General features: G+C 37.5%; 21 protein-coding genes across 28 annotated transcripts in view; 15 read left to right on the top strand and 6 right to left on the bottom strand.

Moving 5' to 3' along the window:
* hyal2b (hyaluronidase 2b) overlaps nt 1–4,620 on the bottom strand; it is a 21,257-nt gene extending 16,637 nt beyond the window's left edge. Inside the window, exon 1 of the mRNA XM_065244529.2 lies at nt 4,148–4,620. The gene's annotated coding sequence lies outside the window, so the exon portion shown is untranslated. The remainder of the gene's footprint in view (nt 1–4,147) is intronic.
* Nucleotides 4,621–19,289: 14,669 nt separating this feature from the next.
* tusc2b (tumor suppressor 2, mitochondrial calcium regulator b) lies at nt 19,290–22,973 on the bottom strand. Its single transcript, XM_065244527.1, has 4 exons — nt 22,822–22,973; nt 22,171–22,375; nt 20,455–20,575; nt 19,290–20,106 (listed from the first exon to the last, which is right to left on the bottom strand). Exons 2-4 carry the CDS (start codon nt 22,317–22,319, stop codon nt 20,041–20,043), a joined length of 336 nt encoding a protein of 111 aa, XP_065100599.1. The 5' UTR covers nt 22,320–22,375; nt 22,822–22,973; the 3' UTR covers nt 19,290–20,040.
* Nucleotides 22,974–24,399: 1,426 nt separating this feature from the next.
* rassf1 (Ras association domain family member 1) lies at nt 24,400–34,910 on the bottom strand. Of its 3 annotated transcripts, XM_065244518.2 has the most exons (8): nt 34,613–34,910; nt 34,218–34,256; nt 33,278–33,900; nt 30,661–30,785; nt 27,326–27,430; nt 26,805–27,084; nt 26,090–26,205; nt 24,400–25,021 (listed from the first exon to the last, which is right to left on the bottom strand). In XM_065244518.2, the coding sequence occupies exons 3-8, from the start codon at nt 33,567–33,569 to the stop codon at nt 24,872–24,874; spliced, it is 1,068 nt and encodes a 355-aa protein (XP_065100590.1). In that variant the 5' UTR covers nt 33,570–33,900; nt 34,218–34,256; nt 34,613–34,910; the 3' UTR covers nt 24,400–24,871. The 3 variants fall into 3 exon arrangements, with proteins under 3 accessions (XP_065100590.1, XP_065100588.1, XP_065100591.1); XM_065244516.2 differs by lacking the exon at nt 34,218–34,256; XM_065244519.2 differs by lacking the exons at nt 30,661–30,785; nt 33,278–33,900; nt 34,218–34,256; nt 34,613–34,910 and adding an exon at nt 29,213–29,465.
* A 964-nt stretch (nt 34,911–35,874) lies between these two features.
* Nucleotides 35,875–39,273, top strand: cyb561d2 (cytochrome b561 family, member D2). Its single transcript, XM_065244526.2, has 3 exons — nt 35,875–36,592; nt 38,289–38,326; nt 38,452–39,273. Exons 1-3 carry the CDS (start codon nt 36,466–36,468, stop codon nt 38,962–38,964), a joined length of 678 nt encoding a protein of 225 aa, XP_065100598.1. The 5' UTR covers nt 35,875–36,465; the 3' UTR covers nt 38,965–39,273.
* An 81-nt stretch (nt 39,274–39,354) lies between these two features.
* On the bottom strand, nt 39,355–53,380 carry rad54l2 (RAD54 like 2). 2 transcript variants are annotated; one of them, XM_065244514.1, is made up of 22 exons: nt 53,225–53,380; nt 48,802–48,971; nt 48,434–48,704; nt 48,245–48,357; nt 48,047–48,160; nt 47,711–47,940; nt 47,263–47,445; nt 47,056–47,189; nt 46,776–46,972; nt 46,356–46,698; nt 46,099–46,276; nt 45,801–46,025; nt 44,466–44,584; nt 44,155–44,264; nt 43,928–44,027; nt 43,186–43,391; nt 42,933–43,108; nt 42,527–42,723; nt 42,265–42,443; nt 42,071–42,160; nt 41,841–41,930; nt 39,355–41,618 (listed from the first exon to the last, which is right to left on the bottom strand). In XM_065244514.1, exons 2-22 carry the CDS (start codon nt 48,917–48,919, stop codon nt 40,696–40,698), a joined length of 4,296 nt encoding a protein of 1,431 aa, XP_065100586.1. In that variant the 5' UTR covers nt 48,920–48,971; nt 53,225–53,380; the 3' UTR covers nt 39,355–40,695. The 2 variants fall into 2 exon arrangements, with proteins under 2 accessions (XP_065100586.1, XP_065100587.1); XM_065244515.2 differs by lacking the exon at nt 53,225–53,380 and having other exon boundaries at nt 48,434–48,701; nt 48,802–48,952.
* A 1,142-nt stretch (nt 53,381–54,522) lies between these two features.
* Nucleotides 54,523–62,864, top strand: bap1 (BRCA1 associated deubiquitinase 1). Its single transcript, XM_065244513.2, has 17 exons — nt 54,523–54,732; nt 54,999–55,028; nt 55,114–55,168; nt 55,250–55,382; nt 55,757–55,876; nt 55,994–56,055; nt 56,368–56,510; nt 56,601–56,679; nt 57,702–57,840; nt 57,938–58,082; nt 58,177–58,355; nt 58,565–58,692; nt 58,782–59,266; nt 59,487–59,710; nt 61,386–61,478; nt 61,593–61,665; nt 61,741–62,864. Exons 1-17 carry the CDS (start codon nt 54,696–54,698, stop codon nt 61,872–61,874), a joined length of 2,259 nt encoding a protein of 752 aa, XP_065100585.1. The 5' UTR covers nt 54,523–54,695; the 3' UTR covers nt 61,875–62,864.
* A 2,097-nt stretch (nt 62,865–64,961) lies between these two features.
* On the top strand, nt 64,962–72,209 carry shisa10.4 (shisa family member 10, tandem duplicate 4). Its single transcript, XM_065244520.2, has 5 exons — nt 64,962–66,701; nt 67,443–67,626; nt 67,869–68,032; nt 68,124–68,303; nt 71,120–72,209. Exons 1-5 carry the CDS (start codon nt 66,638–66,640, stop codon nt 71,284–71,286), a joined length of 759 nt encoding a protein of 252 aa, XP_065100592.1. The 5' UTR covers nt 64,962–66,637; the 3' UTR covers nt 71,287–72,209.
* Nucleotides 72,210–72,866: 657 nt separating this feature from the next.
* LOC135724938 (protein shisa-5-like) lies at nt 72,867–78,882 on the top strand. Of its 3 annotated transcripts, XM_065244523.2 has the most exons (6): nt 72,867–73,023; nt 74,301–74,457; nt 75,133–75,263; nt 77,045–77,176; nt 77,207–77,284; nt 77,657–78,882. In XM_065244523.2, the coding sequence occupies exons 1-6, from the start codon at nt 72,963–72,965 to the stop codon at nt 77,788–77,790; spliced, it is 693 nt and encodes a 230-aa protein (XP_065100595.1). In that variant the 5' UTR covers nt 72,867–72,962; the 3' UTR covers nt 77,791–78,882. The 3 variants fall into 3 exon arrangements, with proteins under 3 accessions (XP_065100595.1, XP_065100594.1, XP_065100593.1); XM_065244522.2 differs by having other exon boundaries at nt 77,045–77,284; nt 77,660–78,882; XM_065244521.2 differs by having other exon boundaries at nt 77,045–77,284.
* Nucleotides 78,883–79,178: 296 nt separating this feature from the next.
* On the top strand, nt 79,179–88,676 carry LOC135724979 (protein shisa-5-like). 2 transcript variants are annotated; one of them, XM_065244525.2, is made up of 7 exons: nt 79,179–79,318; nt 79,410–79,521; nt 83,920–84,193; nt 85,633–85,780; nt 86,737–86,861; nt 87,562–87,801; nt 87,993–88,676. In XM_065244525.2, the coding sequence occupies exons 3-7, from the start codon at nt 84,133–84,135 to the stop codon at nt 88,121–88,123; spliced, it is 705 nt and encodes a 234-aa protein (XP_065100597.1). In that variant the 5' UTR covers nt 79,179–79,318; nt 79,410–79,521; nt 83,920–84,132; the 3' UTR covers nt 88,124–88,676. The 2 variants fall into 2 exon arrangements, with proteins under 2 accessions (XP_065100597.1, XP_065100596.1); XM_065244524.2 differs by having other exon boundaries at nt 79,181–79,318; nt 87,990–88,676.
* Nucleotides 88,677–89,444: 768 nt separating this feature from the next.
* On the top strand, nt 89,445–93,827 carry LOC135724818 (uncharacterized). Its single transcript, XM_065244512.2, has 3 exons — nt 89,445–89,846; nt 90,149–90,348; nt 92,623–93,827. The coding sequence occupies exons 1-3, from the start codon at nt 89,669–89,671 to the stop codon at nt 93,448–93,450; spliced, it is 1,206 nt and encodes a 401-aa protein (XP_065100584.1). The 5' UTR covers nt 89,445–89,668; the 3' UTR covers nt 93,451–93,827.
* Nucleotides 93,828–96,010: 2,183 nt separating this feature from the next.
* On the top strand, nt 96,011–104,624 carry LOC135724770 (protein shisa-5-like). The gene is made up of 5 exons (XM_065244509.2): nt 96,011–96,324; nt 97,827–97,986; nt 98,891–99,027; nt 100,186–100,395; nt 102,888–104,624. Exons 1-5 carry the CDS (start codon nt 96,264–96,266, stop codon nt 103,064–103,066), a joined length of 747 nt encoding a protein of 248 aa, XP_065100581.1. The 5' UTR covers nt 96,011–96,263; the 3' UTR covers nt 103,067–104,624.
* A 2,056-nt stretch (nt 104,625–106,680) lies between these two features.
* On the top strand, nt 106,681–119,675 carry LOC135724786 (uncharacterized). The gene is made up of 5 exons (XM_065244510.2): nt 106,681–107,027; nt 112,505–112,664; nt 113,903–114,045; nt 114,975–115,151; nt 117,960–119,675. Exons 1-5 carry the CDS (start codon nt 106,946–106,948, stop codon nt 118,088–118,090), a joined length of 693 nt encoding a protein of 230 aa, XP_065100582.1. The 5' UTR covers nt 106,681–106,945; the 3' UTR covers nt 118,091–119,675.
* Nucleotides 119,676–119,970: 295 nt separating this feature from the next.
* atrip (ATR interacting protein) lies at nt 119,971–131,416 on the bottom strand. Its single transcript, XM_065244508.1, has 15 exons — nt 131,400–131,416; nt 131,207–131,284; nt 128,781–129,096; nt 128,566–128,645; nt 128,282–128,452; nt 128,082–128,197; nt 127,889–127,986; nt 127,728–127,811; nt 127,522–127,648; nt 124,449–125,120; nt 124,127–124,269; nt 123,146–123,237; nt 122,965–123,051; nt 121,487–121,745; nt 119,971–120,431 (listed from the first exon to the last, which is right to left on the bottom strand). Exons 3-15 carry the CDS (start codon nt 129,082–129,084, stop codon nt 120,358–120,360), a joined length of 2,307 nt encoding a protein of 768 aa, XP_065100580.1. The 5' UTR covers nt 129,085–129,096; nt 131,207–131,284; nt 131,400–131,416; the 3' UTR covers nt 119,971–120,357.
* A 1,674-nt stretch (nt 131,417–133,090) lies between these two features.
* LOC135724802 (protein BTG1) lies at nt 133,091–134,463 on the top strand. The gene is made up of 3 exons (XM_065244511.1): nt 133,091–133,255; nt 133,424–133,560; nt 133,879–134,463. The coding sequence occupies exons 2-3, from the start codon at nt 133,443–133,445 to the stop codon at nt 134,217–134,219; spliced, it is 459 nt and encodes a 152-aa protein (XP_065100583.1). The 5' UTR covers nt 133,091–133,255; nt 133,424–133,442; the 3' UTR covers nt 134,220–134,463.
* A 4,081-nt stretch (nt 134,464–138,544) lies between these two features.
* ippk (inositol 1,3,4,5,6-pentakisphosphate 2-kinase) lies at nt 138,545–154,299 on the top strand. The gene is made up of 13 exons (XM_065244504.2): nt 138,545–138,766; nt 141,487–141,546; nt 142,034–142,129; nt 142,244–142,310; nt 142,975–143,096; nt 143,804–143,893; nt 146,671–146,729; nt 147,083–147,155; nt 147,342–147,621; nt 149,943–150,078; nt 151,896–151,998; nt 152,082–152,164; nt 152,253–154,299. The coding sequence occupies exons 1-13, from the start codon at nt 138,686–138,688 to the stop codon at nt 152,467–152,469; spliced, it is 1,467 nt and encodes a 488-aa protein (XP_065100576.1). The 5' UTR covers nt 138,545–138,685; the 3' UTR covers nt 152,470–154,299.
* A 6-nt stretch (nt 154,300–154,305) lies between these two features.
* On the bottom strand, nt 154,306–234,054 carry cenpp (centromere protein P). Of its 2 annotated transcripts, none has more exons than XM_065244506.2 (9): nt 233,985–234,054; nt 232,852–232,994; nt 232,329–232,486; nt 231,839–231,927; nt 229,964–230,052; nt 218,072–218,168; nt 160,107–160,186; nt 159,711–159,802; nt 154,306–154,445 (listed from the first exon to the last, which is right to left on the bottom strand). In XM_065244506.2, exons 2-9 carry the CDS (start codon nt 232,986–232,988, stop codon nt 154,327–154,329), a joined length of 861 nt encoding a protein of 286 aa, XP_065100578.1. In that variant the 5' UTR covers nt 232,989–232,994; nt 233,985–234,054; the 3' UTR covers nt 154,306–154,326. The 2 variants fall into 2 exon arrangements, with proteins under 2 accessions (XP_065100578.1, XP_065100579.1); XM_065244507.2 differs by having other exon boundaries at nt 160,107–160,183.
* Nucleotides 169,742–182,518, top strand: ecm2 (extracellular matrix protein 2, female organ and adipocyte specific). The gene is made up of 10 exons (XM_065244503.1): nt 169,742–170,071; nt 172,689–172,938; nt 175,229–175,417; nt 176,925–177,617; nt 177,814–177,929; nt 178,987–179,122; nt 179,282–179,439; nt 180,089–180,228; nt 180,600–180,926; nt 181,388–182,518. Exons 1-10 carry the CDS (start codon nt 169,757–169,759, stop codon nt 181,554–181,556), a joined length of 2,493 nt encoding a protein of 830 aa, XP_065100575.1. The 5' UTR covers nt 169,742–169,756; the 3' UTR covers nt 181,557–182,518.
* aspn (asporin (LRR class 1)) lies at nt 186,056–194,288 on the top strand. Its single transcript, XM_065244505.1, has 8 exons — nt 186,056–186,304; nt 186,975–187,235; nt 188,392–188,504; nt 189,081–189,294; nt 190,489–190,599; nt 191,565–191,658; nt 192,164–192,302; nt 193,120–194,288. Exons 2-8 carry the CDS (start codon nt 186,995–186,997, stop codon nt 193,315–193,317), a joined length of 1,110 nt encoding a protein of 369 aa, XP_065100577.1. The 5' UTR covers nt 186,056–186,304; nt 186,975–186,994; the 3' UTR covers nt 193,318–194,288.
* omd (osteomodulin) lies at nt 203,919–206,975 on the top strand. Its single transcript, XM_065243052.1, is given in 4 exon segments — nt 203,919–204,038; nt 204,040–204,118; nt 204,121–204,584; nt 206,904–206,975. Coding segments are annotated over 4 exon segments (735 nt in total).
* On the top strand, nt 207,022–215,273 carry ogna (osteoglycin, paralog a). Its single transcript, XM_065243651.1, has 6 exons — nt 207,022–207,289; nt 211,891–211,975; nt 212,071–212,235; nt 212,955–213,157; nt 214,341–214,433; nt 214,678–215,273. Exons 1-6 carry the CDS (start codon nt 207,143–207,145, stop codon nt 214,846–214,848), a joined length of 864 nt encoding a protein of 287 aa, XP_065099723.1. The 5' UTR covers nt 207,022–207,142; the 3' UTR covers nt 214,849–215,273.
* A 223-nt stretch (nt 234,055–234,277) lies between the features above and the next one.
* nol8 (nucleolar protein 8) lies at nt 234,278–245,862 on the top strand. Its single transcript, XM_065244502.1, has 17 exons — nt 234,278–234,350; nt 234,872–235,027; nt 235,101–235,163; nt 235,246–235,324; nt 235,400–235,550; nt 235,638–235,706; nt 236,737–238,326; nt 240,406–240,567; nt 240,651–240,773; nt 240,857–240,947; nt 241,032–241,161; nt 242,336–242,422; nt 243,492–243,808; nt 243,910–244,045; nt 244,876–244,937; nt 245,090–245,172; nt 245,641–245,862. Exons 2-17 carry the CDS (start codon nt 234,907–234,909, stop codon nt 245,698–245,700), a joined length of 3,324 nt encoding a protein of 1,107 aa, XP_065100574.1. The 5' UTR covers nt 234,278–234,350; nt 234,872–234,906; the 3' UTR covers nt 245,701–245,862.
* Nucleotides 245,863–250,617: the final 4,755 nt, after the last annotated feature.

The raw sequence follows: 250,617 nt of genomic DNA, 5'->3' as shown, positions 1-250,617 counted from the left end.
TGGGTTAGACTGCACTATTGGGCAATTTTTAGATTTGACATTACATAACAAATCCTCTGAAGCTGGAAAGATTGACATAAACCTTTAAGAGACGGGAAGTCAGCTGAACTCAGACCTGTTTCCTGTGGCATTGAAGCCCATCCTGTGTGCTGACTCGCATACAACTGACCATGAATGAAACGCAATGAACCCTCCAAACAGATGATGTAGACAACATTTGTAAACTAAACAATACAGTGTCATGTGAACAACATTTTCCCCGATCACTCACATGCTTATGTTTCACTGGATTGTTTCAAACCAAGGTTGGGTAAATTATGGACAGGCGCCCAACCAGTGGGTTAAGGAAAACAAGAAAAGGTCCCAACATGGTTTAAAACAACCAAACGTAGGTTAATGCAAACCCAACGGTTGTCCATATTCAACCCAACTTTGTTGACTTTCTGCTTTTGAGCCCCATGTAAGACTTTGAAAAGCTTTGGGATTGACATGAGAGTAAACCACAAGTTTCGTTTGAAAGATCTTCTCCATGGGTAACAGATTACCCCATTTCTTCTTTACGCATGCTAATGTTACTATTCATCCAACTGGCCATCGGTCATTGGCTAGAACAAAAGCTTATTCAGTCTCCAACTATGAATCCCTATAGAAAGCCTACATAGCATAAAACCCCAGTTTCCATGTGTTACAATGAAGAGGGCTGTAATGATGTCTTGCGGTCAGTACTATAGGCGCGTATAATAAGTGGGAAGGTTGCGGGGGGCGTGCGGAGGGAAAACCACCCGCAGCTGCAGGCCAAAGAAGTCAACTTTGATGTCGCTTTGAAGGGCAGACGTCATGAAAATTCAATCTCTTTGGCCTAACACACCAGGAGTCGCTTTTAAATGTATGTGTGCAGTATTTTGATTGTATTTGTCTTGCGAATGACGAATGTGGACACGTGAAGTGTATGTTTGCCTCTGTCCGCAGCGGGAGAGGGACATTCCATCGTGGAGTCCCGCTCCGGGCGAAATACCTCGCTCCCAACCACATCTTGTACTAATAAAGGATTTAAAGAGCTAACCAAGACCTTACAGCCTCTTATAAACATAGGAGCAGATCTAACAGCTGCATGCTATTTTTTACCACTAATGTCTCATTATCTGAAATAAATATGCAAAATGAGACTTTGACAGGTGTTTGTTGCCTGATGTTTGAGCTTATTCCATGGTTTAAAGGCATGGTATACCCAAAATTCTGTCATAGTTCACTCCAAATTTGTGTGATTTACTTCTTTGGATGTTCGGAAATTTCCACAAGATGAAAGTGAAGCCAGGCCCCGAAAAGTTACATAAAGTAGCCTAACATAAAACACAAAGTACTTTCAGTACATGTTTTTGTTCTTCATCTTCTGAAGTAGGGGTCGACTAATATGTGTTTTCAGGGCTGATGCCGATACTAAATATAACAAATCAACTAGATCAATACCCATTATTTTGAATCAATGTATATGTCTGATGTAAATATGAAACTTATTGTCAAAATTAAGAAAAACAAGGGGTCAGACAAAAACATTCTTTAAGGGTCTAATGTAGGTTTTTAGTGGCATCTAGTGGTGAGATTGTGAATTGCAATCAACCTCAATTTCAAAACGCAATGAGAAGCTACATTAGCCGCCACACGACAAACATGTCATTGTCTGAAACAACGTAGGGACCAAACACGCTTTTTAAAACACGTTTGTCCGTTTAGGGCTCCTGTAGAAACATGCAACTTTCATGTAAGGGAACCTGCGGTGTATGTAGATAAAAACGTCTCACTCTAAGGTAATAAAAACATAACAGTTCATTATGTAAGGTCTTTTTACACCACTGATAATATAATTGTGTATATTTTATTGCATCTCTGCCAAGAGATCCTCCTAAAAGTTACACATTGCACCTTTAATTAATATTAATAATTAAATCGGATGGGCTTGCATTGCTCTAGGCCAGTGGTTCCCAAACTTTTTCAGCGTGTGGCCCCCCTTGTGTATGGTGCATTCCTTCGCGGCCCCCCAAAGAAAATTTGTGACAAAGAAACGCTCTAAAACTCAACATTTTAATAAAAAAAACATTAAATTATACAAAAAAGTAGTGCTTTTGGTTAGTAGGCTTATTTTTTTAGGTTTAATTACACAGAATTCATGATAAATTAATGTATTTCATGAAATGTCATAAAACTGGGGCCCCCCTGGCACCATCTCGCGGACCCCTTGGGGGCCCCGGCCCCCAGTTAAAAAAACCACTGCTCTAGGCTGGTGATGTATAGCGCACTTAAAAACGGTTTTGATTGATAACCATAAAAATGCTTAAAGAGCACCTGTTTCACTGCTAAAAACGTTATTTGGTGTTTTTGGTATAATACAATGTGTTTGCGTGATTTATGGTTAAAAACACATTATTTTCCACATATCATACATTTTTGTAGCTCCAGATTTCACTCTCTTTCTGAAACACACAGTTTTGAAAAGCTCTGTGTCCCTGATTGGCCAGATTATCTGTACTTTGTGATTGGCCTGAATACCTCTGACGTCAGCAGGAAATGTGACGCTCCTTACCATGTTTGAAAGATTCGCTCACAATGCAATGCTAACAGGTGTTTACTTACATAATGTAAGTCCGAAGCTGGAAAAATTATCTACATCACCAATCCCAGGAAGTAAAAAGTTGCCTACAATCCATGTGTTTGTTGTAGTCCAAGAAAAGCGATTTACTCGCGTCATCATTTACTTTGGGGTTTGTACCTTTTGCATACCGTTAACATGTACTAATACACACTTACACACCAAAGGACATTTAAAAACATGAATCGGACAAAAGGTGCTCTTTAATATCACCTATAGGCCAATAATTGATCAAGCCCTATTCTGAACTCATCATAGGTGATAAACGTCATGAGTCTCACACCTTGAATAAACACAAGCTCATGCATGTATAACGATAATGGGGCAGTTTCCCAGACAGGGTGTAGTAGATTTATTCAGAATGGACTTAGTTAAATTGAGACATTTAAGGAGTTTTTACAAATATACCTCACAAAACAAAAACTAGTGTACATCCTGAGACAAAACAATGACACTGATACATTTTAAGATACGTCCGGGAAACAGCCCCAGTAAGTTTAATTTCATTGTAATCTATTGTATGTCTTGGAAAGACATATTTAGGGTATTTTATTGGTGTTTTATTTGTTATTAAAACTAAACAGCCCCAGGCCCTATTCACATTTATTGTATAAAAAGTGTAATATGAATAATTCCTCTATTCTCATGTTTTTTACAGAAGAAAAACTAATTGATTTGCGGTTGCAGAGGATGAATATAAATGACAAATTGTGTCAAATATACAGCTTTTCTATAGGTTAACTTAGGGTTAATTTATTTAACCAATGAATTGGTTTGTCCACCCAGCATTTTTTGTATTTTGCATGGGACCTTGCCTGTGATATCCAGGTTAAAGTCTTATAATCTAAATATGAGATTAAAGGGATAGTTTACCCAAAAATTAAAATTCGATCATAATTTTCTTATCACCGTGTTGTTGTAAACCTTTATGAGTTTCTTTTTTCTGATGAACACAAAAGAAGATATTTTGATAAATAATGCTAAGGATACAGCTGATAGTAACCGTTGACTTCCATGTAGGAAAACAAATACGATGAAATTCAATGGGTACCATCAACTGTGTGCTTACCATCATTTATCAAAATATCTTCTTCAACATTTATCACAATACTTCCATAATATTTGTTTTGCCTACTAAGTCAATGGTTACAATAATCTGTGTGTTTACCATCATTTATCACAATATATTGGTTTGTGTTTATCAGAAAAAAAGAAATTCAAACAGATTTACAAAAACATGAGGATGAGAAAAATAATTTTGGGTGAACTATCCCTTTAAGAGCATCAACATTCGATTTTAGTCATTGACATGACAAGACTCAGTCAATATTTAAGTTGTCAAGGTTTAATGTAAATCACAACAAATAACATTAGCTGGGTTAACACATATATAGTTGTTAGAAATATAACTAAAAACATAAAACATTTTTAAAGCTTCAGACAATCTACATTATTTTAATTATTCAGCATTTCTTAAATAAACAGTTTTACATTTCTACTCACCCTATTAAAAGGCTGTCTCTATCTCTCTTAGCAGTCTGACTCTTTGTTATTTCTATAAGCAGATATCCACCTGCTTCTGCTCACGAATCAATGAACGCACAGTTGCTCCGACTGTCTGTTTCTATCTGAGAGACCACACCTCTGTACCTCCTACACATTCCTGTCCATGTCACCAACTCGTCACCAGTGCGGGCGATCAGCCAGACTTCAGTCTTTTCATCTACTGTTTCTGTGATTAAGAATTGAATTTAAGTGGTTAGACTGATCTCAGATCAGCCCCTGCAGCAGACCCCAGGCAGCCCCTGATTTTGGTTGCCAAGGTGATATGAAAAACTCCACTGTCTGAGTTTGTAAAGTTATTAGACCGATAGACCAACAGAGATAACTGTGGAGCTTTATAAGAACACTTTCTTATAACATTATTTCTCTTTTTAGGTTTCCATTTATGCATTTATCCAAAGTGATGTGCATTCTATTTTTTTATCAATGTGTGTGTTTCTTTATCGAGCCCATGACTTTTGTGTAGCAAACCAGTTTGTTTTTATTACAGTAAATTAACACAAAATATTTTATTGACTTTTTATAGACACAGTTCCCATGACCCTTTTTAAATATGTATAGAAATGGGAACTATAACTGCCATAAATATAGTGCAGAACATGTGTTGTATCTCTAGCAATGAGTTGGCAATCATCTTTATTAGTATTGCTTGTGTCATAACTCGTCCGGCACTGACTTGTTTTAACGTGAATAATCTTGTTGACTTAATCAAACATGGACAGACTCAACTGTTGAGTTAAAATTACATTTGGCAGTCACTTTTATCCAAAGCAACTAACAGTGCACTACAAGCTAATTTTATCAGTTTATGATCAAACCCTTGACCTTTTGCACGGTTAATGCAATGCGCTACCAGCTAAGCCACTGGAACCAACGATGGACTGAAACAACAGAGTGCAATAAGTAACCATAACTACCTACCAGATCCAGCCAAATAACAATGCCTTAAAAACCACTGAAAAGCTTGTGACCACATAGCAACACACTAAAAACATTCAAGACATATTGGGCTGTGTCGAAATAGCTCCCTATACCTTTAAATAGTGTCCTTTTTGAGGAGACTTCATTATCATTCTCTGAAGACTTGAATTATATGGCAATGGTTGCTGCGTGCACATGTCTATTAATTCCACAGACCGTGTGGTGTCCCAGTTGTGATTTTGGGTCAAAAGAGTGCTCATGGGCACCCCCTTTTCGGTTGATTTGTGCCCTTGATGTGCACTTTTCCTGAGCCCAAATTGTGCGAGTCAAAGCAGATTTTTCCTGACAGTCAAAGCAGCATTACGTCACAAAAGTGCAAACTTGTTGGAAGGCCGTGAGTTTTTTAGGGTGCCATTTGGGATAAGGGCTTTGTGGACATCATTGGCCCTAACCTAAATAGCACACTTCATTAGGAATTGATGTCTTGTGGACTTACAATGGCCGCTGTGTTCGCATATCTGTTAAGTTCAAAGGACTATAGGGTGTCCCATTTGTCATTTTAAATCTAAACTTAAGACATTCTTCTTTAACAAAGCATTCACATAAAATGTCCAGTAAATGTACTTTTCCCGCAGTAGTTATTTTGTCTAGAACAAAGCATTCACATACCTCATATGGGTAATATACTTATGCCGCAATAGGTAGCCTGTCTGGAACTGAGCTGACTTAAACAACTATAATGTATGTGTCAGAATTTAAATGTTCTTTCCCCACACCCCACATTTATATGTTTTCATAGAACCTTGTATATTTCATTATTTTTATACTCAGATGATTAATGAAGCAATGAAACCATTGTATTTACTAAGTTGAGTTGTGATATTTCCCTTGCCTATGCACAAAAGCTAGACATGGGCTGATCAGTCCAGGTCATGAGTTCGACCAGACTACCCTGTTCCAGTCTCCCCTTCCTCATTTGCACCATTCAACTGTCTTAGCATGTGATTGTTTTCCAGACATGTTTGCTCAATAGCTGCTCACATGATTTTTCTAGACATTATCTAATTTTCATCAGGGTCCGGATTCACGAAAAGATTCACGAAAAGACAAAAAATAAGAAAGTTCTTAAGATAAATTATAAGAAGTTCGTAAGAATGTTCCTAAGTGCAATTCTTGAACATTTCTTAAGTTGTTCTCAATTTTTTTCTTAAGAATATCTTAAATTTGTCTCTTAAGAATAAAATGACAAGCTTTGAAATTAATTATGATACCCTGCTAATGAGGTAACAATACACTTATATCCATTAATCTTTTGATACCTTGCGATCATCAACATGATACAAATGAGTGATGCATTAAGACTATAGAGGATGTGATCCGGTGCGGTGAGTAAATATCATTCCCTAAAGTCCCAATCGGTCCTTCATGCGGGTCGAGGCTCTGGGCGTGCGTGCTTCACTCTCCGTGCTCACGCTCACGCGTCAAGAGACGGACGCGGAGGGTGAAGCGTGCCAGCGGATTTTTCAAGAATTGGAATTCTTCTTAAATTTTTTTCTTAAGAACATACTTAAGGATGGTTTTCTCCTAGGGTTTTTTTTTCGTCCCAGGGAGAGTCAGCCAACTTTGGCTTAACTTAGCACTTATTACATTATTAATACGCTTGCTTGTACGGTTTAACCTTAGCCTCTATATTCTACTTCTTATATTATCTATTGATTTTCTGTGTTCTCCTCTACATCTGCTTATGTAAAGCGGCTTTGCAACAATTTACAATCGTGAAAAGCGCTATATAAATAAAATTGAATTGAATTTAAATTGAATTTTAGGTTCAAAAGGCTGCGCATGGATGCCCCCCTTTTGGTCGATATGTGCCCTTGATGCCCCCTTTTTATGAGCACGCACTTGTGTAAGGTTCACAGCAGACTTCTTCCCCACAATCAAAGCGTTGTTACGTCATGAAAGTGCAGACTTGTAGTAAGGCTTTGAGTGTCTAGGGTGCCATTTGGGACAGGGGCTTTGTGGACATTATCGAGTGCACTTATTCAATCCCAAAATACATCTCAATAACAAGTGTACAACCAATGGCTAGCCACTCTCCCTTTAAGGGCCCTGGCCCAAATGGCATCCTTCATTTGGACTTGAGGTCTCGTGGACTTACAATGGTCACTGTGTTCGCATGTCTGTTAATTCAATGAACTATAGGGTGTCCCATTTGTCATTTTAGGTTCAAAAGACTGCTCATGGATGCCCCCTTTTTGGTCAATATGTGCCCTTGATGCCCCCTATTTATAAGCCTGCACGTGTGTGAGGTTCACAGCAGATTTCTTCCAGACAGTAAAAGCAGCGTTACATCACGAACGTGCAGACTTGTATGAAGGCCCTGAGTGTTTAGGGTGCCATTTGGGACAGGGGCTTTGTGGACATTATTGAGTGCATTTATTCAATCCCAAAATACATCTCAATAACAAGTTTTTAACCAATGGCTAGCCACTACCCCTTCATTGGCCCTGGCACCCTTCATTTGGGCTTGAGGTCTCGTGGACTTTCAATGGCCGCTGTGTTCGCATTTGTCATTTTAGGTTCAAAAGGCTGTGCATGGATTCCCCCTTTTTGGTTGACGTGTGCCCTTGATGCCCCCCTTTTATGAGCCTGCACTTGTGTGAGGTTCACAGCAAACTTCTTCCCAACAGTCAAAGCAGCGTTTCGTCACGAAACTGTGGATTTGTAGGAAGGCCGTAAGTTTTAAGAGTGCCAATTGGGACAGAGGCTTTGTGGACATTATCGGGTGCACTCATTCAATCCCATAATACATTGCAATAACAATTGTACAACTAATGACTAGCCGCTGCTCCTTCATTGGCCCTGTCCCAATTGGCATACTTCAATTGGACTTGAGGACTTAATGGCTGCTGCGTTTGCATTTCTGTTTAGTCCACAAGACTATAGGGTGTCCCATTTGTCATTTTAGGTTCAAAAGCTGCTTATGGATGTCCCCTTTCCAGTCGATATGTGCCCTTGATGGCCCCTTTTTATGAGCTTGCACTTGTTTGAGGTTCACGGCAAACTTCTTCCCAACAGTCAAAGCAGCGTTTCGTCACGAAACTGTGGATTTGTAGGAAGGCCGTAAGTTTTAAGAGTGCCAATTGGGACAGAGGCTTTGTGGACATTATCGGGTGCACTCATTCAATCCCATAATACATTGCAATAACAATTGTACAACTAATGACTAGCCGCTGCTCCTTCATTGGCCCTGTCCCAATTGGCATACTTCAATTGGACTTGAGGACTTAATGGCTGCTGCGTTTGCATTTCTGTTTAGTCCACAAGACTATAGGGTGTCCCATTTGTCATTTTAGGTTCAAAAGCTGCTTATGGATGTCCCCTTTCCAGTCGATATGTGCCCTTGATGGCCCCTTTTTATGAGCTTGCACTTGTTTGAGGTTCACGGCAAACTTCTTCCCGACACTCAAAGCGGCGTTACGTCACAAAACTGTGGATTTGTAGGAAGGCAGTGAGTTTTTAGGGTGACAATTGGGACAGGGGATTTGTGGCCAATACGGAGTGCACTCATTCAATCCCATAATATATAACAATAACGAGTGTACAACCAACGGCTAGCCGCTAGCCTTTCATTGGCCCTGTCCCAATTTGAATACTTGCACACACAATTTGGACTTGAGGACTTCATGGCCGCTGCGTTCACGTGTCTGTTAGGTCCAAAGGACTATAGGGCATCCCATTTGTCATTTTAAGTTTAAAAACTGCTCATGGGTGCCCCCTTTTCAGTCAGAATGTGCCCTTAATGTGCACTTTTCTTGAGCGGACACTTGGGCAAGGTTCACAGCAGATTTCGTCCCAACAGTCAAAGAGGCGTTACGTCACTAAAGTGCAGACTTGTAGGAAGGCCGTGAGGGTTTAGGGTACTATTTGGGACAGGTGCATAGTGCCGTTACATCATGAAAGTGCAGACTTGTAGAAAGACCATCAGTGTAGCAAAACTCTAAAAAGGACCCAGGATTCTCAGCATCTGGATATAGAAAATGGTGTTTTCAATTGTTGTTTCAACAATGACATCAGAGGTGTTTCACACAGAGTTTACAACCCCAGCTTCTCTCAGTTAAGCGAATCAATTGAGTTTTCTTCACTAATCAGAAGATCGATATCTGGCCATCTACGTCTGACTGAAGCCATCATCACGTCTGAAGTCAGTAAACACATCTGAACCCATTGCTCTTGGCTTTCTCAGCTGAGTCAGGAACGGCTTTCTGGGGTTTATGCAGGGGAAGCACAGAGTAAGAGCTCAGCTCTTTTAAGGTTTATTTAAAACTGAATTAAAATTAATCATTGCCAGCATACAGTACAGATGTTGGTGGTGTGACAAATGAACAGAGTCTGAACCACGAGGCACAAAAAACATGCCGCGCAAATCGTCATTTACTGGATTTTTATGTACTCCACAGTCAATTTCGGAAAGATCTCAATCCATCACCACAAACACTGTTCTTCCTATATCAGAACAAAAGGTTGAATACAAATATTTCCTATTGTACTGAATCTCACTCTGTTCCTCTCCAGGGGCCATGACTCTAACGGATAGAAACAGGGGATAAGAAAAAGAAAGGTCACGTTTCCAGTCAGGAAGTCGACTCCTGGCACAGCAGAACTGGACTGATGTGCGTCAGTGTAGTGAGAACCATCGAACTACCCAAGGACGTGAACTTTTTAAACTAGCCCATTGCGAAAATGTAGGTAGGGGGGTAACATTTGTAGCGCAACTGAAAGTTTGGGAACACCAGTTTGGGGGGAAACATCTGTAGCACAACTGAGAGTTTGGGATTTGGAGCATTAAAGTTTTTATTTTAATCATTGATTTTAATATTTGACATCATCTTACTCAGTCAATATTAAAGATTTTAATGTTTTCGTTAGCTCAAAAAAAAAAATTCAACCAATCAGCCCTCTTCCAAAGGGCGTGTTTCTCTAAACCAATAGCGCGTGACATTGTAGTACCGCAAGAGCGACTGGAAAAATACGCAATACTGTACTCTCAAATGACTCTCACGCGCCGATGAGGTTGATTGGATATTTTATATAGGAAGACATCTAAAACATTTTGGGTAGGGGTCATGAGGACTAGAGTTGGCTAATGAGGTTTAAATTTTTTTATGAAATCATCTGATAATTAGGAAAATATCAAGTTTTTGTTTACAAGTTCGTACCCTTCATCCACAAAATGGCACAGCCTACTTTATATTAGACAGTGTATAATGTATACTTACTGCATATATTCATTTTTGGTAAACTGTGCAAAATGCAACAATAAAATCGACCCTGCCTTACAGCCAAGTAACATAAACAGTGCCCAAAACAAATGTAACCAAGAATTTTTGTGAGATGAGTCTATGAGTTAAGATGAAATCTGTTAGATGAGCTGTTTATATATGAGAGTTTATTTGGAAATTTAAGATGTAATTCTTGGCCTCATAGACACTTAAAATAGTTTGCCCTACATACTTTTCTAACAAACACAATCCCTTGGGGCCAGTTGTTCAAAAAGTTCAATTTTTTTCAATACAGGATCAGGTAAACCATCTCACTTTTGTCCTGGTTTTTCAAAGCATAATTGGATCGGATCCCCCTGACTTTTTCAGATTAGCAAATCTGGATTATTAGTGTTCCAAATGGGATCACATGTCAATGTTGACTTGAAAAGAGAATAAAGCAACACAACTTTCCCTTGTTCAACTTTTTAAATTTCAATTCAACATTCAGTTTGTTCTTTTGGCCTACAAAAAGAAAACGTCTCGGTTACTATCGTAACCTCGGTTCCCTGAGAGACGGGAACAAGACATTGCGTCCGCTGACGCTATGGGTTAACTCCTCCCACTTCACCAAAAACTGAAATCTTATTGAACAACGCCATTGCAGGGCACTGGCCAATCGTCGCTGACCGCGGGAAGCGGGAGCCTATAAAAGGCGGTGTAAGAGCGACGAACATCAGAATACTCGACTGAACGAATATGGCAGGCAAGCCGTGAGCTCGGCGCGTAACGCAATGTCTTGTTCCCGTCTCTCAGGGAACCGAGGTTACGATAGTAACCGAGACGTTCCCTATCGAGAGCGGTCTCTCGACATTGCGTCCGCTGACGCTATGGGAACATTGTACAACCACGCCGAGCGAGGGGTGAAGCCAGCCCTGCAACGCAATGTTGTCTAGAACACAACCAATAAAAACCCTGACATGCGGCGCCCGTAACATAGGGGGCGTGTCCGGCCAATAGGATGTAGATATTCCTGAGGTATGAAATTTGCATATCCAAACCTAAGAAACGTGAATACTCATCACTGCGCCGCTACGGGGCAAGTAGACAAGTAATTTGAGTGAATACACGTAGTAATAGTAGCACGCACGGCTTTGCCGGGCAACATAGAGCAAAATTGATAGAGGTAATTGGGGTTCTGTCTCAACACGGAGTTAACAGCCGCAGCGGTAACACCGTTAAACCCACAACGTCTTTAGTAGAGACGACCTGATGGAGCGCAGCGTTCTAAGAGAGTAACACAAGCATACATACATACAGGTAGCTGCTTTAGAAGCCAAGACGACCTGAGAGAACCCAGGGCGCTATAAATTAGAGGCATAAGAATGTTCAGTACTCACCGACAGAACTTTTGCAGCTAGCGAATGCATATTGAGCAAGTAAAACCTCGCGAAGGTGTTATGTGAAGCCCAACCAGCCGCGCGACACACATCTTGCACAGTAGTACCTTGAAACCAAGCCCATGATGAGGCAATAGCCCTCGTAGAGTGTGCCCTGATGTTAAAAGGGGGCTCCAATCCGCCGCTCTCGTAAGCTAGCGTTATAGCATCCACTAACCAGTGAGAGAGCCGCTGTTTAGACACCGCTCTGCCTTTAGTAGCGCCACCGAAGCACACAAAGAGTTGGTCCGATGCTCTGAAGTTGGCAGTACGATTCACATATGCCCTCAAGGCTCTGACAGGGCAAATAGCCTCCTGGTTAGATGCGTTCTGAGATGTTGCAGGCGTTGCAGATAACGCCGATATGGTAACTACCTGATCGCGAAAGGGGGTAGAGAGAGATTTAGGTATAAATCCAATCTTGGGTCTCAAGATGACATTACAATCTCCCGGGCCGAAGCGTAAGCAATCCTCGTTGACAGAAAACGCTTGTAAATCCCCAACGCGTTTCGTAGTAGCCAGAGCGAGAAGAAGAGCCGTTTTAAGAGACAGGTCTTTAATAGAGCAAGACTCCAGAGGTTCGAACGGCGGTCGTGAAAGTGCACTAAGCACTACATCTAAATCCCAAGGCGGCACCGAAGGGGTGCGAGGGGGTTTTAGTCTTCTCGCTCCTCTCAGGAATCGGACAACAAGTGCGTGTTTTCCTATCGAGTGCCCTTCCAAGGGGGGGCGTATCGCCGCAATAGCCGCCACGTAGACTTTTAGCGTCGACGGCGAGCTGCCGGCGTCCATCTTATGCTGTAAGAAAAGCAAAATGTCCGCCACCGGGCAGTTTAACGGGTCGATGCCGTTGTCATGACACCATTTTAGAAACACATTCCATTTAAGATCGTACAAGCGCCTCGTAGACGGCGCTCGCGCCTCAGTGAGCGTGTTCTCCACCCGATGCGAGAGATCGCTAAAGTTATCTAACGTTATGTTCCTCTCACCTGCCAAGCGTGTAGGTTCCACAGCCCTGGGTTGGGGTGCCATACTGAACCTTCCACCTGAGTCAGTAAGTCCCTCCTTAAGGGAATCTGCCATGGGGGGCTTAATAACATCTCTCTCAAGTTCGGATACCACGGCTGGTTCGGCCAGTCTGGTGCGACTAGAATTACCGTGGCTCTCTCCTCCCTGATTTTGCATAACACCAAGGGTATGAGTTTTATCGGAGGGAAAGCATACAGTCTGGATTCCGGCCAGCGTGATGTCAACGCGTCCCCTTGTAGCGGGGAGTGAGTGAGCGAGAAAAACAGCGGGCAGTGCGTGTTCTCGCTGGTCGCGAACAGGTCTATCGACGCCCTCCCGAACTGGCTCCATATCAGCTGAACCGATTCGGGATGGAGCCTCCACTCTCCGCTGGGAAGGCCGTTCCTCGATAACATATCCGCTCCTCTGTTCAGAATGCCCGGAATATGTGCTGCTCTGATGGAGAGTAAATGACGGTCCGCCCATAGAAGAAGGCTGGCCGCCTGCTCGAATAGGGCTTTTGAATGAATACCTCCCTGGCGATTTATATATGAAACCACCGTCGTGTTGTCCGTCCGTACTAGAACATGATGACGCTCGAGTTGCGGACGAAATGTCTTGAGCGCTAACATTACCGCTCTCATTTCCAGACGGTTTATGTGCCAAACACTCACTGGATCCGGCCACACACCGGACGCCGGTGTGCTCATGCATACCGCTCCCCAGCCTGACCTCGACGCATCCGTGGTGACCGCTATACGCGAGGCTACCTGTCCTAGCGGGGCTCCGACACTGTACAGGGCCGGGTCGCGCCACGGTCTCAGCGCGCTGACACAGCTGTGTGTTATCTGAATGCGCAAAAACGCCGAGGCCCACATATTCATCGGAACTCGATCTTTCAGCCATATCTGTAACGGCCGCATGCGAAGCAATCCCAAATGACAAACTGGAGCGGCTGATGCCATCAGACCCAGCAGCCTTTGAAACTCTCTGAGGAGGACAAACCGGCCGGTTCTGAAACGGCGAATGTACAGCGTTAATGTTTCTACACGTTGCTGCGAGAGATGAGCGCGCATCGATGTAGAATCCAACAGAACACCCAGGTAAGAAATGGATTGACTCGGTATGAGTTTGCTTTTCTGTACATTGACTCTGAGTCCTAACGCTTCCAAGTGGGGCAGCAATGCATCTACATGACTGATTAATAGATCGCGAGATTGAGCTAAAATCAGCCAGTCGTCCAGATAATTCATAATGCGCATCCCGCTCGCTCTGAGGGGGGAGAGAGCCGCATCCATGCATTTCGTGAACGTGCGTGGGGCTAAAGCTAGCCCGAACGGTAGGACGGAGTATTGGTAAGCTGCGCCCTCGAACGCAAATCTCAGAAAACACCTGTGACGGGGGGATATCTGAATATGGTAGTAAGCGTCCTTTAGATCGATCGACGCAAACCAGTCCCCAGGGCGAACTTGCGCTAGGATCTGTTTCACGGTTATCATTTTGAATACACGTTTGCGTAGCGCACGATTGATAGGTCTTAAGTCCAGAATCGGTCTCATCCCGCCGTCTTTCTTGGGCACCACAAAGTACCGGCTGTAAAATCCGCTGTTCAACTCGCCGTGAGGGACACGCTCTATCGCTCCTGTCGCGAGCAGGTTTTGTATCTCCCGTCTCAGGACAGGGGCATTTTGCGGTGTTGTTAATGACGTTACCACACCATTGCAACGGGGCGGTCTGCGTCTGAATTGTAGAGAATAGCCGTTCTCTATGATGCTTATTACCCATTCTGATACGCCCGGAATCGCCTTCCAAGCTTCTAGAAATTGGCATAGAGGGCGAAGGTGGCCGTGCATTGACGCTTGTGACGTGTTTTCTACGAACGAGCCTGACCCTTGCGGAGCTAGAAATGTCAGCGGCGGGGCGGCACGTAGAAGCTGATTCTCGTTCAACGGCTCGGTGGCGGTGCCCGAGTTTAACTGATAAGCACTTTGTACATATCTCAACCTCGCGCTGCTTGACTGCAGGGCTTCGGTCGCTATATGAGGGCTGTGAGGAGGAAAAAGCTCTTTTTGTGGTGATGTTTGTGTTTTTATTACATTTACACACATAACAGTATTCACAACAGTATTTACAACGGTGTTTATTGAACAATGAATGTCGCCCACAGGAACAGAGGGGGGCAGAGGAACCCGGCGTGTAGACGCCTGCCCCTTCACGAGCGATCTCCTCCTCTCGCCCTCTCCATCAGGAAGAAGGCTTGCGAGCCTGATGCTGTCCGCCGCGGCGTCGAGGGCTCCTGCCACGACCGTGACCTCCTCGGGGCTGCCAGTTCTTAGGGCGCACATCGGGCTCCTGACGCGATGGTGCGGAGAAACCAGCTGGTTTAGGAGGGCGTTGCGCGGATCGCGGGGCTGAAGAAGAGCGCGATCTAGCCGCCTCATGCTGAGAGGAGCGTCTGGGAAGCAGCTGACTCATGGCGCGTGAGCGCTTTTGTGCCTCTGAAAAACGCTCGACGACTGACTCCACGGCGTCACCGAAGAGGCCGGCGGGAGTAATCGGAGCATTCAGCAACGCTTTACGCTCGTTGTCCTTCAGCTCAGCTAGGGTAAGCCATAGGTGGCGATGAAGGACGACCATGAAACCCATAGATTTTCCGACGGCCTGGGCAGAGAGCTTCGTTGCCATGAGAGCAAAATCCGTGGCAGCACGTAGGTTGCGTACCGCCTCAGTATCGACATCATCACCCAGCGACTGCAGAATCTTCGCCTGGAAGACTTGTAGAACGGCCATAGCGTGTAGCGCCGCCGCCGCCTCACCAGATGATGCATAAGCCTTGTCCGCCAGATGGGCTGTCATCCGACAGGGCTTTGACGGCAGGCCGCGCTCAGCGCCGAGTGACGCGGAGGAAGGGCAAAGGTGTGCCGCGACGTTCTCTTCCACGGGGGGAATGCGCACGTAACCGTGGGCTTCCCCGCCGTCTACGTGCGAGAACATGCCGGGTGCATGGACGCGCGCCGATTGGGGTGCAGACCATGTCTTGGAGACCTGATCGTGAACATCAGGGAAGAAAGGCGTCTTCCTCCTCGGAGCGGCCTGCTGGCGGCCCGATTGGAGGAACCATGAATCTAGCTTGCTCCTCGCCGGCTCGTCAGGCGATGTCCAGCTGAGGTCCAGCTCTTTTGCCGCCATCTCCATAATCCTAGACATCTCTGACTGGAGATCCACGTGAGGCGGGCGTTCCCGCTCTGCCTCAGCCCAGCTGGTAGATGCAGAAAGAGACATGCTGTCTTCCTCGTCCTGAATTCCAAACGAGACAGCCACGTCCAAAGCAGAAGGGGGGCGGAAAACATCCGGGTGGAACTCCACTGGAGAGCGCTTAGATCCCGAAGAGCGGGCGCCACCGGAGGCGCTCCCGCCGTCGTGACCATCCTGGCGAGGAGCAAGGGAAGAATCAGAGGGGGGGGGACCCGCCTGCGGCACAGCGGCGGCAGCGGGTTGCTCCCCGGCGAGACCTCGAGCCACGGCTCTCCTAATCCTGAGCACGCGTGCTGGGAGGTCGGCGCAGTGCTCGCACGAAGAATCCGCGAGAGCCGCCTCGGCGTGCGCCAATCCCAGACAGGCGATGCAGTGCTCGTGGGAGTCCGGCTGCTCCAGGGGTCCCGCGCAGAGAATGCAGATCATAGACTTGCTTGAAGATTTCATCTTGAGTGAAGAAGAGAATTCTGATGTTCGTCGCTCTTACACCGCCTTTTATAGGCTCCCGCTTCCCGCGGTCAGCGACGATTGGCCAGTGCCCTGCAATGGCGTTGTTCAATAAGATTTCAGTTTTTGGTGAAGTGGGAGGAGTTAACCCATAGCGTCAGCGGACGCAATGTCGAGAGACCGCTCTCGATAGGGAACTAAACAAAGAGCGACATTTCAACAAAAATGTATAAATGTTGAAATATTACATGATAGAAATGTTGTATCATAGACTAACTGTAGGTTTATGGTGTGGTTTCCCGGACAGGGACACTCCACTTTTTTTAAAATATGCTCATTTTCCAGCTTCCCTAGAGTTTTGGAATCCATTCAGCTGATCTCCGGGTCTGGTGGTACCACTTTTTAGCTTAGCATAATCCATTGAATCTGATTAGACCATTAGCATCACGCTAAAAATGACCAAAGAGTTTCGATATTTTTCCTATTTAAAACGTGACTTTCTGTAGTTACATCGTGTATTAAGACCGACAGAAAATGAAAGTTGCGATTTTCTAGGCCGATCTGGCTAGGAACTAAGTTTGAAATAGGAAAAATATCGAAGCTCTTTGGTTATTTTTTAGCGCGATGCTAATGGTCTAATCAGATTCAATGGATTATGCTAAGCTATGCTAAAAGTTGCACCGCCAGACCTGAAGTAGGGTGGCCATTCGTGCCAGTTCCGCCGGACACGTCCCGAACATGTTTTCGGGTTCGTTCTCCGGTAGTCGCGTTGGTCGACCGCATATGTCATCAAGGTTTAATATTTCGGGTTTAATTTTAAAAAAGCAACCATTACATTTCAAGATAAGAATGAAACTACAATGATTGTTTGTCTTAAAATAAATAAATCTTAATTTTCTAATGTATTTTAACTGAAATGTGAGAACCTCGATGACGTATATGCGGTCGAGTAACGCGACTTCCGGAGAACGAACCCGAAAACATGTTCGGGATGTGTCCGGCAGAACTGGCACGCATGGCCACCATAACCTGAAGATCAGCTGAATGGATTCCAAAATGGATTCAATGGAACAGATACAATGGATTCAATGCTAAGCTATGCTAAAAGTGCTAGCGCCAGACCCGGAGATCAGCTGAATGGATTCCAAAACGGTAAAAATCAAATGTTTAACTCTAGGGGAGCTGGAAAATGAGCATATTTGAAAAAAAAAGTAAAGTGTCCCTTTAAGCCAGGACTAGGCCTTAGTTTAATTGGGAAATAGAACTAGTTTTAACAAACATGTCTTACTAAAAACATTACTTGTGTGCATTTTGAAGCAAAACAAAGGGCACTTGTGTATTTTTAAGATATGTCAGTGCAAGTTGTTTTCAGTTTGGACGGCTCTTAGCCTCTAATCCCAGTCCCAATTCTTCTTTTTGGAGTCAAACATATCCCAAGCATACTAAAGAGTTTTGGACAACACAAAGTGACAATTAGATTGAGATTAAACCCCTAGATTGGATTTTGTGATCCAATCCAAATTCAGAATCCATTTTTCTGTTTTAAAATTCTGATCTAATCCTATAGCCAAAATCAAAATGGATTACTTTTGAACAACTGGGCCTGGTTTCACATACAAACATGTTTGAGCGGTCTGAACTAAAAATGACTTGCACTTACATATCTCAAAGCATGCCAGTACCATTAATTTGTCTCAATATACACACCAGTAACGTCTTGTTCTAAGGCATTTTTTTTATTAAAGATGCTTAAACGTTTTAATTTAACAAAGGCGTAGTCCTGGCTTTAGCTAAGCCTTGCCTGTGAAACCAAGCCTACGAGTCTAAAGATAAATGCTATCTCTGCTCATTATTGACCTCTCCAGGGAAATCACAGCACTTGGAAAATTGAGCACAATTTAACATCCCTTTCCGGACGAGGATGGGTGTGAACGTGTCGGTTTCTTGAAGATGGGATCATAGACATGGAATGCAAATTCTCAAAGTAGAGATAAAAAATCTGACAGCACAATTATTCAAAAAATTTGCTAACTTGATTTATGATGTTGCAGTCTCTTCTACAGCGACTATGGGATTTGTGATTTACATAATCCTAGAAAACATTGTGTGAAAATATAACTTTGATATCTTTAATATTGACTGAGTAAGATCATACGTCTTGAGACTTTAATCTGGATTTCTCATATTCATCACCTATTTTAATTTGATTTCCCTTAAGAATCATATCATCACGCCTTAAGTCATATGACTGGGGCAATAATTATGTCAGCACAGGATGAGTTTGCACATGGGGTTAGGGGTCATAAGCAGAAACGTCTGCCGCTCGATAAGAGTTTCAGGCAAACAAACTTCCTACATAAGACTGATAACATCACATGTTCGTGGATGGAAAATGAAGGAGGGCAGGATTCAGGCTGGAGGAGATAACAATAGAGGACAAAATCCAGTCAAGGACTGATAGGACAGCTTTAAAGTATTTGATTTTGTTTAGGTGCGCATTAAACATAATTGAAATGAGCACAGAAGACAGACAAGAAATATTGGTTTGTAAATTTGATGCAGATGTGAGGTCAAAATCTGTAATTTTCAATATCCACTTGAATTCAAAACTAATCCCGTTTAATTTCCTCATAACTTCCCTGACATTTTCAACAAACAAATACAAAACAGACATTGACAAAAACTACACTATCATCAAAATTAACAATTTCACCAAGTCAAAATAAAAGTAGACAAACGTTTTGATACGCATTTCGAAGAGATATTTTCTTTAATGCCATCTGCCTATTTCAACTGTAATAAATAAAAAATGCCATAACAATGATGGGCGGGGCTTCTTGCACTCAATGCCTTGATCAGCGCCTCAACCATCCAATCACAGAGCAGCAGCAATTCTATCATTCAGTCAGCACACAAATCACAGCATAGTAAACAGCCTTTGATTCTTTACTATTGGCTGAAAAAAGTCGATTGTAGGAGCTACATGCAAAATTTTAGGTCGTACGGTATATACGTACTACTAACCCTAAATGTGTTACCTAGAGGAACATTGCATCCTAACAACCTGTAAAGTATCAACAATGCGTGTCATGTATTTAAACGCAACCTGATCGTTCTAAAAAATTCCATTTTTCGAAATTCCACCATTTGCTGCTCCTCTTGGGTCCTTCACGATGTGCTCCCGATAAAGTCAAGCTTTGCTAAATATTCTACTTCTATCATCATATATATATGTCAGTTCAAATAAACAGGCATACACTCATACGTGTCTTGGCGGTAGTCATATATGCGCAGGATTACAATAAAACAAAGAGTCAGGACATCATTGTCATGGCCTCTTCCCGAGCAGACAGCCGGTCTGTCTGCCGAGTTTCCACGCTACACGTGTGGCGTCCTCCCAGGCACATGGGGGCGCTGCACAGCAAGTGTGTCCAGGATCCAGCAGCTGGAGGGGAAATAAAGGAGGACGGATTCTTTGCAGGATCAGCGACGACCGATCGTGTCAAACCTCGCAGATGACGACTGGAAAATCCACGTGGATACACGGGTGATCCAACTGAATGATTCCCTATGGAGAAAGGTTCAGAGTGACTTGTGAATTGACAGGCTTGTCGTATAAATTGGTGTTATGAGTTTTTTAATGCCAGATGCCGAAACGGGTTGAGATTTGAAAATTTGTCAGATATGAGACATATAACACAAATGTAATTACAGTAAATGGGAGACAAACAGAAAATTGGCGAAAGGAACAACTAATTTAAGTAACAGAAAAATGTATCGGCTGATGCCAAATTACCGATAATTGAACATATCGGCCGATATATGGCCACTGCAATATATTGGGCTATCACAAATTTATTTAAAGCACATAAGTCAATTATACGTTGACAAAACGTAAAAAAAAACAAAAACAAACCTGAGGTATGAGATTCTTGTGGATTCGTTTTAGTTTGGCTTTCTTTCTGCCGTTTTTCGTCACTACTGTTTCCTCGTAGAACTCGTGGGCAAGATCGCCATCCTCGTCGAAGAACAAAGAGCTACACACATAAAAAACACACACACAGTGAAAAGTTGCCTGCATCGACAAACAAAATTGTAACTTGCCTGCCTGATGTTACTTAAGCCTGAAACGCACCAAAAGATAATCGGGCCGATTTTCCCTCTTACGACAATCCTCAATCGTCCTCGTGGTTGAACCAATTATCTTATCAGATTTTCCTGTCGTGCACGGTGTGTTGGGGCAGCGCAAATCGTAAATATTCAAAATGTTGTATGTGTTTGGCCCAGTTTACACATACATGGTTAATTTGAAAAACTGAGACATTTTCCTTTGTTTACACGCAAACGGAGAACTCGCCTCTGAATCCGAAATACTTTCTAAAAAATTCCAGCCAGACTGGAGATTTGGAAAATCTTCAGTTACGCGGTTGCATGTAAACTGAGACAAACAGATGTTTAGGAAGCCAGGGCCACAGTATGTGCCAGAGCTCGCATCGCAAGAGGAACAGGAAGTGATTCGTTGCTGTTTTCGGGATTCTGATTGGCCTACGTGGGCTTGAGCTTCTCGTTACACCATCACCTAGAGGTTTGGCATGCTCTTGCCGGCATATATACACCGGTACGTGTCAATTAAAAACTTTTCTGACATGTGTGCACAAAGTTATTTTTGAAAACGGAGAGGTTGAAATGTCCGTTTATGAAAATAGCCGCTCACGTGTAAACGTAGTCTTAGATCAGAAATCCTGTTGTGCGGGGAACCCCAAGGACAAACACACACGCTGTAGATTGTCACGGGGAACTTTAACGATACCCAATCAGAAAGCGAGCTGACATGTGTGCACGAGTTATTTTTAAAAGCGGAAAGGTTGAAATGTCCGTTTATAAAAATAGCCGCTCACGTGTAAACGTAGTCTTAGATCAGAAATCCTGTTGTGCGGGGGAACCCCAAGGACAAACGCACACACACACTGTAGAATGTCACTTGGAAACGAAACCATACCCAATCAGAAAGCGAGCTGATGAAAGACGAAACCAAAACAATCGCAGTCATGTCACAAAAGGGACATTTCAAAGTGAGATATACATCAGAGATGTAAAAAAAACATTTCTTTATACCCGTTGTTCGCCTTGTTTGTTCACTATGAAATCACCTTTGGCTGTGAGAAACATCTCAAGATCCCCGCGAGATTTCCTGTGCGATCTTAAGTACTATTCGAACGGGATTCGTTTTACATAGGAAGGTGAAGTAAGGCAATTTTTATCTTCTCAGTGATTTTACTCCTGTCTGATTGCTCCATATCCATTACTATTGTTGTATATTGCAGTGCAATATATCAGTCTATCACTGGCTTGTATTTGTTTTTACACTCCCTCCAAGTACTGGCACCTGTTGACTTTCACTTAATGAATAACCACAGACCAGTTTCAGCTAAAAGTCGTATTCAGTGTCCTGAATGTCACATCTGGGGACAGCCCGAGTGTGAATAAATTAACTTTTTAAGTTAGGACAGAATAATTTTTTAACATTACTTACTTAAAATACAGCTTAATACAGAAACTGTGAATTTGTTTTTTAAAGCTATTGAGTCTCAATAACCCTATGGCTTAGTGCCACACACTGTGGTATATTTACCTCCTTCTTGTAAACACGAATGGCGTCGCGTTTCGGATGCTCCGGACCCTCGCCAGGCTCTGCTCCTGTGCGTCTTTAACAGGTTCATCTCCACCACCAGAACCAGAAAAGGGCCAGTAACCTCTTCCTTTAGATCCGCTTCCGCCCATTATGGGCTGGAGAACATCTCCTCCTGCCCGGGTCACGTGATGATGGACCTACAGCTCTGGAGGAAGATACAAACAGGGCTTTTCGTGTTAAATATTGACGTCTTGAGGTCATGAGTCTGACGTCAACCACAATAAAATATCCCTACTTAATATAATTTATAACCGCGAGGATGTGTTTATGCACACAACTCCAAATGTCAAACATTGTGAGTCAGCCAAAAAATCCGTTTTGGATTTGACATTTAAACAACTGAGATTTTGGTCAGCATTAGCGTGTAGCATCTTAATCCATGACAGATTGTATAAATAATTGCCATTAAGTAGACATTAATTATATTTCATCACGAAAAGCTTAGACGATGTGTTAATATCCAAAAATAACTTATTTATTTTCTAAATTAACATGTAGCTTTCATGCTAGTACGGCTAACATCATGACAATGTCCTCCAATATCTGCGTCTATAACACATAATTAAAACTGTCGATGATGATGACACTTACTTGAATAAAGTGTCTTGATATTAAACGAAGCAGAGCAATAAAAATAATACGGATTGAAGTCGGTTTACTCAGATTTATTGAGAATAAAGTCGAGCCGCAGCAGATCAAACAGTGAATTAAGACACACTGTGCCGCTCCTAACAAAACCGGAAATGCACGTTACTGCTTCCGTAAGCGGAACAATGATAGAATAAAAGTTCAAGATACGCCGATATTGAGGATTTATGTTCCTTTTGTAAAATTGAGAAAGAAGTGTTAACACATTTAATTTTGGATAGTAAAATTACCCAAATGTTTTCGAAAGAATTGGCAGACTATATTTTTAATCAAGTAAAGGATACTTATTATTGTGCACTATGAAAACAATGCTAACAAAGGTCTTGAGTACATTGTTAATTTATTCATATTGCATGCAAAATTCTTTATACATAAACAAAAATGTTTATATTCATACCCAACTTTAAATGTGTTTTTAGTTGAATTTGGTTGTTTTATCTCTTCTCTAAAATTGATACATGTTTAAAGTACTATGATAAAAAAAAGATAGAATAAAAGTCCTTAATTTTAGCAAACATTTTTGAAAACAAATTTTCACTCTACAGTTATTTTCTGAACACGTATATAAAATGTATCATTAAAATTCTTGTAATATACACATTTAGTATTAAACAGCTCAAACGCCAAATTAAAGGTAAAATAATCAAGTGAAATATTGCAGGATTTAAACGCTGTGCTATAATTGTAGGTTTGTTTTATATTTTTCATTGAAATAGATTATATAACAACTGTTTATAGATCTATCTATCTATCTGCACATATAAGATTAAGGTCTGAACGTACTATAACCGTTATTTTTAGAGGATTAAAAAATATTTCCTATATAATTATTTAAATTTTTTAGATTATCATTATCAAAAATGATCATTACCGCAACATGATATTACATTAAATATATGCATTTACAAACTCATTTTTCGATAATGAGAACTAAAAAAGTTGTCTAGGTACTATGACAAACAAAATTTCAACTTTTATCTGGAGAGAAAAAAAAATACCTGGTAGCCATCTTGAGTGTCACAGTCAATTATGTCCCTTCCAACAATTTTTTAAAAAAATGTTAGTTCCTTGAGGGCTTAAACAATGATTGAAAATTGTTGCGGAGGATGAGAAAATTGGTCTTGGACACATTTATATTCCATATTATTGTCTCTAAATTTACCAATGATCATCAAATACCACATGTTTCTTTACTGTAAATGTTTATAGTATAACATGCACTGAAGCTTTTTCTTTTTTAGATTTTTTAATTATAAATATTTCCATGTCAAAGAACCCAAATCCAGTCATGGACACGTTGCGGTAATGAAAATTTTCCACTTAAATGTGAAAAAAAAACTAAAATGATTTTGAAATCATGTGCAAAATAGTACATGAAAAGATGTTTGTAACTCTATGCTTCTTATTTTGATACACTTACTTTGCATTTACTTTTCATCAAAATGTTTTGTGACACCTCAAAAGTCTAATTTCGTGAGAATCACCTATTTGTTTACGACAATAAAAACAAAACCACGTTCATACGGGAAAATATTTTATTTTTATTAATTATTCCAAGAAATTAACAGATATTTATACATATATATTTTAATGATAAAATGATTTATATAAACATCACTAAATCTTGGAATGTCAATACAGTAAAATACTTATTCAATATTTCCCTAAAAATACTCTGTAACAGAACTCTGCATTGTTCCATTCACCACAGTCAAACAGTCAAAAGACGTCACTCCACCATTGCAGCCATTCCACTGAATCCAGCTAGGATAGCAGTATTTCTCTCAGTGTAAAGTCTGCATACGCTCTTCATACGCACAACAGTCACACTCGCACTGCATTTCTCTTGCATTTCTCACTCCAGTCATGTCCTAATGGACCTGAAGATTCTTCCACACACACTCTTTGTACTCAAACCATTTTAGGCCGTGCATGTACGCTTCCTCTTCGTCTTCTTTCGTTTCAGAGGTATAAAATGTAGCCCGTGTGCGCTTCAGCCTGGTGTGCTGAAGTTCTTCATGGCGTCGTTCATCTTGTCACGTGCCAGGGCGTAACGCCGGACAATCTGCCGCACATAGTCTTCTTCCTCTTTCTGCAGTATGCGCAGGAAGTTCTGCAGCTCGGGAAAGCTGAAAGCGTCCCACTGCGAGAAAGAACAAGAATATCAAGTTGGTCATGCAGAAAAATTCAAGTTTTAAAAATTAAAATTCTTTCAGGCAAAATATTATTTGACAATTTTTTCAACGTTTGAGTTTTTATGGAGTTTGGCTGACAACATTGTTTTGGTATCCTGAAAGTGCAGACTTTTGATGATGGGTTTTAAAGGCATTGCAAACGATGCCTTGTCATTTCAAAATATACTTATGATATTTATCGCTCCGTATAAAATTTGTGCAGCCATGTAGTGTTTCTGTACAAAGTGACATCGCCATCTACTGGCCTGGCATACATAATACAGTGATTTTAGTTGTGTTTGCAGATACTTTCTAATCTCGAATCTTTTTGACAGCGATGTTGCGTGCACGTGAAATGTTGTAAAAACGCAAAGTAAAAATGTTTTTGTTTATTACTACATTGTTATCGTGTAAACGTAGCAAACAAACGTTTTTTGAAAGATGTTGACGTTTTTCATTTTAAGGTGCTTGTCATAATTCAGGTTAGCGGTTTGTTTTTGCATTTCTATATGGTGATACTTAGGAATTTTTTTTTTTAGCTTTTCTTAAATTTAGAGTGTCACTGTGCGTTCACACCGGAAGAGGCCGCAAAAACGCGTGGTTGGATGCTTGAACATTTTGAGTTTACTCGCTTCATTTGCACGTGAATTTAGTCATTTGAGATATTCACGCAGAAATTCGCGTCATGGGAGGGGCTTCTGCGAATCTAGTGATGGGCGATTTCGAAGCAAGCTTCATAAGGCTTCGAAACATTTACGAATCTTTGGTTTCGAATCATTTGTTCGGAGCTCGTTTCAAACTGGCCAAAGTTTCCTATGGCAACGCTCAAATTCGCGTGTTGCACGTAATGCCCCGCAGGATGCCTATTCGCGTCTTTGCATTGACTTAACATGTAAATCACTCGCGCTTGCCGCCTCGTCCATGGCTGGCGTGAACACCACATTACATTTCTGTTTCACTGTTACTGCAACGCATTATGGATCACATACTGTACACGCTATGAAGACTGAGTTCCTGTCAGCATGTGTAATACTTACATTAACTTCCCCCGTTTCATTTTCTTTAAGAACCAGACTGAGGACTTTCTCGTTGGGCCCGGCACACAGACGCAGGAAAAGCGGACGGTCATCATCTGCTATTTTCTTCAAGTAGACTAAAATGAAAAAAGCATTCAAGAAATTGTTAGTAAAAAGCACAGCATACATTTACATTGTATTTATTACCTTGTTCACACTGTCAGTCCATATCGGATTTGACAGACTCACTTTCCATATTGTATATCGCAACTGTCCAGATCTGATCTGTGCATCCTGTAGCATTCTGCCGTGTTTCGGATTATCTGCACTAATGTTTCTATGGCAATGACGTTGGATTGGCATGACAATTCCAGCTATATACCCCAATAAATGGACTTTCCCAAACACCCATATCATTTAGTCAGACATGGACTGTTCAACTGTTCGAAAGTTCGTGCTGGGGTTGCGTTTATGTGATGTGACCAAAAAGCTACACAAATGCGATCAGAGCCATCAGACTGAAATGGATTTCCAGAAATGAGATTTTAAACCGATATCATGCTTTTTTGGCCTTTCACACGTTCTAAATGTGATTGGATTCCAACCGGATTTGCACCAAAATCGGATTTGGACTGACGGTGTGAACAAGGTATAAGTTTCTGCAAACAATTTAAACAAATTCCTTCTTCCCTTTTCTTAAAAGGTCTACTTTTATAAACAAAAATTAACGCCACACCTTGATTTTGTCTCTCGCTGCGTTCAAACAGAGAGTACTTGGCTGGGTTGTCCACCACAGTGAACTTCTTCAGCAAAGCCTCTATGACCTCTCTGGCCCGGGTTTTGGAGCTGATGTGGAGATGTTTGACTGTATCTCTGGGCAGGTAAAACGAGGTGCGATGCTTCAGTGCTTTGTCCTCCCCAGAAGATGAGGAAACGTTCCGCGGGGGCGGGATAGACACGGGCCGCGCCAGCTTAAACTGGACCTTTATGAAGCCAGTGTACGAACCATCACGATTCTGAAAAAACAGCAAATTATCAGTGATCAATTTTGGCATTGCTATGCAGTTGCTAAGGTGTCTACAAAGAAATGATAGATCCAAATATGACTATGCCAAAAAATGATCAGGGTTATGAGACATTACTGTGGCGACCGCAGAAAATAGATCCGATTACGACAACGTAAATTTTTTTTTGGGATTATCATAACATATGACTCATTCACAACTTTGTATTTCTAAACAAGCCAGAGTTTCTTACCAAAACCATGAAGAGGTTACTGTTGACCTGAGCGTTGTATTCCTTCACCTTCTGCTGTATTTCACTGCTGGAGAGCTCTTGCTTCCTCCAGTCCACTTGTTCATCCTGTAGGACAAACAGAGATGCATGTTATTCAACAAATGACCACAAGAAGGCAGCAAAGAAACTCCAGAAACGACTTCTGTAAGACACACAACAAAGGCAAGCCAGAAACAGGGGCTTTGCACAAGATCTCGGGCCCTATGCATAGGCAGTCCTGATGGGCCCCCATGCTCAACCCCATAATATATTTCAGACTTTTCAAGGGCCCTCTCTTCCTTTGGGGCCGTGGTAATCAGTACTGGTTTTACCCCCAGTCCGACGCCCCTGGCAAGAAGTACAATTCTTCTTAAACGCCGATCTTTAGTTTTTTTTAGGTGTAAAAGACAATTAAATGTTGCATTACTTGACAAAAACAACCTGGCTTGCATGATCGAGCAGCTTTTATTTAATGAAGTACAGAATTACAATCACAGCAGGAGTCACTAGATAGGGTTTCACATACACAATTGGATACAGCTGGATGCCTTTAACATCAGCTCATCAGGACAAGGGCCTCAGGAAAAAAACCCTTATCCGAAAAAAGCAGACAGGAAGTGGGAACACACACACACTTAGGAATTTTTCTTAATTATTGCCACACAACTATGAATATATATTTAGGTCTCTACATTAACTTTAAAACTTGACATTTTCCTAATGTATATTTTAACTATTTGTCCTTGTGTTTGCAAACAAATCCTGGTTGAGCTTAAGGTTTTATCTTTTAATCTGCTTGCTATTATCGCCTTTATCTCGCACACTGGGGGGGGGGGTGTAAAGCACTATTTAAAAAAAAAAAGCTGGAACAATATGTATTGTTAGTAGTAGTGATCTACAAATCAATGAAATTGATTAAATAAAATATTTGCATGTAGAAACTACATGATTTAGTTTAAACGCATACATAAAAAGGATATATAAATATATCTATTTGAAACAGTTCTCGCAAACTAAAAATAAATTGCCAAACATTAAGTGAAATAGTTTAAATTAAATAATAAACAGGGTATATGGGTTAAATTATTGTGTTTATGTATGTACTGTATAGTAAAAATATGCAACAACCAGACATGATCGCCCTTACAAAACTTAACAATGGTTTTACTATAATAAAAAACAAGGTTATTGTAGTTAAAAACATTGTTTTGCTAATAATAAATAAATACGCAAAAAACATGGTTGTTACATTTTTTACCACAAAACAATAAACATGGTTAATATTCGTAAGGGTACTGCAGGGCTCCTCTGATTTGTTAATTTGTTAAACTCCGATTTATACATTTTGTAAAAAATTGTAACAATATTTCGCAACATTAAAGTTACTAATAATTTAGTAACACTAACGCATTTAAAGTGTTAAGTAACATTAAAAGTAAAAGAGCCCCGTTCCAGACATTATTTCCGGTTATAGGTGGGAAATATCCTACATCCGCGTTATCTGATGCTCAGCATGACATCATTACTGTCATTCATAGCAGAACCCCTCCTCCAACACACGCACGCACACTTTACTAATAGTAGTATAACGAACTATTTTTTTATATATAATAATTTTAAAACATTACTAAAGTAATAAAATAATAATTCTATATTATTAAGCATTATCATCTAGTTGGTAAATACGACAAAGCGACGTTTGAAACTCACGCATGCGCATTGCGTACATGCACTGTTGGCAACCCGAACCGAAAGTTAACATGCGATTTCCGTTACTTGAATTCTCCCTTTAAAGTCGTACAAAAGCCCCGAAAACATTAACATAAACTAAACGTATACTTTAGAATAAGTTATCAACGCATGTCTTACTTTGTCTTTGCGCTTTTTGGTCTTTCTGAGAGAAGTGCGCGCGGTGTAAAACTGCTCAAACTCGTGCTCCGAGTCGCTCTGGCTGCAGTATCCGCTGCTCGCGCTGCTTCCCCACGTCGAGTCGAACCACTCACAGTCCGTCATTATCACTTCGAACCGGTATTTTAATCGAGCGGATGTTTGAGTCGGTAGGTGATGTGGCTGTCTGAGTGAGCGACCTCGTGCAATCAGGATGTAACCGTTATTTAGGCGTGATTTGAAACACAACCCTTCCGTTTGTCACGCCCCCTGAATTGATGATACGGCAGACGGGCTCCGCCCTCCATTCAAAGCCGACTCCTCCCCCTCAGACTAAAATTGGCATATAGATTGCTTTAAAAAAAAAAATTTGGTGCGTAAGAAATGTACTACAAAGATTTATAATCTTTATAATTATATTATAATAATGTAATTAATTAAAATAATTATTATTATATTAATAATGTTTATGAAGATCAAATGGTAGAGCATTGTGTTTGCAAATATATATACTATAATACTTATATAAATGTAGAGAAAATGTTAAACAGTTATAGTAATATTAATATAAAATAATTTTCTGTCATTTCCTTCTTTTTCATTCCTGTAAAGCTGCTTTGAAACAAAGAAACATTGTAAAAAAGCGCTATATAAATAAATTTGACTTGACTGTATACTAAACTATATTTTTATGTTTTATGCAATAATCTATAATGAAATAAACTTTTGTAAAACTTTATGTGTCCCATTTAAAATACATCCAGAATGAAAAAAGATGCATGCATGACTGGCGGCTCATATGGCTCATCTGTAAAGCGTGCAGGTGGGAAAGTGTTGCATTTAAAAGGCCTACAAGTAGAAAAAAGGCAGATAATGAGATTTGCACATTTATAATTAGGTAAAAGGTTCATTGTGAAGCCCCATTGACTTTCAGAGTTGATTAGTTAATTCACCCATCTGTCCTCCACCCACCCCATATCACTTTCACATGATTACTCGAGTAAGACTCGCTAACAGAAAATCAATAGAAGATCTGTGCTTGGACAACCCTAAATTATTCCTTATAAACAAAATTACCTATACATCCCAAAATGTATATAAACCTACACAAAAAATTCTAAATATCTAAAAGCCTACAATAAAAAAGTACTGGGCAGATACAGCAGATGCTTTTTTGTGTGGTTGCTCGGCAACCTCTCCTCCATCGGGAACTGTCGTAAATTGCACGTGGCAATGCATGTACGACGATAATAAAATGAGTCGTGGTGACATATGGCACCCGACTTACAACTACCTCCAGCAACAGACGACGGGGCGGAAAAACAAATTACACTTTAATGTATGCGCACACATAAAACACTCACACGCAAAACATACAATTTACTCCATATTCACTGAATGACATACAGTAGTTCAGTAGTAGTTCTCACCACATTAGTGTCTGTCTCAATCGTGTCCTCGCAGTAGTTTGATTGGTCGGTGATGAGGTCAGAGGTCAAGCTGCAGTCCAGTTGAATAAAGGGTTGACAGCGGTAATGACAGGTGTAATTACAGTCTGAAGAGACAAATACACAGCATCGGTTAGAAACAGGGCAAAAGTCAATGAGAAATAGAAACCAAAGTCATTATATGGTATATATAAAGTATTTAAAAAGTATTTTTACTTTTTATTGCAATTCTTGCTCTTAATTGTTATTCTTATTTTAATTTAACTTTTGCTTATTATTGTATTTTATTGTTCTTCACAAAGTTCCCGTTAAAAATAAATTAATAAAAATTGCATCGTACCAAGGTACATATGACAATAAAAATCTTAAAACTTGTATAGATTGAATGCACTGTATGTCACTTTGGATAAAAGCGATAAATAAAATGTTTAAATAGTCACATTTGGAGTTTTTGGTGGTGCACACAAAATAAATGGCAAATTGGGTCAAATTTTGTGTGTCCAGAAAGTCTTAAATGAATTTACATCGCCATCTAGAGGCAACAGTCGGTGTCTTTTTGGGGACATTTGATGAATAATTTGTTAATTTGCTTGACCTATTTTATGTTTCAATGAGGGACATTGTGTATAAGCATAAATTTATTTTTCTTGAGCATTGGTTTAAAGGAGACATACCATGAAAATCTGACTTTTTCCATTTTTAAGTGCTATAATTGGGTTCCCATTGCTTCTATCGACCTAGAAAATGTGTAAAAGATCAACCCAGTATAGTTTTGGTAAACCATTCTTTGCAAGCATGTGAAAAAATAGGTCATTGAAATTTGGCTCCCCTGGTGATGTCAGAAGGGGATAATACCGCCCCTTAATCAGCAAAATCCAACCACGCCACTGCCATTTAGTGCAGAGATCAACTTATTTGCATTTTCACTCAAAATATAGATGTATAATTAAATATATAAAATATATATTTTGAGCTAAAACTTCACATATGTACTCTGGGGACACCAAAGATTTATTTGACATCTTAAAAAAAGTCTTGTGAAATGTCCCCTTTGGAGTGGCATAAATCAGTTGTTTAATTCAAATGGTTTTCTTTTCACTTTTGTTGAATTTTTGGCTTTTTACAAAATCCCTGTAACACCAAAGGATTATGCCAAAGTTTTTGATGCCATATCTAATACAATTTGTACTTAATTTAGATATTTAACAAGAATTAATACTCAACTTTGGTCCCTACCTAATATTGTAAATACCTATGAAGGTACACTGAAAACAATCATTCATTCAATTTACCCAATTTTTTAAGGTAAGTGGTTGCAATCAATTTATTTAAGATACATGTAAACAAAAGTTTTTATTTTTATTTAATTTTTATATATTTTTTGTTTGTTTAAATGTAGCTTAAATGAATTGATTACAACCACTTACCTTAAAAAAAATATGAGTAAAATGAATGAATCACTTTTTTTCAGTGTATGTCTATCCTTTACCTCCCATAATAGATGTATAACAACTTTATTTCAAAGAAATATTGTATCTTTGCCTCATGTTCATGCATTTTGGAACTGGTTTACAGATGATAATGTGTGGAAAAAGGTTTGGCTAATTCGAAATCAATATTTAATCACAAATAAAATTAAAGAAGTTTCATTTAAACAGCAAAACATTTCCTTGTAAAAATTATAAATGATATTGTACTTTTTGTAACGAAACTTGTGAAACCCTTTTGGGAAAATGATTGTGAATTTATTGTTAAGAATATTGATGCTAATTATGTTTTATTTTTGAAACTTTTTTATTTTTACTCATACTTTTTGGTGTATTGAAGAATCAAAAAGATAGTATTTACAAAATAAATCAGATTCTTCTGTTAGCAAAATTTCATATTCTCGCATACATTTTCTGGAAAAAGCCCTGTTTCATCTCTTTTACAAAATAAATTGAACTTTTTATTGATTCAATAACGATTCAATAACAACATTTTCTTCAAAGCAAAATGCACTGAAAAGCTCTACTTTATTTAATATTTTATTGTAAATTCCCCCTAGCATATTATTGTCTTTGTTATAATATTGTTGCTGTCAAGTATTTGATTTATGATTGTTGTCGAATAAAAAAAAATATATGTTTTAGTGCTTCACACCATCAAATCAGATTGTGTTTAGGGATTCAAAATAAAGCTATTTTATTTAAATGGATTTAATGATGATATATAGTTAGGTTTTTTTGCTTAGTTATTGCTTAGAGTCTATGATAATTTTGTCTCTAGACAATGTAGGCCTACAATGTATGTCTAAAAATATTTTCATAAAGAATCTTGCATATCACATTTTTTTACAAACTATATACTTAACTGCACAGTGAATCATTTTTTCTATAAATAAACTAATACTATTGTTTATTGATTTGTCATTCGAATTGTTTTAAATATCTTAACAAACACAATTTGTCAAACAAGCCAAGTCTTTATCCAGCATAGAAATAAACACACACTGTCTGTTTGTCTGTATAAACTTCCTTTTCCTGAATGCCTTACACACTGGAAGGCATAAAATATCCATGTGAAAATCTGGGTTTCCGTAATATCTGTTGAGACTTACGTGTGCACCGAAGGCTCTGTTTGTACAGGCCCCATATAAACTCCCCACAGAGGTCACACCAGCTGAGCTGGGTCGGACTGCTCGGCTGAAAGTCGTGTCCCAGTCCGGATTTACCCATCGACCAATAGGGATCCTCCAGACGGACACGCTCCCCCACCATCCGCACCACCTTCTCCGTGCCCCATCTGTCCAAAGTCTGGCCAGGGATGGGCGGAGGGCCAGTAGGTGACGCTAATTCAATACGGTCATTTGGAGTCAAGTCCTGTAATTCGATTAGTTCACATTTTGCCATCTTGGAAATGTGGGATGATGCAAAGCATTGCTCAGTGGAGATGATGGCACACAGTCATGGTTAGGGTGGGATGCTGGACACAACCCTGAGGGTTCAGACCTGCCAGAGATTAATCTGAATTAAAATCCTTTTTGAACCGGAGTGGAAGACTTTGATGTATTGCATATCTGGACCGTGATTGAACATGCATCAGTTTGCGGTCATATATAAAGTATCCTGAAAGTAGTGGTTGAAATATGCTGTATGAGATGATTTTTTTTCATAAGAATGAGTTTAACGTCCTTTAAATTCACAGTAGAAATACTTTCAGCAGCACAGTGGATGGCTCAATCTATGAAGAAAACACAGAAATGACATTAAAACAAACATCTGACATGTTTTATCCTCCCAAAAAAAAGTGTTTGCTTTTTACTCACAACCTTTCTGTAGCCTTGATATTTGCAGAACAGTGATAAAATATTTACATTGCATGGGACAAAAGTGCCCTGACGTATGTCTATATTTCCCTGCAAGCATACAGGAATTTTAACATTCCAATGTCTTTGTCTAAACAGATCTTTAGCACTTGACAACATTAATGGAGACTAATCTGTATTCATGAGAAGGAAATGTCACTCAGGGGGTGATGGGATCTTTTTTGTAATGCACCTCTTTTGGCTTCTGTCCTAATCCTGACAACCCCAGTGCCTACAGCAGAATATAGAGGGAAGGCTTAAAACTGGGTCACATACGTGAAGCAAATAAATAACACACAACGTAAACAAGTAAATAGATGTGCGTATCCATAAACAACAATAAAATATAAACTGATAACAATTTATAAAATAGAATGATGTATACATTAGAAAATAACTGAATAAACAAATAAATGTCTAATTGAAATTCATAAATAATATATAAATAAGTATAAAACAAAATAAAAGAACCTATATATAGATGAGATTGAACCTGCTGTTAAAAACTTTTATAAAAGTACAGCAATAAATGATGATTAAGTGTTAAACTTTTCTATCTCTGCTATGCACTTTAGAAAAACAATTTACCTTAAACCGAAACGAGTCACTTTCTAATCTTCAAATGAACCCGTCAGAAAACGCCTGAAGTTTTACGAAATCTCAAATTACGCGTAATCCGAGGGTACCGCGCGTATCCGCGAGGAGAAAACGTCACTGATTTTGTGCAAACATCTTCTGTTATGATCAAAAACAATCCTTCACCACCAGGGCTGTTGTTTAAAACACTTCAGTTTTTCCGTGTCGTGTTTGTGCGCGTCCTCGTCTGTCAGAATTCGAAACCCAGTCGATGGTTTCATCTTCGAGCGCGCTCCGTCCCGATCGCCTCTGCTCTGTGTGCGCATGCGCATCCGACACAGATTAACGCTTAATCCGGGGCATGATCTGCCCTACTTCTGCCGCTGTTCTAGTTTTTAGAACAGATATAATAATCATTTTGCTGCAATGCATTAAAATGGACCTTCAGGGTTTGTAGACTGAACGTGTGTTTGCATATTGTTGTAATAAGATTTTATGTTGTTGAATTAATCTTGGAATGCATTTAAAGAAATAGTACAAATTTATGTCATTATTAAATAATCTTTATGTTTATGATGTTTTATATCTGTGAATGTTTTAAAGAATCTTTAAGCAGATATTTCTGACAATAGGGAACTCTCGCTCTCTCTTTCTCTCTCTCTTTAGCGGATGTCTTGTATCTGAAAGGAAGGGACTTGGACTCAGTAGCAGATAAGAAGATTTCTGTTCTCTTTTTTGCTTTGGCTGAAGGCCAGCGGGTCACAGGACAGGCGCGAATTCTGCTCTGAGGAGGACAGACATCCAGTTATGTCTCTGATTGTCAGATTTAGTTACGGTTGCTAAAATTATCGCGGCATTTCGCTGAACAAACACTTTTCTGTTCTTATTGAAATGTGACTGCAATTACGTAGACATTTTTCATATATATTTCACAAACTCCACTATTAAAGGTGGGGTGCATGATTTAAAAAAAAAACTTTAAAAAAGGGAGTCGGGCAGAGTACAGAAACACACTTGTAGCCAATCAGCAGTAAGGGGCGTGTCTACTAACCAACATCATTGCCTGGGTTGAATGTGTGGGGCGGGTCTATCAAAAGAAGGTCCAGTTTTTTATTGAGGTAGGGCGTGTTTGTTTAGGTGATTTCAAATGTCAACATTGGCTCCAAGAGATCATGCACCCCACCTTTAAGTTTTATACTTATACATTAAAAGTAATAACAATCAGATATTTGTAAATGTTAAACATTGCAATTTATTAATTGGTAATTATAATTTATAGATTATCAATAATTACACGCACAATGAAAAAATACAAGTTTATGAATATAATATATTATTATTAATAAGAAATAAATCACAATCACACTCTAGAAACAAATAAGATGAATGTGAGGTAAAGGTTTGTTTAGAAATCTTGGGAAAAAACGTGTGACCCCTGCAGGCCTAAAAAATGGGAAACTTTAAAGTCCCACGTCAGCATTACAAAAAGAATTTCTGGAACAGAGTCCACCTGGATTCAATTACTTACATCTATTGCCAAAATAAAAGTCACTTGAACATTTAAAAAAGATAACAGACTTTGATGGAAACCAAATAAAACTCCCAAATTTGATTTAAATATGGATATGAGCTATTTTCGCTACGGCATGTTTATTAATTTGTATCAAACATCACAGAATTGAGCCGTAATGTGTCAGGACTTTTATTCTGAAAGGTTGGTTTGTAACCGGAATTCCTGAATGAATCGGAGTTTGAAAGCAGTTTTAATGAGGTTAAGCTGTTATGTAACAATGATTTGTCTTTAAATTATCTGTATTTGACTATTTGCATCGTTTCATTTGCGAGGTGTGCAGCAGCAGTTTACTATGGCGGCGCGTAACGACTTGGAACCGAAATTGTACGGCTACAGCAGGGTCGCGTGCGGCATCTGTACGCATGTGTTATGTGCTGGATTAACTGTCTTAATAGCAACCCTGGCCAAACCTGGATCCAGTGAGTACATCATCAGGATATTATTTGCATCTTACGGTTTAAATGTGGTCTAGAGCGGCCATTCCCAAACTGTGGTCCGCGGACCACTAGTGGTCCGTGAGGGTACTGCAGGTGGTCCGTGAAAAGGCAAAATAAGAATATGTATATTTTAATATACAAACTCGTTCATATTTTGGGCGAACGTGTACTGCTGCCTAATAAACGTTACTGTGAACTCATTCATTCTGGTGCCTGTGAACGGCACGCTCTCTCAGTTTAACGTCGTTCAATAGGGTGCCAGATTTGTATATTCTTCCAGGCGAAAACCCGACTAAAACACACTGTAAACAGGCCTTAATGTGTAGCGGAAAAAACACCCAATCTGGCAACACCGCCACCACTCGGTGTTCACCAGTCACGCTGCATGCGTCATCACAACAACACAGACGCTCCTGAAATTCCTGCCGTGCAACTCAAATAGTTTAACATTAAATAACATCATATTTGTCCTAAATCGTTAACGATTAACATAAGCTGCTAACGCATATTCCGGATCATGAAATAGATTTTGACTAAGCTCACGCTATTTAACGTGCACGTGTGGTGTGCAATACCTGCGAGTTGTCATACACGCAATGCCTCGCAGCGCTCACCCGGGGTGCGACCCCCACCCGACTAGCCTTCTTAAGGTATGTGTAAGCAAATACTAAAATTAAAAGACAGTCAATGCTAATGTAAACCCTGGTTGGATAAGGATTTAAAGTTGGACATAAAGATGGAATCTGACGCATTTAGCTTCAGTGTTAAAACTGATCAAATAATTGCTGTCTGTGGTGGTTCTATATGGGCTATAATGGCAATCATTTAAAAAAAAATAATATGGGAAAAAATAACTATAAATTAGTTCATTTTTGGAACTGTGACCTAGTTTAACATTTTCAAATATGAACTATGAACTGAACTAGTTCATTTTAAAATTTGTGAACTGTGAACTAAACTAGTTCATGTAGAAAGTGAACTTTCCCAACACTAAGAATATGTATATAAATAATAATGATATAAGGTTAAGAAACCTGTTGTACTGATGTGATGACCAGTTATAGTTTTAGTGCTAGTAAGACTATTTAGAGGTGCAGATTAATTCAGGACTTTGTGTGGACATATTTTATTATTATAAAATATTATTAGTAATATAAGGTGGTCCGCGAAAATTCTTGATTACAAATAGTGGTCCACACACACAAAAAGTTTGAAAACCCCTGGTCTAGAGGTCCAGTCCAGAATTGCATTTGCTCATAGGCTTACATTGTTTTTGATTCTCTACTAACACTGTGCACATCACATTTTGAAGTTTTGGTGTGTTATGCATTATAATGCACTGTAATGTCGTCATATGCATCAGTGTGTGTTCATTTTTATCCAAAAACACCATGCACAACACAGTTTTAAGTTTTGGTTCATTATGCCTTATAATGCACTGTAATGAGGTCATATTTATCTTGCATGTGTTCATTTTTATCAAAATTATAGTAAGCTTATTTTGTCTTTCTCTAAAAACACCATGCACACCACAGTTTTGGTGTACTATGCATTATAATGCACTGTGATGACGTCATATGGGTATTATAATATGGATGTAGATGTAGTTTTTAATAATGGATATGCTTAAAATATAGAAAAACATAACAGGATGATTAAAACAAAATGTTTCCAACAGGTTTGTTTTCTTGGCATCCATTCTGCATGACTCTTGCTGTAAGTATCATAAACATTTACAGGCTTTTATGGCACACAGACTACTTACTTTTGAACTCAAATGATCATAAATCCTTGCAGTACTATCTGTGTTAACCAATGAATCCTTTAACTCTTCCATCCAGTTCTCCTTCTTCATGACCCAAGCCATTCTCCTGTTCAGTCCTCATTCCTCTCCTGTTAAGAAGTTCAAGCACAATAATAAAGTGCTTCTCCACAGGATCCTGCAGGTTCTGTGTGTGGTTTGTGCGATTGTGGGTATTGTCACCATTTCGAACAACAAGAACCAAAACAACAAGCCACACTTCACGTCATGGCACGGGTTGATCGGTCTAATCACCGTGATATCTACTGTAATGCAGACTATGGGCTCCATTGGTCTGTTTTCTCTACTTTCTCCCAAACTGCCCAAAGGTTGGTCGCTGGCGAAGCTGAAGCGCTATCACGCCACCTCGGGTTTACTGACGTACCTGCTGGGCAGCGTCAGTCTGGTTCTCGGGCTGTCTACTGCATGGTTTAGCAGTAACGTGAGCGGGTACGTTTGGTACCTGGCAGCACTCTGCCCAATAGTGTGTGCTTTGGTTATTATGAATCAGGTTACAAATGCGTACATGACAAAAAAACGATCACAGTACTGAGGCAAAATCTAAATGCCTTAATTTTGATTTGCAAGCATTTATTTTTTAGCATAAAGTTGGCAGTTATTGACTAATGTTCATTGATAAATGTCATTGTTTGTTTGATTTTGTCTGAGAATTTTTATAATTGATGTATAAACTGATCCAAAATGTATTTTTATATAACAATTTTGTATCCTTGAAAGCATTACAATAGTTTTGTTGACCTCTTTAATTGTTAAATTATTTGTTATTCCTAATAGGCTTGTGCAATGTATTTGCCAAACCATTTATTGTGCTATTAAAATAAATACAAGCATTTGTAACATCTTTATCTTTTCTATTAAATTCAATTATTTTCTATAAAATATATACACACAAACACACACAAAAAATTCACATGAGACTGCATGATCGAACCATATTCTCAATACAGGAGGAGTCAAGTTTATTTATGTTAAAACAATATTTAATAAATACAACGTCATTTTAACCTACTCCTCCCCATGCTGGGAACACGAGATGACGCGTGCGCATCTCCTGGAACAGCGTTTAAATGTGATTTCACGTTTGTGGGTCCCGACAGCCGAATCGCTCGAAGATAACCAATCATCTAACACTTAACATATGAGGGAAAAACCCTCACCTCTCTGCCCGAGGGACCGTTTTATCTTAAAAAATGTATAAAAATAAAAAAAGAACGAAAATGAAATTACTCTTCAGCATTATAAATAAATACTTCTAATAATTTTGTACATATAGTCAAAAAAGAATAAACTAATACACGTCATAAGATGATACAAAACAAAATATCAAATGCACACCAGAGAATTTATAGAACAGCGTTTGCAGACTGAAAAATCATGACGCAGATTGTGGGAGGAGTCAAAATAAAGAGCTCTAATAGGCACAGAGAATGAACAGTGTTATTGGCTGAGGGATTTGTCAGTCACAGGTCAACCATTACATGAATGCTTTACACATTTATAGTCTTCGAAACTGCCGAACAAACACTTTGGTCGATGATTCATAGCCCCAACACGGATGAAACTGCCGACTAACTGGGCAAAACTAGCCGAAGCGCGACTTTTTGAAAAACAACAGCTAGTAGGGACGCATAACAGTCTACGACATTCGTAAGATGATCCCGATGCGAAACGACGGATGACTTTTTCTTGCTACGCAACTGAACGAGAACACAGATCCATTTGTCTGCTTTAAGGCTAATATCGAACTAAACGCACTAAACTTACATCCCTCCACCCGACTTTAAAGGCTAACATGAGAGTACATTCGAGTTTAAGGTTTTGTTTTTTTCAAAAGGAAAGAAAAAGGTCTTGGTGGTGTTGAACGCTAGGCATGGCTTCTTTCGTTTAACGATTCGCCTGTTACGAATTCCCACGCCGCCCAGTCTGCGAATTCAACGTTCAAGACGATATCCACGTAGGACCACCGTTTACAAAAAGCAATAGTAGTACTTACAATTAGAATAAAAAAGGTCACATATGTTTTCTTTTATCATTCCAGGTGATGCTACAGGGTCCTAAGTATCTCGAACAGTCAATCACATTAGTATTAAGTCATTCTCTCGATAAGGTCCATATCGAGAGAGGTACAATGAGCTCGTGAGCCCTGTGCTCTGGTCCCTTACTGTAAAGAAAAATATAATCACCTTTTATTTTTTAACTCCATGCATATTCAGCATTTGGATTTGTATAATTTCACCTTCGTCCAATAGGATTCCTTCGTCCCTTACTGACCCATCACCTCTATGACATCATCATCCGAGCTGCTTCCTCCGTTTTCCGTGTGCGCGTCGGGCCTGCTGTTGAACGCTGGCCCCAGCAGGCCGGAGGACGAGAGGAAGGTCGACGCGGTAGAAGCAGGGGTGGTCGTGGCCGACAAGCCCCTCTGGTGTAACGAGCCTGAAAAGAGAGACTGGGAAAACGGCACTGGAAAACCAGACAGCATGCTCGCCATCCCGGGATTCATCAGATATGGAGGGAGAGAAGAGGAAGAGGTTGATGACGACGATGGCGCGGAGGATGAAGAAGAGGCCAGAATACCGGCGTGGGTTGTGGAGGTGGTGTTGGTAGAGCAAGTCGACGAAAGCGAACTGTTGCCCACCCCGAGTCCGAGCGCGTCCGTGGGGAACATGGTGTGTAGCTCGCCTAACGTCTGACCGGCTTGCTGCAGCAAATGCGACCTGCTTCCGAGCGTGGGTGGGGTCAGATGACCCAGTGCGCCTAATAGGGAGGGATTAAGTCCCATGGGTGGAAATCCAAAGCTGCTGCTTAGGGGAAATCCAGGGTAACTTCCAGCTGCGCCGATGGGTGCGGAGAGCCGTTTGCCGCTGGACTGTTTGGACGCTCGACTTTCTGAAAGCTTCCGCTTTAAACTTTGGAGGTCCAGGGAGGATGGGATGACGTCGTTGGTGAGTTGCCGGTGCAGTTCGGGGACGCGACTGTGCTGCGTGGGTGCGTCCGTGCCCGGGGTTTCGGGTGGTGCTGAAGATGTGTCTCCAGCGGAAGCGCTTTCCTTGTTGTGGAATTCTCGGAGCAATTGAGGGCTGCCTGATGGGGAGGGGTGAGGCGGGGGTTCGGGAGATAAACGTTTTTGCTCTTGAGGGGTTGCACGGCCGTTGCTGACAGGGTGCGAGGGAGTGCCGGAGGCCTCTGTGGAATGAAAAGATAAAGTTGGTTAGCTGTTCTGGTACAATAAACTTTTGTGACCCATTTAAGACTTTGTAACAAATGTGTGACCCTGTCTGTGAAGTAAGATCATTAGGAAGAGTTTAATATCATAAATGTCATAAAAATATAATGTGTACTAAATTGACCTCAAATGAAACCATCTTAGTAAACGTTTAGGAAATAAAAATAGCAAATGACTAAAACCTCTTGAAGCTGTGGCTCCTCCATCAGACGGTCTTGGCTTTCCGGTGCGAATAGCAAATATCCTTCCATCGTTGGTCCTGATGTACGTGCCTGTAGCACAAATGCAAGAATATAAATAAAATATACTTATTTGTCCGTTATAAATCACAATCATCATCTAATAAAAGTGTTTCTGAAGTTAAATGTAATCGGTTGAAAATAGGTTGAAAATAGGTTGATTTCATCCATACCTTTGGATCCTCTGATCACATGAATACTTTCTCCTGCACCAATCCGGGCCTGGACATCTGTGCTGCTGTTTGACCCCGGGATGACAATATCTGCATAAAAAAATAATAAACCATCAGGAAAGAAAGTGTGTAGACCTTGACCAATGCATCATAAAGTCAAACTTTAGTTGTAAAAATGTATATTATCAACTTACCAGTGGTGGTGACGACTCGTTGTACATAAACGCCGGCTTTTTGCAAGTAGTTGACAGGAAATCCCGCACTTGAACTGGGGACGCCCATGGGCACCTGCCGCGGCATCATGGGAATGGGTGTGGACTGAACCGGCCTCACGCTCGCAACGGGCTTGTCATCTAAATGAGGAGGTGGGCGCCTGAATGAAAGATATGAGTGAATTAAATAAAAAATAGCTAAAAGTTATTTTGTAAAAAAAATCTGTTTCTATGATGGACCAACCAGTTTCTCTGGCTGAAGGCAGGGATGTTGGTGAGGCTCTGGTCGCTGGCTGGGTAGTAATGTGCGTAAGAGGGTCGCTGATACGGCACAGAGGCCCGTTTCTCATCTTCGTAACTTTTCTTGGCTGCTCTTTTTTCCGCTTTGGTCAGTTTCAAGTCTTTGCGATCCATCAGCAGTGACTCGTGATGAAACGGAGGCTGGCGTAAACACACACACACAAAAATCAATCATTTTTTCCCATTCCTAGTTTGTACATTGTTTGTACAAGTGTTCCTGAACCTAAGTTAGCAGCGCAAAAGGTTATGGGTTTGATCCCAGTTAACACATACCGAGTCACTTTGGATAAAAATGGATGACAAATGCATAAATGTTGAGTTGCAGATGTGTTTATTTTGTGGGTATGTACCTTGGTTAAAAGGTTTGGGTAACGCAGATACGCTTGTTTAATGACAACTTCCATTTCCTCATTTCCTATCAGCTTCGATTGGCTGTGATCAGGCTCCTCCTCCACAAAGTGCAAAAGAGACTCCACCTCCTTCCGGGTGAAGGTGAGAACAGGGTTCAAATCATCCACGACTCGATCTGGTAAACACAATGAAAATCTTAAAAAACAGTTCGTTAAACAACATGATGAAACACAAACGTGCTCCAGCTCTTACCTGACATGCCCTGTTTGGACACCTGTCGGTCGTAAATCTTCTTCTCCAGTGTGAAGTCGCAGACCAGCCTGTAGATGTGACAGGGTTTGCGCTGACCGTACCGGTACACGCGACACACGGCCTGCGCGTCGTGACACGGGTTCCACGAGGCATCGAAAACCACCACGCGATTTGCTCCGATCAGATTCACACCCAAACAGCCAGCCCTAAAGATAACAACATGCGTTATTTCAGACTACTGTCTTAGGGGGCATGCACACCAAAGCGTTTAAACGCGGCTGAAAATGCCAGACAGACGCAGACTGTAGGCGCTTGGCAGTTATTTTTGGTTGCTATACTTCTGCTTTTTTTCAGTCATTGAACAATGCGGCGATTGGACAGCCTCCTCTACTGTGATTGAACAGCCGAGTGAAAAGTGACATTGACGAGCTGAGCTGAAAATTTTTTAAGCTCTCGGCGCCAGATTTTTTGAAAAGTGTGACGCTTCCATTCAAAACTTTTTAAAATAAACACCAGCCGCCGGCGTAAACGCTTTGCTGTGCACTCTACCTTAAGAAAGACATGAATATTTGTGACCCTGGATTTCCCAGGAAGGGGTCACATGATTTCAGACTCAAACGCTGCTTAATATTAGCCGGGCAGTAGCAACTACAAGGTCACTACAAAGTTGGATTTCCAGGGAGTTGCTTTAGATAAAAATGCCTACAGTGCATAAGTATGCCTTATTGCTGCAGATCATCACCTGGTGGACAGCAGGAAGACCCAGGTTTGGTTATTTGCAGGGTCATTAAACTGATTGATGAGTCTCTCTCTCTCCGAAGCAGACGTGCTTCCATCCAGCCCTAAACAAAAAGATAAAAACTCATATTTAGGTTTTGTTCTTTGTTAGCAGTGCAAAGATCATAGGCAGGCAAAATGCATAAATGTAAAATACCACTTCAGTTTTAGGCCAACTGAACGAAAACTCACTGTAGTAATTGATGTTTCTGACCCAGTTGTGTGTACCGGTTTCTGTTTGGATTGGCATGGGTCGGCGAGAGAGGAAATCTTCTATAACCGTGAGCGTGGATAAACTCTGACTGCAAGAATCACACACAGATAAAGAGCCAGTTATGGAAAATATAACACACTAAGTGATAGCTCACGATAAGGACGAGAGATTATAGTAAAAACGAAACATCTGTACATTATCAAGTGCAAAAAATGCGAGCAAGGTGGAGGATCGTTTGCTTAAACTTTTTTTGTGCAAATTTAAAAAAGTCAAGGTTTATAGTTCATACCTGAAAACTAGGATTTTATCTCCTCTGCTTACGCTTTCATCAATCAAGTGGAAAAGCAGAACCATCTTGGCCGAGTTGTCAAGAACTCCGGTCTGATAGTTGCTCATGATGTCTTTTGCCTAAAGAAAGATTATCAAAATCATTCAAATGGCAAATGGAGTACAAATAAGGTATAAAGGGCCTTTCACACCAATCGCGATTAATCTGTAGCAGAATAAAAGTTTTTGTTTACATAATATATGTGTGTGAACTGTGTATAATAACTTTGTATAGATAAATGCACACACATGCATGTATTAATTTTGAGAAATGTTTACATTTGTATATGGGTGATTCTCGCGAAATTGGACTTATGAGTTGTCATGAAACATTTTGAAAAAATTAAATGCTATAAAAATAAGAAGCATACCATTACAAACATCTCTTCGTGTACTATTTTGCACATGATTTCATGATGACATCATACAAACCAATTTTGTGGTTTTTTCCACAATTAAGGAGAAAATTTTCATTACCGCAACGTGTCCATAACTGGATTTGGGTTCTTTGACATGGAAATATTTATAATTAAAAAATCTAAAAAATAAAAAGCTTCAGTGCATGTTATACTAAAATCATTTACATTAAAGAAACATGTGGTATTTGGTGATCATTGGTAAATGTAGAGACAATAATAAGGAATATAAATGTGTCCAAAACCAATTTTCTCATCCTCCGCAACAATTTTTAATCATTGTTTAAGCCCTCAAGGAACTAACATTTAAAAAAACAATTTTTTTTAGGTAAGCAGTTCTTATTTTTTCTCTCCAGATAAAAGTTGAAATTTTGTTTGTCATAGTACCTAGACAACTTTTTTGTTCTCATTACCGAAACATGCGTTTGTAAATGCATATATTTAATGTTATATCATGTTGCGGTAATGATAATTTTTGATAATTGATAATCTAAAAAATTTAAATAAGTTTATAGGAAATATTTTTTCATCCTCTAAAAATAATGGTTATAGTAAGTTCAGACCTTTATCTTATATGTGCAAAAAAATGGCTTTTTAAAAATTCTGATGCTGGACACCTTCTAAATCTGGATTTCGTGAGAATCACCCATATACATTTGAATATTTATGTATAATTTATATTATATAAAAATATAAATACTTAATATATAAATATAAATTTTTTCCTAAAATTATACATGCATGTGTGCATATTTATATACTCATTTCTTTTCTTTTGCTATAGATTAATCGCAATTAATCGTTATGCATCCCTACGAGCAACACACCACACTCCGAACACATATTCTGAAAAGACACGATACAACGATTTTGAGTCTTACCCATTCGTAAGTAATAACTTGATTGGCCTTCTCCTGTAACGGGTTCAGGCCCATAGCAGCCAATGCCACCTTGCTATTGGCAGGGTCAGATGTCTTTCCCTTCATTCCAGGAGCAGAACATCGGGTCCCACCGGTGGAGTTGAGATCATCCAGGTCCAAATCCTGCTCACTGGTCAGGTTTTCTTTCTGAAGAGCCTCGTACAGAACGTCCGGATGATTCCATATCTACAGGATTACACCACCAAATAAGTGTTTGGTGCAAAAACATTAAAAATAATAAAGGAGTTGGTTAACAAACCTTGCAGCAGACACAGAAAGCTTTGAGTGGATTGAGTCCAAGCCATCCGCTGTTTCCTGCTTCTCTAAAGCGATTCATAAACTCAGTGTAGAGCGCCCGCTGCAGCCGAGACAGTCGTACCAGAATCACGTGCTCGTCTTTCGAAGGCAGCTGCGTCCGGAGGACATCATGACCTCGTCTGAGAACGTATAGAGCAAGTTTACCTTACTGCGATTATGAGGTTTCACTCAAAAATGCAAAATGGGCATCACCCTCACCTCTGAACGAAGCCCTCCAGCAGGCTGTGCAATACGTGACTCCTGTATCTCATGAGGCGCACGTCTTGCGGTGTGCTGTCTATACACTGCCCGTTCAGAATGGGCCTCTCGAACATGTTACTAAACTCCTGCCGCGTACCGAGGAAATCGGGTCGGACGAAATCCACCATGCACCAGTACTCGATCAGGTTGTTTTGCAGCGGGTATCCGGTCAAAACCACACGCCGCCGTGACCGGATATTTTTCAAGGCTTGGGACGTGCTGGCATGGCAGTTTTTAATGCGGTGGCCCTCGTCGCATATAACGACATCCGGACCGGGCCGAGCCAGCGCTCTTTCGATTCCTATAGATCGCAGAAGATTACAAATTGAGGGGTCCAATCACAATAGGTTATTCTCTACTTTCCGATAAACTACTGACCTTTCATCAGCTCTTGCTGTCTGTCCTCCTCATCCAGGTCGATTATAACAGGTCCCGCTGGTTTTTTGGACTTCCTTTTGCGGCCGGTCACAAAGCTCTTTTTGAGAGACAACAGGCGGTACATCTCGTATCCCATCAGCAGCACGCCACCGTTGCGGGTCCACTCTTCCACCACCTTGGCCCGGGCCACCGTAGTTCTGACCAAGACACACAGAGACGCTCAACAACATTGAAACACTGATTTGTTGCGTTAATGTCTTAAAGATCAAAGTATTCATACTTGTGCTCATCACTGAGGATGTGAACTTTGAAGGTTCGAGGTGAGACCCGGGATGGATCCGTGTCGGGGGGAAGGGACTCAGCAGCAGGCAGCCAGAGATTAAACTCGGCTAACCAGTTCTGTAGTGTATTCACCTGGAGAGGAGGCACGATTAGTACGTAACAAATTATTAGTGACGTGACGCATTCGTAGTTCTCGGACACTCACAGGTACAATGGCGAGGACAGTTTTGGCTCCAGTGTGCCGCAGCAGGATGTCAATAAAGGAGATAACCTGCAGGGTTTTGCCGAGGCCCATGCTGTGTGCAAGAATACAACCGAACCCATTGCTGTTCTTATAGCGCTCAAGAGACTCCACAAGGTTATCATACAGGAAACGAATACCGCCAATCTGAAAGAGAATATAATATATATCTGTTGAATATAATTGTTTTACGATGCATCATGATGCTAATGTGAACGGTTACTGCATATAATAATCGATTATTAAAAAAAGTCCGTCCATCCACGTCTGTCTGTCTCGCTCTCTCTGAGGCGAGTGTCCGCGTGCAGATGCATCAAGGTATTGGATCGAGTCAAAATGTTGACATAATAAATGTAATCCAATCAAATCAAATCGTGAGACCAGTGATGATTCACACCCCTATTGCGTATACCTGGTGAGGTTTGACTGCCTGGGCGAGCTGTGGGGCGAGAAACAGGTCTTCCTCATCTGCAGGGTGATTGATATTGACTAGCACCCTCCCCTGGGCGTCTGGTTGATTGAAGGTATCGTTTGCATGGGACCCGCTACTTTCCTCCGTGCCGGGTGTGACCGAACGCTTTTCGTCATCCTCACTGCTTATCCGCAGAGTGTCTTCATCTCCAGAGCTCAACTCAATCACATCTGGGAAAATATTAACCAATGGTTACTTTCATCATTTATAATTTCCACCTGGCACTTTTTTTTTTTAAATATGTCATGTTTTTTGAAGTCAAAAATATGATTTTACCATCTCTGCATGTAGGTGACTGAGGGGGCGGGACTTCTTTGTCCTCACCCTCATCTCCACTGCTGTCCAGACATATCACTTCTTGTTTGGGTCCTGGTGCACCCGAGGGTAGATCTGAGCGTTGGAGAGATACAAATGTAAACATTACTGTGAAGAAACTGCATGCATAAGTACACTATGTGATGTTGACATTCTCACCTGCATGAAGAGAAAATTCTTTGCGCTGCTGCTCCAAACGGCGCCGTCTCTCGAGCTCCTCCTGCTGGGCGGCTTTGGTTCCCGCCTCAAGTTGGTGCTCCTTAAGGAGCTTCCTGTAAGCCACGTAATACTTTTAGTCTATGCAAACAACACACGACTATAACACAATGTTATTGAACGAAGATCTACCGGATGTTCCTCCTCAAGTGAGCAGGCTTTGAGGTTTTGGACTTCTTTTTCTTCGTGTTGCTATTGGCAGAAGTGTTGCTGCGGCTGTCGGGGCTGGAAGGGGGTTGAGAACCCGGCTGCGATGATGCTTGTGACGGGGAGGAGGCTTGGGAGTTCGACCGGGAGGCGGGACGGGAAGAGGGGTCAGGGGTGGATTCTCTAGACGGTGAGGTAGGTGCGGGGCTTGCTGGATCTCTTTGATCTCCTGTCTCCATGCTCTCAAGCTGGTCTGCTGAAAGAAAATACCAATTGATCAATAATTCATTTACCAGACCAGACAGCAGATTAAAGCTTTTCACACCACATGAGTCATTCAAAGTGGCACTCACCGCCTGCATCTTCCTCATCGTCACCATCGTTGTCTCCATCCTCTTCCTCATCCATCTCCTCCTCCTCGCTGTTAAGGCTGGGCTCCAGGTCGCTTCCTGAGATCGCCTCTTCTGACATGGCGTCCCCTGGGTCTCCAAGTGCATTACTTACACATCTTCATCAAGACCACCTGAAAGTCAAAAACATACAATATTAAATGAACATCAGTCAGACCACCTAAAGGGTTAATTCCACCAAAACAATAAATAAATAAATCTGATTTGCAAAAACTACATTCGCAAGGAGTGCTCGCTCTTACAAAACTTGCTACCGCAATGTTAAAGAGTTAAATACATTCAAATGTTAGGGGGCTAGGTAGTTGTCCTGGATGGTAGCTTACTAATAACGTGAAAATCATCTGATAGCTTAGGATAGATGTACAATGATGCATGCGCACTTTGTCGCTGTGTGTCACCCGTATTGATCAATGAGGTAATTAGGTGGTGTTCATAATTCTGGTTGTCCTAGTAAAAAATATAAGCAAATAAGTAAAGAGGCTACACTTCTCGTTCCATCTATACGGATATGAATAAGTCGAAAAACGCAAGATATTTCGAAGATATGTGATGTGACCATTAGAAAAACAGTACGTCACGCGTGACCTTTCTCTCTACTTAAAAGCAAAAATTAACGAAGTTTAAGAACTTATTTTGACGAAGCACGCCCCTATTCGCAATAACGTTTGAAAAATATTCGCATGCTTACAGTTGGTTCACACCAGCTGCGTTTGAGGGGTCAAAATCGCATATATACGCATCTTGAACAGTTTGCATTTACTCGCTGCATTTACTCGCTTCATTCGCGCGTAAAAGCCGCACGTGAAATTCAAGTCATGGAGATATTCACACGGAAATTCGCGTCATAGGAGGGGCTTGCTCTATCTCCGCTGGCTTTCTGTAATCACGTCACTACTAGAGCAAGCTCCTGATTGGTTAATGCGGCGCGTTTTTCCGGCAACGTTCAAATTTTTCAACTTGCGCGTTTGCCGCGGCTTCGCTCAAGACGTGTGAAATCCGCGAATGAGACGGAATCGCGTCTACCGCGCCGCACTAAACGCCTCATTCGCACCGCGAGACCTCCAGACACGCATCAGCGCATCTTCACATTGACTTAACATTGAAATCACTGACGCTTGACATTAGAATCTAGTGTGACGGTCTTCTCAGTAAATGATGAAAGATGAATGACGGCTTTAATCTCCGTCATTTGCATAAAGTTAAACTTTTCACGGCTTTGTTGAGTAGCTAGACATGCCACTTCCTGTCTCTCAAGTTGCCGCAAGTCGACAAGCTTCCATTTAAATGAAGGGGATTGCGTCACTCCGCCGTTGCTAGTCGTGTTGGTGGTGTACATGCAGCATAAGCTACGGTTAGTGGTTTGTTCAAATCCCTAACAAACAAGAAATGGTAACAATAATAAAGCCAAAACATAAAAGATATAGGATTATAGGATCAAGTGATTCAACAAAAATCCAAGCAAGACTAAAACTTACTAAACACAGCAAGTGGAGAACAAAGAGCTACCAAAGACCTAGGAGAAGAAAAAGAAGGAACAAGAAGGAAATGCAAAAAAGAAAGTCTAGAGATCAGAAGAAGAGAGAGGGAGAGAGAGAGAGGGCGAGAAAGAGCTAGGCCTACTTACATAACTGGGTTATATAAGAAGCTTGTATTTCCCAGCCTGTGAATGTAGGCCATACTGCCCCTGACACACTGACACATTCACACAGTACAGCACAGCCTGTTCCAAAACAACACATGTGAATCACACAAACACGCGCGCAAACACACACACACACACACACACACACACACACACTCCACCCTCAACCTTCACCTGACGAACAACTAACTCTGTCTGACGGTTTAGTTTGCCACTGTAGTGGCATAAATTGTGAAATAACTTTAGAACGAAATCCCTCAAAAAAATAAAAAATAAATAAATGCTGGGTTACTTTCAATCCAACGTTGGGTCTAAAAGAGGCACACCAAACCTGCTGGGTTGTAAATTTAACCTATGGCGGGTTGTTAAAACCCAAAATGCTGGGTTGTTTTAACCCATTGTTGTGTCAAATGTAAACATTTTCTGGGACAATTTAACCCAACAGTTGGGTTTGTCCCTTTCTAACCCAACGCTGGGTTGAAAATAACCGAGCTCTATTATAATTTCATTTACTTGACCAACTCCATTTTAATCTCTTCCTTCAGACACCAAATTTAAGTTTTACTTTTGCTTTGCAAGCATAGTGTGTGCACAAAGTGTAATGCTACAAAAAACCCCAAGCTCTAAAAAATGCTGAGTTATTTTCAACACAGCGTCGGGTCAAAAAGGGACAAACCCAGCTATTGGGTTAAATTGTAAATATTATGCAAATCTGACTTTTTCCCATGTTTAAGTGCTGTAATTGGGTCCGCAAAGCTTTTATTAATCTAGAAACTGGGAAAAAAGATCAACCCAGTAACTTAGTTTTGGTAAACCATTCTCTGCAAGCATGTGAAAAGATAGCTCATTTAAATTTGGCTCCCCTTGTGATGTCAGAAGGGGACTGCCATTTCGTGTAGAGATCTCATTTGCATTTTAAAGGACACACCCAAAAACGGTACATTTTTGCTCACACCTACAAAGTGGCGTTTTTAACATCCTATTATAAATGATCTATGAGGTATTTTGAGCTAGAACTTCACACACGCATTCTGGGAACACCAAAGATTTATTTTACATCTTAAAAAGTCTTGTGAAAGGTCCCCTTTAAATTAGAAATATATAAAATATATAAATCCAGAAAATGTTTATATTTGACACAACAACAGGTTAAAACAACCCAGCATATCGGAGCCGATGGTGTAGTGGGCAGCGATCGGACAAGTGGTGCTTCACACTTGCGCCAACCAGAGTTTGATTCCCAGTTTGTGGTCATTTGCCGATCCCATACCCCCTCTCTCTTCCCTGTACTTTCCAGTCCTCTCCTCACTCAAGGTCAAAATGAAGGCAAAATGGTCAAAAAAATATCACTTTTGGGTTTCACAGAGGAAAGAAATTCATATTGGGATGATGACAAAATGACAGAACAGACTTAAGATCCATGAATGTTTGTTTGAATGTGTCTGTGTTTGTCTATGGCCCATTCATATCGGTGGTTTGCTGTCAGAATAAGTAATCCTTTAATATAAACCAATTCTGTTTCTAAATTTTGGAAACAAATATGATGCATTTGTCGTCTTTTATTTACCATTTTGATTATTACACTTGCCATTGAAATTAAAGTGTATAAATATCAGCTGAGCTGACTGTTACTTTCTATGGATGCACCGAAAGGATTTTTGCTGATATATATCATTGTGCCTAACAAACACCCCTTGTTTGAAATTCATTATATATAATGACTTTTGGGGATTTTATTGCCATAATTTACTTCTTATGGGAGGATTTTTTCCCTTCATTTTTCCACCAACAGATGTCTGATAAAAATATTTTGTTTTGGCATTACATTTTGGCACTTTTTCCACTTATTTCAATCTAAGAAAACTATGCGTTATGCAACAGACATTACACAACTTAATTCCTTCATAGCGTCAATAAATTATTGCTTTTTTATATCGGATGGGCAGAGATATATCGGCGGCCGATACATTGATTAATCTCTACTACTTTCAATGAAATGTTATTAAAAACAACTTAAGTGATTTTGATGCACCTGCATGCATTTGCGTTTAAGTTAAACATCGACACAAAACATGAAACCACTCGCCATTGCGAACACATTGATCCCATAATCCCAACACGACAGTGTGCATTACATAAAACAACTAAAGAAATCAATCAATGGTTCAAATTCACGCTTAAAGCACCAAACACCTGCTAACGACCCATAATGGGAGTGACTGGGTGACTACACAGGTATAACGTTATATATTCATCACCACAAATCTACTGTTACCATATAAATGCACAAAAACTGACATTTCATTACGCTTTGGATATATAATTATATGCGTGTCACGTCTCATATACACTTAATGCAAATAGTTTTAATGTACTTGATCTGGGAACGTGAATGAGGAACGTTTACATAACTGTACTGAGAGTGACAAGCGCCGCTAACAGACATACAACCAGGATCAAATAACAATAACCACCCAGATTACAACCTCACAACTACTAGAAAACACTAGATATGTGCGTTTAAAAATGCATTACGCACGTTATGTTTACAAAAGAGCGTAAGATTTTATGCACAAACCGTGCGCTAGCTGTTAGCACGTTAGCGCGAGCGCGGTGCTCTCTATTGTTGACGTTAGCATTCGCGCTAACTGTGCTGAAATGTAATTAACAAAACACATTATTTGTGATTAAACGCGTGTATGTGGTTGTATAGCGATGGCTTACCTTTTCACACCGCTGTTAAGATCGTCCGGTTGTGCTGTGCTTTATTAACTTATTAATATTAATTTTCGTAATACTCAGTGATTCTTTTATTTTATCTAACAATTTGCACGAGCACCGACCTCACACGCCCCCGAGGCGCAAATACTGAGTTTTATGGTTCCGGTGTGCGGAATGTTCCGGGAGATTGTCACACAGTTTCATAACAAGGTTGCATAAAGTGTCGTGTTGTGTAATTCAGGTATTATTATTTTTTTGTTCAAAGATAACTGAGTTTTCAGGATATAAGTTAGCTTTACACTTCGTACCGAGCTTGTATTGTTTAGTTTATTTTGAAAGCTCTTTGTAAAAAAATCAATCATGTTTTATAGTTAAAATGCAGTAACCATATACATGTCACATATTATATAACTAAAATATCTATAGTGAATGTTTTTGACTAATTATAATAATTAACATGTTTATTTAATGTAATATATTCAGACATAAATAATATCTACCAGTAACTGTTTAAAGAGATACAGGAAATACAGATACAATTATAGGAAAAAAAAGAAATCATTAAATAATAATTTGTTATGAAACCACAACTTAGGCTGTTTCTCAACCGGAAGGCTGCATCCTTCGGAGGTCGCATTACGTAGGCTGCATACGTCATAACTTTCTTATTTCATAATTTTAAAAATTATAAAGTTTACTATTATACTTAGTTAATCGTAAATTGATGTAATATGCTTATGACTTGCGAATGATATGCTCAGTTAAATGAAATAAACCAGGCTTGATGACATATGCAGCCTTCCGTTACATACCATTAAGAGGGATAGTTCCCCCAAAAAATGAAAATCCTGTCATAATTTTCTCACCATAATGTTGATCTAAACCTGTATGAATTTATTTTTTTCTGATGAACACAAAAGAAGATATTTTGATAAATCATGACAAGGACACAACTGATTGTAACCAATAGTAGGAAAAACAAATACGATGAAATTCAATGGGTTCCATCAACTGTGTGCTTACCATCATTTATCAAAATATCTTACTCATAATTTATAACAATATTTGTTTTCCTAGTATGAAAATCAATGGTTACAATCAGCTGTGTGCTTACCATCATTTATCAAAATATCTTTTTTTTTGTTTATCATAAAAAAGAAATTCATACAACAACATGAGGATAAGAAAATGATGACATAATTTTCATTTTTGGGTGAACTAACGTTACCCCTTTGACGGGATTTCCATTATAGACTCTAGCGCCACCGCGCGCTTCTTCGTTGTATTACATAACGCCTTATGTCGCAACGTAAATGACGTAATCACCCGGCGACTTCCCTGCTCTTTATTGTGTTTACTAGCCGTCCACATCGTCCAAAGATGCCTCGAATATGTGCTAAAAAATGATCTGTGCGCATTTTTGTAACGTTATGGATTGGTGGATGATTTAGCGTCGACTCTGATATCTGCAAAAATGAACAAAGGTTGGCTGGAGTTAGAAAGTGACCCGGGTGAGTGTGTAAATAAAGTCTGGGTGCATCAGACTTTATTGCATTTATTATTCATCAAATAACTCGCTTAGTAACACAACAGTCGAAAACATTATTATATGCCATAGTGCCATTTCATATTATATAATGCAATTATAGGTCTATCGTTTAAGGTTGAATTGGTGGATAGTCTGTTTATATAAAAATACGATCCAACAGTCTTATTATTTCAGAGCAATATATTTATAATAGCGTACTGTTTTTTATGTCTTCTTTTCTTTTTTTAGGGTTATTCACACTCTTGGTGGAGGATTTTGGTGAGTTGGTTGTAATGGCTGTCATAATGCACGTGATAGATGCATCCGTGCTTTTTGTTATGTAAATGTTTATGTTTTTACACAGGTGTGAAGGGTGTTCAGGTGGAGGAGATCTATGACCTACAGAGCAAATGTCATAGGTGAATTTACATTATTGTACACATTAAGTGTTTTCACTTTGTCTCCTATTGTACGTCTGATGCTATATTGTTTCTTCTCAGTCCCGTTTACGGCTTCATCTTCCTCTTCAAATGGATCGAAGAGCGAAGATCTCGGCGCAAAGTCTCCACGCTGGTGGACGAAACCTCCGTTATCGATGATGAGATTGTTAATGACATGTTTTTTGCACACCAAGTGAGTCCTTTTGTTTGTTTATTCATTTTGGGTTCCCCTTCTGACATCACAAGGGGAGCCAAATTTCAACCTATTTTTTCACATACTTGCAGAGAATGGTTTAAGTTACTGGGTTGATCTTTTTCACATTTTCTAGGTTGATAGAAGCACTGGGGAACCAATTATAGCACATTTATTAGGCTTATTTACACAGAATTTATGATTAATTAAATATTTTATCAAATGTCAAAATTAGATGTCATAGGACTAACTTCACTTTCAACCGACTTGTCAAACGACTGGCATCGGGTGATTTTTGGTGATTGTATAATGTCAGTTCTTTTCTGGTTTAGTATATTTATTACATGAATGTTTTTACTTTTTTTTCTTTATAGTTGATCCCAAACTCGTGTGCTACTCACGCCCTGCTCAGTGTGCTTCTGAACTGCAGTGGTGTGGAGTTGGGAACAACTTTGAGTCGGATGAAAGCTTTCACCAAAGGCTTCAGTCCTGAGGTCAGTTATACAGATAGAGAGAGAGTTGTGTAGTCAAACACAGTTTCTTCCCTCACTGTACACAGTACAACTTTTCCCATTTCTTAAAATTCCTGTTTTTATTTTTTGCCATCTCAGAGTAAAGGTTACGCCATTGGAAACGCTCCTGAACTGGCGAAAGCTCACAACAGCCATGCAAGGTAGCGTCAAGTGTAAATGCATCACTGTTAAACAATAATTTATAAAAGCTATAATTTCGTCTAACAGAAATGATCATTGTTATGATATGTTTTTGTATAACTCCGTGGTGGAGCACTGCGTTAGCAGCGCAATAAGTGATGGGTTCGAATCCAGGGAGCACATACTTATATAAAAAAAAATGTATACCTTATAATGCATAGCAAGTTGCTTAGGATAAAAGTGTCTGAGAATGTGTATAATTGTTAATGCAATAAATAATTTTTATAAAAGTGTATAAATGTTAATTGTAATTTTTTTTTACTTCGATGAAGGCCGGAGCCGCGTCACCTGCCAGAGAAACAGAACGGCATCAGCGCCGTCCGCACAATGGAGGCGTTTCACTTCGTCAGTTACGTGCCGATCAAAGACCGACTGTTTGAGCTGGACGGACTGAAAGCATACCCTATTGACCATGGTGAGAATTTAAAATCACAGAAAGATGAATTTACTGACCGCCAGGTAGAGAACTGGACTGTATCTCTCTCTCTCTCTCTCTCTCGCTCAGGGCCATGGGGAGAAGATGAGGAGTGGACGGATAAAGCCAGACGAGTCATCATGGAGAGGATAGGACTTGCGACAGCAGGGTAAGACAAAGTTTAAATATACATTGGTGCATACACGTTAAAAGGATTAAATGTCATTTGTTACCATTTAGTAATGATAAAAAAAATGTATTGGTTAAAGGTGCAATGTGTAAGTTAAAGGAGGATCTCTTGACTGAAATGCAATGTTATTTACATAACTATATTATCAGTGATGTATAAAGACCTTACATAATGAACTGTATTTTTTTATTACCTTAAAATGTAGCCATTATATACACCCTGGGTCTTCTTAAATGAAAGACACACAGCAAAAAAAATATTTTAAAGAAAAAAAAAATTTTTGTCTCGTTTTCAGTAAAAATATCGAAAATTTCTTAAATTAAAATGTATTTTCTTGATGAGCAAAACGACCCAAGAAAATAAGTCTAGTTTTTAGAGAATCAAATTTAAGTGATTTTGTGCATAAAACAAGCAAATAAATCTGCCAATGGGGTACGCAAATTTTTCTTGAATTAAGTGTTTCAGAAAAATGTTAGATTTTTTTGCTTACCCCATTGGCCGATTTTTTTTGCTTGTTTTATGCACAAAATCACTTAAATTTGATATTTTTTTGGTCTAAAATCTAGACTTATTTTCTCTCGTTTTGCTCATCAAGAAAATACATCTTAATTTAAAAATATTTAGATATTTTTACTGAAAACAACACAAAAATACTAAGAATTGTTTTTCTATAAAAATAATTTTTTGCAGTGCACTGTCATGTTTCTAAAGTAGCCCTAAACGGACAAACTTATCTATAAAGCACATTTTATCCCTATATTATCTCTGACAACAACATGTTTGTCTTGTGGGGCTACCGTAGCTTCTCTATGCGTTTCGAAATGGAGGGGTGAGCTGTGGACTGAACCATTGATTGCAATTCCTAATCTCACCACTAGATGCTGCTAAATATCTACACACAGCACCTTTAAATTGATATGATAAAAAGTACAATTTTTAAAGTCGTATCTATTTTAGGTATCGAATTAAAAATACAGATATTTGTCTAATCATCCTCTCAGAGAGCCGTACCACGACATCCGCTTTAATCTAATGGCGGTGGTCCCCGACCGGAGGATAAAATACGAATCCAAGCTGGACGTCCTGAAACGAAACAGGCAGATTATACTAGAAGGTCTCCAGCAGGTTAGAGACAAGAAAGTGAGTGTGAGCTCATATCTAAATAACATCTTGAATGTTTCCTATTTGTTGCGAATTATAACACGGTGTTCTTCTGTGCCCATGTAAAAAAAAACAGGTGATACGGGTGTCCCAACAGGAGTCAAGTCAAGATCGTAAACAGCAAGACTCCTCCTCTTCTGAAGACACGTCCCCCGCTGTGAAAAAGGAGGAGGGGTCAGATGCACAGACAGCGTTGGTTACGGAGCAGGCTCCGCCCACAGGTACAGCATATTATTTAAATACGCCAGAAAAGCTATTAACAAAAAAAATTTGATGTCACATTAAATATTGATTTACGTGATATGTACTTTTTAGAAACTCAGGAAGGTGTACCAAGCCCTGCTAGCAAAGGCAAAACCATGGCTAAACCCCCTGCCCCGCCCACAGGGGGCGCTCCACCGCAAGCCCCTCTGCCTGTTGCAAGCCCCAACCCCATCGTTCAGCGTCTGCCAGCCTTTTTAGACAACCACAACTATGCCAAGTCTCCTATGCAGGTAAGATGGAAACTTTGTGAAAACTCTAGGAGGGCGAAACACCAAAACCATAAGTGGAGGTTTGATGCTTCAATACGTGTGTTTTTTATGTCCACAATATTACAACGACAAGCTAGTATTTATAACTCTATAGTTAAAATGCGTGTGGGAATCATCTTGCTTCGGAAACTTGTTTTAGTGTTTTTTTTTGTTATTTTTTTGGTTAACAGGAAGAGGAGGACCTGGCTGCCGGTGTTGGCCGCCCACGTGTCTCCGGCCCTCCTCAGCCCACATATTCTGATGATGATGACTATGATGATGAAGAAGAGGAGTGCAGCACTACAGGTGCTTCCAGCAGGTGTGTCAACTTGTTTCTTACTTAACTAAAATGTAGCAACTAGCTAGAATCATCCGTGCTCATGCATTTGGGTCTTCATGTCTTTTCAGGTTTCGGCGCAAAACGAGTCTCCGCCCTCGAGCCGTGGGTCGTGGCGGAGTGGCCGGGGTTACAGCCATGGAGGGTCAGCTGGCGCTCAGCGTTTTAGCTGAAAAACTGAAGAAGGAAGCTCAGAGGAAGGACGCCAGCGGCTCTGCGACTCTGAACGTGCGCACCGAGGGTCGGACGGGTGGGATCAGCATCACCTCCGCTTGCCAGCCATCGCCCACGCCCAGTAACGAAAGCACAGACACGGCATCGGAGATCGGCAGCGCTTTCAACTCCCCGCTACGCTCGCCTGCCCGTTCGCAAGCCGCCACGCGTCCCTCCAGCCCAGTGGCGTCCCACCTCAGTCGCGTACTGTTTGGGGAGGATGAGGGGCTGCTGAGGTTAGATGCGCGACACAACCGTGCCGTTCGAGACTTGGGGGCGATAGTGAGCTCTACGTTACTGCATCTCCTGGAGGATAGACTTGTATACGCTCTGCCTCCTACAGGTACATACACGTATATGCATTTACAAAATGTAAATAATGTTCCTCTAGCTTATTCACACTGCTAGATGCCGCTAAATATCCCACATTGCACCTTTAACGCTGGGTGTTTTGAAAACTTTTAAACTTAAAATTAAAATGTTTTTGTAATCTTAAATCAAAATCTAAGAATTTCACAGTCCCTTGAAGTCTTTATGAGATATTGGTTGATGTTAACCCACAGAAACATTGGAAGGGTTGAAAAAAGAGGAAGGTGTGGTGGAAAAAACAGAGAAGGAGGAGGCGACGGCTGCAACAGAAGTGGAGGAGGAGGTAAAAGAGGGACCATCAGTGGAGGTGAAGCAGGAAGACATTAAAGAATCCGCAGACGACAAACCCGACAAAGAAAAGTTATCCGTTGACCCGGAGACCAACAGCAAACCTGCTGGAGAAAAATACACACCAAAAGTAAGACCCTAGTAAGATCGCTAGCTGCGTTTCCATTAACCTTCAAATTGCGCAAATTGAAATAGCGAAGTGAAAATGTGCTCAATGGAAACACGGTGATTTCACCCATATATCGCCAAAAAGTTTTTATGCTCGGGTGTAGTGATTTTTCACACAATTAAAAAAGAAATAATCGTGAAAATGCAATGGAAATGCAATGTTTTTTTTCTTCTTTTTTTTCGCATTTACAAGTCATAAAAGTGTGTAAAATTATAATTTTTTTAAAATGTGGTGCTTGGTTGAAGACATTTTGGTAACACTTTATTTTACAGTGTCTTTGGTACACAAGTTAGATGTACTTACTATAGTAATAACCTTTAATTATGAATAATTACATGCAACTAAACCAAACCCTGATCCTAACCCTATAGTAAATTCATGTTGTTACTTTAAATTACTTAGTATTTAATTATATAATTACACTGTAACACGGACACTGTAAAATAAAGTGTGACTGACTTTTTTATTTTAGAACATTGTATACTATGATGTCATTTCGCAATAGTTTAAAAAGCTAAAGTTTTGCGCAAAACTGCAATGGAATTTTTTTTTCGCATTTACAAGTCACCTGACGTGCATATAAGTCATGTGATCATTCTTTAAATATGGTGCTTGGTTGAAGACTTTTGTTTATTTTAGAACAAGTAAATTGTATACTATAATGTCATTTTGCAATAGTTAACGCTAAAGTTTTGCGCAAAACTGCAATGGAATTTTTTTCACATTTACAACTCACCTGACATGCGTATAAGTCACATGATCATTCTTTAAATATGGCGCTTGGTTGAAGACTTTTTTTTATTTTAGAACAAGAACATTGTATACTATGATGTTAGGTTTGTAAAGGACAAGACAGAATAGGTGTGTTCAACTTAACATGGCATCACAAGAACCGACAAGTGCATGACATCAAAATACAGCGAGAGCGATTTGGAAATCAACTGCTCTGCATGCTTTCGAGTCGCTCTCGCAGTATGTTGATGTCATTCGCATGGCGGTCTGTGCATTGTTGTATGACGTCAACACCCGTCACACTCCCATCGCCATGGTTTTTAAAAGACTTATCGCAAAACAAAATTACGTTTTAGTCGCATAACATCGGTTAATGGAGACTGTCATTTCGCAGTAGTTTTTTTATCGCTAAAGTTTTGCGCAAAACTGCAATTCAATTTTTTTCACTATTAATTTTAGAACCAGAACATTGTATACTTTGATGTTAGGTTTGTGGAGGACAAGACAGAACAAGTGTGTTCGACTTTACAAGAACTGACAAGTGCATGAGTAAACTGCTCTGTATGCTTTCGATTCGCTCTTGCAGTATTTTTTTGTCATTCGCATGTCGGTCTGCGCATTGCCGTATGAAGTCGACACCCATCACACACCCATTACCATGGTTTTTGGAATGACTTATCGCGAAACAAAATTACGTTTTAGTCGCATCACACATTTTTTAATGGAAACGGCGTCATTTCACAATCATTTTTAACGCTAAACTTTTGCGCAAATCTTTAATAGAAACGTAGCTAGTGTGAGCCACGTTAACAATCACGTACAATGCGGCACTCACATTTTCTTTCGAATATGTTAAAATTTAGATTTTTATGGTTTCTCTCTAATAAAGGTTTCTGTCTTATAGGAGTTACTGGCCTTGCTGAAGTATGTGGAAGCAGATATCGGCAACTATGAAGTGTGTTTAAAGGAGGAAGTGGAGAAAAGAAAGAAGTACAAGGTAAGTGGTTTCCACTTCCTCTTGTAACGGTGTGAGAAATTCAAGATCATATAATGATGGATAAATATGATTTGTAGCAATAATATAGTGACGCTGTTGTCCTTATCCAATCAGATCGACGATCAGAGAAGAACTCACAACTACGATGAGTTTATCTGCACCTTTATCTCAATGCTGGCGCAAGAAGGTAAAAATCTTCTTGACGTATCATTGGTCCAAATCTGTTTAAAATCAAATCTGATTAATTTCTGCTGTTTGTTAGGTATGTTAGCAAGTCTGGTGGAGCAGAACATCTCCGTACGTCGCAGACAGGGTGTGAGCATCGGCCGACTCCACAAACAACGCAAACCTGATCGACGGAAACGCTCGCGGCCGTACAAAGCCAAGCGCCAATGAAAGCTTGAGAAGATACAAACGGTGTCCAACCCCTTCTGTAAATAGGTTCTTTTGAAGACTGAAACTATACCGAGACACCTCAATAACAGTGTTAGCAATGATACTTGTGGAAATATTATTCTTCAAATTTGGTTGTTTGACATCATCTGTCCATTAAGATGTACAAAAAAAAAAACTGCTGGCGATACTCAAGAGATGTTTTGACCGTTCAGCTTGACATTTCTGTGGTCTGTTCGTACTGAACCGCACTCCTCATTGCCAAATATCAAATATCTTGTACTGTATCAAACTATTTGTAAACCAGCAATCATGTGCGCATCCCACTGGGAAAATTAAATCCCCATCCATGAGTGCTTGGATTGAGTGCTGGACTTATTCGTGGTCTGGTGCTGTAAGAAATTTACAGCAAGGACTACCAGAACGTTTGATCTTCAGTAGTCCATATTTACAATCTCAGTACTGTGTATTATGCTTTGTGCTTGTGATGAAACTAAATGGACCAATCTGAAGAGTTGCTTTTTGTAGTGAAAATGCGGTTTTGCGGTCATCTGTTCATTTTCATATATGGTTGAATACAAAAACAAGCCGTGGTTGTTACTGATACTGTAAGATGTTTTAAGTTAATAACTGTCTCAAAACCCATCTAAAACCAGGCTGGGGGACCATGTAAGATCCGGCTTAGGCCGTTTTTAGCTGTTTTTTCAGCAGGGTTGATTTTGTATCAGTTTATTTTAAACAACGCAAACCATGTTCATTATATATGCCAGAAACCAGACTGATGTAAGTTAAGTGATTTAAGAAAAAAAAAGTTTTGTTTAGTTCACTCTAACCATTCTCGAGATTTGAGTGCTTGTTTTGTGGCTAAGGAGTATTTTTTGTCTCAGATATCGTCAATCTGTCTTGTACATATGTATTTGTGTATCATCTGATGTCTTAAACTGGACTGTCAGATCTAGACAATAAAATAAATACTTTTCCAATTTCAAAATTTTTGCTTTCATAAAGTGCTTTTATACCATCTGTCTACTAATATCCTCTCGTTGTGTGTGTTTGAAACAACCTCTGCGCAGAGCGTTTGGCGTATGACGTCAAAGTAACGCAAGAGAGTGATGTCACAAGCCGTACGATCTGCGCATCGCTGCGTGAAATCAAAACGCGCCTATAATAGGCTATAATTCTGCGCAAAATCGCTCACCGGTGATCGCCGCGAGATGCATGCCGGTTAGAAAAGTGTCCGAATTATGTTCGACTTGCTCTGATGTCACACTGACGTAGGCCGAAAAACTTGCGAGGGCGAGGTGGGCTCGTCGGATTCTGCAGGCGGGATTCTGTAGGCTTTGCCCACTCTAACAACCCAGAAGTACTTGCAAAAAAGAAATCAGACCAATGAGATGACGGAAGGGAGGAGTTCACACTGATGGACAACCTCTCTTCCTATTTCTGGCGTGACGCTCGAGTCTGTCCTAAAATACAACTTCGGTGCACCCTCTTGGACTTGCGTCAAGGGTCCCTAGGGCAGGGGTGTCCAAAGTTGGTCCTGGAGGGCCGGTGTCCTGCAAAGTTTAGCTAAAACTTCCCTCAACACACCTGCCTCAAAGTATCTATTCTGCCTTGAAAGACCTTGATTAGCTGGATCAGGTGTGTTTGATTAGGGTTGGAATAAAACTCTGCAGAGACACTGGCCCTCCAGGAGCAGGATTGGACAACCCTGCCCTAGGGTCTGCACTACATGATGTCATCAAAGTGTGGACTCTGAGGAGGTCCACAAGTCTGGAGTGTGCCATTTGGGAACTTGTTCTTAACTTATAACTGTTAGAATGCAACTTCTAATCAGGTCTAAGAATATGTTTCGTAGTCTGGAGCTGAGCAGCAGAGAGTTCTGATATATATATCAGGGGCCATGAAAGACATTGACAGCAAATGCCGTTCAACATAGACCAAAGTTTATAAGACAGACTTCATATTATATGGGGTACAGAAAGGAAGCACTAGTCACCTGATAAACGTTAGATAATGGCTGTTTCTCAATGTCAAGGAAGGATTCTCGGAAGCCAGAATTTCGAGGATGCTATGCTATCGACATCCGTCAAAGGACTGTTCCAGTGTCGAGGATCCTCGGAATTGCAACCAGGGACTGAGTCCTTCGTTCGAAAAATATCCCATGTACAGGAAAGGATGCATGTGTGTATCCTTCGCACTCTCAAATTACCCACAATCCTATATGCGCAGCGCCGAAAGCACACCTTTTTACTGATGTAATGACGTGCACTTGCTAGCCTGTTCCATTTACATGTTCTCCAAATTCTAAAGAGGAGCCTCACCTAGCCTCTGAAGGAAGTGGCTGTTTCTCAATGTCAAGGATACTTCCTTGGCAGGACTGGTCTTTTCAAGCCACTTCCTTCAGAGGCCAGGCGAGGCGCCTCTTTAGTATTTGGAGAACACGTAAATGGAACAGGCTAGCAAGTGCTCGTCATTGCATCATTACGTCATTAAAAAGGTTTGCTTTCGGCGCTGCGCACATAGGATTGTGGGTGATTTGAGAGCGAGTAGGGCACTGTCCCAAATGGCACACTCCGGACTTGTGGTCCTCCTCAGAGTCCACACATTTTGATGACATCATGTAGTGCAGACTTTAGGGACCCTTGATGCGAGTCCACATGTGTGCACCGGAGTCGTATTTTGGGACAGACTTGAGCGTCACGTCGGAAATACGAAGAGAAGTTGCCCTTCAGTGTGAACTCCTCCCTTCCATCGTCTGACTGGTCTGATTACTCTTTCGCAAGGATTTCTGGGTTGGTAAAGTGTGCGAAGCCTGCTGCAGTGCGGACTTCACTGAAGACCGCATTAAGGGGGCAAAGGGGGCGCTGATGAGCACACTTCGAAGCCCAAAAATGACAGATGGGACACTCTACGGACTCGTAGACTAAGCGACCACGCGCAATTTAAGGCCGCAAATTCGAGACCGAAAGTCCACATGAAGTGCCTCATTTGGGACAGGGCCAAGAGCGCAAAGGATACACATATGCATCCCTTCCCTGTATATGGGATATTTTTCGAACGAAGGACTCAGTCCTTGGTTGCAATTCCAAGGATCCTCGACACTGGAACAGTCCTTCAACGGATGTCGATGACGTAGCATCCTCGAAAATTCTAGCTTCCAAGGATCCTTCCTTGACATTGAGAAACAGCCACTGGCTTGGAAAGTCCTGCCGAGGAAGTATACTTGACATTGAGAAACAGCCAGCTATTGAGCGAATGTGTCTGGAGAACAATCGCATGATCGGTCCCTTCTCAAGAATGTCTGGATACGGATACATAAATAATTACGCTTAGGCAGTTGTATGGTGCAAACGAGGAAGGGGAGATTGGAACAGGAAGTCTGGTCGAACTTCATAACCTCAACGGATCGGCCCATGTTGAGTTTTGTGCATAGCCAAGGGAAATGTGAACGTTATCATTGCTTCATTTATCATACGAGGATAACAATAAAGAATTTACAAGGTTCTATGAAAGGATATCAAATATATAAATGTGGGATGTGGGCGAACAACATTTAAATTCTGATATGACACTTATTTTTAATGAATTCCTTTAAACTTATGTATTGGTGTTGAATTGTTTGTACTGTGGGCTGTTAACATTTCACACAGAAACAAATTTGTATAGAGGGTTTGCATTGATGTCACTTTTTCACGTGACCACGCCGAAAATCGCCGAAAACGTTCAACAAAATCGCTGGTTTTCATAGCGGGTGCTGCAAAAATACCAGTAAAACTGACTATAATCAGCTTAAATTAAATTTAGTTGGACTTGATAGAACAGGTGGACAATACTTAGTTACATTAGTTACATCTTCCAAGCATCTGTGCTTTATTAGGTTGTTTGTATTGGGAAAATGTTACTTCACCACATTCGAAAGCATATAATCATACTGTGTATTCTTTAATATTGCATATTAATACCCAATTACATTAAAAGTGTGTACTTTTACTTGAGTAAAAGTACGTTAATGTACTTAAATATTAAATGTAAAACAAACACGTGTATTTATGAAATGTAATAGAATAAAAATTATGATAATATGCTTTGGAATGTGTTTTCCAAAGAAAAACACGGATAAAATACAAATACTTGAAAAAATACGTTTAAGTAGAAAGTAAAACCTCTGCTTGATAGGGACCCTAGCAACTTGTCAACCCACCTGTGGTCTGTGGACGTTGGAATGAACGATCAATTTACTTGTCTTATCAGTTTTCTTGTTAATCTGTTAGTACAGTCTATCGCACAACAGCTTTTTCCCATTTCGACGCGTTTTCGCCGATGTCACGCTGTAATCAAATGCTGCCGCTCTGTCTTTTGCCACTCAGTGGGCGTAACCGCATTCCCTCTCGCCGACGGTGACGTCATGTGCATACCCTCTATTTACCTCTGGACTTTGATTAGATCTCAACATTTACTAAGTAACCTTTTCAAGTAATGAACAGTTCACCTTTGTTGTTTCTCCGTATAAACATCTTAGTGTAAATGCATTTGTTGGTACTTCAGTTGCATTTAATCCGCGATAAAAAAAAAAAATTGCGAACGCGATCTCTTTCATTGCTGGGGTTTTCAGTCCACAACACAGCGAGATTCAGGAAAGCTTGCCTGCACTTTTGTCACTCCTCCCCTCATTGCAGCCGTCTGCTCTCGTCTAAATTCCAGGCAAGCTGCATCTCAAACAAGCCTAATAACAGATTGAGTTGAATCCACGCGGGATCTTTGACATGTTGTCCTCGATTTCAACCGTATTCCCGCTTCTGTTCGCGGCGTTATTCGCGCCGACAGTCGGTAAGTAAAAATAGTTTAAAAGTTCGCATTTGTTTCTCGAGAAGTTTAAACGAATTTGAAATGAAACGAATTTGTTTAACTTTATTTCCACTAAAATAGATTTAGATTTATTTGGAATTTTTTTTAATTATTATTTTTACTTTGTTTTGCCAGCTTTGAGCACATGTTTTCCACGTGTCCACAGCTGATTTTGTTTTACCATATTACTTTAAATCTTAATGTTGTTGTAGTTAAATTATCCTTAATTCAACTCTATGCCTAAATAAGCATTTCAGATAAATTATGACTTATCCCTACTGAAAAATCCAGCATAATGTGTTAGCTGGTCTAAGATGATCCTCCCAGACCCAGCCTTGCAAAGTTGGTGGATCAACTGGTCTTGCAACCTGACAAGCTAAGTCCAGCTAGACCATCTTAAAAATTGACCAAAACACAGCTAGACCAGCTAGCTATCAGCTAAAACCAAGCTGGGAGACCAGCTCACCAGCTTATGATGGTCTTAGCTGGATTTTTCAGTAGGGATGGGTGGGTTTTCGTAATTGTTTGGTCTGAATTATCAATTTAAATAAATAAATAAATAACTTGTTTAAAATAATATTTTGGCACAATTATATTTTTCTCCTCAAAACAAAATTCAAACATTTGTTTATATGCATACATTTTCAATATCATAAGGAAAACCTTTGTAAAGATTCAACATAACAATAATAATAAAATGACTGAATCTTTTGTTTTATTTAGCTCATTCGAATTGTTACTACTTCACAACCAGCAGCGGTGAATTCAAGCACACTGAGATCTGTAATTTAACCGAAATTTCGTATCAGTTGAAAGGAAAGTTTTGCTGTGGGACCTGCGACGACCGCTACTGCTGCACCGATCCCCAAAAAAGATTAACTGATGTCCAACAAAATGACTGTGATTTGTAAGGATTTATATTTACATTTTCTGTAACTATTCTGTAATGTTTTCGTAATGTTTAATAAAGCTGCATTTGGTAATATCCACGTTTTGTTGTAGTAGACAGTGGTCCAATATCTTGCTCACCTTGTCTACATTTTGAAGTCAATGTTAATTTAAACGTCTTCCATTTATGGTTTTGTACTGGACCAGTAGCCTTAATGATCCCACATGACTTTTTTAATATTTTCCACCATTTCTTAAAAGTAAAGTATTTAAGGATTTGCTTGAACCTCCACCTGAAACCACTGGCGATGGGATGGTTGCCATCATCGTGATCGTAGTAGGAGGGATTGTCTTCTCCATTCTGTTCCTCATCTGCTGGGTCTCTCCCAGCTGCTATCTCTATAAGAAGTGCCGAAACCCTAGCCGTAAGTGTCTAGATGTAAAGGCATAACAGAACAGGCCTTACACTTTCTTAAACCGTTAATTTGTATGTAAACAGCTTTGATTTTTACACAGCTGTGATAGGAGTAAGTACAGTCGTGACTACACAACATCTTCCGCAGCCGAATGTCATTATTGGAGGTCGGTATCCACCTTACCAACCACTGACAAATGACCCAGAGTATGACTGTCCGATGGGATCATATGAGGGACAGCCATGTGTACCGGGACTGCCACCACCATATCAAGAGGCTGGTAAGATCTTCTTTAGACATACCTGGAAGCTTCAATCCAACTTATCTGATGGGTATTTTTACCAAGATGGCCAATAACAATGTTATGTTACTTTGAAAAATGTTGGAGTTAATTCAGCAAAACACTACAAATATATCTAGCAAAGTCTAAGCAAATAGTCTACACTCACCTAAAGGATTATTAGGAACACTTGCTCAATTTCTCATTAATGCGAAAATCTAATCAACCAATCACATGGCAGTTGCTTCAATGCATTTATGGGTGTGGTCCTGGTCAATACAATATCCTGAAATCCAAACTAAATGTCAGAATCGGAAAGAAAGGTGATTTAAGCAATTTTGAGCGTGACATGGTTGTTGGTGCCAGACGGCCGGTCTGAATATTTCACAATCTGCTCAGTAACTGGGATTTTCACACACAACCATTTCTAGGGTTTACAAAGAATGGTGTGAAAAGGGAAAAACATCCAGTATGCGGCAGTCCTGTGGGCGAAAATGCCTTGTTGATGCTAGAGGTCAGAGGAGAATGGGCCGAATGATTCAAGCTGATAGAAAAGCAACTTTGACTGATTTAACCGAGGTATGCAAAAAAGCATTTGTGAAGCCACAACACCCACAACCTTGAGGCGGATGGGCTACAACAGCAGAAGACCCCACCGGGTACCACTCATCTCCACTACAAATAGGAAAAAGAGGCTACAATTTGCACCAGCTCACCAAAATTGGACAGTTGAAGACTGGAAAAATGTTGCCTGGTCTGATGAGTCTCAATTTCTGTTAAGACATTCAGATGGTAGAGTCAGAATTTGACGTAAACAGAATGAAAACATGGATCCATCATGCCTTGTTACCACTGTGCAGGCTGGTAGTGGTGGTGTAATGGTGTAGAGGATGTTTTCTTGGCACACTTTATGCCCCTTAGTGCCAATTGGGCATCGTTTAAATGCCACGGCCTCCCTGAGCATTGTTTCTGACCATGTCCATCCCTTTATGACCACCATGTACCCAACCTCTGATGGCTATTTCCAGCAAGATAATGCACCATGTCACAAAGCTCAAATCATTTAAAAAATTGGTTTCTTGAACATGACAATGAGTTCACTGTAGAGGTCTACACGGAAGACCCGAGACCCGAAGACCCGGGACCCGACCCGGGACCCGTACGGGTTCGGGTCTATATTTTAAATGATCAGCCGGGTCCGGGTCGGGTCTCAATCTATTACTTCGGGTTCCGGGTCTGTTTAACATTGTGGGTAATACCCGAGGTCAATCGGACTCGGAGAACACACACTCACATTTAAATAAAATATTTCAAAATCAGCAACAAAAACTTAGATGAACTGTCGCATAAATTTTTTCTATGACGCTAAAATTGCGTTAAAAGGTTTATATTTGGTTGCTCCAACCAGGCAGCTAACGCGCATGCGCTCTTGTAATGTTTCTCTGGCTACCAGTCAGGAGCTTCTGCAGTGAGACGCAACGACTTTACCTTTGACAATTGGCTCTTTTATTTAGAAGGCGGGACCTATTCCGCCGTACCGCGCATTTTGCACTGACTTCTCTTATTTTTATAATAATATTATAAATTGACCGTCTTGCTGCTCTTATATCTAAAGTTTTCGCGACTCAAAGAGCACATAGATGATAGCAAAGAAGCAAAGCTAACGAAAGCAGCCATGGCACTGAACGAGCAATCGTTATTATAATTCAAATGGGCAAACATTATTAAGCAAGTTGACCCGATGTAAAACTGCGTTATTAATCACCATGACTGTAAAGTGGACTTTAAAAGCTGGAATAAGCATTAAAAAATTCAATCGTCAAGAGAGGAATAACATGGATGGAACTTTCTTGGAAATAAGGATTGTGCATCACACAGACAGGTACAAGGAGGGAGAAGACTAACTTCTATGGGTAAGACAAAAAGTTTAATTTTCGCTACTTGTTTATTGACTTATTAATAACATTAAGCTAAGAATATTTGCCGGTCGGGTCTGTGTCTTCCCGGACGGGTTCGGGTCCAGATTTTAAATAATAGACGGGTCTTCGTCGGATCCGGGTCCAGCTTTTAAATAATATACGGGTCCGGGTCGGGTCCGGGTCCAGCTTTCAAAACAACAGACGGGTCCGGGTCGGTTCAGTGTAGCACATTTGCGGGTCTGATCGGGTTCGGGTAGGAATTTTTGGACCCGTGTAGACCTCTAGTTCACTGTACTAAAATGGCCCCCACAGTCACCAGATTTCAACCCAATAAAGCATCTTTGGGATGTGGTGGAACAGGAGCTTCGTGCCCTGGATGTGCATCCCACAAATCTCCATCAACTGCAAGATGCTATCCTATCCATATGAGCCAACATTTCTAAAGAATGCTTTCAGCACCTTGTTGAAACAATGCCACGTAGAATTACGGCAGTTCTGAGGGCGAAAGTGGATCAAACATAGAGTTAGTATGGTGTTCCTAATAATCCTTTAGGTGAGTGTATATCTGCAATGACTGTGTCTACTGTTAGGGGCATTTTTGTGGTCCAGAAAATGCATACTATAAGGCGCATGTGCGGAGATGTGTAGTTTCTTTACAAAGTAACATCGCCATCTACTGGGCTGGCACACATAAAACAGCGTAGTAAAACAAGTAGCTTTACAGGTCAATGTCAGTCATTTTAACAGTGTTGTCGGGTGCATGTGACAACATTTTAAAAAACGCATATCGTTGTTGTGTAAACGTAGCCTTTGACTGAAAAATTAAGGCATACATTTACAAAAAGAAGGCAGAAATTGAATTAAGTTTCTATTTTCCTATGTTTTCGTTTGATCCAGGATATCCTGTTCCCAGCAGCAAGCCTTCAAATATCAGTGTCCAGGTCATGAACCCAATTGTTCCACCATCTCGGTCAGATCTTGCTCACAATCCCCTCCACACAGATTATACCTCACCACCACCCATCAACCCTGCCTATGTGGAATCAACAAATAATACTCACTAAACCACATCCTGTCACATCTACTCCTCGATAGATTGTGGTGCGAATGTGTTTAAACTTGCTTTTTTATAGTTTATTATTATGTATTTAGTTTATTTTTTTCTGTTGTGTTTAACTGCCATTTGTTGTTGCACAAGTGCCAACTTTACACTTGCTTTCGCTTTGACCACAAGCTGTATTTTGACTTTAGTGAGCTCTTTTTTTTGTCTTTGTAACCTAAAAAAATAAAAAATGATAGTTTACCTTATTTGGATAAAATCGCATTTATTTTTGTTTAGTAATGATAACTAAATGTTAAATTGGGTCAGTGTTTAATTTTTTAAAATTAAAAAAAAATATTCCTTGTTGCACTTAGCCTACATTTTAAGTATAATTAACTTTAATTTACAATTAATTTTAACTTTATTGACTACACTGTAAAAAATAAAATTTGGATCAACTTAAAAAAATACTTACATTTGTAACACCTGAATTTTTTTTCACTTTAAGTGAAAATTTTACGTTGAAAATGCTTAAATATTTTAGCTGTTACCAAAAGTATTTTTAAATTGATTTAACTTTTATTTTTTACAGTGTATTGAGTTGCTTTAAATTATAAAAAATAAAGTTGAATTAGCTTAATTTTTACCAACTTTATCCTAAAAAAAGTTGAAATTAATTGTTAATTCAAGATGATTAAACTTAAATGTCTTTAAGTAGTTACGTGACATTCTTTACTGAATACTGTGCTGGACCTTAAACTCAAAGGATGCTGTATAATGTTGAATATTTTGAATGTTATCAAATGTACTGATCAAGACTGTTTTTTTGAAGTTCTTTGTTAGCCTTTTCGATTCTGGAATTTTAAGTTTGAAAGAGAAAAATGTACGAATGTGTAATCGATTTCTTTTGAGATGTGCACATTAAAATAAAATATCCTGCATTGATTTTCTTTCAGTTTCATTTTACAGTAACGGCAACTTTTGCCTGAAAGGAAGTTGGAAAGAAGAAGTTGATAATCCTGAAATCCAAAATATTGTTGTTGATTCTTTGAACGCCTAGACTGGTAATACCATAGATATGTATATAAAGGCTAGATGGCTCAAGGCGGAGTCAGCTGTGTCGTCACTTGACGGCCATCTTAGGTCAGTGCTGCCATAGTGCTGCTCCCTGCTGCTGTGGACGGAAGGTGAGTGACATACGCCAACTAAAATGCTCGTAACTTGCTGAATTCTTGACGGATTTAAAAACGGTTTGGTTTTTTACAAACGTTATTAACGTGGCTATAATTCTGGATGCTTTAACATGTTTCATGAATTTTTTATTTATTTTTAGTATACGTATTCAGTGTCATAGATACATCTTTGACGTTTATAACAAACCAATCCGTTTGAAAATCGGTAAAAAATTAAGCAAGTTATGGTCTTTTAAAAGTACCTGCATCATTAAAACTCAATGCTACGAGTGAGCGAGCGCCCTGTCCTAAGATGGCCGCCAAAATGCGGACGTTCCACTCAATTGGCCATCAGCGCGGACGAGCCATCTAGCCTTTATATACATATCTATGGGTAATACCATTCTCTGCTATGAACGCCCTCTCCTGCCTAATTATTCACGAGTCATCTTCACGAGCACGTGTCTTTGCCGCGCTGTACGCCCAATCAGAAGTTCGTGATGTGTGAAAGATAAGGAGCTCTGCAATGGCTTCCCGTGTTTTGATTCATCTGCTTTTGACTGTGATATTATTCCACGTGACAGTTGGTAAGTGAACGTGTTTAAAAACATCTAAAAAAAATATTTTTAAGGGGTTGTCCAATGGACAGAATACTCGTAGTTTAAATGTAACTTATTTATTTTCAATGTATTGTAATTTTAATTGAACTTGTAAAAATACATGGGACCCACCCGTGCTGTCGGAATGCACACGGTCAACTTTTCACCTAACGTACGTGTAAACACTGGAAGCTTTTTTCGATTTTGAGGGACATCGTAATAAACAACTAAAATGTTATTTGTTTGTAACGTTACGTTTTCTGACTGAGAGGTACCTAAATCAATCATAAGCGTGTCCATCGAAAAAAAAGCATGTGCTTGTTTGAGAGAATAAAGTGCAGAACTTGTTTAAAGAGCAAAAACTGACTGAAAGAATCGCAACACAGAATTACAGTTTTAAAATATCTGATGAATAATTCATGCAAAGCTTTACCTTAAGTCAATGTTTGGTTAAGATTTGGGAAAATATCTGCTGTGTAACATTATATTATATTCTTGCCTTAGATTTTAAAGCCGTCTGTTTCGATGTAAGAATAAGAAGCTGAACATATCTTTTCCCAATATTGATTTGCCAAATCTGTTGATATTAGGGGTTTTGAACTTAATGATGGCAGGGGCCCCCATTATAAACCTTTAACGAGGGACCCCTTTCCTAAAATATACATATTTTGTATAAACAAACATTCACGGAAAACCCTTACGAAAATTAATCATGGTTTTACTACAGTTAAAAAAACATGGTTACCACCACAAAATAACCATGGTTATGACAAGCATGGTTTTCAAAAACCATAGTTAAAACCATGGTTGATTTAGTAATACCAGGTTTGCTGAAATGCACCAAAAAACCATGGTTACACTTTAACCACAATAAAACCATGGTTAATTTACATAAGGGAACAAATACGATGGAATTCAATGGGTACCATCAACTGTGTGCGTACCATCATTTATCAAAATATATTTTTTATCATTTATCACAATATTTCCATCATATTTGTTTTCCTACTATGGAATGGTTAATCAGCTATGTGCTTACCATCATTTATCAAAATATATGTTGTATCTTTAGTTTGATGAAATTTTTAATAAAGAAAAACTCGTTTTTGAAAATTTGCTCATTGTGACTCAGTTTGCCAGGAGGGGTGACACATGTTGTAAAATATGCTAAAAAGTTTAAACAAACAAACTGATTCAAAGTTTATGTCCAAACTGTGGGTCTTAGAATGTATGATAAATGAAAATATTTTGCTTTTGTGTTTTAGCTAATTATTGTAAAGAGTATGTGAGCAGCAGTGGCGTGTTTCACTTCCGCTCTAGCTGCAGTTACTTGCAATTCTGCTGTGGGACCTGCGACAACAGATACTGCTGCTCAAATCCATTTGCCGTTTTAACAGATGAGGATCAAAATGCCTGCACTATGTAAGGAGGTTTATTTCTAAAGTTTTACTAATTCAATTTTCTGTAGCGCAATGTAATCATAATATAATAAAAGTGAATAAAGTGGGCAAACTCTAAAATGACCAAAGATGATATGAATAAAATATTTCTCCACTTAACTATTTTTTTACTACCATGGTGTTTTTTGTTTGGTCATTTTGAATCTTAAAAACCCTACTCATTCACTTTCATGAAAAAGCTTCTGTATTCCACTGAAACATGAGGAGAACATGGGTGTTGAGTAATTGATTGAAATATTCCTGTTAATCTCAAACCTTAGTTTTTCCTCCTCATAAAGAATTTCAAACTTAAGGAGGCTGTCGTGTGTCACCTGCCTACCACTTCCTATAAAGATGCTGTGGTTTTTTTTCACTGAACTGCATGTTGGAAAATGCGCATCTGCCACTTCCTGTTTTGCAAGGTGGTCTAGTAGTTTTCATTTAATGTAAAGACTGACACAACTAAAATATGCTATTGCTGAACAGTGGAAGGCATAGCACTGGAAATACCAAGGCCATGGGTTCAATTCCCTGTATCTAATATTAAGTATTTTTGGATAAATGCATAAATGACATGTGGAGGTTTGTGTTAATAAATTAAAATTGGGTTTTCAATTGTGTTTCTAATAGTCCTTAATATTTCTTATATGTCCAAAAGAAATAACCTTAGTCAAGCTGCCATTGGATTGATAGCACTGGGGATTTCAATCTTCGTCATCCTGACTCTCATCTGTTGTTGTTGTTGTTGTCCGTGCTGTTGTCTCTACAACACGTGCAGAAAACCTAGAAGTAAGTTTCTACTCATGTATGTTGAAATAGAGTATGTGCAAATGTTAACCTTACCATAAACATTTTACCCACCATACTGATAGCATAGATGTCCTAAGGTCTTTCTCTTAAAGTTTTTAAAGCATTTTTTATTTCTTTTTATTTTAAGCAAGATTTTCTATAGTATAATATAATTATCATATAATGGTGCATATTCCTCTTTAATTGGCATCTTTACATTTTTTTTAAAATAATTTTTCATGTTCTTCACTCTAAAAAATGTTGCGTCAAAAAGAAACAAATCCAGCCGTATGGTTAATTTAGTCCTAATTTTTTTTATATTTGACCCAACTACGTTAAAAGTGTAATGTGTTTTTTTAGCGGCATCTAGCAGTTTGAGTGCGAATTGCAATCAACCTCAATTTCGAAACGCAATGAGAAGCTACGGTAGCTGCCATCATCGTCTGAGACAACATAGGAACAAAACGCGCTCTGTAGAGCAGTTTGTCCGTTTATAGCTACTGTAGAAACATGACGCCGACTTCCATGTAAGGGGACTCGCGGTATATGTAGATAAAACGGCTCATTCTAAGGTAATAAAAACAATACAGTTCATTATGTAAGGTATATTTTATTGCATTTCTGTCAAGAGATGCTCTTAAAAGTCCCAAATTGGACCTTCAAAACAACCCAGCATTGGTTCAATTACAACCCAACGGGTTTGGTTCATTCCTTTTTGACCCAACGCTAGGTTGAAAATGATCCAGTGTATCAATGACATAATGTCCGCACTGTCCTAAGTTCGCTGGATGGTGAAAATGATCTCCCATCGTTCTACTAGCATCATAAAGCTTTGCCTTCGTTATTGTTTTGAAAATGCAAAAAGTTACATATTGTGCCTTTAAAATAATCATGACTGGTATGGAAAGTCATACGTTAACATATTACACACATTATTCCCTGTGTAGTGTAGGATAATATCATAAAACTTCTAGACTTTTTAAGCACATGTTCTAAACTGTTCGTTTTAAATGCTTAAATCTTCTGTATGCGAATGTTGATTCATACCAAAATGCTTTTTTGCAAAGTTGTGTTTGACACATGAAAACGTTTTGGGTTACATATGTAACTGTTGCTCCTTGAGAAGGGAACGAGACGCTGTGTCTCCCTTGCCATACTTCCTGCATCCCGGTAATGCCGTCTTTGGCAATATTTCAGATAGCGCTATACTTCCTGGCTCCCGCGTCACCCTGTCTTTGTTGTTAAGCCTCACCATTGGATGAATTTGATATACACATTCAGACACACTTACCCCTGGAAGCGTCCCCAAAGTGTAACTGCAGTGACGCAGCGTGAGTTCCCTCTAAAGGGAACTGTAACAATGTAACTTTAAAGGTTACACAATGTAACCTTGCACTCACGTAAAATGTGTCCCCACATTTAGTCCTTGAATTTGAGGGTATTAGACCTAGAAAGTCCATGAAAGGTCATTGAATTTTAAGTTAACTAAGGTGTGGGAACCCTGATTATTCAATGACAAAATAAAAGGCCTTTTATTTGACTGTTAATAGAAATAAAGGGCCCATATTATTAGAAATTACTTTAAAATTATCAGATTTCTCTAAATGATGTACAAACGTCTGAGAAGATGAAAATGCTTTGTATAAGTCACATTTCTGTCTTTTATGTAAATGTTACACTTGTTAAATACAACCTGAAGGTTGCTAGCAAGGTATTCTGTACATACATTATTTACCAATACAGTGTTAATCAATTTTTTTAACTTTTGATTCTTCACACAGCCGTGGTGGGAACGTCAACCACAACAGTTGTAAATACGCAATGCGTTATGCAGCAGCCTCCCGTCCAGGGAGCTCAGTACCCACCATATCAGCCTGTGCCAACACAGCCACCTTATGGAGGGCAGCCATATCTGGCACAGCCATCTGCACAAGGACCATATCCGGCACAGCCATCTGCACAAGGACCATATCAGGCACAGCCATACGCACCAGGACCCCCACCCCCATATCAGACAGTCGGTAAGAAATTATCCTGTAAGCCAGGGGTCACCAATCCTGGTCCTGGAGGGCCGGTGTCTCTGCAGAGTTTAGCTCCAACCCTAATCAAACACACCTGAAGCAGCTAATTAAGGTGCTTCAGGTGTGTTTGATTAGGGTTGGAGCTAAACTCTGCAGGGACACCGGCCCTCCAGGACCAGGATTGGTGACCACTGCTGTAAGCTCAATTGCTATAGCATTGCAACAGTCATGGGTTCGATCCTCAGGGAACACACATTTGGTTTGGATATAAGCATCTGCCTAATGCATAAATGCAGAATCGGTGTAATGGTTTATTTCATTTTTCTCTCTAAAAACTAAATTGATTAAACTGAATAATGTTTTTTTTTATAGCAGGCCCTGCATATCCCAGCAGTCAGGCTGCATATCCTCCTACTCAGGCAGGTTTCGCTCCTTTGCCCCAGCCAACAGACACCTCGAAACAGCCACCGTATAACCCCGCCTTTATGCAGCCACCACCCTCCTAATACTAAACCACAGACGTCTGGTTCACCTGAGTCGCCCTTTTTCACCTGGTTCACCTGAGTCGCCCTTTTTCACCTGGTTCACCTGAGTCGCCCTTTTTCACCTGATTCACCTGAGTCGCCCTTTTTCACCTGGTTCACCTGAGTCGTCTGCTGCACATGAGTCACCTGCACTTCATGTTTCGGTTGGAAGTTCCGAATCTAACCCCTGAGCTTATTGTCCCGACCACGTCTGCTGAGCCTAAGTTTCTTGAGTTTTCGGTCACAACCATAAGGCCTGTTTCTGAGTTTCCTGTTTCCAAGTTACCTGTGTGTCATGTAGAGTCCGAGATGGTTATTCCTGATTTCTCTGTGTCCTTTAGGTCAGCTAAGATTGTCACTCCTAAGCTCCATAGACTCTCTGCCCTTGCCAAAATGGCTGTGTATGACTCTGAACTCTCCGTCCTGCCCAAGATAGCCAACCCAGAACTCTCTGCCTGGCTCAAGATTGACATTATTGAACTCTTTAAAAACTCTGCTCTTGCTGACCTGTGTCTTGCTAACCTGGCTATGCCAGCCTCTTTCTCTGCTATCTCTGTCTGCAGGTCTAGAGCGCCTCCAGCGCCACCCTGGTGTCCAATGTCACCTGTACTCTGGTCGGTAGAAGCTCTCCCAAGTATTTTTTTTTTTTGGGGGGGGGTAGTACCCGCACGCATGGAGGAGGCTGAGGACACAGAGGAGGAAGCCGAGGACTCTGTATAATGTTTATGTCTTGTGTTTTGTTTGGTGTGCTCTGGGAGTTGCCCTTTAGAGTAAGACAAAACCCTTTATGTAAGGGTTTTGTCTTGTGTTTTGTTTTGGTTTTAGGTGTTTTATTTTGACATGTTCTGTTTCAGGTCTTTTATTTTGATATCTTTTCATGTCATGCTTCACATTCCACTTCCTGTTTATCAGTATATAACCGGTTCATTCTGTACATCTCACTGCAAAGTATTGCCAGAGTAACTCCTGCATACCAAGCGTTTCATAGTCTTTTTTGACCTGTTGCCTGTTTATTGGATTACGTTTTTGGATTGTCCTTTTGGGATTTTACCAATAAACCTCCTTGCATTTGGATTCGTCTCTCTGTGTCACTTTTGTAAGCAGCCTACGTTACAATGACTGTGATTTGTAAGGATTTATATTTAAATTTTCTGTCACTATTCTGAAATGTTTAATAAAGCTGCATTTGGTAATATCCACGTTTTGTTGTAGTAGACAGTGATCCGATATCTTGCTTTCCTTGTCTACGTTTTTAAAGTCAATGTTAATTTAAACTCCTTCCATTTATAGTTTTGAACTGGACCACTTAATGATCCCACATGACTTTTTTTATATTTTCCACCATTTCTTAAAAGTAAAGTATTTAAGGATTTGCTTGTACCTGAAACCACTGGCGATTGGACGGTTGCCATCATGATCGTAGTAGGAGTGATTGTCTTCTCCATTTTGTTCCTCATCTGCTGGGTCTCTCCCAGCTGCAATCTCTATAAGAAGTGCCGAAACCCTAGCCGTAAGTGTCTAGATGTAAACAAATAACAGAACAGACCTTAAACTTTGTAAAACCGTTAATTTGTATGTAAACATGTTTGATTTTTACACAGCTGGGATGGGAGTAACTACAGTCGTGACTACACAACATCTTCCGCAGCCGACTGTCATTATTGGAGGTCAGAGCCATATGTACCGGGACGCCACCACCATATCAGGAGGCTGGTAAGATCTTCTTTAGACATACCTGGAAGCTTCAATCCAACTTATCTGATGGGTATTTCTACTAAGATGACTAGATAACAATGTTATGTTACTTTGAAAAATGTTTGGGTTATATTTGTAGCATTTTGCTGAAATATAAAGCAAAGTCTAAGTGAATAGTCTATACTCACCTAAAGGATTATTAGGAACACTTGCTCAATTTCTCATTAATGCAATTATCTAATCAACCAATCACATGACAGTCGCTTCAATGCATTTAGGGGTGTGGTCCTGGTCAATACAATCTCCTGAAATCCAAACTGAATGTAAGAATGGGAAAGAAAGGTGGTTTAAGCAATACACACAACAATTTCTAGGGCAGGAGTCGGCAAGTAACTTTGGCCGCGGGCCAATATTTTTTTTAGCCAGTAGATGGCGGGCCAGCTGAATTGTTTTTAATTTTTTTTATTTGTTTTTATTTCCTATTTAAAAGACGAAAGACGGCATTAAAAATTTGCTTAAAACATGGTTGTTCTGCTGTTTCTTTGTCTGTTTGCACCCGCAATAGGCCTATAATCATGGAATATGATGGGTCCGTGTATCATTCGTTCAATCGTTTTTTCAAATTAAAAACAAAAATAAAAAAATGTTTTTCCATTATTTATTCCTGAACTTAACACCTTTATAGGCATATATCAATGAAATCATTTTAAGCAGATCAAGTACTATAGTGGTAACATTTTACAGGCATTTATGCTCCCATAAAAGTCTCTTACAGTCCGGCTTTTGAACTTTATTCCATTTTTAATTATCATTTATTCGGGACACACACATACACACCTAAGGTTTAAGGAGGTCTGCGCGGGACTGTTTTTTTTGTCCAGCTCCCACAAGTTTCTATTCAGCAACGCTTAAAATACACTCTGTGTTCACACGCTTTATTTCCCGACCTGACGGGTCCGCAAAACCTAAATCTCGTTTCCAGAATCTCAAATTCAAATGTCTCTAACTGAAAGAGAGAGATTAAGTAGCCTATAACAATTATAAATGCTATACAAAAATTGTGTTCGTGTCAATATAAATATTATTTTAACATTGTACTGTCAGCAGAGAAAAAATGTCACAGAAAAAATAATGAAATATAAATAATATAAATTAAATAGGACAAAGCCTATCACTCAAATATCTAACCAACATAAACGGAAACCATATTGCCCTACTTACAAATGAAGTAAGCTATTTTCTGCCAAACTATTTCAAACATACTTGCACAAAAATAATGTTGTTGGCTGACAATGGTTTCAGTACCAAACAGCTCCTAAAGCTGTACAGGTGGTCAGAATGAAGTGTGGATACGCTGTCACAGGAGGGCTGTCAGTCAGACCACCCGCTCCGTCCAAAGTATAGGTACCCCAGAGTTCCGCTACCGTCTTTATACTTTAAAATTTCATCATGCACCGCATGAATCCTTTTGGGCGTTTCGCAGCGGGGAAATCGCCGCGCGGCTACGGCTTTTTTCAAGTAGGCTAGTGGAAGAGTTTTGTGCAGCATTTAGTGCAAATATGTTTTATCAGGTAATACATATTATTTATTACGAATAAATAATAATGAAAAAAGTTCAAAAGTCGGACTGTAAGCGAATAAAACTGGCGCATGATTGCTATTCAAACCATTATTAAAACGGCTGTAATCTGTTACCACAATAGTGCCTGATCTGTTTAAAATTATTTAATTTGTATATGTCTGCTAAGGTGTTAAATAAAAATTAGTCTTAACCCGTTTCATTAATTTTTTCTATTTTTGATCTGAGCGCACAATCAGAAAATCGGAAAACGAGTCGTTAGGCCTATTTGTTTTTTTCATTTTAGTTCAGAAAATAAATAATAGAAAAACAAGTCGTTTTTCTTCATTTTCTTTTTGGTTTAAATAAAAAAAACGAATGAAGGAATTATAGGAGCCATATTTGTAAACTGTTATTGTAAAATAAAAATAGTCTGATAAAAAAACGGACTTCCAAAATAATCCGCCTGTTGCCGACCCCTGTTCTAGGGTTTACAAAGAATGGTGTGAAAAGGGAAAACATCCAGTATGCGTCAGTCCTGTGGACGAAAATGCCTTGTTGATGCTAGATGTCTGAGGTGAATGGGCCGACTGATTCAAGCTGATAGAAGAGCAGCTTTGACTGAAATAACAGAGGTATGCAGCAAAGCATTTGTGAAGCCACAACACGCACAACCTTGAGGCGGATGGACTACAACAGCAGAAGACACCACCGGGTACCACTCATCTCCACTCCACTAAAGAGGCTACAATTTGCACAAGCTCACCAAAATTGGACAGTTGAAGACTGAAAAAAAGTTGCCTGGTCTGACGAGTCTCGATTTCTGTTGAGACATTCAGATGATAGAGTCAGAATGGGCGGTGCATTAACCCTGCCTTTGTGAAATCAACAAATAACACTCACTAAACCATCACCTGTCACATTAATCCTCGATAGATTGTGGTGCGAATGTGTTTAAACTTGCTCTTATTGTTTCTTTTTATAGTTTATTATTATGTATTTAGTTTATTATTTCTGTTGTGTTTAACTGCCATTTGTTGTTGCACAAGGGCCAACTTGATAGTTTGGATAAAATTGCATTTATTTTTGTTTGGTAATGATTACTAAATGTTAAATTGGGTCAGTTTTATTTTTAAACATTTAAAAGACTGAGTGCTTTTTATTCCTTGTTGCACTTACGTTTTTAAAGCCAAACACCAAATAGTTTTTTTAACCTTAAAATAACGTTCCCAAAAAAGTTTTAGTTGTTCATCCATCTTGAAATAGGGTGAATGGCACTTTCACATTCGCTTTGCAGCCCTCTATCGGCCAAAACCGAACTAAAGAAGTTTCCAACCGTCTGGTCGCGGGCCAGTAGTTCGATTGAAAACTACAAAAACTTGCTTTACGGCAGACCTACAATCCAATCAGAGCCAGCTTTACTGCAGTAGGCTAAATTCTTTACGACAGTGCTAATGGACATTTCCGCTTCCAATCTGTAGGGGGAGCAGAGAGCAAAAACTCTTTAGTGTTGCTTTAAGTGTAATTAACTTGAATTTACAATTAAATGAAACTTTCTTGACTACACTGTAAAAAATAAAAGTTGGATCAACTTAAAAAGAAAAACTAAAAATTTTAACACCTAATTTTTTTTCACTAAGTGAAAATCTTACGTTGAAAATGCTTAAATATTTTAGGTGTTACCAAACTTTTTTTTATTGATTTAACTTTTATTTTTTACAGTGTATTGGGTTGCTATAAATTATAAAAAATAAAGTTGAATTAGCTTAATTTATACCAACTTTATCTTAACTCCTCACTAAAAAAGTTGAAATTAATTGTAAATTCAAGATGATTAAACTTAAACGTTTATGTGCAACAGGGATTTTTTTGTTTTTTTTTTGCTTGTTTTTTTGTGTTATTGTGTATTAAAGGAGCATTTCACCCATAGGAACATTAATCTTTATTGAAGATGCGTCATATTTGTAGTCAAAATGTAACATACATTTCGAATTTGGTGCCTATTTGACCGAGAAAAGGGGTGTTTGTAGTCTCACCCCCTCAACAAAGATCTTGGACTTCCTGCATTAAATGATGCAAAATGATGATTTTTACATCATTGAAAGAAGGAAGTGCGCAACACTGAAATCTGTATTTCTCCTGTCTCAGCGGCAACTGAGGAAATGATGCACGACCATTCAAAAACATGACTGTCTGGTTCTGACTATACAAAGCTTAAAGGGATAGTTCACCCAAAAATTTAAATTCTGTCATCATTTACTTACTCTCAGGTTGTTACAAATCTGCATTAATTTAGTTGTTCTGATGAACACAAAGGAAGATATTTTGAGAAATGTTTGTAACCAAACCATTCGTGGACCCCATTTACTTCCATAGTATTCTTTTTTCCTACTGTGGAAGTGAATGGGGTCCACGAATGGTTTAGTTACAAACATTTCTCAAAATATCTTCCTTTCTGCTCATCAGAACAAAGAAATGTATATAGGTTTGTAATAACATGAGGGTGAGAAAATTATGACAGAATTTTCATTTTTGGGTGAACTATTCCTTTAATGCAAATGGGTGAAGTATCCCTTTAAACAAATAATTAATGTATTTGAGGAACTTTATGTGCCATTCCTTTACTAAATACTGTGCTGGACCTTAAACTCAATGGATGCTGTATAATATTGAATATTTTTTTTGTTATCAAATGTACTGATCAAGACGGTATTTTTGAAGTTCTTTGTTAGCCTTTTCGGTTCTGGAATTTTATGTTTCAAAGAGAAAAATGTACGAATGTGTAATCGATTTATTTTGAGATGTGCACATTAAAATAAATAATCCTGCATTGATTTTCTTTCTGTTTCATTTTACAGTAACGTTAACCGCAACATTTGCCTGAAAAGGAAGTTGTAATGGAGAAGTTGATGACCCTGAAATCCAAAACATTGCGCGTGTCGTTGATTCTCTGTACGCCCTCCTGTCCTGACTGATTATTATTCACGAGTCGTCTTCCCTTAGCGCGTGTCTTGACAGCGCTGTAGACACCATCAGAAGTTTATGATGTTTTGAAGATAAGAAGCTCTATAATGACTTCCCGTGTTTTGATCTATCTGATATTGACTGTGATTTTATTCCACGTAACAGCTGGTAAGTAAACGTGTTTAAAACATCTAAAGTTAAATAAATGTTATTTTAAAGGTTTTTAAGGGCTAGTACAATGGACGAAGTACTCGTAGCTTTAAATGTAGCGTAACTTGTTTATTTTCAATGTGTTGTGTTTAATTTAACTTGTAAAATATATGTGACCCACCCGTGCCGTGGAATGCACAAGCTCAAATTTTGACCTACAGGCAAAGGAAGCGAATTCCATTTTTTTTTACATAGTAATTAAACAACTAAAATGTTATTTATTTGTAACGTTACGTTTTCTGACTGAGAGATAGATTAAATCTATGCGTGTTTATCGGAAGAGAGGCACATGTGGTTGGTTTCGGTTTTAAAACATGCAGAGATTAAAGTGCGGAAGTGTTTCAGTCCAAAAACTCGTAGCTAAAAACTGACTGAAAGAAAATTCGACGCGTGCGCACAGCTCGCGACACAAAATTGCAGTTTAAAAATATCTGACAAGAATTCATGCAAACATAATTGTATGCTTTACCATAAGTCAATGTTTGGTTAACTGTTGGGGAAAATGTCTGCTGTGTAACATTATATCATATTCTTGCATTACAGTAGATTTTAAAGCCGTCTGTCTCGATCAAATAATTAAAAGCTGAACATATATTTTACAAATATCGATTTGCCTTTCTATTGATATTAAGGGATTTTAACTTTTTGACTATTTTGGGCTATTATAAACCTTTAACGAGGGACCCCTTTCCTAAAATATACAGTATATCCATATTTTGTATAAACAAACATTTAGATGTAGTCTGTATAAGCTAATTGTTTACAAACTTTAAAGGGATAGTTCACCCAAAAATGACATTTTCTCATCCTCGTGTCGTTCTAAACCCGTATCAAATTTTTTATGAACACAAAAGAAGATATTTTGATTAATGGTGGTAAGCACACAGCTGATTGTAACCATTGACTTCCATAAACAAATACTATGGAAGTCAATGTTTACACTTAGCTGTGTGCTCACTATCATTTATCAAAATATCTTCTTTTGTGTAATTTATTAAGGTTTAGAACAACATGTGGATTAGAAAAAAATGACAGAAATTTCATTTTTTGAGTGAACTATCTCTTTAAATAATTTGCTAGACAGTTTTTGCTTTGTCTATTATCTCTTGAGATTTTGGGGGGACCCATTAGAACCTTTTGGCAGACCCCTGAGGGAACCATTATGCAGACACCTAGGTGGTATCTCTGTCATTTTTTTGTCAGATTCCAACAAATCATACACCAGTTAGAATAGTTTTTTAATAGAGAAAAACTAATTTTTGAAAAATTGCGACTTAATTTGCCAGGAGGGGTGACATATGCTGTAAAAGATGTTTAAAAGAAGTAAAAAAATGCTAAAAGATTCAAAGTTTATGTTCAAACTGTGGGTTTAATTTTTTTTTTCTTTTTAATTTTAGCTTCTGATTGTAAAGATTACACGAGCAGCAGTGGCTCGTATAAATCCCGCTCTAGCTGCGGTTACAGGCAATTCTGCTGTGGGACGTGCAACAACAGATACTGCTGCTCAAATTCATATGACAGGTTGAATCAAGATGCCTGCATTATGTAAGGAGGTTTATTTTTAAAGTTTTACTCATGCCAGTTTCTGTCGCACAATATAATCGTTATTTAATAAAAGTGAATGAAGTGGGCAAACTCTAACAGACGGTTTCCCGTACAGGGTTTATCCTAATCCCAGACTAAAATGCATGTTTCAGCTACTTTAATTTCAAAACACCTTGTACTGACATATGTTAACAAATATCAGTGCCATTGTTTTGTCTCAAGATGCACACCAGTATAGTTTTTTGTAAGGTTTGTTTGTAAAAACTTCTTAAATGTCCTAAAATAACTAAGGCCTAGTCCTGGATTAATCTAAACCCTGTCCGGAAAACAGCCCCATAAAAGATAATATAAAATATTTCTCCACTCAACTTTGATTTTTTTTACAATTTTTTACCATCATCTTTTTAATGGTGTTTTTTGTTTGTTCATTTTGAATCTTAAAAACCCTACTAATTCACTTTCATGAAAAAGCTACTGTTTTCCACTGAAACAGAAAGTCATATAGATTGGGAAAACATGGGTGTTAAGTAATAATAAAAGTGAAATATTCATGCATTGCTGTGCATCTCAATCCAGAGTTTGTCCTCATTATAAAGAATTTCAAACTTAAGGAGGCTTGGATTTTAAGTTTTAATCACATGCAACCTGCCTACCACTTCCTATAAAGATGCTGTGGTCGTTTCCACTGAGCTGCATGTTACAAAATGTGTAATTTTGCCACTTCCTGTTCTGCAGGTTATCGAGTACTTTTCTTTTAATGTAAAGACTAAAAAGCTAAAGTTGCTATTGCTGAACAGTGGAAAGGCATAGCATTAGAAATACCAAGGCCATGGGTTCAATTCTGTATCTAATTGGATAAATGCATAAATGACATGTGGAGGTTTGTGTTAAGAAATTAAAATTGGGTTTTCAATTGTGTTTCTAATAGTCCTTAATATTTCTTATCTGTCCAAAAGAAAAAGCTTTAGTAATGCTATCACTGGATTGATAGTACTGGCGATTGCGGTCTTCGTCATCCTGACTCTCATCTGTTGTTGCTGTCCGTGCTGCTGTCTCTACAACGTGTGCAGAAAACCCAGACGTAAGTTCCTACCCATGCATGTTGAAATAGAGTATGTGCAAATGTCAACCTTACAACCAACCTCAATTTCGAAACGCAATGAGAAGCTACGGTAGCTGCCAATTTCATCGGAGACAATTTAGGGATGAACCGCGCTCTGTAGATCAGTTTGTCTGTTTAGGGCTACTATAATATATGCCATAATATAGTTATGTAGATTATATTGCATTTTCGTCAACCCAACGGGTTTGGTCCGTTTCTTTTAACGCAGTGTATCAATGACATAATGTCCTTGGTTCTGTGGATGGTAAAAACGATCTCCTATTGTTGTACTAGCATCATAAAGCTTTGCCTTCGTTATTGTTTTGAAAATGCAAAAAGTTACATATTGCGCCTTTAAAATAATCATTATTGGTATGAAAAGTCATACATTAATATATTTTATTGATATCAGTCAATAATTGGAATTAGGAACCCCTGTTGAAGACCCTTGCTCTATATTGTTTCTGGGTATTAGTCAATGACATAATAAAAGGCCTTGTATTGGACTGTTAATAGAAATAAAGGGCCCATATTATTAAAAATTATTGTAAAATGATCACATTTCTGTCTTTTATTTAAATTTTACACAACCTGAAGGTTCCTAGCAAGGTATTCTGTACATACAGTATTTATCAATACAGTGTTAATCTATTTTTTTAACTTTTGATTCCTCACACAGCCGTGGTGGGAACGTCAACCACAACAGTTGTAAATACGCAATGCGTTATGCAGCAGCCTCCCGTCCAGGGAGCTCAATACCCACCATATCAGCCTGTGCCAACACAGCCACCTTATGGAGGGCAGCCTTATCCAGCACAGTCATATGCACACGGACAATACCAGGCACAGCCATATGCACAAGGACCATATCAGGCACAGCCATACGCACCAGGACCCCCACCCCCATATCAGACAGTTGGTAAGAAATGATCCTGTAAGCTCAATTGCTTTAGCATTGCAACAGTCATGGGTTTGATCCCCAGGGAACACACATTTGGTTTGGATATAAGCATCTGCCTAATGCATAAATACAGAATCGGTGTAATGGTTTATTTCATTTTCTCCTTTAAAACTAAATTGATTAAACTGAATAATGTTTTTTTATAGCAGGCCCTGGATATCCCAGCAGTCAGGCTGCATATCCACCTACTCAGGCAGGTTTCGCTCCTATGCCCCAGCCAACAGACACCTCGAAACAGCCACCGTATAACCCCGCCTTTATGCAGCCACCACCCACCTAATACTAAACCGCAGACGTCTGTCACATCAGTCATTGCTGGATTTCTGAGGACTATGCACTTTACTTCTGCATTTTAAAGTGACGCGTTACATTACTCTTAAGGTGTTATTCTTTAAAACTTTATTTAACTTTAACTTAATCTTCTACTCATAGTCACCTGAGTCTCTCTCTCTCTCTCTGTTTTCTACAACTTAACCATTTGGCTTGTATTTTTTAATTAGAAATGGTGTTTTATGCTGCCAACATGTGTTTAGACTTTGTGCTACTTTGTGTATTTTTTTTTATTTTAACTTTGTATAATAGATGTAGTTTTGTGCCATTGTATGTTTGTGTGTGATTTCTCACATATGGCGTAGGCCTACCTGCGTATGTAATGATGCAAAAAAAGGGGTTTTGAGTGTATTTGTCAGTATTTAAAGGTCCACCGTGTAGATTTTTAGCATTGCAACTAATATGTATATGAAAATGGGTCATTCTAATGTAATAAAAACAATAGAGTTCATTATGTACGGTCTTTATGCATCACTGATAATAAAGTTATGTAAATGATATTGGATTTCTGGCAAGAGATCCTTATTAAAGTTACACAATGCTCCTACAAAACATAATGCGTGTTACTGACTTCAATATGGAAGACATTTGCATGCTTATTTCATCACAATTCCTCTGGCTTTCTTTACTAAGTCAATAATTTAAAACACAACATGCAAGGAATGAATGTCTTTTGAAGAAAGATGTTATCCGACTGCCTTGTTTTGCCTATATTACAGCCTTAGTGCACTTTTTCTTTTCTGTTTTGCACTCATTTGTACGTTTCATTTTTTTTTTATAAATAAGTAGTTTCAATGTTTTGCTTTCTTAAAATACCATGTATTTGCAAAATTAAAAAGGGAGTTTGTTTTAATGATTTGTTTGCCATAAATAAAACTAAAAATACAGAATACACTTTTAATTATGTCTTAATTAAATTAAATAATTATTTTTTCTTAAAAACATATTTTTATTTTGTAAAAAGTGTAAAATGTTTTTACAGATTTTGCTGCTTTTACACTATTTTGACCAGCAGGTGTCGCCAGCGTGTATGGTGCGCTTCGAAAAACTGAAGCAATTTACGAAGCAATTGGTTCAATTGTTTTGAAGCTTCGAAAAGCGTCGTTTTTCCCATCACTACTTCACACATCACCGGTTGTAAATTTGGGTAAACCCAGCAAACAATGAGTACATTCTAGTAGTTTCGAAAATCCGATGATTCACCACTAGGGGGAGTTGTAAAATGTTTGGACAGAACTGCTTTGACATTAGTTTGACCAGCAGGTGTCGCCAGCGTGTGTTGTGTTTCGAACAATTCAAAAACTGAATCAATTTTCTAAGCAATTGATACGAAGGTTTCTAACATCACTACATTTGAGTGATTTTGCCGTCACTCCGCTTTAAATCTCCCGTACCGGAAACTGAAGAGCAGCATTGAGTCAAACGCGGAAGTTACGCGTGCATAGATAAGAGTCCGTTTGTGTTTGCTGTGTGAAAGCAGCGAAAACGCGTTGAAATGGGAAAAAGCTGTTGTGCGATAGGCTGTAGTAACAGATTTGGCAAGAACTCGAAGCTGTCGTTTTACAGACTACCTAAACAACCGGAAAGGAGAAATAAATGGATCGCTGCACTTTGCAGAAAGAACTGGAATCCAGTCACCGAAACGTGGATTTGCAGTAGCCATTTTGTGTCAGGTATGTTGAATTTTTGTATAAAAAAATCCTATGATTTGTAAGTGAATGTAAAATTTAAGTTGTAATGTTATATTTTATGTTATTTGTTTAAGTTTAGTTATTTAGCCTTCATTAAAGAAAAAATATGATGACGAGTCTTATGGACGGTTAGTGCTAGGCAAGACAAACAGTTTTTCGTTTACTTTAGACCATCACTGAACTTTTGTAATCCTCTTCCTCTCCCATCCTCTCCTCTTTGCTCCTCCCGTCTATTTCCTGTGCAAAAATATAAATATGACATGTAAAACTTTTGTTTCTTTCAGGAACAAAGAATGATAATCCCCTACACCCTGACTACGTGCCAAGCTTATTTAGTTTCACCTCCAAAAGCGGTCAAACTCGGGCTGTCAACAACCTGGCAAGATATGAAAGATCTCTAGCTGCCGCAGCTCTTCTGGACATGCAACAGAGTTTTGCATCAAAAGCAGAGGTGGATCAAAACATTTGCATGTCCTCATCAGAGGTAATTTATATTAATACTTGAAAACACACTATATGCACTATAATGTCATAAAATTATTATTTTTAATATGCTTGACAAGATGACATTGAATAACAGATTAATGTGCGTCTTTTGTGAATTTTTTTTTTTATAAATTATGTTTTGCTTAGAAAAAAATATTAAACGGGACACATCCTGATGTAACCTATAAAGTGACTCTCCACCTTTTTTTGAAAATATACTCCAGCTCCCCTAGAGTTAAAAATCCATTGAATCCGATTAGACCATTAGCATCGCGCTCAAAAATAACCAGAGTTTCGATATTTTTCCCATTTAAAACTTGACTCTTCTGTAGTTACATCGTGTACTAAGATCGACGGAAAATTTAAAGAAAATCGCAACTTTAAATTTTTTGTAAGTCTTAGTATACGATGTAACTACAGAAGAGTCAAGTTTTAAATAGGAAAAATATCAAAACTCTTTGGTTATATTTTGAGCGCGAATGCTAATGGACTAATCAGATTTATACCACGGGTCTGTTGAATGCTGTATTCTGATTGATTGCCCGAGAAATGTTCTGTGGGTATGCGTTAATTTCTGATAACGCACACCTAACTTGTCAAATGTCTTAAAAATAGGCACCAGAGCAATGTTTGTGGTAACTGTGGTATAAGAGGAATAATTGACTTCGGTCCTTTGAATTATTTGAAAATAATGCACACCCGTGGTGTAACGGCACTCTGCGTGCAACTTGGGTGTGCGTTATTTTCTTATAATTCAATGGCCCGTCGTAGTGATGGGAGAAACGAAGCTTTTCGAAGCTTTGAATCAATTGAACCAATTGCTTCGAAAATTGATTCAGTTTTTCGAAGCAGTTCGAAACACCACACATGCTGGCGACCCCTGCTGGTCAAAATAGTGTAAAAGCAGATCTGTCCATACATTTTACACTTTTGTTTTTTTTTACAAAATAATAGCAAGATTTTTATTAAAATATGTAAAAAAATTATTTAACTTAAGACATAGTTAAAAGTGTATTATGTGTTTTTAGTTTTATTTAGGGCAAACAAATCATTAAAACTAACTACCCTTTTAATTCTGCACATTTTTGTCATTAAATCTATTTATAAACAAAAAGTAGACAAAATGGCAGTGTTATTAGTTAGAAGGATAAATGTTTTATGAAATTGCATAATAAAACTGACCCGAGTTTACCTAAACATACAAGACACTGGTCCTGTGATCAACTCCCCCTAGTGGTGAACCATCGGATTTTCGAAACGTTTCGAAACAGTTATGACGTAATGAAGCCTCGTTTGCTAAAATCACGTGACTTGGCCAGTTTGAAACAAGCTCCGAACCACTGATTCGAAACAAAAGATTCGTAAATGTTTCAAAGCCTCATGAAGCAGTGCTTCGAAAACGACCATCACTAGCCTGTCATCAATTATTCCTTACTTATACCATGGGTCTACTGAATGCTGTATTCTGATTGGCTGAGAAATGTTCTGTGGGTATGCAATAATTTCTGATAACGCACACCTAACTATCAAATGTCTTAAAAATAGGCACCAGAGCAATGTTTGTGGTAACTGTGGTATAAGAGGAATAATTGACTCCGGTCCTTTGAATTATTCCTTTTCTCAATGGTTTGAGCTAAGCTATGCTAAAAGTGGTAGTGCCTAGGGCTGGCACGGTTCACAAAGGCCCCGGTTTGGTTCGTATCACAGTTTTAGGGTAACGGTTTTCGGTGGGGTGGCGTGGCTCACAAAGCCCCCGGTTTGGTTCGTATCACAGTTTTAGGGTCACAGTTTTGGGGGGGAGGCACGGTTCACAAAGGCCACGGTTCGGTTCGTAAAACGGTTTGAGGGACACGGGTTTTGGTTCTTGACGGTTGTTGTTTTTTTCTTTAATCGTTAACACTCTAGAAATTTACTTCAGCATATAATCTATAGCTTAATTATCCACAATTTAGGATACAGTATTAAAAAAATTGTTATCATAATTATGCTCAAACTGAATTTGACTTGACGTTAAGCACATTATTGGGACCATGTCTGAGGAAAAAATGAGATTTTGATACAGCAAGAGAGAAAACATAGATGACATGCTTTTCATTTACCTCATTTACATGCTTTTCATACTCGACGGCACGTCCACATGAGCGTGAGGGTGTGCGCGGCAAAAATGACGTCACTTTTCAAAAAAAAGTGGAGGGTCGCTTTAAAACCAACATTAAAAGCTGGATTGCACATTGTTTTGATGCTTTTGACGCTTCTTTTGTCTTTGACACAGGAACAGACTGTTGAGGTCCAAGGTACGGCGGTCCAGACAGAGATGACACACAGTGATGTAACCGCTTTACATGAACAGATTAAATCTTTAAACGCCGAATGTTTTTCCCTTAGGGATAAAGTTCACACATTAGAATGTGAGTTAAAACGGCGTACCCTTGACCCTTCAGAGTTTGATGACAGCAAAATGAAATGCTTCACCGGACTACCCAATTTACAGACATTCATGCTAGTGTTAAATTTGATCTCATCAGTTTTTCCTAAATCTCCAAAGCAGCAATTAACGGCTACTCAGGAACTACTACTTACACTCATGAAGCTCCGCCTCAATCTCTCAGAGGAACTTTTGGGCCACATGTTCTTGATTCATCAGTCAACTGTATCAAGAATTTTTCGACGCTGGATAAATGTCATGGCAAGCAGGCTTCATCCTTTCATATTGCCAGAAATAGGAGACTTAGCCCCGCCTACTGAGCACAGTGGGTTAGTTGACAAGCTCTTGCCAGAGGACTTGGTAGTTGCTGACCAGGATGACAGTGTTGGCTTGCTTTCTGCAGAAGTGGAAACGTCACCATTCGCAGAAGAGAAGAAACAGCTTAGCTGTAAAAAGATTGACTCAGCTAGAGAAATGTCATGTGTGAAAAGAACACATGTTGAAAAAGTGATTGGAATGTTGAGACAGAAATACACAATTTTAGGCTCAACTGTGCCTGAACGCCTCATTACAGTTTTACAAAACGACAAAGTGGAGGACAACCTTATAGATAAGATTGTGTTAACATGTTATGGTCTATGTAATCTTTGTGAAACCAAAGTGCCTTCAGATTGATGGATTTTTTCTTTGTATAAATTGTTATTTAAACCACCTATCATAACTTGACTTTGATACTAAAAACGCGATAGGTCTAGAAAAAAGTTGATGTTGACTGTCATTAATAACAGACAATAGAATAAACTACATTTTGTAAATAGTTATTTTGTAATTATATGATTAGAAATGTAATATTTCATTTAGTAATGTATATAGTTTTTTTTTTTACGGTTTTATATATATATATATATATATTTCAGTTTTGGTTGACATACATTTAAAAACAAAAACTAACAGTGACAAACATCCTGTTGAACTCTGATGAAAATTGTGAGTAATTTTTGAAAAGTGCACTTTAAATAAAAGTGATACTTTGCGAGATAAGGTCTGCTGATATTTGTTTCCAACAACTATTTTAATTGTTACCGTGGGTTCACACCAGCCGCAGTAGAGGCGGCGAAACCTCGCTATTTGCACGTAGTTGGCCGCTTGAACATTTTGAGTTTGCTCGCTAAATTTGCGCGTGAAATCCTTGTCATGGGAGGGGCTTTTGTGACTTTGCTCGCTGTAATCATGTCATTACTAGAGCAAGGTCCTGATTGGTTAACGCGGTACGAATATCCACCAAAGTTCGCATTTTCAATATGCGCGATTCCCGCTGCAATGCTCAATTTGCACAGAATGTGCCGCAGTATGCCTTTTCGCATTTTTCCATTGACTTAACATGTAAATCACTTGCGCTTGTTGCCTCTTCTGCGTCTGCTGCGTAAGCCACATTAAATGGTAGCCAAATTGGCGTAGTTGTGGTCGTTAGGTGGCACTGCATTTCAAGTAAACCATTTCCCTAGTAATTCTGGCAACACTGCATACTTGAAAACGTTTGTTGCCTATATGCTGCGTTTACACTAGAGGCGTCAAGCGCGAATGATTTAAATGTTAAGTCAATGTAAAGATGCGTTTACGCACAAATGAGGAGTTTAGCACACCGCGGTAGACATGAATCCACCTCATTCACGCAAATTGAGCGTTGCTGCAGGAAACGCGCAAGTTGAAAAATCTGAACTTTGGCGGAATTCGCACCACGTAACCAATCAGGAGCTTGCTCTGGTAGTGAGGTGATTACAGGAAGTGAGCAGAGAGCGCAGAAGCCCCTACCATGATGCAAATGTCCGTGTGAATGTCTCTAAGGACAAGGATTTCACGTGCAAGTGAACTCAAAATGTTCAAGCGTCCAACTATGTGCGAATAGCGCGTTTTTTCCACCTCTCCGCGTTTGGTGTGAATGCAGCATTAAAATGTGTGGGGGTTATTCTTTCAATATGTAAGTGTCCACACACAAAAGTCACAGTATAGTAATTTTGTAACGTGAATCTGGCACTGTACTTGAAAGTAATAGTGGTGTTGTCTGTTAAGTTCCAGTGTCACGTCTAAGGATCCAACCAAGAAAGTCCTTTTCTTTTGACCGTTCCAACGGCGTCTTGTCTTGTCCCAAATTGGGACATTTGATCTCCAAGCAGCCAGAGCCACAACAGTCCCAATGCACTTTCCCATCTGGTGATGCACCAAAATGAGGGTGTCCAGTTGGGGTTACATGGAAATTGCAGTGTTTTGCTGGCATGGCCTTGATGTATGCCTCCTTTGCTTTGTTCTCCTTGTGAATGCCCCATCTGGAAAATTACAACACGGAGTTAGATTTGTTGTATAAATACATAATACATTATATCAATAATAACTAATCAATATGTTTTATGAGAGGTTTTATCATTCCCTAGGTCAGGGATCTCCAAACTTTTTGTGAGCAAGGGCTACCACAATGGATAAAACAATCTGGAGGGATACTTTTTGGTCAAAATGCAACAACTTGAAAGCTTCATAATTCCCCCTTAATCATAAATGTAATAAATAATACCTGGTTGCTCCAGTTGTAAACTTTGCCAACTCAGGGTAGCATATGGCTTTCACAAGTGATTTTGGGGGTTGTTTCTCATCACTCTTAATAACGACACCAAACTTCAAAGCAGTTATTCTGCCACATCTATTGGTGAACCACATCTTTGATGACACCTTTGACTCCTGTTCAACTAGCTAACACTGAGCATCTGTGATTGACACATCCCTGAACACCTGGTATGGCAAGAAGCTCACTGTAGGCTAAAGATATGTTTTTAGCATCATAAAGATTTTCTAATGGGTAGGATAGACATCTTTAAGAGCTGTAGGGATGAAGTCTTTTGAATGTCTTGTCTTGTTTACCAAAACTAAGTTACTGGGTTGATCTTTTTCACATTTTTTTAGGTTGATAAAAGCACTGGGGACCCAATTATAGCACTTAAACATGAAAAAGTCAAATTTAGATGATATGCCCCTTGTAATATACTACACAATACCACAGGCATTAACAATTTGTAGTATAATTCTATAATATACAACAGTAGGCTAAACTACTTTTACAATATAGTAAATCCTTGAGTATCCCACAGTATTATCCCATGTAGAAAGTCTTTGTTTCGTTTTCGTTTATCCGAAAAAATATCAGGATAGGAGGGGCTTTGTAAAAGTCACGTGAGTCTCTCTTGAGGGTCCGTCAACGTAACCCCCATGCTTCTTGGTGGTTTTGCCCACGGAAACTTGACGCGACATACTTTTTTATATTTAGGTTTTGCCGTTTAGCATCGTCCCACGGTCACAACCTCAGCATTATTTTAACATTAATGACGCGCGTGACGAGGCTTTGTTCGTGAAGCCCACAGCAGGATTTCACGCAGACTCGTCGGCGTCTTCATATTACAGCACACGGACACGGTGCGCTAAACACGGGGAAGAGCTGCGCTATGGCCTCCGCCGTCCCGGTTGTTCTGCTCCTGTCTGCGGCTTTATTCACCGCAACAGTCGGTAAGCGAGGGCAAGACCTCTGAATCTTTATTCAATAATAAAGAAACATGAATGTTCTTTGTGGTTACCATGGTTTATTGGTGTATTGATTACCACGGGCAAACTCATGGTTGTTTTGTGGTAACCATAGTTTTTGGTTAATTTTAGTTTATAAACAAACGATTTCTTGGCCTTTTAAACGTGTTTATCGTGTGTGAAGTAATGGTTATAAAGTATTAACAGCTGAGTATCCGTCCGGACAAACAATAGGCGCGTCACGCGTGCGTTGGTACGTCCCAACATGCATAGAGAATTTATATTTAACGTTATTCCGATACATTTGATAAATGTAGTTTCCCGAATTCATGTTTGCGGTTTTTTCACTGTATACGTGTAAATAAACTTCATTATTTTTCCATACAAAAATTAACCATGGTTTCACTTCGGTAAAATTATTTTCAAGAACCACGATTACGATTACTGCAGTTAAACCATGGTTTTGATAATAGTAAAAACTGATTAGCGAGTACAGATCGAGTCATTTAATGCCGTTATCGGCCGATACCGATTTGCGGCAGATCTATGGAGCATCCCTAACTTTATCACAAAGGAATGTTTTACGGTAACGGTAACTGTAGTTTTTTTCCGTTTTATTTGTAGTTCAACAAAAGTAAAGACACATTTACTATGGTTTCACTAGTATAATAACCATAGTATAAAAGTGATATTTGTATGTAAACTAATTTTTTAATTCAAAGCAAAAACCATGGTTTCTTCACTTTTAATAAAGCAATGATTAAATAATTAATTTAATGATTAATGTTTTTCATTTGTTAAAGTTATCATTTTTAAAAGTGTAAAAGGTTTTGTTTTCAAGTGAGTTTTTTTTTGTTGTAGTAATTGTTTGTTTTTACTTCCCTTAGGAAAATTAACCATGGTTTAATCACAGTAACTGCGGGTTAACTATCGTATTTGCATAACCATAGTAACCACAAACTTACAATTTTCAAATCACAGTTCAACCATAATATCTGTAGTAAAACTGTGGTTAAACTAATGTTAATCAATTCACCAATGTAATACAATTTACTATAATTGATTGAAAATGATTAATTTTCATATGGGTTGTTTTTGTTATCATGCATGCCAATCAAAATTAGCTTCTGTATTTGTCGTCGCTAAAGGATCTCCCAACTGAAAATCCAGCTAAGACTAGCATAAGCTGGTAGCTGGTTTAAGCTGGTCCTCCCAGCCTGGCAAAGCTGGTCAAGTTAGTAGGTCAGCTGGTCTTTCAGCCTCACCAGAAAAGTCCAGCTTAAAAAGAGACCAAAACACAGCTAGACCAGCTTGCTTTACCAGCAAAACCAGCCCAGGCCTTAGCTGGATTTTTCAGTAGTGCGATTCATTTTCCCAAACCATATATCTTGAAATCCGCTCATGCCAAATGACGTAAAAAACAGCCAGAAGAAATAAACATGGTATTCCCTGGCATCACATTTCTCTTGTCCTTTTGTTTTGTTTAGCCGATGATGACTGTAAGAGCTACATGACCAGCAATGGCATATTCAAGGGGCCCATTGATTGCAATTCTTTCCAGTTCTGCTGTGGAACCTGTGATAACCGATATTGTTGCTACAATCCACTGGAGAGGTTTTCAGAGGATGCACAAGATTTTTGTGATAAGTACGTTTTTGTGTCTTTCAAAGTATAGATGTTCACTTTGTTAATCAATGCGTTAATGTTTCAGATACTAAGTGATCAGTTTTAAGGATGTCAATTTGCTGTATTCTGTTTTGCTTATTCGAGTTTAAGGTTGCATTAACTTTATGATGTTCGATTCGTAAAAGATATACAGTTTACTGGTTATCATCACAAAATCATATACTTCTTGTAGTTGAAGGTCTCCCCTGATTTTGCCAAGTAAGGGCAACATTAAATTGACCCTGGGACAACATTTCAATCAGATTTCAGAAATAAGTTTTCAGTTTGTTTAAAGTTTAAGCTTACAACCAGGATTAGCTGCTTCTAGACAATTGTTTTTCACTTATCATTTCCCCACTGATTTTAGGGTTCAGTTTTGGTTATGGTCGGGGAAGGTTAATTAACAAAAATGTTGTTCTTGGGTCAACACAACATGTTGCCCTGAGGACAACGCTCACTTGGCAAAATTGAAGTCTACATTATTTCCAGGGATGCAGCGTACAGACGTCTGATAATCGGTAACGGCATATAAAAGCATTTTTCCTGAATGACTACAGAAATGTGCGCTCTGCACTTCTAGGATTTCATTTGAAACATGAATTAAGAACTATCCGTATTGGTAGATGTCATTTTAAGTAATTGGATATCGGTATCGGCACAGACATTTTTATCGGTGCATCCCTAATATTAACAAAACTATGTCCTCTACATTAGATAAAGAAAACATTTAAAACCTTTAAAAAAAAAACATAAAAGGAACTTAATTTAGCCAAACTTCCTCAATACAGGCATGGGGGGTTAGACACATACAAACTCTCCAAATCATCCATGCAAGAAATTGAGGTTTAATGTGTTTTCTAATGTTTGTTTATTTTTATTTTTTAAGTGAGTTATACGACAATGAGATCAGGTCTATCGCTTTGGGCGTGTCGGTGGCAGCGATCGTAATCGCCATCATTATCTTCACCATCTGCTGCGTCTGTCCCTGCTGCTGTTTCTACAAAATGTGCAGGAAACCTAGACGTAAGTATGCATACATGTGTATGTCTTCAATATAATATTACGGTTTTTAATTGTGAAGGTGGTCATTCGCTGGGTTTTCAACGTGAAGCGAATCTTTTAAAAATTTGCAAAAAAGAAAACAAGTGCAAATTGGGGCGTTTCCAAGTTGTTCGAGTGAATGACGACGATCGGCATTGTGACGACATCGACCCCCATATATGGAAAAGACAACGTCAGCTGATATAGCTAAATGATCAGTCACGTGGGTTTAATGTTCGCTACGTCAGAATTTATTCGGCAAATACGTTTCCGTCTCCCATAATTCGCATAAGTCAAAAACCACATTAAGCAAGGGTAAAAACTTTAGCTAATTAAGCGTTTTTTGTTAAATTTAGTGTTACCATCACTTGTTTTTATGCAATACGTTAAAATGTGCATAAAATCAGTGTGATGGAAACCCAACTATTGAAGAAGAATATTTTTGTGAGGAACTTGTCAATCACATCACGTGTCAGACAGTTCACAGTTGCAGCAGCATACTTCTCCCCCCATTGTCCTTTATTTAGTAATTTATTATTCGGAAACAGAAGTGTATTTTTACCAGCCTTGTTTTTTTGCATCGTGACATAACTTTCTAGACTTTTCAGCACATTATCCACCAATTTCACAATACTGTAATCCCCCATTTCAAAATACTGTAACCCCCCAAAAAATAATGCTATACGCCATTTAAATCGCATTTACATCATAGTTGTATTTTTGTAAGTCATGCCAATTAAAATAATTACGACATTTATTTGAGAGATTGACCTATATATAAAAAGTACAGAATGTCGTTATAACATTGGCAGCATGTGAAGACATTTTCCGACCTTACTGCTTCTAATATAAATTCAGGAATGCGACTCGCTGTTGGAAAAAATGAATGCTGGAGCATTCTGGGATTCCCCACCCAGTCTGACTCACTGCGTCAACATCAACCACGAGGGGGGGGGCACTTGTTTATGCATGCCAGGAAGTAATAAAGGCGTAGGCCTGCACATGGCCATTACATGTCACAAGATGCTCTCAAGGCATCTGTAACTCATTTAATAGAGACTATTAAAATCCATAATGTTGGATTGTTTGGAGTTAATTGATCACAGATTTACATGTTGCTTTTATCTATTCTTTGTGCAGCTATAATGACAACAGCAACAACTACGGTCATAACTTCCCAATACCCTCAACAACCCGTCATACAGGGAGGTCAGTACCCACCATACCAGCCTATGCCCCCTCAGCAAGGGTACGGAGGTCAGCCGGCTTACGGAGGTCAGCCCATGCCGACCGGACCGTATCACCCACAGCCGTATGCAGTGGGACCACCACCCCCATATCAGGAAGCTGGTAAGTTTTGCAAAGTTTAAAGGGACAGTTCACCCAAAAATGAAAATTCTGTCATCATTTTCTCACCCTCATGTTGTTCTAAACCTGTGTGAATATTTTATTTCGATGAACACAAACTAATATATTTTGATAAATGATCGTTAGCACACAGCTGATTGTAATCATTGACTTCCATAGTAGGAAAGCAAATATTATGGAAGTATTGTGATAAATGATGTTAAGCACACATTTGATGGTACCCATTGAATTTCATATTTGTTTTTCCTACTATGGAAGTCAATGGTTCCCCTTTAAAGGCACACCATGGAACTTTTTGGCCACTAGGGGGAGCTAGACATGTATTTTTCACGTCTAGCGCCACAAGAGCCGCAGCACTGTCGCAAAGAAAAAGAAGACAACTCTTTAGGTCACAAAGTGTGCCTTCTAGCATGTCATGTGTCATATAATATAATTTCATGGGTTTTATTTTCATCAAACGCCAAAAAAAAAAAAATCGCATACCCCGCGTTAACAAGCCAGTTGTAAAACGGTGGTCGCTTGGTTAAAGTTTATATTTAAAAAAATATTGCCCTAAAGGGGAATCGAACCTGGATCGCCCATGTCGTGGGTCCATGACAGCGCCACAATGTCACGTGATACAAGTCTCTCTCTAAACTCTCCAAGTAGCCTCCAATAAAATTCACGTAAAAAAAGAGTGTTCGGGCGCCAGACAGGACTTACATATGCAAGCATTATAACATTACTTACTAGTACAAAAGCATGAGGGCCAAGTCAGCATCGGTCAGGAACCCCTCCTCCTTCTTTAGTTCACGCCAGCGAGCGAATGCTGGCCCAATATTGAACCTTGTCCATGTCCTTTTTATTCTGTCACTCTCGCCTTTTCTCTTTCTGTTCTCCTCCGACAAAACCTTGGGTTTCTTTTTCTTAGTTGCTGCTTCGGCAATGCCAAAAACATCAGGAAAATAAATAGTTGCGCTCTCACGTCCGAATTTGAGGAAGTGGAGAAAGTGACGTATGCCCTAAAGCAGATTTTTGTAGTTTTTTGTTTTGTGCTCGGGTTACTACCCAAAACCCCAAGTTTAAAAGTACGAGTAAAAGCGATACAGACCCCGTCAGGCTATGGTGGACATGTCATTCAACCTATTTTAAGTCGATGTACCATCACAAGGATCTTGAAAATATATTATGAAGGTTGAAAAACTACAAAGTGTCACTTTAAATACAGCTGAACATTTGGTGTAATTGTATACGTTTTTTTTTATAAGATTATCTTGCAGGAACAAATACAGAGTTGGGAAATACTGGATCTTTTAAGTTTTTGGTGGAGACATAAAATTAAGCAAAGCCATAAATGATGTGATGCAAGAGTCTCTGATTTACTCATTGGAGTCAAAAATCGAAAGTTTAGTTTCATGTGCTCCAATGTCACCTTAGGGGCTCGGTTCTGATACGATAGCAAACATGTGCAATTTATTTTTGGAAAAGTAACTTAAATTAATAAATCCAAAATAAAAAATCTGCTAAAATACTAAATAATCAGATATACTGTATGCAATATGATAATGTTTTAAGTTTGTAAAATCTATTTAAACTACACTAGTCAACATTAAAATTTGAATTTGACGTCAGTTCAGCATCTATGGCTATATTTAACCAAGAACCGGTTAATCCATACACAGGTTAAGGGAGGGGCAATTTGGTATCTCCAATTCAGCTTACTTGTATGTTTTTGGCCTTTGTGATAAAACTGGAGTACCCGGAGTAAACCCGCACTGACACAGGGAGATTTTGATCCACTTTAAATGTTGATGTAAAACTTTACATTGTTTCTGGGAAAAGAAAGCTTCACTTTCTCCATCTCTAGAGTCTTCTGTCTAAAACTTTGACTGCAATAAAACTTCCATTATTGCAAAACTTTGCGATATGCACATTTGCAAAATTTTGATATATTGCGTTTTAAAAAAATATACAGGAGTTTTTAAAACAATGGATTTTGTTCACTAAGCATGCATACGCACACATTTGTTCGTAAAATGTTCGTACAGACGTTTTAACTTACAAATCATGATTCAACAAAAACTTTCGTACTTAAATTTTTTTTAATGTATGCGAAAACGTAAGAACAACTTAGACCACACATTCACAATAATCATGAACAAGGAAAAAATATATAAAATATATAACACAGATAGATATTATAGGGTTCTTTTTCATTGTTTATGTTATGTAATAATCGCACGTGTGGTCTAAGTTGTTCTCACGTTGTTGCATACATTTAAAATAAATGTTAGTACAAAAGCTTGTGTTAAATCATGATTTATAAGTTAAAACGTCCGTGCGCAAATTTTACGAACAAATTTGTGCGTACGTATGCTTAGTGAATGAGACCCGTTGTTCCTATTGAGTATAGAGAAAGTATTACGGTTTCTGCTTGTTTATTTGAATTTGACGTCTTAAGTGACCGTAAACTATAACTATGTGTCGTCTTACAGGAGGTCCAGGATATCCTGTTCCTTACAGCCAGGCAGCTTTTGATCCCGGTCAGGCTTCTTATCCCATACATCCTCCGGTTCAGCCTGGTTTTACTCAACCACCCCCACCAACAGACTACAACTCAACTCAACCAGCGTACAACCCAGCCTACATGCCACCACCAAAGACCGGTTACTAAACCACAAGCATCTGTGACGTCTGTCTTCACCGGATCACGGAAGTGACTCAATTCCACAATCAAATCTCGGAGAAAGCGTTCTCATCCTTTGAAAAGGATGTTTGGATTAAAAATACTGACTGAGTGCTTTTTTAACTCTTGTTTTTGACTGTCTCTTTCGTTGCACACGTCACGTAAATGTAGTTTTCTCTACTCCCCCGCCATTTGTAGCCACAAGCCATATATTTAGCACCGTTTGGTTCTTGTTCTGTTTTTCTACATTTAGCAAAAAGGGAAATATTTGTTTTTTTTTCAGCCACAGAATTGAAAACACTCCTCGTTTGTTTCTTAAGTGCCTTAAAGTTGAGGCACTCGCTTTATTTTATAACAAGAATTTGCACAGACATCGACACTTTATAATCGTGCTTGGTGCATTCGAACGATCAGGAATGTAACGACAGCATGCTGTTAAGCTTAACGTCATTAATCTGTGAAAGTCACATAAATTTGTTTTTATGTACAGTCGAAGATCCAGAATGTGCCTTGTACGAATGGACACGTTTATCGTTCTTACGACATTTTCGAAGAAACTAAAGAATTTATTTATGTCTGGTTTAGATGGTGTGCTGTTGTAACAGTTGTGATATTTTCGTTAATTCGTTAATCACAGAAATTATGCTTAAGCGCAATTTGTAGCAAATAAGGGACCCTGTTATTAGCAAAAAACTACTTCGTTTTTTTCTTCGAATGAGGGCGGCAGCTCATTTAAGAAACTTCCCCTGTGACTTCTTTCCTTGAGGTTTTGAATAGCAACAGCTTGCAAACGATATAATAAATACAGTGTGCAAGGTTAGAAAGAGGGCGAAATTTTAAAAAGTTGTTCAACTGTCTATTCGTGTCTTTCTTTCTATAATGAAAAAAAATCCACTGATGCTTTGTAGGTTAAGTCATTTTTTAAGGTCCATCATATTTGTTTGATGTGGTCTGATCTCTGTTTTGTGCATCTCCGCGTCTGCAACAGCAAATAAAACAGTTCTTGCGCTGAAATGTCAAGCTGTCTCTCTTAAAACAACACTACTCACCTCTGTCAGATTTTCCATTGTCAATCACATTTGACCTAGACAGGTGTGAAAAGTTTGCAAAGGTTTTCCAGGAAGTGAGGTTTGTCATGGGTGGGCTAAGGCTGATGGGGAAAGTACATGTGTTTATATAAAGACAATATGGTAGCTCATTACATTAAAATTAATTGTTTATTAAACATTTAAAAAATGTGCAATTGACCACAAACCATTGCACTTACAATGCATACTTTGAAGCTTGTGTTGTTTATTTTAAAATGGAGTAAGCGTATCCCAACCCACAGTATGCAAACTGGGCACCTCTGTCTTTCTGGAGACATACTAACATTGCATACTGATTTGTGTTTACACTTTGGCAATCCAGATTGAGATTACATGAAATCCAACGGGTTCTACAGAATTTATTGTGACTTATTTACAAATGATAGTGCCCAGTCTTAGGACACGAGAATCAATGTTTCATCAGATGGGAAAATCACCCCAGATGTTCATGACAAAACCTCAGAGTTCACTTTGCATGCAATGTTTACAGTCCTGTTTCGGTGTCCATATCTTCCACATACTCCGTCTCGGAGCGGCAGATCTCTTCGAGAGCCAATTCTGTGGACAAACAACAGTACTATACGGGTTATTGCATTTTAAAGACACCAAAACATAAAAAAGCCACAATCTGTAACTTTTCCCATCTGCAGGTTACTTTACGTATAACCTATACTAAAATTTTCTGTAAACTTGTATTTGACAGCTCAAATTATCAATCATTATTATAACCTTAATAACCGCAGTGAATTGGTGTAATGTAATGAGAACACACAGACGAGCAAGTTTGGTGGCACAAAATAAAACGTAGCGCTTTTCTAAGCGGATTTAAAAGGGTAACTATATTGTATGGCGGAACAGCACTTTTGGGGGCGAGTCGAAGTACTCCCAAAAGTGCTATTCCGCCATACAATATAGTTACCCTTTTAAATCCGCTTAGAAAAGCGCTACGTTTTATTTTGTGCCACCAAACTTGCTCGTATAAATACTCGTCTTATATAGGAAAAACGTTGATGTGTTTGGTCACTTCTAACTTTATCTCTGAGTGGTACCATTGAATGAATGGGGCTAAGCTAAATGCTATTGAAGTGTCGCAGCGCGCCCCAGCGCTTACGTGCATGCACTAAGATGATAGAGGGATGTATCAACTCTTCTTAGTTAAGGTAAAGGTAAAATGAGTAGACTATTCCTTTAAAGCAACACCAAAGATTTTTTTTACCTTAAAATAACGTTTCCAAAAAGTTTCATTCGTTCATCCACTCGAAACGGGGTGAACGGCACTTTCATATTCGCTTTGCAGCCCTCTATTGGCCAAAACGGCACTAAAGAAGTTTCCAACCGGCGGGTCGCTGAATGCTGAATAAAGTCGAAATTTTTGTTATTTTTGGACCAAAATGTATTTTCGATGCTTCAACACATTCTAACTGACCCACTGATGTCACATGGACTACTATGATGATGTTTTTATTACCTTTCTGGACATGGACAGTATACCGTACGTAGATTTTCAATTAAATTGAAGAACTCAATCTAAAACATCTTAAACTGTGTTTCAAAGATGAACGGAGTTCTTACGAGTTTAGAACAACATGAGGGTGAGTCATTAATGACTATATATTAATTTTTGGGTGAACTATCCCTTTAAGTTGTTTAAATGTATTTTTATAAATGTATGTCATCTGGAAAAGGCGTAGACCCAAAAACTTTTCAACAAATCATTGAACTCATCCGAACGCAACAATTGGACACATGCAATTTTTGAACGTGTGAACGTGTTTTGCATATGCCACTGTGCAACCTGTTCACGCAGACACCATACGTCATCGGCGCGTTAATGTGCACTCACCTCCGTCTGTAAACAGAGGGAGAACGGCAAACTTTCCTGCTGAATTGACAACCTGCACAGTAGCCACAAATGAAAGAAATTTTATTTTATTTCGCCGCTACAACAGCCAGCCATTTTGCGTGGTCACGTGGAAAAGTGACATCGTTGCATACCCTCTATATCAGGGGTGGGGAACCCTGGGTCCTGGAGGGCCACTGCCCTGTAGAATTTAGTTCCAACCCTAATCAAATACACCTGCATTTCATTTCCAAGTAATCCTGAAGACTTAAATTTATTTTTTTCTAATTTCTAAGTGTTGGAACTAAACTGCAGGACAGTTGCCCTCCAGGACCCATGGGTTCCACACCCCTGCTCTATATAGCATGAAACATAATACTTTAGTATTTATTTACTATAGTAATAAAATTCCTAGGTACTTTATTTTTTAACCTTACCATAACAATATTAAGATATGTTATAGTAATTACCACAGTTTATCAAATTAATATACAGTAAGTTTAGTTAATATACTACACAATACCACATGCACTAACAATTTGTAGTATAATTCTATTATATACAACAGTAAACTACTTTTACAATAGTAAACACTAAAGTATCCTACAACAGTATTTATTTCCCAGGTGGAAGGTCTTTGTTTCGTTTTCGTTTATCCGAAAAAATATCAGGATAGGAGGGGCTTTGTGAATGTAACGTGAGTCTCTCTTGAGGGTCCGTCAACTCGTGTTCCTTGGGGAAAATAAAGCTCGTGTTACTTGGTGGTTTTGCCCATGGAAACTTCACGCGACATACTTTTTTATTTTTATATCGTCCCACGGTCACAACAACCTCAGCATTATTTTAACATTAATGACGCGCGTGACAAAGTTTTGTTCTTGAAGCCCATAGCAGGATTTCACGCAGACTCGTCGGTGCATACGGACACAGAGCACGTTAATGACGGGAAAGAGCTGCGCTATGGCCTCCGCCGTCCCGGTTTTTCTGTTAGTGTCTGCGGCTCTATTCACCGTAACAGTCGGTAAGTTAAGCGAGGGCAGCACGTCTGAACCCTAACGAAAATTACCTGTTTTTTGTAGTAACTTATTGGTGAATTGAGTATAACTGGCAACCCAATGGTGGTTTTGTGGTAACCGTGATTTAACTATTGTAACGATGGTTTTTTTCAGCTAACGATAGTGAAACCAGTGGTTCCCAAACTTTTTCAGCGTGCGGCCCCCCTGTGAAAATGTGTGACAAAAAACTGTTCTAAAACTCAATTTTTTAATAAAAAATTATTTTTACAATTACATTAAATTATACAAAAAAAGTAGTGGCACCATCTCGCGGCCCCGCCGTAAGGGAATGATTTAAACAAACGACGTCTGACGTGAATTAATAGCTATAAAGTACTAACAGCTGAGTGGGTCCGTACGGACAAACAATGGACGCGTGCGTTGGCACGACACAGATAATTAATTTTATCCCAATATAGTTTCTTCAAATCCGCGATATATTCGATAAATGAACTTTTCATAGCGCATGTTTGTGGTTATTTCACTTTCTATTGTTTTCGGAGAGTTACGACACTCACATAGACGTCCGTTGGAAGAATGGAATGTGGAAGTAACCAGTGTTGGGTAAGTTACTCAAAAAAAGTAATCCACTACAAATTACTAATTACTACTTTAAAATTGTAATTTGATTACATTACTGATTACTACATGCAAAAAGTAATCTAATTACTAATTACTTTACTTTTAAGTTACTTTGACAACATCAAATGTAAAAAACTACAAAGTGAAACTGTCAGAAACAAGGACAGATAAACCCAAACGCAGTGTTAATGTGAAAATGTTTCTTGTAACATTTGAAAACAGTAATGATTACAGTGCATATTTGAATGCTTAAAGCTATTTTGGTGTGATTTTGCCCCCTCCTAAAATTACTGGTCATATAGTGATCCAGAAACATTTGTAGCTTTTATAATAAGTTACAGATGTTTAACATTTCTCATTAAACATTCTACATTATATCTATCTATCTATCTATCTATCTATCTATCTATCTATCTATCTATCTATCTATCTATCTATCTATCTATCTATCTATCTATCTATCTATCTATTGTAGCAGTGTTTAAAATGATGTTCTTGGATGTTTATTACAACTCTGTTCTGTAAGGGTTAACGCTGAGTTTCTGTTCTCTTTGCCATGTATTCCCTGAAATGTGATTGGTTAGTGCAATGAGGGGAGGGGTTTTTTGTTTTTGTTTTGGGCTATGATGTTGTGCACGCTCTGGCGCGGGCGCGCGACTGGATGTGCGTGAGCATCGTCCTACGGGTGCTCTGTTAAAATAAAGCCAGCAGTTTAGTTAAACGAGTGTCTGTGCATTTCTCTTGAATGCTACACTATCTACATTCATTCGCGGTCGCGGAGACAGAAACGATAGTTTTAACACGTTGTCGCATTCGCGAGGGCTTTTTGGTCAAGTTAAAGAATGTTAATATTCATGTTAGTTCGTTAAATATAACAATTAAAAGTTGTTTTGGTAATTGTTTAAATAAACATATGATTACTTAATGCAGTGCACGCATTGAGCTCATGATAAAATAACATAGTTAAATAATGTTAACAAATAAAACCTTATTGTACATTAGTGATTTAAAAACACACCTGTACGACCGCTTCTAGCAGACCAGATGTCATCGCGCAAAGCCCACTCTGAAATGCCAAGGTTTTGGACATGTATTGTCTGTATTCCACTTACAGTATCAACCACCGCTTACATAGCATCCATTTGCTTGCGTCTCAGACGAGTGAGTAAGCATATGCTCGTTAACTGACGCTGCGCGCATGCTCGCAGACGTTGCCGTGCAATGGCAAAACGTCATTTTAAAATACATTTTTATTAATTTTTCAACACTTAATTTGTAACGCTAGTAACGTAATTTTGTTGTCATTGGTAACTGTAATCAAATTACATACATTTAAAATGTAAAGCGTTACGTTACTGCGTTATCAGGAAAAGTAATTAGAGTACAGTAATGCGTTACACAGTAACGCGTTATACCCAACTCTGGAAGTAACAGGGTGTCATGTAGTGACTAGTCTCGCGCTTGTTTTGAGATACAGCTTGCCTTGCCTGAAATTCAGACGAGAGCAGACGGCTGCAGTGAGGGGAGGAGTAAAAAAGCGTTTTTAAGTCAGACACCAATCTCGCAGTCCAGTCGACTTCAAACGTCAGCAGAGGCAGAGATCACGTTCGCGTATTTTATTGCGGATTAAATAGATGCAACTTAAATACCAATAAATGCATTAACATAAAGATGTTTTTAAGGAGAATCAACCAAGGTGAACTGTTCGTTACTGGAAAAGGTTACTTAGTAAATGTTGGGATGAATAAATCCAAGTCTAGTGGTAATACAAATTAGTTTCCGTTGTGTGAAATATAAACAGCTCACAGCACAATACACCAATACAAAAGTTTAAGGAATTAAAAATATAAATGTCATAGTAAAGAACAATTGAATTAATATAAAAACTACTACAGGAATGAGTTTTTAGAATTAAGAAGTCATCAGCTGACATGCCCGGGCCAATGAGCATTAAGCTGTGTCGTCAGCAGCACGTCTTCTCCCATCGTGCTTTTCGTCAACGCAGTCGATGGAGAGCAACTGCGCTCGGCTGTAGAATCCGACGAGCCCGCCTCTCCATCGCGAGAGTTATTTTGCACACGTAGCGTGACATCAGAGCAAGTCGGACGTAAGTCGGACACTTTTCTAACCGACATGCATCTTGCGCTGATCACCGGTGATCGATTCTGTGCAGAATTTGCTAATATCAAGCAAGCCTAGTGTTTCTGCTGCTTTTTCTGGACAAAGCCTGGGGAGTACTCATTATAGTTGTGCGTAGGTCCTACGGTGTAGCCGCGACGGCAAAGGTTCCGCGTCGGTTTTCATTTATACTTTTGCGTCGTCCTCCGCATCGACGTGCAAACACACGCGGAAACCGCTGGTAGGCAGTATCCACGCGTGTAACCACAGTAGCAGCGCGACCGTCAGAGAAGAAGAAGCTTGGCAAGTTAACCCACAAACAAAGAAGAAACAGCAACTTGTTGTGTATGTTTTGAGAAGACCAGCAATGATGGAAGTAAATAAACAGTGACTTTTGTTGCAGTTTGAGTTAAATCACTCCTCAACTTGGCTCATCTTTGTTTTTACCGTCGCAAACGGAAATACCTATGACACAGGTTTTTTTACCTGACGGGAGGGGTTCTGGTGGACCAATCACAGCGCTTGCGGTCCGCGTAGATCTGACGCGCTGTTAAATTTTTTGCGAGGCACGCATCAGGCTATGCAGAGCTACGCACAGGCTATCCGTAGCCGTAGCTACGGCGTAGAACCTACGCATGACTATAAATCGGGCTTATGTAGTGACCCATAGTTCCAAACGCAGCACTGAAGCCCATTCATTTCAGTGAAATTACTGTTTCTCTTTACATTTTCGGACATTTCATGAATATAGCCAACAGTGATATTTTATGAACTCTGCTGTAGGTAATGATTATCGTTAATAATAACTAGTAAAAAAATTATATTTTAATGAGTTGTGTATAATGTGTGAATAATATAGATTCAATGGTTTAATATTTTATTACTGGTGGCCATCTACTTTAATATTTAGTTATCATATCTTTTTTTATATATTACGAGTAACACTAGGGGGCAACAGTGAGAAGCTAAATGCCTTATAAGAAAGTCACACTGCTTCACAATGCTGCTGTGTGTTTCATTGTGTTTGGTAGGTAATACGAGTGATATATCCTCGAAAATCATCTATATTAAAAAATCGTCTGTATTAACATTTAATGTGCACTATAAATATAATTAAATATGAATTTAGTGTGTATCTGTTATGTTTAACTGTTACAAATAACCGCGTTGGCGATCTTTTTTGTGATTTTAATATAGTAAAAGTGTAGGAATTATGTTTTAAGCAGATTGATAGCCATTTATATAGCCATATTTTGCTACAAAAATAAAAGATAAACTGTGTTGCTGTAGTGGCTATAGATAACCACAGTTATCTTTGGGTCACCATTAACTGTTTATCTTTATTATTAACTGATTTACTGTATTTCCATCACTCCCTAGTAAAAAACGTTATACACATAGTAAGTATAGTAATCAATTCACATTACAAGCTAATATTTAACTAAAATAGCTGAAAACCTATGCAAACAGATTGACAGCCCGGCTTGGTTTGGAACTGTAGAATGTTACATGAATCACGTGATCAAAGAGTGTCGTTAATCTCTCTTTATACAACTCTGGGTTTACGTTACTGTAACTGTAGTGTTTTTTTTACGTTAGTTACCATAGTAACCATATATTTACTATGGTCTCTCTACAATAACCATAGTATAAACGTGATATTTGTATGTTAACTATGGTAATAAAAAACTTTTACTAAAACAATGGTTAATTTAAAAATATATACTATTTTGGTCAGCTAAAGCATGTTTTTCATCTATTAAATGGATGATTTTCAAAAGTGTTTTAAGTTTTTGTTTTCACACAAGCGTTTTTAGTAGTAATTGTTGTTGTTTTTTACTTCCCTTAGGAAAATATCCCACGGTTTAATCACAGTAACTTTGTATTTGCATAACCATAGTAATAGTAACCACAAATTTCAAAACCTAGTTTAACCATAATATATGTAGTAAAACTGTGGTTAAACTAATGGTAATCAATCCACCAATGTAATAAAATTAATTGTAATAAAACCATTGTTGATTTTCATATTGGTTGTCTTTGTATAGGGTGACCATACTTCCCAGACGCGTCCTGGCCAGGATTTCGTTGCGTCTTCCGGAATTCGTATTTGTTGACCGCATATCCCATTCAGTTAAAAACATAAGACATACAATCGTAGTTTCATTCTTACCTTAAAATGTAACAGTTGCTTTTCTGTAATAATAATAATAATCCTCTATGATGTATGCAGTCAACAAATACGACTTCTGGAAGACGCACCGAAATCCTGGCCAGGAAACGTCTGGGAAGAATGGCACGTATGGTCACCCTATCTTTGCAACGTTATTGCATGGCAAAAAATTTGGCTTGTGTATTTTGTCGTTGCTAAATGATCTCCCAACTGAAAAATACAGCTAAGACTAGCATAAGCTGGTAGCTGGGTTTAGCTGGTCCTCCCAGCCTGGCAAAGCTGGTCAAGCTAGTAAGGCAGCTGGTCTTCCAGCCTCACCAGCTAAGTACAGCATAAAAAGGGTCCAAATCACAGAAAGATCAGCTTGCTTCACAAGCAAAATCAGCTAAAACCTAGCTGGGAGACCAGATAAAACCAGCCCAGGTCTTAGCTGGATTTTTTCTGTAATGTGATTAATTTTCCCAAACCACACGTTTTGAAATCTGCTCAAGTGACGTAAAAAACAGCCTAAAGGAATTAAACATGGTATTCCCTGGCCTCACATTTCTCTTGTCTTTTTGTTTTGTTTAGCCAATGGTGACTGTGAGGGCTTCTGGACCTACAATGGCATATACAAGCCACCCATTCACTGCAAGAATATGGCGTTCTGCTGTGGAACCTGTTCTTACCGATATTGTTGCTACAATCCAATGGAAAAATATACAGAAGATGAAGAAAAATATTGTTTTGTGTACGTTATTGTGTCGTTCAAAGTATCAATCATCACTTTGTTAATCAATGCATTATGTTATTGTTTTGCACTAAAATGATAGTGTTAACTTTAAGTTCTTGTCATCATTTAGCATTTTGGATACTGAGGGTTCAATTTTAGGGATGTCAATTTACTGAATTCTGTTTTGCTTTGTAGAGTTTAACTAAAGATTAACTTAATGATGTTGGATAAGTAAAGGATATAGAGTAAGCCGGTTATCACCACAGAATCATATAGCTGTTGTAGTTGAAGTCTACGTTATTACCAGGGATGCACCGTAAAAACGGCCTATAATCTGTATCGGCAGAGAAAAGCATTTTTCGGACATAAGTCGATTTAAAAACGGTCACGATGATTAGGACATTTTGGCAATCAAAGGGTTATTTTGAATTTGGTCAAAAACGTAGTACACGTAGTACACACTGCACTTCTAGGATTTCGCAACATAATCCTTTAAAACAAGACATATAAAGCAAAACTATCGGTAGATGTCATTTTAAGTAACTGGATATCTGTATTGGCACGGACATTTTGTATCGATGTATCCCTAATATAACAAATAAAATCTGAACAAAACTATGAGATATGAAAAGCCTTTAAAAGAGACCCGACCGATATATCGGCAGGCCGATATTAGGCATTTTCCAAACTATCGGTATCGGCATTCATAATGGCCGATAAATTAATATATTAAAAAAATGGACGAAACAGCCTTCAACCATGTCATGAGTGTTGCCGTTGTACAGAGGGCACTCTACAACCTCCCTGTTGGCAACACTCGTGTATAACGCGTCACACATCCTGCAACCTGCTGATTCAGCAAGAGTCGGGCAGAGAGAACAACGGTTTTCACGAGAAAATAAAAGAAAGTTTCTTTTAAAATGCATTATCATATTATTTTAGTTAAAACTCATAACTACAAATAACTAATGTTAGGGAAATCTGTTAATGTTTTGTTGCGTGTTTCTGAAATAAATAAAAATTAAAAATATTGGCCGATATATATCGGATTTTAAAACCAACAAACATTTGCATCGGTATCGGCCTTCAAAATCCTTTATCGGTCGGGCTCTACTAATAAGGAAATAAATTTAGCCAAACTTTCTCAATACAGACAAATGTTGGACATCTAAACTCTGCAAAATCAACCATGCAAGAAATTGAACGGTTTAATGTGTTTTCTAATGTTTGTTTATTGATATTTAAAAAAAATTAAGTTATACAGACAACAGTGGTACCACGGCTATGGTTGTGGGCTCGGTGGTGGCATCAGCGATTGTAGGCTTCATCATTCTTCTCCTCACCATCTGCTGCGTCTGTCCCTGCTGCTGTCTCTACAAAAAGTGCAGGAAACGTGAATGTAAGTATGCATATATGTTGTCTTATGTGTACGTCTTCAATATAAGATATTAAGGTTTTTAATTGTAAAGGTGCATTAGCAGTGTTGGGGAAAGTTATTTTTAAAAGTAATGCATTACAATATTAAGTTACTCCCCAAAAGTGTAACTAATGTCGTTACTTGGTTACTTTTCATGGAAAGTAATACTTTTAAGTTACTTTTGCGTTACTTCTTGGCTGAGGCTTGATCTCTTTCAGGCCTTGCAGGTGTTTTTATGATCGCAAAAATGTCAAGCTCTGGCTTGCCATCTTCGTTTCAGACTCAAACTGTTCCCGCTCAGGCGCACAGAGTGTGTAATTCTTCGTTAATATGTTCAGTTTAATTCGGTACATAATTTTATTTTTAATTTGAATTATTTAAAAAAGTAACTCAAATATTAATGTGTATTTATAAAGTAATGCGATACTTTACTCGTTACTTCAGAAAAGTAATATTATTACGTAATGCGCGTTTCTTGTAATGCGTTACCCCCAACACTGGTCATTAGCTGGGTTTTCAACGTAAAGTGAATCTTTTTAAAATTTGCAAAACAAATGCAAATTGGGTGCGGAGCGAATGACGACGTCCGGCATTGTGACGACGTCGAGCCCCATATATGGAAAAAAAACAACGTCAGCTGATATAGCTAAATGATCAGTCACGTGGGTTTAATGTTGGCTACGTCAGAATTTTTTCGGCAAATACGTTTCCATCTCCCATTATTCGTCTTGTGTATGCGTGTCAATAAGGAAGTGATAAAGGCGTAGGCCTGCACATGGCCATTACATGTCACAAGATGCACTCAAAGCATCTGTGACTAATTTAATAGACTATTAAAATGTTGGATTGTTTGAAATAATGATTTAATTGATCACAGATTTACATGTTGCTTTTATTTATTCTTTGTGCAGCTATAATGACAACAGCAACAACTACGGTCATAACTTCCCGAAACCCACCATACCAGCCTATGCCCCTTCAGCAAGGGTACGGAGGTCAGCCGGCTTACGGAGGGCAGCCCATGCCGACCGGACCGCATCAGGGACAGCCGTATGCAGTGGGACCACCACCCCCATTTCAGGAAGCTGGTAAGATCTGTAAAGCTTAAAGGGACAGTTCACCCAAAAATGAAAATTCTGTCATTATTTTATCACCCTCGTGTTGCTCTAAACCTGTATGAATTTATTTTTTCTACAAAAGAAGATAAATGATGGTAAGCACACAGTTGATTGTAACCATTGACTTCCATAGAAGGAAAACAAATACTATGGAAGTATTGTGATAAATGAAGAAGAAGGTAGTTTGATAAATGATGATAAGCACACAGTTGATGGTCCACATTGAATTTCATCGTATTTGTTTTTCGTACTATGGAAGTCAATGGTTACAATCATCATTTATTAAAATATCATCTTTTGTGTTCATCAGAAAAAAATATATTTTTCACGAGGATGAGAAAATTATTTTTGGGTGAACTATCCCTTAAAATACAGCTTAACCTTTTGTGTAGTTGTATAAAAATAGACAATTTAAAGGAACAGTATGTAAGAAATTTATATCAATTAATCATAAAATGGCCCTGATATGTCACTAGACATTAAGAAACCATTCTCTTTTCAAATACTTATATCACTCACAACAGTGGTCTGGCCAGGATATTGTCATTTCAAAAGTGGAGTTGCAGCCCTCAACTGATGTTTATGTTGTCATTTTATGTATTGGCCACCAGTTGTGTGATTGCAGTACAGTACCAGGTTTGGCCACAAGTTTTGTAATTGCAATACCAGTTTTGGCCACAATCCTACATACTGTTCCTTTAAGTTACAGAGTTGGGAAATACTGGATCTTTTAAGATTTTGGTGGAGATATAAAATGAAGCAACGCCATAAATGTTGTGATGTAAGAGTCTCTGATTCGTTAGCAATCATGTGCAATTTATTTTTGGAAAAATAACTTTAATTAATAAAAAAGGCACTAAAATGCTAAATAATCCTATATAGGGGTGCGCGGGGCAAAAACTAATGCGGGGTTAGTTGTAACACGGACTGTTTACATTGTTGCACAAGGTTGAGCGTTTTGTTTTTCCGGTATTTGTTCACGCTGCCAAAACACGATCTCCCGCAAATTATTGAAAATGTATCATGTTTTCCAGAGAGTTGTTGATAAACGAGTGTTTTGGTGGCATGTACATTTTTCATCATATGTTTTTTTCGGTTTCTACGTTGGGTGTGTAAGATACCAAATCCAATGCTATGTCATATTAATCAGTATCTTGTTGACTAAAACATAGCATTGTTTTGAAATATGTCTGCAGTTCGTAGCAACTTTTTTGGTGGGCTTTTAAATATTTAATTGTAACGCTGTGTTACAACTAACCCCTCAGCACTTACGATATGAAAATAGCTAACGTTAGCGTAATTCTTGCCATTGTTTTAAATAGGCTACACACGAATGATTGCTGGCTGCCAACAAAATAAAATGTGCCTGTCAAAAATCGTGTGTCAAATTTATTTTTGTTCATATCTTTAATATTGATTAAATAAGGTCACATCAAAGATTGAAATCATAATGAAATGAATGGCTAAAATCAGACTTTGATGCTCATTATCTCAGAATTTGATTTTGAAACTGTAGTATTGTTATCACAGACTGGGTCACATATGAATAAATGTTTTGTCATAATTGTGCTGCTTTTCTCACACATTTAGACATCTGTGTGCATTTATAATTGAACTATTGTTAGAAAAGGGCTGGATGAATGAATACAGTATGGATACCCGTCTATTATAGACAGATATATAAACAATATCCACTTCAGTGTATAGACAAAATAGTATTGAAATATTTGCCAGCAAACTAAATTTTTAGCAAGTGTTACAACTAACTACAACTAACTTTTTTGATCAACTTTCTTTCTTTCTTCTTCAAGCCGCTCCAGCATCTATGGCTATATTTAACCAAGAACCGGTTAATCCATACACAGGTTAAGGGAGGGGCAATTTGGTATCTCCAATTCAGCTAACTTGCATGTTTTTGGTCTGTGAGATAAAACCGAAGTACCCGGAGTAAACCCACGCTGACACAGGGAGATTTTGGTCCACTTTAAATGTTGATGTTAAAACATTTACATTGTTTCTGGGAAAAGAAAGCTCACTTTCTCCATCTTGACAGTCTACTGCCGTAAACTTTGCAATACGTTAAGTTTAAATCAGTAAATAAAAAAAAATCAAATTCATTAAACTGAAAAGTAACTCACATTACTTTTTTAAACAGGTAACTCAAATATTAATGGGTACATTTAAAAAGTAATGCGTTTCTTTACTCGTTACTTCAGAAAAGTAATATTATTACGTAATGCACGTTACTTTTAATGCATTACCCCCAACACTGTCTATAGACTGTTTCATCAGGCGCACGTGCGGTGACGCGATAAGCGTCTGGTCCAAACTTTACTTCGGGTTTCTGTTTGTTTAATGGTCTGACTAGTTGCTGAAATTGAACTCATTGAAAATAACAAATGTTTTGCGTTCCTATATAATCTACGTGTTGTTTATTTTGCTTGTTATATAAATACACTACAGTACTTTAAAAGGACTTTGTTGTTATTTATTCTTCGCGGAGTTTACCGGAACTTACGTGATGACCACGAAAGCCGCTTGTTTATGTTGTTACTGCTGAAACCATCTATAACTGTTTAAAAAAAAAATAATTATATATATTTATATATATATATATATATATATATATATATATATATATATATATATATATACACACACAGGAGTTTTAAAAACATTGTTCCTATTTAGAATGGAGAACGTTTTATGGTTTCTGCTTGTTTATTTGAATTTGTTGTCTTCAGTGAACATAAACTATAACTGTGTGTCGTTTAACAGGAGGTCCAGGATATCCTGTTCCTTACAGCCAGGCAGCTTTTGATCCCGGTCAGGTTTCTTATCCCATACATCCTCCAGTTCAGCCTGGTTTTACTCAACCACCACCACCAACAGACTACAACTCAACTTAACCAGCGTACAACCCAGCCTACATGCCACCACCAAAGACCGGTTACTAAACCACAAGCATCTGTGACGTCAGTCTTCACCGGACTTCACTTCCACAATCAAATCTCGGAAGAAGCGCTCTCATCCTTTCAAAAAGATGTTTGGATTAAAAATACTGACTGAGTGCTTTTTTAACTCTTGTTTTTGACCAACATCTCTTTTGTCGCACACGTCACGTAAATGTAGTTTTCTCTACTCCCCCGCCATTTGTAGCCACAAGCCATATATTTAGCAACGTTTGGTTATCGTTCGGTTTTTCTACATTTAGCAAAAAGGGAAATATTTGTTTTTTTTTCAGCCACCGAATTGAAAACACTCCTCGTTTGTTTCTTAAGTGCCTTATAGTTTATTTATTTATTTTTTGGGCCATTTTTTGCATTTACTAGATAGATAGTAGGGTAGGAGAGGACAGGAAAGTATAGGGTGGAGAGAGGGGTACGGGATCAGCAAAGGACCCCGAGCCGGAACTCCAACTCGGGTCGCCGAAAGTGCGTCTGCACCACATGTCGGAGCACTTGCCCACTACACCATTGGCTCCGACCTTAAGTGCCTTATAGTTGAGGCACTCGCTTTATGTTTTTTGCACATTCTTGTCAGAAAATGGACACTTTATAATTGTGCATTCAAACGGTCAGGAATATAACGACAGCATGCCGTTCAGCTTAACGTCATTAATCTGTGAAAGTCATGTCAGACTTTATAGTTTTATGTACAGTCGAAGATGCAGAATATGCCTTGTACGAATGGACACGTTTATCGCAGGGTTTAGTTGGTTTGCTATTGTAATAGTTGTGATATTTTCTGCCATTGCAAGTGAATTTTGTTAATCACAGCAATTATGCTTTTGCGCAACTTGTAGCAGATAAGGGACCCTGTTGTTTGCAAAAAACCTACTTCGTTTTTTTTTTTTTTTCGAATGAGAGCGGCAGCTCATTTTAGAAATTTCTAGGGATCCACCGATAGGATTTTTTTGGGCCGATACCGATTTAAACAGACAACTTCAGGCCGATACAGATGCCGTTATTAAACACTTGTATACAATACTAAACAGTTGGTCTATTAGCTAGTTTATTTCTGCATCAAATTATTTTTACTGAACATGGATTGGATCTAATTAAAATTCAACTGACCAACATAATAAGAGAGGCACAAATTAAGCTAAAACAAATATAATAAGACAGCATGACAACCTTCAAAGGTGGTTTTAGCTATTTAGCATTTATTTTATTAACAACATTAACTCAATTTTTTACATATAATGGATTTCTTTATGCAGTTAATTAATAAACAATCGGTATCGGCCTTTCTCGTGCTATTGCCGATGGTTTCAAATTCATCAAAAATCGGCCGATTAATATCGGCGGCCGATACATCGGTGCACTGCATCACTAAAAATTTCCCCTGTTACTTCTTTACTTGAGGTTTTAAATAGCAACAAGTTTTGAATACAGGCAAACGATCTAATAAATACAAAGCGAAATTTTAATGTTGTCCAACGCTTCTGTCTATTCTATGTCTTTCTTTCTATAAAGAAAAATCTTCCACTGATTCTTTGTGGGTTACGTCATTTTTTTAGGTCCATTATATTTTTTTGATGTGGTCTGATCTCTGTTTTTTGCATCTCTGTGTCTGCAACAGCAAATAAAACTTGTGCTGAAATGTCAAGCTGTCTCTCTTAAAACAACACTACTCACCTCTGTCAGATTTTCCATTGTCAATCACATTTGACCTAGACAGGTGTGAAAAGTTTGCAAAGGATTTCCAGGAAGTGAGGTTTGTTAGGGGTGGGTTAAGGCTGATGGGGAAAGTACATGTGTTTATATAAAGACAATATGTTAGCTCATTACATTAAAATTAATCGTTTATTAAACATAAAAAAGCGCTATTTTTCTACATATTTAAATAACGCCACACATTCGTTTCCAAATATTGACCACAAACCATTGCACTTAGAATGCATACTTTGAAGCCTCACTGGAAAACATGTGCTGGTATGTTTTATGTGTTGTTTTGTGGTGGAAGACGTACTAACATTGCATACTGATGTGTCCATACTTTCGCAATCCAGATTGAGATTACATGAAATCCAAGGGGTTCTACAGAATTTATTGTGACTTAATTACAAATGATAGTGCTCAGTCTTAGGACACGAGAATTGGTGTTTCATCAGATGGAAAAATCACCCCAGATGTTCATGACAAAACCTCAGAGTTCACTTTGCATGCAGCGTTTACGGTCCTGTTTCAGTGTCCATATCTTCGACATACTCCGTCTCGGAGCGGCAGATCTCTTCGAGAGCCAATTCTGCGGACAAACAACAGTACGATACGAGTTATTGCATTTTAAAGACACCAAAACATAAAAAAGTGGCAATCTGTAACTTTTCCCATCTTCAGGTTACTTAACAAATAACCTATACTAACATTTTCTGTAAACTCGTATTTGACAGCTCAAATTATCATCATTATCATTATTATAACCTTACCACGGTGAATCTGTGTAATGTAATAAGACCGTTTTGAACACTGTTTATGTACTTATATGTTATTATTTGTTATACCACAGGGCTGTTGAATGCTTTATTGTGATTGGCTGAGAAACGTTCCACAGGTATTGATTATTAACGCATACCTGACCTGTCAAATGTCTTAAAATAACCACCAATGCAATGTCTGTGGTAACCGTGGTATAAGCTGAATAATTGACTCTGGACCGTGGAATTATTTGAAAATAATGCACACCCGCTTCGCATCGTGCCGCATTATCACCTTGGGTGTGCATTATTTTCAATTAATTCAACGATCCGTCGTCAATTATTTATTAAATTAAAATATGTTTTAAATTGAAGTTAACTCATCAATTAAAAGTGGGGTGCATGATCTCTGAAAGCTAATGTTGACATTTGAAATCACCTAAACAAACACCCCAATAGAATCTGGACCTTTTTTTCATAGACCCATTTTTTGCTATTATTCACCAGGTGGCGCTTTTACCCAACTTATAAAACCCAAAAGTATTCCCTTAGGGCAAACAGTTCAAACTCCATGTATGTTTTGAGGATCGTTTTGAATCTGATCTCTATCAAAAGTCAATTATCTCAGCTTTTTGCTCAAAACTTTTGTTTTTTTCAAGAAACCTACCCATATTTGTGAGGTGATAAAAAGATATGATGAAATGTTTTTTTTTTAATAAAGCAGAGGGTCTGTTCTTTCATATGAAATATTGTATGTTTATATATTTACTAAACTTAAGTGAAAATCATAAAAAATAATTTTTTATGGTGCTGGCTGGCAACTTAAAAAAAAAAAAACGCTGGCATGGAAAGTGTTGCTATAATCAGATAAAATCGCAGTGCCCACCTTCGCTCTCTGACAGATCTGGGATCAGTCTAAACGTGTCTCTGATGGCGGGAATGACCTGATCGTACATGTGCAGTACGTCCAGGCAGTGCTCTGAGAACGACGAGTCTTTCAGTAGCAGCCAGTGTAGAAAGAAGAGAGCTTCCCGCAACACCTGAACACCCAAACCCGCCCAGATCCGGTTACGTGACGCTTCGCCTTCTCTCCTTTTGGTTCTCAGCCACTGTCGGTGTAAAATCATGACCACTGTCCGCACCAGCTGAAAGTTACAGGGGATAAATGTTAGATAAATGAAGATTAAAGGATACATATCATGAAAATCTGACTTTTGTCACGTTTAAGTGCTATAATTTGGTCCCCAGTGCTTCTATCAACCTAGAAAATGTAAAAACAACAGATAAACCTAGTAACTTAGTTTTGATAAACCATTCTCTGCAAGCATGTGAAAAAATAGGTCATTCAGATTTTGCACTCTATGTGACGTAGAAAGAGTATTTTATTATAATAATAATATTTTTCAAATATGCTAATTTTCCAGCTTCCCTAGAGTTAAATATTTGATTTTAACCGTTTTGGAATCCATTCAGCCGATCTCAGGGTCTGGCGCTACCACTTTTAGCATAGCTTAGCACAATCCATTGAATCTGATTAGACCATTAGCATAGCGCTTAAAAAAATAACCAAAGAGTTTTACCATGGCTGCAGGAGGTGCAATGATATTACGCAGTGCCCGAAAATAATCCCATGCTAGTGAAAGTAACCAAGGGGACTATTTTCAGGCGCTGCGTAATATCATTGCGCCCGCTGCAGCCATGTTACGGCAGCAAAGTCCTTGATTTTTACGCCAGAATGAGAGTATAGTTCCTAGCCATATCGGCCTAGAAAATCACAACTTTTAATTTTCTGTCGGTCTTAGTACACGATGTAACTACAGAAGAGTCAAGTTTTAAATAGAAAAAATATTCAAACTCTTTGGTTATTTTTTAGCGCTATGCTAATGATCTAATCAGATTCAATGGATTATGCTAAGCTATGCTAAAAGTGGTACCGCCAGACCCGGAGATCAACTGGATGGATTCCAAAACAGTAAAAATCAAATGTTTAACTCTAGGGGAGCTGAAAAATGACCATATTTTCAAAAATATAGGAGTGTCCCTTTGATCTGTTCCATGTCAGTATGTCTACCTTGAATTGTTTTGCCAAGTTTTTGTGTAAATGCTGATATCGGATATGAGTCGCTTTTAAAAGATCATGAACAAAATAAAAAAAATCTGTTACAGGCAACAAATCGGAATTGGGCATCAATTCACCGAAACTGTTTTTGGCCTGTGGGATGAAACCGGAGTAGAGCACCTGTACAAAATAGCTGAATAGACCTCAACAAACAATGACAACATCCACTAATGCAGTGTCATCTGCTGCGACCTCGCCCAGTTTTTGCAAAACAAATCATTCAGGATACAGCTGTGGCAACAAACCTCATGAATACACTGGCAAGATGTCTGACAGAAAGCGGCCCACGTCCCCGTGTTCTGCGTAAACAGTTTGGTTACTAACCGTATAACCTGTTAACAGAAAAATAAGATATTGTTTTCATCAGGAGTGACCCATTTAAACTACAAAATGTTTTGGTCGAACATGACATGATGGGATATTGACCTGAAGCTCCAAATGACTCCGCACATCCTCCGAGGTAGATTTGTCAGGTCTGGAGGTGACGTACTGGAACAGTCTGAGAAGAGGACATGGATCTTGGGGAAGATATAGTTTTGTTTTTAATATGTACAAATGTGTAAAGATGCATTGTATGTCTTGTTAGCATTAAAGAGACACTCCACTTTTTTTGAAAATATGCTCATTTTCCAGCTCCCCTAGAGTTAAACATTTCATTTTTATTGTTTTGGAATCCATTCAGCTGATCTCCGGGTCTGGCGGTACCACTTTTAGCATAGCTTAGCATAATCCATTGAATCTGATTAGACCATTAGCATCGCGCTAAAAAATAACCAAAGAGTTTGAATATTTTTCCTGTTTAAAACTTGACTCTTCTGTAGTTACATCGTGTACTAAGACCGACAGAAAATTAAAAGTTGCGATTTTCTTGGCCGATGTGGCTAGGAACTATACTCTCATTCTGGAGTAATAATCAAGGACTTTGCTGCTGTAACATGGCTGCAGGAGGCGGAGTGATATTACGCTGCAGCCGAAAATAGTCCCCTTGGTTACTCAATAGCAGGGGACTATTTTCAGGCAGTGCGTAATATCACTACGCCTGCTGCAGCCATGTTACGGCAGCAAAGTCCTTGATTATTACACCAGAATGAGAGTATAGTTCCTAGTCATATCTGCCTAGAAAATCACAACTTTTAATTTTCTGTCGGTCTTGGTACACGATGTAACTACAGAAGAGTCAAGTTTTAAATTAGAAAATAACAAAACTCTTTGGTCATTTTTAGCGCGATGCTAATGGTCTAATCAGATTCAATGGATTATACTTAGCTATGCTAAAAGTGCTAGCGCCAGACCCGGACATCAGCTGAATGGATTCCAAAACGGTAAAAATCAAATGTTTAACTCTCGGGTAGCTGGAAAATGAGCATATTTTCAAAAAAGTGGAATGTCCCTGTAAAATACGCTTACATTCGTGTGCACAGAGTTGAACGGCCATCTCGTTGTTGCAGATGATGAGCGACAGGATTCTCACAGACAGATGAACCGTTTTGTGTGACATCTCCGGCGTTAGACATTTAAGCAGCACTTGACTTGACAGGACAACCTTTAGTCTACATTCAAGAAACAAGAGACAACTTACATATCACTTGTATTGGTTTAGTGTATACAAATACCTCTGCCATGTACAAATTTAAACTCAATTTTGTTAAAAGGCTCTCTGAATAACCTCTTGTGTCCTATAGTCTCATACTTTTATGCAATAACTGTACATGTATAAGAGAAACTGAACCTCTGAAGCTGATTCTCCTGCGCTCTCTCGGCCAGCACACACAATGTTTTCAGACTGCTGCTCATTACCGCCTCCCTCTGCCCGGCAGCGGTAATGAACGATGGATCTGCCAGTTGCAGAAGTCTTTTGAGAAGAGGGAGCTGAGTCTGCACCTCCCCATTTAAATGTTCAGAGGTACTGAGAAGGCTTTTTGAACACTGTGGTCGATCAACATCAATCCGCTCCGGAGTCTCTGCATCCTGGTGGCACAACACCGTCTCCAAAGCCTCGCAGCTGTAGGAAACTACATGATACAGGGCTTTCATGGCTGCGAGGGCGAGATCTTCCTGTCCACTGAGAGATTCCTCGAGGCTTGAGGTCAGACTGGAGTCTGAGGAACCCGACAGGGAGCTGCCGTGGAGCGAAGCCTTTCCCGAGCTCTCCAGGGATTCCAGCGTCTGACAGTATGTGGAGATGTGAAAGGTGAGCAGGGGGAGGAAGTGGACGGCGGGGGGACAGGTTCGGGGGGCGAGTCGTGGAGCGTCATCGCTGTAGCTGTTGCGTTGGGTGTGCGTGGGGCGATGGGCGGCTAGTGCGGTCAGACCGGACATGGCGAGACTCTGCAGCTGGTGGAATCGGGATTGTGGCCGATGGAGATCTGCAGAGGATGAGCTGGAGGTTGCCAGTGATCCACTGGAGGGAGAAAAGAAAAGCATTGTGTGAGAAATTAATCTGACTATGTTAGAGATGCAAAAACATTCAATAGGTATTTTTAAAATGCCATCAAACTTTATTCATGGTTGAATTTCGTTAACATCTAAGCATTATTTTTTTACTTATTTGTTATTACTACAAAGATTTACAGTAAAAAAAAAGATTACAATAAAATGATTTTATTGAGATTGTACTCAAAGAGATATTTGTAGCCAGTGAATTATTTTAGAGCCGAGCAGAAAAATATATAATGATTTTAAAGAGTGCTTTAATTTACTTGTATTAAAATTGTGGTACTTCCTTGTACTGTAACAAATTGTGACGTTTTACAAAAAGCAAAAAATTTACAAATTGTGATGTTTTACAAAAAGCCAAAAATTATTTTCTTGTAAAATATATTTAACATTTTTAAAATGTAAAAAATATATATTGTTGGAATTTAAAAAATATTTATTTTATGTTTTCTTTGTAAATCAGGAGAGCCACACACATCCTGAAAAGTGTCCTACAACCAAAAATCTAATTTTAAAAGCATGTAAGTATTCAGATTTGTAATATTTACAAAGATCCTTTTTTATCTGCTGAAACCCACAATATTACGTAAAATATCAGTAACCATATACATATAGTAAATGATCATTTATTGGGTACTTTTAATTTGAGATGTGGCTGTTCTGAACCCTATCTCCCTAAATGTCAACTTTTGAGAATTATATTGAAATATTTTTTGCATTTTGTTCCACTGTAGTCTTTAAAAATATCTTTTAGATTTTTAAAAGGTAGAAAAGAAACTTTTTGGAATTTTTTTTTTTTGGAAATCAGAAGAGCCACAGATGTCCTGAAAAGTGTCCCACAATCAAAAATCACATTTAAAAAGCATTTAAATATATCTGAATACTTGAATATTTACTAAGATCATATTATTATCTATTAAGACCCACACAAATATGCCAAATATCAGTAACTTTATACATAAATAAACGTAATCATTTATTGGGTACTGCAAATTGGGTGGTGGTTGTCCAGAACCTCATCTACGTAAATGTAAACTTTTTTAAATGATATTGAAATAATTTTGCATTTGTTCCACAAAGAAAAAAAAATTTATATTCTGTTTGTAAATCAGGAGAGCCACACACAACCTGAAAAGTGTCCCACAACGAAAAATCACATTTAAAAATCATTTAAGTATACAGATTTTAATATTTACTAAGATCCTTTTTTTATCTGCTAAAACCCACTATATTATGTAAAATATCAGTAATCTTATACATATACATTATCATTTATTGGGTACATTCAATTGGAAGATGGCTGTCCCAAACACCAGCTCCTTAAATGTCAACTTTTAAAAATTCTATTAATATAATTTTTGCATTTTATCCATTGTTGTCTTTAAGAATATATTTTAGATTTATAAAGTCAAAAATTTTCTTTGCCCATCACACACGTCCTGAAAAGTGGAGCCAAAACATTTTGATTGCCGCCTGGTGGCTGCAGTATTGGTCAAAATATTAAAATATATTTCAAAATGTTTTTCAGGGCCAACAAATACATTTCTATAAATTATAAAATGTACATTATAAAATGTATAAGTATGTATAATATATAAAATTATAAGTACATTTTTGCAGTAATAAAAAACAAACCTGTTATATTTACATATTTAAAGGTTTTCTTCCAATGTGATCAGATGTGAAGATAAATTATTTAAAATATATTTAAAAATGTACGAAAAAATGGCAGAAAAATATATTGGTAAAAAAAATTACCACATATTTTTTTGGGCATTTTTCTATATATTTTAAATATATTTAAAATTATTTTTGGTATTTTAGTAGATATATAGGTCCCACCATTTTGAAGTAAATGTGTTTACAATTATAAAAATCTATGTGTAATTTTAATCAACTTTTACTGTCAAACACATTTTTTTGCATTTTTGGTGTCATTTCATAACATTGTAGTTTTCATGCGAGTACAACTGTTAGTTGTTAGCTAGCAATGTGCAGATTAGCGTCTTTGAGCTAGGTACCAAAGTATCCAAAATTGTCACTACTGAAACAGTCACTACCGAAATGCGGTGAAGCAACGGTTGTGACATCATTAAAGTTTCATCATTGTTTTGCCTGATAATTCTTTTGAAAAACAAACACCGGATAAACATTCACTATGTTGACATTAGAAACTCTCCATTGGAAAATACCAATGCTGCAATGGAAAGTCAACATATCCCTTTAATGTTGCATGATTGATGAAGATTTTCCAAAGCGTTTCATAAGCGCAAACAATTCTAAGCAACCCAATGTTTACAAAAGGGGAAGACTTTTAAAAATGCTTCTACACACACATTATATAAGTGGGTGTGGCCGATACTTACGGGCTGATGTAGCCGTGCTGTGATAGGACGTTTGGAAGAGCAGCGGGGCTGACGGACAACAGGTGACATAGGCTCAAAGTGCTCGGATCTAACTGTTGCTGTAGCAGTAGTTTCAGCAACACGCATCCTACAGTAAAACAACCCACAATATTACACATCAAACTTCAAGACTAAGATTAAAGGCAAGACGTTATACCAGCACTGACCTTCTTGATGGACATCAGAGATGATGGTTTGGTCTGAATGTGGTTCCTGTGCAAAGGAGGTTTTGGACTGTGCTTGTTTTCCACCTGAAAATGTGATATTGAAAGTCGATAAACATACATAAAAAAAGGCACATGATGTGGTTAATATAAATAATGCATACCTTCTGGTAAATGGCCTTTGATAGGAGATGTTTTCTTGGAGAGCCCGGCTGAGAAAGTTTCTTTGGTCATAAATGCTCGACCAGCAGGAGACTGGACACTGCGTAAACAACAAATAAATAAATAAATAGATCTCTTAAAGGTGCAAATTTTTGTATTTGTGTGTCTATAGAAGGACAAGCAGAAAGTTATTACGTATTTCGAGCCGGCGTGCCGGGCAGCTTTACGCCACGCTCGCCGCTCTGAAGTTTTCCCCTCATTTCGTTCATTTCGGCTTCTTTAAAGTGCAACTCTGACTGCAGCGACTGGACCTGCGATAAATCAGATGTCGTACATTGGAGACAGCTAGACGATGCGTCTCATTGGCTCAAATGCATGATGTTGATGTTACGTACCTTCCTGTTCAGCTCTTTCTCGCGCTCGCTCTGAGCGTGAGCTCTCTCTTTCTCCACAGCCACCTGTGCTTGTCTCTGCTGTTCTTTCTCCTGATTGGCCAATCTTAGAGAGTCTCGTAAGACACGGATCTCTCCGTTCTTCATCAGGATCTCTTCCTCGACCTCCTTTAGCTGAGGGTCAAGAGAAATCACAATTTTGTGTTTTATGCTTTACACTTAAATTCAAAAATTTGATGCACTATGCATTTATGGAAACAAAAGTGCAAAAGTGTAAAATAACAAACTTTTCTTTTCAGCTCTGCCTGCTGGTCCTCTAACTGCTTAAGATGTAGATCTTCCCCACCTTTACTGGTATGCCCATCACCTGTGGGATACATGAAATAAAGCACACAAACATATTCACATGACCTTTGTGTTGCTCATCCAATACTTTACAAATTAAGCTACAGGAACACAAAAATGGCACGCTTCACCTTTAATGTTGCGTTCATATACTAACCAATCGCATCGTTCCTCTGAGGTTCTGTCCTTCTGTCAAACGCGCTACTACTGCAGGCGTCTCCAAGTGCGAACGTTTTCCGGCCGGATCTCACGGGAGCTTTGCTCTGATCATCAGGACATGGAAAAACAGAACCGTACGTCCTCTTGGACCCGCTGTTCTGACCCTCACCCGTGACGGCCTGAGACGCTATGATGTCGAGCTGGTCCAGGTCATCCTGGGTGAAATCGATGTCATCGTCAAACGGATCAGCTCCAGCTGACATCTGATGGCCTTTCAGCCTTTTGCTTGGTGGACACTCCATGTCAACGAGGAGCTCCTGGAAAATGAATGCAGAAATGGCATGGTGGTCAGGAACGCAAAGATTAACAATGTATGAAGAACCAGTAAATCCTTGCGGGTACATCTCAAATTTTGTTTTATTCAAAATTTTATAAATATGAAAAAATACTATATGATAGACATTACTGCACTTTGTTAATAGTTTTCTGTAGTATTAACTATAGTGAATAATAAACTGTGGTAAATAAGTACTGTAGCATACAATAATATTTAATATGTTAATAGTAAACTTTAGTGTATAGTGTAGTATTTACTAGTACACTGTGTTAAAAGTGTACTACTTTAGTATTCTGTACTATGAACTGTAGATTTACTGCAGTAGAGTGTAGTATATTGTAATATTTACTACAACATGTTAAAGGCGGGGTGCATGATCTCTGAAAGCCAATGTTGACATTTGAAATCACCTAAACAAACATGCCCCTACCCCAATAGAATCTCGACCTTCTTTTGATAGACTCGCCCCACACATACGCAACCCAGGCAACGATGTGGGTTAGTAGACACGCCCCTTACTGCTGATTGGCTACAAGTGTGTTTTGATCCTCGGCTCAACTCCCTTTTCCAAAGCGTTTCTCAAGAATCGTGCACCCCGCCTTTAAGGTGTACTATAGTACTCTTTACCAGTGGGGGCCGTTGACTTCTTTTTCAAAGGCGCATGATGCGAAGCTTGTCACAACATGTATTTAACCCGTTATGTGTGTGGCTCGTCATGTCAAAATATGTGTTCTGCACGTCATGTGAACCTATGTACTATAGTAAAACTGTAGTATACTTTTATTTGTTAATGTATACTGTAGTATTATGTACTCTTAAGTATAGTGAATAATAAACTGTAGTAAATACTGTAGCATACGTTACTATTAACTGTAGTAAACTGTATTATAGTGTAGTATTTACTACACTCTGTTAAAGTGTACTTTAGTATTCTTTACTATAAACTTTAGATTAACTATAGTATATTGTATTTTAGTGTACTATTTATTTACTACACCATGTTAAGGCATACTATAGTACTATGTACTATTAACTGTAGTAGATTGAGTCTAGTATTTACTACAATAAAGTGCACTATAGTACTAAAGCGTACTAATAGTAATATGTACTATTTACTAGATTAACTGTGGTAAATTGTATTATGTTAAAGAGTTCTATAGTACTATTAATTGTAGTAAATGGAGTGTAGTATTTACCACACTATGTAAATATACACTATAGTATGCTGTAGTATTAGTGATTTGATAAACTGTAGTAAAACTGTACTATACTTTAATATTTGTTAATGTATACCAGGAGTGGGGAACCCTGGGTCCTGGAGGGCCACTGTCCTGCAGAGTTTAGTTCCAACCCTAATCAAACACACCTGAATTTCATTTCCAAGTAATCCTGAAGACTTTAATTTGATTTTTCAGGTGTGTTTAATTAGGGTTGGAACTAAACTCTGCAGGACAGTGGCCCTCCAGGACCAGGGTTCCCAACCCCTGATGTATACTATAGTTAGTATAATGTACTATTAAGTATAGGAAATAATAAACTGTAGTAAATAGTGTAGCATACTATTTACTGTATTACTGTAGTACAGTGTAGTGTATTGTAATATTATGTTAAAGTGTACTACAGTATTCTGTCCTATGAACTGTAGATTAACTGAGGTAAATTGTATTATATTGTGTGCTATAGTACTATTAACTGTAGTAAAGTGAGTGTAGTATTTACTACACTGTATACATGTACACTATAGTATTTCCTATAGTGAATTGATAAACTGTAGTAAACTTTAATATTTACTATGCTAAGGTTAAAAAACACTATAGTATTTAGCACTTTTACTGCAGTTTACTATAGTAAATATTAAAGTACACTAATTCAGAAACATTACAGTTATGACTTCAGAGGTTGTGGTACTCTTTTTGCAATGCATATAAACTAGTAAGCTGCAAAGGACTAGCTAATATTACATATGCAGTTACAAAGTATCCCATATAATAAGATGGCAATTATTAACCAGTTAAATATAGTAAATAATACCTGACTGACTTAGACAAGTTTAACAGTGTCACAAAATAAGTTCATTGAAAAATTACCTGCTGCTGCTGCTGATTCACGGTGCACCCTGAGCTCCAGCTTTAACCGGCTAATGTCTGATAAAGCATCGAGTTCTTCTACAAAGCATGCTAGATATACTTAATAACTCGCTATTTGTATTTATAAACATACACATAAATGACAAAAACAACAATAAATACACTTTAAAGTATAGAAATAACTCTCATTCACATTGGATAGGGGAGGAACATGCGGCCAACGGAAGCGCCGGTAGAACGGTCTCACCTGATTGGCTAAAACGCAGCTTCGGGATGTTCTCTGCAATCTGATTGGTCTAACGGATAGCGCACGTACTACGGAAAACCTGTGAGTGAAATGTTATACTAAAACGCGTTATGAATTGTTTGTTGTCGTTTCATTATTAGACAAAAGACACGAAACGGCGATTATAAAGTTAATATTTTAAAAGATTTGATGCTTAAAAACTTTTTTAAATGTTTTGAGTGTTTAAACTCACGAAAAACATCATCGTCTACTTTAGTGTTTTATAAACGGTAATAAAATTTAAAGATGTTATGGTGTTTCTGAACCGACCTTACCATTGTAGATATCAAAGTATATTATAATAGTATTTATTACAGTTTATCAATTCACTATAAGAAAGTTTCTCCACATGAGGCTGGTTGATACAAAGTTGCGTTGATGTTTCAATCATAGCTACATGATGCTTCAAATGTCAATGTTCACCATATGACATTTATCAAACAATCGTCCAAAAGATACACTTTATATTCAAGTTTGCCTGAAGTACACAAACCTTTGTTACAGACTATAAAAGTACAAAATCAATATCAAATGTACTGAATGAAGTTGTAGCTTTGAAGTTGCTGGTGATAACAAAACGGAATTTAAGTAATCAAACAGTAGCCTAGCACTCAAAAAAAGTTTTTGGTAAGCTTATAACCTCAATATGTACAAACATTCGGCAATCGTGTGCATAACATTACTCTAACTTACACAACGTACATGCATCTCACAGAAAATAAACCATAATAAAAAAATAATAAACGTCTAAAATATTTTATAATAACAAAAAACATAACTAAAACAATATCAAAGACCTCGTTTAGTAAATAAGACTTTTTCGATGCAAGCTACAAAGTATAGGTGCGTTCCATTCGACCGTAAGTGGACTGCGAAGTGGACTTCACAGGGTATTCCGCCATCTTAAGTGAGATTCCAATCCGAAGGGAGCGAACATGTTCAGTTCGAAGGGCACTGCGCACGGCATAGGGAATCAGGGAACATCGATACATCACTTCACAGGAAGTGGAGAGCGATAATCACCCAACTGTCATTGCGCGCATCACGTGATCACCCGTCGGAACGGTCAGACCGCTATGCAATTATATGACAAGCGTTTAAAAACACATATATACACATAGTTAACCAAAGTTTAAAGTTTACTTTCATATTTGCATGACAGTTACAGCAGGGCTTCAATTCTGTTAATAGTCAAGTAATAGCAGCAATAGTCAATTAAAGTGTATAATAAACATACGTTTTTCATTACGTAGTACTCAATGTTTTTTTTATTGTATAGTGTACATATTTGAAATGTGATACTAAATAAAAATTAAAATATGAATGTAGTCCTATATATATTTATGTTATATCAATCTGCGCGACCCCGTCGTTGACTTTCTTTGATGACGTTTGCAGGCCGTTCCAAATGAGCGGTTATTGTCCGTGAAGTCCACTTCAACTGATATACCGTGCTCAGGGAGTAGGGAGCAGTGAACACTCCGCAGGGACCCTGTCGAATGGAACGCACCTTATGTTTATGGAAATAACCTATCGGTGACGTCAGCGCGCAGTCGCTCGCTGATTGGCGGATTAGCATGGCTGTAGTGTTTACCATCCGACCGCAGAACTGCAGCTGCACGTAGAGCTCGAATCACCGTCGGAGGAGGAAGTTTGTGGTCGAAAATAGCTATTTATTTACCAAATTTCGAAACTACCTGTGATAAATCGCTAGTAACAGTTGTGGGAACACTCTGTACCCTCGATCTGATTCACTTGAACAGGTCAGTGATGTTTAAGTGTCGTTTTGTCGTGTTGTTTTGAACAAAGGAACGCACCAAAGCCATTGCACAGGCCTGTTGAGTTTAGGTGTACTGGAACGGAAAAACTCATTCATTTTCACATTTCACCGTGTATAATCGTTTGATCAGTTTAAAATTTCTTTTTTTCAGTCCATGCAAAAACTTAAACATGAAAACCGAGGTTTCTACTGCGGCAAACTTTGTTACGCGTCTGTTGAGAGGAACAAGGCTGCTTTCAGAAGAACAGCTGGAACAATTCAGATTCTCATTGGAAGAGTCTTTGGGTGGTAAGACAAGATGAAACATGATCTTTACATAGTATAGGATTGTTTTTCAATATATCCCAGTACAAAGTTTGGGTATTATAATGCCTACTTTTATTATAAACAGTGCAATCAGACATTTTATTATAGCGCCAAAGTCCACTCTTAAAACTTTTATCTAATCCCAATCTGTCTGTAACAAATCCTACATCAAGGACAAAGATTTTGCCAAAAGAATCCCATGTTGTTGTGAGCAAGGTCATGCTTGATTTTGCCAAGGTCTGTATAATGTAAAAAAAAGTGCAAAAAAAATAAAACCTGAATGTCCTTTCTTCATTTCAGAGCATTATGAGCACCACTGGTTCCCAAATGCACCCTGCAGAGGTTCTGGTTACAGGTGCATCCGGATCAACCACAAGATGGACCCTTTGATAGGCAGAGCCGCCTCCACGATCGGACTCACAAAGGAAAGGCTCTTTTCCCTGCTGCCGAGCGAGCTCACCATGTGGGTCGACCCGTTCGAAGTGTCCTATCGTATCGGAGAAGACGGGTCCATATGCGTGCTCTACGAGTCCGTGCCTCCATCGGACAAGAATAAGACCCCAGCAGACCGCTGCAAAGATGAACTGAGAATTGTACGGAGTCCATCCAAATCTTTTGGCATGATGACTTGTTCTAGCTGAAAAGCTATTCTGTCTTAAGTAGACGCTCATGAGCACGGTCAATAAAATTGTTGCACATGAGAAAATTTCTACTTTTAAGCTTTTTTCAGGCAGAAATTTTAAAAAATCAATGGTGAAATCTTCATTTTAATGACCTCGTTGTGAAAGATGTATTTTGATTAAATGTTTTAAGCTCCCTGTACAGTCATGTTGAATATGTGTTTTTTAAAATTTCTATTAAAAGTTTTTTTTATGAATTTCTAAACAGTGTCTTTGTGGTTATTTGTCCAAATCTAATGATTATAAAGTATTAATCATACATATCTATCTAATGCATAAATATTGTTTGGAAATAATACAAACCGATCAGTGGCTTTATCAGTTATTCATTAGTTAGTCCCTAGAATAACTACACATTTTAGAAATTGTATTTATTTTGTATTATTTATTATAGCTATTTTTATTTTAGTTTAAAAAAATACTTTTAATACTTATTGTAAATAAATGCGGTTGGCTATAGTTAACTGCAGTAAAACTGCTTAATATTACTGATTTTTTTTAACCTTACAATGATAAATATTAGTATACTACAGTTTATCAATTCACTTTAGTTAATAGTACAGTATACTAAAATTCACTATACAGTAAATATTAAATTATACTACACATTTTAGAAATGTCATAGATTTTTATTTTGTAGATTTGTTATTGATATAAATATTTTAGTAAAAAAAACAATCAATACTTGTAATACTTATTGTAAATAAAATGCAGTAAAAGTGCTAAATGCTAGTTTTTAACCTTACCATAATAAATATTAAAGTATGCTACAGTTTAGCAATACACTTTAGTTAATAGTACAGAATACTATTGTATTCATTAACATAGTGTGGTAAATTCTACAGTATACTACAATTTAACACAGTAAATATTTAAGTATACTACAGTTTTAGTTAGTCCCTAGAATATCTACACATTTTAGAAATGTAATAGATTTTGTACTTTGTAGATGTGTTATTGATTATAAATATTGTTTGATTTTAATAAAAAAAAAACTCAATACTTGTAATACTTATTGTAAATAAATGCAGTTGGCTATATTAAACCGCAGTAAAAGTGCTAAATGCTACAGTTTTTAACCTTACCATAATAAATATTAACGTATACTACAGTTTAGTAATCCATTTTACTTAATAGTACAGAATACTAGTATTAATTAACATAGTGTGGTAAATACTACAGTATACTACAATTTACTACAGTAAATAGTAAACTATACTACAGTTTTAGTTAGTCCCCAGAATAGCTACACATTTTAGAAATATCATAGATCATTACCATAATAAATATTAAAGTATACTACAGTTTATTAATCCACTTTAGTTAATAGTACAGAATACTATAGTATTTATTAACATAGTGTGGTAAATACTACAGTGTACTACAGTATACTACAATTTAATACAGTAAAAATTAAAGTATACTACAGTTTTAATTAGTCCTAGAATAAATAGAATAACTGTTGCCGTTATTTTGGCACCTATTGGGAGCAGTATGCTAGCTGGAGCCATTTACTTCCAGTCTTCATGCTAAGCTAGGCTAGCGGTGAGTACGTCAGACAGAGTTACGGGACGCACGGAGATAAAAAACAGTATGTATCTAACTCCGGGGGATACGGTGAATAAGCTAAAATCCCAAAAAGTCAGCATGTTCCTTTAACTTTAAGTCCTAATTGGGACATAGACTAAAATAAATGTAAGAGCTGTTCAAACTAAAAACAACCTGCACTGACACTGTGAAAATACATCAGTGCCCTTTGTTTTGCCTCAAAATGCACAAGGGTAATGTTTTTAGTAAGGCATATTAGTTAAAACTAGTTATATTTCCTAATTAAACTGAGGCCTAGTCCTGGCTTAAGCTAATCCCTGTCCGGGAAACCACCCCATAGAAACCAAACAATTTGGGGAATGATTCTGGAAATGGGGTGAGGGGAATTAAAGCCTTAATAGCCTGGCTCAGGCACACATATTATCTGGGATAAAAGAGGGAAATAAAATATACAACAGCGTCTAAAACCAAACCATATTAGTAAAAAAATCAATGACATTCAACTATAACTTCAAAAACCAGACTGATACGGAACGAAAAATTTAAATAGGGAGGCGTTCTCTTTAAGTTGGCATATATTGGGTTTTGTAAAATAAATAAAAGTGGGGGTGTTAAGTTGGGGCAGAAGAAATGAAGGAAAAAAACATTTACATTCTTTGGGGTTTGGGAACAAAAACCTTGATGTTGGGGTTAGGGGATGAGTGGCTGGGGGTTAAAAAACCTAAAACATTGGGATTACAAGGATTCAATGAGCTGGGGTTAGGGGGGTCATTCTACAGAAACGTCCACTTTTGGTATGGCAAGATGTCTTAAAATGTATTTCTTTTTCTAACATTTAAACTTAGACCACATTATTAGATTACTCTTTGACTTTATAAGTAAACATAAATGACAGCTTTATGATTTTTTTCTTTTTTGTGTGCATGTACTTCAAGAATGCATAGACCTTTTTTGGTGTTAGCTTACTTCTTAAGCAATATTAAAGGTGTTTTTGAAATATATATTTTTTCAGCTTTAAAGGTGCTCTAAGCGAATTGAAGCGTTTTAGACCATAAAACATTTTTTGTTACATACCGGAAACATCTCCTCACTATCTGCTTGCTGCCTGTCCGCTGATCAAACTGTAAAAAAACGCGATCTCTGTAGACAGCCCAGGCTTCACAAACGGCAATATCAACAAATGGCCAAACCTAGCCAGCACAAAACAAAACAAAGTATTCCAGCCAATAAACGGCAAGAAGGATTTGGGGGTGGGGGTTGGGCACGTTCATGAAAGCACGGAAGGGAGGGGGAGGGGGAGGAGTTAGCTACGCTCTGTCTGTTTGAAAACAGTTCAAACATCAACAGGAAGTGACGTCGCACATTATTCGCTTAGAGCGCCTTTAAAGCTTAATTCTTAAGTGTAGCAGAATTCAATGAATTAAAATGTATCATCATGTCACATGGGAAAGATTTTATTTAATGTGAAAGAAAAAAAACACAGTAACACCAGTGACACAATAAATCACCAGTCACTGGTGTTTCTGATCTTCACTAGTGTTACCCATAAGGAAGGTAACACAAGTGACAGTAACACCAGTGACAATTTTCATGAAAACTGCATTTTACAAAATTTCTGCTGCAAAGTATCAAACCAAATGTTGTCAATTATTGTATATTCACTAAATTAAGTAGTTTAAATCATTTGGATTCTATTTTTTTGCAATTCCCAAACAACAAGGGAGGTCATACCAGTGACTTAAACTAAAAGCTTCATGAGATAAATGAGAAGATTTCTGATAACTGAAAAGAGACAGTGGACTTACAGTATATGGGCGTCTCTTCATAGATCTCCAGGAAATTGGAAGAAGGAAGTCAAGTGATGTCAGTGTGATTTTGATCCAAAAATAAGAGCTTTTTTGTTAAATGGTAACACCAGGGACACAACTCCAGGGGACCACTACTTTCATTATATATTTTATAATATTTATTTAGCATTTTGTCTTTTAATGTAATTTACATCATATATTTGATATTTATGGACACAAATTGTATTTTAAATGGAAGAAAACACTGTTTTTGATCTCAAAATAAAGCATTTCCCTCTGTACATGACTGTGGGGACGAACACTTCTGTGGTGCTTGGAATTCTAATTAATTAATAAAAATCAAATATTGCTACATTGATGGCTCAACGTGGTGTAATTGTTCAAATAACATATTGTTTCATTTTAAAATATAAACAATTGTAACCCTAAAGGGTGTTTTAAGTGTAATATTTCTGTAAAGGCTAGGGACAGAAAAATTGACATTTCCCTAGAATGACTCAGGAAAAGGTGGGGGTTTAGAAAAAATAAAGTAAAACATTGGGATTATAAGGATTCCGGGGGTTGGTTTTAGGAAAAGAATGGGTGTGGGGAAAAATAAGTAGATTTTATGGTTTAGTCATAAGACCTACATTAAAAATAACATTTGTAATCATGTTTATATATAAATAATTACGCACTTTTGCAAAACAGTATATTTTTCCATTTTTGTTCGTTTCCGATCACGTGCCAACCAAAAACAATAAAAGCAGAAATCATGCGTACATGACATCATTTTTATAGATGTAATAAACTTAAATCATGTGGGCGACTGTTTGATTGACACCTCCTCCGTTCAATCAGCAAACGCGTAAAATAATGACAAACGCACACAGCCAATAAAAACGTTAATCTCACGCGCCCACCCAATGAGAGCGTAGAGTGGGCGTGTCCTCGCGAAAGCGGTAGTAGCTCACCCGTCAGTGCGTGTGTGTCAAACGCGGATTCTCCAGAAGTTTTCAGCCTGACCCAGATCACCGCGCCCGGAGTATCAAATCTGCGCTTCGACCGATAAAGTTACCGTTCTTCTGGGTAATGGAACTAGACAAAATGGACGAAAACGACTGGAAATATCACGGGGAAGGCAACAAGAGTTTGGTCGTGTCCCATTTGCAGGTGAGTGATGAGTTGTTACTAGCGTTTAGCTTAGCCGAGATTCGTGCAAACTCAACAAAATCTTGTTTATCAACACGAAATAAAACCAAACTTCATAGAAAGGACTCTAAATAAGTAGATTAGGAGATATTTATCACTATTAAAACGAAACCAACCCCTTATTTGTTTTAAACAAATGTTGTCAGGGCTTTAAAGCTAACTGCTACATAGCTAAACCAGACTTTATTGATCAAGTCCATCTATTGTATCATGTTTGTCTTGCTCGCGCCACACCTACTAGATGGACCTTAAACTTCACTTTTTATTTCTTAAATAACTAAACCAGGTGATGCATATAAAGTTAGCTTTTTGATCTAGTTATTGTTTAAGGAAATACGAGTTAAGTTTTGATCATATGAATGAATGGTTAGTAATCATGTTTAAGGCGGTGTTCGTAACATACATGACAGGAATCTTTATTGGAAATCATGAGATAAGATAATGTACAATCGATATAGTTCTCATGCAGGGTTCAAAGGTCAGGTTACAAATCTTTAAGTGTTTTACCCCCACCCCCGTTGGGGTAAAAATAAACAGGGTGTCTTCTTTAGAGTAGTTTAGTTATAATATGACATTTAAAGGGATAGTTCACCAAAAATGAAAATTCTGTCATCATTTACTTACTCGAATGTTGTTACAAACCTGTATAAATGTCTTTGTTCTGATGAACACGAAGGAAGATATTTTGGGGAATTATCATGAGCCCCATTCACTTTCATAGTATTCTTGTTCCTACTGTGGGAGTGAATGGGGCTTATGATTATTCCTCAAAATATCTTCCTTCGTGTTCATCAGAACAAAGAAATTTATACAGGTTTATAACAATGTGACAGTGAGAAAATGATACCAAAATTTTCATTTTTGGGTGAACTATTTCTTTAAGTAGTTTTTACAAACATACCTTACAAAAACATTACTGTGTGTGCATCTTGCAACAAAAAAATGGCACTGATATATGTTAAAATATGTAAATGTAAGCCTTTTTTAGTTGAGAAAGCTCAAACATGCATTTTAGTCATGGACTTGACTTAAGCCTTGGAACTCTTAAATTAGTGTAAATTGTATAGGTAAAACATCTAAATTTGTGTAAATTTGATGAGAAATGTTTGAGTCTTATGATGACTTCTGTCTGCAGACTTAGATAATCTAAGTTCAGTTTGAGATATTATTAAAATAATTTTTGAAACTTTAATAAAACAATTATAAGATTTCTAGGTCTTTTTTGAGGAGAAACATTGTTGTGGCTAGAAGGGATACAGCAATGGCCAAAACTGAATTCGTGAATTCTCAGTGGATGAGTGCTGTTTTTATCCTAATCATACCCCAAACCTAACCCTAAACCCAACATTTAATGAGATTTAGTCTGTAGCTTTTTCCCATCTAGCCAAAACCATCTGGAACATCTCAGAAAAACATCTGAGACATGCAAAAGTTTCAATTTGGCCACTATTAAATCTCATTGATGTCTATGATAAATAAAAGCAATATTTATTGATTTGTTTTTTCTTATTGGCTGTAACTAAACTTAATAAAGACAAAGTCTATTTCACGTATAAACTTGCTTATTTAAAGCAACTGCCAGCGTTTGTATAATAATTGGCTGAGCAATTGCTCTTTATTAATCCTACAACCTAACCTTGACTCGTTTTCAACTCATTTACGATTATCTCAAAATCAGTAGTGAGAACAAATGTTTACAGTTAGAAACAGGCAGTTTTTGCAGTACAGGTTATGACAGTGTCACAAACCACAGGAAGTTTTCTCAGACAACACTGTCACTGGCTAATCTGTTGATGCAATCAAGTTCAACTGGGCGTGGAGAAGAGCGAGTGAAGCTCGAAGCTGTGGCCGGCCGAAATTCTGCAAGGGCTTGTCTATCTGTGTTTGCTGTTTATAGACATTCTTCACCTCTCCCACACTCGGAAAGATTTTTGTCGCGTTTGCTGGTTTGAAATTCTTGGAATGGTAACGGCAGCTCCTTTAAGTCCCACATAAGTCAGTGTCAAAGTTGTGCATTCTGGTTTGGTGAGATGGGTTTTACGTAACATTTTTGGTGATCTAGTAGAATGTCAAGAGTCATCATTTACTCCCAAAATCAATATAAATTTCAAATTTAAACTAAGTTACATTTCGGATTAAGAAGATAAACCCAATTTTTGGTTCATGATAATTGTTGTTACACAAAAATTATGTAAATCAAATTTAGCACACCTCAAGTTGCGTAATTATGGAAACTTGAATTTTGTTATCTTTTGTTTTTGGTGTGAAATATCACCAAAAAGTTTCGTTTTTTTATTAAAGTGAAATGACTATATAACTAACTTAAGAGAGGCAGTTAGTTTTGTAAACGTTAAGTAAGCATGTTTAGAAACACATTCGCTTTAAAAACCTCATTTGTTACATCAGTTTATAAAACAAACCACAATGACGTAACATGTAGCTTTGCGAACCGTTTCAGAATTCTAGTAAAACGTTTGTTTAGTGAATGAAAATAGTGAATCAGGTGTTTATAGTCTATACACAGTCAGACAAAACTTTTCCTTAGGAATACCCTTTTTAGGTCAAAAAGGTGACATTTTGGTCGGCAGGATTTCCAGAAGATCGCTTTTTTAAAATGTATTAACATAAAATTTTGTTAGGAAAAATGTTTCTTTACTAACATATGTTACAAAATGTTGCAGCACTGCAGAGTTCTCCGCTTGTTGAAGTTTCCCTCGGAAGATTCTGTGCATGCACGACAGGTAAAACTTCCTCAAATCTACACTATTGCTTCTCAAAAATACACATTAGGTAACAGTAGTGCTCCCGTTCATGCACAATAAATGTGATAAATCACCACTCCTATGTAAATCGTCACATTCGAGGCAGCTATTAACATAATAATTAATTTATTATTTATTCAAATTATTTACGCAGAAATGTTTTTTCTTTCACAAATCGAATCTTAACTATTAAAAAATACTTAAATTGGTAAAAAATTAAGTTTTTTTAACTTAAAACTTTTTTCACTTTAGGTGACTAGAATTGATTCGAGAAAATTTTTAATTTTCTCACTTTAAGTGAAAATTTTACATTGGAAAGGCGTACATTTTGTAGGTCTTACCGATTGAAGTAATTTTTTTCACAATAAAAGTACTTTTTTTCATAAGTGTAAATACATCAACTGTGAAAATGGACCAAGTGTAAATTGCATCGTATCAATAAATTTTTTTCCGCTTTTTTGCGCAGACGGCTGAACAAGCCTTTCGACATATCCTCAACATCGTAGACTACAGTAAATACGTCATGAAGCCTTTACTTGGAGACAAATACGTTCACAGTGGAGTAAGTTGGGGTTCCCCTATTTGTTCATGTTTCTAAGAATTTTGTCGTCATTTTGTTTCAAGAAATGGTGTGACCCAATGACCGTTTCGAAACTCACGACTTTATTGTCTACAGGAGGTTGTCAAACTACCGCTGGACTTTGTGAGGCAGTTGTCATTGAAGGTCCAGCAAGAACGTCCTGGTACGAATGCCTGAACTTTCAATATCTTCTTATTTGAGGCCTGGTTATTTCTTCAAGCATAGTGCTAAGCAAAGATTAATCGCGATTAATTGCATACAAAATAAAAGCTATTTTTGGCATAATATATGAGTGTGTGCTGTGTGTAATTAATATGTTTATATAATGTTATATATATTTATTTTTATATATATATATATATATATATATATATATATATATATATATATATATATATATATAATATTTTTATAAATATATAAATATAAATAAATTTAAATGAATATGTGTGTGGTTAAATATACATAATATTTACTCACAATACACACACATATTATGCAAATATTACTTTTATTTTGTATGCGCAAGCACTAGATTTCATATAATGTCCACTAAACTGCAAAATATTTTACTAAATGCTATTTTTGACTTGTTCCTGATAATCAATTGTAATTTTAATTCAAATATCCATACGAGACGCAATAACTTCTTTCGATTTAGTTCCTGTTGCTTAGCATTCTAAAAGGTTATATGTTTGATCCCACCTAATGCTAAAATTGTATACCTTATAAGTAATGCGCTATAACTCAATTCAGATGAAAGTGTCTACCAAAGCCATAAATGTGAATGTGGCGTAACAGTGTTGTTATCTTCCTCGTCCTTGCAGAACTGCGTTGTGACAAGGTGATGGATACGTTCAGTGGGTGTGGTTTATGCCTTCCCAACCTCACCCATCTTCCCCTTCATCACCTCAGAGACCACAGACCTCCTATATGCGTTGAGATTAAGGTAAACCTCCACCCAAATCAGCTCGACACAGCCATAGCTATAATTCTGGCTCAGACTTGCAGGGGCAATTTGATACGAATGCATTGCGTCTATTGACATTGTGGTTTATTTGCACATGCTCATGCTGTCTGGGTTGTTTTAGCATTTGATTTACCATTGGAATAATGCAAATGAAAAGGCCAAGATTTTCCTGCCAAAGGCAATTTGCATTTGCCATCTGCTTCCTGCGTACGGTGATATCTCAATTGCTCCAGGTATACAAAGCTGACTTTTGTGATAAAGGCGCAATCAAATTTATTTATAGCATAAGGTGATGTTTCATTCACTGGTCAAAACGGATTTCGTGTAGTGAATTTTTAGTATTAGTGTTGACTTTCAATGTCGCATGTCTCTGCGTGTCCGATCACTAAACTTGGTGACAGTTGTTGATGTTTTTTTTAATCTTCATGCCGTTAGGGTGTGGAACTGGAACTTTAAAGCAATCGTTGAATAGGGAACTAAACCACAGTATCTAAATGACTCGCCACCCCTGTTTGTGTGGAATTTAATCACATGATGGGACAAGCAAACGGGGGGAAAGTGGCACCAATCTGATCTGAAAGACTTGTTTGTGTGCAATAATGAAACCTGTTATCCTGCACATATTTTGTACAACAATTGCATTATTAAGCTGCAGGGCTTTAACTACGTATTTCTTCCCTTTCCAGCCCAAATGTGGATTTCTACCCTTTTCAAGACACATAACCAAGGAATGCAAGCGCAAAGTTTGCAGATTCTGCATGCATCAACATTTCAAGGCAAGTTTTTATGGAGAATCTGTTCACTAACAAATGGGGAAAATCTCATGAAACTTGCTAAAATGATGAAATAATAAATAACACAAAGCTTTTTTTTAGCACCTATTGTTAAACTGTAAACAATCTCATGAATTGTTTTAATCCACATAAATTGTAGTTTTTGGGAAATAGCTATGAGAATCACACATTGGGCAAAATGAAGCATGATGATTAGTCAACGTGAAGCCTACACGATTTCTAAATTCGAACTTCTGCATTCATTTAAAGGAAACAGGAACGAGAATAAACCAGTCAAGCAATATATTGGTATTGTGCGCTCAAGCAACTGTAATGTAGTCTGTCCCTTGGGACTCCTAAGGGTGCTTTCATACTTGGTTCATTTGACTCCAAGCTCGATTGCTTCCTCCGCTGGTCTCTCTTCACATCATATTATTTTATTCTGAGCCGCTGTACACTTGCGTCATCAAGCTACAGACATGTTCTGATGCTGCTGGAAACGGCTATGAAAGAGAAAGCGGCAAAATAGACATAGTTGTCCTCCTTGTTTTGTTATCAAAGAATACATATAGAAACCCACTTGCATCTGTTTTGGGCAATACTTAATGTACAAAAGAAAGCAGGCTGTCCACCGTTGTGCAGCGCACATCATTAATGGCGGTTCAAATGCGTTAATATCGGCAGCGAACCGCACACCACACCACCATTATTAGGTGGACTTGAATGGGGTTCATTATGATACTTAAAAAAAAATAAAAGTATCATAATGTGCAACATATTCCACTCCCTTAACAGCAACTTAAGTTTGGTTATTGGGAACAGCTTAGATATTAACAAATACGGCTTTTGTCACTTAGTGTAGGACTAACAAACCAAACCCACTGCGAATTCGCATCTCCTGATGTGTCAAGAAATGCAGAGGCAATACCAAAATATATCTGCACCACTAGTGATGCACCGAAGTGAAAATTCCTGTCCGAAAACCGAAAATGGCTTCTTTTAAAAACTTTAAAATGTTAAACTTTTTCTCTGTATGTGTATATATAGACACACATAGTTAAATTGCTTGAATTTAATGAATCTGTATTCTGAAAAACAGAATTTCATTGCATATGGCTATATTCTGCACACGCGACAGATCAACTAAGCAAAATGATAGGCATGTGAAAGGGTTGTGTGTCATCGTGCACCAAACGGCTGCGAATTAAAAAGAGAGCGCTTTACTTCCTGCTTTGTTAAAAAAAAATGCATCCTAATGATGAAATCGCACCTGGGCTTGTATTGATAAAAGAAACCGCTATAACCATTTTCGGTTAAAAAAATTTGGCGACCGGAATTTCAGTGGACCTCTATGCACAACAATTGCATAATGTTATATGGACATTATTATATTATTATAAATTATAACATAGGGCTATTGAATGCTTTATTCTTAATGAGAAATGTTCCACGGGTATGAATTATTTTTCGATAAATGCACACCTGACCTGTTGTCTTAATGTCTTAAAATAACCACCAAAGCAATGTCTGTGGTAACTGTGGTATATGCTGAATAAATAACTCCAGTCCTTTGAATTATTTGAAAATACCGTACACATGGGGTGTAATGGCACTCTTCAGATATAATAACCCATGTTTCGATGATGTTCTGATGCAGAGATATAGGCTTTTCAATCCTGTTGCTCGGGAGTAAATTAGCATCCACCAGTGATTATACTTCAAGCCACAAGTGAAACGATCCAACCCCCATGTCTCTACAATGTTCTTAGGTGTGCATTTATTTTTGAATAATTTAACGGCCTATCGTCAATTATTCCTTACCTATTATAAAAAATTTTTTATAATACAATGAATGTAATTTTAATGAAAAATGTATACAAATGATGAAGCAAAGCAGCATCAGAAGTGTCTTTAAACCGAGGTGGCTCAAAACAGCACATACGATGTTATAAATACCTACACTACAAAAAATGACTTTCTTACGTAGTATTTTTGTCTTGTTTTCAGTAGAAATATCTTAAAATAAGTTTTCTTTTTTCTTAAACAATTCAAGCAAAATTTTCTCACCCCATTGGCAGATATTTTTGCTTGTTTTAAGCAAAAATTCACTTAAATTGTATATTTTTTTGTCTATAAACTTAAATTATTTCCTTCATTTTGCTCATCAAGAAAAAGATACTTAATTTAAGAATTCTTTTATATTTCTACTGAAAACAAGACAAAAACACTAAGTAAGAAAGTCATTTTTTGCAGTGTATTAAAGCAACACTATGTAGTTTCCATGTTAAAATGACTTACAGCTCCCCCATGTGGTTGAAAAGCGCAACAGTGCCTGGTATCAGACACTCTTCTGCAGGCAGGGGGAGGGGCGGGGCTGTGTTTCCTACCCTCCACCGCCACTTTCAGAGTGTGCTTGTAGCAGCTAGGAGGCTGCTCAGGTTGCAGCAACAGTACAATTTGTACAGTTAAAAGTGGTTCTATCACTGAAATAATTTTAGAGACATTATTTAAAAGTAAAAAAACTACATAGTGTTGCTTTAAATGAGGACTCAATGTCGATGTTAAAATGATATATTGTGCACCCCTAGCTATTTGATCGTTCATGTGAAGGACATTAACGCTCTAGTTTAACTGTCCTACACTTGAAATAACACTTTATACTGTAATCAAGGCTAGTTTTGGATAACATCAAGGTTATACAAAGTAAATCTTTAATGCAAACGCAAACTGGCCACCGATTAGTTAAGCATATGCAAACATTCCTATTTTGTGCTTTGCAGTTAGCTAATGGGAAGTGGAAGCGACTGAGCAGATATTGTCCACTGGATCTCTTCTCGGGGTGAGTGATTGTTTTATTTAATTTATGCAGAAATCAGATTTGCTCTTTTTTTTTTTTACCGAAGGCCAGCAAACCTCCCCCACTGCTTTGACCTATGTTAAGAAATTTCTTCGGAAAAATCGCAATCTATATTTTCCATGGAAGGGTGTGATTCACCACCCCGAGACCAACCTTAAAAATGTATGCATCAATGCTTTTGTTCTGCTTTATAAGTCACATGGAATCTAAAGCAAATAAGGGTTATCCAAATGACATGTTTTCATAGCAGTTGTGAGTTTCTGCCCTTCGGTATGCGCTGAAAACCATACCTGTTAAAATAATCTGAATAATGTATGGTGTCATCTGGATTACAGGAGTAAGCAGCGAATGTACATTGCATTGAAGCATTTGTTAGAGGAGCCACAAAACAACTTGAAAATCTTTAAGGTAAATGTACACGAGTTAAAATAAAGTTTTTTACATAACCAAAAATATATTCTTGATATCTTTAATATTGACTGGTTAAGATACAAATATTACAAATCTCATCATTAGATTAAATAATAACAGGATAAAAATGTTGCCAGATTAAGTTTTTTGTTGAAAAAACCCCTGCTGATTTGTTGTTTTCAGGGTGGAGAGTTAATCTATAGCTGTAAAGATGATGCCAAGCAGCAGCCAGACTTGAACGATCTCATTCAGCACCTTCGGCCTTATTTCCCTCACACTAACAGCCTCTATAATGGACCACAGCCTGGTAAAACGGTCCTCAATGAGTTCATTCAGGTCATCTGCACAGCCCTAATGAGCGGCGGGGACTCGAATCGCTCGGGAGAGCCAAGAAAGGTGCACCTGTCCGAGAGCAGACCGTACTGCGAGGCCAGTCCCTTCCCCAGAGATCTGCGCCGCAACGGTACGATGACTGATACCCGTGACATTTATTATCTGTGATTCATTAGGGTCAACTCGGGTAATATTGCGAAATCTTAGTATCATATCTCAATTTAATAAAGTTGGTGGCATTCTAGTAAGTATGGCTGGCTTTCTGAAGATCAAATTTTCATAAGAGAAGATTTCCTGATATTTATTCACGCCCATGTCATCCAAGATGTTTGTTTTTCTTTCTTGAGTCGAAATTTTTTTTTTTTTGGAAAGTATTCTAGTGTTTTTCTCCATATAGTGGACTTTATTTGAACCCAATAGTTTGAAGGTCCAAATTGCAGTTTCATTGCAGCTTAAAAGATCTCAAACAAGGCACATTTGAACAAGTATTTGAACTAGGGATGGGCATGATTAATCGACGATCGATAATTGATCGTTAAGAATTTAGTCGATGGCGTTAATTTGTTATTGATTAATCGAATACTTTTTTTATCTAATGCAGGTTGCGTTGCCTATAAAAGCAAATAAATGAATTTCACTGTGTGGCAGCAATTCAACATTTTACCACCAGGGTGCAATATTTGACAACATACTTCGTTATCTGTGACCTTCCGTGTTTTGATTTTAAAAAAATTATCATGAAGAGGTCATGATTTTTTGGAACAAATGAGGTCTCTGTTTAAGAATGCGGCTTGCAGCTGTAGGTTCCGCTGCTTTAGAGCACGGCATATTCAAGCGCATATATATTCCGTTTGTCTAACTAAATGTAGTTTAACTGTATGCCACAAGTGATCTTGTAATAAAGGTCTCATGGAGGAAAACAGCCTGTATTTTTCTATTCAACATTTTTGAATTATAAAAGTTAAATAATTATTTTTTATTATAAAAATATTAACGATTAATCGATAGTCGATCGTTAATTCTCCCGACAATCGACTAAAAAAATTTAATCGAATGCCCATCCCTAATTTGAACACCCTGCTATTTTGCAAGTTCTCCCACTTAGAAATCATGCTACCACCCCCATGCTTCACTGTAGTGATGGTGTTCTTGGGATGGTACTCATCATTCTTCTTCCTCCAAACACGTTTAGTGGAATTATGACCAACAAGTTCTATTTTGGTCTCATCTGATCACATGACTTTCTCTAATGACTCCTCTGGATCATCCAAATGGTCATTGGCAAACTTCAGACGGGCCTGGACATGTGCTGGTTTAAGCAGGGGAACCTTCCGTGCCATGCATGATTTCAAACCATGACGTCTTAGTGTATTACCAACAGTAACCTTGGAAAAGGTGGTCCCAGCTCTTTTCAGGTCATTGACCGGCTCCTCCCGTGTGGTTCTGGGATGATTTCTCACCTTTCTTAGGATCATTGAGACCCCACGAGGTGAGATCTTGCATGGAGCCCCCGAGGGAGATTGACAGTCATTTTGTCTCTAGTGTCTTTAAACAGCTCTTTGGTCTTGGCCATGTTAGTAATTGGATTCTTACTGATTGTATGGGGTGGAATTCTAGCTGATAGACAGGTGTTCAAATACTTATTTGCAGCTGTATCATACAAATAAATAGTTTAAAAATCATATATTGTGATTTCTGGATTTTTTTTTAGATTATGTCTCTCACAGTGGACATGCTGCACCTATGATGACAATTTCAGACCCCTCCATGATTTCTAAGTGGGAGAACTTGCAAAATAGCAGGGTGTTTAAATACTTACTTTCCTCGCTTTTAATGTCTTATCTAGCAAAAACTATCATCATTTTAGCTAAATAAATAAAAAATTATGTACTTTTTAACTGCAACTTCTCATCTTGCACTAGCCCTAGGATGCACCTCCACAACCTTGCATATTTTGCGTAATCACGTTGAAGGTCACGCATGTCAGTTTATTGTTTAAAATGGTCCGTATGTGTGCTTTTCGAATACCTCATTCGCGACCTTTCGACGTGATTACGTAATATGCACATCCTGGGGCTAGTGCAATTAAAAAGTACATATTTAAAATTTTTTAGCAAAAATGACGATCGCTTTGCTAGATAAAGACACTTATGCCTCGGTTGGGATCGTTAAAACTCTTTGAAGCTGCACTGAAACTATTGGGTAAAAATTAATGGCCACTATATGGAGAAAGTCTTTAAATGTTTTCTTTAAAAAATTTAATTTTGTTTTGACTGAAGAAAGAAAAAACAACATCTTTCATGACATGGGGGTGAGGAATTTTCTTATGAAAGTGGACTAATGCTTTAAGAAACCCCGATTTGCTGTATGCACTTTGACTCATATTTTGTTTCACATTCTTTACATTGCAGTGTAATGTATTTCATTTGTAAAGTTTGTTTTTATTCACAGGTAACCATAGTCTCCCTAAAGACAGTGTTCTTGCAAAAATCCTCCAAGTTCAGATGCTGGATAACTTGGATATCGAAGGAATCTATCCTCTGTACAAACGCGTCGAACAACATTTGGAAGAGTTCCCGAAAGAGAGGTGAATGTTTAACCTTGAATATTGATTTTTTTTAATCATTTCTGTTAGGTCGATGCTTCTGTGGCTGCTCGATTTCTTTGATGCAAGTCTATTCAACATACTAACAGTAGGTGGCGCAAAAGACCAATCAGAGTGGATGTTTTTTCAGTCAAGCCATTATTTAAGACAGGTTTTTCAAACTTTATGATGCTAAGGACCCCCTACCTAAATTTATATTTTATGTAATCCTGGACCACAAAACCAGTCTTAAGTCACACGGGTTTATTTGTAGTAAGTGCAAACAATACATTATATGAAACAAAATGATCGATGTGTCTTTTATGCCAAAAATGTATTAGGATATTAAGTAAAAATCATGTTCAATAAAGATATTTTGTACATTTCCTACCGCAAATATATAAAAATTTATTTATCATTACTAATATGTGAACAACTTTAAATGTGATTTTTCTAAAATCTATATTTGGATCTCGTCCAAATATTGTCCCATGCTAAACCAAACATCAATGGAAAGCTTATTTATGATTTATAAATCTTAAGGTGCATTCACATGGGGCGAAAGCGTTAACACTTGATGCAAGGCTTGTCTGAAGCCTGGCCAACAGCCAATCACAGTGGCCGCAACACAGGGTTCCCACACAAATTCAAGGACCTTTCAAGGACTTTCTAGGTCCAAAACCATCAAATTCAAGGACTACATGTGGGGACACATTTCAATTGAGAGCAAGGTTACATCGTGTTACCTTTTAAGATACATTGTTACAGTTCCCTTTCGAGGGAACTCGTGCTCGGTCACTGCGGTAACACTTTGGGGACGCCTCCAGGGGTAAGTGCGTCTGAATGTGTATATCAAATTCAACCAATGGTGAGGCTTAACGACAAAGACAGGGTGACGCGGGAGCCAGGAAGTATATCTCTATCTGAAATATTGCCAAAGACGGCATTACAGGGACACAGGAAGTATGGCAAGGGAGATGCAGCGTCTCGTTCCCTTCTCATGGTACAACAGTTACATGCGTAACCTGAGACGTTTTCATGTGTCAAACACAACTATGCAAAAAAGCATTTTGGTATGAATCAACATTCGCATTCAGAAAATATAAGCAGTTAAAGTAATGTGCTTAAAAAGTCATAAACATTTTTATGATATTATCCTACACTACACAGGGAATAATATGGATTTTTTTCCTAAAAACTTCTTGCATAAAATAGATTCAAGCACTTTCAATGACATGTATCTATGTATGTATATGTTAAAAAACTTCCCAGGGCCTTGAATTTTTTCCCTCAGATTCACAAACTTTCAAGGACACGTGGGAACCCTGTAATTAGGGAACATATGAGAAGTAAATATACAGAAATAAGCTTTACATGAAAAAAGAGGACACTTTCATAAGAAACATAAGTAACATTTAACCCTTATTTTGTGGTCCAGGGTCACACATTTTTAAGTATATTAAGTATATAACAAATATACAATTGGCTCCAGTTAGAGTAACGCTGGATGTATAAACATTTTTAACAAAAATTTATTTGTACTGCAGCAACTTTGACTAAATCTTTTTTCGTAGCGGCTTTACAAGAAATATAACCCTTCAAACCCCAGTAAGTGAAATCAAAAAGGGACTGCAGTAAGAAAAAGACAGCAAATACATGCAAGAAATGAATTTTTGGGGGACCCCTAGAATCTCCTGGAGGTCCAGTTTGAAAACCCCTGATCTAAGACATCCACAAGGTGGCACTGATGCATGTCTTCACTGGTGATTTTTATGCACAGCATGTAATGACTACACAATCTGCGCTTGTTTTATCTCCAGAAACAGATTGCAGGTTGACGGACCTTACAATGAGAGTTTTATGGACAAAGTGAAGACCTGCCCGGCTGAGGACGACGGCTCTGTTGAATATGCAGTGGGAAAGGTAAGACTACGAACGTACGATGTTGTAAAGTCAAGATTTACAATGCACAACAATAATTAAATGATTTTATTGTCGCTTCACAGGTTCATCAATATAGAGCCGCAATGACTGCCAAAGATTGCTCGATCATGATCACGTTTGCACCTTGTGCAGAGGACGAGGAAGAGTATGTTTTTTTTATATCATAAAATCGAACTCTGTGCTGATCTGTCTGTGCATATTGTTTACGTTTTTATTGTTCGTTTTGTTTACAGAAACCAACCGAATTTGGACATCCAACCTGCAAAGTCTCGTTTCACGTACTCCGTCTCCATCCTTGATTTGGACCCCAAGCCGTACGAAGGAATCCCTCACCAGTACAAGCTGGACGCCAAAATCGTCAACTACTACTTGCGAGACACGCAAACCCCGCCTCCCTCCAGCCTGTATAAGGAACGGCAGGAGTGCACGCTGCTATTCCACGCTGTATGAGGATATTGAATTTAGAAAATCCAGATTTCTTTGTTAACAGAATACGCCATTGAAGTGGGTGGCGACGTTTGCAACTGAGTGATGTGTTTTTTTCTGGTTATGTTCTCATTGGGGCTGGTCTCCTAAAGCACGAACGAATCATTCATCGGCTGTCATAGAGAAAACAAGGACTGTGTGTGTGTTTGTGTGGTGCTGTTGGTTGTTTTGAAGCACATGGGGGCATTACTGTGGTATGCAAGTGCCAAACAGCGTTTTTCCGAGTAGTGGTCGTGACGCTGTACCGAGGACTTTAACATTTAATTTTTAAGTGAGACTAGTGCTCTGTTACATGCCTGGAGCTTTGAGCGATTTATAATATCGTAATTTATACTGACAAGCACAGACATGTCCCATGCTAGTGAATGTGGTTACGCTAACACTTTCACTAGTTGCGAAACAACTAGATTTTGTAAATTAGATGAAACGTCGTAACGGTATTACTCACTAATTGAATATTTTGCAGGTGTATTTTTCGCAACATACAAATCGAAGCACCGCCTAAACAAAATAGTTTACTCATCATAACTGTGTCCAAACCTGTATGTCTTGCAAAAACACTTCATTCGTTGTTGTTTTTTAAACCTGGATGCATGGCAGATGCAAATTGGTCATTTAATAATTTCATATATGAAGTGTTACATTCAGTATTTGTTTATTTACTAAGTCCGCATGCATGTTTGGACAGAAGTAAGCAAATGCTTTAAAAGCCAATCCATGATCTCACACATCGACACCACTCCCCTCCCGAAATTGCTGTAGACTGTGAAGCGTCTGTCTGTCTGTGATGGTTCGGTCTCTGTGTCAGACACTAATACATTCATGTGTGCTCTGCTGGAAACCCCGGAAAAAACAATCCCCATCCCCAGCAGTTAGAATTTTACTACGACTACGAGTTTTCATGGCCGTAATTGTTTGCAGAGACGGACGTATTTCATACGTCGACCAAAGACGGACAGCACGCCAGCTTTTGTTAGCACACTATGGTTGGCTGTAAGACGATCCGGCACTTTCTGAATCGTCTTTGTTGAATACGTTGTGCCACATTTTTCGGTGCCTTTACGTTGCGACTTTAACACTAAAGATAGCATCTCCAGGCTGACGTTCTCCATCAAAGAGAAATATCACTGTTACAAAATCGGCCAATGGCTGCGTCGATGGGCCTCGTGCTTATGTTTACCTCTTTGCCGTGTGATGCAGACTGCATCGGCTTGTTAGCAACCACAAGATGCAGTTCTGATCAGGTGAATAGTGTTTGTTGAGTTTTACATGGATGAACATTCAATATTGCCAAATTGTGTTCACACTCCCTATTTTGTCTTAATGCGATAAAAGGTATTGTTGAGACAAAATTTTCGTCGCCGTTTCTATTACCGTGACGTATTCATAATAAGTGCGATTTGTCCACTCCAAAGTTTCGCTGAAACAAAACCTGCGTTGTAGTCCGAGTCAAGACATCACACCTCTGGTCCTGGCCTCGACTGCAACGCTGATCAAAACAATTGATCAAAGATCGATCTATAATCACTATGTAAGTAGGAATGGACAGACTGTGGTGGAATCTAATGTAAAAATTAACTATTTGAAAATACAAAGTGGATTTTGCTGTCAAACATTTTGTATTTAAAAGTATTTATTTTTCTAGCTCTTGTCTAATAATGTATATTTCCATGAAGAGCATATCATACGTAACACGATTGACAAAGATGGCATAAACATGTAGTATATATAATGGGTGATTGTACAGGAGTTTATATGGAATAAAATGATTCGATATGAAGCGCTCATTGTGTACATGTTGTCGGAGTTTTCTTTGACTTTTTACAGACACAAGGTTCTTATCAAACCCTCGATCGATGCCTCCACCCCGAGGATCTGCAGGAGGCTCTTGAAGTGATCGGACCCATTTTCCATCACTTTCTTTGTGTCCAGTTCTTGAGCTGGATAAACAAAAACCAAAATGAAAATCTTTAGGAAATTTGCTGCATTCTACCTCAGAAATTATATTCTGTATAATGTAAAAACCAAACGAGTATTTTCCAATGTATGATAGCTAAGAATATTTATTTGCAAATGCCTGTTAAAAATGTGTTTTGTGTTACACAAATATCCAATATATAATAATAATAGAGTGCCACATGGATGATGTATTTTTGTAGGCCAACCCATAAGTTAGTGGTTCTCTTCCAAAAAAGCCTTTCGGTTTATTGCAAAATATAAGCTCTGTGTTTAACAAAATTTACAACTTGTTGGACAAAACATGCAAGTTTCAAACTTGTTAAACACAAAGCTTATTTTTGCAAATGAATGGTCTTTTTTGCGAGGCAACCAGCATCCTGCAAACTTTCGGGTTAGCCTACAAAGATACGTCATACGGCAATCTATTACTTTAGTCTTAATCGAGGTGTCCATTCTTGCTCAACGCTATATCATGGCAATTTGTATGTATTTTATGAGGAATTTAATTTGTACGACCACATTCATACAAATATGATTTGTTTTTGCCCCTGTGACGTTAGGGGTTTTGTGCAGGGTTTCGCAATAATGATGTTTTTGTACTATTCACGTACACAAATTAGCAAACTTAGCAAAATACGTCAACATTTTCTTAAAGTCAGCCTAACATGCGGGCGAAAACATTTTCGATGCTCAACTGCCTGCAGTATAGCTGTGATTATAAGATTAGGGGCGGGGTTTTTGTTAAATTTGTTTTGAATTTTTTTTTGTACGAAATCATACAAATTAGCAAACTCATAAAATACGTAACAATTGTGAAGTCAGCCCTACATGTGGGCGAAAACATTTTCGATGCTCATCTGCCTGCAGTATAGCTGTGATTATAAGATTAGGGGCGGGGTTTTGCTAATTTTTTTTAACAATAGATTTTTTTTACGAAATCATACAAATTAGCAAACCCATCAAATATGTACAATTTTCATGAAGTCAGCCTTACATGCAGGTTAAAACATTTCTATGGGCAACTGCGTGCAGTATAGCTGTGATTATAAGATTAGGGGCGGGGGTTTTGCTACTTTTTTTTGACAATTTTTTTTGTACGAAATCATACAAATTAGCAAACCCATAAAATACGTAACAATTGTGAAGTCAGCCTAACATGCGGGCGAAAACATTTTCGATGCTCAACTGCCTGCAGTATAGCTGTGATTATAAGATTAGGGGCGGGGTTTTTGTTAAATTTGTTTTGAAATTTTTTTTTGTACGAAATCATACAAATTAGCAAACTCATAAAATACGTAACAATTGTGAAGTCAGCCTTACATGTGGGCGAAAACATTTTCTGTGCTCAACTTCCTGCAGTATAGCTGTGATTATAAGATTAGGGGTAGGGTTTTGTTAATTTTTTTGACAATCGATTTTTTTACGAAATCATACAAATTAGCAAACCCATAAAATACATACAATTTTCATGAAGTCAGCCTTACATGCAGGCGAAAACATTTTTTATGCTCAACTGCCTGCAGTATAGCTGTGATTATAAGATTAGGGGCGGGGTTTTGTAACATTTAATTTGACAATTTTTTTGTACGAAATCATACAAATTAGCAAACCCATAAAATACGTAACAATTGTGAAGTCAGCCTTACATGTGGGCGAAAACATTTTCGACACTCAACTGCGTGCGGTTTAACTGTGATGATAGGATTGGGGCGGGGTTTTGTTAATTTTTTTGACAATTGTTTTTTTTACGAAGTCAGACAAATTTTCATGAAGTCAGCCTTACATGCAGGCGAAAACATTTCTATGGGCAACTGCGTGCAGAATAGCTGTGATTATAAGATTAGGGGTGGGGTTTTGTAAAATTTTTTTGACAATGTTTTTTTTTTTACGAAATCATACAAATTAGCGAACTTTTAAAATATGTAAAAATTTCGTGAGGTCAGCCTTACATGCGGGCGAAAACATTTTCTATACTCAACTTTGTGCTGCATATCTGTGATTATAAGATTAGGGGCGGGGTTTTGTCAATTTTTTTTGACAATTGTTTTTTTTACAAAGGCAGACAAATTTTCATGAAGTCAGCCTTACATGCAGGCGAAAACATTTCTATGGGCAACTGCGTGCAGTATAGCTGTGATTATAAGATTAGGGGCGGGGTTTTGTTAATTTTTTTTGACAATAGATTTTTTTACGAAATCATACAAATTAGCAAACCCATAAAATACGTAAAATTTTCATGAAGTCAGCCTTACATGCAGGCGAAAACATTTCTATGGGCAACTGCGTGCAGTATAGCTGTGATTATAAGATTAGGGGCGGGATTTGCTAATTTTTTTTGACAATAGATTTTTTTTACGAAATCATACAAATTAGCAAACCCATCAAATATGTACAATTTTCATGAAGTCAGCCTTACATGCAGGTTAAAACATTTCTATGGGCAACTGCGTGCAGTATAGCTGTGATTATAAGATTAGGGGCGGGGGTTTTGCTACTTTTTTTTGACAATTTTTTTGTATGAAATCATACAAATTAGCAAACCCATAAAATACGTAACAATTGTGAAGTCAGCCTAACATGCGGGCGAAAACATTTTCGATGCTCAACTGCCTGCAGTATAGCTGTGATTATAAGATAAGGGGCGGGGTTTTTGTTAAATTTGTTTTGACAATTTTTTTTGTACGAAATCATACAAATTAGCAAACCCATAAAATACGTAACAATTGTGAAGTCAGCCTTACATGTGGGCGAAAACATTTTCTGTGCTCAACTTCCTGCAGTATAGCTGTGATTATAAGATTAGGGGTAGGGTTTTGTTAATTTTTTTGACAATCGATTTTTTTACGAAATCATACAAATTAGCAAACCCATAAAATACATACAATTTTCATGAAGTCAGCCTTACATGCAGGCGAAAACATTTCTATGGGCAACTGCGTGCAGTATAGCTGTGATTATAAGATTAGGGGCGGGATTTGCTAATTTTTTTTGACAATAGATTTTTTTTACGAAATCATACAAATTAGCAAACCCATCAAATATGTACAATTTTCATGAAGTCAGCCTTACATGCAGGTTAAAACATTTCTATGGGCAACTGCGTGCAGTATAGCTGTGATTATAAGATTAGGGGCGGGGGTTTTGCTACTTTTTTTTGACAATTTTTTTGTATGAAATCATACAAATTAGCAAACCCATAAAATACGTAACAATTGTGAAGTCAGCCTAACATGCGGGCGAAAACATTTTCGATGCTCAACTGCCTGCAGTATAGCTGTGATTATAAGATAAGGGGCGGGGTTTTTGTTAAATTTGTTTTGACAATTTTTTTGTACGAAATCATACAAATTAGCAAACCCATAAAATACGTAACAATTGTGAAGTCAGCCTTACATGTGGGCGAAAACATTTTCTGTGCTCAACTTCCTGCAGTATAGCTGTGATTATAAGATTAGGGGTAGGGTTTTGTTAATTTTTTTGACAATCGATTTTTTTACGAAATCATACAAATTAGCAAACCCATAAAATACATACAATTTTCATGAAGTCAGCCTTACATGCAGGCGAAAACATTTTTTATGCTCAACTGCCTGCAGTATAGCTGTGATTATAAGATTAGGGGCGGGGTTTTGTAACATTTAATTTGACAATTTTTTTGTACGAAATCATACAAATTAGCAAACCCATAAAATACGTAACAATTGTGAAGTCAGCCTTACATGTGGGCGAAAACATTTTCGACACTCAACTGCGTGCGGTTTAACTGTGATGATAGGATTGGGGCGGGGTTTTGTAAATTTTTTTGACAATTGTTTTTTTTACGAAGTCAGACAAATTTTCATGAAGTCAGCCTTACATGCAGGCGAAAACATTTCTATGGGCAACTGCGTGCAGAATAGCTGTGATTATAAGATTAGGGGTGGGGTTTTGTAAAATTTTTTTGACAATAGATTTTTTTCACGAAATCATACAAATTAGCGAACTTTTAAAATATGTAAAAATTTCGTGAGGTCAGCCTTACATGCGGGCGAAAACATTTTCTATACTCAACTTTGTGCAGCATATCTGTGATTATAAGATTAGGGGCGGGGTTTTGTCAATTTTTTTTGACAATTGTTTTTTTTACAAAGGCAGACAAATTTTCATGAAGTCTGCCTTACATGCAGGCGAAAAAATTTCTATGGGCAACTGCGTGCAATATAGCTGTGATTATAAGATTAGGGGCGGGGTTTTGTTAATTTTTTTTGACAATAGATTTTTTTACGAAATCATACAAATTAGCAAACCCATAAAATACGTAAAATTTTCATGAAGTCAGCCTTACATGCAGGCGAAAACATTTCTATGGGCAACTGCGTGCAGTATAGCTGTGATTATAAGATTAGGGGCGGGGTTTTGTTAATTTTTTTTGACAATAGATTTTTTTACGAAATCGTACAAATTAGCAAACCCATAAAATACGTAAAATTTTCATGAAGTCAGCCTTACATGCAGGCGAAAACATTTCTATGGGCAACTGCGTGCAGTATAGCTGTGATTATAAGATTAGGGGCGGGGTTTGGTTAATTTTTTTTTGACAACAGTTTTTTTTTGTATGAAATTATACAAATTAGCAAACCCATAAAATACGTACAATTTTCATGAAGTCAGCCTTACGTGCAGGTGAAAACATCAACTGCGTACTGTATAGCTGTGATTATAGGATTAGGGGCGGGGTTTTGTAAAACATTTTTTAACGATAGATTTTTTTATACGAATTAGCAAACTCATTAAATACGTACCAATTGTGAAGTGAGTATTACATTTAGGCGAAAACATTTTCGACGCTCAATTGCGTGAAGTATAGCTGTGGTTATAGGATTAGGGGTGGGGTTTTGTTGATAGATTTTTTTATACGAATTAGCAAACTCATTAAATACGTACCAATTGTGAAGTGAGTATTACATTTGGGCGAAAACATTTTCGACGCTCAATTGAGTGAAGTATAGCTGTAATTATAGGATTAGGGGTGGGGTTTGACAATTTTTTTCTGACAATAGATTTTTTTGTACGAAATCATACAAATTAGCAAACAACGTAGAATTTTTACACTTGTTGTACTTTTTTATCACATTTTTGAGGATTACTCGAAAATTATTGTGTTGGGGCTAAACTCTATAGTACAGTGTATTTCGTGAAGCAAGATTGAACACCTCCGATTAAAATGATTTGATACTCATCTGCTATTTTACTTAAGTTATTCTTACCCTGATCTGGCATCTTCAAAAGGAGCTCCAGTGATGGTTTTACCAGTCCTTCCTTGGAAACATCAATCTTCCAAAATATAGTCATGGAGACCCTGAAAAAATACAGTCATTGGCTCTTTCCAACTATATTTCATAGTGTCACAGAACCCAGTCAACACATAAATGCAGTACGGACCTATAAAAACAAATTAAGCGTTTCCTGCATAAATGTAACCGAGTTGACATTTGTATAAAACAGGAAAGAATTATTTCTCCCTTGTTCCAAATTAAAGCGAATATCTTTCACACCACAACTATAACAAAAAAGATGCAAGGAACGATATTGCTGAAATCACTAATCAGTGAACGACCTTTAATACAGGGTACCTAACTGTTGTTTTAGCCGATTAAACTTACCCAGGCAGTTTAGGACTTCGTATGGTCATAAGTTCAGATCTGCATCCCTCGGGTAAGCTGACCACGTCTGGGTACTTCTTCTGCCAAACAAAAACCACTTATAAGGATTAACAGTTCGACAGATGATCTCTGACCAACTAAAACCTAACTTCAAAACATTGGCTGAAAGTAAAACAACATAAGCGATTATGTGTACGTGTTAGTGCAAAAACGCCATTTGATCCTTAAGTAAAAATGTGGGAATATTGAGTCACAGTCTAGGACTCTCAGGATTGATGTATGCGTTTAAAGGTAGATGTTTCCTACGCATGCTGTGGTGTAATTATAACTAATGTTGTTTAATGATTAGTACAAGGAATTTATTGGCCAAACCCTCAGGACTTATAACCACGGATTACACAGAGCAATTAAATACTAACAGTTAATTATTAAAGGGAAAGAGAAGAATAATGTTTCCATCTTTCGTAGAAACCACTAAATACCGTTTGAAATTTTTAACTTAAGTCATGTTAAAATGTTTCGAGGTAGCATGAAAAACTCTGTAATGTGTTTTACTAAGTAAATAATTTACTACTGTACTGTACTTATTAAAACCATCTGCTTTTAAATTTCACTTCACATTCACTAGTTAATTGGCTGACGTCTGACACAGTTTCGGCAAGCATGTTTCCACGTATCAACCAATGCGAATTGTGCGGTAGATTATTAGTAGTAATGAAATGTTAACATGTAAATCGATGAGGTGCATCTAGGACAATCTAAAAACCCATTCAAGCAAGAAGCGTGTTGCATGATGTTGTTTATTCACCAAAAAATAATGATGCTTTTTTCATCACCTCATAGACAAACTTCTCTACAAGCAGCTTTTCCGAGCATTAAACTTTCCGACAGAGGAATATATTACAGTTGGGAAATAACATTAGCTTGATGTTTCCTCTATAAAGCTCACAGATTTGTCTGTCTAAACATTTTTTTGTAATTGCTGAGCAGATCTGTGTGACTTTTCGAAAACCTGACTTTTGATATTTCCTAATGTCCTACCGAGAAATTGTGACTGTACATAGTTACATTCTTAAAGCATATCTTGAATATAAACCTGAATATTCAAGATATATTCTTGATAATATTACTGTTTGACATGTAAGGGATAATGTATAGGCAGCTGATTGTTATCGCAAAAATAAGCCCTGACAGTGTGATCAGGACCAGACGCGAAGCATCTACATTATCCCACTTATTACATGGCTATTTACCTCATAAATAAGGTAAGAAACATTAAATATTGATTTGAAATATTTTAATTGCAAATTTTTAACGAATGCAGACCTTTTGCGAGGAAAACACGTTTACTTTTGGTTTTAAGATTTGACAAGATGTTCAAATGTTAAGAACACACTGATCAGTTGTAAATACACTCACCTAAAGGATTATTAGGAACACCATACTCTTTAGAAATGTTGGCCCATATTGATAGGATAGCATCTTGCAGTTGATGGAGATTTGTGGGATGCACATTCAGGGCACGAAGCTCCCATTCCACCACATCCAAAAGATGCTCTATTGGGTTGAGATCTGGTGACTTTGGGGGCCATTTTAGTACAGTGAACTCATTGTCATGAAACCAATTTGAAATGATTTGAGCTTTGTGTCATGGTGCATTATCCTACTGGAAGTAGCCGTCAGAGGATGTGTACACGATGGTCATAAAGAGATGGACATGGTCAGAAACAATGCTCAGGTAGGCCGTGGCATTTAAATGATGCCCAATTAGCACTAAGGGGCCTAAAGTGTGTCCAGAAAACATCCCCCACACCATTACACCACCACCACCAGCCTGCACAGTGGTAACAAGGCATGATGGATCCATGTTCTCATTCAGTTTACGCCAAATTCTGACTCTACCATCTGAATGTCTCAACAGAAATCGAGACTCATCAGACCAGGCAACATTTTTCCAGTCTTCAACTGGCCAATTTTGGTAAGCTTGTGCAAATTGTAGCCTCTTTTTCCTATTTGTAGTGGAGATGAGTGGTACCTGGTGGGTTCTTCTACTGTTGTAGCCCATCCGCCTCAAGGTTGTGCGTGTTGTGGCTTCACAAATGCTTTGCTGCATACCTTGGTTGTAACGAGTGGTTATTTCAGTCAAAGTGGCTCTTCTATCAGCTTGAATCAGTCGGCCCATTCTCCTCTGACCTCTAGCATCATCAAGGCATTTTTGCCCACAGGACTGCCGCATACTGGATGTTTTTCCCTTTTCACACCATTCTTTGTAAACCCTAGAAATGTTTGTGCATGAAAATCCCGGTAACTGAGCAGATTGTGAAATACTCAGACCGGCCCGTCTGGCACCAACAACCATGCCCACTCAAAATTTGCGTACATCACCTTTCTTTCCCATTCTGACATTCAGTTTGGAGTTCAGGAGATTGTCTTGAACAGGACCACACCCCTAAATGCATTGAAGCAACTACCATGTGATTGGTTTATTAGATAATTGCATTAATGAGAAAATGAACAGGTGTCCCTAATAATCCTTTAGGTGAGTGTATAATGTCATATATGTTATTAAAAAACATATTTTAATGTAATTTTTGTGTAACATTAAACTGTACTGAAAATAACAAACCTGCAAATGTAGCAACTGGCGAATCAAGCATTCCAACAAGCCGTGTAATAATTTCAATACATATGTTCAATTTTATTTTTATTTCCCTTTGAAATGATTGAAAACTAATGCAACCATTTATTTGCATCACTAAGTTCCAGCATGACATTTATCATGTTTTAAACATTTCATATAGTAAATGTAATTATAAGTATACCTGTTTATTATGTATTTTTACACATTACTTTAAAACGTTCCACAACACCAGATTTTTGGTCAATGTGCAGTTTGGTGGTAATAGTTATAACACAGGCCTTAAGAAAAGACTTTGAGGTTTCCGTGAACTAAGCCATTAATTTGGCATCCTTTACACAACCCAACCATTATTTAAACTCACTACCTCTATTGTCTGATCCTTGAACGACATGTTACACTCCCCACAAATCCCTGTCAACAGTCATTAAACATTAGACAGAACAGCTAGAGTCTGTAGACTTGTCTCTCAATGTTGTTTGGGTGTGAAGATGAGGTTTTTTTTAAGAATCTCAATGTAATGAAAGTGGGACTGCCTCATGCATAATACTCATGCAATACATTAAAGTCTTTTAAAGCAGTAAATTTACTTTGTAAGAAAAACAGACTGAAATTTTAATGACTGCAACAAGCTTGACACCCTCTTTATTTATATTAATTTATCATAATTTCTGTGTAATTAAAACTCGCCCAACCTCACAACACTGTATGATTTACGATGTTTTGTTTAATTCAAAGTCAGAGATTGTTTTGTCATGAATTTTCTTCAGAAGGCCGTGAAGGGAAGCCCCCTACACAGGAGGTTGGGGCGCACGCCAAAAAGTTAGATATACTGTAAAGTGACCAGGAAATTGTTTACATGGGGTTCTTTGTATGTGGGATAGTTCACCCAAAAATGAAAATTGTTTCATCATTTATTCATTCTTATGTTGTTACAAATCTGTATACATTTCTTTGTTTTGCTGAACAGAAATGAAGATATTTGTAATGAAACAGGAAACAGAATCACCATTGATTTCCATAGTAGGAAAAAATACTACTATGAAAGTCAATGGTGCTCAAAAACAGTTTGGTTACAAACATTGCTCAAAATATCTTGATTTGTATTCAGCAGAACATAGAAATGTATACAGGTAATAACATGAGGATGAATAAATGATGACAGAATTTAATTTTTGGGTGAACTATCCCTTGAAGTAGAGCGAGAAGAAATGTTGAAGATCATGCTGATGCTAATTTGCATCACTTATTCTGCATCAAGTTTGAAAAGGAAACGTATGTTGCTGTGCGTCTTTTGGGGATGATTTTGAGGTACCCTGCTGAAAGGAAAGAAACAGAAAATTTGCTGACTGCACACATGCCACTGCAGCGACTTAAGCGTTCTGGCACGGCATTAAATCTTCCATTATGTTAAAAGTTCCATAAGGGAATACGGTAAACCAGATGCTGAACCAAACCGGCGTTACCGCAGTGGAAAGACGTCTGAACGCACAGCAAAAAAAAAATGTACACTCAAACCTTTTAACAGAGATTTACACGGTGCTCACCATATGTACGAAAGATTCTTCTGGGTCTCAAAGTACATTTAAAACGATCCGTGACATTATAGAGACCATCCTAACCAATGGAATTTGCTTGTGGAAAATGTTATTGTGTGACATCCATCTTTAAAGAAACATGCCAACAGTTACGACGATCATAACTTAATGACGAATGAAGAATTTGTGTAGCAGTTGACATAAAAGAGTTTGAAACATCTTCAGTGTGATGTTTTGGAAGTGAAACAAGGATAACATGACGAGGCGGGACAGTTTTGATGTTGACTTGAAAGACACACGAAAGCTTTCCACAGCAGTTATGGACAGTAAAGAAGAACAGTGAGACGCAGCTGTTCGCTTCGGTTGGCTGAGTCACAGAGCTCTGCCCCATTACCTGATGGGAAGTCAAAACATCCTGTGGTGCTAAACATCTCACTGTCTTTTGATCTGTGTCTTGTAAAACTCGTCTAGATGCAGTTACACTATGAATGACTCATGAATGAAGAAATTTGTAATCTGTAATTGTGACATTGTTGACACAATACATTACAACTTTTTGGCATTACCTCCCTATATTTACAGAAAGTATTCAGGTGTGTGCCTTTCTAAATCATGTCCAAACTACTTAATACCACAGGTGGACTTCAATCAAGGTTTGAAACATATCACCAATGATTTAAGAGGAATAGGAGGCATTTGAGCTAAATTTGAAGTGTTGTTGCGTAGGGTGTGAATACTTATGCAAATGTGATTTTCCTTTTTTTTCTCTTAAATAAATGTACAGACTTTTAAAAGTTGTTTTAACTTTGTCATTACGGGGTACTTTAGAAGTAGACGTGTAGATTAATGAGAAAAAAATTTAATTTAAACGATTGCATTATTAATACATTACAACTTTGGAGCATTACCTCCCTATATTTACAGTGCATTCAGAAGGTGTGTGCCTTTTCAAATCATGTCCAAACTATTTCATTTACCACAAGTGGACTCCAATCGAGTTGTAAAAACATTTCAGCCACGATTCAAGAGAAATGGGAGGCACTTGAGCTAAATTTGAAGTGTTGTTGCGAAGGGTATGAATACTTATGCAAATGTGATATTTCCGTTTTTATTTTTAATAAATTTTCAGACTTTTGTTAAATTCTGTTTTAACTTTGTCACTACGGGGTACTTTAGAAGTAGAAGTGTAGATTAATGAGAAAAAAATGAATTTAAATGACTGCAGTATCAAAACATTACAACTTTTTTAGCATTACCTCCTTACATTTACAGTGTATTCAGAAGGTGTGTCATGTCCAAACTATTTAATTTACCAGAGGCGGACTCCAATCGAAGTGTAAAAACATTTCAGCCACGATTCAAGAGAAATGGGAGGCACTTGAGCTAAATTTGAAGTGTTCTTGCGAAGGGTGTGAATACTTATGCAAATGTGATATTTCCTTTTTTTCTTTTTAACAAATGTACAGACTTTTTAAAAATGTTTTAACTTTGTCATTACGGGGTACTTAAGAAGTAGAAATGTAGATTAATGAGGAAAAAAATCTATTTAAATGACTGCAGTATCAACAGGGTTCTTGCAGGTTTCAGCAAGTTAAATTTAAGACCTTTTTAAGACCTTTTAAGACCATTATTAGTAAAATTTAAGACCAACACGACACATAACTAGAAGCATTCAAATGATCTCAGAAAATCTCAAAACGTTCTATTTTTATTGATTCAGTTATAGAAAAATATAAAATAAACACAGTATTAAAACAGATAATCAAAATACATGAAAATACATTATGCTTAACCCTATTAGACCACGAGTGTTAGCGCCAACAATTCTACCCATAGACCAGGAGTGGGGAACCCTGGGTCCTGGAGGGCCACTGTCCTGCATAGTTTAGTTCCAACCCTAATCAAACACACCTGAATTTCATTTCCAAGTAATCCTGAAGACTTTAATTTGATTTTTCAGGTGTGTTTAATTAGGGTTGGAACAAAACTCTGCAGGACAGTGGCCCTCCAGGACCAGGGTTCCCCACCCCTGCCATAGACCTTTAGGAAGAGACTTCTGACAATGGAAGTCCAAAAAGCTCGGCCGTCACGTGATTCATAGAGATTTCAGTTAGTTCATGAAAGCTCATAGTGAGCCATTGAAATACATGGAGTTAAAGGGAAAATAGCTGTGATTTTTCTTAATTAATAGTTAAGAAATGCATTGATTTACAATATTTATATAATCACACTAATATGTGTAAGTAGTATTTTTATAAAATTCTATCAACAATGTTTTTTGACAAATAAAATCCACTAATATGAGATCACTTAGAGATCAGAGTCAAAAACACTCCATCCATACGTTTTATGCATAAATATGCACTATATACCTCCATCACGTTTAATAGCCTCTCTAATTACACAATAACAGATGAATCTGTATTAAGAAAATGAAATGTACCATTAAAAGGCTGTTCGTGGTTTGTTATGTGTTGCTAACGTTATCCACGAAGACGTTTCTCAATCCGAAGGCTGCAGCATTTCTCAATTCGAAGGGTCGCATTTCTATCCTGAATACGTCTTATTTTCAGAATATAATTAACTTTAAAATATTTATTATTATTATTCTTAGTTAATCGTAAATTGTTGAAATACGCTTATGACTTGCGAATGTAACGCTCAGTTAACGTAAATAAACTAGGCTTGATGACGTATGGAGCAGGGTCACCAGGGTGCCTATGCTCTGATTCTACCGCTATTCATTTAACCGTAACTCCTGTAGCATTTGCGCTATCAAAAAAGTTTGTATTGTTTCTAAAAGAAGACAATTGCGCTTTTAGAAATATATGGTTTATTACGGTACTTTCTTGCTTTCCGCCTGCCAATCGCTGCTGTTTGTGGAGAGCTGAAGGGGAAGCGCGTTAGGTTTGAGTGCATTGCAGCAGAAAGCAATATTAAAGTCTAAAATATAAAACTGTGTAACACTAAAGTTTACACACTGTTGGTGGCTCGTGACTCGACGGCCCGACTGTTTAAGTGGATTTTCAATAAAGCACTGTTGATTTTTTTCGCTTCTGTGTCCTCTATGTTTTTGAATCTGGCAAATGCTCAGGTAAGCCACGGGCTAATTTAAAAAGATTTTTGCTTACACAAAACTAAATTTAAGGATTGTTTCTCGCAAACCCACAGTATACAGTCAGATCACAACACCTGAAATATAGCTTATGGCAAGATCTGCGTGGATTACGACAAAGTGCGGAACGTTTCTTTTTACAGACCCACCATCATACACTTTCTGCCTCCGCCACTGATTAAGTTAGTTCTTCAGCGTTTTAAATTACTATTTAATTTTCTGCGGACAATGCTTTTCGAGAATAAACGGAGGTAAGAAATTTAAGACTTAGGTAAATTAAATTTAAGACCTAGGATAAAAATCTGGGTGTTTTTAAGACTTTTTAAGGCCTTAAATTTTACATTCTGAATTTAAGACATTTTAAGACCCCGCGGGAACCCTGAAAAACATTACAACTTTTTGGCATTACCTCCCTATATTTACAGTGCATTCAAAAAGTATTCAGGTGTTTGCCTTTCTAAATCATGTCCAAACTGCTTTATACCACCGGTGGACATGAATTAAGATGTAGAAACATCTCAGCCAAGATTCAAGAGGAATGGTAGGCACTTGAGCTAAATTTCATGTTGTTGTTGCTAAGGGTATGAATACTTATGCAAATGTGATATTTTAATTTTTTATTTTTAATAAAATGTACAGAATTTTTTAAAGTGTTTTAACTTTGTCATTACGGGGTACTTTAGAAGTAAAAGTTTAGATTAATGAGAAAAAAAATGAATTTAAACGATTGCAGTACCAAAACATTACAACTTTTGCACATTACCTCCCTATATTTACAGAGTATTCAGAAAATGTGTGCTTTTCAAATCATGTCCAAACTATTTAATTTACCACAGGTGGACTCCAATCGAGTTGTAAAAACATCTCAGCTGCGATCCAGAGGAATGGGAGGCACTTGAGCTAAATTACAAGTGTTGTTGCGAAGGGTATGAATACTTATGCAAATGTGATTTTCCATTATTTTCTTTTTAAGTATTTAGAAAGTATTCAGATATGTCCAAATCATGTCCTAACTATTTAATTTACCGGAGGTTGACTTCAATCAAGGTGTAGAAACATCTCAGCCACGATTCAAAAGGAATGGTAGGCACGTGAGCTAAATTACATGTGTTGTTGCAAAGGGTATGAATACTTATGCAAATTTGATATTTTAGTTTTTGTTTTTAATAAATTTACAGACTTTTTAAAAATTCTGTTTTAACTTTGTCACGACGGGGTACTTTAGAAGTAGAAGTGTAGATTAATGAGAAAAAAATTAATTTAAACGATTGCAGTATCAATACATTACAACTTCTTGGCATTACCTCCTTACATTTACAGTGTATTCAGAAGGTGTGTCATGTCCAAACTATTTAATTTACCAGAGGCGGACTCCAATCGAAGTGTAGAAACATCTCCTCCACGATTTAAGAGGAATGGGAAACACTTGAGCCAAATTTTAAGTGTTGTTGCGAAGGGTGTGAATACTTATGCAAATATGATATTTAAGTTTTTCTTTTTAATAAATTTACTAACTGTTTTAAAATTCTGTTTTTTACTTTGTCATTATGGGGTACTTTTAAAAGTAGAAGTGTAGATTAATGAGGAAAAAAAATTATATGATAGCATCAGGCAGTAACATAACAAAATTGTATTTTGTAAGTATTATATTAAATCTGGGTAGGAACTGTATTAAGACTCAAGAAAATAAAGATTAAAATGTAATAAGATTTGTTTTAGCCATAAATGTTGCAAAGAAAGATCAATGCAGTACGTTTGGATATGAAATTAAAGTTGTATTGAAGCATTGTTTTGAGTTACATTCAGTCATTAGAGAGAAAGTTTACTTGAATATCACAATGTGTTTTTTTTAACATGCAATCAATAGCCTGAGATTTGTTTAATCTGAATCTGTTAAACTCTGCTCTGCATTACGGTCCATCTGCTGGTTTGTCAGCACTTTTTCAGAAACACATGATGTCATTTCAGGCCATTTGAAGCTTTGCAGTACATTCCATATAAGTACATTCCTTTTTCACTGTTTTACATAAGATCAACCTGAGAAAATCATTACACAAACCTTATATTAGCTAATATCCAATAAGTAAAAACATCTTAACCAGGTATAAGACACATGTATGCACAACTGGGATTGTGCTGAGAACAGCTGAGATCCATCATTTCAGCTCAATGTTTCCACCCTCTGAAATGAGATACAGGGCCGTCTCATTGGATAGTTGAGGGGGGAACCAATGGAGTCTGAAAACCAGTCTGAAAAACCAGTCCAGCATATGATCAGCGTATTCAAGTCGAAGGGCTTGTAATGTGCCCATTTACACCCCGATTTCTGTCCTTGCACAAAATTTTCACAGAGAAGGTAATGACAAGCCAGATTCGGGTTCTTTTGTTGCATACAGTGCCCTTCCTAGTAATTAGGACACACAAAATCACTCAGTTCTTTCTCCTGAGAGAGGCAGTATCTCTTCAGGACCCTCATTTGTCTGTAACTTTCAGACACTTAACCGGAGAGGTTTGCCTGAGCGAGCCCAGACTGAACGCTAGAGCAGCCTCTTGTCTGTTTTTGACATTTATCAGCTTGCTTGCGGAGCGGAGACGCACACACTTCTTGCGTCGCTGGCAAATCCCACAGTGCTTGCGGAAATATTTGGCCTCACAAAACCGCCTGAAACCAGTGGTAACGTACAAATGACTTTCTCCTCTCCTAAAACTCTCGCCCTCGGTAATGTCGTAAAACTTTTGTAAAACACTAATTGTGATTACTTTTCCCCTTCTGCGGGGTGCATGTCACTTTTTATGGGAGTGTGGTGTAAATTATTTCTCTGCATGCTGTTCGGAGATATGCAATGGTTCTTTGTTTAAAAAATGAAAAGGTAACGTGTCTACCTCGTTGTTGAGAGCAGACTACAGCTTAGTGCTTTACTGTAGCTGGTTTACATTACAGGGAGACCCTATATCACGCCCCTCTTGGATGTTTTTATTCACGGCGGTATATTTTTATACACCCCCTCCCCTCTTTCTCTCTGTTAGCTCTGGGTCTTATGGATTCTTTCCATCTGAGCCTGGTCATCCTAAAAGTTTAATTAAAACTTGTTTCCACCTCTTTCCCCCGCTTTTCTGTTTTTTCTCTGATTTAATGCTAACCGTATGAGATCGCCCGAGGGTCGGATTGAGGTTTGCAGACGCCCCCTGTGCACATATCAGGGTTGCACATCTGTTTAAATCTGTTCTTGTTTCTCTTACTGTAAATCTGGGTAATGCGTGTTGTCATTTTTTCCTTTTCTGGTCTGGCTTTTCTTTTGAGAGGATTATGGTCACTTCGTGACGTGCCAGTCTCAAGTGTCATATTTGTGCAAAAAGACAGCATGTTATAAGAAACTTAAAAAATAAAAATTATGCACTGAAATGTTTATGCAATCATGTACAAAAGCTGTCACTTGGACGGTACCCTTCCAAAATTTCCTAATATATACTATTTAGATACAGATATGCATCTTTGAGGTACCAAAATGTACCTTTGATGTACTAATATGCACCCTTTAGGTACATAGATGTACTTTTTGACAGGTTACCGTTCCTAAACTTTATAAATGTTATAAAAAAATGAAATTTTATTTCAAAGAGTAGCAAACTACACTGCAAAAAATGACTTTCTTACTTTGTATTTTTGTCTTGTTTTCAGTATAAATATCTAAAAATTCTTACATTAAGATGCTTTTTCTTGATGAGCAAAATGACACAAGTTGACTCAAGAAAATAAATCAAGTTTTTAAACAAAAATATCAAATTTAAATGAATTTGTGCTTAAAACAATGCAAATGGGGTCATTTTTCTTGAATTAAGTGTTTAAGAAAAATGTAAACTTTTTTTTTCTTATCCCACAATGACAAAATTATTCATTCAATTTACTAAAATGTTTTAAGGTAAGTGGTTGCAATCAATTAATTTAAGCAACATTTAAACAAAAAATTAGTAAAATAAAAAACTTTTGTTTAAATGTAGCTTAAATAAATTGATGCAACCACTTACACTGCATAAAATGATTTTTAAGAAAAATTTTCTTAGTAGTTTTGTCTTGTTTTCAGTAAAAATATCAAAAAATTCTTAAATTAAGATGTTTTTTCTTGATGAGGAAATTGACCCAAGAAAATAAGTCTAGTTTTTAGACCAAAAATTTCAAATTTAAGTGATTTTGTTCATAAAGCAAGCAAAAAAATCTGCTAATGGGGTAAGCACATTTTTCTTGAATTTAATGTTTAAGAAAAATTTTCAAGATTTTTGGCTTACCCCATTGGCAGATTTTTTGCTTGTTTTATTCACAAAATCACTTCAATTTTGAAAAATGTAGATTTTTTTTAACCAAAAAAACAAGACAAAAATACTAAGATTTTTTTCTTGAAAATCAGTTTTTGCAGTGTACTTAGTATTTTTGTCATTTTCAGTAAAAATATCTAAAATTTCTTAAATTAAGATGTATTTTCTTGATAAGGAAAACGACCCAAGAAAATAAGTCTAGTTTTTAGACCAAAACTGTCAAATGTAAGTGATTTTGTGCATAAAACAATAAAAAACATCTGCCAACGGGGTAAGCCAATTTTCTTGAATTTTTCTTGAATTTAGTGTTTAAGAAAATGTTCAAGATTTTTTTTGCTTACCCTATTGGCAGATTTGTTTGCTTGTTTTTTTTGCACAAAATCACATACATTTGAGGATAATTTAAGCATTTTTAGTTATTTTTACTGAAAACAAGACAAAAATACTTTTTTTTTTAAAGTGATTGGCAGATTTTATGCTAGTTTTAGGCACAAATTCACTTAAATTAGATTTTTTTTGGTCTAAAAAGAGACTTATTTTCTTATTTTTATTTTGCTTAATAAGAAAATGCATCTTGATTTAAGAATTTTTTGATATTTGTACTAAAAAACATGACAAAAATACTAAGCAAGAAAGTCATTTTTTGCATTGTAGTTTTGAAAATACTGATAATGTATCATAAAAACTGATTTATCTGAAACTTTCTTTGAACCTGGCATTTTGAGACCCACAGTCTATTCTTATTAAACCCTCCTGCAGTCGTCTAAATGGCACCCATCACGCACCTAAATAACAGTTTTACTATGTTACAGTAAAGGTGTCACTATTCCCCCACAGGTGTCTGGCTCTTCAAGGTCAAACTATTAGGGGCCGGTGGATCACCTGCCGTAACTTATCATTATGTAAATGTACGAGCAGAAAGCATACATTATCAGAGTTATATGAGGAAGTCTGAGATCTCGCTCTGTTTTATCCAACAGGTATCAGCCATGAGACTAATTCTGATCCTGGCGTTTTCACTATTCGTTTGCCTGACCTTCAGCCTTGCGACAGATCAGGGACGACCCCATGCACAAGGTAGAAAACGAGGTGTTGGACCAAAAAGAGCGAGGAAACAGACTTCTTCTCAACATGCTGGAACGCCGGAAAGGAACGTACAGGTTGGATCCATAAACATTAAGTCTTACAAAAACACAAAGGAGCCACAGCTAACTTACGATGTGATGCCAGGTTAGTACGTAACTTACAGGTGTTTGGATTTTCCATGTGAAAGAATTGTTCTTGGATCTTCTAATGGATTTAACATGGTTTATGATGTGGCCATATGAGTATGTTGGAGATAAGAAGGGACAGCGAGGGAATGAAAGTAACCAGATTGTCATGTGTTTTGGAACAGATGATATGTTGTATAAATGAAAGAAAATAAGAAACAGCAGATTTTGTGAACATATCCGCTCTTATTGATATGTTTAACAAGGGCTCAAAATCCAAAATTGGCAGTCAAAGCTTTAAAGGAATGTTCAATGTTACTCTCCATTGACTATTTAAACTAAAATCATGGTTAAAATTAGAGATGCACTGATATATCGGCCAATAATCGGTATCAGACGATAAAAGCCAATTTTCACACTATCGGCCGATTATTTTTTTTTTTTAAACAAACGATAGTCATGGTCGATATATCTTCTCAATCAAAAGAGAACAGGAAAATGCAAAATTTAAGCTCTGTGTATAGAAAATGTAAAAAAAACATCACTAGTTTAATGTTCACTGCAAAAAATGATTTTCAAGAAAAAAAATCTTAGTAAATTTTTTTGTCTTGTTTTCAGTAAAAATATCTAAAAATTCTTAAATTAAGATGCTTTTTCTTGATGAGCAAAACGACCCAAGAAAATAAGTCTAGTTTTTAGACCAAAAATATCAAATTTCAGTGATTTTGTGCATAAAATAAGCATAAAAAAAATGTGCCAATGGGGTAAGCAAAAATATCTTGAACATTTTTCTTAAACACTAAATTCAAGAAAAAATCAAGAAAAAATTGCTTACCCCGGCCCATTGGCAGATTTTTTTATGCACAAAATGACTTAAATTTGATATTTTTGGTTAAAACTAGACTTATTTTCTTGGGTCATTTTGCTCATCAAGAAAAAGCATCTTAATTTAAGAATTTTTAGACATTTTTCCTGAAAACAAGACAAAAATAATAAGAAATTTTTTCTTGAAAATAATTTTTGCAGTGTTCAATATTTATGGTCATTATATGAATGAGTAACATTGAGAAAATATAATTTTCAGAATTTAGTTAATGCAAATTAATGAAAAAAAAAAAAAACAGATATCGGTCTGAATAATCGGTTTCAGTGGAAAAATTTCATTTCCACGCATCTCTAGTTATAATACAAAACAATTATTACTAAAAACTAAAGAAGACCAGAAAATAAATCACTGTTTTTCAAAAGTATAGCCACAAGACTTTACTGAATTTAACTTTCAATTTTAAAAAGCACATCTTTGTACCTAATAAAAGTCCACATTAGTACCTCAAAGGTACATACTAGGACCGTTTTAAAAGGGTACAGACCAGTGACCGCTTTTGCACATTTGTTTCCGAAAGTGTACAACCTTCAACTTCTGCTTTTCAAATCTTTGGCTTTATTCCAACATTATTGTAGCTGTGATTTTTTTCCCATTTGTAATATAAAGAGGATAGAGTTAAAATGATGAATGTACACATCACAAATGCAAATCCCCTAAAAAAATGAATGCCGCCTTCCCAAAGAGTTTGAGAGCAGAGTGGTTAGTGGACATGGTTTGGTACATGACCGATCTGGCCAGGGTGGTGATGCTGGGGTCAGAATACCGACCGCAGGATTACACCCTGTAATTCAACCAAACACAAACATCCGCCTGCATCGCAGGATAAGCTTGGATGGTAAACACCTTTAAATAGTTAAAAAATACAGATGGAAACCAGAGAGTAAAGAGGAATGAAAAGCCATCTGTAATTTATACAAATAAAAATCAATTTAACGAAATAAGTGCATAACAGCACAGATGTGGTCAGTAAGTTCACATAAAACCTAAAGAAAAAATGCAGTTTTTGAGTACAGTCAGTCTGTACTGTATTACTAGCATGACTTCGATCTTTGTACAGGATAGGAATTTCATGAAATTCTTACATAGATGTGTTAGTGTCATGTGTCTAGTATCACTTTGCAATCTCTTTCTATTCTCTATGAAAAGCCTGGTCTCTTGCAACTCAATTTGCATAACATAAAGCCAACATGATGACCAATTTCATGGGTTTGATTTACAAATAATGAAATTTTGATAAAATGCATAACCTGAATGCAATGGCATTAAAAAAAACTTGAAAGTATTTGTAATCATCCAATGATGAAGGCACTAATGTTAAGGTATGTTCTCTGTATGACAGGAAAACAAATTTGAAAATTAAGTAAGTAGTCATAAAAAGCAAAAAAAATGTAATTTCACTTTTCTGTTTTATCTATAATTTCAGGAAAGTCAGAGCATTGTGTTTTTAGGGGCATCACAATGTTCGATAAAACCGTGTGGTCGCCTAAACCCTGTGTGACTTGCCTGTGCTCCAGTGGAGAGGTCGTCTGTGACCAAATAAAGTGTCCTGCCCTGCAGTGCCAACTTAAATTTCAACCAATGGGAGAGTGCTGTCCAATTTGCATACAACCAGGTTTGGATAAAGAAAAGTGAAGTTACAACAATATTCACCATTTGCATCATCATCATCACAATTTTTTTTATTTAAAGAGGGGTTTATAGCGATTTCATGCATTCTGACTTATAAACACTGTTTAAGAGTTGGATTCCTCATACTAAACATAGGCACATTGTCAAAAAACGTAGTTGGACAGAGTATTTCTGTAACAATCTTGCTCTATTACTTTTATGGGCAATTTCAGTGCAGGAAGTACAGTGGAAGTCCTTTTATGGGCACGCACACACCAACCAACCAAGCGCTGACACGAAATCAACATCACCAGAGAAGTGTGTTGTTGTTTGTAAGGGAAATTTAACCTTGTGCAGCTTCCCAAAGAACCCAGATTTATGAAAACAATGGATATAGTTTGTCTATCTGGGGTAGCTGCGGAGTTGTGTTTGTTTAACGTTGGATTTCGTTGAAATAGGGTGGTCCCAACCAGGTCATGAGTTGCAGGCGGTATGTAAAACTGCATCAAAAGTCTGTGTTTTGTTGGCAATTGGTGCGTAAGTGCATATAATGTAAACGACATGAATGTAGTGAATCATAAGTTATTCAGAGATAGACTCTTTGGATATATAAAGGATGTAATTCTACTCTATAGGTACTAGTGTTGGGCAATATGGCCCATTTTGAGATCGTCCCATCTTCAGCCTGTGAGATCACTGATACATGATAGTATTGGGGGGGGCGGGGCAATAGTTTACTCATTTCTTTTTTACTCATTTATGATTGGTGGACAAAAAAGAAGCTGATTTACTCTAAGGGGCAACACTGTCATGACCGCACACTTAAAACTGATGCCAATTCCTGCATGCCAGGGAGCGGGAACAACACACTCGCCAGTTTTAAACCCCTGTGCACCTAACAACCGCTTAGTGCAAGGAAATGTCAGAGCCGCGCATATTAACGTAACAAGCTCATGTGCAAGCCAAGAAAGAGTCAGCGTCATGCACATTACAAGTTCAGGTGCTAGGAGGAGTCCATGTCGTTCGTGTTCAGGTCCGAGCAAGAGTCCAAGACGTGCATTAAAGTCCCGGTGCGTGCGAGAAGGAATCGGCACACGTTACAAGCTCTCTTGTGCAAAGTGAAGCCCACAAATCCTCTCATGCAAGGAAAAGCATGCAATGTGCATGTTAATGTGAAACTATGATGATAATAATAAGTATTGTCAACTATCGTAATGAAATCCCGCTATCCGCCAAATGCTTGACGGTCGTCTATCGGCACAACCCTAATAAGTACTCAAAATTAATATGAGATAAGCAGAAGCAGGATGTGTTATGTGAGCTTTAAAGAACAGTTCACCCATAAAAAAGAGTTTTAAAGTGTTACTCACCTGCTTTTGGTGACTATTAACAGTAAATGACATGATGGTGAGTAACTGGTGAGAAAATTTTAATTTTGGGGTGAACTAGTCCTTTAAATGTGACCTTTAATTTATGACCTTCTTTTTGTCTTATGTTTGCCACTGTCTCAGTTGTAGACGTTCCCGAGTTTTCCGGTGACTCTCCCATTCCTGATAACAGAATTTTACGAACCAAGCCAAACAGGAAAGAAAGCCAGGAGAAGGAGCGTATTCGCAAAAAAGATGCTGAGCGCAAGCGAAGGAAGAAGGAGAAAAAAGAGGAAGCCGAGAGACGTAAGAAGTTAAAGGAGGAGAAGGCTGCCAGAGATAAAGAAGAGGCGCAACGAAGACTGCGAGAAGAAGCGGAGGAAAAAGCAGCAGCTGAGGAGCGGAAGAGAAGGATGGAGGAACAGCGGAGGAGTGAAGAGGAGAGAGCTCGTAAGATGGAGATGGAGCAGAGGGAGATGATGCGCGCACTGGAGGAAGCAGCCGAACGTACCCAAGAAGGGCTTAGAGGAGATGAAGCTGCTGAGGAAGAGGAAGTCGTCTGGTTAAGGGGGGATGTCTTCCAAATGCCATCAGCGCAGCCCACAGCAGCATCAGGCCCACTTCCTTTCCCACCCCTCCAGGAACCAACTGAACCAGGGGAGGAGGAACCTGAAGCAGATGAGGAATTTGAACGGGCCGAGGAGGTACCCGTGAGGGTTACCACCTTGCTACCTCCGGGTTGTACGATCTCTGATGTCATCATCACTTGCGAGAATGCTAAATTGACAGGCATACCGCCACTGTCTATCCCCGAACTCAAATCACTCAATCTGCAGGGTGAGAAAGACCACATACCCGAGTTACAGGTCATGTAAGAGACAAATGGTGTACTGGAGCACTGATTACTTAAGACCTGTGCACGAAATACTGTTTAAATGAATGCATCTGCTAACATTTAAAATGTCAGGGTTTTTTAATTACAGATCTGAGTTATATTGATTTTACTATCTTGTCATGCATCGTGAAATTACAGGCAATGAAATCAAAACCATTCCTGCTGGAGCGTTCAATGGCATTCCCAACCTAGAGTGGATCGACTTGGGGAAAAACAAGATCTCATCATCTGGAATCGACCCACAAACATTTAAAGTAAGTTGAAACTTTATAAAGACTACGTCACTATGCATATAAACATCATTTTTTTGCATAAAGAAAGTCAGCAATCTAGTGTGTAAATTTGAAGTTTCATATCATTTAGTCACCCCGGAGTTGGTATAAATATACCCTATATATAAAAACACTAAATAAAATTTACGTAAAAGACAACACAATGGTATAAATGACACAAACAATCACACTGAATTAAAAACTGCTAGATTTTGAATTACCGCATGTGGCCAGATCTCTTATTAGGATCGGACACAATTTTATCAAATGAGATAATGTCCCTTTCCATGCGCGCCTACGACTCCACAGAAGTTATGAACATTACTTCACGTCTTCCATTTCCACTTCTGTTTATTTAAACAAGCAACTACTTCTTCCATGCTGGTTAAAACGCATGCAAAAACATCTGCAGGCCTGTAAATGCTAAATTACTTTGACCTTTTCTTTAAAGCTTTGCCCTGTTCATAACACCATACGATTCTTACAGAAATCCTACTGTAACGCAAACAAGAATACCTGATACTTGCTTTTTATGCAAACAAAACTAAATTCCATGACAGTCAAGATAAATAACAGAAGGGTTTCCATTTAATTATACCTTCTACTTTCTAAAACAAATGTTTTAATAAAGTTTAAAAAGGTTTTTGTTTGTAAAACGACAAATACATCTGCATCACATGCATTTAACAAAGATCGCAAGTAAGTGCAAATATCATATGGATTATAAACAAACCATGAGGATATATTTTTGTCAGAAAAAATGGTCAAAAAGGTTCTAATGTGTACCTTTAAGATACTAATATGCCGTTTTTAGTACCAATATGTACATCTGAGGTACTAACATGAACTCTTCTTTAGGTGCAATGGTTTACTGATGTACTGCCCCAGTGAAAGCTAGAGACCATTTTTGACCAAAACTATTATCATTGCCAGAAAACTAAAGTGGAAATATTCTTAAAAATCATTTAAAAAGTATATAGTAAACGTTTTTCCGCTTTTAAACATTAATGATGTGTGATTTCATTCGATTTTTTTAAAGGGTCTTAAATTCCTGACTCGCTTGTACATGGATGGAAACCTACTGGAACAGATTCCCAACGAGCTACCGCCAACACTCCAGGAGCTGAAGATAAACGAGAACAATCTAAAGGAAATCGAAGAAAACAGCTTTGAAGGTAAAGCGGCTTTAAAGGGTTAAAAGTACTGTTAGTGTGATTCAAGCATCTGCAACAATGCTGACATTCAATCAACTAACAGTAGTGCAAAATGTTCCTAAGCAAACGCTGCACTGTGAAAAAAATGTTTACACAACTTGCTTCCAAAATTCCTGGCAGGTCTTAGTAGTCTGGTTACGTTGGAAATGGAAGGAAACTTGCTCAGCGAAGGAAATGTGAATCCGCTTGCCTTTAGGCCTCTTAAAGAGCTGAGTTACCTACGACTGAGCCGTAACCATTTCCGTACCATTCCTCAGGGCTTACCTGCATCTCTACAGGTGAGCTTTGAACCACTTGGAATTAAAAAAAAACATCAAGAAGTACACTCTAAAAATGTCTGGGATATTTTTAACCCAAATTTGGGTAACCTTAACCCAACTGCTGGGTTTTTATAAACCATGGTTGCATAACAACAACCAAATATTGAGGAATTTGAGCGGGCTGAGGAGAGACCCGTGAGGGTTACCACCCTGCTACCTTCGGGTTGTACAATCTCTGATGTCATTATCACTTGTGAGAATGCTAAATTGACAGGCATTCCGCCACTGTCTATCCCCGAACTCAAATCACTCAGTCTGCAGAGTTATAGGTCATATTAGAGAAAGATGGTGTATTGGAGCACTGAATACTTAAGACGCGTGTCTAAATCAATGCATCTGCTAACATTTAAACCCAGCATGTGTTCTGTCCAATTTTTACCCAGTTTGATTTAAAAATAACCAAGCAAGTGTAGGGTAACCTTTATGTGTGCAAACAATTTTGTTGAATTTAAAGTGTGTTTGTGGTCTATGAATTAACTATTAGTAATTATGGCTAACCAACAGCACTATTCCGATTAAAGGGGACTTTGAAGCTGTGCTAATTTTATTGTTAGGCAACAAACATTTCTGTTCATTTGTTCCACTTCACGCCCTCTTTGACATTTAGGAGCTGTACATGGAAAACAACCTCATTGAAGAAATCTCTGAAACAGTGTTTAACAACAGCATGAACATCAACGTTGTTGTGCTACGACACAATAAACTAGACGAGTCAAGGATCGCACCATTAGCCTGGATCAATCACAGGTGCGTGTCGGTAACGCTACATTCACACGGGGCATCAGCGTGATGGAGGGCGTGTCTGAGGTGTGGCCCTGATGCAATCGCCATAGTGACAACAGCCAATCACAGCGGACCAGAACACAAAAAAGGACACCGGTTCAGTTGCACTAGCGATTGCTGGTGTAGCTCTAGTGTTACCCACCGCAATAACAAATCTTTCCTCCATTTTTATACTCCTCTGTAAACCAACGTTGGCAATACATCCAAAATGTCCAAATTATATTTCCAAATAAATTCCTCCATTCAATTTTAACTCAAGATCAAAACTCAAGTAAAGTTTAGATTTAGACCAAACAAACGAATGCTTACTGTACTGTTTTCTGCATATCTAACAGGAATCTGGAATCTATAGATCTCTCCCACAACAACTTCTATCTGGTTCCATCTTTCTTGCCCAAGTCATTGGTTCATCTGGTGCTGGTTGGAAATCAGATTGAACGCATTCCAGGATACGTGTTTGCACACATGGAGCCCGGCCTGGAGTACCTCTACCTCTCCTACAACAAACTGGATGGTGAAGCCATTGAACCTGAGTCATTCTTTGGGTCTTTTAACACTATGACCGAGCTTTGTCTAGACCATAATCAGCTCACGGCTATTCCTGTCGGAATAAATGAGATGACAACGCTACACTTCTTACGACTCGACAGCAACAAAATAAGGTACAATGGGAGTCTCGGTAGTCTGGGTAGATTGTGTTTACTTGTTTTACGCAAGATCTCATTAAATTTTGTTATATTTATATATGCTTATAGACAGTTTCAACAACATAAACAAACAGCTTTTGGGAACTTAATGTAACTTGTAATACGCAAGTGTCCGCGTAAAGTGCGCATGATGCAATGTTCGCCATCAGAAGAGTGCATGCGTACTTTACGCGCAAGACCAGATTTTTTTTATCGTACGCGTAGGTCGCGCATGCTCCTACAGGAGAATGAAGAACATAGCGCAGAATATGCATTGCAATATGTCACAATGCGCATGTGCAAACATCTGTGTACATGTTTGAGTCGAATAAAGTATACTTTGCAAGGATGTGCATTCGACCGTGTACGTAGTTTCGTGTACAAATAAAAAACAAACTATACTTCGAGCTTAAGTGTGTTTGTTTATCATTCAACAGGCATATTTCAGAAGATGCAATCTGCGACCCATTGAACGAAGAAGATTCCCATCTAGTCGCCCTTCGACTTGAGAACAACTTCCTTGACCAGCGGAAAATTCCACCTACTGCTTTCTCCTGCGTCCGGTCTTATTCCAGTGTGGTTTTGAAGCCTCAGAAGATTAAGTAGTGACTAACTAGTGCTGATTATATAAAGCATCAAAGGCTGACAACGAAACACTAATTCGATTCTGGTCAAATGTGCAGCTATCAACACAAATTGAACTGATTTACACCCACCTAAAGGATTATTAGGAACACCATACTAATACTGTGTTTGACCCCCTTTTGCCTTCAGAACTGCCTTGATTCTACGTGGCATTGACTCAACAAGGTGCTGAAAGCATTCTTTAGAAATGTTGGCCAATATTGATAGGATAGCATCTTGCAGTTGATGGAGATTTGTGGGATGCATATCCAGGGCACGAAGCTCCCATTCCACCACATCCCAAAGATGCTCTATTGGGTTGAGATCTGGTGACTGTGGGGGCCATTTTAGTACAGTGGACTCATTGTCATGTTCAAGAAACCAATTTGAAATGATTCGAGCTTTGTGACATAGTGCATTATCCTGCTGGAAGTAGCCATCAGAGGATGTGTACATGGTGGTCATAAAGAGATGGACATGGTCAGAAACAATGCTCAGGTAGGCTGTGGCATTTAAACGATGCCCAATTGGCACTAAGGGGCCTAAAGTGTGCCAAGAAAACATCCCCCACACCATTGCATTTATGAGAAATTGAACAGGTGTTCCTAATAATCCTTTAGGTGAGTGTACATCCAAAAGAGAATATTCTTGCTTTGAATCCGGCATCTTATATTAGATTTTATTTACATCCAGCCTGTTTATTAGCTTTTGTGAGCGTACATGTTTAAGATATGATAAGGCAAGATCACCGCTCAGGGGATCGTAGCAGTTCGGTCGATGTTAACACATGTCTGAACACGATTTTGTTGGTGTCTTAAGGGGATGCATGGATATCAAGTGTATAATATTTCGAGAGAAAAGTAACAGACTTTAACTTTGTAATCTTTATCAAGATGTATCTTATTCGTTTTATAACAGTATTAAATTTGATATGTCTGTCTGTATATGGTGATTGACAGAAGGTTAATATGGTCATATATTGTAAATCAAAATTTGCCTACTTACACAATGCACATGGTAAAAGGGACGATTAATACAGAGATAAATGTCATTTGTGTTTTTTTCTCCAATCATCTCCATATAAAACATCTGCAGGAAACATCTACAAACGTTCAACAGAAGTACTGCAGACTGAAACACATTAATGTCCTCAGCAAATGATCTGACCATGACATCACAGTTTCCTGAGATCCGTCTCAGACATCTTATGGCATTAAACCCAAAGTGATCTGGACAAGTACCAAAAACTTCCTCTGAGGTTGAGCTGGGCTTTTACTGATTTCACTAATCACATTTTCCTAGAAGGATAGAAAGCGCTAGAAACTGAAGGAATGGGTGATGGCAGATCTTCTGACCAGACGTCCATGAATCAAATAGACATGTGGATTTTATTGTGACTTATAAAAATATAAGACATAACTTTTACTAAGGACAACCAAATCTGCTGGAAAGTAACAAAAGCACTATGTTAAAAAACGTTAAAAACTTGAATTACGATAAAATATGTAAAAAAAAACGACGTTCTTCTTGTAAATAAAGTTATTTTTGGTTAAAATCCCGCTCATTAATCCAGCTAAAAGTTTTTAAGTTTGTACAACTACAACAAACTTTCCAAACGTCTTTCAATTTGTTTGAGAACATATCATTACGTTTACACAAAAGAAGCCGATTTATCACAATGACAATTCCTGTATTTCCATTATTTAGGAGAAACTGAGAAGGTTTAATGGTTGAATAGAAATGAAAATTACCGGTTTCGCTCTTCCTGAAACACATTCACATATTTCCACCTTTCCCCCCTCACATTTAGCGACTGTAATGATGTCTACATCCTTAAAATTTACTGCGCCGACTCAACACACCACAAACAGTTACTGGTTTGAGGTCAGTTATCGTTTCGGAAAGAATGCTGGCCAGCGAGACTCAGGAGTACGAACAAACCATGAGACAGAGGAACCTCCATCATCTCCAAATTCGTAAGCCAAAACCAGGCATGTGTGGCGCCACCAGTATTGCCCTGAGAACGGAGAGAGGTTATGTTTGTGGGCAAACAGCCCCACGGAGCCTGCAAAAGTTTTAGTTTTAGATTGAATGTTCTCCAAGAATTTAAATGATTGTACAAAGACTAATTGATATAATTGATGCAGTATATAAAATATTTAGACACTGATGCATTGCTTAAATAAATTTAATTGTTCTGTTAAACACAAAATAAGATATTTGTAATCAAGCAGAAAGCAGGAGCACCATTGACTTCTATATAGGAAAATAAATACTATGGAAGTCAATGGTGCTGCAAACACTGCAACTCGTTAGAAACATCCTTCAAAATATCTTCCTTTGTGTTCAGCAGAACAAATACATTTATACAGGTTTGTAACAACTTGAAGGTGAATAAATGAATGAATTTTCATTTTTGGGTGAACTATCCCTTTACCTTTCAATGCATTAGGTAATAAAATGGATTGAGCTAAATATCTGACAAAATTAGGTGCTGGGTTTTGCAAAGGTGTCCATGCATTTTCACGTTTTTAACTTTAGTTAGTGTGAATTGTTGCTCGTAGAGCATAAAACAATCTGCAAAGTTCAAAGTCCATATAAAAGAAGAAAGCTATTTTTTAAAACTACATGGCTTTTGTGGACTACAATAAAGTTCTTCAGTATATTGTAACGTCACAATTTCACTCATTCAAATTATGTGGAAAAAAGTGTACAAGACATGGTTGATCTGCCATTGAAGAGATGGTTTGTTTGCACACCCCTTTGTTCAGCCGCCCTAAGATGATTAAATGTTATTTTTTAGCTGTGGGCTCACATTTTCCACTTTTGTCTCCTTAAAGCGCTCGTAGTTCAATATAGAGAAAGATTTAGCTAAATAGATAAAGATACTACTGCATCTTAAAAAAAGATTTGCTGTTTCAACTTAAAAAGTAAGTTACCTGGTTGCCTTAACATTTTATGTTATTTCAACTTAAAAATATTAGTTAATTCAGAAAAGTTAGTTTAACCCTGGAGAACCCATGGGTCAAATTTGGCCAATGTTTATTGCTGCTAAGAAAAGGGTTCTTGGGTTCTCCAGGGTTAAAACAACCAGGTAACTTACTTTTTTAAGTTGAACCAACTTTAGCAATCACTTTAATGCCCTAATAATCCATATAAAGACTTTTTCATGTGCTGCGCAAGCTATTTTGTGGAATACACGGATATGTGTACGTGTGTGAACTTTGTGTTTGAATGGTTTATAACTCTGCATCAGAGAGGTGGAGAAACAATTTTAAATATGTGGAAAAAAATATTTTCTGAACAATATTCCATTAAAACTAGGGATGCTTAACGATTAATCGCGATTAATCGTTAGCAGAATACAAGTTTTTGTTTACATCATATATGTGTGTGAACTGTGTATAATAACTTTGTATAAATAAATGTACACACATGCATGTATATGTTTTAAAAATGTATACATGTGTATATACATTTGTATATTTATGTATAATTTATATTATATATAAATATAAATACTTAATATATACTTTTTTTTCTTAAAATTATACATGAATGTGTTCATATTTATATATATATATACATATTTATTATACACAGTTTATACACATATGTGATGTAAACAAAAACTTTTATTCTGCTAACGATTAATCGCGATTAATTGTTTAGCATCCCTAATTAAAACCTATTCTAGTACATGCCTAAAAACTGAATCAAGACTTTGTTAAAGGACATATGTGACCCTGGACCACAAAACCAGGCCAAAAGGGTCATTTTTGAGATTAAAATTGAGATTTATACATCATACGAAAGCTGAATGAATAATAATTATATGCTTAATAATTATAAAAAAAAGTTTTCCATTGATGTATAGTTTGTTAGGATAGGACAATATTTGGCCGAGATACAACTATTTGAAAATCTTGGAATCTGATGGTGCAAAAAAATCTAGATTTTGAGTAAATCGCCATTAAAGTTTTCCGAATTAAGTCCCTAGCGACACATATTTATTAATAGATAAATAAATGTTTTATATATTTATGGTCGGAAATTGACTAAATATCTTAATGGAACATGATCTTTATAATATCCTATTGATTGATCAAAGGTTTTGGGACATTTGCGGTCTGAAAATAGTGAAAAGTGAGCCTTTTTGTGATGAACCACATCTGGATTTGCTCTACTACAAAATTCATCAAAAGATTGATTTGAATCCATGCAAAATCTATTGTTTAAAAAAAAAAAAACACAATAATAATATTAATATTTGATCTAAAAAAAGAAACCCCAGAAGTAACCCTGCAAATGACGCAATATTGTGCTTACTCGAAACTACTTCAATACGTCAACTTCCAAACAATCCTCTGGCAATGAATAACACTACCAGGACATATCAGACATATCAGAGCATCCCAGACTGGTCATTGAATATTTAGTCGTACAAAACTGGCCGAGTTTCAAGTGCTGATGGGAAACATACGGTCGGTAACAGTGAGTGTTCAGTGCTTGTTAAGCACCCAGCAGAGTCGCATGTAGTTTCAAGCCCTTATTCTCAAACTGTGCCTTCAACCAGCAGCATCTTTCCCTTCCCATTCAAGGATCTCACGCTTGGACGAGTGTGATCTCCATCTTTCTTCTGCATTTCACGACCTGTGCTTCAATATATTTTATGCTGAATTAAGCCCTGGGGGCTCACTTGAGTTCAAAGGATTGCAATCATTTGTCAGGTACGTACTTGATTTCATAACAGTAGCGCGTCTTAAAAAATCATTACAGAGTTTGTTGTTTAAGTCTCCTCTGGGATTTTCTTGGAAAACATTTTGATGCTTTATGCATGTCCTTGTCTCATGTTTACGACTATTTGATCTGTTCCACAGAAACATGGATGGACATTAAAAGCTTTTTTAAATCAGGAGTTTACAAAATATTTTAGTAGTGTTTCAGAGATAAGTCAAACACTGCATCTTTTTTAAACATCAGATGCAGTTGGATTACTACATCTTCCAAGTTTTTATATTCGTTATGGAGAAGATATTCCTTTAAAAGTAATTTATTTGCATTTATGCAATTAGCAGATGGTGTTCGCATTTATTATTACAAAGTGTAGGAGTTTTCCATGGGATCAAACCCATCTTGCATTGCTAACACAATGCTCTGCCAACTGAGCTACAATTGTAAAGCCATTCAGTAAGATTGAACAACCTGTGATCAATTCCTATTGGTCATCTCATTTTGATGCTAGCTACTAAACCAATTAAGATTCCTTGTTGTCATTTCTGGTTACAAATTCGGATTATTCACACGGTCACGACAAACGTTAATTTAATATGTTATATAAAAATTAAAAGGCAGCATCACATTTGTGAAAAAAAAAAATCAAACTGTTTATGTCCACAGGTGACGACAAAAGCTGCACAATGAAGATTTTTTTACTGCTCACCTTACTGACATTATGTCACGCCAAACCATACAAGCCAGTCAACGTCATGGACTTTATGACAAATGATATCATGCAACAAGATGCGGATGATGACGACGACGATGACGATGACGATGATGATGACGATTATAAAGATTACGACGATGATGACAACTTTGTGTCGGACTGTCCTGAATGGTGCCGGTGCTCCAAGAAAGTTCTCCAGTGTTCAGATCAGGGTGAGGATTACTTCATGTAACACATAGGCGGAGTTTGGGGGTGCAGGGGGGCATTGCCCCCCCCCATACCAGGGCAAATTATGATTTTGCCTGAGCTATTAATAAAATATTAATTTTATTTGTTTTATCTTAATATTTTAATAAACAGACTGAGTAATTTCAGGCAATTTTTTTTTAATTAATTTAAATCATAGTTTAAAACCACGAAATATCGCAAATCTCTGAGTATTCCAGTACCACCCAAGCACAAACGCAAAACCCCACCTATGGTGTTGCGCAAAAACAACAAAGTGTATATTCTAGTGTACAAAATTTCACATGGATTGAAGTTGAGTAGGTTATGCGTAAAAGTTTTTCAATGTATACATTCAACTAAAGATGATCTGATTTTGTTACTTTTCACCTAAAAAACCTAAAGCAGGGGTCTCCAACGGGGTGCCAAGCACATTCTATTAATAGTCTCAATTATAAAATTTAGTTATTACATATTTTTTATATTAGCTTGGCTTGGTTTACGTATGCTAACATTTTAAACAATACCAACAAATAAAACACAATAAAATCAACAAGTAAAACAAAAAAGTTTTGAGTAGACTTCATCAAAAAGTAGCTATACAGATTGTGTAATCCTACCGAGCCTCTAAAGTGACAATGGAGTAAAAAAATCTAAAGTTTAGTTTCATGTGCTCACGTGGAACTATCATGTGCTCACGCGAAACCTTCATGTGCAGAATTTTTAAAAAAAGTTTAGTTTCATGTGCGCACATGAAACTATTGAGTGCGCACGTGAACTATTGCGTTTGCTTTCACGTGCGCATGCAATAGTTTACGTGTGCACGCAAACGTTTTACGAGAGCACGTGGAACTTAACATGGTAGTTTAAGTGCGCACGCGAAACTAAACGCGAAAGTTTCACGTGCGCACGCGAAAGTTTCACGTGAGCACACAATAGTTTCACGTGAGCATGCAATAGTTTCACGTGAGCATGCAATAGTTTCACGTGTGCACGCGAAACTAAACTTTATTTAATTTTTGCTCCATTACCCCTTAGGGGCTCCGTATATCCATTGTGGTAGCCCTTGCTCACAAAAATATTGGAGACCCCTGACCTAAAGTTTTGAATCAAATCGTCTACAGTTGATCGTTGGCTTTACAGGTCTGACCAAGGTGCCAAAGAACATTCCAGCCAACACGGTGCTCATCGATCTCCAAAACAATGACATCACTGAAATCAAGGAAGACGATTTCAAAGGCCTGGATCATCTCTATGTAAGCACTAAACACCCCTTTTAAGACTTCTAAGGCTTTTAGAGCCCTGTTCTGGTTATACTCGGGTTTAAACGAGGACATCTGGAGACATCCTGGTCCACAGGGAGGTGGATATGTGGTAGCGGAATTTTGTGAAATTACACACACATATTTGGGTGTTATTGATTTTTGCATCTGCTGTGGTTTGTTTCATACTTGCGGTAAATATTTGCTGATGATTTGTGGTAAAACGGTCACATTTTCTTAGTGTGAAATACCAAAGCCATAACAGCCAAAACTACCAACAAGTTTCACTTAAACTTTCCTAAATATTCATTATTACTCAATAAATCTCACATGCTGTATTAAACAGCAAACAGAAGTCACATGACAACCGCATTTAAATACACAAGACGTGTGTGTAATTCCCCAAATTATCATTCGGTTTGTATGCAAATAAACAAACAGTGTGTTTTCAAAACTCAGAAATCGACTGACAACTGTATTTAGCTTGCATTGAGTATGTAGCAAACTTTATACAGTCTAGTACGGAGTTTTACTACTGTACTTTTATGGTTTCCCTGTCTGTATTCGCAGGCTCTGTTTCTGCTCAATAACGAAATATCGAAAGTTCACCCCAAGGCTTTTCGCAACATGAACAAACTCAAGATCCTTCACCTGTCGTACAACGTGCTGACGCGAGTCCCTGAGAATCTTCCCGTAAGCATTCAGTCTTTGAGACTGCACGATAACAAGATCAGCAAAATCCACAAAGGAGCATTTAAAGGACTGCAAGAACTAAATGTTTTAGGTGGGTCTTCTAATACTAATCTAAAATGAACATGGTCGATGTCATGGCCTACTAGTTATAGCATGCATGCTTTTTTACATTGATCTTGGTGCTGCTTGTGTAAAACAACATGTATTACTGTGGCCCTAGTATTTACACCTGGTATCAAGATTCATTTTGGTCGATCGGATCACAAGTGGACGACACTGCATACGTTTTGAGCTTGTCCACTTTGATAACATTCAAAGATACATGTTCAAAAGATCGCCAACTCTCCACCTATTAATCTAATGTGTGATGTACCAAGCACAATGTTTTTATATCAGGCCTAACTTCTAGCGCATACCCACAGTGTTCGGCGTGGTCTTTAGGCTGATGAAACTGAAGTGGCTTCTCTCCGTCTCATTTTTGTGAGCGTGTGAAAGTTTATTACATCAATTGCTCTGAAATATCAGAGAGAGCCCTTACACGGCTCTGAAACACCACGTGAATGCGTCTCTCTCATCCAATCGTGATCCGATCGACCAAAACGCATCTTAATACCAGGTGTAAACAAACTCCATGTAAAATCAGCTTGGTATGTCTAACCAAACTCAAAGGCTTAAATAAAATGCATGTCTAACATAAAAGTAAAACAGCTGAGCACAAATATTATTAGAACCAACAGAAAACTCTGCCCCCTTGTGACTACACAATGCACCTACAGGCCTAACTCTGAATAAACTTGGCTAATACATTTACATTTTTTTATGCATATGGCAGACGCTTTTATCCAAAGCAACTTACAGTGCATTACAAAGTATACATTATTTTTAATCACTATGTGTGTTCCCTGGGTTTGAACCCATGACGTTTTTGCGTCAATGCTTTACCACTGAGCTATACAGGCTGTATATATACACAATACATATAATTAGGGTGTGATTTGTGAAAAAATATGCATATATTGATTATTTAGGGTATTAAGCTATTTCTTGTAACTGTTGAAATAAAAATTGATACATTTTGTCCCCACGGGGATAGAAAATAATTAATTAAAGACAGGGATATAAAAACCAGAGGGGGGAACAACCCCCCCTATCCCCCCCCCCAACAAATCACACCCTGCATATATTATATATACTGATAAAAATGTACACCTTGTAATGCAGTGTAAGTCGCTTTGGATAAAACCGTCTGCCAAATGCATAAATGTAATTGTTTTCCTCTCTGTAGAACTAAGTGCAAATCCTATTGACAACAACGGGATTGAAGCTGGGGCTTTCGATGATATGGCGACTCTTTACCTGAGAATAGCTGAATCAAAGCTTACAGCTGTGCCTAAAGGTAAATAACACAACATGAACATAACACCAACAACCAACAAACAATCACAAACCTGTCCACCCAAAAAGCTTTAGTATTAACAAAAAATAAAACAACACTATTAAAGCATACAAGTTCCCCATGTGACACATGCAATATATTTAAAGTCGTTTATATGGCAACTGTGAGTTAGGAACATAACAAAACAGTCATTATTGTCATTATATGAAAAACAACTATGTTGAGGTTTTTCAAATTTCTCATTTTGTCTTAGAAAAAAATACAGCATGTGGGTTTAAAACAGTGAGGTTGAGTAAATAACAGCAGGATGATTTTCATATTTGAGCAAACCATTTCTTTAAATCTGCAATTTATAATGTTTGCTTTTTTATCGCCATCTCTGTTTGAAACCTCAAATTACTGGTTACTTCAAATATTTATCTTACATTTAAGCAGACTGTTTTATCCAAAAGCAAAGAAAATAATGTATTACAGCTTTGAAGAAGTGGGTCTTAATAATCTTTGCACAGGTGTAAAGTACTCAAGTATCATACTTTTTATTTCACTATATTTCACATTAAATATCTTCTAATAATTAATAAGTTACAAAAAAAACTAGTACTTAGGTACTTTTACTCAAGTAAAAGTAAATTTTATATAAAAGTCAATTTTTTTTTCAAATAAGAAAATAATAAATTTGAATGTATTAATGTATTAGAGGTTAAAAAAAACCTTGATTTTATGAAATGTAGTTAAGTAAAAAGTACAATATTATGCATCAGAATGTAGTTAAAGTTTGCCAAACACTGATAAAATACAGATACATGAAAAAAATTTACAAGTAAAATACTTTAGAACTTTACACCTCTGAATCTTTGTAACCCAGTCAATAATGCATTCCCTAAAATTCAAATACGACTGCACCCTCTAGTGATGAACAACAGCAAAACTGCCAGTCATCAATGTTATTCATCTTCAATTTACAGATCTCCCATCATCGCTTACGGACCTTCACTTGGATTATAACAAAATTGCCAAAGTGGAATCTGAAGATTTTTTGCGATTGAAAAGTCTGCAAAGGTAAAATTGTGGGATCATCACCACACACTACAAAATACAGACCAGTCACCTTAACCCAGTGGTTCGCAGTGCGTGATGCTGCCAAATGGACATTTTTATTTTATTTTATTTAACCTTTATTTAACCAGATGGACTCTTTGAGATTAAAAATCTCTTTTTCAGGAGTGACCTGGCCAAAATGGGCAGTACACAATAGTATGATCTGCATAAAAGTGAAGATTGACATCTTGTGTGTCATAATCAAGACACTTTATAAAGATAGTGAATAAAAGGGGACCTAACACAGACCCTTGGGGAACAATTTTATAAAATACATAACTTTCATAATCATCAATTATAATCAAAATATAGTAACCAACCAACAGCACTACATTGTATCATTTAATATGTTTTGTTTAATTCAAAATAAAAATTTGATGTCATCATTTTTCTTTGGGGGGGGTGTACCCTACACAAAAGGTGGGTCGCACTCCGAAAAGTTTGAGAACCACTGTTTCTTTTACAGTTTGTGGCTCGATTTCAATCAAATCAAATTTGTGGAGAACGGAAGTTTTGCCGGCATTCCCAAAGTTCGAGAAATTCATTTGGACAACAATAAGCTAAAGAAAGTCCCTCCAGGCTTGAACAGCCTAAAATACTTGCAGGTAAACAAAAGTTGAATCACTGCACTTCACTCACAGTCCCAGATACAATATGCAGTATTTTGTTTCGCATTTTGTACGCCATTAAACCACGGCTGTCAAAAGATTAATCGCGATTAATCACATACAAAATAAGAGTTTGCATAATATGTGTGTTTACTGTGTGTATAAATTATGTATATATAAATACACACATACATGTATGAATTTAAGAAATTTTTTATTTAGGTATATTTTTATTTATATTTATAATGTCAAATATATAAAAATATATATAAATGTTAATGTTTTTTAAATACAAACATTAACGTGTGTGTGTATATATATATATGTATTAATCGCGATTAATCGCATACAAAATAAACGTTTTATTTGCTAAATTTATGTGTGCACACTGTGTGTAATTATTTTATACATACAGTATATATAAAAAAAATTATACACAGTGCGTTTTGCATAAATTATGCAAAAGAACTTTTATTTTGTATGAGATTAATCGTGATTAATCTTTTGACAGCTTTACGTTAAACATAACACTACACAATTATTGGTAGTATCAGTTAGTAGTATAATAGGTATTCAATAAAACATTTATTGGGTGGTGATGGCGCAGTGGATAAGACACACGCCTTTGGTGTGAGATACCCGGGTTCAAATCCACTGTGTCCCTGAGCGAGATACTTAACCCCTAGTTGCTCCAGAGGCGTGCGACCTCTGACATATAGCAATTGTATGTCGCTTTGGATAAAAGCGTCAGGTAAATGAATAAGTAAGATATTTAAGGAACATGGGTGTAAATATGTTTCCTCTTCTTCTTTAGGTGATATACTTGCATGCCAACAGCATCGGTTACGTTGGAGTAAATGATTTCTGCCCTTCGAGAGCCCGAGTAAAGAAGACCCTCTTCACCAGGATCAGTTTATTCGCCAATCCGGTAAAATACTGGGAAATTCAACCACCCACTTTCCGCTGCGTCTCCAGCCACAATTCGGTGCAGCTGGGCAACCACAGAAAATAAGCAGGACGCCACCTTTCCACTGGAGGGCAGCATTTCTAAGCAATATCAATAAACTTCATCCTAACGCAATAAAATAACATTTTATGGGGTGATGTACAGAACATTATCTAAATCAAATCACGAGCAACTCATTACTTGAATTCGGTGAGGATTTGCATGACTATGGCATATCCGGGACGTCCTGTATGATTGAATTGGGCTTTTTGAAATCCTGTAAAGACAGATTTGACTACACTGTGTGCAATAATTACATAGGTTTACTGTTTACATTCAATTCCAATAAGGTGCAGAATTTTAACTTTTTAGATCAATTCAAGTCTATAAATATTTGTTAGCTTAACGAAAGTCGTTCAATGTTTAAAAAAAAAATAAGAAGAAGAATACTTTTTGTATTATATGAGAGCGGGCATTATTCATTGGTACTCGTGTTAAGTGATGTTTTCTGAATCGTCTAACAGCAACATCATTGTTAAAATTAATTCTGATATTGCATGCTATGTTGTTTGTGTAAAACCAATGTTTTCTCTCAAGTATTTTATAGATCACAAACAAAAATGTCTGACCAACATTGATCATTGTGGATAACCTGCATGGTTGAGGATGTAAGAGACGAGTTACCAGACATTTGCAAAATTGCGTTTGTTAGCCAGCTGTGCTGTCTCACCCAGATGTAGTTTTTTGTAAATCGCAATAAAAAACCATATTTGTGGTCAGTAAATGTTATTCAGAGCAAATGTATAGAGCAATACGACAAAACGCCAGCAGATGGAGACTCGACATAGCAGCTGGATATCTGAATACAACCCCTGAACTGAATCATAGCAGTTTATGGAAAAAAAATTGGGTTTAATAAAGCAAGGTGATAATTGTTGAAATTGTATTTTCAGTATATAACTATTATGTGTAATACAAAAACATGTGAACTTGGTGCTAATGTATATTGTTGCACATTAAAAACATCCTATAATAAATGTGTTATTTCTCATTTCATCTCAGCAATTGGTTCAGACCAAGCAAGTATTTAAATGTTTGCCATCTATAAAGATTATTCGATTAGATAACTAAAAGTTAAAGGGACAGTTCGCCCAAAATTGAGTCATCATTTACTCATCAAACCTGTATAAATATCTTTCAAAAAAGATAAGATGTTTAAAAAAAATTACTTTTAATAACCAAACCGATCTGGGGCACCATTCAATACCATTATTTTTTCCTCCTATGAAATTCAATTGCGTCCCAGATCTGCTTGGTTATAAAAAAAAATTCTAAATATCTTCTTTTGTATTTATACAGGTTAATACAAAATCAATACATTTTTGATTAATCATCATTTACGCAGTTTAAGTTAGACATAAAACTTTCTTTCTTTTGCCATGGGAACTTAATTCAGTACTAAATGGGTTAAGCAAGAGAAAAGAGTAAAAAACGGGTGGGGGCGAGAAAGGGAGAGGGGGCAAAAGAAAGAGGAGAGAGAGAGAGAGAGGCTTTGCTCAGGAAACATATGGAACAAATCTTCAGGTTGGCCTGATCTGCTTCTGCCACGTCTTGCATACCGGCGTCTCCAAAAAACTCACAACAGGTTTGGATCATTCTGGGTCTCTGAGCCCCACAAAACAACCTGAGGGATTTGGCCGCACACATACAGTATCTGTGCTATCTTCATACATAGCCGCTTACAGTACTTACAACCGATACGGTTCCTCCTCACAGTCAGAGCGAACCCCCCCTACCCCTGATGAATCAATCATCATTAGTCTACAAATGATGGGCTGCAAAAGACTGCCATTTTTTGGGGGGTCTGTCTGTAAGACTGTAAACGTCAAAGAATCCAAGTTTTTTCATTACGCTTCTCTCCAGAGTAAAGAGCATTTAACTGCGATAGACACCAACCACCCAGCAAGTTTTAGCAGTCGCTTACAACACTTTAAAGCCTCGGCACATCTGTGTATTGCTTTGCTTTTTTGGTCCAGCTGTGGCAAACCTACTTGCATGCAGGTAAAAGTAAGAACAATTTTAAACAAAATTTTACATGACAAATAAAGGCACTAACTATAATCTACTTATCTTATTGTTAGGGGCTACAGGGTTCCCACACCTTAGTTAACTTCAAAACCTTTCAAGGACTTTCCAGGTAAATTCAAGGACTAAATGTGGGGACATATTTCAAGTGAGAGCAAGGTTTCATTGTGTTACCTTTTAAGATACATTGTTACAGTTCCCTTTCGAGGGAACTCACGCTGCATCACTGCGGTGAAACTTTGGGAACGTCTCCAGGGTTAAGTGCGTTTGAATGTGTATATCAAATTCAACCAATGGTGAGGCTTAACAACAAAGACGCGGGAGCCAGGAAATATATCGCTATCTGAAATATTGCCAAAGACGGCGTTACAGAAACGCAGGAAGTATGGCAAGGGAGACGCAGCGTCTCGTTCCCTTCTCAGGGAACAACAGTTACATACGTAACCTGACACGTTTTCATGTGTCAAACACAACTATGCAAAAAAGCATTTTGGTATGAATCAACATTCGCATACAGAAGATATAAGCATTTAAAGTGAACAGTCTAGCACGTGTGCTTAAAAAGTCTAGAGTTTTTATGATATTATCCTACACTACACAGGGAATAATATGGATTTTTCCCCAAAACAACTTCTTATACTAAAATATGCATTTTGGTATAAGCCCTGTCTGGAAAACTAAACCCTGTTCCTAAATGCTTTAAATGAGGACATCTGATAAGATTTGAATCTTGAATCAAATTGAAAACACTGAAAATCTAAGTCTTGAATCATAAAAAGCAACTCTAAAATGATCTAGACTTAATGAAAATGCTGGCTGGTTATAAATAATATCCTGTTGCATATTAGTTACAATGATTATAATGCATTTGTGAATCGGGCCAAAATATGTCTGATGGACACAACGCAGCTTTTGTTTTGTTCACCTGTCATCTCCTTCTCGCAAAAAATGCATCAAAAGAACCTCTTGGGACGTTTCGTTTTCAACCCACAGTAGCGTTTTATGCCGCAAAAACCCTGACAGAATGAGTGCTGAGAGCTCTGTCTGGCCAACACTGAAAAAACTGTAGACGGGTCATGAGAGACCGTCTGTAGTTTTACTCCGATACAGTACAAGCTCTGGAAAAACTAAACATGTTACTGAGAGCTTCTATAAAGTCAGCTAGAAAAATCAACTGAACCCACTTAATTATCGACAGTGGGTTTATCATTATTTATGCCAACTGTCTATAGCTCACTAAAATGTTTTCATTATATGAATAAGCTAGCAAGCAACCACCCACGCATGGATGTTTTTGTTTTTGTGACTGACCTTATTTCATATACATTTGTAGCTGTTTACCTTTTTGTGATTGTGCTCTTACTGTATTTTTATTATTATTTAACAGCCAAAAAGCATTTAATTTAAATTGCGTTGGTCATTATGAAAATTAGATGAAATTGTGTACCTTCACCTGCGTCTTGTAAGTAACGTTCAGAAATTTCCACTACCATCTGCGCTTTTTTGAAATTGCGCTTTGCCCTGTTTAGTAAATTTGTAATGTAAAAAAGCAGCATGAAGTTAAAATAACTTGGTTTTGCAAGTCAATTCAAGTCAATTTATTATTTTAAGTTTTGACTAGTGATAAGTTGACAAGTTGAAATTAATTTGTTAAGTTAAATTAACATAAAAATATTGTCTATGTTTATTTGACAAAAATGCTTATTTTTGAGTATTTCACAATTTGCTCAGTTACTGGGGTTTTCACGCACAACCATTTCTAGGGTTTACAAAGAATGGTGTGAAAAGGGAAAAACATCCAGTATGTGGCAGTCCTGCGTGCGATAATGCCTTGTTGATACTAGAGGTCAGAGGAGAACGATCCGACTGATTCAAGCTGATAGAAGAGCAACTTTGACTGAAATAACCACTCGTTACAACCCGAGGTATGCAGCAAAGCATTTGTGAAGCCACAACACGCACAACCTTGAGGAGGATGGGCAGCAGAAGACCCCACCGGGTACCACTCATCTCCACTACAAATAGGAAAAAGAAGCTTCAATTTGCACGATCTCATCAAAATTGGACAGTTGAAGGCTGGAAAAATGTTGCCTGGTCTGATGAGTCTCGATTTCTGTTGAGACATTCAGATGATTGAGTCAGAATTTGGCGTAAACAGAATGAGAACATGGATCCATCACTCCTTGTGACCACTGTGCAGGCTGGTGGTGGTTGCGTAATGATGTGGGGGATGTTTTCTTGGCACACTTTAGGCCCCTTAGTGCCAATTGGGCATCGTTTAAATGCCACACCCTATCTGAGCATTGTTTCTGACCATGTCCATCCCTTTATGACCACCATGTACCCATCCTCTGATGGCTACTTTCAGCAGGATAATGCAACTTGTCACAAAGCTCGATCATTTCAAATTGGTTTCATGAACATGACAATGAGTTCACTGTACTAAAAGACAGTCACCAGATCTCAACCCAATAGACCATCTTTGGGATGTGGTGGAATGGGACCTTCATGCCCTGGATGTGCATCCCACAAATCTCCATCAACTGCAAGATGCTATCCTATCAATATGGGCCAACATTTCTAAAGAATGCTTTCAGGACCTTGTTATATCAATGCCATGTAGAATTAAGGCAGTTCTGAAGGTGAAAGGGGGTCAAACACAGTATTAGTATGGTGCTCCTAATAAACCTTTGGGTGAGTGTATAGTGCATATTATACTATATACCGTTTTTCCAGACCTTAAGTTGCTCCGGAGTATGTCGCATCAGTCAAAAATGTGTTTTGAAGAGGAAAAACATATTACGTCGCACTGGACTATACGTCTCGTTAATTTAGAAAAAAATTAACAAAATCCAAGCTGAAGAACAGACATTTAATCTGGAAAGGCAAGTTATTCAACTAACAATGGCACACAGAACAGCAGGCTAAATAGGTGTCCGTACATTAACGTAACATTATTAGTTATTCAACAAACACAATAGCATATCGAACATACCTGGGAGGATGAGTAGGCCAAATTAACATGTCAAGCCAAATCAAGTTCAAAAAGGTCACGAAGTCATTCCACATCACTCAATCCATTGAATTACATAAATACTAGGGGTGGCACGGTTCACAAAACCCTCGGTTCGGTTCGTATCACGGTTCTATGGTCACGGTTCTTGGTTCAGTACGGTTCTTGTTGTTATTTTTTTCTTTAAATTTTTAACACTCCAGAAATGTATTATCTTATTAATGTATTAATTATCCATAATTTAGGATACAGTATTAAAAAAGTTATATCATGTAATCATGCACAAACTGAATTTGACTTTAAGCACATTATTGGGACCATCTCTGAGGAAAGCCAGGTGAGATTTTGATAGAGCAAGAGGGAAGACATTGATGATTTCAACATGCTTTTCATTTATTTGGCAAAAAAGAGAATGTGTATTGCTATCTACATGAACTTTATGTGCATTTTTAGCACACAAAGAAAGCTTGCATTTATTAAAATGCCAACTTCAGTGTTGCTGAGAGGCTGCTTTAATACTGAGAGTATATGTGGACGAGAGAGAAATATAACCTTTACACCTGTAATATTTAAATTAGTCTCTTTTGTCCACTTTTGACCACTTCTGTCCTGATTACTTTGAGGAGCAATTTCTGAAATAAGATCGCGCAACTTTCACACGCTAGCAAAATGAAACTACGCGGAAATCAGCCGCTTTCGCTTTATCAATGAAAGGCTAAAAATTGTGCTGAATACGAAAAGACGTAAAACATTGTGTTCAGTACCTCAGATAAATGGTCGGAGAGAAGGCGATCTCCTGGGGCTGTTCGAACACATTCAACCCATAGACTGCAGTTCAATCTATTGTTTTATTTCCGCTGTCATCATGGGTAACATGAAATAAAAATATGTTTCCACACACCAAACTTATACGACGCTGGCGCATCCTCCAACTGCGGGCAGACTTACCTTTCTCTCCCACTTGCCATTTCTACACGTAACATAACCTGCAGTACTTATACTCCAAACCAGTCACCTCTTCTTTCGCGCGAAAGGGAAACACCCAATCTGAGGTCACATACAGGGCATGAGACTACATTGCGCATGCCATGAACCGTTGAACCGTGCGGTACACACGCGCTCCGAACCGAGACAAGCGAACCGAACGGTTCGGATTTTTTTCATGGACCGTGCCACCCCTAATAAATACAGGAGCAGCATAGAGCAGACTCTCGCGGCTGTAGACAGTAATGGTTTGTCTTGGTTCATATGAATTTATTTTGACACATAAGTCGCACCTGACTAGAACCAAACTATGGGAAAAGTGCAACTTATAGTCCAGAAAAAATGGTATATACATTATCATTTAATTTAAGGATATATACATAAACTGTTTTTGTTAGGGATGCACCGATAGGATTTTTTGGGCTGATACCGATTTAAACAGACAACTTCTGGCCGATACCGATATTAAACACTTGTATACAATACTATACAGTTGGTCTATTAGCTAGTTTATTTCTGCATCAAATTATTTTTACTGAACATGGATTTTATCTAATTAACATTCAACTGACCAACATAATAAGAGAGGCACAAATTAAGCCAAAACAAATATAAGAAGACAGCATGACAACCTTCAAAGGTGGTTTTTGCTATTCAGAATTTATTTTATTAACAACATTAACTCATTTTTTTACATATAATGGATTTCTTTATGCAGTTAATTAATAAACAATCGGTATCAGCCTTTCTCGTGCTATTGCCGATATGCCGATGGTTTCAAATTCACCAAAAATCGGCCGATAAATATCGGCGGCCGATACATCGGTGCATCACTAGTTTTTGTAGTAGAATTGGGCTATACTGACCCAAATTCACATCTCTGTAATTTGGGGATTTGTGGTGGTACACTCTTAACCCAGATATTGTCTTTGCTTAAACAATAAAGTAAACATCACTTACTATTTTGTGTTTTGGACCTATGCTTAAAACTTCAGTTTATTAAACTTTTAAGCATACAAAATTCATTAAACTAAAACATATAAGTAAAATAAACTTACAATCATTAGTAAATGTTGTGAGCAGTGGCAGCCGGTGATTTCTTTTTCGAGGGCGCACGATGCGAAGCTCGTCACAACATGTATTTAGCTTGTCATGTGTGTGTGGTTCGTCATTTCAAAATATGTGTTTGTCGCGTCATGTGAACCATATGCATCATGCGTCTTGTCAAAATAAGTGCCTGCTGCACATGCATCTAAAGGGTTTATGATTAAAGAAATGCTTGCGTTTACCAGATACTCGCTTAATCTCATGTGTAATCAGAGTTTAGTGTTAAGTTAGTGTTTTGCAAGTATTTTGTGAACGTGAGCGTCTCTTTTATCATAAACCCTTTTGACGCGTGTGCAGCAGGCACATATTTTGAAAAGATGCATGATGCACATGGTTCACATGACACAACGAACACATATTTTGAATTCATGCCCCTCGGAAGATAAATCACCAGCCGCCACTGCCTCCCATCCCTAATATGTAATAGTATATATATAATTGTCCTTTATATATAGCATAATAGTAATGATGCCTTAATACCTGATACATGCAAACCCTAACAGAATCATTACACAACAAACAGGCAGACCTCCATCTCTCCTAGGTCCTTTAAAATCACTATATATGAAAACCCACAAAGGTGATTGTTCATACTCATCCCAAAAGGAGTACACTGCCACCCACAGACACAAAAATTTGGTATGATATTGTTATTTTAATGATAACATAGCATACAGTATGCAAGGCTCCACAATGAAATCCAGAGAGTTATTCAGTACTAATTTGTGAGGAGTAACCCTAATTTTAAGGATTGTGCAAGTGGTTATATATACTCACAATGAAGTGCTTGATTTGGCAGTGGGGTTGCGACAATGAAAATAACAGGTACATTTAAAATCCACATTTGAAAGTCAAGTCCCCACATCTGATACCAATGACTATGTAAAGTTTTTTATACTTTGTTACTTTAAAAAGCTGCTATTCGTCAGTATTCCTATTAATATGACTCTGCTTCTTTTGGCTGCCCCATGAACCCTTGGGAGGAAAATTTTTAAATCTGGCACAAATAATTAAAGCTGGTTGTAACCAACCCTGTGCCCAAACCCTCTAGCATCACTATTTGCTTTGATTTCTTTTGGAGCGCTTTGTTTAATACCTTTGCCAGTTTACATCATGACTATGACCATAGCGAGAGCAATTTGTCTTTACAAAAGTGTAGGAACATATTACATCAAAAATAAATCATTCTCAAAAGAGACAGTGTTTATAAAATCGCATGGGAGTGTGCAACCTCTCCAACAGGGTTGCGTATGTTTAGAAATAAAAATAACTATTAATACTTGGTCATGGTCCTCACCTTAGCAGAGGTAAAACGCTGCTGGGATAATTCATTCCAGACATTACTACAAAGCAAAACTCTAAACAAACAACAACACTTACAGTAAATTGTCAAACAACTTGGGAAGGGAATAAATGAGGCTTAGCATTGGTACTCCAATAACCTTGTAATTTTCAAAATATGATTCGTTTTTGCAGCTGTTCCAAACTAAGGAGCCGTTTACACGGCAATGTTTACAACCGAAATTGTGATAACCAGTAGGGCTGCCACAATTATGAAATTTGACTGATGGTTAATTGTTTAATAAATTGTGGCGATTATGACGATTAATTGATTGTTTTGGAGCTTTGGCGGTTATGACGATTAATTGTCTGTTTTATTGCTTTGACATTTAATTCTTATACATTTTTTGTTTGTTTATGAAATTACTTGGCAGTAAATATTAATACACATAACACATATTTAAAAGTAATTTGATACGGTCTCGTTATACAGGCGCTGCAGCTCCCCTTGTGTTTTTTAGAGAGATGTGCAATCATTGCGGTGATCTGAAATCATCGCAATGAGGTCTAACAATCGCGATGAGACGATTATTTAATCATTGTGACAGCCCTTATAGCCGGTAAAGTTTTTATGCTGTTTGGTTGTTCGTTTACAAAAGCGGTTTAGGGTCCTAAAAATGCAAACTTTTCAAAAGTGTATGTTTTGTCGTCTCTGTGTAAGCTACGAAAACGTGAATCTGTAATAATGGTGATGTTATGCTAGGGCTGCAATTAATAATTTTTCAATTTCAACTTCGATTTTTGCACATTTCGATTGCAAAAACAAGATAATCAAGGTATTTGATAAGTGTGCTGCATTCAGTTTCTGTCATTTCGTTTTTTGTTACAAATCTCGCGCGTCATAAGCAGCGCCTCTCTCTCGCACGTGCATGCACTCTCGTATCTGTCCGAAGTCCGAACACTAAGTAGTATGTATTAAGTCTGTATGTATTTGTTAAGTTTTATGTGTTTCTCTGGCAAACTATCCCTCTTGTTTAAAATATAATCATCTGCATCGTGGCGCCTTTCTCTCTCTCTCTCTCTCTCTCTCTCTCTCTCTCTCTTGCACGTGCAGAGAGCTGCGCTCTCGCATCTGTACAAAGTCATCATTGTGACAGCCCTTATAGCCGGTAAAGTTTTTATGCTGTTTGGTTGTTCGTTTACAAAAGCGGTTTAGGGTCCTCAAAATGCAAACTTTTCAAAAGTGTATGTTCTGTCGTCTCTGTGTAAGCTACGAAAACGTGAATCTGTAATAATGGTGACGTTATGCTAGGGCTGCAATTAATAATTTTTCAATTTCAACTTCGATTTTTGCACATTTCGATTGCAAAAACAAGATAATCAAGGTATTTGATAAGTGTGCTGCATTCAGTTTCTGTCATTTCGGTTTTTTGTTACAAATCTCGCACGTCATAAGCAGCGCCTCTCTCTCGCACGTGCATGCACTCTCGTATCTGTCCGAAGTCCGAACACTAAGTAGTATGTATTAAGTCTGTATGTATTTGTTACGTTTTATGTGTTTCTCTGGCAAACTATCCCTCTTGTTTAAAATATAATCATCTGCATCGTGGCGCCTTTCTCTCGCTCTCTCTCTCTCTCTCTCTCTCTCTTGCACGTGCAGAGAGCGGCGCTCTCGCATCTGTCCAAAGTCAGATCAGTGATCACTAGGTAGGAATCCTGTTTACGCTTGTAAAGTTATAAGCATTTCAACCGAGTTAAAGCAAAACTATAACTCGTGTTTTAAATTTTTTCGCTGGACCAATGTGTTTATTAGGCACACACTTCTTTGACATGTGTAGCTTCTGCAGCAACACTAAACAAATGCATTGAATTAAGTAAAATGTATTTATGTATGTTGACTTTGTATTTATCGCTCTATTGAAGAATGCGAATGTGCGCAGGTTTGTAGTGTTTCTTTACAAAGTGACATCGCCATCTACTGGCCTGACACATATAACACAGCATTTTAGTCGTGTTACCAAATCTGTTTTCAATTTTTTTACTATATTGTTGTTGTGTAAATGTAGCGTAAATCATAATGTCACCACAGATGTGAATAACACTTTCTTGTGTTACTTGAAGTGCATTTGGTTTTCAAGATGGAGGATGACTCCACTTCAGAAGTTTCTTGATCTCAACCTAGTATGATGCCCAAGTGATGTATTCTGACGAATTATTCTGTTCCCAATCTTATGCCAAATACTATGAGCACCTCAAGACACATCCTGCACATTCAGCAAATGACATTGAAGTAATAACCACAAAACCTTTTGTTAATTTCCAAGTACCTGACGGACATCAACCTTGGCTACAATAGCCTCTAATCCTCTTAAGTAGATAAAGGTGTCTTTAAATACTTATAAACCTTATTCAGCTAAATCTCAAGCACAATAATCGTGAGAAAGTATCTTCTGCTTTGACAAATACCATTCAAAGGCTTAAATTGGGCTAAGACGCATTTGATAGTACACAAAAGCATACAAAACTTACAGTGCTGGATTCGTGTAGCAACAAACTAACAGATGCAGGAAATATCTTATCTGACATGAAGAGTTATATGTTTACGTCGATGCCAGCAGACTTTCCAGAATCTATTTTGCAGATTATGCTGAACAACAACTCAATCAACTCCATACCCGAGGACTACTATTAGAGGACACCAAATCTCTTGTCGCTTCACATCAGACAATAAACTCAAATTCCACACAAAGTTTTAATTTAATCAAAACCAGTGGAGCTTCATCTGGTCCATAATAACCAGCTTTCTATCTGTTTTTTTGTTCCCACTTTCATCACAGTGACTTTAAGGAGTTGTTTATATCTGGTAAGATGAGTCCGTGGCTTGTGTTGTAAGTAAACATGCTGCACAACGTTTTGTACATGTATATGTATGAGCTTTCTCTGATATTTCAATTATGAAATTACAATTTTCAAAGGCTCACAAAATGAAACAAAAATTAATAAGTTTGCTTTAGTTTGATCATTGAAAACCTATATATAGCGTAATTTTTAAAATATATGTTCGGCGAGTCAGGTAAACTTATGTGCATCATGCGTCATGTCAAAATACGAGCCTGCTGCAGACGCTTCGAAGGGGTTTATGATAAAAGAGTCGCTTGCCGTAGCCAGATATTTGCCTAATCTCATGTTTAATCAGAGTTTAGTGTAAAGTTAATGTCTTGCGAGTATTTCATGAACGTGAGCGTCTCTTTTATCATAAATCCTTTTGACGCGTGTGCAGCAGGCCTGGTTTTTGACAACATGCATGATGCACATGGTTTACATGACACTACAAACGCATATTTTGAAATGACAAGCAACACACAACACTCCAAACACATATTTTCAATTCACGCCCCTCGGAAGAGAAGGCACCAGCCACCACTGTTGCAATCCCATTTTAGGCCAGTAGTTCACCCTTAAAGGGACACTCTACTTTTTTTGAAAATATGCTTATTTTCCAGCTCCCCTTGAGTTAAAGAATTGAGTTTTATCGTTTTGGAATCCATTCAGCCGATCTCCGGGTCTGGCGGTACCACTTTTAGCATAGCTTAGCATAATCCATTGAATCTGATTAGACCATTAGCATCGCGCTCAAAAATAACTAAAGAGTTTTTCCTATTTTTCCAATTTAAAACTTGACTCTTCTGTAGTTACATCGTGTACTAAGACCGACGGAAAATTAAAAGTTGCGATTTTCTAGGCAGATATGGCTAGGAACTATACTCTCATTCTGGCGTAATAATCAAGGACTTTGCCATGGCTGCAGCAAGCACAATGATATTACGCAGCGCCCGAAAGTAGTCCCCTTGGTAACTTTCAACAGCAGGGTACTATTTTCGGGGACACGGCGTCATATCATTGCGCCTCCTGCAGCCATGGTTACTACAGAAGAGTCAAGTTTTAAATAGGAAAAACTCTTTAGTTATTTTTGAGCGCGATGCTAATGGTCTAATCAGATTCAATGGATTATGCTAAGCTATGCTAAAAGTGCTAGCGCCAGACCCAGAAACTGGCTGAATTGATTCCAAAACTGTAAAAATCAAATGTTTAACTCTAGGGGAGCTAGAAAATGAGCATTTTTTTTAAGTCTAGTGTCCTTTTAAACCTCAATGGGGATTTGGGGTTTTCAGAATAACACTTTTTGATTTACGAGTAATATGAGGTCTTGAAACAGTTAAGCATAAATTACTACAGCAGGTCGACCAAAACCCACTATATAAATTCCAAAGGGAACCTTTATTGAAACAGCTATTTACGATGGCTGACATTAAACAACTCAACAGAAGCAAATATTTCAAATACTAATTTGTATTAAAGCCCCTGTTGGCTTTTATTGCATCTGCAGATTTGAATGTTTCTCTGACGTGGCCACCGCTGGCCCTTAGCAGCCCTAACATGCTAACTTGTATCCGTCTAAACAACAATAATCTGAAAAGGCTACCGGACTAAACTCACGAAGCCAGACTAATGGAGGACCGTCCATGTAGTGTAGAGGAGCTCTGTTAAAATAACCAAATCAAGTCATGTGGTCAAACGAAAACAACCTGATGGGGAAATGTCCAACAGAGGATAAGAACTGTAAAAACATTTCTAAGTATCTGGCAGCTTTCCCAGTACAGTAAATTTTTACAGGTTGGTTTAATTGCTAACACACCTGTAATGCTATTCTCCGTGGCCTCATTTTATTCTCTTGCATGTTTATTTCAAGGGGCCCGGAGTCCTTTTCGTCTTGTCTAAAGGTGCAAAAAGTAAAGTCACATGTTTCCAATTAAACATGTTTTCTTTTACCTTGATCTGCGAGTGTGTCTGCTTTATAGAGCTATTACAATCCATTTGATTTGTTTTTAGTGAAATATGCCTAGGCAAACCTGTAAAATATACAAAATAGTTGCTGGAAAAACATGATTAATCATCAGTTGACCAAGATGGATGACTATAATCAAAGTAATTTGTCTTCTGAAGGAAAGAAGCCTTTTGCCACATTTGCGTCTCTTTCCTGCAAATTTACGGCTAAATTAAAAACGAGCTAAAGCAGAGAAACACGCCACCTCAAATTCCTTATAAGTCAACATACAATCAATTCTGAGCTAAGTGAAAGAATGACAGCCAATGTCTCCTGCTTTGTATCTCTTTTTTCAAGCCAACCGCAAACACGACCAACACGCCCAGATACCGTGGTCTGCTCGATTTAGATGGGAATGCGAAGGGTTAAGGTCTGTTCCATAAACTCCCTCTTAAGGATCTCCTCTGGCAGCCTGTGGTGGGGCTTAAAATCCTGATTTGACAGATCACATTTTACTCACAGGCACCAAGTACATAGCCAACCACTGCTTGCGAGACGCTTCTGCTCTTCAACGCATCCCAGAGTCTTCAGATACAATGGGGACAAGGTTGATAATGTTTATTTCAGCGGTGGTATTGGCATCATGGGTGCTCTCAGCATCTGGTGCACACTATCGCGCTCACCACAAACAGCGGGAAGTAGCACTTACTGAAGAAATCAATGCACGGGCATGGAGAAATAAGGTAGGCATTGTTTATATCTTCTGCAACGAAGTCTTCAGTGATTTAGTTTGCATAAATTTGGTGCAAAATTATTTTTTTTAACACTCAAAGATTTAACCAAATCATTCACTATGAACAAAGTAATTACCTTTTTGCTTTATATAGTAAGTTTTAAGATAGCAAAGCATTAATTTTCAATAAACAATAGCAAGAATAATAATATTTCTATAATGTAACTAGCAAAACAACAAATAACGCTTTGCATCATCTTGTTAATATGCTAAGTTAATTTAAACAAACTTTATTAATTGAGATTCAATTTCGAATGAGAGACGGATCCGGCGCCGTGTGAAAGCTCACTGATTAGTCAGCAGTCTTTTGGAGGAGTTCCCTCAGGCTTTGTTTCAACCACCCACAGCTCCAGACTAACTCATGGGGTCAAACATTGACAGGATAATTTAACACATGCCTGGAGACACGCAGGTCAGAACAGGCACTTAATACCAGGAGTGCCGTTTGAACAAGCTGAAAGAGTTTATAGTATTTTGTCACCAAGATGTTCGCCAAAAAATCCACAAAATGCAAAAGGAGACATTTTTAAACATAACTAGATAATGAATAAGATCAATTGAACCATGGAAGGTTTTTATGGAATATCAGTCTAAATTTTGGGAATTTGGGGGCATATCACATTGATGTAAGCTTGAAACACACAAGTTGTATCACTTATGATACTTTTACGGTAGTTTGGCATCCTTTTTAGAAGCAGTCGGCAAAAAAGCTCTTAAAGGATTACTCCACTTTCATAAAAAAATCTAAATAATTTACTCACCCCCATGTCATACAAAATGTTGATGTCTTTCTTTGTTCAGTCGAGAAGAAAATATCCAGGATTTTTCTCAATTTAATAGACTTTATTGGACCCCAACAGTTTACAGTTTTAATGCCGTTTAAAATTGCAATTTCAGTGCAGCTTCAAAGGACTCTTAACGATCCCAACTAGGGATGATAAACAATTAATCGCGATTAATCGTTAGCAGAATAAAAGTTTTTGTTTACATCACATGTGTGTGTAAACTGTGTATAATAAATATGTATATATATATAAATATGAACACATTTATGTATAATTTTAAGAAAAAAATTTTTTATATATTAAGTATTTATATTTATATATAATATAAATTATACATAAATATACAAATTTATATACACATGTAAACATTTCTAAAACATATACATGCATGTGTGTACATTTATTTATACAAAGTTATTATACACAGTTCACACACATATATGATGTAAACAAAAACTTTTGTTCTGCTAACGATTAATCACGATTAATCGTTAAGCATCCCTAATCCCACCGAGGCATATGGATCTTATCTATCGAAAAGATTGTCATTTTCGGCAAGAAAAATAAAAAAATGCACGTTTAAACCACAACTTCTCGTCTTGTACAAGCCGTGTGAGGCGCCAGCGCGAACTTAAGCATTAGGCAATCACGTCGAAAGGTCACGCATGACGTATACGAGAATACCAGCCCAGTGTTTACAAGTGTGGAGAAAGAGGACCGTTCAGACGTTGTTGTATGTGAAATTATACTAATTAATATCTTTGTGTCAGTTTATTGTTTAAAATGGTCCACAAGTGCGTTTAACATACGTAATGCGTGACCTTTCAACATGCTTACGCAATGCGTAAGGTGCGCTGGCGCATCAAACGGCTAATGCAAGACAAAAAGTTTAAAAAAGCTTTTTATTTTTTTATTTTTACATTTCGTTAGATAAGACCCTTATGCCTTGTTTGGTATCGTTTAAAGCCTATTGAAACTTTAAACTGTTGGGGTCCAATGAAGTCTATTAAATTGAAAAAAATCCTGGAATGTTTTCCTCAATAAACTGAATTTCTTCTAGACTAAAAAAATTAAGACATCAACAACCTTGGATGACATGGGGGTGAGTAAATTATCGGGATTTTTTAAAGAAAGTTTTATATTCCTTTATTGTCAACGGTAAAGATAAGACTTTTGCATTAAAATACTTAAAAATCACTAGCACAGTGGGTCTTATTCACCAAGCATGCATGCGCAAATTTTTTTCGTAAACGTACGGACGTTTTAAAGTGACACTTTGTAGTTTTTCAACCTTCACAGTATATTTTCAAGACCCCTGTGATGGTACATCACCTTAAAATAGGTTGAATGACATGTCCACCATAGCCTGACGGGGTCTGTTTTGCTTTTACTCGTACTTTTAAACTTGGGGTTTCGGGTAGTAACCCGAGCACAAAACAAAAAACTACAAAAAATGCTTTACGGCATATGTCACTTTCTCCACTTCCTCAAATTCGGACGTGAGAGCGCAACTATTTATTTTCCAAAGCAGCAACTAAGAAAAAGGAACCCAAGGTTTTTCGGAGGAGACCATAAAGAGAAATGGGGAGAGTGACAGAATAAAAAGAAGGCAGAGAATCACTTATATTGGGCCAGCGTTCGCTCGCTGGCGTGAACTAAAGGAGGAGGAGGGGTTTCTGACCGATGCTGACTTGGCCCTCATGCTTTTGTACTAGTAAGTAATGTTAAAATGTTTGAATATATAAGTCCTGTCTGGCGCCCAAACACTCTTTTTTTACGTGAACTTTACTGGAGTTAACTTGGAGAGTTTAGAGAGAGACTTATGTCACGTGACATTGTGCCGTCGTGATGGCGTCATGGACCTACGACAAGGGCGACCCAGGTTCGATTCCCCTTTAGGGCAATATTTTTTTAAATATAAACTTTAACCAAGCGACCACCGTTACAACTGGCTTGTAAACGTGAGCTGCGTGATTTTTTGGCGTTTGATGAAAATAAAACCCATGAAATTATATTATATAACACATGACATGCTGGAAGGCAGACTTTGTGACCTAAAGATTTGTCGTCTTTTCCATTGCGACAGTGCTGCTGCGCTTGTGGCCTCTAGGGGCGCTAGATGTGAAAAAACCTGTATAGCACCCCTAGTGGACAAGAAGTTCCATGGTGTGCCTTTAAATTACAAATCATGATTCAACAAAAACTTTCATACAAAAATTTCTTATAAATGTTTGCAAAACGTAAGAACAAAACAAGACCATGTGGGCAATAATCATGACAAGTAAAAATAACCTATCTGTGTTATATATTTTTTATATTTTTACCTTGTTTGTGATTATTGCGTACGTGTGGTCTAAGTTGTTCTTACGTTTTTGCATACATTTAAAATAAATTTTAGTATGAAATTTTTGTTAAAACATAATTTGTAAGTTAAAACGTCTGTAAGCACATTTTATGAACAAATTTGTGCGTACGAATCGGGTGTGCCTCATAAGTCTTGAAAAGTGAAGCCTCTGGCTCTGTGATCGCCCCCTGGTGGCTGGCTGCAGTACAAGTCATAAACCCGCCCTCTCCATTCAAAGAATGGGACTCTGCTCTAAATAAAAAAATTATTTACACTTCCAATAAAAGTTTCAGAAAAATGGTTTTGGTCATTTCAGGTAGTTGTTATCCAGCTGATATATGTTAAAGTGTTGATTTTTGTGATAAGTTTGATTTTAGCTAGTAATTTGATACTATATAACCAGGCGTGTCGTTATGATTGGCGTGGTTGAATTGGGCGCGAGCGTTTAGGCGGAAGTTTGATACCGCGGCTCCGCCTCTGGCTCCACGGGCGATTCCTTCTGCGCATGCCTTGGCTCCAAACTGCCGTTTTTACGTAACATGGCAGCTACTATGGTCGGACATTTTTTGCTTCAATTCATTACAATGGAGGGAGGCAACGTCGCGTCGTCCATTTTTTTTTACAGTCTATGTTACGAACACTTAGTGAATGAGACCCAGTGTTCTGTATTTTGTTCACATGTGTACTTACATTACCGCAAATGTTTCCAACAACGTTTGAATCCTGAGAAAATCTAAATTTTACCAATATAACGTCAATCCACTTACAGTAAAGGCGGTAAAGAAGGGACGTTATGGTGCAATGTCCGCATCATCCCCTCTTTCCGATTTTACCGCTATATAACTTATTGATGTGTTTGGGCAGATCGCTTGGCGTACGACCAAAGTCTTTATAAGGAAGTCGTGTCACTTGCGCCACCATGTTTGCAATGCCAACAAATCTTGTTAACGCAAGACCTGTCATATTTAACGGTTGACGATTGGTTCTCTTTATTGGAGGCGGGACTAGAGCGGTCATATTGACGGTTGCGATTTTCCCCATTCATATTGTTAATATTAAAGAGCACTGCATGTTTTGATGTGCCACATGCGGAATGAGTAGTTGTAGCATTCAGCAAACTCTGTTTATTGTTTCAATCAGGTCATACTATGGGCTTATGTACGTTATTGTGTAATGATTATAAAAATCACCATTGAACATGGTTCTAGTCATATGGTATTAAAGCACATGCAGTGGAGGTGAAGACTACAACTCCCATCATTTCACACTCTATCACAGCATCATCAAGCTACTTCCTTGTTGTCTTTTGCAACCTCAAGCAACAAAAATATTACATATTGTGCCTTTAATGTTAAATTACGTTGACCAGTTATTATTTCTGTAAACCAACTAAAAGTAAAAACCATTGTTACCATTTCGCAGAGAGCAACAGATGACGACAATGCCCTCCTGCTTGCCGATTCACCAGAGGACTCATCCCCATTACCACCTGTTGGGGACGCATTAGGTGAAGCTCTTTCTCAAGTGGTAATAGAAAATAGAAAGAAATTGTTACTTAAACTTAAAAATGTGCCAGTTTTGTAAGACTTGTACATCTTACAGACCTTCCGACTTGCCTACTGTGTGTGTGTCTAACTGGATCTGTCTACTGTGAGGAGGTCGACCCAGATATGACATCAGTGCCTGCTCTGCCAAAGGAGACAAACTACCTCTATGCTCGGTACAACAAGATAAGAAAGATTACAGCCAAAGATTTCGGAGATATCGGTGAGTTCTTCCTGACTTAACCTGTCCTGGCCTTCTCTTTGATTCTTCTCAAGGATTTCTTTGACCCTAAGGGGGAACCCCAGACATATACGTTTTGACAGATATAAACCAGACATTTTATCTGAAATGTTTCCAGGGACACCATAATGAACTATTGAGCAAAGACAATGTGGAAAGTTGTGGTTCATAAATTTGCATCTTGGCTACAAGATGTTAGCTAGAGGGGGTAGTCTGTGTATAAAACCTTATGCATGAATAGCTTATTTTACCCACACAAAGGTTTTGTCTTCCCATAAGCCAAAGAGAACAGAGATCTCTTAGCAAACAGCCATCTTTATGCATAGGGCATGCTAACAAAACATTTACTAGCAAAAACGAAACAAAACGAAAGGTGAGATACTAACAGTACATTCACACAGGGCGCAATTATTAACACTTGACGGAAGGTGTGTCTGAAGTCAACAGCCAATCACAGTGGCTGCATGCATTGGTGCTTGAACAGTTGAGAAATGTTCAACTTCTGCCGCGAGCAATGGGAGTGATGCGATGGCGATGAATTCATAATTCAGTTTGTTAACGCATGACATCACCCAAGTAAATGAAAAGCGTTAACGATGTGAATGTACCGTAAGCTAGTTTCTGTCTAGATATCTGGAATATGATACCTACCAATTCAGCACTACTTATACATTTAATGCTCTTTTGTACATCTGCCTTAGTGACTTTGAAGAGAATCGATTTCACTGGAAACCTTATTTCTGAGATTGAGGACGGCGCCTTTGCTAAGCTCACCATGCTAGAGGAGCTCACGCTAGCTGAAAACGCGCTGGTAAAGCTACCAATGCTCCCGGGAAAATTAACCTCCTTCAACGCCAATCACAACAAACTAAAGACCAAAGGCGTTAAGGCGAATACATTCAAGGTAAGAGACACAAATTACATCATGTCTAACATTGTTCCACACCACCTGTTTGAAAACAGTATGTGCCAACACAAAACCTTTTTTCAACATGGTGCAATGCCAAAAACATTTTGCTTATGAAGTATTATTCCAGTTTCAGATTTGATTTAAATGCACCTACTTTCTACTTTAAATCTACTTTAAATCAACCATTAAATAAAGCTACTTTTCATTTTCGTTTTGTTCTGAATAGCATTTAATTTAAAGGATTAATTGTGAAGTGAGGTTAACTTAAATGGCCTCTGTTTAAAGCAACGCTAAAGAGTTTTTTTTTACCTTAAAATAACATTTCCAAAAAAGTTTCAGTCGTTCATCCACTCGAAACAGGGTGAACAGCACTTTCACATTCGCTTTGCAGCCCTCTATCGGCCAAAACCGCACTAAAGAAGTTTCCAACCGTCGGGTGAAAACTACAAAAACTTTACAAAAAGCTTTACGGCAGACCTACAATCCAATTAGAGCCAGCTTTGCTGCAGTAGGCTAAATTATTTACGACAGTGGCAATGGACAATTCCGCTTCCAACCTGTAGGGGGAGCAAAGAGCAAAAACTCTTTAGTGTTGCTTTAATTTGTAAATGTTTCGTTCAATTTCCCGGTATTTTACATTATTTCTGTAAATAAAAATAAAAATATATATATTTTGCAATTTTGACACATGTATTTTATAACCGTATTAACTCTTTCCCCGGCAGCGGTTTTTTTTTTTAAGTTGCCAGCCAGCGCCAACATTTTTCATGATTTTCACAAAAGTTTAATGCCTTCCAGAAAATGTTCTTCTTTAAATATATAAACAAACAATATATCAAATGAAAGAACAGACCCTCTGCTTTCAAACAATAACAAAAAAACCTTTCAGCCTACCTTCATTTCTTCAAAAACACCAAATTTTGAGCAAAAAGCTGAGATAATTCCATTTTTGTGAAGAACTTTTGATAGAGATCGGATTCAGAGCGATCTTTAAAACATACACAGAGTTCTTTCACGTGAGGCGGTTGTATAAGTTGGGGAAGTGCCACCTGGTGGATAATAGCGGTATTGCAGAAAGCTGGAAATTCTTGTCAATGGCAGGGAAAGAGTTAACTGATCAATATTCCTACTGTCGGTTATGCACATTTCTAATCCTAACCAACTTCTTTTCTTACAGAAATTAAACAAACTGGTCAGTCTTTATCTTGCCCACAATGAACTGGAGGCCGTTCCTATGATCCCAGAGAATGTGCGCACGCTTCACCTTCAGGTTAGACGGTTGAAAGTACTTTGCATGCTCACCTTCACGCACATAAAAAAGGGGGAAAAAAAGAAATTTGTTCTCTAGCTGATAAATAACTAACATAAAATGCACATTTAATATGGTAAAGTATTGATATCCAAAACTGCATAAAATTAATTTCAAAATTGATATCTAAAGTATTGACAATTTGAGCATGATTATTGTCAGAATCTTGGCGTAAATCCACCTCATTTTGTTCCTCTGCCTACAGAACAATAACATTACAACAGTGAGCCAGGACACCTTCTGCAAAAGTAACGACACCTACTATATTCGCGCCAAGATAAATGAGATCCGTTTGGATGGAAACCCTATCATCCTTGCCCAGTACCCCAATAGTTTCACATGCCTGCCGTCTCTGCCAATCGGGCGATACCAATGAAACACGGAGTCAAGATGAAATGCAGCAAGACATCCTAGGATATCTAAATATGATGAGGCAGAGAAGTCACTAAACCTCCTGGTGCCTGTACAGAAATGAGTGTACAGCAGAGTAATGCCATGAGACTTTCTACTTTATATATCAAATTATGTAACATCTGCCCCAAAAAGTTTTTTTTTCTCACTATTGAGTTTGTAGCCGATTTTAAATCAAACGTCTATATAGAATAACTTTAAATGCATTGTAAATAACCCCCTGGAGGCTGCTGCTTAGTAAAATGTGAGTTTATAACAAATTGCTGTCAAGCTTCAACATATTCCTCTGAACTCATTGACATTTGTACTGTTAAAAATGTCTGCAAAGTTAATTTGAGGGTGAGGAACCAGAAGTTTGGTAGTGCAAGGAGCCATGACAGCTGGTCTTTTCAGACTTACCTTCTTTGAATAGTATTTATGTACTTTTTGTAATTACTAACGTGTGAATCAAACCTGTACAGTAAAACCTTGTATGAAATCAACATACACATGTTCAAATACACATTTTTCTAAAAAAAAAAAAAAAAAGGTTGTGATTTACTTTAATGTTTAATCACTGTTTGAGCAAAAATCATATGTGCAAATCTATAAAAAGACCAAAACAACTGTCTGCGAATGGATCGAACCAAAAAAGATTTTGCACACAGAAAGTTCTGGAAAAAGTGGGGTTATATTGTTCCATTTTGCAGGCCAATTGGCAGCCATTACAACACAAGGATCCAAGTGAATAATGGAATGTTTTCCATACTGCCTCTGAGGCTTCATTCCCAAACTTCACTGCCACCAATCATGGAATTTGTTCCGAGTCTGACATTCTGCGATCTCAGCAATCTTTGTCATTCTTATGAAAGTCTTAGGAATACAGACAAATGACTTAGAAATACACTGAAATTTCACTTCACTTAGATCCGAAAACTCAAGCAGGTTCTATAGGTGAAACGGTTCAGTTCGTATCACGGTTTTATGGTCACGGTTTCGGCACGGTTCAGCACTGGCAATGTTCAGAAAAACATTCTACTTCCAAATTAAAGGTAAACGCCACAGTTTTTCAATATTTTACTATGTTCTTACTTCAACTTAGATGAATTAATACATATCTATCTTTAGTCAATGCGTGCACTTGATCTTTGTACAGCGTGATGTGAATGTGTTAGCATTTAGCCTAGCCCCATTCATTCCTTAGGATCCAAACAGAGATGAATTTAGAAGCCACCAAACACTTTCATGTTTTCCCTATTTGAAGACTGTTACATGAGTAGTTAAACGAGTAAGTATGGTGGCACAAAATAAACCTGGCGATTTCTAAAGCAGATACAAAATTTAGAACTATGCACTTAGTTTGCAGCACTTCCACCTCGGGCGCAGTAATATTGACGGAAGTTTGAGCGAGAGGGGGAGTAGTCAGTAGTGATGATGTTTGTTGAGGTCAAAGTGCTCTTCCGCTTTTATCCGCTTAAAAAAATCGGCATGTTTTATTTTGTGCCACCATACTTACCGTACTTTCCAGACTATAAGCCGCACCGGAGTATAAGCCGCATCATTCAAAAATGCGTCATTAAGATTAAATAACACATATAAGTCACAGTGGACTATACGTCGCGTTTATTTAGAAAATTATTTCACAAAATCCAAGCCGAAGAACAGACATTTAATCTGGAAAGGCAAGTTATTCGACTAGACAATAGCACACAGAACAGCAGACTGAATAGATGTCTGTACGTTAAAAGTAATATTATCAGTTATTTACATGATAAACCATAGCATACAGAACTTACCTGGAAGATTAAATAGGCTAAATTAACCGAACAAGCCAACTAGTGTGAAGTTCGCAGACTCGTCATTCCACATTACAGAATCCGTTGAATTACATAAATACAGAAGCAGCATATGCGGACTCTTGCGGCTGTAGACGGTAATGTTGTCTCTTGCGTGATTAATTTCAAAATTAATTCATACTGACAAGGCGCACCTGACTATAAGACGCAGCACCAGCCAAGTTACAAGAAAAAAACGTGGCTTATAGACCAAAAAATACAAAAACATGGAAGTGTTTGGTGGCTTTTAAATTCATCCCTGTTTGGATCCTAAGAAATGAATGGGGCTAGGCTAAATGCTAACACATTCACGACGTGCTGCACAAAGATTAAAGGGCTCGTTATAGTCGTGCGTAGGTCCAACGGCGTAGCAGCGACGGTGTAGGTTCCGCGTCGGTTTTAATTTATACTTTTGCGTCGTCGTTGACGTGCAAACACACGCGCAGACCGCTGGTAGGCAGTATCCACGCGTGTAACCACAGTAGCAGCAAGACCGTCAAAGAAGAAGAAGAAGCTTGGCAAGTTAACCCACAAACGAAGAAGAAACAGCAACTTGTTGTGTATGATTTGAGAAGACCAACAATGATGGAAGTAAATAAACAGCGACTTTTGTTGCAGTTTGAGGTAAATCACTTCTCATCTTTGTTTTCACCGTTGCAAACGGAAATACCTATGACACAGTTTTTTTTACCTGACGGGAGGGGTTCTGGTGGACCAATCACAGCGCTTGAGTTCTGGATGGATAACCTACGGCCTAGCTACTGCGTAGAGGTTACGCACGACTATAAATCGGGCTTTAGTAACAAACTTATTTTTGTTACTTCAAAAAAAAACATCTGAGCTTTCCCATAAACAAAGTGTCACCTTAAATAACTACCAGTTGCCATGGATATGGAAATGTCAGGTTCTGTGCATTTGTTAGTTCGTTCTCAGTTTTGATGCGAGTTTCATCATACATCTATAACTGCTGCTGAAGTACATAAGACGAAGGGCAGATGTCCAGCTTTTCTAGAGTTTTAAACCGCATTATCTTAACACACAGTATAGTTTATTGGACTCGTGTACACAGATGTTCGGCACATACACATTGCGACAAAAAGCAATACATCTCCCGGGCTACATACAACATTCTCCTGTAGGGGCATGGGCGACCTACAAGTACAATGTACGTAGGGTTTTTAAAAATTTGGCGGTGCGCATACTGTACACACGCACTCTTCTGATGACGAAAACTTTGATGGGTATGCTTTTGCCTTCAGGGGCACGTACATGGGTGGTCAAATGCTTTTTTGATTAGTTCTGAATGTGGTCAAAATGTTGTGATTTCGATCGACCAAAACGCCTCTGTAAACAGCCCCTCTGGTAGAGCATTACCTGAAAGTGCTGAAATGTTTGCTGCCTCTCCTCACATCGTTCAGAGAACATCCTCAAGGTCCTGAAGAACAAGAGAAGATCTTTTGTGTCCTCCACTCTGAAAACAAGAGACATCAGTACTAAATTATTGTACCATCACAGCACCCAAACTTATTATTATTATTATTATTAAATGCAGTAAAACGATCCTCCTTGAAGTCAAATTTAGTATGGATCATTGATTATTAAAGGATAAACGATGTATTTGTGTTTAATCCTCTTTATGGGCTGACGTTATGAGACATTTTGAGATTTTCCATAGATTTACCAGGAGCCCAAAATCTGTGGCACAGGACACAACTTTCCATGATTCTCGCCTCTCGTCTGAAAGGCCGATGTTGTAATGAGTGATGGAAAAATGGTAAGTCTCTCGAAACTAAATGGACCCACTCCAAAAGAAAAGACAGCAGCTTAAATGGCAAGGGCTGGAGTAAAGTTTCCCTGAAAATATCTAAACACCAGATAATTAATGTCATAGGGCTTAGATTTCTTGGATCTGGGGGAGCTGAAAGTTTACAAACATTAATCAAGCAACTGGTTTGACTGACGTCTAATGCCGTTTAAATGAAACCACAGACAAATTACCCTCATTGGTGGACCTCATTTGGTACTGCGGGCAATTTCCACCGTATGCGATTTCAGATTTGTTGATTGGGGACCTCAAATCTGAAAAAGTAATTTCGAACTAGGTTTTCCCAGAATGCTAAATGCTAAAAATGTGACAGACTAAACATATTTAAGAAAATGTCAGGATCATTCTGTGGACCGATTAATTTTTGGCTCCTTTTGTTTTTCTCAATTCCCTGCATGGTTATGCTGCCAAAAACCTGCATAAATGTACCATATAATCTTGTATTAATGTCAAGCTTCTTACCCACCTCATTTCTAAAAACACATTTTTCATCAACATTATTTTCCAGTTAACACTGATGCTGTAAAAAATCAAAAACTCAAGTAAACAAAACAACTGACAAACATATTTAGGCTAATTTACACTGATTCATCAAATGATCTGACAAACACAGCCAATCTTAATTAAAATGAACAAATTTGTTTGGAATTGTTTATGGCTTTGTTTATTTATCCATGGACAAATAAAGGTCGAAGGATAGTCTCAGGGTTCCCATAAGCCAAATGTCAAATTGCCTGACTTTCACTGACTAAAAAGCTGAATTTTTAATCCGGGATGGCGTGAGCCTGGATAATGTAGTGTACACCCGGAGTATATAAAAATGTAGCTTAAATGCATGAAATGAGTAAACAATGCCAATAATTACTGTTTAGATTGTAGTTTCAATTGAAATCAGTGGAGCCCTGGACACGGAAACGGCATTCCTTACATTACAACTTATCAAGCAGATTACATTTTGATAAAAAGGAAACTAAAATTTTAAGCAACAAACAAAAATCACGGATATTCCATGACTTTGATGTCTGGAACAACCTTGTAAAATTTAAATTTTCAATAAAATTTTACTTTTAACAATTGTTTAATTGATACAAAGCAGCTTGACATTAATAAAAACAAGAGATCAATCATAGGACAACAAAATAGCAAAGTACAGCGGCTAAAATTAAACCATACCAGTGAATGAAGTAATAATGTAACGTATATGTAACATAATGTAACGTAACGTAGTTAAGCTAATGTCAGCTGACTCTCAAAAGGGGTTAAAAAACTAGGAGAAAAACCCTTATAGACGGTTTCATCGGACGCACGTGAGCTGACGCGATACACGTCTGGATCCGAACTTTACTTCCGGTTTCGTTTTTTTTAATGGTCTGACTAGTTGCTAAACTGATCTCTTGAACAAATTCCGCGTCGACAATAACAAATGTTTTGGTTTCCTATGTAATCTATGTGTTGGTTTTTGCTTGTTATATAAATAAACTACGTTTAAAGAACTTTGTTATTATTTATTCTTAGCAGAGTTTACCGGAAGTTACGTGCGGACCACGACAGCCGCTTGTTTATGTTGTTACTGCTGAAACCGTCAATGGGGAAAAAGTCCATGGGAGAAAAAAAACCCTTAAAGGGGAGAGCCAGACTCAGCTGATGCTATAGAAGATATACTATATATTATATAATATGGGCCAGATTTACTAAACAGGGCAAATTAGTATGAGAAGAGAACTGGAAAACAATAAATTAAGGTTTACAAGAAGTCTTGAAATACCTGCTATTGTGTGACTTCTCCTCATGTGACTCAAATAAAAAATAACATGTTTTGGCAAACAATATTTTTGAATAATATATTCTTCTGGCCTTAGAAATAAACTCTTAAGTGTGGAAAAAATCCTCTGCCTTGTACTCTCTCTGCCAAGCCTCCTCTTATCAGCTATTGTCAACTATAGCAGCCATTTCAAGGGCAAAATAATTTGTCCTCCAGACATTGACAGACCATTTCGGCCGTGTGGCGCGCGTGCACGCTCACGGTGTGAATCGCATTCACGCTATTCTTAGAGATGTTTGTTTCAACTGGCTAGTATCCTCAGACAGTGATGGCCCACGTCTTTCTCTTATTTCGGCCGTGTGGCCCACGTCCGCGCTATTTTTTTTGGACGACCTAGTTAAGGCGGTAGAGTTTCCCAGCTTAGGCGGGCCGCCCGAACTGCAAAGTGCTGCGTATGTTGTGTCTTGAATCAGTCTTGAATCACTGGGCGTCTTTAGTAAATCCCGACGGTTGTTATTTGTTGCAAAAAAGATGATTTGCACTAGCGCAAGCGGTTAGTAAATCTGGCCCACAATTTAATAAAATTATGCTCATTTAAAAATGTAATAATTTAAATGTAAAATTCCATGATATGCCAGAAATTACATTACCTGTGGGAACCCTGTTGTTCATTTTTTTGTGGACGTGAGGCTGCAGAATTTTTAAACCGTATAGGAGTATGTAGTATGTAGGCCACGAGAGGTATTGCTATTGTCGCAATGTGCATGCATCGAACGTTAGCGCACGTGTATGAGTCAAATTAACTATGTTTTGCAAGGCTGTGTGTTCGACTGTGCGTGTACAATCACGTATGCGTTAAAAAAAACTATATCCAGGGCTTAACGCATCAATCGCTCTGTAAGCTCAAAACAAAGTATTCTCTCACAAAAAGTTTTTTTGCTTCATTTTATATATATGTATGTTATAAATATATCAGTTGGATTAAAAATGGATGAATGTGCTTTTTTAACATTTTTTCTCCAATGTAAAATAGCATGATGGTATTTTAATGTAAAATCATTTGTTTGTTTTTAACTGAAGAAACCAAGTAATGTGCATCTGGGGTGGCATGTGAGGTAATTTTCATTTTTGGGGGAATTTTCCTTTAACAAGAATAAACTGCATGCAAACATATCTGCTTCATTGCAAATGCAAATTTGTGAATGTATATTTGTTTTCAAGTACAAATATGGAACAAAACTTGGTAAAATGGTTAAAATATTTACACTAGCTATCACTTGGGCAAATAATACCATTTAAAAAGTGTTAAAACAACAAAATCTGCGTTACTGTAGGGACAAGAGATTTAATGTTACTTTTAACAACTTGTGTTGTCACTTTTATTTATTTTTACACAAAATGACACATAATGTGCCAAATAGCATAACCCAAGCAATGTGTAAAAAATAACACATCCTTTTTGTGTAATATGTACAGATATGTATATATTTAGTACCTTTGAGGTCCTAATATGAACTCTTTAGGTGCAAAGCTGTACTTTTTAAAAGGGTAGTGCCCTAGTGGTACATATTTAGCAAATATTTCTGACAGTGTACTGGGCATTGAACAATAATAGTTATTCTAATAAAGTTTTATCACTTCAAAATATCTCCCCAGACATGTCTGAATCTACCTGACCGCAGAAGCACACAAAACGCTCTTTCAACATGGAACATAATGGTTATAAAATGCTTCATCCTAAAACCTAAAAATGCAGAGGCAACTCAGACTTATGTGAGAATCATTATCTTCAGTATTTTTCCGACTCCCTTGTGCCAGGACAGACTCAGACCAGACAATATGATCCAGATGTACATTTACCGACCAGGATAAAAAAAGAGGCCCAAACAAATCGCCGCCAAAACAGCAGCAAGGGAGAGGAATACCTCAGATTGTAATCTGTCATCTCAGCCAAAACGTCCAGGGACTAAGTGGAACAACTGTGGGAGATATCTTAATGTCATGTCTTCAGACATACAACAACTCTGAATAAATTCACGGCTAAATGCCAACCAGATTAGTGGTTCAAAATAGTACGCTTAAATGGAATGGCTCACCCAAAAGTAAAAACCCTGTCAACATTTACTCATGTCGCTCGAAACCCATATGCTGTTATTTTTTCAGAGCTACAATTTTTTAATTCTTTCCATTCAACAATTCACACAAACCATGTCCGCCAAAATAAAAAATAAAAAAAACACTTAAAGCACCATACACAAGCTATCTGTACAATGTGTGCATTGTTCAGGAGGAGCAGATAAAAATGAGGATTCACTCGACATAAACTTATATTAAAGAGCCCCTATTTTCCGGTTTTACATATCCTTTGGTGTGTAATTGTGTGTTAGTACATGTTAACCAACGCTATCTCATGAGAATTCAGACCCATTTTACAGGTTGGCTAATTCGTATTAATTCATACGACCATATTTGTAAGTTTTGGTACGATTTGCCTTGACCCCTGTGACGTTGGGGAAAGGTGCGGGGTTAGGGGTTCGGATTTGTTGTTATTTTCATGAGAATCGTACAATTTTGCATGATTAAGTTCGTATGAATTGATACAAATTAGCTTTCTCGTAAAATATGTAAGATTTTACATTTCCTTTGGTGTGTAAGTGTGTGTTAGTACATGTTAACCAACGCTATCTCACGAGAATTTGTACCTATTTTATGAGTTGGCTAATTCGTATTAATTCATACGTCCACATTTGTACGTTTTGGTACGATTTGCCTTGACCCCTGTGAAGTTGAGGTTAGGTGCGGGGTTAGGGGTTTGAGTTCGTTGGTGTTTTTTCATGAGAATCGTACAACTTTGCATGATTAAGTTCTTAAAAATTTATACGAATTAGCTATCTCGTAAAATATGTACGGTTTTACATTTTCTTTGGTGTGTAAGTGTGTGTTAGTACATGTTAACCAACGCTATCTCACGAGAATTCATACATATTTTACGAGTTGACTAATTTGTATTAATTCATACGACCACATACACAAGTTTTGATACAATTTGCCTTGACCCCTGTGACGTTGGGGTTAGGTGCAGGGTTAGGGGTTCGGATTTGTTGTTATTTTCATGAGAATCGTACAATTTTGCATGATTAAGTTCGTATGAATTGATACAAATTAGCTTTCTCGTAAAATATGTAAGATTTTACATTTCCTTTGGTGTGTAAGTGTGTGTTAGTACATGTTAACCAACGCTATCTCACGAGAATTTGTACCTATTTTATGAGTTGGCTAATTCGTATTAATTCATACGACCACATTTGTACGTTTTGGTACGATTTGCCTTGACCCCTGTGACGTTGGGGTTAGGTGCGGGGTTAGGGGTTCGATTTCGTGTGTTGTTATTTTAATGAGAATCGTACAATTTTGCATGATTAAGTTCGTATGAATTGATACGAATTAGCTGTCTTGTAAAATATGTACGGTTTTACATTTTCTTTGGTGTGTAAGTGTGTGTTAGTACATGTTAACCAACGCTATCTCACGAGAATTCATACATATTTTACGAGTTGACTAATTTGTATTAATTCATACGACCACATACACAAGTTTTGATACAATTTGCCTTGACCCCTGTGACGTTGGGGTTAGGTGCAGGGTTAGGGGTTCGGATTTGTTGTTATTTTCATGAGAATCGTACAATTTTGCATGATTAAGTTCGTATGAATTGATACAAATTAGCTTTCTCGTAAAATATGTAAGATTTTACATTTCCTTTGGTGTGTAAGTGTGTGTTAGTACATGTTAACCAACGCTATCTCACGAGAATTTGTACCTATTTTATGAGTTGGCTAATTCGTATTAATTCATACGTCCACATTTGTACGTTTTGGTACGATTTGCCTTGACCCCTGTGAAGTTGAGGTTAGGTGCGGGGTTAGGGGTTTGAGTTCGTTGGTGTTTTTTCATGAGAATCGTACAACTTTGCATGATTAAGTTCTTAAAAATTTATACGAATTAGCTATCTCGTAAAATATGTACGGTTTTACATTTTCTTTGGTGTGTAAGTGTGTGTTAGTACATGTTAACCAACGCTATCTCACGAGAATTCATACATATTTTACGAGTTGACTAATTTGTATTAATTCATACGACCACATACACAAGTTTTGATACAATTTGCCTTGACCCCTGTGACGTTGGGGTTAGGTGCAGGGTTAGGGGTTCGGATTTGTTGTTATTTTCATGAGAATCGTACAATTTTGCATGATTAAGTTCGTATGAATTGATACAAATTAGCTTTCTCGTAAAATATGTAAGATTTTACATTTCCTTTGGTGTGTAAGTGTGTGTTAGTACATGTTAACCAACGCTATCTCACGAGAATTTGTACCTATTTTATGAGTTGGCTAATTCGTATTAATTCATACGACCACATTTGTACGTTTTGGTACGATTTGCCTTGACCCCTGTGACGTTGGGGTTAGGTGCGGGGTTAGGGGTTCGATTTCGTGTGTTGTTATTTTAATGAGAATCGTACAATTTTGCATGATTAAGTTCGTATGAATTGATACGAATTAGCTGTCTTGTAAAATATGTACGATTTTACATTTACTTTGGTGTGTAAGTGTGTGTTAGTACATGTTAACCAACGCTATCTCACGAGAATTCATACATATTTTACGAGTTGACTAATTTGTATTAATTCATACGACCACATACACAAGTTTTGATACAATTTGCCTTGACCCCTGTGACGTTGGGGTTAGGTGCAGGGTTAGGGGTTCGGATTTGTTGTTATTTTCATGAGAATCGTACAATTTTGCATGATTAAGTTCGTATGAATTGATACAAATTAGCTTTCTCGTAAAATATGTAAGATTTTACATTTCCTTTGGTGTGTAAGTGTGTGTTAGTACATGTTAACCAACGCTATCTCACGAGAATTTGTACCTATTTTATGAGTTGGCTAATTCGTATTAATTCATACGTCCACATTTGTACATTTTGGTACGATTTGCCTTGACCCCTGTGACGTTGGGGTTAGGTGCGGGGTTAGGGGTTTGAGTTTGTTTGTGTTTTTCATGAGAATCGTACAACTTTGCATGATTAAATACGACCACATATGTAAGTTTTGGTACGATTTGCCTTGACCCCTGTGACGTTGGGGTTAGGTGCATGGTTAGGGGTTCGGTTTTGTTGGTGTTTTTTTCATGAGAATCGTACAATTTTGCATGATTAAGTTTGTATGAATTGATACAAATTAGCTATCTAATAAAATATGTATGATTTTACATTTTCTTTTGGTGTGCAAGTGTGTGTTAGTACATGTTAACCAACACTATCTCACGAGAATTCATACATATTTTACGAGTTGACTAATGATTAAGTCGGTATGAATTGATACGAATTACCTATCTTGTAAAATATGTACGAATTCAGGCTGAGTTAACTATATGCAAAGTTACAAATCCCAAACTCTATGATGACGCGAGTTATCGTCTCCAACTGAAATCTCTTTTCTTGGACAACAATGAAAGCAGCGAGTTAACATGGAAACAACGGTCATTATCATAATCCCGCTCGCTTCTGATTCATAGTCTGTAAGTAGTCTATGTTTTCATATTTAAAGAATTTACTACTGACTATTCAAATTATTTTTCAAACACAAGTTTTGATAAATGTGTAGAATAGCGCTTGTTGTTTGTTCTTTTCTACGATCAAATAATTCAGACATGGTTTTATGTTTAAGCATCCTTACAATACCAATCTGTTACGTTCTGCTCAAGCCGCACTGGCAAAGTTGATCGATCAGCTTGGTCTTCTGCATTTTCCGGATCAGATTTAGGCTCCTATTGATAAGGTAGTTGAGACGATATTATGTCCTGTTGAGAGCTGATCTTTCAAATATGGTAAAGAGCTCCACATTTCCGCCACTCGCTTTAGGTATTCGACCAATCAGCGCACACTTTGATTTCTTAGAACGATGAACTTTGAACAAACTTATGCGTTTCAGAAAGGCGGGCATAGATGAGCAACAATAATGTACGGTATGTGAAAAATTATGTTTTTTAACCATAAGCAATGCGAAAACATTGTATTACATCAAACACAAAATAACATTAATTTTAGCAAAACAAAATAGGGGCTCTTTAATGCATTTGCATCTAATTTAGACACAGTGTAAATAAAGTTTTATAATGTGTAACATAGACCCTACGGTATTTTGTGAAGACCAGAGGTCGTTGCTTTCATGAAAGAACAACAACTCCAAATGAACTATCTTTAAAGTGTAGAGTAACTCTACTAAACAACATAGTCCAAATAACCTAACCTTCAAATTATCTCTAAATGACTGTTTTCTTCGTGGATGAATAAAGACTTGAACATCAAAAGGTGTTACTTTAATGGGTACCGTCGCGTTGTGCTTTTCCAAATAACAAAATCACAAAACTATACTTAAGACCACAGGAATGTTTAACAGATGATACAGGCATATTTATGTAGGAAAACAATGCTTTCATCTTTGAGGTGAGATTCTGGTAAAGTTGTCAGTGTGGATCATCCTGCTTTAAAGTTTGACACAGTCTAGACTGACCAAGGGGTGGTCCACTTTTTACAGAACACACACTGTGGGGTTCTGCTGCCCGTTATTGACTCACTGGTGCTGTTTGTTGACAGTTTAATGAGCGGGATGTGTCACGGGCCGTCAACACGGCACCTTTTACCATTAAATCCACACATCATTATATTGGACAACGCGTTCTTCTGGACTCACATAACTAAATCTTATTAAGGAGTCAGCAGAGGAACCAGACAAAGTTTAAAAAGAGAGGTTACTCCATCAACATAAACATGTTCTTTGTAGAACCAAACAAATAGAACAGAAGAAAATGGAATACAACAATGTGATGATACATCAAATAAAAAACTAAACTAGAACACAACAAAAGTATGAAACCAAACAGAGAAAAGGAAATAATGAAATAAGGCACAGGACTCAACAATAAAGTTTATACCACAAAACCAGTCATAAGTCACACATGTACATTTAAAAAAAAAGCAAAAAATACATTGTATGGGTCAAAATTATCGTTTTATAATGCCAAAAAAATATTAGTATATTACGTAGATCATGTTCCATGAAGATATTTTGTAAATTTCCTACTGTAAATATATCAAAACTTTATTTTTAAACCATATATCATTGTAAAGCTTTTTTTATTATGTTATTATTATATTATATATACTTATTTATTTTAGTTTTAAGATGATGTAAAAATTGACCCTTACGACTGGTTTTGTGTTACAGGGTCACATATACTATAAGAAATGAGGAGCTCAGATGCTAAACGCCACCCCCGTCAAAAAATGCTCTCCGCATGTATTATACGTTCATCAAATACCTTTGCTTCAAATGTGGTTAACTCTTTCACCGCCATTGATGAGATATCTCGTCAATTAAGAGAAAACGCTTCCCCGCCAATGACGAGATTTTTCGTCTTTCCGCAATACCGCTATTATCCACCAGGTGGCGCCCTTCCGCAACTTTTTAAACCCGGAAGTATTGTCCTATGGCAAGTGGCTGCATGTCCGTGTCTGTTTTAAAGATCGCTCTGAATGGGATCTCTATGAAAAGTCCCTCACAAAAATGGAATTATCTCTGCTTTTTGCTCAAAATGTGGTGTTTTTGCAGAAACCTACCAATATTCAAAAGCTGATTACAAAAGAACCACTGAAGGTAGGATGAAACGTTTTTTTTTGTTTGAAAGCAGAGGGTTTGTTCTTTCATTTGGTATATTGTATGTTTATATTTAAATTATATATATTATATTTAAAGAAGAACATTTTCTGGAAGGCATTAAACTTTACGCCACGTCGATTTGTTGGCACAATCTGCTAAATGCCACATCGACTTTGAGCACCTGTCCTCTAAGGGGGCGTGCACACCAAAGATTTTACGCCGGCATCATATGTTTTCAATTGTTTTCAACGGAAGCACAGTGTTTTTCAAAAAAGCCAGCAACTGGCATTTTTTTCCGTGCTGAAAGCCAGCGCTCATCGGTTTTTATGGGCTGAAATTTTTTTTAACTTTGGGTGAAAAGCTTAGCTTGTCGCATCGCGCATCATACAATGACTGATAAACAAACCAGAAGTATCACGCAACCAAAGCACTCAACTAAAAAAAGTGGCTGTCGGCTGAAAAAAAAGCTGGTGGTCGGCGTCTGCCTGGCGTTTTAGCTGTGTATAAAAGCTTTGGTGTGCAGACTCCCTAAGTTCACAAAAGATGAATTAGATGACGTGCAAAACAACCATGGATCACATTCAAACTTGTGTCCCTTGGGAGTACTTGGACTTTAATACAACCCGTTTGTGGAAGTCACATGGACCAAAGCACCCCCTAATGCGTGGTTCAGTTTCTTCATTTTTACATTCTGATAATCTTTAGTGATTTTGCAATTTTTTACTCCAAAGAAGTGGATTTTGCAGATGTTTTGCCAAAAAGACTTGCATGCACATAGAGGGTTTTGCAGCAAAATACAGTCAAATTTGACTGCAGATGTGTCTAAGATAGTAGCATGACCAGAAGCTAGTAATTTTTTTTTTAAATTTAAAATATGTTTATTTCTCTTTCTCTTACAAAATTGCATCGATTACCCCAGAAGGTCATTATTTTTTTCCTGCAGCTGTGTAAAATATTTTTATATTTTTGATGGATGGATGTAACTTATTATGAAATATCTGAATATGTGTTTGTATGCAAAAGAATGGACATAAGTAGCTCGAATGGCTTGAGGTTGAGAAAATTCATGAGTTAATTTTCATTTTTGGTTGAACTATCCACTTAAGAGGGATATTAATATCCTGATTAAAACACAACTATACTGTTTTCTAATACATTTAAAAATATGTGACTTTAAAATGCAAAAAAAAAAATTAAAGAAGTTAAAACTGAACTACTGGACATTTCTTTAAAAAAAATCCTTATTGTTGAGCGATGTAAGAGAACAGAATCTTTCACAAGACACAGCTACCACAGATATGGACCACACATGGACTTGTATTTGTGATTTCAGCCTTAATCATTAATAAATAAACATGGATAAATAAAACCTTTCAGTTGCAAACATAATATAAAACAAAGAAGGACAACCCAGAAAACCAAAACAATACTTGTTTTGTATGCTATATATTTTTTGTGATTATCTGGCTTTTTGTTCACATACATCATTCGATTTCAGTTTTAATGAAGATGTGTATATCACAGTCATTGAATCTATCAATAGTGAAGTTTAACAGGCGTTTACCCCTCCATAAAACACTTGTCAATCAGCCTGTGATGCAAAAATCAGATCTCTGCTGGAACGCTGTGTTAACAACATCCAGACACGTTCACTCAGCATCCATCTAATAAGTCCCTCACACCCTGCCAAATGTATTTCCCATGTATGCATTTTGTTTTGATCCGAGTCTGGTTGCAAGCATAAAGCAAAACACTGTCTGGGAAATCACTTGCCTGATGTTTACTCACACTGTTGACTGTAACGTTTTATACATGAAAACTGGATTTTCTCCAGAAGGGATGTCTCATGATTCAGTCAAGCAAATAAGCAAATCCATCAGCTTTAGAACGGTACAAATGATTAGGCTAGGAATTTTTACACAATAAATGTGATAAAAAAAGTTACTCTACCTGGATACGAATGCAGAAAAATCTTTAAATTCTGCACCATCCACGACAATATTGAGCTCGGTAATTCTTCTGTGCAAAACTTTATCCTCCTGCAACAGATAGTGTAAGTTAAACACGGTCATAAATAACCTTTATAACAAATGATCTGCTTTTGTCCATTCACCTGTTAATGAAACAGAGACCTTACTGGAAAATGTAATCTTATTTGGAAAAACATCAGTATAAACTTTTATTTTGGAGTGCATTACTCTTTTTATCTTTAATATGTAAAGAGTCTCATGTTGATCTGCCAAAATCATTGCAGTGTATAATAAGTTGTGACTTTGTATTAGAGATGCGGCCACTAACCCAGCCAGACCCCGTATATTTTAAATGAACTAGTACAACTGGGTATATATTTGTGCTAAGTTTCATCAGACTTATTTTGACTAAAGCGACATTTGTTCACACTGTATCAAAATTTGATCATTAGGATAACAGCACATAATATAATTGTGCATGTCATGACATCCGATCAGATCAGATCAGAGAATACAGTTTGCGGTTTTAGACAGTGTGGTCAACATCCAGCTTATCTATCGATATTTAAACAAAACAAAGGAATGTTGAAGGAATCTCCAGACCAGACTCGAATACTGGTATAAAAAGAGACAAGCTGCCCTCTAGTGTTGAGTATAAGCATTGGAAAAACTGTAAACTGAATACGAATTAGTATTCCTACACTAATTTCATAAAGTGCAATTTTTTAAGTATACAATCGTCTAAAAACACTTATATGACAGTAGTCAAATATAAATGTGACCCTGGACCACAAAACCAGTGTTAAGTAGCACGGGTATATTTGTAGTGAATGTCTAAAATACATTGTATCGGTCAAAATTATTGATCTTTCTTTTATGCCAAAAATAAATGGAAAAATTAATGTTACATGAAGATATTTTGTTCATTTCCTATCGTAAATATATCAAAACATTATTTTGTGAGTAAATGCATTTGCTAGGAACTTCATTAGGACAACTTTAATGACGATTTTTTCAATATTTAATTTTTTTTTACTCGCCGATTCTAGATTTTCAAATAGTTGTATCTCGGCCAAATATTGTCCTATCCCATATGGAAAGCTTATTTATTCAGCTTTAAGATGATGTATAAATCTCCATTTAAAAAAGCACCTATTTTATTGCTAAAAAACAACATTATTTTGTGTATTTGGTATAATACAATGTGTTTGCGTGGTTTATGGTAAAAAAAAACGCATTATTTCATTTTTTGTAGCTTCAGATTTCCATGCCTTCTTGAAACGCACAAATTTGAAAAGCTCTGTGTCCCTGATTGGCCAGCTAATCTGAACGTTGTGATTTGCCTGAATACCTCTGACGTCAGTGGAAACGTGACGCTCCTTACCATGTTTGAATGATTCGGTTGCTAACAGGACTTAACTTACAGGCTGTGAGTCCGAAGTGGGAGGAATTATGATAATGTCACAATTGTTTTCTATATCCCAGGAAACTGCTGCCTGTAGTCCAAGAAAAGAGATTTACGCTGGAGACGATAACTCGCGTCATTGTTTACTTTGGGGTTTGTACCTTTTGCATATTGTTAACATGAACTAATACACACCAAAGAAAATGTAAAAACGTGAATCGGACAATAGGTGCTCCTTAAAAAAAAATACCTTTATGAATGGTTTTGTGGTCCATAATCTGAAATTATCCTGCTTCTTGATGAGGTTTTTTTATTAATAAATGCATGCATTTTGCATGTGAAAATTCAAATAACAAAATGACTGACAATACAAACAGTAAAGGCAATCTTTATATATGAAAAAAACAAAACGTAATGAAGAGTTCACTGTATTTAGTAGCTTATTTGTACCTGAATCTCAGTCACGGCAAACTCAACTTGAAACAAAAGCTGACCGCAGTGACCAGCAAGTCTGACTTGCTGTACCTGCTTGCTTTCACCTGAGGAGATTAAACTGATGTTAAAGAAGATATTAAATACACAAAGATTAAGCAAAAGTAGAGATGTATAGCGATTAATCTATAGCAGAGTAAAAGTTTTGTTAACATCATATATGTGTATGTGCTGTGTATAATAATTATGTATATATAAATAAATATGCACACATGCATGTGTAATTTTAAGAAAAATAATATTTATTAAGTATTTATATTTATACATAATATAAATTATACATAAATATACAAAGGTATATACATGTAAACATTTCTTAAACATATTATGCATGTGTGTGCATTTATCTAAACAAAGTTATTATAATGTAAACAAAAACTTTTATTCTGCTATAGATTAATCGTGATTAACGTTATGCATCCCTGAACAAAAGGGAAGAAAATCTCACTTTTGTGCAACGTCTTCATAAAGCACTCATTTAGAGCGATCCCGTTGATTTCAGTCTGTCGTCTGCGGTCTTTCTCCAGATTTTTGATTTGTGTGATGAGCTTTGAAAGAGCGTGTTTTTGTTCTCCACCGCCTTCCTTTTCCTCAAGGACTGATTTTCTGAAACAGATTAAACATGCAGATGAAATATTCACATTATTGTGTTTCAATGAAACGCACAATAAAGGCAAAGTGGTCATTTTTGTGCCTCTACTGACTGACACCAAAGAGAATTGGTCTTCCGAATATTCCTAATTCTAGCATTACTCGGCAAACAGATAACCTCACCCCTTGTTGCAGTGTCAGGCGGGTCATCCTAAAGTGGACGTTTTTGGTAGAGCCAAAGTGTTTGGGAAAATCAAATGCTTGTTGAACTGGTATTATCAAACCTTTAGGACAAAACTTTACATAATTTTTACAGATGCATCCCATAATAACTCCTCGAAAGTCTACACAAACAAAAGTAAAGTCAAGTGGTCACTAACATTTCCTGTTGCAGTCGACCTCCATGCTCTATGAAAATGGATCGTAGACTTTCTTCTCGTTCAGCCTCCAGCATTTCAATCTCCTTCTGAAGCATCTGGATCTCATCCTCATATTTATGCTCCATGATCTTGGTCATCCTACACTGTTTACGTAACATAAATAGAATAATTACACATGATATATATAATATCATCTTTTATTTTATTACTATATAATTGGTGTAATTCTTTAAATACAATTTATATTAGGCAACAAAAATCATTTTATGCATTTAAGTTAGATTGAAAGATCTTGTTTCATTATGCAATAAAATTAGTCAAACATATCTAAAGTCATGTCAGAAATTGTTTTAAGATGATAATGATAAGTTTTAATTTAACCTGTCTATGCTACAGGGACGCTAACTTTTAAAGAGGACATTTCACAATAATCTTTTAAGATGTCAAATAAATATTTTGGGTCCCCAGAGTACATATGTGAGGTTTTAGCTTAAAATATTATATAGATAAATTATTAAAACATGTTAAAATTGCCACTTTGTAGGTTTGAGCAAGTTTTTGTGTGTGTTTTTGGGTTGAATAGTGCAGATTAAGAGCCGGTATTATCCCTTTCTGACCTCACAAGGGGAGCCAAATTTTAATTACCTATTTTTTCACATGCTTGCAGAGAATGGTTTACTAAAACTAAGTTACTGGGTTGATCTTTTTCACATGTACTATGTTGATAGAAGCACTGAGGACCCAATTATAGCACTTAAACAAAAAGTCAGATTTTTATGATATGTCCCCTTTAATATATCAAACCAATATATAATGTGAACTAAACTAAATTGTCAACGAGTTGTCTATGCAAATACATTTATTATTTTACATACGTGTACTACTATAAACCGACAGGAAATCAAAATAAAATTGTAAACCTTATTTGAAATTCTTTTAAACAGGTTAATAATAGTACTTGAGTGTAAATGAGACAACAACAACATGATATGATGTGACAGTTCAAATCAAACCACCAACACAGAGTTTCACTGAGAAGAAAATCATTTTTGTTGGATATTAAATGTAGGTATTATTGTATATGTCTAACTTATACAGATTTCACGTGCAAATGAGTTAAAAATTAGACTTACTTTACTGAATGTTTACAGGGAATCGCTGCGACTTTCTGACTGATTCAACTGAATCCCGCGTCAAGCGGAGCATATCAAATGAGATCTGCAGGGGTGACAATTTCATTTATTTATCATAATAATGTAAGTTAAATTGTAATAATAACAATATAATTAATTGTAATTAGTACAATATTAACTAATTAATAAGATTATGATGTAAAATGTATTTATACGAATGTCGTTCTTCGTTTTGTATGAATGTTTAACAGATGGTATATTCCATTGCGTTCTGTTTCCAAGCGGAACGAAAATCACGTTCATAGAGTTACAGCGGAAGAATTATAGCGTTGCACCATTATGTACATGTGAATCTTTGGCATGATCGTAAGTCGTGTTTTTTTATATATATACAATGTTTCTTTTTCTTCGTTAATGTATTATTTTAGGCTTTATTTCAGAAAATCTGACATCTTTTAATTATAGAATTAAAAAATCATACATATGTTCTGCTGTTATTATCATAAAATGTTCATGTGTTTACCATATTTGTCAGATAACGTTAACTAATTTACATTATTTGTGATTATATTTACGTCTCTGTGTTTATTTTTTAAAATGGTTTGTGTAAATGTGAAAAGTAAACAATGGTAATAGTTATACATATTGAATACTGCTATGTGTCGTTTTTCAGCTGTCTGAAGCTGGACCTTTCAACTTTTGACTTATTAAAGTCGTTATAATGAAACAATGTAATACGATTTTGAAAACGTCTCAAGTAGAAGTATCCATATTTTCATAATTAATACATTTTACTTAGTCTTAGGAGACAAAAAAACATATGAATGCAATAAATGCATGTACTTTTTACTTGTATTATTGGCAACTTCTGTATGTGTGTTTTGAAGGTCCTCAGAACGGGTTACTTGTGTGACATCTGACTATGAAGCGGTTGTACATTGGTGGTCTCGGCCACACCGTATCCGAAAAGGACCTCAAAGACAGATTCGGAAAATTTGGAGACGTGTCGGACGTGGAAATCATCACGAGGAAGGACGAAGATGGTATGTTAAAGTTAAAACCTCATTCAAATATAAGTAAAACTGGTTTGCTTTAATATTTTTTTATTTATTGCAGGAGCTCTTCTGAAGAAATTTGGTTATGTAAACATAAACATCACAGATGCTGAATACAAACGATGTATGTTCATTTATTTAATATTTTGTGATTATAACAGAGGCATGCAAAACACCAATCTGTACGTTTCCTTCTTATTTTGCAGGTATAGGCGTCTTAAATAAATCAACATGGAAAGGTGGAACTTTAATGATTCAACAGGCGAAAGAGAGCTTTCTACATCGGTAAAAACATTTTTAACACTAATGCTTTATATTAGTTTAACTATACAGTTTGTGTTTAAAATATAATTTATTTAGACTTGCAGAAGAACGACAACAAATAGTTGAGCAGGCGAAAACCCCAAAGATCAGCCCTCAGAAGACGGTGGTGGAGACTCTCAAGACAGCCGGCGTCGAGAACTTTCACATGAAAGCTGCAGTTCCAGGAACCGAAATTCCAGGACATAAGGTTTGCTTATTGCCAAAAACATTCCGGCAAAAATAGCTCGTTCATTGGTTTATAAACAATGGTTTTGTTTTTCTCCGTTCTGTCCAGGATTGGGTTGTGAGTAAATTCGGGAGGGTTCTTCCTGTTCTCAACCTTAAATTTAAAGGAAAGAAGAAGATATCCTTTTGTGTTGTTATACTTGTAGAAAGATGTGGTCTCAGATTCACTTGTATGTAGAAGTACCTTTTATTTATCCCTTTAGTCTTAAAGGATTAGTCAATTTTCTTAAAAAAAAAAATATCCAGATAATTTACTCACGATCATGTCATCCAAAATGTTGATGTCTTTTTTTGTTCAGTCGAGAAGAAATTATGTTTTTTGAGGAAAACATTCCAGGATTTTTCTCATTTTAATGGACTTTAATGGACCCCAACACTTAACAGTTTTAATGCAGTTTAAAATTGGAGTTTCAACGGTCTCCAAACGATCCCAAATGAGGCATAAGGGTCTTATCTAGCGAAACGATAGTCATTTTTGACAAGAAAAAGAAAAAATATGCACAACTTCTCGTCTTCCTCCGGCTGTGTGAAGAGCCAGCGTGACCTCATGTAATTGCGTAATGATGTTGAAAGGTGTTACATATATTAAATGCACATTTGCGGACCACTTTAAACAATAAACTGACACAAAGACATTAATTAGTATCATTCGACATACAACAACGTCGGATTGGTCCTCTTTCTCTACACTTGTAAACACTGGGGTGTAGTTTCACATACGTAATCCGTGACCTTTCGGCGTGATGACGTATTACACGAGGTCGCGCTGGCGCATCAAAGGACCGGAGATAGAAGATAAATTGTAGTTTAAAAGTGCATATTTTTTTCGTCAAAAATGACAATCGTTTCGCTAGATAAGACCCTTATGCCTCATTTGAGATCGTTTAGAGTCCTTTGAAACTGCAATTTCAAACTGCATTAAAACTGTTACGTGTTGGGGTCCATTAAAGTCCATTAAAATGAGAAAAATCCTGGAATGTTTTCCTCAAAAAACATAATTTCTTCTCGACTGAACAAAAAAGACATCAACATTTTGGATGACATTGTGGTGAGTAAATTATCTGGATTTCCACTAATCCTTTAAGCATGCAGCCAATTGTGCAGTTTTAACTGTTCTCCATGCAATATTTATCCTTAACTTTAAGAACGTCTTCAAGTATGATCCATCCAAACACTGCCACAACATCAAGAGACTGGAGGCCGAAGACGATGTCACGCCGGTGTCCGAGCTAACGTGGGAGATTTCGGGTGGAGATGATGAAATCAGTAAGAAAAGAAGAGGAGAGTTTCCGAAGCAGAAACCGTGCCCTAAAAAACCCAAACAAGACTTAAGTGCATTGCTTAGCAGATACACCAAATCTGCTTTTGAAAACAAAAACGCGGTCATCCAACAAAACAGACTTGATGCTAACGAAAAACAAAGGTGTGTTAAAAAATCAGTTTGTGTGTTTGACAATGATGATTCGGAAGACGAAATCAGGAGATTGGTTGCCGAAGAAAGTTTGAAAACCTCGACCTTCACCGAGGTCGATGAAGACAACTTAGAGGTGGTAGGAGATGATTTTGTAGTTAGGTCTAATATCGTGTGGGGCAAAGCTGAACGAGATGCTGTGAAATCCCAGCTCGCTGCAAAAGACGACGAAGAGTACGATTCTGCGGACACGGATGAGATACTCATTCAGAGGAAAACCCTCTGTGCAGAAAAATCCCAGGATGTAGAATCCCAAATGAAATCTAGAAAAGCCAACGCAGAGCCTTTCAGTAGTAGCAATGAAGCCTCCGATGAAGAAGATGATGATGATGATGATAGCATAGATTCAGAATATGAAGCTATGATAGGTAACTGTTACCGATTAGATATTTCCTTTGCAGAGTTGGAACAACTAGCTAAAAATGCAGAGGTGATGTCAGATGATGAAAAGAAAGAAGAAGAAGAAGAACCCAAAGAGAAACCAAGTGTATCAAACAAAAGCAAAGGCAATAACCCAGAAGATATTCTAGCATCCATCCTTGGGGACGATACACCTGAAAAAGAAAAGAAGAAGAAGAAAAATCAGATGAGCACCGGATCTCTTCCTGCTTTCATTGGAACGAAAGATCTCTTTGGATTTTCTTCATCTGGTCCTTCAGAACCCAGCCTGAAAAGGACAGGAGAGACTTTAGACCATAACTCAACCGTGGGTGCCAAAAAAACAAAACAAGACCTAAAACTGTCTCCAAACCATACTTTGACGAAAGTTCAGCCGTCCACAAGCGCAAACATACATGTGGACAAAGTCTCCGACTCGAGTTCTTCATCAGATGACTCTTCCAGTGAAGAATCAGAAATCACTGAGGATGAAGACGGCAAAGATAATCAAGATGATGTCATCTCCTCTAAAACAACTTCGGTGAAAACAAATCATTTGACAAAATCCAACCATCCGGTAAGTAGGACAGATGAGAAAAAGACTGTGGATGCAGTTAAACAGGTACCCAAAAAGACGAACCCTCCAAGTTCCTCCAGCAGTAGCTCATCTAGTGAGGATTCAGAGACCGGAGATGAGGATGATACCTCCAGAACTCAGCTGAAGGCCATTTCAAAGAAAGTTGATTCACATCCCACGGTTCTTCACCCGACCGTCCCGGACGCCCAGAAACAACTACAGGACAACCAAAAACGTCTCGCTGCTCTGGAGCAGAGACAGAAAGAGACCGAACAACAGAAGAAACTGATACAAGGCGCTCTGTCTAATGTGGTGAGTGGTGACCTACGACAAAATACCTGATTCATGTTAAGAGGAAATCATCATTTACGCTCGGTCAGTTTGTCTTTCTTTCACATTTAGCAGATGCTTTTCTAAAGTGACTTGTCACAGCAAAGCGATTCATCATAGGAAAGCAATTCTTACTGAAAAGACCAGCTAAGGCTAGTTTTAGCTGGTCTTCCAGCCTTGTTTTAGCTAGTGTAGTGGTTTTGGACACTTTTTCCAGCCTAGTCAAGTTGGTGGGTCAGCTAATCTCCCAGCAGCAGATGCAAAACCCTCTAAGGGGCCGATCACACCACACGCGCTTATGGCAGTTGCAGACGCCTTTTTTTATGATTTTCTATGGACAGTGCGCATTATGGAGGTTACACACCAAACGCGAGTTCAACGATTTGTGAGAGCAGATTACATACAAAGTCAATGCAAAGACGTCATCAGATGCATTCTCGCGTGGGGCGATGCAAATGACCCGATATGGGCAGCGCATTTGCCGCGAAAACACTAGCTATTCACCTCAAACGCCTCTTTGCCCAAGTTGAAAATATTCAAGTTGAGCGAAAAATTTGCATGACACGCAGTTAAAGGAACCGTATGTAAGAAATGTATATCAATTAATCATAAAATGGCCCTGATATGTCACTAGACATTAAGAAATAATTTTCATTTTAAATACTTGTATCACTGACAACAGTGGTCCGGCCAGGATATTGTCATTTAAAAAGTGGAGTTGCAGCCCTCAACTGATGTTTATGTTGTCATTTTGTTTATTGGCCACCAGTTGTGAGATTGCAGTACCAGTTTTAGCCACAAGTTTTGTTGTTATTGCAATACCAGTTTTGACCACAATCCTACATACTGTTCCTTTAAATCCCGCAAGTAATCTAAAACGAGTAACGCGATGCCACACATTTGGTGCGTTTTTTTGCCGCAGCACGCGTTTTTGAAGGAGCACTGAGAGCAGAAAAGCTCCTGACATCATTCGCGTCTTTCTGGAAAAAATGAGTACGTCACACCGTGGCCGCGCTGCTTCCATTATGAGCGTGCATACCACGCGCCTACATTTGAAATAATTAACTTAATCGCACAAAAGACGCGATATGTGAACGGCCCCTAAAGTGACAAAAAAAAGCAGTGCACCTTGCGTTTCCAAGCGTTTAAAACGCGTTTGGTGTGATTGGTCCCTAAGTGCGTCATGTTTTCTTGTAAATAAGCATTTTTTATCAAACTCTTCTTAATGGATTCTGCCAACAAAGCGGTATTTCTGAATGGCTGGAGGCCAGGGTTAAGCATATTTTAAGCAAAGGTATTTGATGAACGTATATTACGTGCCAAGAGCATTTGGTAAATATCATTATCTCATATTTAAGGTGCCGTTTAGTGGCTTTTGCGTCTGAGTTAGAGGGCTTCTCGGGTCCAACAAAATGTAACTGAAATGACCCGAATCACTTTTCACCTGAACCCGAGGTGAATAAATATATATTTGTAAGACCAGGGACAAACCCGAGAAAATTAGAGCACAGTGGCAACAGCCCGACTAGACCCAAATGTAAATGGCACCGACGTGTGTGCAGTCTGCAGCCCCGCACGCACCAGTCAGACAGAAAGAAACCCCGGTGGCCTTGCAACCCTTTTGTCCCGCTGCTCCGTCTATTTTCCTTTGTTATCTGACGTTGACACCAAGGTTAACGCTAAAATGTGCATTCAAAATTGATTGACAGGTCTGGCTCAATGAAAATTAACCTACCGTCAGCCACACAACGTTGCAAACGCTCTTAGCAAACAGAGGAGGGGTTGGAAAAGGACTCCATGCACACACGCAAGCTAGTTTGGGTCTTCTCGGGTCTGTTCAGCAAAAACACATTTATTTTAAATTACTCGAGAGCTAATGCCGCTAATATTATACCCAACACACGTGAAACTTTTACACCCCAACCCACTCGGGTTAGATCTCCGGTTTTCGGATCTAGGTGGACCTGTGATCTATACACGGATAGATGCCTATTTAAATATGAAGGCTGTACAAGTGTTTGTATTTATTTTGTGCATGTTTTATCTATGTGTACTTTATAGGACAACGCAAACAGAGCCAAACACATTGTGTTTGATTCAGATGAGGAAAGTGACGATACTCCAGACGTGCAAACGGCAAGCCAGAAACACAAACTCTTCGAGGGTGATTCAGAATCTGATCCTGAAGATCTGGAAACCACAAAAGAAGACCTGAAAGAAAAGGCAGATATTGACCACGATTCAAATGAGCAGTTGTTTATCTTCACAACCAGTTCTTGTTATTTATTGCCGTTTTGTTTCTACAGTCGAACAAAAAACCTGCCGGCAGCAAGCTGTTTGACAGCAGTGATGATGAAGATGAGGATGACGATGATGAGAGCGATCGCTTTCAGATCAAGCCTCAATTTGAGGGCAAAGCTGGTCAGAAGGTTTGTTTCCTTCAGGATGGAGGAATTCGTATTACAGCATACTTGAAATGTTTGAATTTTATTCAGTATTTTGTTTTTTTTAGCTCATGCAACTGCAGTCGAGATTCGGAACGGATTCAAGATTTCAGATGGATTCTAGGTTTCTGGAAAGTGACAATGAGAAAGAAGATGAAGGTCATTAAAGATCTCATGACACCAAGATATTTTTAAGAGCGTAAATGTAAATCGAACCTTTACCTTTCACAACTTCTGATTCAGATGGACCGAGTCCAGCGATGCACACGGAGGACGAACTTCATGAGGAGAAAAAGAAAACGCTTGATATTCTCCAGAGCGTCCTAAAAACCAGCATTAAAGCAAGAGAACCTGTGAAGACCAAGATGTTTAAGTATGAATAAATCTGAATTTCTTATTAAGATTAGTCATGGTCAAACATGAGCTGCGTTTCAATTACCCTTTAAATTGCGCAAATTGAAAATGCCCCCAATGGAAGCAATTTTGCAAAAACTTACGTTAATTCAAATATAAGGAATATATCGCAAAACTACAATATAGTTTTGCATATACAGGTCACCTGAAGTGCGTAATAGTCACATGATTATTCTTTTAAAATGTCGCGATATGTTTGGTTGGATGACAAGACAGAAGTTGTTTGTTCGGCTTTAACCGACAAGCGCATGACATTAAAATACATCGAGAGCGATTCGGGAGTTGATTGCACTGTATGCTTTCGAGTCACTTTTGCTGTGTTTTAATGTCACCCGCATATTGGTCTACGTGGCACCACCGTATGAATTTGAACACATCCATCACCATGGTGTTTGGAATGACGTATTGCAAAAAAAAAAAATGTTTTAGTCGCATAACATTGGTTAATGAAAACATCGTCATTTCGCGTAGTTTTTTGAAAATAACGCTAAAATTTATCGCTAATATTTTATGGAAACGCAGCTATAGACTGACAGAAACTGATCTCTTATTTACTGCTTACTGAATACTTTGCCATAAACTGCATACGGACAAAATATTTAGGGCTGCAAAATGATTAATCGCAACTAATCGTTTGCAGAATAAAAGTTTTAGTTTACATCATATATGTGTGTGTACTGTGTATAATAATTATTTAAATATAAATATACACATATGTATAATTTAAAGAAAAAAAATCTATTTATATAAAGTATTTATAATTATATATCATATAAATTATACATAAATAAAAATCCATATACACATGTAAATATTTCTTAAATATATACATGCATGTGTGTGTATTTTTTATACATAATTATTATACACATTACACACACACACATGATGTAAACAAAACTTTTATCCTGCAATCGATTAGTCGCGATTAATAACAGTTGCAGCCCTACATTTTTTAAACTTTTTTTATATATAAATTTAAATCAAAAATGTCTCTTTTTCTGATATGCAGAATAAATCTGATAATGCACTTGGTTAAAAAAAAATTGTCCGCCTCTGGCTATTACAATGTTGCAGTCTTACAGGTGGCCATTTTCTTTATTTAAATCTATTTCTTTTATTTTGTGTTTCAGAGACGTTTCGGCCCTCCATTATGACCCAACACGTGAGGAACATGCAGTTTTTGAGGGCAATACAAAGCAACCAGCGGTGAAAGAAAGGTATTAAGTAAACTCATCTCTGGATCGTACTCAACGATCGTGTGCATTTCCTTTAGTAAGCTGTAGTCTAATGCCAACCTCAGGATATTGTTTATTTATTGTTTATTCAACGTTTATTTTGCATTTAATTTTATTCAACGTTTATTTAGCATTTAATTTTATTCAACGTTTATTTAAAATTTAATTTTATTCAACGTTTATTTAAAATTTAATTTTATTCAACGTTTATTTAAAATTTAATTTTATTCAACGTTTATTTAGCATTTAATTTTATTCAACGTTTATTTAGCATTTAATTTTATTCAACGTTTATTTTGCATTTAATTTTATTCAACGTTTATTTAGCATTTAATTTTATTCAACGTTTATTTAAAATTTAATTTTATTCAACGTTTATTTAAAATTTAATTTTATTCAACGTTTATTTAAAATTTAATTTTATTCAACGTTTATTTAAAATTTAATTTTATTCAACGTTTATTTAGCATTTAATTTTATTCAACGTTTATTTAACATTTAATTTTATTCAACGTTTATTTAACATTTAATTTTATTCAACGTTTATTTAGCATTTAATTTTATTCAACGTTTATTTTGCATTTAATTTTATTCAACGTTTATTTAGCATTTAATTTTATTCAACGTTTATTTAGCATTTCATTTTATTCAACGTTTATTTAGCATTTCATTTTATTCAACGTTTATTTAGCATTTCATTTTATTCAACGTTTATTTAGCATTTAATTTTATTCAACGTTTATTTTGCATTTAATTTTATTCAACGTTTATTTAGCATTTAATTTTATTCAACGTTTATTTAGCATTTAATTTTATTCAACGTTTATTTAGAATTTAATTTTATTCAACGTTTATTTAGCATTTAATTTTATTCAACGTTTATTTAGCATTTAATTTTATTCAACATTTATTTAGCATTTAATTTTATTCAACGTTTATTTTACATTTAATTTTATTCAACGTTTATTTAGCATTTAATTTTATTCAACGTTTATTTTACATTTAATTTTATTCAACGTTTACTTAACATTTATTCAACGTTTTCGCACAGCAAAGCAGCGAGGCGGAAAAAACGCGAGGAGGCTGAAAAACTCCCTGAAGTTTCCAAAGAGATTTACTTTGACGTTTCGGCGGACCTTAAAAATGTGTTCGGGACATCCAAAGACGATCAAGACGAGGCTGAAACAGAAACTGAAAAGGTCTCGTGGGATAAAGAAGACGAAGATCCGGAAGATGAAACAACACAAGGCGATACATTTACGGAGCTGTCCTTTACTTCAAACGCACAAACCTGTGAAGATGCATCGGGTGGATTTAAATTCTCTTTCTTTGGAGATGATGCACCCAGCCAGTCAACCAGCAAAACAGGTGAACTGTTGTTAAATTAAATATTTTTTCCTATATTAGGCAATATTATAATATTTTGTGTTATGCCACATTTAACATTTCTTGTATTTGAAACTATTCAGATGAGTATAAAGTAGAAACACTGAAAGAGGCAAAGTTCTCCTGGCAAGTGGATCCTCGTTTCCAGGACAGCAGTTCAGATGAGGAGGGCGTGGACGAGGTCGAGCAGGACCAATTAACTTCCAGCAAAACCACAGAGTAATATTTTGCTTTTGGTTCTAGTACAGTACTCTAACTGTGCTTTCACACCATAGATATGTATAAAGGCTAAATGTCTCGCCCGCGCTGCTGGCCAATTGAGTGGAACGTCTGCAGTTGGCGGCCATCTTACCACAGGCAGCTCGCTCACGCGTCATAACTCATTACTATAAAGTTGAGCTGATTTGAACTCTTCTCGACGCTCATACCATACATGACGCGGGGTGCCACTGATCGCCGGAGCTCAACGCCGGCTCTCATTGCTAATGAATGACGTCCAGTCATTTGGACGTTCTCGATGGTGACGGTGTGAATGCACAGTAATAAAAATGCTGTCCAGTAGGGGAGTAAGAAAATACTGATAAGTTTGAGTATCATAATATAATTTGTTTGACAATACTGTATCGATGATCAAAAATGCAATATCAATATCTATTATCTATTATATCATATTATATTCTTAACATAAGAAGTATGCCATTGCATCGCTATACCGCAGCGCAATGTATCTCAACATATCGCATCAAAACTTACGTGCCGTGATATGTATCGTATCGCAAGATTCTTGCTGATACACAGCCTTACTGTTTAGCCTTAAAGGTGGGGTGCTTGATTTTTTAAAAAGTCAGTAAAGGCAGGCCGAGTACCAAAACCGTGTGGGACAAGTCTATCAAAAGAAGGTCCAGATTCTATTGGGGTAGGGGTTGGTTTAGGTGATTTCAAATATTAACATTGGCTGTCAGAGATCATGCACCCCGCCTTTAATGAATTAATTTAGGTATTTTTGAAAGAACCGATTGAATTCTGCTCTTTCTAATGTGTTTGTACAGAGAACCAACTCCATTAAAAAAGGCGTTTTTCTTCTTCCACCAAGACGATGAACGGTTAAAAGGTGAGATAATCAAAATGGCGTTTGATTTATGTTAAAATGTATTTATTTTGTATAACCAAATCAGTAACAGCTAATTTTAAAGACGGTACATTTTTTAATCATGTGTCGTCCTTATATTTTATTTATTTATTTAAATCATGTGTTTTTATCAGATGGGCCTGGGATGTTCTGTAGAAGTGTTGCACTTATAGAGCAGAGAGAAGCCTGGGAAGAAACGAGACAGTCACTTAAAGCGGTAAGCAAAAGGCTTTATTATTAAAAATTTCAACATATTTTGAACTAACTAATTTGAAATGTGATAATAATAAAAATTGGCTTACATTAAAGATTTTATATTAGTGGTGCTTGCAAATCGCACACTGTGCAGTTTAAGAAGAGGAAGTGTTTGAAGGCCGAAGTATAGTCCATTTTTAACGTATATGCAGACCGTGTGTGATGCAATTTTTTTTTTCGATAAGTGCGCACGTACAGTGTATATAGCCCAGGAGATTCAGTGCATTTTTGTCGTAATGCGCAAGCGTCGACCGTCTGTGTACACGTACGGGTCAAACAAACTATACTTTGCAAGCTGTGCATTCGACCATGCTTGTACATTCGTGTACATGTAAAAAAAACAGACTGTACCCCGAGCTTTACTTTTGACAGCTATCAGACTATTTTACCTGACATACATGAAGACAGTCTCATTTATTTCTTTCAACAGGAGTGTCGTAAGAAACACAGAGATGCTAAAAGACGTCAGAGGCCATCGCTGAAAACCTAATTTTTTATACATTTTCAGAACAGATCTTGTTTTTGCAAAAATTATTGCATTTAGTTATATTTTGTTTTGCATTGCTGTAATTTATTGTTACAAATAACAAATCTGAATGCATAATCACTTGCAACATTTATCTTGAAAAGGAATAAATGTTTATTTCTAACACTAGGTGGTGCTGTGCCAGTGTTTTCCACACGAATGCATTTGTTTTCATTCTTCATTTCCTTTTTCATACCACGTCAACCCACAGAGCAGCTGTTTTAGAAATCAACAACATAAGTCAAGGATTTTTTTTAGAAGAGCGAGCGAATAATTCATTTTGCTCGATTAGTAAGAACCAGTTTTGTGTCGTTAAAATGACGCATGCATCTCGCTGTAGTTTCTCAGAAGATGTGGTGAGATGGTGTGAACAGTTGATGTGAAAACAACTGGTTTAGACAAAAGACAACAATCTCCTCCGCCTGGTTTAGTTTACCACTCTGTTGTATGTAACTGATAATCGACTGCTAAAGTGTGAAATTCACTTTATCTGCCGACTCAAGCACTTTCCACTAACTGCTGTGAAAGACTATCTAGGTTAAACAAGACCTTTCACGACTTGTGATATCGTATTCCTTTACCCAGTTTTAAGTGTGCAAAACATGGGTTGCATCTATACAAACAGTGTTGCAGAAACTGTCCGTTTTAATAGTTTAGATAGTTAATCCTTTTATATTCTTTACTCTTTTATACACCATTTCAGAAACAGCATGGCATGTATTTTATATTAAAATGTACATTTAAGAGTCTAAAAGTGGTCACTGGTTGAGATTGTTTACTACCATGCATCTAAATCTTTTAAAATTTAACTCAATGATTTGTTAATATTTATTGTGTGTTTTAATAACTAGTAGTTACACATTAAGTCACATGAGTTGGCAACAAAAGGATTTTAGTGCGGCCTGTGCAATGAATTTGAAACCTTTTCATCCTCGAGTGGCAAAAATGTCACACTATTATTTCTGTCCGCTTACGAAACTCTTATTAAATCAACAGGGACTGTTTGACTCCATCCAGCTATTTATATTACATCTCTGTTTATACATGGGTTGTCATTTAGTGTTATTAAACTTGTACCATTGTAATTGAATTGGTTTAAACTTTCAGGTCATTTTATGAAGCACTTTTGTATCATTTCTATAAGACACATGTTTTTGTGTTAGTAGATTGCATTGTGCCACCTAACTCTTTATTAGTATGTGAGGTATACGGTAACATATATGTTTTGTTAAACATGTATAAATATATAAGTGATAACAACAGTGAGCAGTTGCATTGACTGTACGAAATTGACGATGGTTTTGATCATTTTATGCAAAGCATCACATCCTCAGGTCTGGGTCATACACATGTACACTGTGTTCTGCGTATAAACAGGACGCTGTGGTTTCCGGTTTCGCTGTGATGTCACAGCGGGTGTCTCTAGCCCTTGAGGGTAGCTGCTGTGACATCACAAAAACTTTAGTTACCGCTTCCTGTTGCTAGGGAAAATTTTTATTTTGTTTTCTGGCATTGCTGTACAAGCGATCAAACTGGAAGCGCCTGTGCTAGCCGATTGTTGTGGGTACTTACCTGACTATTGCCAAAAGACATATTGACGGTTTTGGGTGATATTTTTTATGTAAAATAAAAGTGCCAACCCCTCCATGATACACTTTTAAAAATAAAAGTGCTTAAAGGGGACATTTTACAAGACTTTTTAAGATGTCAAATAAATCTTTGGTGTCCCAAAAGTATTTATATGAAGTTCAATTTGTTATAGCATGTTAAAATTACCACTTTGTAGATGTCAGCAAAAAAAGTTTTTTGGTGTGTCCCTTAAAATGCAAATGAGCTGATGAAATGCAAAAACTGATCACCATAATGGTGGTTTGTTTAAATTAAAATCAATTGTGCTGTCAATTATTATCTCTCTCTCGCCGTGGTTGGATAGTGCAGATTAAGGGGCGGTATTATCCCTTTCTGACATCACAAGGGGAGCCTAATTTCAAATGAGCTATTTTTTCGCAAAGAATGGTTTACCAAAACTAAGTTACTGGGTTGGTCTTTTTCATATTTTCTAGGTTTGTCGAAGCACTGGGGACCCAATTATAGCACTTAAACATGGAAAAGTCAGATTTTTATGATATGTCCTCTTTAAAATGAAGATAAAGGTTCACAGCAATGCCGTAGAAGAACCATTTCTTTCTTTACTTTTTATAGTTTAAAGTACCTTTATCCACTACAGAGTAGTTTTGTAGTAAGACCTCACTGCAAAAAATTACTTTCTTACTTAGTATTTTTGTCTTGTTGTCAGTAAAAATATCAAAAATTCTGAAATTAAGATGTATTTTCTTGATAAGCAAAATGAACTAGGAAAAAAAGTCTAGTTTGTAGACAAAAAAATATAAAATTTAAGTGAATTTGTGCTTAAAACAAGCAAAAAAAATCTGCCAATGGAATAAGAAAGATTTTCTTGAATTAAGTGTTTATGAAAAAAGTAAACTTGTTTCAAGAAAATATTTCTTATAGAATTTTTTTTTTTTTGCTTGTTTTATTCACTTAAAGAAAAATATTTTGTATCTAAATGTATCTTAATTTAAGAATTTTTAGATATTTTTTACTGAAAACAAGACAAAAATACTAAGTAAGAAAGTCATTTTTTGCAGTGCTGTTGCAAGACCATTTTTTGATGGTCTTGGTCTCAGACTTGGGGGTCTCTGGAATTTTTTCAAGACCACAACTGCAGGATTTACACTAAATTGCTGGTGCATTGTCTGATTTGGATCATTAATGTGATTGGATATAAAATATTTACAATTATATGTTCTGCATTTTACATTTATATGAAAGCACCATTACATGGTAGGTGGTTTCTAAGGTGGTTTTCATATGACACCAAATCAGTTTCGATTCCCGCAGGTACCTTGACTTTTAGAAAAAGATCTGACACCCAACGTAAAGTCACAGAAAGAATGGTTTACATTAAACCAAATCAAATATTGAAGACATGCCATGTCTTCGAATTTAAACATAGGGATGGTCCATCTACTGTTTAATGTTTAAATTTGTCTTCGGTATCATATGACATGATACAGGCACTTTAATATTTATAATAATCTTTATTATAATTCAACTCATGAGCTTAAACAAACTGAAGAAAAAAAAATGAATAACAAAGGGAGGGTTATTTCTTTGCAAACAAAATGAATGCAGTATTTACAAGTAGTACTTTGAAGTCCTGCATAGTCCGCATGACCTCAGGCAAGGTCACGTGGCCGACCAGAAGAACGGCCCCTCCCCCCGGATGACATGCACACACGGCACATGCCAGCGAGTGTAAACAGAGGGGGTTGTGTTGATAAGACCTACAGTTCACATTTTGAAACGTCTGAATAAAAGTTAATAATGCCATGAAACATTACTGAAAACTCTAAATCTATATTAAAAAAAGCAAACGTGTTTTCTATTGTTACCAGTTCTTGCGTAAGACGTGCACTTGCTTTGCAACGAATCACCATTCAAAGAGTCTTTACTCTTTGTCAAAAGCCTGTACTTTTCCATAATTTTCAGCTGTAAACACACCTCCCTCTGTTCCTCAAATCCCACCCCATTCGGCCCTCTGACTTCTGTGAGAGCCCTTGTTTGGATCGAGCGAATGCGATAGACCGTTTCTCAATCCGAAGGCTGCAGTCTACGGAGGTCTGCATATGTCTTTAAGCCAACTAGTCATTACATTCCCAAGTCACGAGCATATTACAACAACTTACGATTAACTAAAAGTAATAATTAACTTTATAACTGTTAATATTCTGAAATAAGACGTATGCAGCCTACAAATGCGACCTCCGGAGGCTGCAGCCTTCGCGTTGAGAAACGGCCATTACTGTTTACATTCATCCTGTTACGTGATTGGTCGACGCTTATGTGAGGGACCTTCATCGATGGCCATTCTTGCTCTCTGATTGGCTGGTTGTTTTTTCGGTTAATCACGTTAGGAATGCACACAGTCTGTTTTTAGAAACCAAAACATCTTACTTATTTTTTTTTTTTACCAAAAAAGTGTGTTTGGCACAAAATGAAAATGGAAAAGTTGTCAGCTGAAGCTACAACTAGTTACATTCCAACATGCTTGTTTATACAAGTTAGGATTTACTAGCTCAAGGGCTCTAACATGAATCAAGGGGTGTGTCACTATACGGGTGGATCTAGTTGCACTCTCAAAACAATCGTGAGAGCCAGAAATATAGTTTGCGTTTGTTTATTAGCACACATTTGTGGTGTAAAAGCTTTTTGCAGACAAAAAAACACAAACTGTTTCTACTAAAGCTAAAAACTAACAATAAAATATAGATAAATAAGCTTGTGTGCTTCATTTGTGTAGCCTTACCCTACTGAAAAATCCAGCTAAGACCAGCATGAGCTGGTTTTAGCTGGTGTCCCAGCTTGGTTTTAGCTGGTTTTGATGGTGTCGCAAGCTGGTCTAGCTGTGTTTTGGTCACTTTTTAAGCTGGGCGTAGTTGGTCAGGCTGGAAAACCAGCTAGCAGTTTTTGCTGGACTTCGATGGATTTTTCAGAAGGGAATTCACAGAGCATTTAGTTTGCATCTCAAAGGCCATGAGTTTGATTTCAAGTGAACACACATGCTGATAAAATGTATAATTTATATAAGTGGTTCTCAAACTGGGGTCCGGGGCCAGGGGGGCCCCTATTTTATGACATTTTATAAAATACATTAATTTATAATGAATTCTGTGTAATTAAACCTAAAAAAATAAGGCTACTAACCAACAGCACTACTTTGTATAACTAAATATGTTTTGTTTAAATAAAATGTTAAATTTTAGAACAGTTTTTTGTCATAAATTTTCTTTGGGGGGGCCGCAAAGGAATGCACGGTAC

This window comes from Paramisgurnus dabryanus, chromosome 24 (assembly GCF_030506205.2).
Source record: "Paramisgurnus dabryanus chromosome 24, PD_genome_1.1, whole genome shotgun sequence".
In the NCBI taxonomy this organism is placed as follows: domain Eukaryota; kingdom Metazoa; phylum Chordata; class Actinopteri; order Cypriniformes; family Cobitidae; genus Paramisgurnus; species Paramisgurnus dabryanus.
The sequence above is the reverse complement of the archived record's forward strand: the minus strand, read 5'-3'. Positions and strand labels throughout refer to the sequence as shown.

What these genes read in the sequence shown, in the direction of transcription:
- rad54l2 (XM_065244514.1), bottom strand. Translation starts at nt 48,919, where the DNA reads ATGTCAGAAGAGGCGATCTCAGGAAGCGACCTGGAGCCCAGCCTTAAC. An exon ending in ATCCTCAGTGATGAGCACAA is followed by an intron (nt 46,973 to 47,055) that starts GTATGAATACTT and finishes TGTCTTGGTCAG; the next exon opens with AACTACGGTGGCCCGGGCCA. An exon ending in AGGAGCCACAGCTTCAAGAG is followed by an intron (nt 41,619 to 41,840) that starts GTTTTAGTCATT and finishes TTCATTCCACAG; the next exon opens with AGGCCTCCGGCACTCCCTCG.
- LOC135724979 (XM_065244524.2), top strand. Translation starts at nt 84,133, where the DNA reads ATGACTTCCCGTGTTTTGATCTATCTGATATTGACTGTGATTTTATTC. An exon ending in CGTGTGCAGAAAACCCAGAC is followed by an intron (nt 86,862 to 87,561) that starts GTAAGTTCCTAC and finishes TTCCTCACACAG; the next exon opens with CCGTGGTGGGAACGTCAACC. An exon ending in ACCCCCATATCAGACAGTTG is followed by an intron (nt 87,802 to 87,989) that starts GTAAGAAATGAT and finishes GTTTTTTTATAG; the next exon opens with CAGGCCCTGGATATCCCAGC.
- LOC135724770 (XM_065244509.2), top strand. Translation starts at nt 96,264, where the DNA reads ATGGCCTCCGCCGTCCCGGTTGTTCTGCTCCTGTCTGCGGCTTTATTC. An exon ending in TTTATTCACCGCAACAGTCG is followed by an intron (nt 96,325 to 97,826) that starts GTAAGCGAGGGC and finishes TGTTTTGTTTAG; the next exon opens with CCGATGATGACTGTAAGAGC. An exon ending in ACCCCCATATCAGGAAGCTG is followed by an intron (nt 100,396 to 102,887) that starts GTAAGTTTTGCA and finishes GTCGTCTTACAG; the next exon opens with GAGGTCCAGGATATCCTGTT.
- atrip (XM_065244508.1), bottom strand. Translation starts at nt 129,084, where the DNA reads ATGGAGTGTCCACCAAGCAAAAGGCTGAAAGGCCATCAGATGTCAGCT. An exon ending in CTCTGATGTCCATCAAGAAG is followed by an intron (nt 127,649 to 127,727) that starts GTCAGTGCTGGT and finishes GTTTTACTGTAG; the next exon opens with GATGCGTGTTGCTGAAACTA. An exon ending in TCAACTCTGTGCACACGAAT is followed by an intron (nt 123,238 to 124,126) that starts GTAAGCGTATTT and finishes ATCTTCCCCAAG; the next exon opens with ATCCATGTCCTCTTCTCAGA.
- ecm2 (XM_065244503.1), top strand. Translation starts at nt 169,757, where the DNA reads ATGACAAGCCAGATTCGGGTTCTTTTGTTGCATACAGTGCCCTTCCTA. An exon ending in CGAAGAAAACAGCTTTGAAG is followed by an intron (nt 179,123 to 179,281) that starts GTAAAGCGGCTT and finishes AATTCCTGGCAG; the next exon opens with GTCTTAGTAGTCTGGTTACG. An exon ending in GCTTACCTGCATCTCTACAG is followed by an intron (nt 179,440 to 180,088) that starts GTGAGCTTTGAA and finishes TTTGACATTTAG; the next exon opens with GAGCTGTACATGGAAAACAA.
- cenpp (XM_065244506.2), bottom strand. Translation starts at nt 232,988, where the DNA reads ATGACCAAGATCATGGAGCATAAATATGAGGATGAGATCCAGATGCTT. An exon ending in GGTCGACTGCAACAGGAAAT is followed by an intron (nt 232,487 to 232,851) that starts GTTAGTGACCAC and finishes AATCTGTTTCAG; the next exon opens with AAAATCAGTCCTTGAGGAAA. An exon ending in CGAAGTCCTAAACTGCCTGG is followed by an intron (nt 159,803 to 160,106) that starts GTAAGTTTAATC and finishes GTATTTTTTCAG; the next exon opens with GGTCTCCATGACTATATTTT.
- nol8 (XM_065244502.1), top strand. Translation starts at nt 234,907, where the DNA reads ATGAAGCGGTTGTACATTGGTGGTCTCGGCCACACCGTATCCGAAAAG. An exon ending in CCGAAATTCCAGGACATAAG is followed by an intron (nt 235,551 to 235,637) that starts GTTTGCTTATTG and finishes CGTTCTGTCCAG; the next exon opens with GATTGGGTTGTGAGTAAATT. An exon ending in AATTTAAAGGAAAGAAGAAG is followed by an intron (nt 235,707 to 236,736) that starts ATATCCTTTTGT and finishes AACTTTAAGAAC; the next exon opens with GTCTTCAAGTATGATCCATC.
- LOC135724802 (XM_065244511.1), top strand. Translation starts at nt 133,443, where the DNA reads ATGAAAACCGAGGTTTCTACTGCGGCAAACTTTGTTACGCGTCTGTTG. An exon ending in ATTGGAAGAGTCTTTGGGTG is followed by an intron (nt 133,561 to 133,878) that starts GTAAGACAAGAT and finishes TCTTCATTTCAG; the next exon opens with AGCATTATGAGCACCACTGG.
- LOC135724786 (XM_065244510.2), top strand. Translation starts at nt 106,946, where the DNA reads ATGACGGGAAAGAGCTGCGCTATGGCCTCCGCCGTCCCGGTTTTTCTG. An exon ending in GAAGAAAAATATTGTTTTGT is followed by an intron (nt 112,665 to 113,902) that starts GTACGTTATTGT and finishes AAAAAAATTAAG; the next exon opens with TTATACAGACAACAGTGGTA. An exon ending in AAAGTGCAGGAAACGTGAAT is followed by an intron (nt 114,046 to 114,974) that starts GTAAGTATGCAT and finishes TTCTTTGTGCAG; the next exon opens with CTATAATGACAACAGCAACA.
- LOC135724818 (XM_065244512.2), top strand. Translation starts at nt 89,669, where the DNA reads ATGGGAAAAAGCTGTTGTGCGATAGGCTGTAGTAACAGATTTGGCAAG. An exon ending in CAGTAGCCATTTTGTGTCAG is followed by an intron (nt 89,847 to 90,148) that starts GTATGTTGAATT and finishes TGTTTCTTTCAG; the next exon opens with GAACAAAGAATGATAATCCC. An exon ending in TTTGCATGTCCTCATCAGAG is followed by an intron (nt 90,349 to 92,622) that starts GTAATTTATATT and finishes TCTTTGACACAG; the next exon opens with GAACAGACTGTTGAGGTCCA.
- shisa10.4 (XM_065244520.2), top strand. Translation starts at nt 66,638, where the DNA reads ATGTTGTCCTCGATTTCAACCGTATTCCCGCTTCTGTTCGCGGCGTTA. An exon ending in GTTATTCGCGCCGACAGTCG is followed by an intron (nt 66,702 to 67,442) that starts GTAAGTAAAAAT and finishes TGTTTTATTTAG; the next exon opens with CTCATTCGAATTGTTACTAC. An exon ending in CAACAAAATGACTGTGATTT is followed by an intron (nt 67,627 to 67,868) that starts GTAAGGATTTAT and finishes ATTTCTTAAAAG; the next exon opens with TAAAGTATTTAAGGATTTGC.
- ogna (XM_065243651.1), top strand. Translation starts at nt 207,143, where the DNA reads ATGGGGACAAGGTTGATAATGTTTATTTCAGCGGTGGTATTGGCATCA. An exon ending in CACGGGCATGGAGAAATAAG is followed by an intron (nt 207,290 to 211,890) that starts GTAGGCATTGTT and finishes ACCATTTCGCAG; the next exon opens with AGAGCAACAGATGACGACAA. An exon ending in CAAAGATTTCGGAGATATCG is followed by an intron (nt 212,236 to 212,954) that starts GTGAGTTCTTCC and finishes CATCTGCCTTAG; the next exon opens with TGACTTTGAAGAGAATCGAT.
- LOC135724938 (XM_065244521.2), top strand. Translation starts at nt 72,963, where the DNA reads ATGGCTTCCCGTGTTTTGATTCATCTGCTTTTGACTGTGATATTATTC. An exon ending in ATTATTCCACGTGACAGTTG is followed by an intron (nt 73,024 to 74,300) that starts GTAAGTGAACGT and finishes TTTGTGTTTTAG; the next exon opens with CTAATTATTGTAAAGAGTAT. An exon ending in ACCCCCATATCAGACAGTCG is followed by an intron (nt 77,285 to 77,656) that starts GTAAGAAATTAT and finishes TTTTTTTTATAG; the next exon opens with CAGGCCCTGCATATCCCAGC.
- tusc2b (XM_065244527.1), bottom strand. Translation starts at nt 22,319, where the DNA reads ATGGGCGGAAGCGGATCTAAAGGAAGAGGTTACTGGCCCTTTTCTGGT. An exon ending in TTCGTGTTTACAAGAAGGAG is followed by an intron (nt 20,576 to 22,170) that starts GTAAATATACCA and finishes TTATGTGTGTAG; the next exon opens with CTCTTTGTTCTTCGACGAGG. An exon ending in ACAAGAATCTCATACCTCAG is followed by an intron (nt 20,107 to 20,454) that starts GTTTGTTTTTGT and finishes CTTTCTCCATAG; the next exon opens with GGAATCATTCAGTTGGATCA.
- cyb561d2 (XM_065244526.2), top strand. Translation starts at nt 36,466, where the DNA reads ATGGCGGCGCGTAACGACTTGGAACCGAAATTGTACGGCTACAGCAGG. An exon ending in CCTGGCCAAACCTGGATCCA is followed by an intron (nt 36,593 to 38,288) that starts GTGAGTACATCA and finishes TGTTTCCAACAG; the next exon opens with GTTTGTTTTCTTGGCATCCA. An exon ending in CATTCTGCATGACTCTTGCT is followed by an intron (nt 38,327 to 38,451) that starts GTAAGTATCATA and finishes TCTTCCATCCAG; the next exon opens with TTCTCCTTCTTCATGACCCA.
- aspn (XM_065244505.1), top strand. Translation starts at nt 186,995, where the DNA reads ATGAAGATTTTTTTACTGCTCACCTTACTGACATTATGTCACGCCAAA. An exon ending in CGATTGAAAAGTCTGCAAAG is followed by an intron (nt 191,659 to 192,163) that starts GTAAAATTGTGG and finishes TTTCTTTTACAG; the next exon opens with TTTGTGGCTCGATTTCAATC. An exon ending in ACAGCCTAAAATACTTGCAG is followed by an intron (nt 192,303 to 193,119) that starts GTAAACAAAAGT and finishes CTTCTTCTTTAG; the next exon opens with GTGATATACTTGCATGCCAA.
- rassf1 (XM_065244518.2), bottom strand. Translation starts at nt 33,569, where the DNA reads ATGGCAAAATGTGAACTAATCGAATTACAGGACTTGACTCCAAATGAC. An exon ending in TTGAGACAGACACTAATGTG is followed by an intron (nt 27,431 to 30,660) that starts GTGAGAACTACT and finishes TTTGTCCTACAG; the next exon opens with GATGAACAAGTGGACTGGAG. An exon ending in GTAACCTCTTCATGGTTTTG is followed by an intron (nt 27,085 to 27,325) that starts GTAAGAAACTCT and finishes CTGTTTTTTCAG; the next exon opens with AATCGTGATGGTTCGTACAC.
- bap1 (XM_065244513.2), top strand. Translation starts at nt 54,696, where the DNA reads ATGAACAAAGGTTGGCTGGAGTTAGAAAGTGACCCGG. An exon ending in GAGAAAAATACACACCAAAA is followed by an intron (nt 59,711 to 61,385) that starts GTAAGACCCTAG and finishes TCTGTCTTATAG; the next exon opens with GAGTTACTGGCCTTGCTGAA. An exon ending in AGAAAAGAAAGAAGTACAAG is followed by an intron (nt 61,479 to 61,592) that starts GTAAGTGGTTTC and finishes TTATCCAATCAG; the next exon opens with ATCGACGATCAGAGAAGAAC.
- ippk (XM_065244504.2), top strand. Translation starts at nt 138,686, where the DNA reads ATGGAACTAGACAAAATGGACGAAAACGACTGGAAATATCACGGGGAA. An exon ending in ACAAATACGTTCACAGTGGA is followed by an intron (nt 142,130 to 142,243) that starts GTAAGTTGGGGT and finishes TATTGTCTACAG; the next exon opens with GAGGTTGTCAAACTACCGCT. An exon ending in CAGAGATCTGCGCCGCAACG is followed by an intron (nt 147,622 to 149,942) that starts GTACGATGACTG and finishes TTTTATTCACAG; the next exon opens with GTAACCATAGTCTCCCTAAA.